At 41.3% G+C, this 227,147-nt stretch overlaps 4 protein-coding genes across 10 annotated transcripts; 2 read left to right on the top strand and 2 right to left on the bottom strand.

Moving 5' to 3' along the window:
* Nucleotides 1-47,483: 47,483 nt before the first annotated feature.
* Nucleotides 47,484-192,294, top strand: LOC106651619 (protein bric-a-brac 1). Of its 2 annotated transcripts, none has more exons than XM_014370212.1 (6): nucleotides 47,484-49,382; nucleotides 180,942-180,999; nucleotides 186,091-186,268; nucleotides 186,477-186,562; nucleotides 187,295-187,540; nucleotides 187,662-192,294. In XM_014370212.1, exons 1-6 carry the CDS (start codon nucleotides 48,210-48,212, stop codon nucleotides 188,372-188,374), a joined length of 2,454 nt encoding a protein of 817 aa, XP_014225698.1. In that variant the 5' UTR covers nucleotides 47,484-48,209; the 3' UTR covers nucleotides 188,375-192,294. The 2 variants fall into 2 exon arrangements, with proteins under 2 accessions (XP_014225698.1, XP_014225697.1); XM_014370211.1 differs by having other exon boundaries at nucleotides 187,280-187,540.
* A 2,807-nt stretch (nucleotides 192,295-195,101) lies between these two features.
* LOC106651383 (nucleobindin-2-like) lies at nucleotides 195,102-199,370 on the bottom strand. 6 transcript variants are annotated; one of them, XM_014369847.2, is made up of 11 exons: nucleotides 199,049-199,370; nucleotides 197,982-198,108; nucleotides 197,794-197,910; nucleotides 197,500-197,721; nucleotides 197,327-197,423; nucleotides 197,192-197,268; nucleotides 197,020-197,122; nucleotides 196,771-196,951; nucleotides 196,544-196,700; nucleotides 196,268-196,312; nucleotides 195,103-196,121 (listed from the first exon to the last, which is right to left on the bottom strand). In XM_014369847.2, the coding sequence occupies exons 2-11, from the start codon at nucleotides 198,102-198,104 to the stop codon at nucleotides 195,348-195,350; spliced, it is 1,896 nt and encodes a 631-aa protein (XP_014225333.1). In that variant the 5' UTR covers nucleotides 198,105-198,108; nucleotides 199,049-199,370; the 3' UTR covers nucleotides 195,103-195,347. The 6 variants fall into 6 exon arrangements, with proteins under 6 accessions (XP_014225337.1, XP_014225333.1, XP_014225332.1 ...); XM_014369846.2 differs by lacking the exon at nucleotides 199,049-199,370 and adding an exon at nucleotides 198,586-198,934; XM_014369848.2 differs by lacking the exon at nucleotides 199,049-199,370 and adding an exon at nucleotides 198,525-198,572.
* Nucleotides 199,371-200,938: 1,568 nt separating this feature from the next.
* Nucleotides 200,939-204,756, top strand: LOC106651472 (protein twisted gastrulation). Its single transcript, XM_014369990.2, has 3 exons — nucleotides 200,939-201,335; nucleotides 203,351-203,816; nucleotides 203,888-204,756. The coding sequence occupies exons 2-3, from the start codon at nucleotides 203,366-203,368 to the stop codon at nucleotides 204,208-204,210; spliced, it is 774 nt and encodes a 257-aa protein (XP_014225476.1). The 5' UTR covers nucleotides 200,939-201,335; nucleotides 203,351-203,365; the 3' UTR covers nucleotides 204,211-204,756.
* A 67-nt stretch (nucleotides 204,757-204,823) lies between these two features.
* LOC106651468 (adenylate cyclase, terminal-differentiation specific) lies at nucleotides 204,824-208,255 on the bottom strand. Its single transcript, XM_014369985.2, has 7 exons — nucleotides 207,945-208,255; nucleotides 207,549-207,855; nucleotides 207,244-207,465; nucleotides 206,924-206,999; nucleotides 205,940-206,833; nucleotides 205,655-205,851; nucleotides 204,824-205,595 (listed from the first exon to the last, which is right to left on the bottom strand). Exons 2-7 carry the CDS (start codon nucleotides 207,660-207,662, stop codon nucleotides 205,494-205,496), a joined length of 1,605 nt encoding a protein of 534 aa, XP_014225471.1. The 5' UTR covers nucleotides 207,663-207,855; nucleotides 207,945-208,255; the 3' UTR covers nucleotides 204,824-205,493.
* Nucleotides 208,256-227,147: the final 18,892 nt, after the last annotated feature.

Below are 227,147 nucleotides of genomic sequence, written 5' to 3'. Positions count from 1 at the left end.
AGTTAATAAAGCTCGTTATCGGCGCGCAAGCTCTGCGACTCGATCGCTCACCGCAGCCGTTTTTTGGCTCGTCGCACAGATGGCAGCACCTACCGGTACTACGGGTGCGAATGTTTATCACTGCGATTCGACACGCCAACGGCCGAAGCAACTAAAACCACGATTCGATTGCAGACGTCGTTCCTCGCCGCGAATCTTTATTATATCCTATACCTTTACGCACACGCATGAATTCGCTTGTATCTGGCAAATAAAAAGGCGCGAAATTAGGCGCCGAGACGGTTGTCGCGATTTGTCGCGTTCGTCAAATGTTTTTGAAAAGCTGATCAGTCAACGAGTGATCGACGTGCCAGCAACAACGGCTTCTAATCTACGTGTAGCACGAGGGAGATCGGAGCAGAGAATGGACGGATGTAAGGATATGAATCGGACAAGAGGTGTGGAGGACAGCGGAAGATTCATCGAGGAGAATCACCAACTCGATCAGGGATCTTCGTTCTCGCTCGTTCACGGCTGGCCTTTCCAAATCTTTTCGAACACTAGGCCTTGCCGGTCATTTGAATTTTCACGCAGTCCAACGGCTGAAGTGGTTTCTACTTCTTTATCAAACAGAGTCGCGGTATGTTTTTGCCTTTTGTTTTTTCATCTTCCAATCGTGCCGCATTTTAACCTAAATATATCGCGCAAGTATACATTTCGACGCAAATCCAAAAAGTGAATATAAAAATCGTTCGTTCTATCGCCTGTTCTTCGTCTCGTGCGTCGCGCCACTCGTTCTTTTCTTTTTGCATCTGCGCCCACCTTGTTTGGCAACAAATGCGTCGGCGTTCAGCTTTCTTTTATTTCTCTCGCTGCTGCTTCTCCTTCTATGCATTAATCGCGCTCGCGTTGCCCTTTTTTGTTTTCAAATGTTTTGGATAAATTTGAGATTGCTTTTTAATCGCCGGTGTCAATGACTTTTCGATTGAAACACCTCATATGATCGAACTTGCCTATCTTCAACCTTGACAGTTACGATTTGAAATTACCACCGTGACTGGAGCGAATCCATAAGTTGCTGCGTACTTCGAAAGACGCAGCCAGAAGTGTCTCGTGTTATATCGGAATACATCATAATATCGCATTGACTCTATAAATTGATTGTTTTTTTTACATAAAAACAAATTGTATATAGAGTCTGAACGATTTAATCCCTATCTCTAATTCTTATGAGAACACATTGAAATTCACATTGTATATTGAAAAGTGAGAAACGCATTATCTATATACTGCCCAATATCGAATTATCTATTTTTGTTAAGTAATTTCTTCGATATTCAAGTTTTTTTATTCGAATCTAATTGCAATGAATTAGTAATGTATCGAATTGACGGAAATTTTCTTCTCTACAGCGTCCGTGTCCCGCTAATCTCTTGAACGAGTCTCGTTACTTTTGAATTCTGGTAAGTTTTTATTAATTTTTCATCGAATAAATCGATATTCTCTATTTTAATCGTAAATACGATTGCCGAATTGAGTGTATTAAATAAAAGAAACCGAAATAATCTAATTCGGCTTATATTGGCGAGTTGCCTGCATGGCCGACAGATGGCGAAGAGCTGCTCGACTGCTGCCCGAGCGCATACTGATTCATGCATCATTTTTCGCCGCGTACACTGAAAAATAAATTTCAAGACCGAGCCTTGGAATAATCGATCGTCTCCAAGTGCATAACCGATAAATAGAACATCGTTTTCCCGAAATTATAATGCAAATTGCGAGAGGAACGAAATAATGCAAAATCGCTTGTTTATTCGAAGATACGATGGCACAAAGAATATAAATAATATGCGATATTTTTGGGTTATGCAAATTGCCTAATGAAATCAATGAATGAAAAAGTCACTGTCCTGGCTCGCAGCGGCGCAGGCAAGGAAACGAGTTTTACCTTGGGAGGAAGAGGCCAGGCTATATACATGTTGTCATTTAAAAATCATGAAAGTTTATTTCGTTTGCGTAAAAATAGATGAGAGTCGCCGGTTTTGTCGCGAAACACAATAGTTTCGTCGCGCTTCTGAAAATGTTTTCTGCAAAATTTTCATATTATCGAATCACGCCGCCGTCCGAAATACACGACTCCGGCTGAATATACATAAATCGAATGATTATCGAATTCTTCGCCACGGACATAAGAGGGGGGCAAAATGAATAGAAAATAAAACGCGCGAAGCAGCTCGACGCTGCACACCGTGCATGTAACGAAAAATCGCTAATGCCTCGGCAGTTTTGTAACTAGCGAGTTTGTAGCTGCACGCCGGGCATATATAATAAAAAAGCTCCGTCCGAGAGAGAGATCGCAGTCGCAAGGAAGGAAAAACAAAATCTCCGTCTCTCAATTACAGTCCGAATTGTTATAATTTACGATACAGCATATAAAATGTATATCTATCTATCCGCGCTAATGCTTATACAGCATAAAATCTCGGCAATTGGATTATCAATTTTCCACTATATGCGCTTCATATATATATGTAAAGGGTACAAAAAAAGGAACGGAGCAAAGCGACGGAAGTTGGATATTATTTGAAAAATGTGTGTATATCCTTTGTTACCGAGGCAATGAGAAAAAAAGGCTATACATAGTACGGAGCGTTTTAACGAGAGTCCTAAATATTCGTTCTCTCTCTCTCTCTCTCTCTCTCTCTCTTGCATCGAATATTTCGTTGTACTGCTGCTGCTACTGCCGGGGGGTGGGAAGGGAGGGCAAGTTGTACGTGTCAGAAGAATGTTTTACTAGCCTTAATTTCGGGTGCTTTCGCAGCCAATATGTCGGGCAGTAAATTCCAAACTTTCGCTTCGCGTAGCTACTAGTACTGCTGCTACTATTATAGTTGTTGCTTATATACAATAAAGAGTAGCAAGTGAAATCCTCTGGATATTAATTTCTCTCTCTTTTTCTTTCTCTCTCTCTCGCTGCTGCCGCTGCCACTGCTGCTATGTGCGCTCGCGAACATGACTTTTTTTTCATTCAATATTTTTCTTTTTTCTTATAACTTTTTATATTTTTCCTGCACCCCGCGCGCGCGCGTTTTGTATTTTTACGACGTTCCCGAGCTTGTTTCGCTCGTAATCCAGTTAGACTCTTCGACCCGCGCTACATATACAGTCTCTCGCTGGCGAGGCAAGTTTTCGCGCTCGCTGAAAGCTCCGTGCGATTATTCTCCTCGCATTAATCCATCGTCGGGAAATTGTCGAAAAAAAAAGTTTCGAAAAACATGCAGGGGGGTTGGGAGAAAAGTCGCGTTTTCGAGACGCCGTGGCCGCGGAAAATGTTAACGGCGCTTACGCACCTTTATTTGCTCAACTGCCGTGATAATGCTGGCGGTCAACGGCTTGTACACCGCAGCCGAGCGAGTGCTATACACCCTTTTTTTCCTTCTTTCCTCTTCCCACGCGCGCGCATACTTTTTATAATAAAACTTGGCAATTTGTTGGTCGCGTAGGCGTGTTGCATTATTAACGGAGCAAAAGAAGCATCGCAAACACTGCGATGACGCGTCTATCTCTCTCTCCTCGCGAGTTATTATGCCTTCTAAATGTTTAATGTGTTTGTCTTCTCCGGCGCGCGGCGGCCGCGTGTTTCGCGCGCTTCCGAGGCTCTCTCTCTCTCTCTTTCTCTCTGGCTCTGACCATAGCGCCGAGTAGCTGGCGCAGTAGCAGTAGCAGAGGCAGCACCGGCAGCACAGGCATGGCTTTATGTTTTACTAAGTAAATTACCGAGAGCGCGCCTGCTCGCAAGTTTTTTTTTATTTTTTCCGTATATATACATATACATATAATAATACCTTCAGTCCGACTACGTCGCTGCTGTCTGCTGTTTATACGCGAGCACGCGCCTATGTGAGTGTGAGCGAGTGTGTGTATGTGTGTTAGCTCAATCGATTCGTGCTTCTGCGAGCTTTCTCTATCTTTTTCGACCCTCGTGCCCTCCTCTTTCTTCTTCGTTTCTCCTTTGCTTCTTCGAATTTTCGTACGCGTGTGTATATGTATGTATACGCATATAGACAGTTCCCTCGTCAAATATTTAACTGCTTCCTGCCTTGCTTCTTGCCTTTTCCCCCTTTCGCCTCTCCCCTCCCCCTCTCTCCTTGTTCTCGACGAGCAAGACGTCTGCTTTAATCTCGTTGCATTTTTCCACATAAAAACTAAACTATGAATGAATCAAATTCCTTGCTTATAAATATTCTACATTTTTAGGAGCTTTCTCGCTCGAGCAGGGAAGAAAGTTTTTACAACTTTTTACTTTGCTTTGCTGCCTCTGCTTGGAGCAAAAGCAACTGCTCAACTGGTCAACTTGCAACGAAACAAACTTATGTTAAAGATTCTCGAAATCCTATCGACCATGTATTTGATTACCCTACTTCGATTGAAGTACATTCACTTTTCTGCAGAAAATTCTTTACTTCGTATCTAATCCACAGAACGGTCGATTGATCGATTTTTTCTAAAAAATTTTGTCACGAAGCTCAACGTTCTTCAGGCACCTAAGATTACCCCGTGCTCGATGAATTTTCCCGCACCCGTCGAGAGTTTTGTGATGCATTTGTATATTTTCGCATCCGAATGCATCATCGTTATCGCACCACGATAAAAAAAAAGGAAACAAATTCCGGAAACTTTTGTAATTCATCGTAAAATGCACATATATTTATATAATCAGAAGCCAGCGTTATGAGTTCGCTCGCGACATGTTCAGTCAAGTAAATGCACGATACGCTTTTCGTATTCTTATTTGTTTTTCCTCCTTTTTTTTTATTTAACTCTCAGCAACAAAGTTTTATTAAAAAAGCACGTATACGCGAGTGTATAATTATAATTTTGGTTTATTCCATAAAAAAAACCAACGATGAACCTCTAAGAAATTTTTATTTTTACCGTTGTTGCTGCACTTGATTAAATAAGAATTATTGTATTTTCATCATAAATCCACGTTTTATTAAATGTCCCTGTTTGCGAAGCAACATCGTCAATTGTGTTCGCGAACATGTATGTATGCGTGAAATATTTATATTGACTGTGCAATTATTTTTTGCGAAAATTTCTTGTGAAATGTGCAAATATTATAACTGTTAATGAACCATTTATTTTTACGATACGTATAATTATTCCCTACACGCGTACTGCATGTTGCAATGTATATAAATAATGTAATGTTTTTTATCATTGCCTCATCGTCGTTAAAAATTTCGTAAAAATTGAAGGAAAAACAACGCTTCAATGTAATATTTACTTTATTGGTGGAGTTTGTTTTGTGTTTTTTTTTATAAATGAGCATATTGTATTCCATGGAAATTCTTGTTTTTTTTTCATCCGGTAATTTATAATGCATTTAACAATCGTTCCCGTAAACCCTTTAAAATTGACTGTTTACCGAAGTCTTGGTAATGTTTTCACGTACCGAATACACAAATGTTCCTAATATTTTTATTGAGGTAAAAAATTCCGTTTAACGTTCAAATAGATCAATGCTCTCGAATCAATTTTTATCTTGCTCGAATGATAAAACTATTGTATAAACTCGGGTTTTTTTTTCTCTAGCTCCTCTTTTTTATGCAACACTTTTATTAGTGTTTTAGCTCAGTCATGCTGATACGATTGATTTAGCTCCGGATTTTTACATAGTTACGAAAATACGGCGATTACGAGCGATAAAAAATTACTCATGCTCACAGAATTTTCAATAAAACTGCGCACTAGTAATATTATCCAGAAGTCAAAGCACACGCGTACATGTACACACACATGTGTTCATGCGCGCACAGCGTCACATTAAAAAATAAAAGCTTTCCGATACACATACTGTTTATACGCTGCTTAACAATGAGCTAAGGAATTCTTCTAGTTTTTCAACAAAAGCATTGCGCGCGATTGTAAAAGCACTTAATGGTAATGAAAAAAGAAAAACACACACATATTGACAAAATAGCCAGTAGAATTCCAATATAAGTATTATAAAACGAATGTGGCATTGGCGAGCTGCAAAACGGACTGCTACTCTCGCATTTCATATGTGAAGGTACTCATTACGTTTTAAGAAAATTGGTTAATTTAGAAGTTTCGAAAACAAAAAAAAATCATTCAGCTCAGAGTAATATGCAAAGAGGCTCGCTCGCTGGAGATCTGCACTGCATATATATACACACAAGGGAAAGCAGCTGTAATACAAGTGCGAAGAATGTAAATAGGCGTGTGTGTGTGTGTGTGTGTATATGTATAAAACTATACACAGAGGTCGGATTAAAATCAGTGGCTGTGGGTGGGCTCTCTGCGCGAGTTTCTTTGCCGCAGTAAACAAAAAAAAATTGTCGTAATTGCAGTATACACGATTTCAGGCGCGCGAGCGAGCGAGCAGCGCAGGGGTAGAGGGACGCGCGCGTATACGAGGATGAGGAGGAGGGGAGGTTTGAGGGGAGGAGGGGGAAGTCAGCTAGAGACGATTACAGCTCCTATACATATATCTATATGCAGAATAATATACCACGGCTGTGCTCGACTCGACTCGGCGGCAGCGGTACACGATCAGAATTTCTGCACGTTTATACGCGTGGCAAGACCAAGAGAGGGACAAACTCGATGACACGACACTGATTTGTCGCTCGGTTGGCCGTTTTATGCGTTCCATATATATGCACATGCTGCGTCTATATAGGCGCGCGCGCGAGAGTATAGTGCGTAGGCACGCGCTCGCCGCGCGCTCGAATTGTCAGCTCTTTGATATGGGCTTTTATTCGACGCGTCGCATCACCCATCCATTGTGCAGGTGCACACGCGTATACGTGTATGTGTGTTGCGCGCGTATATATACCGGAAACTACACGATATGTATGTACGTACGCGCGAGACGCCGATTTTAAACCGCATTTGCCAACGATGACGAGGTGTCGAGACGCGTATACCGTTGCATCGATGCATATAATATAATCAACGGCGAAGATCACTTTTTTCCTTCGATTCGATGCTCGCGCACAACTCGTGGACAAACGTGAGAATTAAATTTATATATACGTATATTTATTATAACGGCGCTCCTGTTTCGTTTTAAAGCTGCTGCTGGCACGATTCCACAAGAGGCGTGTACTCTTGAGGTCGCGATCGGCACTGCGACGCGTCGTCAACACACGCGTCGATATAACACGAGAATCTATACGCATACGCACGGATCGCCGTGCGCGTAAGGGTGCAGACGCGCATTTGTTGAGGGGATGAAAGAGATTAGCCGAGAGCCCGACAGATGCGGTACGTACGCGAGCCCTAGACTTTAAATATGTGAGCCATGGCCCCTCGCCCTCATACATAGCGCACACTCACTTACTCGCCCGTACATCGAGTTTGCACAGTCGATTTTTTTTCCTCGACTTTCTTTCAATTATTGGATGGCGCGAGATAGATATTGTAATCAGACGCTTATAAGCGACTCCGGCAACACGCCCCCTGCTACGTAGAGCTCCAATATTACTTTAACGTCGCAACAGCGACACGCTGAGTTTTTGTCTTTTATTATGTATTAACCAGGCGCGCACGTCCTTAGCCGACTTTTCGTCGATCGACCTATGAAAAATTCATTATCGAAGACACTTAACTCGGCCGACGCGGCAGAAGGCCCCAGCAGTCGCGCGCGCAGATTGCGGACTCGCACACATTTTCTAAGTGTCGCCTAATTACGTTGTCGTACAAATACTAGACGCTGCGCTTCGAGTTTGCCACTTTGTGCCATAGTCACACATACACATACTTACATGTGTGTCGACACGGTACACAACGCGCGCAGGTACATCTGTATGCGGTGTTGGCTTTTCGCGCTCACGAGTCGGGTAAAGCGTGCGTCGCCTCGTGGGGGCCTGGTGAGGAGCTCTCAGCGTGCTGTCAGATTTCGACTGACGATCGTGTGGCGGCTGCATGGGCTGCGGAGCGTGCAACAAGGAAATAGAGGAAAAAAAGACGCGACGAGAGCAACTAGTGGCACCATGTGCTACGATCAACACTTTTTGTCGACTTTTTCGACGTGTATCGTCGCTTACCGCACGATTGACCAATTACTTGCTACAACGTGAAACCATTTTTGTGACTTTATTTTTCCCGACTTATCGATTTTCGCCTTTAAGTAGATGTTTCGTTACGGATAAAGGACGCGTTTAAACAAAACAGCATTGCCAACTTCTATCTGGATAAAGAAATCATCTTTCACGTTACAACTTCATTATGAAAAATTACTACAGCGAAGCTTTTAATATAAACGTCGACTTTTATCTATTTATTTGAAAAAATCATTGCCCGCTCGAGTGCAATGGAAGAATATACGATCATGACTCTCGGATCGTCACATAAACGAGGCTCAAATTTGCATAAGAATAATAAGGATAATATGAAATGACGATGTACACATTCCTTGTCTGACAAAAGTTGGTACAAACGTACACACATGCAGTAGGGAGAGGTGGATTGAACAATTGTCCTGATATTATAAGTAAGACGAGACTCTCCCGAGGCGGATCTCGCAAGAGAGAGAGAGAGAGAGAGAGAGATGCCGAGCTGATTCCTCGGGCTCCCTGGATAAGGATATAAGACATAAAATCGTACACAGTGGCAAAGAATCAACATTATATACAGTAGTGAGCCTCGGGTGCCGGTAGTCACGAATATCAGGGCTCCCGACCATTATTCTTCTTCCTCTTTCTGCAGCTCATTCTTCGTGAGAAGCTGCGCGCGCGGCTTCCATAACGCGAGGCCAATATGTGTGCGGCGCGCTGCACAGGTATATAAGAGGAGCTACCGATATGCTTACAGAAACGAGAATTATGCATTTATATGCGCTATATGTATATATGCTATACATATCTATATAGTATATAAGCTCAACGTAGATATACATATAAGTTGAATACGTCCGTATGCGCTAAGCAGTATGATCGAGGGAATATCGCCGCCCCCGCGGGGGGAATATCATGCCATTTCACGATCCGCGTGATCGCTGAGGCCTGTGTGTATTATAACAAGCCGATCGTGACTGCGCTTCCTTCGGCCAAAGAGCAAGAGAGAGAAATAGAGAGCGAGAGAGAGAGAGAGAGAGAGAGAGCAGAGCTTCGGTAGCTCAAATCTTACGTGTATAATATACAGCTATTTCTCGTATAGGGAAATTATTCTATGCGCTTGGATTTTTTTCGTTGCTCAGCGATCAAGAAAAAAAAAGGCGAAATATATGCTTCACCGTTGCGAGCTCGAAATCGGTGTATGTGCACGCATACACGAGCGCGCGGCAACGTTTTCTCTTGTACATGTATATGCAAGCACACGCACACTCAGGCACACTTACACAACACGGATTCGTTAATTACATATCCATGTCGCCGCTCTGTTGTATTCATGCGAGCGCTAGTATGAATCGCGTGGCTTGATATAGGTTGCGCCTACTTCTCCGTGAAAACGCGTGTGTGGGACGGCTCACGAGTTGCAGCCTCGGCGGCCACGCGTTGCCGAGAAAGAGAGAGAGAGAAAGAATTTTAATATATATACAAGAGTATATACACATTTAAAAGTCTTGGGAAGGAGGGCCTTGAATTCTTTACGCCATCTTGGCGATTTTTAGCAGCGCCTGCGTGTGCTCCTTGGTAAATCAGCCATTACCCCCGCGCGCGCTCGCGTGCAAACACACCGCGTAGCAGACTTGAAAATATCGAGAAGCGCGGAATAAAGTATTTCCACGATTTCTATATGAATATGCTCGGGACTAATTTGAAGTTAAACGCGGAATATAAAATCGCACCGCCGGTGAGAAGAAGCAATACGAATTGCTGTAACGATAATGCCTCGTCGTTCGGATAGCAATTCTGCCCCGTGCGATTGCCTTTAATTCGAGGTTTGCTGTGCGAATATCCAGCTACCAGTCTTGAGCCTGCAACCAGCTCTCGATTCCTTGTCGATATATTCTTGTAAACACACACACACACACACATATCGTCCATTTTATTATTTTTACGCACTTTATATGCTCTCGCATGGAGCCTCGAGGGGCCCTCTCAACAACTTATATACATAGGTGAAGGGCGTAGCTGCAGACAGACGTTATATTACTCTATATTATTCCTTCTTTCGCGGCGACTTATTACATACTCACGAAAAAAATTGCAATCACCGCGTGGCTCTCACTGCTCTCTGCATATAATATAGCGGACGCACACACGGATAATATTATAAATGTATAGACACGCAAGAATCTCGCGGACGTCCCTCGTGCTGCGCTTACATATGCGAGTTCGCTGATCATCGTCATCAGCGATTCGAGCATTATTATACATTCCGAGCGGCGAGCGATCTTAACGATCACGCGCCACGCGATCTTGCTGCGTATATGCGGGCAAAAATGTTCAGATCGTTTCGAAAAACTTACCGAGTTACGCGCGTCGTTACATAGTTAGCTGCTGCCTGACTGACAAATACTTCGGTGCACGTTTTTGGCCAATAATTTGCTGTTGGTATTTATTTTTTTTTTTTTTTTTTTTTTTTTTTTTTTTTTTTTTTTTTTTTTTTTTTTTTTTTTTTTTTTTTTTTTTTTTTTTTTTTTTTTTTTTTTTTTTTTTTTTTTTTTTTTTTTTTTTTTTTTTTTTTTTTTTTTTTTTTTTTTTTTTTTTTTTTTTTTTTTTTTTTTTTTTTTTTTTTTTTTTTTTTTTTTTTTTTTTTTTTTTTTTTTTTTTTTTTTTTTTTTTTTTTTTTTTTTTTTTTTTTTTTTTTTTTTTTTTTTTTTTTTTTTTTTTTTTTTTTTTTTTTTTTTTTTTTTTTTTTTTTTTTTTTTTTTTTTAAAGCTTTATTGAAACCTTTTCAGGTTTATTTAGCTTACAAGTTTAGTGTACATATTTTTACATTGTAATTTTACATTTTAGCATTATTAATTATAACATCGATACTCTTTCCATTTTTACATTATTAATTTTACATCTATTCTATTTTACATCCATTCCATTTGCCTTATATCTATTTCCATTATTACCTTATATTATTTTTACATTTTATTTTTTACTATACAAAGTTGATTTTTTTCTTTTTTTTATTATAGTTATTTGTTTGAACAGTATAAATGATGATTATGTTTTATTGGACATGATTTTTATATACGTAGTGAACAGTCTTTGAAGAATTTCAGTATTGCTTTTAATGCAGGTATGTCGGTACATATGAGTATGCTTTCTATGTTAAGAGGGAGAGTGTATTTTAAGGAGCTAAGTGTTTTCAGGAGGGTTTGTCTTTGGTTATCGTATATCGCGCATTGCCATATAACGTGATTGAGATCTTCTATAGAGTTCTCACATGGACACATGCCATTATCTATCATTCCCAGTCTGGCTAGGGAGTGGGCCAGGTTGTAGTGATTGGCTCTGCTTCTATTAATTGTGACTATAAGTTCTCTGTTTAGATTCATTCCCCAGTACCATGGTTTTTTGTTTTTACAGTAGAAACTTTCGAAATATATGGTTCCTTTGAATAGCCCTTGTTCTATTATTTCTTTTTCATTTTGCTCATATGCATCTTTTTTGAAAGTTTCGAGTAGGTCTGTAAAAGGAATATTGCGAATTAGAGGAAGGTCTGCATTTGCTGCAGCTTTTGCCAGTAGATCTGCTTGCTCGTTCCCTTCTATGCCCATGTGAGAAGGTACCCAGAATAGTTTGATCTCGGTCAGATGGTCGCGTGCTTTTTCGATAAATTTGAAGTATGTTTCTTTTATTTTTAGTACGTAAGAGTTTGTTTTGAGGCTGATTTTGGTGGATGCTAAGGTTTGAAGAGTGCTGAGGCTGTCCGTAAAAATATATATGTTTCGTTCAGGGTAATTTAAGGCTAATTCCATAGTTTTATGTATAGCGATGCATTCGGCTGTGTAGACAGAAGCTTTTTTTTCTATTGATATCTTTTCGTGTATTTCAAGTTCTGGACAATATACTGCGCTTCCTACACAATTTGAGTTCGAGATTTTGCTGCCGTCAGTGTAGAAGGAGAGAGCATTGTTTTTTTTTATTAAGTTGTCTATTTCGCAGCTAGGTTTAGGGGCGTCTTTAAGGGTTTGACCAAGAGAGGAGTCAAAAGGAATGGGGTTCACAATGTGTTCGTGGTTTTTGGCGTACATGTTTTCATTTTTTTGGGATTCAATAATTGGGGAATATTTCATAAAATTGCTCAAGTTTTTGGCAAGATTGTTTTTGGGAGTGGAGTGTTTTTTATTTAATATATTGAAAAATTTATTAACATTTATATGTGTTTGCGAGTTTTGAAGGGATATCGTTTTGGCTAGAAAAGAGTGGCAGAGAAATTTTGCTCGATTCTCCAGGCTGATGAGTTTCGACTCTGCCAGAAGGATATTCAGAGGTGTACTAATTCGGTAACCCAGAGCGGTTCTTATGGCTGAATTTTGGACTCTTTCAAGTTTTTCAATTGCGTGTTTTCGAGAAGGAAAGTAGATAGGTAAACCGTAATCTATGATGGATCTAACGAAACTTTTGTAGAGTATTATAAGAGTTAAAGGGCTGGAGCCCCACCAGGTCCTGCAGAGAAATCGTAGAATGTTCATGGCTCTATAGCATTTTTTTTGAACAAATTTTAGATGTGTGTCAAATGTCATTTTGTAGTCAAAATATAAGCCCAGAAATTTTAGATTCTCACTTGATTTTATGATGCAGTTGTCTATTTTGATTTCGGTAGAACCTGGTAAGATATTTTTTGAATTGAAGTGAACGAAAACAGTTTTAATTTCTGAGAGATCTAATCCAATTTCAAATAATTTATTTTTGAGTTTCCTGATCGCACTCTGTAGTATGCTTCTTCCTCGGGTTGTATTTGAGCATTTGGTGTATACACAAAGATCGTCAGCAAACTGAGAGATTGAGATGCTTTTTTGCAGTCCTTGTGTAATTTCTGATACGTAGATTATGTACAGTAATGGGCTCAAGACGCCGCCCTGTGGGACTCCTTTATAAACCATTCTGTATGAGTTTTCGTCTAGGGAGTTTGTGAAAATCTTTCGTTTATGTGTGAGGAAGTGAATAAATTTAATAGATGCAGTTGAACAACCTATTTCTGCAAGTTTTTGAAGGAGAATATCAATGTTAATGTTATCGAAAGCTCCCATTACATCTAGCGAGGCAGCGAGTACATCTTTGTTTTCTAAAAACGCCTCTTGGATTTTCAGCGCGAGATTTAGCAGGTTGTCGGTGGTGGATTTGCCTTTTCGGAATCCGTATTGGTTATCTGGGAGATAGTTGTGATGCTCTATCCACCATTGTAGCCTGTTTTTTAATAAGGTTTCGAACAGTTTGCACAGACAGGAAGTAAGTGCAATGGGTCTAACATTTTTGCCATCTGGTTTGGGTATAAAGTGTAAAAAGGAGTGATTCCAAGAGTTCGGGAAATCGCTAGTTGCATACATTGAGTTAAAAATGTCTGTACAAATTAGTTTATATTTTGTAGTGAGATGATTCAACAGTACGCTGAATTCGTCGAAATAATCACTCAGACTGTCAAAGAAATTACTCCTAGTTTCAAAAAAAGCAAAAACTATTCAAAAAAAAGCAACCCAGTACCATGGTGGGACTCTGAGTGTTCTAAGCTAAAACGACTTCGTCGAGCCGCATTCAAAAAATGGGAATATACATTAAACCTTGAAGATTTAATAAATTACAAAAAAACCTGTGCTCAAATAAAAAAAACCTTTAAAAAAAAGAAAAAGGAGTGTTTCATCAAGTTTGCGGAAAGCATAAATTTTCAGATAAATTCTAATTACGTTTGGGAAAAATGTAAAATCTTCAAAAATCGCTGGATCAAAACAGCCTCTCCGAAACCAAACAACGACATAGACAAAGCAAAAAATATAGAGATCGCACTGGACAAAATCAGCCCTCCTTCAGCTGAATCAGATCCTTATGCGTTGCCAGACAGCCAACCACAGCAGTTCTTTGATCGGCCCTTCAGTTTTTCCGAATTCATCTTAGCTCTTGATTCTAAAAAAACAACCTCATCCCCAGGAATGGATGGCATAGACTTCGGTATTTATTTTGATTTTATTTTCATAAGTTCTCGAACCTTTAGATGGCGAATATCTTGAACAACAATTGCAATATGTCATTTTAATATTTATCATTTAACTAAAATCTTCGCATATCATAGAATATTAAAAATTTAGAGCACACGAATTTCCCAATCATCTATTCCTGAAAATTGAGAATGATTTTAAATCACCTTTTAAAGATAAATTATTTATATTCGTGTTGTAAATGTAAAAAATAACGTGGCGGTGGAATAGGAAATAAGGCATATGCAAAATTATGATGGAGTTGTTAAAGTGCAAAAATTATGTACTTTCGATAACTATGATACATCTTTATTAGCAGTTAGTTCAAAGTTATCTTCACAATAAACTTAAAAATAGTTGATAATTTAGTTATTTTATTTAAAAATTATCTGATTATTATAAAAGTACACAACGTTTCCTCATTGAATATTTGTCGAATTGAGGACTTGCTATTGATAATAAGCGAACAACTCATTCATCCACTATGTATCTATAAATGAAAGTGAAATATTCAAATTAATCACTCCGATATTAAAGGATAAATTTAGAATATAACTGTAAGTTTGACCTCAGGTATTCAAATAAATTAAATATTCCCCGTAATGCAGCATAGTAATATTATTAATTTTACTATATTTTTTACGGTCTCCAAAATGCTTATTTGTAAGTTCGAAAGATACTTGCCCCGTTAAAAAAGCATCGGAGCCCACTGAGTTCGCTTGACCAACTCTGATGATGTCGAGTTTGCCTGTAAGTCTTTGCAGGGCACGAACCTGCAGGGACGATCTTGTTTCATTACTTTGAGGTCGTCAAGTCGGGAAGAAACTTTTCTGATCTTCTCAATAAAAAAATAAATCGAAATTATCATTATTATTAAATTAGTTCATATCAAACCCGCTACGCGGCAGACTATTGCCTATCGTCATTCGCACTAACAGAAATGTAAACCAGTTTCATTAAAAGCCATGAAGTTTGCATTAGTGTATGGTTAATGAATTTTCTTGTGCTTTAAACATAAACATAATATACTGCATGTACCTTTGGTTATTTAGAATTGCAGAATCTCGCGTTGGTGTATTTTCCGAGTGATGAGTAATTTATTATTGCCATCTCATTTATTTTACGACTTACATAAATAGAACCGACTTGATAGTTGGAAGTTTAGTTGACCAGGTATGTAATTTACAAAAAAATGATTAAGTTTTGCCCAATTAAGTATATAGCATATCACATATATAAATATAATACGAAGCGTGAGGAAGTAAATGTACATATTATGTATCGGTTTCTCGTGTGGTATGAACAAAAACTCGCGGCTCTTTCTGACCGGTAATTCCAAAGATGAAATATTATAAGTAATAGCACATGCATGTTCTGTATATATATTGTATATATGTATGTGAGAAAGAGAGAAAGAGAGAGAGAGATAATAACACATGGCTGTCAAACTCTCGTACTGCGTTACCAACACATACCTATACGTATAAGAAGGTATAGGTATACATATAATTGTATAATTATTATTAATGCGATCGAGTGAGTTCGTAAGCGTCAAGAGCCCAGGCAAGTTCTCGGCTCTCATTATCAGTCAACATGACTGATTATCGCTGCGAATGTGTATGGGGTTTCTCTATAAGCGCACGTACTCGTTCGGGATCTTCTTCTTTGGCTAATTTCAGTTATCTTCTTTCCGGATACATGAATAGGGGATCCTTCGTCTTCTACAGTTTTCCTATAAACAATGCCACATGTAATTCATCGTGATTGCCTTAAAAATATATTTGCCTATTTTATAAGATCATTACTCTGGCGGACTATATTTTGAACATTCGATGCATACTATAGAATCGTTGAAAAAAGACATAAAAATTATTCCCGGTACATAGCGAGCTTTTATGTTCATCTGCACTAACGTCCAGCGAAATCGTGAGATTCTTATCAACGATCGAATTAGTAGCAAATACGCATTTTATAATAACGACACAATAATGCCACTGCAGTAAACTCTTATATACAAAGCTATAAAACGCAACGACTCGCGCGTGGCTAAAGCACAAAAGAAAAAAACGATCTACAATAGCATTGAAAAAGAATGAAAAACTAAGAAACTATAGGTTTAATATTGAGCTCTTGTATGTATGTGTCGTTGACTGCTCTTTGAATTTCAATCTCGTGAATAATCAAGGATCTTTCAAAGTCTACACGCGCAGAGAGCATATAGAATACAAGCGGCGATACCTAAATGTTGATGTTTCACCTCTCTTACTGCTCTCCTTCGCCATTTACGTATACGCAATCCTATTGATAACTCCACTGAACGAGAAATTGCACGTGATTCGGGGACAATGGCTCCTTTCTACATACACATTATGAACACACGATCGTTAGAACTTGACAAGCTTCCGAAAACATTGTAATTAAAAAATGCGAATTTTTCAACACAATCGAATCTTGTCGATGATAAGAATTTGGCGCGTCTATATCGTATATAATAACTCACGATCAAAGCCCTATGCGCGTATCTGGGCTGAAAGAGAGTTAAAAGAGCATAGCGAGTTTCAGTATCACGTAGTGATTTTTCGAAAAAAGTTTCAAGCACATAACTATGATGGATGGTTACGGCCATGTATATATGATACTTGCGCGTATACACATCTCTACACAGACAAGATATTAAACATCTGTACGGAAAAAGGTATACGCGAGAGCTCGACACACGGGAAAAAGCACGCAAAAAAAACCGGCGCGGGTGTCGATCACGTATATAAAAATGCTAAAAGGATACTGCAGGCGCGCTTTGTGTGTATGTGTGTGTATATATATGGATAAGAGAGAGAGTTGCAATTACACGCTGAATCTTTAATGGCAACGTTCTGTAGTCTGAAATTAGTCGAAAATGCTCTCACTACGCCGCGCATATATATGTATATTCCATATAATGTATATACACATAGCTGTGCAATAAACTGTGCAAAACTGCAGTGCTATGCAAGCGAGAGAAGAGGGTGGGAGGTAAAAATCATGAAAGTTGAGATTAACCCTCTCACGTAGATCTGTCTGGGTATGTGTGTGTACGTCTACACACAGAGCGAAAGAGAGAAAGATTCGTCGTTGTTGTAAGTGCTCGCTTGGTGGGAAAGGACATCTCTCTCTGTCTCTCGGACTACTCGCAGGTGGTCCGCTCGATTAGGGCGCACTCGAGAAAGAGAGCGAGCAAAGCTCACGAGCAGCAAGAGTCGGAGATGAGCCGACTACTACGTCTACTATTTGGCTCGGACGCGTCTGCGAGTCGCGAGTCTGCACGTAAATATGCACGTACCTATTCCACTCTCGGCAACAAACTTAATTTTCGTCTATTCTACGAGCTCTACACATTTTATATCTGTGCAACGTCTTTTGCCGCACAGTACGTGCACCCGAGGCAATATTACATATAACTTGACCCTCGAATATTGGCGCAATCTTTGTCCTGCTGACGCTGCTACATACATGTTTCGACGCGAGTTCGCAGCGTGCGCGGCCCTTTGTGCAGCAACATGTCAAAGCAAATTCGATTAATCTATTTCCCTCTCTCTCTTTCTCTCTCTCGCTGGGGAGATCCTTTATATTCAGTTATTTCTAGATTCAATAGTCAATTTACCGATAATCAAACTTGCGGACATGATTTTTTTCCATACATTGCAGTAGTTTTTGCTTTTAATGTACACATTTATCTGTGCGGTTCCAGCATAAACGACACGAGAGCCTAGCCTTGAAACAAGACATGTGTGCACATGTTTGGTAACGTAATTTAGATGCTAGACGCTGTCGATGCGCTGCCCGCAAATACATACACATGTATACTCATCTTTCGGAAGAAGAGAATATGCGAGGCCATGCAAAAGCGGCTATATCCTGGGCACAGCGGCCAAGACCGAGTAGCAAACCTCTTTACGAGAATAGGCCCCCGTGGTAACTCAATAAATAATGCCTCTTGGCCCTTCAACGTCATTTTCTCTGCTTTTTATCTTTTTGCTCTCTTTTAGAATACAACAGATCTATCAGACCTTTTTTTTCTTTTTAACCAATTAAAGGTCACTTTCAAGCAAGGACTTACCGACTAAAAATGTTTTGCTATGCACGAAAATACTTATTCGTAGATAATACATCCTTTGTTGATTTCCAATGAAAACTTTCTGAAAAGCTGTATTGCTTAAGTATACACGGAAAACAATCTTATGAGGTTATTTAAGAAAATCTGACGAGTATGCAAATTTGCGTCGGAAATCATTATAAAATATATTATTATTTATAAGGCAAACATTTCAAGTTTCTCTGATACATCGGTTTCCACAATTTATTTAAAAAACTTCATATTATATTAAATTAGAATCCTCTAGCGCTTTATTATTTGAGTGAATCTCTCGCTTGCGCACTGGGTTTATGTATGCACGATGATACGTCGGTTTACGTCGAACGTCGAAACTATCATTACCCTGGTAGAAATGCTCAACATAAATATTTGTCTTATGATAACAACCGACAACAAAAAATCTTTTAAAATATATTTATGATCATTGGCTTGTTTTTTATGATTTTTCCATTACAATTCTGTTACAAATATTGAACGCATTCAACTATTATAACTTGAAAATGTCAAAATTTAACCGTTTCATTAAGTGTAGACCATATATACGATGATACCACTTGAATTATTCACCGCTAGATGGCTAGTACCTATACACGTGAATCTGCAAGTGGCAAAGTGAAAAGAATTGTATAAATCTAAGACCGGCTTTGCAATTTTAACTAAATTGCAACATTAATTTCTTGCATAAACAAAATGAACAAATAATTGTTATTGCAAAAAAAGTGTTTATTTTGCAAAAAAAAAATATTTTTCTATTCCTACTTCCGGGAAAAAATACGAGGAAAACACTTAAATTCAGCTCTCGGGATTCATTATGAAGCGGGCCCCTGTGTGGCTCCTAGACTACAAGAAAAAATTACGATTGACAGTTGTAAATATATATAGGTAGGTATAGATTGTAAATATGTATCAAGAGATGCGATAGCACCTAGCCGACAAAAAAAAAATAGACTAATACATATGTTTTTCTAAAATTTCAATAAAAATTGTGCCAAAATTATTGTGTATTACCTGAAACTCGGACATTTAAATATCATTATCAACTCCGTGAACTGCAAATTGCGACTGTCCATAATTTTTTGTCTATTTGGTTCCTGCAACTTTTGTAAATTGAATTAGTCGAAAGTTTCTTCCAGGTCTTGTTTGCTCTGAAATGGGTAAATTTTTAGTCGCATACTGGATTTTTGATGAATCTTACGCGATGATATGCTGATTTGATCAAACATGCGCTATTGAAGGATTTCGATAAACTGGCTGATGAACTGATTTTATTTTATTGGGGTCTTTTACTTGAAAAATTTTATTTGCCGAAAGACCAAATAAAAAAATCTCAATTTTTGAACAACTTGCGTTATTTCTCTTTAAAAATATTCATTCATTCCGGTGCAAGTTTCATTTCAACGATATAGCTGCGTGAAAGGATGCTCCTTTCGCACCTTATACACATACACGCATAAAGTAGTGTCCGTGACAACATAATAATACAGAGTTTTCTAGCATTCAAATAATTTTATGTCATAAATCATCGCGCTAAGCAGTTATCTTTGAGTGGGACCGAATTTTTAATATATTGCCAACAACCTTTACTAAACTACACCTTTACACGAATTACATGAGATTAATTTCAATGTATTTTCCCATGAGCGCATCGACACGCGGTATACTTTTCAGCGGCCAGCTCGTCGACCTTTTTCTTGTATTCTTCACTTTGTGCAGCATCAAAATTTCTCGTCCTTTTTTCTTTTCTTATAAAATGTACACATATACAAGTTTTTTATGACGTAGCTCGGAGGTAGGTTAGGGAGAGGGAAATGCCTAAGTATAGTACTCGAGTGCGCTTACAGGTGAGAAACCGATGATTACATCGATTCCGTCTCGCCGATACGGGTAGTCTGTATACATGCAGTAATGGGATTGAAGGCATATACACAAGGGCATCGAGCTCCTCGAGCTTATACTTACATTACCTACTACCGAAAGATTTTTCGACTTAATTTCAGATATTTCGCTGCCTGACTCTCGCTCCCTCTTTTTGTATATATGTAGATGTTCAGGTAGAATCCAGTAGCACTCGACATTCCGCATTATTTTTATACGCGCGTGCGCTTGATTATACGCAAAAAATCAAAAAATCCCCCGACAGATGAAGCATATTGTGAGTCGCTGATTCTGCGATCGAATGAATATATAATATTATATATGAAAAAAGACGGTACTTTGGTGGGGAGGCTTTTGCACTTGCCGTGGCTACCGCAGACGGACGACTCCAGGGCTCTGCTATTACCATCGGCTATAGGATTTTTCTTGATAACTGCAATCATAAAATCTCCAACTGCTGTAATATATTTTTTTATCCGTGGCGTCTAGTCGTCCAGTAGTCGTCGATAAGTGCAAATTGTAGGCCTACACAACAACCAATGCGAAAAAAAAGAGAAAAGGCGAAGAAAACGAAGGGGGAAGGGAGGAGGTTTCAACCGAAAAGAGAGAAAGTGAAAGAGGAGGAAATTGTACGTTGGCCACATGCAAATGCAAAGTTACTCTTTTTTTCCAAAGGGCGTTGGTTTTTAGGCTGTACCGCGAAGAGCGGTTCAGTGGCGTAGCCTCAAATCTCGCTCCTAGGCTAAATATAACGACTGGATTCTGCGCGTCAGACACTACTTTTTAACTCTTTCTATACTGCCACCGCATGCCTCTTTATTACCATTGAGTTCACTTCATTTTTTGTATTCTTTATTTGCACCTGTATTTCAGGACTTACCAAAAAATTTGCACTGTCTATAATTTACCCTGATTTGATTGTCATTGAAGGTTCTAACAGCTACCAGTGTTGAAATTTCCTTGAATTTTTTATTTCGACGAAAAATATAAAAGATAAATTTAAAATAATTTGTAATTTTGGATAGTACTTGATGGATAAATATCAGTAGCAAGAGGGCCAATTTTCGGCTTATAAGATAGATCATAGCTTATGCATGAAGAGCTTGGAGCAGTTGCATTCGCAGCTTCTATAATATTATAACAAGTCTACGGAGGGCCGAATTACCGTATACTTGTGTAAGTAAGTTTGTACTTTCGTCCCTGTAGGAACGTCTTTGAGAAACATTTCGAAACTGAGAATTTCGAGAGATGTTTCTAGGATTGCGCGCGTAAAAACAGTACCAGATTTTTTTTCATCGTACAGCCTACATTTATTATTTTATTTTCTAGCGATTCGTCGCTTTCCCAAATTGCTGCAAAAAATAAAGCAGCAGATAAGCTCGTTTATGACAAAAGCAACAGTCTGTTTTACACGCTTGTATGCGTTGAGAATGATCGAGCTGCATACACGTTTATATACAATACAGCGAGTAAAGCAACAAGTGGTGGTTTTCGCAGGTTTTTCCGGGATGAAAGGTGTATCATGCCGTGGCACTTGCTAAGCCAACTCCTTCGGCTCCCTCGCAAGCTTCTCTCCTCCTTTCGTTTCTTCGCGCGCTGCTTCACGCTCGCGCCAGTGAGAGAAAAAGAGAGTACGTTCCACGCCGGATTTCCTTAAAATTTGATTTTATCGATTTTTCAATCCAATAAAATGAAGAAACGGGAAAAGAATATACGCGAGAGGTCAAAACGTTACTTTATAAGGTAGTACATAGAAATATATCTTCAACATGCTCGTAAGTGGAAAATAAACAGATCCTCCAATTATCTTCTGTAATTACGTCCAGTTCAGTGGCACTTGACTGCACACATTCAACATACATAGTATGTCGTGGTTTCGAAATCTTTTCGAAAGTATATGCAGAGCTAGCGGGAGAGAGAGATAGAATTGGATAGTTCTAGCCAGTAGTTATCAAGAGCAGCGGGCAGAGGAAAAAATGGCAAAAGGCCGAGGACTGTGTAAGAAAGCGTGCGCGCGGTGGTCGTCGATCATTCGTGTGCGTCTGCGAATGTTCAATCAAAGCCCGAGCGAACATAATATACACAGCGACGCACGCACGCACGCACACAAACGTGTAGGTAGCGTATAGAGCGAAAGAAAAAAGAGGAGGATAGCTGCATATGTAATATTTTAGCTGCTCCTGCACCGCTGCTCGCGCGTGCGTTGGAGCGAGCGATGGAAACCATTATTGAAAACGGCCTACGCCATTGGTCAAGCAGCTGGACGAGTAGTTCGCATGATTAAGATCATCCAATGATTTCTTCTCTATAATGATAGGCTCCGCAAGCGCAGCCAAGAGAGAGAGAGAGAGGGCCACTTTGCCTCTATACTCATATTATATATGCACGCGCGCACACACACATATGCAAGTGGGGATCGCTAAAAGAGTTTGGTATATATACGTGCCCCGCGCACGCGAGCTCCTGCGTACACACTCACACACACACACGCATTATAATTCGCGCTCGAAATATTCGTGAAAAAAATATTTTCCATTCGCAATTGGCAATGAAAAAAAAATGAAAAAGCATAAAAAAAGAGGAAGGAATCAGAGGCGGAAATGTTTTTCCTAGCTGTCGCTCTTTCGTGTGTTTATACATGATGTATACGCGCGCACTTGCGCGGGGCGCGCGCATACATACAGGCACACGATCATCAAGCCGTCTCATACATCACATTACAGGCGTGCATGCAAATTTTTAGCTCGCTCTGCCACTGGGGCTAATGTCATACCGAGCGGTGTGGCGACTCTCTGGGCCTGCGTTATCATATATATAAATGAAAATTACTATACGAACAATGTACATATAGGAGAGAGGAGAGAGAGAGAGCAGCGATGTTTGCATTTGCGCGTGGTCGGCGGAGCGCGCGGTGCCTGCATATATGATCAGCGACGTATACTGTATACAGAGATATGCTCGTACGTGTGCACTATGCGACTCTCTGTAGTGTGTGTGTGCATGCGTGCCTCCATATACGCAAGTGTATACGTGTGTATATATTTAAACGGACAAATTCGGTGAAACGGCAAACGGGAGTATAGAAGCGCAAAAAACGTGAGTGAGCGAGTGAGTGAGAGAACGAGAGAGAAGAAGAAGAAGAACGGGAAATTTAAAACGCTTGGCCGAGGCGCAAGAGTCGCAGAAAAAAATGAGAGAAATAAACAACAGTAGTAGTAGATAGAAGGAGGTGCGTCGAGAGAGAGAGAGAGAGAGAGAGAGAGAGAGAAAGAGAGCCAATGTAGCAGCAACGGATTGAAAAAACCATTTAGCAACTGGCCATTATAATAATACGTGATTCGTTTATCTTGGAAGCAGCAGCGTGTATACATATCGTAGCAGTCGAGAGAGCGAGCTTACAATTGTGTATACGATGCACCGCTCAATTTTCTTGCAACTCAATTCTACATCAGCCGATGTCTATACAGCCGCGCACACGTACACATTTATGCACACATATCTTTCCGGCTCTCTCTCTCTCTCTCCCGAGTCCGACTACTCACTGTCCGGAGCCCCATTTATATTATTTCTCGTTGCGCTATATTATATGTATAGAGAGAATCTCGATACGTTCGTATGTACACACTCCCGCGCGTCGCGGCTCGATGGCTCTGCGACATATTACGTAATTATGTAATGCACCGCGCAGTGCGTTCCCATTCAAGCTGCTGCTGCTGTTGTTTTTTTTTTCCTTACGCTCCGTGTGCCTTTTAATGTATAATAATTTTGCTTCGAAAATGACAAACGAGTAGTAAATGCCCGTTTTCTCGAGGCATTGGGAATCAGTGGACTTTGATTGATTTTGCGGTTTTGAAGAAAAAAAATAACAAACGAACTAAAGTCAAATAAATGATTCATGCATAGAAATATTAAATGTTTATACAACATTTTCTGGCCATGGACTACGATGGGCACCAACGTATACCAGCACACGATGTAAAGGAGAGCGAGAAAGAGAAGTGCAGGTCTGCATTACAATACGAACTTATGGGACTGCTGCCTCGGTCACGTTTGCTCGATGTGAGTGAGTGTGTGTGTGGTCCAGTCCGCTTCATTTTTCCTTGCATCTCTTATACCTACCTCTCTATCTGTGCCCCCGATGCTTACGTGATGCGCTTCCTTTTTTTATCCTCTTCACCTTTTTTATTTTCATATTTCAATATACCCTTTGTTTGAGTCTATATTTCCCATTGGCTGGCTTCTGCCCCTCAAAAAGCACAATGAGCTCTGCTTTTTCGTGCGAGCTTAAAATTTTATTTAAAACAAAAGATCCGTCGATTTTTCACGCTCGTATACGCAGCCGGAAACGTACAAAAGAACTAGACCTTGATTGTCGCCGCAGCAGCATATGTTTTTATCCAAGCACTAGCGTATGTAAACTGTGCCTTGGAATTTACATAAGCTTAAGCGAGAAGGAAAGACGACGACGACGACGACATCGTACCGTATTATTGTTGCAGCTCGCAATATACAAATGCATTACTATCACGTTAATAACCCCTCCCTCCGTCCCTCTCCCTCGCAGAGACGTTTCAAGGATACGTGTTTGTCTTAATGTCATACTCACACTTGTCAATGTATTTTGTACATATACGGAGCGTCGCTTTAATAATACGATTGACAATCTCGCATTATTATACGCGATAAATTGACGCGCTCGAGGAAAAAAAAGGATGAGAATTTTTGGCTGCCGATAAAATAAATGTACTCTCGGCGGTGTAAGGCGCAAACTCACTGAACAATTGTATAATAGTCGACAAACAAATTGTCACTTTGCTTCCAAGACGTGATGCTTGCCTTTTTTTTGTAACTCAAGCTTTAATTATAAATCGTATATTTCTTAATTCAGAATCGCGCGAAAAATCAAAATAATAATACGTCTTGAAAGTTCCATTTAAAGTCTTGCACTTCTTTATAAAATGATATTTTACAAAACATCCAAAGCTACGTGAGTAATATGCGATTGTGCAAGGCGAAGCTTTTGCTTACAAAAGCTGCCTTATACATATTCTAGATGAAAAATAAATATTTTATCGTGATAAATTAACATAAGCGAAGTAGTGCGCTAGGTACACGAGCGGTGTAATAAACAGCAGCGGTGCAGCATCTGGACCCAATAAAAGCAGTTAGATTTTGAATATTCATTCGACAGTAGGTCGAGCCACTGCTACGCAGCCAACGCTGGTGGCTCGGTGGAAATCGTGATTGACGTTTGCTATAATAAATTATTAAATGTATCCGATAGTTGCGTTCTGGCATTCGGGAGTTTCAATCGTGAGCCTCGCCTCGTGCATCGTTGTGTGTATGCGTGTATTATAATACGTACACGTGTCCACAGAGAGAAACAAAGAGAGAGAGAGAGAGAGAGAGAGAGAGAGAGAGAGCGAGAGAATATATAGACGAAACAACCCCATGAGAAAGGTCAAGCGAATATTAAGAAAATTCGCTATTCTTTTCTAATGCAGTTTAAAAAATTCCTCGCTCTAGTATAGAATTGATAGTATAATTGTATTTAAATATGCATAGTATAAGTAGGCTATATTGCATTACACTTGCGTAAGTAAAAGCCATGACCTCTTGTCTCTATGCTCTACACGTGAGTCTATGTTTGTATGTATTATAGAAAACCAACAGGTCAATATCGTCAATTTTCGTACTCCCCGCTTTCGCACTCGATACTTCGATATTTTATCGAATTACGTGCCGTGCGGCGCGGCGCAGGAATTTGGTTGTTTTCGGCACAAAAAGTGCAGTCGCAAATTTTTATCAGACACCCCACCCCGCGCCGCCGAAGGTGCACCTTGTGGGTTTTTTTGTTTGTGCGTGTTGTTGTTCTGCCTGCACAAGCTCATCCGGTTTCGTTGTCGCATATCTCATGCAGCGAAATCCCGCGGCCACTTTTGGTCCAAAAAAATAGAGAGAGAGAGAGAAAGAGAGAAAAGGAAAAAGGCCGACGGAAACGGGGGCTGAAATATTCGTCGCAACACAAGGAGGCCTGTGTATGCATGCGGACGCATGTGTACTCGATAGCGCGTACCTATATAACACGCATATAGGCTGTACGGAGCGTGTTAAAACACGCGTCTCTAGCGCGCTGCAGTCTGCCCGCGCGTGCAGTTGCGGCGCCGATTGGATTAAATTTTCAACGCGCATTCATAATCTCTTTCTCTTCCTCCCTCTCTGAATTCTCTCTCTCTCGCTCTGGCTCACTTTATAGCAATGCGCGCCGTAGAGCCGCGAATGGAGATTTCTTACGTGTTTTATTTTTCTATACGAAAAAGCAGAGAAAAAAATATCGCGTATTATTCAAATATATACGCGTGAAAGACGGAAAAGCTCATAACAGAGAACTTTGCATTGTTCTACATAGTTCGATAATACCGCGCGCGCGACATTACATCATCGCGCGGAGTGCAGTTCGCACACGGCTCTAACTGGATTTCTCGGCCTCTCGGATTATGTATAAAATATATATATGCAGGCATTTACTTGAAGCATTGTATAAATAATAGCCAATCAGCGGAGACAAATGCTTCTTTGTTGTATACATGCCACGCGCGTATAATAATATTAATAATAATAACAACAACAGCAACAACTGGGCGAGCAGCTGTCGATATTTATCCATTAATGCCGACAAATATATACGTACATATAGGAGTGCTCTGCATGCATGTGTATGTGTTTTCATTTAAATGCATTTTGGCGCGGTATCGCAGGCATTACTAATCGTCGGCTCCGTGCCTGCGTGACGCGCGCGCCCGCTATGAACAATTATTATAATTATTTGCCTTTCGCGTCGTAATAATTAATATCGATGTATCGAATTCGACACTGCAACACTATTATATTATGCGAGAGTATGTGTGTGTGTGCTGCTGTATGTGAGCGCGAGTGCCCTGCTATATACTCGTATGCATTTATGTATATGCGTTTATTATACGCGCAGCTCGCCAATGCATGCGTTTTATATATATAAACTGCATATACACGTGTACGCTCGTGCGTGTGTATGTGTGCATGTGGAGACGATATCGTATAACTCGCTATCGCAATCGCGCTAATCATTCGTACAAGAGTTACGCGCCTGTATTGCACTGCCCTGATGTTTGTTTAGACGGTATTTTGATATTATAATGTATCCCCGCCGTATATATTCCGCGTCGTCGCGTACACGCATACGTAATTATTTCCGATTTCGCGCGTGACTCCCGCCCGCGAGCGCAGCACGATAAAATAGAATATTTTAGGTGTGCGCGCAAAAATATATGTATGTGTGTATCATCTCTAATGCATATCGCGAGCGCGTCAAATACGTCTATTAGCCGCGTAATTCATCGCGTAAACAGGATGATTTTGCTACATACGATATTTGTATTACCCGGCATCTATTAATGATCCTTTTTTTTTACGCTCTCGTCCTTTTGCTCTTACATTCAATTGCGAAAATCCTAGTCGCGATGTATATACGTAGATATAGTCGTGTGCGATTTACTTGCATTAGACCGATGGAGCCGAGCCGAGCGCAGCTCGTGCATAATATTTGTTTCAATCGATCACGTTATGAAATTAATATCAAAGTTATCAAATATCTATCAATGTCAAAGCCACGCATATTTCCTGTCTATATATAATATCACAAACTATAAAGTAATATATAACGTCACTCCTAGCTCGACTCGCGGTAATGTACGCGCATAGAGAGAGCTTAATTTTCCCATGCAGCCACGCATAATATATAGATGCACGACGCATATATATTTAACGATATAATATTCGAGCAAACGTCAGTTTGCGTTTGCCTGCGCTATTGTGACGCGAACGCAGAGTTATTTCCGATATGCTTACTTATAATATATACACCGTGGAGAGCTGGATAAAGACGATTTTTTGTTCGCTCATATACTTGGCGCCGAAAAGGAATACAAGAGTCTGGGTGAACGTAGCACACGAGCTTAGTTTCTTGGTTGCACAAGTAGAGAGAGAGGGAAGGATGATAAATAATGTCTCGCGCAGCGACCAGCACGGGAAGGGGTTGCTCGAGCCGTTAAAAATTACCAAGTTTAATATTAAATAATTCATTTTAATACTCGACTCGTTGCTGCTTCGAACGAGGGTGTGTGTATATATATCGGCGTGGCGGCAGTGGCTGCTGCTGCTGCTGCTACTGTGCATACACCCACACACACACCCATAGCGGGCGAATAAGCTGAGATGGCGACGAAGAGAGAAAACGACGAACGGCTGGTGTATATGTCTGTGTATGTGTGGGTATGAGTGCGAGTGTGTGTGCGCGCCGCCCATGAGGCATCTATAAATTCGTAAAGTTAATAAATACTTAATAGATGGAGCCGCTTTGTGCGCGCGGCGCTTTACTGCAGTTACTCGCTCTCTCTCTCGTTCTCTCTCTCTCTCTCCTTCTCTTCTTGTAGAAGTGGAGCTCGAGCTAGAGGCTATAACGTATCGATCCCATACATACTTGCCGATTTCCAAGTATATACGTTTCCGTGCCTAGCGCGCACGCATAAACGAGTGGCTGTGCAGCTTATTTGTTGACGCTGCGATTTAATGCGAAGTGCGCGAGCTGTGCGCGCGAGCCAGTACGTATACTTGCTGCTACGACTACGGCTCTATGTGCAGCGGTGGCGGTGGCGGCGACTCTGTTTGCTCAGTACGGCAGAAATACTAGTAGTCGTGTATCGGCAGGGGGTGGCTCGTACGCGCGCCGCCGCCACAGCCTCGGACCACATTAGTAATTCGACACTGCATAATTAATGAGCCGAGCAGTCGAGTATTTTCGCCTTTCGCGCGCATCCAACTATATTCCTCTCTGCCTATACTCACGCATTAGAATAAATATATGCCGTTCCGCGTGTATAAACATGTAGTTGGGCAATAATATTATCGGTTGCATTCGTTTTTCATCGCGTAGCTGCGGCGATCGTTATGTGCTCTCCGACACGAGTACGCGCTTGAGTATATACCTAAAAGTTACACGCTGTACGAAACGTACGAGCGATGTAAACGACGAAAGAATCGGTGAAAGATGCGACACGAGTCGAAATAAGCCGAGGCAGTTTGTCGAGCGAGAGAAGGCAAATAAGCTCGGGCAAGGTGGAATGTCGAGTGCGACAGGCAGGGGGTGTATATCGCTGCAGAGAAGCTGGGTAGTAATAGCGCTGGAAGGGGGGGATAGTGCAGCAGCAAGAGCCGCGATAGGGAAGGGAGTCGTGTCCGAGCATAGCTGGTCGAGTGGCGTCGGACTACGTTAGCTCTCGCATGTGTGCGTGTGTGTGTGTGTGTGCGTGTGTGGAGGGTTCGGGCTGGTTCTACAAGAATAGTAGGAAGAGAGGAGGATAGGAGCGGGCGATCGCTTCGAGAGAGGGTGAGAGAGCTTACTGGCAGGTTCTCTATCCGTGGCTGGCCTCTCTAGCTTCGTCCTATCAATCACGGTATTATTATCGAGTCCGTGATTAGCAAGGCATGCTAACGATATCTCTGGCCGAAGGCTATGGCCTCTCTCTCTCCCACTCGTTCTCTCTATATATCGATGAGCTACCACTGCTCACACACACGTATACACGCTCGCCTCTAGGAAACTCGCGAGCGAGCTTCGTGCGAGTAGGGGGAAAACGCGCCCGGCTGCATGAAATGCCGTCGAGAGTAATCGGCCTCGCACTCGCCCGTACCGTAGTCTCGAGTGGACACACACACACACACATACACTCAGACGCATATACACACTCGTAGACATGCGGTGTACGCAGCCGTGGCTACACAGAGCGAATTATCCCACAGATATCCGCGCAGCTCGCCTATACGACCTAATCGAGCCTAATACCCAGGCGTTCGTATTCCTAAACTCTGCAGCCGCTTTTGCACGACGAGCTTAGCCGATTTCTCACTCTCGCTGCATTGAGCTCCGGCCGTATAACCCCTTACATACGTATCCGCTACGTTAATGCGCCCAGCGGTGCCTCCCCGCATCGATAGTCGCGGCGGTGGCGGTGGCCACGTGTGCAGTCGGCTCGAAAAACTTGACTGCTCCTACTGACCGGAGCCGAGCTCGACTCTCCAGCAGCCCGATATTATATTTACCCAGACTCTCTTAGGTACATGAGCGGTGCATGTAGCTAGCTGCTGCTGCTGCTCCGATTCGCTTGCCTTATCGAGTCTAACGCAATTGCACACGACAGAAAAGACGGATCGATTTCTCGCGCTCGTGATCTTCAACGCGTCAGAATTAATTCGAAGAAAAAAGACGCCCATATAGTCTGCCGATTTATCGCTGCTTGTTACATCCACCGACTTATCTGCCGCCTGTGTATATATTCACGCAGGCATATAATAGATCGTTCTTTTTTTCACTCATGGCGCGTTTTGCGATGCGATGTTCGCGGCTAAACGCATTATGAGAAACGCAATTTAACTGCAGTAACAGCTCGTCGGCTTGCAGTGCAGTGCATCGCACCGGCTTTTCTCTCTCTCTCGCTCCCCTCTTGCTTCTTCGTGCCTGCGTGCCTGCCTGCATGTGCGAAAGTATATACCCTGCAATGCATGCGCGCGTACGTCTCTATGTACGTACATTCGCGAATTCTCCTCTTCGTTACGCGTCCATCTACATTCGCCTATTTTAACCGCTGTGAGCTTATAATTCGATTATCATGTGCCTGATCGCGTGTATTTCAAACTTTTATTGATTGTTTTTCATTTATGAAACTCAAGTTCATATTGTAAGTCAAACGCGACCGATCAAAAGTTCAAATGAATTACAACAATTTTACAGAAAATTGTAAAAAATATTGAATCACTTTTTTATGAAGTATGATTTTTCATTTTTAGCACTAGTAATAAACTAGCTAGTCATTCTTCATTCATAATTACATTTGACCCCAATGTATATGATTTATGGCTTTTATTTTATTTTTTACTTATTTACATTTTTGCATACTTTTTACATATTCTATATTGATTATTAATTAAAATTTGAATGCAAACGTAATTGTGTTCTGTCATTTAAAATTATTTTGATTTTTTCTTCCCATTCATCCGAGATTCATTTAATATTTTGCTATAATGTGCGAAAATTCGAGCATATAGCGACGATTCACGCGTGCGTATGCGCCGGGGCTGATACGTATATGCGGATGCAACGATGTCAACGATGTGCTCGCTCCGCTGTGTACTCGTCGCGCAGTGGCTAATGATATTTCCTAACCATTATGAAATATTCCAAATGATTTGCGCGCGGCCCATTGTAGCATTTTGATTCGCCGGCGCGCATAGCTGCGAAATACCAACAAACCAATTCTCGATGCCTCCCGCGTATCCATACAGGCAATTCTCGTTTCATAAAATAACAGTCAACGCGCATGCAGTACACAAACATATAGATATATGTATTCATGTTTATAAGTATGCGCGCTGGGAAATATTTACATTCGTTCCTTTCTTTTATTTATGCGTATGCCCGTACTCATTTTATGGATGACTGTCCCCTGCAACACGTTCCAGTAGAAATTTTTGCGCGTCGCCTTTTTACTTTACTATAGATTGCAACGAGGCACTGCGTTATTTTCTCTCCAACGTAAACCGAAGTCGGGTGCAGAGATAAATATCGGTTGTTTGAAGAAAAAAATACTCGTGCAATCAATTATTATTGCCCTAGAAATTCAACGAAATTTATACGCCGCTGATTTGATCGTCATGACAGAATAATAACAATGCGTAGAATAATGCTCCATAAAATAATATAAGTAGTGTGGGTACCGATATCGACGCCTAGAATAAATAACGTCACACTTTTTTTCCAAGTACATGAAATCATGCAAGTTTTACATCTGGAACGAATGAAAGAAAAGGCGGTGATTGTAGTATTTTTATATGAACATGAGCATCATGAGTGGCTCTTAGGGGGAGGAGGGGGGANGGGGGGGGGGGGGGGGGGGGGGGGGGGGGGGGTATGGTGCTGATTTATCGATTTTTTTCCTTCTTTTGAAGTATTTTTTGACTAGTAAAAAAAAAAATTATTTCTAAAATATATATGTGAAAGTACATGACTTCGAGAATATTTTTTGAAAATTTCATCAAAAAATTTTCATTTTTAGGCTTGTGTAAGCCAATCTACGGAAAAGTCATGAAAATTCTGGTGAGACCCATAACTTTTCACAGAATCATCTGAATCGAAAAATACAAAATTACCTCATTAGTTTATGAGTTTTATCAGGTACCGACGTAGAGTTTTTTTATTTTTATTGATTTTTCGAATTTTGACGTAATTTTGAAGTTAAAAAAAACGTTAAAATTGCGTCCAGACATGAAAAATCGACCTTTTTTTTCGGAAAATTTGTTATAAACAAAAAATTTTCGGAAAAATCGAAATATCTCGACGTCAGTACCTGCTCAATTAATAAAGAACTGTGCAAAATTCCAAAAGGATCGGTTGGATACTTTTTGAATGACGTTTCTCACCGATTTGAAAAATGTCATTTTGAGAAATCGCAGTTCAAAGATACAACATTATAAATTAGATACATAATAGTCATCGAACTAAAAGTTCGATATTTACATCAATTTTGCTCCGATTGGGCTGAAATTGTAACATAATACTCTTGAAAGTATAAACAATCAATTAAACAATTTAAAAAATTCAAAATTTTTCAAGGCCAGGACCATATCCCCCACCCCCTCTGATAGTAAGGTCATTTAAAATTTGTATACAATCCATTCTAGGATAATAACTTAACTTTAATATTTATTACATAATATAGAATGGAAACATTTATATTTTACAACTACATAAATCTAAAAGTAAAGTTAAATAGCATTAGAATGGGCGTAAAGTAGCATTAGAATATTAGAACTCACCATACGTTTTCTCATTTTCCAAGAGTCTTAGCCACATCCTAAAATTGAAAAACTTTACTTTTATTGGAGAAATCACAGCTCTGCACCAATTTGACAGTCAAACAAACGTTTATTTTTTTTCACTATATTTCTTGTATCTTATAATATTGTGAAAAGAAGAAATGAAATAGACTGCGATAGACCGCAAGGAATTAGCGTGTAACTTCCCGGAATAGCAGCGTCCACGCGTATCGAGTGTACCTCAACACTGACCAACGTGCATCTACCCAATTAAATAATTGGTGCAGTTATGAAATACTTTTTCCATCAAACTTTTGATCCTCTATGACTTGACTGCAAATCCTTGCAAAATTATTTAAATTTTATAAGTTATACTGTTTTTTTTGCGAACTTTTTAGAGAACTGAAAATTCATTTTAGCTGACTTGACGTAAGAGGATGTCAACTAATTATGTGGTAATACATCCTATATTCGGTCTAATACATTTGTTCACAAACGTAACAATCCCACGCACTATGCTGTCTTTTTACATATCCATTCGAAATTCTATCTTTGTAGCACAGTGCGCGTCGCGTACATCCTGCCGACATTTAAATTTTTTCTCCGTGTAATTGTCTTTCAAATTTTCGCAAGTTCGATATATATTATACTTGCATCAAATCTCATAATACGTCCATAAACGTGTTAAAACGAAGTTGAAAAATGGTTTTCTGTTGATCTTGTACATCTAGCAAGTGTGAATCTCACTCGCGCGTCATGTTGAAAATACCGCAGACATACATAATACCGAGAGTGCGCGTGCACGAACGCGTCCGAGAGCTTCGCATGTGCCAAAGGCTAAATACAAAAATGTTCCAACCACCTGTGAACTCGGACTAACCCTCAACGACTCTTTTGCTGGTGGCTATAGTGCTACACGTATGTGCAAACGTGTGTACGGGTTTGTCGCGCTCTGCGCTTGCACACCTGTGCCCCACAACTTAATTGCAGCATAATTGCGGTCTTGCCGCGCCAACATTCCAGTAGCAGAGTCGCTCTTATGCACCCTACTACGCGTCCATATACATACTCGACTTGCCTACTGCTAGATTCCGTTATGTGGCTATACTGTTGTTAATATCGCTCTTAAAAATGAACAACAAAATTTGCTCATTAGTTCATGACAATGCGTTATGTGAAAATATTTTTATGCGTTTAAGAAAAATTTATTTTTATTGAATCTATTATTTTCAAAAGTCGATTTGTAATTTATTGCGATCGAGTGCCTTTTTTCCTTGACAAGTCCTGTTTGATTTCAGTACTCTTATGATATGCAGTTAAACATTTTTCTGATTTTCAAGAAGTTCTGTTGGATGAAGAATACAATTATTTTAATGAGTATAGCTTGTGCCCGCTCTATATATATGCTCTATTAGGCATATTGATCTCTGTAAACTAGCAATAGACGAATGATCGTGTGCCACTGTATAATTTTTACGCATGTTGCATCGAAAAATGTGGTGGAAAGTACAGCAAATAAACTTTGTAGCCCCGTGTAGGCCTGGTACACGGAGTTTCTGTTTTACTTTGAGTAGGGAATATTTCTTTGAATTTTGTTGATTTCGCATATCATTTTGTTCACAGTTGTTAAACTTTCTTTATCTTTAATATGATAAATCTTTTTTGCAATGATTAAACATTAACAGATACATTTTTGGATGTAGTAAAAGCTATTAATCTGTATAAAGAATTAGTTGGTCAATAGTTTGGTACTTATGAATTAAAATTTTATATTTATTATACTTACTGTTCATTGCATTTTGTAAACGTGCTAACGAAGATGATGTTTGACAATGTTCTTGCTTTTCAAGTCAGAAAAAACTTGAATTTTATTAAATTCTTCGAAAAATTGTATACTTTCTAATTGGACTGGTCGTAGAATCTACCCTGTATAATATAATGTGGGAGTAGGCGTTAAATATAAATATGCATGGCAAATTATTTTCAACGAATGTTAATAAGCTCATATATATTCTCGACATGCTTTGTGCAACTAATTATATCGAATCATCGCGCGACAATTGTCAAAACTTGCCGTATGCGCGCTTGCATACAAATTGGTCTCAGTGCATATCGCGCTCGGCATCATCGCTCATCCGCGTCCCCTTGACTGATATTCGTTCATGGGAATGCTTGTCATTGATGATACGTAAAATATTAGCCGTCGAGTTATAATTCACGAGATCGAGTTAGTATTTTGAAATCATTATAAGATTCGTTCTTCGCTTCTTCTGTATATGAAAAATACATGTCATAAACATCATGATTGTTTATTGAATAAAACAATAAAGAAATAGAACTTACGAATAATTATATGTCTACGTCTAAGTTAAAACCCACAGTACAGCAACAAGAATATAGTCAACCAAAAAAGTGCATAACCTATACAAACGTTACGTCTTTATATTTTTATTATTTCTTTTCTTTCGTTACACAAGTGCATACAGTACATAAATAATGTCGAATGTGTAGCGTGCATACGCGATTCTTATGTATATATAATGGCTCGCCAGGCGTCTTATGTCAGTGCGACTGGTATAAATATAAAGTCGTTATCGCGAATAAATATAATGGGTCAAGAGAAAGACTGCAAGTTAAATTTTACTATTCCTTTTGCGTGCATGTTTGAACGAATTTGATATTTATATATTTTATTTAAAGTCCTATTGCGTCTTTTTGTATAAATTTGTCAAATCCACGCCAATACGAATATGCTTTGAATAAAATGAATTGATCAGATCAAGAGGTGCGGTGGCACCTAGACGGTAATATTTAAAAATAAGAAAATCAAGTCCTTCACATTAATCCGGAAATCTAAAAAAACACACTTAATTTGAAATAACAACATTGATGGCAAAATACTTCAGCAAATATACTGATTTATTTTCAGCTTTTTCACGCATTTAGTTTGATTTCAGTTCTTTCATAATTAACTGATGATTATTATTTATCATATACGTGAGTTCATGGCCGACAAGAAAGCTTAACATTTTTCAAAGAACGAGTAAAAAATAAATAAAATCAATTAATTCATATAATAAATGCGTTAGATTTTCCTTCAATTTTACTAAATTTAATTAAAGGTAAATTTTTATAAAAAAAAACTAAATATTTCATCTATTAACCATACATTAAATATCAAAACACTAATAAGACTTTATCCAAAGGATGCAGATGTTGGACGAGCTGTAAGCGAGTGCTGTAATAAGTTTTTTCCCACTCTAACCTAAAATACGCAACTTTGCCGCTAATTTTAGGCTCTCGTAGGAAAAAATAGTATCTCAAACTGGTGCAGATATGGTTTTTTAACAAAACTCGTTACAGCACTCGCCTTCGGCTCGTGCTATAATCCCTCGTTTTGCTAAAAAACCATATGTGCACCCGTTGAGAAATATACTATTATAGCACTGCGTGGCATAAGTTCACATCTATGGCACGCTTTTCGGTGGCATAAGTCGCACATTCTGGCACCGCTGCGTTCGCATCACACTCGCATACGCTCGTGCGCTAACCTCACTTCGCGCTACCAGAAAGTGCGACTTATGCATCGGAAAAGGGGGCATAAATGTGAACTTTGCACAGTACTATAAAACGTTGTTCGATACTCGGGCCATAGGGGACACTTTTCGGCCCAGCTATTAGGACCCTCGCTGCGCTCGGGCCCTAAACTACGCCGTGCCAAAAAGTGTTACTTATGGCACTTGTATCGAAAATTACTATTGTAGAAAAAGCATATCTATACAAGTATGCAACATTTTATAGCACAAGATCTTAAAAATAGCGGAAAAGTTGCGATTTTCAGATTAGAGTGCTGTAAAATATATTTCGTCGAAAGCTTAACTTTTTACTCTGTGACAAATATAACAATAATTTCAGACGATTACATTATGAATAATTTACTTTGTTAAAGTACACGGAAAAATATTTATAGGAAGTTTTAAAATTATGTGTAATGAAAATTACTAGGCTCTGTGGTAATTGATGATCCATCTTTAAATTATTGTACAAAGTTTCATGACATTACTATATGAATACTTAATATTACTATGGTCATTGCAAAGAACTATACTCTTTAAAATACTCTTTAAACAAATCACTGTGTTGGATAGCTTAACTCGTGATATCATTTGAATTTATAAATTTCCAATGGCGAACGAGGATTTTTAGAAAAAATCGCAAGTGCAAACATATTTTTGTCAACATTGAATTTTGATGTCCTGTCCTCTGGTTTCAAGTTTCATACATTACTAATATGTGATAAATACATGGATTTATAGAAGTTCAAAATTGGTTAACTGTATATTTTTATACAAGTACATGTTTTGCACCTATGCTTTTCTGGACATGACTATACCAATTATATATCAAATTTATATAAATTATATAAATTATAAATCAAATATAAATCAAAAATTGTTGAGTGGCAGAGCCCAAAAAATTAGAAAAAAAATTCGTTTGAACGCTAGTACTAGCGAGTGTAAGTTGCTTTTAAGAGTCTCAGGTATTGGTTTTATAAAGATCAAAATCATCACGAAAAATTATGGAAAACATTGAAAATATTCCTTGATCAATGCTAAGACATTTTTGTCTAATTAACTTTTTTTCTAAACTCATTAGTATCCTAGTTAAAAAGTACAATAATTTTTTTCGATGGTTAAAAATAGTATATTTTGTAACAAGTGCGCGAAGCAGTTGACTCATCCAGAAGTTGTTTTCTCCCGAGCGTAGCGAGGGTGCAAAGACTCCTGGATGAGTCAACTTCCTCGCGGACTAGTTGCAAACGATATTTTTTAACTCTGCTTGCGAGAAACTAGGGTTTTCTGACGCTTTAAGGTTAGAAAACCCGTGTTTCGCGCACGCAGTGTTAAAAAATGATTTTTTCTGACTATTCAAACACAACTGTCGACTAGAGTTGAATTTTACTTTTCTGGGCATTTTATTGTATCTTGATTAAGAATTGCAATGTTTCCGTAGCAATGAAAGTATTTATTGTCGAATCTCTCTCTTATACATATTTCTATTATTTAAAGATTTCATGACTTTTATAGAGTTGATTTTTCTACTTTGCTAACATTTGAATGATTTTGATAGGATATGATATTGACTAATTTGAATATAATTTGTTCTTTATAACTTGAATACATTGAACAAGTATAATAAATTATGATATAATTTAAAAAAATATTTTTTACTTGTGTATTAATAAGCACTTTTCATTCAATATAATTTACATGTGCAAAAAAATAGAGAGAGAGAGATGCGCTTCATATACGCAGATGGGAAAAGTATCGATGATTCTTGAGGGGTGGCTGCGAGCGAACTATATGATAATTAAAGCCTCGCTCGGGATTCTTTTTTCCGCGTGTCTAGGAAAAAGGGAGTCAAGCCAGTGAATACCTTCTCGCACTGCCAACAATTCAGCTCACACACGCACGTACGTATGTATATAATGACGCAGAACGGATGAATGAGCGAGCGAGGGAGAAAGAGAGAACCACTGCACAAAGTTTTACACGTTTCTAGTTGAATAGCGCAGTGCGCGAGAAGCTGTTATCGCACATATAGGCGCCGCGTAACCTATGTTTTATACAGTGCTTATATATATACACGCACACGATATATCAGACTCGCGAGAGAACGAAAGATTGAAATGAGAAATACATCGTGTGTAATATGCCGCCCTTTTCGTCTGTATAACTCGTTTTAAAGATAGAATTGGAAAAGTATAGAAAGGCCAATTCCCTGAACGAAGTATATATAAGGAGAGAATAAAAGCAGCGGAAAAGCCAGGGCCTCCACGCGCGCGAGCGAGCGAGGGAGTGAGAGAGAGAGAGAGAGAGAGAACGCGTTGTTATATTACCGCGAGAGTAATAAGTTAGTCATAATATTTTCACAATATCCTTCGCCTTCGCTTTTGGATTGAACAGGTTATTTCATTATATTTTATTGGCTGCTGCAGCAGCAGCAGCAGCTATTACTTTACTGCTACTGCTGCTTCTACTACTGCTACCGGGGCTGTACTTTTCTTTTGTTTCTCTTTTATCATTTCGCACGCCGAGAGAGAAAGAGAGCCAATAGCGCTTTTCCCGACCATCGAGGGATCTACTCATTATTGAGAGGTTTATTCAGTTTGCTACGTTATGTTTCTATGTAGCTGAGCTGCCGCATTCTCATACTCGCTTCTCCTCCTCCTCCCCCCCCCCTCCCTCCTCCTTGTTTCGCTTGTGCTTGTACACGCAGCACAGTGCATACACAACCGACTCATCCCTCATAATTTTTTTACATCTATTTTTCCCTCTCACTCTCGTTATACTTTATTTTTATCATTTCTCCCTGCGCGCCTCATATATGTATTGTCACGCAGATGCTCGCGTCGCTCAGTCAGTTTTTTATTTTTTATTTTTTTTATTTACACGGCTGATTTTCAATATTTCGCTTTCTTCCGTCACGTATTCAACATCGTTCGTATTACGCACACCCCCTGAGCCTCAATGAAAACAAGTTCGAATCGAACTGCGTATGAGCAGTTGGATCAAAAAAATATCCACAAAAAATGGGATAAAAAAAGAGGACCGGCGCAAGCGAGACTCGCGCTTGTTGCCCATGCAAACGTGCGTGCCCACTGCAATGGTGTGACGAATATGTATGCGAGGGTATACAGCCCCGGCAATACCCAACTCTCTACTGTTCTAAATTGGCGTTTCATCTGATATGCTCCCTTATACCTTCGGCTTCCTCTCGCTTTCGCCTGCGTCCGCAGAGTCCACAGAGTCACAAGCACCTATGCACTTTTATATTATTTATCAAAAAGTTTTTCTACGCTATGCGACCTAACTTTGTCTATTAAAAAGTCCGTTAGCAATGAATTTGTATCGAAGGTAGAATACCTGTAAGCTTGGTAAAAACACTGATCATTACTAACATTTCAAGATATATTTTTCATCGAGGATTTCGCAGAGTTTTATGCCTTGGCAATCTTTCGGCATTTCCTAGAACCCACTTGAAACAATACTTACATGGGTACTTATTTTTGGATTAGATTTCACGTTCTTGACTAACTGAATGACTACGTGAAAACATCAAATTATCTGAAAAAATATTTTTGATTAAATGATTCTTAATAGTGACGTTTCCATTACTTAATTTGATCTAGTGTGTCACAAAGGCCATTTCAAACGATTTTCAATAATAATTTTTAATTTCCAAAAAAAAAATTAGACTTCAGAGAAAAATTTTGAAAAAATCTTATTATTCGATAAATTTCAGAGGTCTCTGAAATCTGTAAGAAAAATATAAAATTCATGCCTCTGAAAATAAATGATGGACGGTATTTAAAATTATGGAAAATTCATACGTATTCTTTGACAATTCTTTAAACTACACTAACGAGTCTAAACCGATAAACTATTAAAAACGTATTATGCGCACATAAAAAGAGCTACTATAAGTACACATCTATTATAACTTTTGGCTACTGTAAAATTGATTTTATTCTGTTGAAATAACATTATGTTGCTTATCGTTGCAGACTTCACACAACTTTTATAAGAAGAGGGTAAAAAAAAACTTTCATCGACATTTTTATAAAGCTGGATCAAGTATATTTCCAGGATTCTCGTAAAAAAATTTTCCCCAATACGGGTAAGTTTATATTTAAATTATTCTTAATTTCAATTGCAAAAAAAAAGTACAAATTCACTTTTAATTTCTATTACGTATTATTTTATTACGGCGTTTTTCGTTTTCTGTCGATTTACGATTTTCTAATGTTCTCTTCGAAAAGAAGTTATTTTCTACTAGTTCGAATGAATGAGCAAAGGGAACAAAAACGCTTAACTGCATGTATGCAAGTTATAAAATAGCGAACTTTTGTAACGAATTAGAGAAATCAGTATTTTTGACAAGAGATAAAGGCTTGATCGGATCAGTGAAACGGAAAAGTGGAGATAATTCGAGGGACGCTTAGTACGAGTGAACGAGCATGTTCGAGCCGTCTTTCTTTCTCTCTTTTGGGAAAACCACAAGTGGCACGTATAAATACATTGGCGAGTCCCCTTCTCCGTCGGCAGCATTACAAAACGGAGCTCTTTTGCTCACTGACATATATATAGATCGCGTGAAGCGATGCGCGCTCCGTTAATGGCGGAGAAAAGAAGGAGGTTTTCACGCCGAAGTCCGGGGAAGCAGTGGGACGAGGCAGCGGTAACAGTTACACGGATTTTCGAATCCATATACCCCAGCTATGTAATCGCTGGGCTTGTGTGCATGGCGTATATGTGTCTAGCTCCTGTGTATATGCATATAGCGCACGAGACAAGGGAAAATCGAGTGAGCGAGTATCATCGTACATACCTGGCTGTGTAGCTCCTCTTCAACCCTCACTCGGACTTAATCCTCTTAAGTGGCGAGCGCTGCGAGAGGGAGAGAGAGAGAGAGCCCAATGCGCCTAAATATCAATCACAGTTTATATCGTAAATCTCGCAGCCACGGACACTCACACGTGCTCGTGTGCCTCTCTGGTATATGTATTCATCGCAGCAAATCCTCGCATTATAAAGCCGATCGATGACCCTGGCATCGACTGAAACATTATTACAATTATGTGCGTGATGCGCAGGCGTCAATTTAAAATCATCGCTCTGCTCACGCGTCCTAAAAAGATTTTGGTAATTTTTTAGCGTGCAGATTTACTTTTATGCTAATCGAATGCTGCATCATCCGTACATCCTATAAACTGGTTGAATCCTTAAGGGATGAAAGAGAATGAATTAATGATAGGGCCACCCAAGTGATAGCGTTCTCTAAACTATGTTGCATTGTACCGATTACCACCGGGCCTTGATATCTGTTTGCCGCTACTCTCACTCTTCATGCAGCTTATTCACTTCCTCGTTCGATCCATGACGCGTCATTATCAATAATTCAGACTTCGAGGCTCGAGTTCAGCATTCAACCTCCCCCTTTTACTTTTCAATTGCATCTATTTACATGCTTCAAAATCCAGCTGTGCTCAACTGTACGACTGAATATATAAATTTCTATAATATGCAGAACCTTTTTGGATCCTCGTCTTGCTTTATGTATGTGAAACGCGAGCAAAGCTCGGATATCTTATTTTCACTTTCCTCGTCTTTCTTTTTTCAACAACTAAGACGCCTTTCGCAGGTTATTTTTGACTTGAAATAAAAGCTTGACTTTTGCTTAATTTAACGATAAATTCAAAATCACAGAGAAAGAGAGCATTGAGTGACTTTATTGGAATGTATATACTAAGCACTTTAAAACGGTAGCATTGCTTTAATCATTCAACTTCAATTAACACGTCATTGTGTGCACAAAATGCATCTCTACGCTTTGTCCTTTCCATTTTTCACGTCGGATTAATTCTTGCTGTTGTTTCAAGATTTTTCCCAAACTCTTCTTTCTCGATTAACGTTTCAGAGCCTAGCTCTTCTTTGTCAATATTGCATTCACGAACATCTAAATTTCTTCTTCGCTGCTGTATTCCACTGCCATCTATACATTATCCGTTAATTTATCATTGCGAGCGGCAAATCGAACAAGTCGACGAATTCCAACATGTTAATTCGCATAAATAAAGTTAAATCACTGCTACACGAGATCGTGCTCGGATTTTATACATAATATATTACGAAAATTTAATCTATATCGAATTAATTTTTTTTCCACGGTCTGACGTGCTCACCTCGCGACTTATTCGAGCTTGATTTAATTATTATTCCATCATTCTGCAGAATACGGTAAATTATTTCAATATAAGCGAGGATAGGTCAAATATAATGTATAGAGGTGCGTACGTGAGAGGCGCGAACTCCAACTTAATTCGTTTAATTATATAAAATGGACGCTGCTGGAAGCGAGTGCAAGCGGGTGTCAGATAATTTTAGTAAATTTATATCAATATATGTTGAAATATTAAGGCTTAATGGACCATGACCGTAGTCATCGCAAATACCTATAAATACTAAACTGGCAATAAGGAAATAAAAATTTTTTTCACCCTAGCCCGGACGTAAAAGTGATTGTTAGTAAAAAATGAGCTGTGTCAAATTTTAGCATTATAAAAAATGAATTTTTTCCAAACTTCTATCGTTTAAAGGATTTTTAGATTCAAAATAATTAACTTATTAATAAAACCGATTTGATGAAGAAAAACGCCTTTGAAGCTGAAAAAACTTTTTTATTCTCATTTTTTTATCAAAAGAAACTTAATCTTGAGGCTTAAACCCTGAATGAGATCTAACAATTTTCAAAAAAGTACCCTTTTTCATGAAGCAAAATGTGGAAAATGTTATTTTTTTCTTGTCCAAGTGCTTGAATATGATATTTAGCTTTTAGTTCATATTTTGACGTTGATCGTTTGATAGTTTAGTTTATTGGGTCTCGAGGCAAGCCCCATCTGTCACTCATGAAAATACCATATGTAATTAATCTATTGACCTGTACATCAAATTGTACGATAAGTGTAAGAAAATGAAATAATTAAATGTAAAAATCAAGAATGATGAAAAATAAAAATGAGGTAAATTATTAGATGGCATTGAGCCTTGCTCTTTGATAATATGTAAAAGTAATCGGGTAATGTCTGAAATGTTTGTTCATTGATTAATCATCACTTATTATTAAATGAGACTACTTCTAAGCTTTGAGGATTTCATAAAAGATACTTATTAAATTTGTTTAATAACAGTCTGGGTAATTGATAAAGAGGCTTTTACAAGAAGCAGTGAAGGAGTAAATAATACTCGCACAATACAATATCATGCACGCAGAGAAGTGCATGTAAGGCCAAAGTTGCAGGAGAAGAACATACATTCGAAGCGAGTATTGTCGCGATCGGCAACGGCACTGCTTGCAAATCAAATAGCCGATATCATTGTTCCTCTCTCGCTCTCTCTCTCTCTCTCTGCTGCTAGTGCTGCTATATATCGCTCTACATATCTGCACTTGGACGCGTTTCTAGTTGTTAACCCAGTCGAGCGGACTCACATGCATGCACATACATATACCACTGCACCGAAGGTAGTCAGCAACTACGACTAGCTAATAACTATTGGCCCTAGAGCGATCGCTACAAGGCTACCTACCTGACCCTACCTCTCTCTCTCTCTTTCATCTCTCTCTCACTTCGACATATCCTCTCATTCTCTTATGCGCCTATATATGTGTATTCTATATACTAAAGGACCTGACTACATAGTGCCGCTGCTGCTGACGCTGCTTAGTCAACATTAATCGATGCATGCCCGTTTCATCTTAATTATTCATTTGACAACGTTTACGCACATATGAAGAGTAGAAGAGAGAGAGAGAGAACGCAAGCTAGATGACTACGTAAAGAAACATACACACAGGCAGTGCAGAATCTACACTTGTCGCGTGCATAAATTATCAATCAGCTATTCGGCTAAAGCAAACAGTGCCAAACGTGCGTGAGGAGAGATCGAAAGAGGGCATGCACTGGTCGCTCATTTAGACAAAGCCCGATATGCAACTATAAATTATCCTACACCCTCCCGATATATAACTTTCGAATTTACGATGTCAACATTATATTTATTTTAATGTTCTTAAAGACGTTTTCTTTTCCAAATTTCTCCTTTGAAACTCCATAAATTATTAATTTTTCAAAAAGTTTTTACTTCGCTCACTTTATATACTTGTTGGAGGTTTCAAGTAGATTTTGGTGGGCTAATAAGACAGCTGCCAATTCTTTGACTCATCGACATAACCTGGTTTTATTTATGGTTATAAACATAAAAATTGTCTAAATTATTATTAAAAGTTTGTGTAAAGTATTGCAGTGCAACGAGTATAAAAACTTTGAAATATGGCATTAAGTTTATTACTTCATTAAAACTATAACATTAAAAATGATTTACCAAATAGGAGAAAAAAGAAATTCCAAAATAACATCGCTTAAATAATATCAGAGAAAGTAATGTATCATCTATTTTAGCGCCTTCTCAGCTCAATGTACAAGTATGTGTGAGATAGACATGAGAAATATTGTACTTATAATTGTGCAGAAATAGTGTCTCGTTTGATTAAAAAGCAGTGAGTCGGAATGCGTCTTTGCAGATAAACTGACGTGATTACTTAATATTGTAAGATTCGAGTTTCTAACAATAGACAGTTTTTATCTTTTTTTAGATCAACTTATTCGTTTGAAGTAGTTACAAGAACTTATAATTCCTATCTGAGGTAAATAATAAAATTCTAAAATTACAGGTTCATATTCATAGTGCCATCAAAAATATCCGTTTGAGAAATTATATCATATATCTGTCTAATAAGAAATTACCCGATTCTCATCATAAAACATAACTGCTGTGCATGGCTAGACCAAAAATTTCGATAAATTTTTAACAACTAGTGAATAAGCCCTTAATTCAAGCTACAAGGCAATGGAAATTCAAAAATTCATAACTAAATTTGTATCAGGTGAAAAGTAAAAAATAGCAAAATATTAATGAGTGCAAGACCAAATAACGACCTAAAATGGTTTGCAATAAATTATTATAATTGACTAATAGCCTCGTCAACTATTACGAATTTACAGAAAACGGATATTGCTAATTATTCATTTGGTAATTTCTTGTACAATTGCTCAAACCGAGTCAAATAATTGTCATACTTTGAGCAAGAATAGCTCGCCCTTTTCTGCGACCTATTATTGCATTTTCTTATTAATGCTTCACTTTGTTTACTCATATCTTCAACCTATTCATACTAGTTTGCAAAGTTTCAATAAAAAGCACTCATCTTTGTTAAAAATCGTTCATTATATACTGAATATTTTCGCGCTAATATTTCAATAATATCGTTCCGTAGTTCGATATGATATGTGTTGAAGTAACAATGTTTTTCTTTCTTTATTAATTTGTTGAAATAATTGTCGGTTGAACACTCGCGCGAGTACTCGACGCCACAAAAAGTCAAGAAATAAAAATAGTCAATTTTTGTATTCGAAATAAGTTAACCGAAGGGAAGGCTCCCCTCAAGCCACGTACACGAAAAGATTCGAAAAACGCATCGCCAGACACAATTTTATACGCACACATAGCCGACTGATCTCCGCTGCAAGTCCATAAAAAAGAGCAATATTCTTTCATCAGTACCTCGCGGGCATCGTTACTCAGTACAACACGCGTGTAACAGCTTCCTCGCTCTCGTTCTCTTTCGTTGCTGTCGCGCGAGCGACGCTGTCGTTACATGCTTTTACACGTTTAATATTGTACGCATCTAGCCACCTTTTCTCTCTCCTCACCTTACCCTCTACATTTCCACTGAGTTTTTATACTCGCGGTTCTGTGTATTATATACGCAAAAATCACCTTCGAGTGAGAGGATGAGAAGCAGGGGGAAAAACGTATGTGCTTCTGGATGAAAAAGTCATTTTATTTCTATCACGAAGAGAATTTTTTTCTGACACTGTGATGTTTGTGTTGTTTTTATATTTTCCGCAATCAAACCTGCCGTGGTCTTCCGTTGTTTCCTCCAAACTCGTATTTGCTTCGAATCAGCGCTGTTTTTCCCCAATTTCATTCAATTTTTACCGCTATTTTGATTACTATTACGGTATTATGTCTAATACATTTATATTTTTTGTTTGACAACATTTCGCTTTATTCAATGAGTAGATAACTAAAACTAACTAATTCAGAATTATTGAATGGAAAAATTTAATTATAAAAAAATGAGTTTACTTGTAATCATTCAATTCAAAATTGATGCAAATTTTGCTGTAACGTACTGATTGAAAACTAAAAAGCAAAAGCTTTTTAATTCAACTCTATGATCAATTAAAGAATTCAAATGTATGATGTATTAATAGAATTGAAAAAAATGATAATATTAAAAGAAACGATAACATTTCCGAAGCAAGATCAAATAGCTGCCAAATCGTTTGACGAACGTTGAACAAATTTCCGCGGGAAAAAGTAGATTAGCTGCACATGTTTAGTCTAAGACCATCAAGAGTCTGAATGCAAGTGTGCCGCCGTTGGCGAGCTCGCGGTCGGGCCTTTGAAAATCCAGCAAGAAAACGTATGCAGCAGCCTCATTGCAGCACGATCGGCAAAATCGGTTCGGTGTTGCTCGTCGAGGGGAAGTCGCGAAACTGCGAGCAGTAGGCGGCGCGGACTCGAACGAAGGCGGAGCTCCGATCGTAGATGGGGTGGGGGGGCCTCGCGATCGAGCGCTCGCGAAGGGGGAGCGGGGGAGGCACAAGGGGGTGCACGAAGGAGAACAGCTGGACGCGGGAAGGGGCGCCACCCGCCCGCGCGCGCGAAACTCACAGCGCGAACTCGGGCGCCACTACGCGGTTCGCGAAAGAAAGAGAGGGAGACAACAGCAGCAGCAGCGGCGGCGGCAACCGGCAGTTTCGCACGCGGAGTCCCCCTCAGTCGCGACGCGCTTGGCACGCGGTTAACGTCGTTCGCATCGAATCTGCGCAGTATATATATACGTATATACACACACTACGTCAATATATAGCTTACAATCGACATTGGCGGACGCGAGAGCAGCTGTCACGCGCGCGTCTTCTTGCTTATGTATTATTACGTCTCTCCGACGCTTCTGTACTTTTTCTGACTCTTTTTTTTGCGTTCGTTCCTTGGTGTGCGTGGGTGCTCGAGGCAAATATATATAGATACACTAGTATACGTGGAATGATATAAACTTCGTCATCGTCGACTTCGTCATCTTGTGACTTTGTGTGCTTTTTTGCGAACAGTTCGATTGCTGACTGTGCGAGTGTTGTTTGTGATACGAATAATACATTATAAATCGATGAATGATAATTACATAATAATTAATAATTAAAAAAAAGTGATAAGGACGTTATGCAGCTCGTTAGTGAGCAGTGACTCTGGTTTATCGGATTATAAAAATCGAATCGCTCGGCGACATGCCGATTTCGCAGGCGATCGAGCGGAGCAGCAGCACCGGTAGCAGATAAACGACGCCAGCCTGTGCGTCGAGGATCGAGGAGGAGGAGACGACAGGGAGTCAGGTGGCCCGATCGAGGGCCCGCATTCATCGAGCAAAGGTCGAAAGCTGGCGACAGCTAAAGCCGCAATCACGACGTCGTCACCGACGTCGAGCAACCACCAGGAGAGGCCCGAGGAGGCCGAGGAGGAGAGGATGACGGCGACCGAGCAGCTGAGCGGCGCCGGCTCGCCCCAACAGTTCTGCCTGCGCTGGAACAACTACCAAACGAACCTCACCAACGTGTTCGATCAGCTGCTGCAGTCGGAGAGCTTCGTCGACGTGACGCTCGCCTGCGACGGCAACTCCGTCAAAGCTCACAAGATGGTACTGTCGGCCTGCAGCCCGTACTTCCAGACGCTCTTCTGCGACAACCCGTGCCAGCATCCGATCGTCATCATGAAGGACATCAAGTGGCCAGAGCTCAAGGCCGCGGTCGAGTTCATGTACAAGGGCGAGATCAACGTGTCGCAGGAGCAAATCGGGCCGCTGCTCAAGGTCGCCGAGACCCTGAAGATCCGGGGCTTGGCCGACGTCGGCAGCGAGCACGAGCTCGCCAAATCGGCCGAGGACCAGCTGAGCGTGGCCTCGGTGAGGGCCGCGCGCGAGCAGCAACGCGACCGCAGCAGCAGCGATCAGCAGCAGCGAAAAAAGCGCCGACACATGAACTCGCTGGAGCGATCGCCGAGCAACGGCAGCCCGGAGCTGAGGGCCGCCTCGGAGGAGCGAGACTCGGCCAGCACCGGCGGCCAGGAGAGTCTGCACGGCGGCCTCGGGGGGCCCGGCTCGGCCTCGACGCCTCGCTCCCTCGGTTCGCCCAGCGTGCCCAGCATCTCCGTGACGCCCCAGATCAACCTGCACGAGCTGCCGGGCAGTCTGGCCCTGAGCCTGCAGTCGGGCTCGTCGACGCCCCACGGCATGTCCTCGTCCACCTCGGCGCAGTCGCAGGCGGCGGCCGCCTCGCTGCTCGTCGGTCATCACGTGGCGCCCGGTGTGGCAGCCGCCGCTGCGGCCGCGGCAGCTGCTGCCGCCGCAGCCGGTCACGTGACCCCGGCTAGCACGCCGGTGAACCACCTCAACGCCCACGTGGTGGCCCAGCAACTGTCGGCTGCCCAGCAGCAGCACCGCCAGCAGGAGCAGCAGCAGCAACAGCAGCAGCAGCACCATCGGGGCCAGCAGCAGCAACAGCCGACCTCGCAGGAGCCGCATCATCATCAGTCGTTAGTGCATCATCATCATCATCAGCAGCCGCAGCAGCATCACCCGAGTATCGGTGACGATCTCGAGATCAAGCCTGGCATCGCAGAAATGATACGCGAGGAAGAAAGGGTAAGTGATGCTCGATTTATGCTTCCTCTGTCATTATTAGCCGTGTAAGTTTTTTCGAATTCTTTGAAAATAAAAGACATAAAGAAAAGCAATAACAGTAGCTAGTCGCAATATCCTCTTTGTGGTCTCACTCCTCTCGCGCTTTTGGTAATTGCCAGGGGGGAAAAGTAAAATTGCCGTCAGAAGAGAGGAGAGAGAACGAGAGAGAACGAGAGTGAGAGAGAGAAAGAGAGAAAGAACGAGCAAAGTTGGGGAATTTCGGATACAGTGTCGCAGCCGTAAATCGCCAATTGCACTGTCCATTCATCCCGTAGATATGCACCACAAACAACTTGCCTGCGTTTTTCTTCTCTTCTGCTGGACTCCATTACAATTAGTGTTTTTCGGCCAGCGAAATCCCACCGAGGGGGGTTAGCTAAGCGCGAGCGCGTGATATTCATCAGGAGAATCGCGCGATACGCCCCAAATTGAAAACTTTGATGTATTAAAATGCCTTTTTTTTAGTCTTTTCCCCGCTGAACTGATCAAGCAGCGCGAGCTTGCGTCAGAGAAAAAGAGAACAAGAAGGAGAAGAATGAAAAGTGTTGGCCATTTCGGTCGCACGATAAAAAGAGAGAATGTGGAAATAATTTTTCAAATGCGACGCATCGCTCATATTTCATGCAATCGAGCTTGTCTAATGCGCTGAGCTACACCGAATACAAGGCAAATTACCATGCTCGAGTACAAAAATGTGCGATTAAATTATTAAAATAGTTATATAATTTATTGTCGATCCGTCGATGATGCATACGCAGGAACGGGGATAAATCGATATATAGGCAGATTTTTATGTGAACACGAGGTAAATTGCATTAAAGAAAAAAAACGGCCAAATGACGTCTAGAGAGGCACGGAGAAAACCTCGAGCGCCGAAGAGACGTGTTATTGTTGGATGTTACATTAAATACACGCCTTGCACTTATACACGCGAGCGATAAATCGCATATACATATATTCGAGCGTCGATTGCGCAACCGTCGGCAATGTGGATTATCGCATGAAATTGAAGAATAAATATGACATCTTATTGAAATTATTATTTTACGATGATATGCATGGTAAATTAAACTTATGCAACGACGACGACGAAGACGACGAAGACGACGAGTGCTCGGCGCGATGCGAGCGCACAACACTGCGAGAGCACAGCATAAGATTAATAACGAATAATTTAAATATAGAAGCGGCAGCGGCGGCATTATTTTTCTTCGTTTTTTTTTTATTCTTTTTTGTTATTTTTCATTTGCATGCGATCGTGCGAGTTCTCGTATTAATATATACATATTGCCGTGCGCGCCGCTCGATTGTTCGCAAGTGTACAATGTACATTATAAAGCGCGTCTTGTGCCTCAATGTGTCAAAGTCGATCGGATGGAAATTTACTCGAAAATATACATAATGCTGGCGCGCGCGCACCGCCTCACGCGTGACTTTATTTTCTTTTACTTTTTTTTTATTTTATCGACAACAATATAAACTTTCTCTTCGCGCAGCTGTTTAAAAAAATGCCAATGTGAAAAGTTCGCGGGCCAGATCAATGACCCATGCATTAATGGGGCGCGTAAATATACTCGCGCGCGCGCGCGCGAAAATTTTGGAAAACCCCGCACGGCCCGGCTTATCGACGCGCTTTAATTTTTGAACGAGCCGAGAGCGGCCCCGAAGGCGCACTAATATAATATTATATAGAATCGCGCGCTCCGTTCCGCTCTCGTTCTATTATATCTCGTCTAGCTCTCGGAGTCGGTCTCTCGAGTACGCGTTTACGGGTCGTATATTATTGACCATCTCGTATATTTTAATAAGGGCCAGGCGTATTACGTATAGCGAGCGCAGAAGCGCATCCTCTATATCGGATCGCCGCGCGCTCGGTCCACTCCACGCCTGCCGTGCTGTAATACTATGTGTTTTAAATATTTCACAAATTGCTTTCCTAGGATACGTCGAGCGCAGGTAGCTGCTGCCGTGGCAGGGCACACTCTCACACACAATACCCGGAACGCGCGCTAATCTCGATTCTCCGAGATGCATTTACGGCAGGACACCGAGCGACTGGCGCAGGGGGGCGATACGAGCTAGCTGCCAGGGGCATCTTCTCTTTTTTTTTTGTCGCGCTCGCGCAGCAACGCTTGCACAACGTATCTCATTAGTAATTCCAATTCGGAAAGAAACGTAGCGCGCGGGCAATCCGTCACTGCGACTGCAGGACTGCCTTAGCGGCTGCTAAATTTTCCATTTCCAAAATGTGTATCGACGTACACGCACGCAGCAACGCACCACCGCTATATTATACGTTGCACAGCTATTGTGCTCTTGGCTGTGGGGTGGCTCTCGAGCATATATGCGCGCGTTCGAGCAGAGGGAGAAGCTGCATATGACGAATGCGAGAGAGAGAGAGAGAGAGAGGCAACCTAAGAGAGGAGTGCATCGGCTCGAGCGCGAGTATAGGGCGGTAAATCAGAAATTATCTGGGTGTCTCGTCTGCCTTTTCCCATCTGAACTCGCATAAATATAAGCCTGTAGAACAACAACAACAACGACAGTTTCGTCGACGAGTGTCTCTTACGCTCCGTACCGCGCGCCTACACCTCCATATATACATACAGACAAGTACTCGATATTATTCGAACGGCTCTGATGGACGGATGACCAGACTCTATGCCTGCACTGCATGTGTGTCTGTGTGTGTGTGTGCATATACATGTACGGTGCGGGCCATTCCCCAGATTGCTTCGTCGCTGCTGCTGCAGTCCGCACTGCAAGAAGAGAGACAGAGAAAGATTTATAATACGCGTATATGGACGAGGCGAGTCGCGTGTGTTATCTGACGTGTATACGCTCGAGTGCGGCTATTGCAGCCCCTCCGCCCACGCACCACCACCTTTATACGCGCGCACTGCACAATGAAGTTTCTAATGTCGTCATTGGTGATGCGTTTTTAAGCCTTTTTTCTTCCTATCTCTTTCTTTTTTTTGTTGCTGTATTCATAATTTTTTATTCAACGGGCAAATGGCATTGAGCAATTTTATATTACTCTTGTCTCGCTTTTTTTGTCGTTGTCGTCGTCGTCGTTGTCGTCGTCGTCGTGGAGGGAGAGGAAAAAAAATTGCCTGCACGGCGATATTCTGTGTACAGCAGTGATCGACGCCGCCACCACCGCCGCGCTCTTCTCTTCGGCGGCGCTCCCTTCGTGCAATATACTGGGCACACTAATTAAATTTTAGAATATTCGATTATACTCGCACATTCGTTCATATACATATAATGCTCGGGCAGCAAGCAGCTACATACGCGCCTATACCTATATGTGCCCGTGTACATATAAATATACATCGTTGGTTTGTCTATGTGGTGTGCGCGTCGCGTGTATAATATATATATGTAGGCGCAGTTTTATATGTATCGAAGGGGTATATTTCTCACTCTCACTGACAGCGTGGCAGTTTTTCGTTGCTGGAAATATCTTTTTTACGCGTCCAGCTTGTCTCTCTCTCTCTCTCTCTCCCTCTGCATGTGTACAACGTATATGTATGTATGCGTGTGCGGTCGAGGGCATCGCGTTTCAGACGGGGGTTGTGATCGCCGGTATAACAGCGAACGAAGGTATACGCGCATACCCCCACATATACATAGCAAAACGACTGATCGACACCTTCGCTCATCGTATTTTCCCTCGTCATCCAAGTCACGATGCTTGATCTCCCCCATTTATGTTATTAGCGAGTCGCGCATTCACGAATTATATACTTTCTCCCTCTCTCGGAGTGGTATAAGCGGAAATCTTTACGGGTCATAAGTTGAAAATTCGCGGATTTCATTATTATCTCCAGGCCAAGTCTCGGGACGCAGACGCTCGACCGAAGCTCTCTCCTACGCTCGCGCACACTCCGAGCCAATAAATTTTCTTTTTAAGTATGAAATATATTCCACATTTTCATGTCTTATTCGTATACAGTCGGGGCGCGCATATAGTAAACTTACATAAATATAAATTGGAGCGCGCGCCGAGCGGACGTTCCAGCGCCGCTGCTATATTCTCTCTACCTTCGTATATTATATGTAAAAGTTATAAAGTATGTTATAATAAGTCATTGAAATGTATGCTTCGTTTCGGAGGAGAGATACTATAGGGGGCGGTGGGAGCGAACGAAAAAAAATAAAATAAAAAAAGTCTCGCGTGCGATCGATTCCTCAAGATTCTTTGCAATTTGCGAAAATTACGAATCCCAGCGAGCGATAAATTTTCATCTTCTCCGGCTGCGATTCGTATACACACACACACAAGCTCGCGTAAGGCGCGCATATACGTATACTATAAATTGTGTATTATATTAATATATATCGCTGCTCGGTGCTCGACGTTGGCGGCCCATTGTCTGGACTACAAATTAATCGTTCGACGATCGATGCACTGCGTAGACACCATCTTTCCCAGCTTATGTACGTGTACGTGTCCGAGTTATTACGTGCACGCGTAGCAATGATTAAATACAATATATTGTATTTAGAAAATCGCTATCGATCATCGCAGTCTCTTGCCTCTGCGTGTGCGGCTCGTTCGAGGCGCGTTGAACGTGACGCGAAGTTTCTTCTCGGCTTCTTTTTTGTCGCCGTCGTCGTCGTCGAAGCATCAATGTCGCGCAATAAGCCGACAATTTATACACCCAAAGCGATTTCTGCAATATATATAGATCGGATTATGCGCATCTTGTATGATATAAGCAAACGACAAAACAACCTTTGGACTTTTTGCATAGTCGGAACATGTACTTTAGCTTCCGAAACTTTGACTCGGCGCGCAGTCGAGTAGTGCGAGTAGTCGCTGTGTAAGTGTGTACTTAGAATCCTCCCTCCCGTGCTCTTGCTGCCGCTGCTGTGCTCCGGCGCTTCCTTCTTCGCCGGAATTCCAAGAGAGAGAGAGATGACGGGGATCGAGAACACGTCAGGAGAGCTACTCGTTCATAAAATATTCAGAAAGACGTAGGCGGCAAAAAGGCTTCGATGGGTATAAGCATCTATACGTACGTTCTATAATCTGAAAGATGTATACTTATAATTTTTTGTTGTACACACGCGACCACGCAGAGATATCTATATATTACGACTAAATGTCAAAACTTGGGGCGGCTTCATCCTTTTACACATCGATGGGTGGAGCCGTTTAAGCTATTTTCAATATTTAGATCCGGACGTGTTGCCTACGAAATACAGAGCGAGAGAGAGAGAGAGAGAGAGAGAGAGAGAGAGAGCAGTAGAGAGGAAAGGGAAAGAATCGAAAGAGAAATGAGTAGAGAACAGTAGGAGGAGATAGCGCAAACAAATAGGCCGCGCGCGCAAAAGCGAGATTGGCCAATCGGCGGGATGGTGCAGGAAAAAATGCGCGCCATAGACGCACATCTCCAAAAATATAACGTTTTATAGACATGTAACGGGGCAAAAGTGGGTGGTCCGATGGCAGCAAAAAAATACACTCACTCCGCGTGCTCGCGCATCTCTATATGCATGTGCACGCATGTGTGCGAGCATCGAATAAATACCAACTAAATACGAGCGCGCAATATTTTATTTTTCTGTTTTTTATCTTTTTTTTCTTTTCATTATTCAACTATGTGCAAAAGCACTCCATCCCCACTCGCACACGGCATCGCTACCAGGTTAACGAAGTTTCGTTTCGTTCTCCGCGAGTACACGTATTATCGATTGAGTCTTTTTCGAAAAAAATAAAAACGTCAAATTATCGCCCAAAGATGACGATGTAAAGAGAGCCTGGGACGTCAAAATTCCTCAAGCTCGAGAGTGACTATGAACCGCGGCTCGCTCGCAATCTATATAATACTCCGGGCAGACAAGCGCGAGTGGTAGTAGCGGCGGCGGTGGCAGCAGCAGCGGCAACTCTCGCCGGCATTAAGCTTTCATCGAGCTGTCACGCGGCACTTTCTTCTTCTTCTTCTTCCTCGTCTTCTTCGTCTTCTTTCTGCGGCGTCTATACACGTATACATGCGCAGCACCTCATCGATCGGCAACACTTGTTCACTTGTCCGTGTATATATAACTAGATTGATGTACAGTTTGCTTTTTTTTTTTTTTTTTTTTTTTTTGGAAAAAAGGAGGAAAAAGACAGAAAAAAGTTGTTGCATAGAGTACTGTGACAATTATATAACACGCTACATATATTTTGAACTCGAGCTGCATAGGCCGGAGCAGAAAAAGAAAAGTACACGGAAAGAAAAAGATAAAAGCTCGCGAACGAGCACATGTACAGGAGAGAAGAAGTAGGGGGTTAAGTAAGAAAGGGAGAGAGAAAGAGAGAGAGAGAGAGCGAAGTTGACTTTGCATTATTTAAACGTCGGCTGCAGCAGCAGCGTCCTAGGCAGTAGCACATGTTCTTTTGAAGTTTCCACCCCCTTCAAATATTCAGGTTCGCGCGTCAACCCACCCCGTACGTGTACCATAGCAGCACCGCTGCTCGTGCCTACCTTATATACATGCACGTACGTAGGTATAGGGCCTCCGCTTCGTATACAGCGTGTCCAGGCTTGAAAAGCTCTTTTCGACCATTGCCTCGTGTGCGCCGCGCGAGAGCACAAGCGAGAGTGAAATCATCTTTTCGACGCTTTTTGCCTTCTTTTTTGCGCGCGGCCAACGACGGCCATGTATTTATGTATACACGCGCACACACACACAGACGTTAGACGCGATATATTCCATGTATACCTTAATGCTCGATTTATATGGACGAGTAATGGCTGGGAGTATTTTTATAATGCATGCTGCATCTTATACATGCGTGTCGCCGTTCTAAAACATGAATAAATATTCGTCTCTGTCTATAGATGCACCGCACGATACGTGTGCACACGATAGAACGGAATATTGTGCATGTATACACACGCGTATCTTTATTATTTAACGCTAGTCGCATATAGTGGATCGCGCGCCAGAGACAACTACGCGCGGACCTCTCAATAGACCATTGAGGCTGCAGAGTGTGTGTGTGCCTTCCACAAGGAGTCATTGCGACCGTATATATACATTCGCCGTTGGAGTATAATTGACGTTGAAGCCTCCCGAGACTTTGACGCGCTTAATATACATGAGTTTATATTCGCGCCAGTATAAATATATCCTGAGCGTCTTCCAATATCGTACGGCGCTTAACCTTCGCCTTTGCGCGCGAGCACCAAAGCTCCTCCACTGCTACACTCCACCTGATTATTATGTAAAGTCGATTTTTTTCTCTTCTTTTCGCGTTGACCGCGACGGGTTATTGTATTGTTATAAAATAATATATTGCTGCCCCGCTGCTTCCGTTGCTGCAGTGTACCCACACGTATATACACTCCGCTACTCGAGACTTCCTTGAAATCAATTACAAATTCAAACGATCGTTTTTATGATAAGGCAATAATATAATCCGCTTCTTCATCTGTTTCCCTCGAAATTCTATTGTTCTCGCATATTATAAATAGATATTTTCTTTTTTCTCTATCTCTCTCTCACTCTTTCTGTCTCCCTCTCTCTCTTTCTTGCTTCGTCCGCGTCTTGCGATGCGATTCGCGCAAGGTGTAAATTAAAGTTTTATATCCTTTTGGATAATAAGCGCAGCAACGAAAAAAACGTCTTGTATGATGTGTGTACATCCGATCGCGATCTTAATTGTCCTGCACACATGTACACTCAAAAACACACACACACATACACACACACGAGCACACGCATACACGTTTTCCTAAATGATTTAAATTGTATTGTATGTAAAGCAATTTTCATGTAACTACATTGTATATATCTATACAGCTGTGAGAGGGAGAGAGGAAATAATACTCGGGCAATAAAGACAATCGCGAACGTATATAAGCCGCACCTCGTGTATACGTACGCGTGTATATTTTTAGTCTTGTCCTCGATATGAAATATAACTATAAAATTTCTTTTTTTTTTCAATAATTCATGACGATCGTAATTGTATTTTTAACATGCGTATATACACACGTTATTATCATAAAGAGCTTTGTAACAACTTTGTTAATTTCGCTGTTTATTTTCTAACTGTATATATGTGTGGCAACAAAAAAATGACCACATCTCTTTCTTTCGCTATAAGCTATTAAAAAAAATAAAAAGAAAAAAGGCAACAACAAGAAGCAGTGCCTCGTATACACGCGCATACACAACCAATGCATTTTTTCGCTCGAAATGCAATTTTCGTTCTCGCTGGCGCGTATTATTACTTATAACTTATTATTCGGAAAAGAAGAAAATGGCAATTATGCAGCTCATAATGGAAAATATCGCGGCGCGCTCCGGTGTGCCCAGTTCGCGCGGGAGAAAGAGAGAAAGAAAAAGAGAGAATATTATGTTTTTTTTCCTGCCGCTTGACGACCGCACCCATTATTATTTCGGAATGCAAGTGTGAGCGATGGATAAAAATTTTCGACTCGAGCCATGTGTGTCTGTGTACGTGTTTATTATTGTGTGTATACATATAAACGCATGCCAAAGAAATGATGACTTTGTATATATAATTAAACCGATCGATTGTAAAGTTATATACGCAAACGTGCACAAATTTAGAAGCCACAAAGAGACGCATAAAATGTCTGCGTGTGTATATAAAAACTTGCAACAATTTTTGCTTTAAAATATATGCCTTCAAACGCGCGAATCGGCGCGAGATTGGCACATTTTCTGAAGTTCTCATCTACAACCGCTAACGTATACACAGCCAAAGACTCTGACTTTAAAAAGTATACAAGCTATCCTTTGCTCTTGCTTTACCACTAAAATTGATATTTTCGCGCCCTTAAACTTTGTAGTAGAATCAATCACGAGGAGGAAAAAAAGAAAAGATGAAAGAGAAAAACGAAATCCAGTTCATGTACGCATTCCGGAGTGTCGGTTGTGCGCGTAAACGCCCACTGGCTTACGAAAATCTGACTTTGCTTTTATTATTTGTGCGCGCCTATATAATACAATATTACAATATATAATACATGTACACAAGTAGCTGGGACGGTTTAATGCTGACTTGAGACGACGCATATTTCGTCGTTGCGTACATAATTAAACGTGGTCGCGGCTCTGCACACCGACGCATCAAATGTGATGGCAGAGAAAAAAAAAGAAAGAATAGAGGCTAATAATCGAAAGATTATACGACGGGGCGAGGAGCTCAAATGTACTCGTGTACGAAGGAACCCTCAAAGTAACCATGCGCATAAGCAATAATGTCCATTGACGCCGCAGCTCATTACAGCTTGAGCGCACAGGGCAGGGGTGGTAGTAGCTGAGAGGGTATTTAAAAATTCACGGCATCAGGTATGAAAAAAAGAAAAATATGAGAAATGTCCGCGCGTTGAATTGCGCTAGCGAACAGAAGTAGCAGCAGCAGCAGCGGCGGCAACAACAGCTCGGCAAAAACAAAGCAAAAATAAATAGGAAAAATGAGAGAAATGGCTCCGACGAAAATTACGTTTATTTTTGTTCATTCCTCGAGTGTGTGTATGTATGCGTATGCGTGTGTGTGCGTACTGTGTGTGCAATGTTGCCTGACGATAATATTAAAAATAATGAGAATTAAAGAGAGTACTCTTCCTCCTCTGCAGCAGCAGCAGCTTCTCTCTTATACTATTACCGCCTACTGGCGCTCGCTCGCGCGCGACTATACCATCTGAGCGCGGGTAATTGCGCTCGTTTTGAAAGAGAATACAATTTAATTCTCATAATTTTTTAAGGACGCCCCCGCGCCCGCAGAAGAAAGTAGATGGAAGGAAAAAGAGTATATATGCGCTCGCGCATGGAAATGTCTACTGCTCGCGCGCATGTATATGTGTGTGTGTGTGCGCGCGCGCGCGTTTCTTTTTTTGTGCGTCCGCGCGAGAAGGGATACATGCATATATATTTTATAATACACATATATATGCACGCTGAAAGAAAAGCTCGCACGCGAATCGCGAAAAAAAGGGGAGAAAGAAAAGAACGCATACATACACTAGGCAGCACGGTACAAGTATAAAATAAAAAGAGTAGTCTCGGCAATGGGAAGGAACGGGGGGTGGGTCAACGGCAGTAGCAGCAGCAATTCAAGAGAACGAAAAGCGAGTCTTTGTACGTGAGTGCGTGTGTGTGTATATACCTACCTTTGTACGTGTGTGTATGTGTGTGAAAGCCCATAACGGCACTGGACGTTTAGATCTATATATGCGGAGCGCCGAGTGTGGAGGCGAGGGATTCTTTAAATATTAAAGACTTAATTATCCGGCACTAGTTAATAATCTACCTCTTTCGCGAGGCGAATTCGTGCTTATGGGAATCGCAAGCGCAGCTTATACGCATGCATACATACATACATACATGGTAGGCGCGCTCACCGCTTCATCTGTCTATGTACTACCGGCTAATGTCGTCAATATATATCTGCTCGTGTACTCTTGAACCCGCGCGCGCGCGTCGCGTTGGCTACATACACTCATGCATATAAGCACAGGCAGTCTCGTTGCGATTTTCCAATCTCTGTATTGTCTCGCGCGCACTCTCACACATGCTTACGCTCACCAACACTCGATCGCACCGAGGCCATGAACGCTACGTATACATGCATGCGTATACTCGCGCAGCAGTAATCTCTCGTGCGGTTAGACGGATCATGCCAGACACCTGCCAGACGCGATTATCTGGCGCTTCTACCTCAACTTACTCGCAGGCAGGAGAGCATATTTTACGCACTCTCCAGAACTACGCGTTCGCACACTCACACACACGTAGACGCGCTCATAAACATGTATATATAAATATTTGCAAAGGTGCCAGTGCAATGTCAACGCATCGACCTCGTGTGTACGAGCGAATTCCATCGTTTCATCATTTTCGCTATGTACGTGTGTATCGTGCGCTTGGGCTGTGTGCGCGTGCGAATATATATTTGTGTGCCACAGTACGTCATTATTTATTCAAGTAATAACAATGAACCAACTTGTGAGCGCTGCTGCTGCTCGATATATAGATTTTTTTCAACGCTATATGCATAAAAAACTAGTGCTATCGCCAAATGTATATTTTATACACAGCTCCACGATGCGATGATGGCCGTCATCGCCGTTACCTTTTCCTTTTTTTATTATATATATTATTATACTTATTCATTTAGGCGAGCGAGTGATCGATATCTCTATATAAAGCAGAAACTTTGAATTATGAATTCGTTTATTAAATATAACGCGAGAAACATTTATCAAGTTTGTAACGTTCATCTACTCCCTCTTATAAATATACCCGCGGAGCAATAGTATGCAAATGTTATATAACAAATTGATCGCGCGAATCGTTAAAAAAAATTAATCAATATTTTAACGATTATTAATTATTATTATTGGAGGAATATTTTATGCCGCTGTTCTGCGGAAATTAATGAGTGCGCGACCGATTTTATTTGGTTATTATTATTTTTTCAGCTCGCATTTATATGCTAGCACACTACCTGCGAGTATATTTTATTCATCTACATCGACTAAATAATTACAAAACTCCGAATGCTCGCTTGTGTGTCACTGCGCTCGAAATATATTTATACAAAAACGTTATAATACATTTAAATTATCGACAGAATATAATTCGAGGTGCGCGGGACAACATCGAGGAGTTATGAGCTCGAATGTAATGCGATTCAAGCGCGAGTGCATGCAGTGTGTGCGTACGTACGATACGTGCGCTCGAGGAAAAATGTCAGCTTTTCGAGCGAAGGAAATTTCAATAAAATGATTTAATTCAGATATCGTAATGGCCATGCAATCGAGCGAGAGATAACGTTGCGAGAGATCGAGAAAGAACGATACGCAAAGAAAAATACTTTCATTATTTCATAAGGACTTACCGGTTCTCTAATGCTCGTAGATAAAAAAAAACAGTTGGAAACTTATAAATACAATTCTTACGGGTCACAGTAGCCTGCCTGATATAGGGTATAAACATTGAACTTACTAAGTAAAGAACGTAGGCAATTATACATTAAAAATGCAATTTGATAATTCATCAGCTTGCTCTAAAATTAAATATAAACTATATAATTGTTTTCCGATACTCTCTTCTCGTTCTTTGCACATATGTATAAGCATACAATACCCATTACATTTATTTCATTGAAAATAATTGATATTTTTATCCTGTACTTTGCCTTTAATTTTATTGAATATATTGCTATGAGTCAAAATTTTTTTAATTACATGTTTGTCTTCATGGTAATGAATTGTTAATAAAGCTTCCTGTACCCCTAAAAAATTAATGCCTCTCGATCACGTTATCCTTTCAATGCATTACGTTACGCCGCACAAAAATGTCTGATTTCTGTGCAACATCAAAGTTCTTTTTTGAATTCTTAAAATGATAATAATGAAAGCAGCTAAATCTGACGTTTTATAATCCATGTTTTTTTGTTTACATATCATGTTCTCATATTAATAAGACTGAATTTCATTTCATTAATCTACCTGCCTGAGTACTTCTATTTTAGCTAGCCATCTTCTTTTACCCTAATTAATGTTCGATTGATCTTCTCACAGTCCGCTTTCCCTCTATTCCTTCGTCAATGTAATCTTATCAAAACATGTTCAATGATCACTACATTGCAATAAAAAATGTTCAAAAACTCGGGAAAGCTATTATTGTTTGTTACTTCAAAAGGCCTCAAAATTTTTCTCAATTATCAATTTATTCTCTGTCTCGAAATTTTGTGTTTTATCTCTCTATCGAAGTACCCACCAACATTCTTTGTAATCTTAAAGTATTATTATAAAAAGACGATCATTTTAATAATTTTGAATGATTTATTAAAGTTACATGTACTTTTTTATCTGAATTTTCATAAACTTTAATGCAACCACTGCACTTTCTGTTTGTGAACTCCTTGGAACTGTCTTAGAAAACTCAATAACCTTTAAATTTGTTTGCGAACTATCAAAATTGAAATATAAATTCATTTACTACGCATATAGAAATAAATAAACTGAATTTATTTTTGATTTAATAAAATATCGGGTTTTTCCGTTCGAATAAATTTGATATCATTTTTATGTCCATATACGTTCTTTCGGAATAAATTTTAATCGAAAATACAATAAATTTTTTTTATCTTATTTTTAAATATTTTTTATTGGATTAATTTACAGAAAAAGATAATAAAAGTTTTCCATCGTGTTAGCATTGATTTATTTGTTATGATTTATGATTTTTAAAATAAAGGTATCATAAGTAGTTTTAATTTAATAAACAGTTATTTAGTAATTACTTGAAAACAAAAATAGTGTAAAATAATTTTGACAATTATTCAGTTAAAACATTTACCCGTTGACTTTATTTCATATTATCTGCTGGTTAAAAATACTATTTTAATAATATTTTTTTGATCTCGCATTATTATGAAAATCATTTCATATTAAAATTATGTAGTTTTTCAAATTCAAGTAATGATCCGTCGTTCCTTACTTGTATTCATTTTAGAAATAGGCTCTTTTTTACACTAAGACATTCTTAGCTTTCAATTTTTTAGATTTATAGTGCTTTAGTACTACTCTTTGAACTAAAAAATCTTTCCATAAACTTTCGTTAAGTTTACGTTTTTACTGCTCTATGTAAAAGGATGAAGTTCAAACTTCAGTTATCATTTCAATTTATGACGCTTGCACTGTTTATTACATTTAAACGAGGATTTTTTCCGCTACACGTCTTGGATACATTTTATAGTTTTATCAAATGAATCTAAAGCGTGACTTTTAAAATTTATTTGATCGGGCAATAAGCTGCAATATGGTAATAATTACAAACCGAGGTAATGCGCTCGTTGGCGTTCATTTATTTATCTGACTGCGTTGAATTGCACATACGGCTGTAATGCAAACACAGAAAAGAACATCAGTAGCTCCGCGCTTGCGTCTAATAACGATAGCGACAATAAAAAGTCTAAGAATTAGAGGGAGATGGAGAGAGAGCGCGGCATTGTCGAATAGTGCAGCTGCCGCTTCTGCTACAATTATTATTTTTCTCTCTCTCTCCCTCTTTTACTATTACGAGCGAATACGAATGTAAGACTTTATTAAATAGGTTAAACTTGCAAATGCAATAACAATAATAACTAGAATCAGGCGTGTGTTGTAGTTGTGTATTACATGTATTCGCACGCCGAGCGAAGCATTGTTTTATCAAAGAGACTGTATGAAATAAGCCGAAGATTCTTATGACGAAAATGTAGCAAACTAACTTGTCAAGCTGCTGACAATTTTTGCAAACATCTCCTACCTAAATTGTATATGAGCATATTTTTGGGCGTATAAGCGATAGATACAATTGAAAAATTCGCGGAATAAAATAAAAGAGACCATTCGTTGGATTGTTCAAAAAGTGCTCTCAGGCACCAAATCGATATCGGCTTATATTGTATCCAGGTTGCATATTGTGGATAATCGTTCTGAAGCACGAAGTTATAATTAAAAAATATCATTTGGGCTTTGATTTATCGTTTTAATATATCCAAGGCATGACTCTGTGCCTCGAAAAAAAAACATTAAAATGTGAATGACTTTGCTTCATCAAGCTGGCTTCAATCTCTCATGCGAATTACGGCATTGTAAATAGAAATCCATTCATACCCCCTCAACACGTGCTGCATAGTATCATCGGAAAATCATTCGAGCTCTGTGTAGCCACGTGCTTTTTTAAGGTCACGCGTGCGCGTTCACATAGACAGCGCATATATATACACAGTCACACTGACAGAGGGTGTATACACTACATAGTGGAGCTACCAACCCTCTGCCATGCAGCCGTGCGCATCTCTTTGTAGCCATTCGAAAAGTTCAAGCTTTTTGACAATGTGAAATTTACATTAATCCTCTCTCTCATCCTCTATTCATATATAAATTAAAATGTGCCTTAGATTATTTCATTTATTTTTGCCCTCTAAGCTGTAAAAAGTCCAAATGATTTTAATTTAACGATTTTTAATTCGAAAAGTAAGCACTATAGGTAAAAAAGTCATTCGTGAAAAAGTGTTAAGAATTTGTTAAATGACACGCCTGAATTTTTCCGAATTTTTTGATACGTCTTTGAATTTTTGATAAAAATCAATAGGTCAGAGCATTCAACTAAAATAAAAAATTTTAAATAGTCATCCGGTTGATTTGTATGAGACATTGAGTGGTCTAAAAGAGGAGGAAAGAGAAAAAAAATAAAAATAAATTAAGGGACTCTCCAATATATGTATATATATTAGATATATGTATTTATTAAATTCGTACGACCTTGGATAGAATTGCAGAAGAATAAAAGATTGTCATCGTCGTCGCTTGTAATCTGCACAAACACGTGTTCACATACGTACATGTGTATATAAATATGCTCGAGAGTGTATGTATGTATTTTATAAATATAATGACACGCTTCGTTTGATTCGTAGTAAAACGAAAGACGAAGAAGATAGACGGAGTTAAAAAAAAACTGGCTGGTAATTACAGCAAATAATAGAGTCCAATGCTCAAATGTCAATAAGCTTGTGTACGTGTATGCGCGTGCTATAAAGGCAGGAGAGAAAAAGGAATAAAAAAAAGAAAAGAAATAAATGTGCAGTCGAGCGCGTCACTAATATTATATTCGGTGTTGATTAAAAAAGAAATCGTGTCCGTTCGCCGGCGTAAATCGAATGTACATATTATTGCATTACAATAAGACATATACATGCTATATGGTCACAGTAGATGAAGCAGCAGCAGCAGCAGTGGCGGCGGCGAACACGGCTAGACGAAGCGCACAGTAGCATCATCCAAGGGCGAGTCGAATTATGATTCTCTAATTGAGAGCCCGCAGGCTTATAATATATAGTCGCTCTCTCTATTCAGTACGTTGCTGCTGCTGCTGCCCGCACATGCTAGACTAAGAGAGCGAGCGAGAGCTTATACGCGAATATGCGCACTTGCATGTACTATTCTAATGGCAAATTACATCAATATTATATGCAGATTCGTGCGCACACTCTGCGCCTTATTCTGCTACTGCTACAATATATAATGCCTCCGTTCCTACGTCTATGTGTGCCTCTGTGTGTATGTGTGCGAACTTGCATACATGCTGCCGCATATATGCACATAGGAACACACACACGGGCCAACGCAGCCAATAAGATCGCAACTTACACACTCGAGTTGTATCTATCGGATAGTCGGCGAATGTGCATAGTATATCTATACGCGCCAACTTTTCCATTTACGCCAGTGCTGCACGACTCATGTGTGTCTGTACGTGCGTGTGAGTATGCTAAGTTTATCATCATTAAGTTCATCGTAATCATCGTCGCAGCAGCAGCAACAGCAGCCGCCGCCACAGTCAGTAGCCGTCGTCGGAGTCGTCGACGTCGTCATCGTCATTGAGAGATTCATGAATAGCAAATACAGTACTGATGAGTTTCCGCTTTGATCGCTCTTTATATATATTACACATATATATAGCTTGTACACATATTCGAGTCGCGGCGCGCATACGATACGCATAAAAGACGCTCGAAATGTCGACATTATGTATCGCTTTCAATTGTCCGAGCGAGATACGTGCGAATTTGTATATACATATATTGTACACACACGTATACGCACATGTAAGGCATTATAATAATAGTGCATATATAGCCCCAGAGGCAGAGCGGAGAACTGCGGCCTTGTTGCATAAGCCGTGATATAATGCTTCGCGAAACATAATGTATTCTCTCTCTCTCTCTCTCCTGCTCGCTTTTTCTATCCCTAGTACACTCGCGCGTATATAACAGACTTAGCGTGGCGGTGGCAGCGAGCTCTAAGTAGTGCTAAGTGGGTCGAATTTACTTCACACACACGCGCGCGCTTACCCACAAACGTATACTGTAATTTTGTATATGTACTTTATATTCCTTAAACGCGAGACCCACCGACCGATCTGCCTTTTCTGCCTAAATGTTTTTTCCTTTTCGTGGTAGGGACACTCGAGATTAAATTCATCCCGATTATGGCCAAAGCCTCGATATGGACTATTCGTATACGATAATTAAGGAAAAGGGATCGAACCGATGATCGTCGGTCTTGAGCTGGATTATTCTTGCAGCATGAATTATTTCGATGTACATTAGAAGCTTATTAACGATCTCAACTTTGTGACGTCGGCGTTGCCGCAGCTACTGGGATTTTTCCATCTTTATATATTCAACGATTTTATTACATTATTAACGTCGAGCAAAAAGTATTTTACACCGCCACGAGATCGCGCGAGGTTGTATAAACGTCAATAAAATCAACCAATCAGATTTTACTATTTTCAGGCTCGTTTCAATTCTCATCAACGACACGCGCAAAAAGTGTCCATATATACAAAAGATAAATTGGCACGAGTTGCAAGCGCGAAAAAAATCATTGCTAATGTCTTTCTTTTATTTACATTTTAATCTGGGGGACAGGAAAAAATATCGACTCGTCTCGCGTGTATAATTGTGTAAGACGGCCGAGGACTTTTTTCTCTATTAAAATAACGTCGACAAAAAGTTTGTTATTCATGCGCTTTTTGTATATTTGCCAGGCTTCTTTTTTTCTCTCGACGCCTCGCTCGTGCACACTCATGAATAAGTTTATAAATTGAGTAATATCTCATCATTCGCTCGATGAACGCGCAGCACGCGCCGAGAAGACAAATAGTGAAATTCGACTTTGGGGAAGCGAGCTTTCGCGCGCAAGCTCAGATATAATTAGGGTAAATGAGGCTTCATTCGTAATACATTACAACAATTTTCTTTTTCCATTATTAGAAAAATGAAAAAAAGACGAAGGAAATATTCTTCTTGCACTCGAGCAGTTCTCGACAGAGCAGAGCAAAAAAAAAATATGGACGAGCAAAGTCTTTGGCTGTACGGTGGTTGTAGCAGCTCCCGCGAAGTAATTGAAAATTTCACTAGACGGATGGTGCTTTAATGTCTATTAGATTTTAAGCGATTAGCAGCTGTGCTCTCTTTTTTTCCTCTCTCTCTCTCTCTCTCTCTCTCTTTCCTTCTCTCGACTAGTCAATCAGCCTCGTTCATCAAAAAATTAATCCGCGCGCACTAACTTTTTTTAAGTACGCTCTCATCCTTTTTCTCGTTTCTTTTTCGCGTTCTATACGCGTGCCACTATATTATAATGTTCAATGAAAACTTTTTGACTAAGAAAATTCATTTTTAACGAGTAAGTAGATAAAAGCCAGTGTATTTGAGACGTATAAGTTGAGCTAAATAATTGAGACGAGAGGATGTCAGCTGGAGAAGAGAGAGAAAGAGAAACGAATGTATTACATTATATTCCGCTTAAATTCCTCATTCGTCGCATCTTATGAGCTTGTACGAGTGAGTGGAGTGAAAATTTTTAAAATATACTAATTTTAATTACGTAAAAAGCTCAGCTGTTGAAAAAAATTTCAAGTATAATTATCACGAAACGCAGCGGGCGAGTTTACTCACTTGGTGTGTACATAATAATATATATAGTGGTTAATATATCATATTCAGCAATTGTTCGCTTTTTGCGAGATCGAAGTTTATCGTTATTTAAATAACACAAATAACAAATACTAGATTAAAACATTATAAATTCGAGCGCATTCGTTTGATTCCGGAGGGGGAAGAGAAGGAAGGAGAGGAAAGGGAAAAAAGCGGCATCTCTCTCTGGCTGTGCTTTTTTTTTATTATTTATACGTACTTATTATCGCAAAGCGCGAAACGCGTTTTTGTTTTGCGATAAAAGATATGTTTTGTTCGCGCGCACGCGCGCGCATTGAAAAAGTTATGTAACTTGATTTAAATAGATCGAAAAGTTAGTCGCAGACGCCGCCACCAGTACGCCCCGCTTGTGACGTTGATTCATGTGAGATTCGGTACAAAACAACAACAAAAACAACGGCAACGAAAAAAATACGGATAAGCCGAAAATTGAGTTTTCCCATTTAAAAAATCACGTCGAGAGGCACTGCTGCTGCTGCTGCTGCCTCGATGCGGGGGGTCGAGAATCGAACGCGTACGCGTACAAACGCGAAATATATTAGGCGCGTCCTCCTGCAGCGAGTAATATACTTTGAGCCGTGAGGGCGTATATGTATGTGTGTACTGTGTATGCACATGCGCTTGTAGTTCTTTACACAAACACACGTATGCATATCGGTACGTATGCCTGCGTATGCATAAGGCGCATAGTTGCGTGCGCGCGTATATAAGCACACACACATACACACAGCCACGAACAAAAGCACGAACCGTACGATGTACACACATATATATACGCACACACATTTAATTAATAGTAATTATGCGACTGTAGCTCGGCACAACATACTTTGCATCGTACGTAGTATTAGTCTCGCGCTTGTGTCTCTATAGCTTATACACGCACATACCTTGTAATAACGCATACATATAAATGTAGGCGAGTCACTTGTGCTTCGTCAAATTTCGCGGCATGAATATTTTACAATTTTCGTGCACTGCGAGTGTTCGGAGTCTTGAAAATTGACGCGTTTTGGGAAACGCACTCGTATCGCTTTCTTTTCAATCGTCTTGTCCGAAGATCGCCGATAAAAGCCGAGCTTCTGCGGTTGCATGCATTTACACGCTGCATTAATTATGCAATCCGAATCGGTCTAGCTTTAGCGGTCTCTTTCATATATATGGTCACCTAGTCAGCTTTTTTTTTCTTTTCGTCGCAACTCGAGTACTTGCACTCGGACGCACGTAGGGTAACGTAGCGAAAGGAGCCTCTCGTTGCTAATTCCTCGCTGGTGTATATGCCATATTTGAAATTATAATCGTGCACCGAGTAAATACTTAGTTTTGTATATAAAGTTGCGAAGAGGGCGAGGTCGTCGGTATGTATCACCCGATGATTTTTTAACTAGTTTTTATACATGTATTTACAGGCGAGTAGCAGTAGAATCGTATAAAGTACGTATACACATGCCGCGTATGGATGTGCGAAGGAAAAAAAGGTCGTATACTTGGAGCTTGCGCGTCGATATATACGCTGTATGTAGCTTTACGTCAAATTAACGGCGCGCCGCTACGATCCGCACGAGCTCCTCTACCGCTGCTGCAGTGTACTGCGCTTCTCGGCGTCAACGCACTTTACGGCATTCGACGCTTTATTTCATTGTATTATTCGCGCGCGTATGTATACACACATGTGTGACAGCTGCAAGAATGCAGATTTAGCAGGTATATACAAGTGTGTGTATGTGTGCTCGTGCGCGAGACTGCGTAGGTGGAAGATGTGCTTGGGATATTACGGCAAAGCACATGCACATACACACACATGGAACGGAAAAGTGTAGAGGCTCTTTTACGAGAGAAGAAGAGATAGAGAGAGGAGAGAGAGAAGAAAAAGAGTGAGCGAGAGCTTCATATACACGCTTACGCCAAGTTACACGTGTACATGCATGTGTGCGTATATAATGGCAAGCCGGGTCCGTTCATTATATATGATTCTTCGCTGTATATTTATATAAAGAGTCTAAAAATATGCGCGACGATTCGCGCGAGTGTATATGTCTGCGTGAGTTTGCACTGCACTCGCACGCATGCACACACACACACACACATGCTGCACGAGCTGGTGTACATTATATATTATATATACACGTACCCCACCCAAGCTCGACTTGCGCTATTTCATCTGAGAATAATATTTTAATGCTAGCGCGCGCGGAAGATTTTTTCCTTTCTTCTTGCTTTTCGTCGTTCGCTGCTGCAGTACGCTGTGTGCGTGTCTGTCTACGCTGCACCGTCGAGGAGACGACACGACTGCTATATCAACTTCCCCACGTGTAACGCGCGTCGACCATGATTTTGCTAGTTTTTTTGTATTATTTTTTTTTCGCGTGGACTACGCTGATGTATTTTTGCGAATCGTGCCAAGATTTCCCGTCGCCTATGCAATATATTCAAAAATTGACCGACTTTTTTTCGTTCTTTTTTGTTTTTTGTTTTTTTTTTTTTTGTTTTTTGGTATGCACGCAAATTTAATGCATGCACTGGTGGCGGCACTCTAAATTTTTGTGTATAAGTACACGCGAGACAGCAGTAGCAGCTCGATTTTTCTCTGTTCTCGCGGCTCTCCTCTCTCTTCCTCTCTCTCTCTCTCTATATAAAATGTATATAACATATATATTTAGAGCACTGTAGCCCTCTCAAAGATGAAAAAGAGTATATTATACACGTATACACACGCTAGCGGACTTTGTTGTCGAGTGAGTAAGAGAGCGAAAGGGCGAGAGAGAGAGTCAGAGAAAAAAGAACGATCTGTCCGCCCTTTTACATCAGCTGCGGCACATATACACACGCGTCATCGCCGACTTTTTTCTCGCTCTTTCATCTTTCTTCGACGCTCCGAGCAAGCTGCTGCTGCTGCTGCTGCGTCTGTTGCTGCTACTGCTGATGCAACAAATATATACGTATAAATACAAAAATGTGTGCGATATCTCGAATCTTTAAAAATAATGAGAATGTGTATATGTGTTTTATATATTCTCAACGTGAGTCTCTCTCTTTATACAGACCAGCAGAGGAGCTCTTGTCGTTGTGTGCATCTGTGTGTCTGTGTCTCTGTGTGTATGTATCGCAGATATAGCTTCGGAAATGCGCTCACGTGCTCGCTCCGCGCGCCAATGTACTTATATACTCGTTTCGCTTTGATGGTATTGGTGAGCTCGAGCTCCTATATAATATGTACATTCACGTACTATAATGTACACGCTATGTACCGAATACACACACACATATACACGTGCAAGTGAGCGAGTGCGCGGGACTGCTAATCTATAGGCTTTTAATAAATCTTATTCTTACGCGGGCATAGCACAGCTCACCGCTCGTTTTGATATATGGTAATAATAATTTACTGCATAAACTATAAACTCATATTTATAAAAGGCGACGTGTATGTACAATATATATATGTAAGCATTGCTAAGCGCGTGCGTACGTTTTATATGTATATATCTAATATGTATTATTGTTATGTTTTATCCGGTAGCGCGAGTATGAATGTACACAAACTCTCTTTTATTATAAACTTAATGGCTGATCCCAAAGTTACTTTCCGCTACTGCCGCTGCCATCGCACCGTTGCCACGCTGCAACGAGTTTAAAATCTTATTTATAAATCGAGACTCCCTCTTGCTTTTCGACTTGTAACTATTCATCGTTTTTTTTTTCAGACTGTGTGCGAGCGTGTGTCTGTCTCGAATATAATGCACCTTCCTACGGCATTGCAAAGCCTACAATGTTCATATTAAATTTTCATCCGCTGCAGCTTTGTAATTAATAATTAGATAAATTTAGAATTATCGCGAATGCGTACAGAGCCATGAAACTGTACATACACTATCTCTCTCGAGAGAGGCAGTGCTCGCTGCGATCGGCATGTGTGTCAGGATATCGACCTATCTAATTATTAATCCAACGCATTATACAGTCTCTCTCTTAGCAATGGCCGGATATATATACACATGCGTGTATATGTATGAAGTATTTTCTATGTAAGCTGCAGTAGAGTCGTACATGCGCACGCTTCAAGTATACACACACACACATACAAGATGAAAAAGATAAAAATAAAAAAAGAGCAAAAAAAACGGAGCACACATTTTTTGCGCTCTCGCGAGAGAAATTGGAATCTCGTGGTTCTTATGGTTGCTCCGTGGCTGCTGCAGGAGCAGCGGAGCCGAACGAAAAGTAGTCACTCTCTGTTGGAGCAAATTAATCGCGTTATTATTTATTCGTCCAGGAGCAGCGCACGCGCGCGAGATTTCTGCGCGACAAATGTTAATTCAATATTATGCCATGACGTAAATCATCGTTTCTCCCTGTCTCGGGCAAAAATCGCCGCGGCACACGTATAATGATTTATCGTGTTCGCGCACGCGGTGACATGTTCTCCACTACGACACGTTGCGTGTATATAGATACACTTAAACTTGCACACACACACGAGATGACGACGTATTATATGCACTTTTTGTCGCTTTACATGCCTATATTATAGAGTCGATATACACAAACGCATTGGTTGCTTTTAAAATGCGATTATTAACATAACTTGTAACATATATCCACACGATCGTACATTGGCTTTTTTGTGCAATGCCTATATCTCGACGGAATAGCAGCTCGTAACGATCTTGACGAATAAATCTTGAGCGGATTATTCGAACGCATTGCTCGTGGAAGAAAGTCAAAAATTAGTCCGATCTGAGTCTTTTTCGAAATACATCTTGGCTCGGAATCAAAAGCTAGCCATAAACCAATCAAATTTCGCATCGAATCTTATCTGATACTCATTGTATCAGTTAATTAAAATGTGTCAAGCACCAAATCAATGGACCTGCTCTGTGTATCACAACCGTCTTTTATTTCAGCTCGAGTGCGGCTACTTGTACAGTTAGCGCAGTTTTCAAGTCCAGGTAAAGTTCTTGCCTCCTCCCATAACTCGACACAAACGTTCTTCATTCGATCTATAAAAACATTTGCCTGGTTATCACATGTTTATAAATAATTTTATTATTATTTACGACTCGCAGATATTCGTACGTGCGCCACACACGCGCTCGTGCAGTTCCAAGTTTACGTTTATCAGTAGTAATATAATGAGCATGACTCGTATGCGTATACATGTGTGCGCGCAGATATATACATACGTATAATCGCCTCGTCGTATAAGGGACGTGGCAGCAGCAGCAGCGATGCAGCACTGCAGTTGCACTCGCTCGATTTGCGCGCTCGTCTGAGCAAATATAAGCTCCTCGTCTGTCTTTCTATATGAGCAGAAACAGACGTACTGTGTACATATACGTATACGTTTTACTTGCATGTACACATGTATGAATTTATATGTATATTCGTCCGTACGTGTATATTATGTTTGTTAATATTGGACTGTGTGTCAATGGCCTACCGAGAATACTCGATCTGAGTTGAAAAACGAGCCCGCTAATATTTATGCATAAGGAATAGAAAGTAATTAATTCGATTTGGAATTCAGGAGTAGCGAGCACAACTGAATGCTCAACTTCACGCTGACAAAGTCAACTGACAGCGTTAACAATGCTCTAATCAAAATTTTCGATCTTCTGCAGTATAAAAAAGTAGAAGTAATTAAGAAATTCTCAAGACATCAAAAAACGGGCGTCTACATTGCCCTTCGGAATATGTGAGTAATTGTTCAGTCAATCATTCGACGTGTTAAGTTCATCATCCGTGAATGGTATATGGGGCAATTGTATGCAGTCTTTGAATTGTATATAGGGCGCGAAAAGTCGATTATCTGCACGAAACAAAATCTTTTCGATCTATTCATTTCATTATTAGAGCGAAAAATCTTTTGTCTTGTTTTTGAACCAAAATCTTAGAAGAAATACTACTCGAAAAAAGAAAAGTATAAATATGCACAGTAGCTATGAGAGCATTAAATATTTCTTCGATCGATTCGTTTTAAATCGAAAATGCAACTGTCTCGTTGAAAAGAATGTAGACTACATGCACTCGAGCGTTTTCACGAATTTCTTCGATATTTTCGATTTATATACGTTTCATTCCTTGATGTACGAATGTGCGCTGCATGTATATAGGTGCAACAATTTCTGCCTTCAAATTCGAGGTAAAAAACACGTCAGGGAGCGAGCAAAACTGAAGCCCGTGATTAATAGCCCTTTTTTATATTGCGCGAACGAGAAAGTTCGTTTCTTTTTCTCTCGCTCATTCTCATTCTCAGGGTGATATATTACATTATTATACTCCTTCAGATACAGAAATTAAAATAATCGCTCGAAATATTCATTCATCATCGCCGCCGCTGCTGCTGCTGCTGCTGCCATGAGTGCATTTATATAGTCTTGCAGGCAGTCGGCCCTCCGCGAGGTGCAAAATAAAGCAGTATACACGGATGTACACGTATATATAGGAGCGAGAACGAACAGGGTGTACTATTAAATTCATATATTTACGCGAAAATTCGTGTGCGGCACGACTGGAACAAACGACGCATCGACAATATATATGTAAATGCGGTCGAAATACATATGTCGCGAATATTACAGCTCTGCATCGACAGAAGCGGCCGCGAGATGTTTCAACGCCGAATGACGATGGATCATTGCCTGCATCGTAGTCGGGGCACATGCCAAGCACACAAAAGCAGCGCATCGTCGCGAGGATATAGACGTAGCGTATATGTACGTCGAGTCAAAACGAATAATTTAACCGCGCGTTATATAAGTAATTAATAATGGAGAGAAACAACGAGATATGCTAGTTGGAATTTCTATATTAAACCAAGAGGCTTCTACCTCGCTCGAGTTTCGCTCGTATCTGCGCGTGCATTGATATATCTACACATATAAATTTATAATAAATACATGTCTCTCTCTCTCTCTCTCTCTCGCTCGGTACGCTACTCTCACTCATCGAGATTCCATTGTTACATATATACGTATACAGTCCTCTTGCTGCTGCCGATGCTGGCCCGAGCTCGTGTATCGGCATCGCGCGCGAGCTGACTGAATATACAAGTATTAATAATTGAAATTGGTGGAAATGCTATTCTGCTCCGTCGTTCTGAGTGAAAGGGAGGGCCGCATTAAACATTCATACTTGGTAATGAGTGTAGAAAATCGCCACACGCCAGCAGCGCGTCCGTGGCAGTGGTGGTGGTGGTGGTGGCGATATATACAGAAAATTGATCTCGTTAATGGACTTAAAAATTTATGTTTATATTTCACGTGCTGTGCTCGGTGTGCACACGCACGCCCCGGCTCAACTGCAGATCTGCGGTATATCCTCAGTTATATCTGTGTGTGTATATGTTACGTGCATTTGTCGCGCAGAAATAAATATATTAAGTGTTGTCAGAAAACGCGAGCTCTCTCATACATATATAACGCATACGCGCGTATACGTATATATATATAATAAAACGCGCGCGGACACACGTGCATGTGCAGCCAAAGTCCATCTCATTTAGTATCGCATATACACATATTAATAATGATAAACGCACGTGATATCTCTCCTGCACGCATGTGAGCATGGTAGGCCAGGAATCGAAGCCTGGCTTCGTGAATATTGTAAGCGCATTATTATATATTATTATAAGCGCGCATCGATAGCCAGGCTTCGCAGCGGCCCAGTCGCATACATGCACACGCCATTCGGATTTATATGTATGGCATTTATCAAATTATTCGTCGGGGCTAATTATAATACAAATTAATAAAATTATTTAAGCGATATATAATATAAAATTGCTGTCTTGGTCTTGAATAATTCCGAAACGGCTGCTATAAGCAACAGTCGAACTCTGGGCGAAGAGCGCTCGGAACCAAGTCAAATAAATATTCGTCTAGAGGAGGATTTTTCACGTATTTGGTACGATGAAAAAATTTAAGCTTAGATGAATTTATTGGCCCTAGCAAACTGACTCGTTTTAGTAATTTTCCTATCGTGTACTTGGGGCAATTATATAATATCGTTAATATAAAACATTTGAGGCTCTCCTCTCTCGCGCGTGCGCGTGTACTGCAGTACACGTATGCTAAACGATGATAATGACGATAATAGGCATATTTATAAATATAATATACGCCCGGTACAGAAACTGCTGCTATATATACAAAGTTACAAGCTCTCTCGCTCGACAGAGGAGCTAGGCAGAGAGGCAAAGGCAGAGAGAGGAAGAGAGAGAGAGAGAGAGAAATACAAGAACGGCGCGTTGCATAAGTCTTGTGTAAACAGAGTATAATATAGAAACTCGCGCTACTCGCAAAATGTGCTCGTGTGCCGCGCGCGTACATGTACACGCGTATAATATAAAAGCTGAAGCGCGATTTGTTTTGCAAGCTGCGCGCAAAGAGAATACACGCCACGCATCCAATGCAGTTTCTCTCGCTTCTATCTTCTCTCTTTCCCTTTCTCCCTCTTATTCTCTTATTATCTTACACATTTTTATTTTATTATCGTAACGTATATTATTCTTACATATACATAACATAGCATACAGCCCCACACATGCGCGCGCGCCCGAGCGCGCAGACTCTCGCATATATCTATATACCCGTGTGCACAGACGCCGCGGCCAAAAACTTATTACATTATACGGCTTGGTTATTCTTGTATATCTGCACACAAATACGTCGCGCCCGCCCGGACTCGTGACGCGAATGCAGATTGTATAACAATATTACTCGGACGTATTATGATTTGGAATGTATTTACATCCCTTATATTTTTATTATGCCCGGCTTCTCGATGATGTTTTAGCGCACGCGCGCGCACCCGAGTATAGTCACCCGCTATAGGAAAATTTATTTATATTTTTTTGTGACTCCATTCATCGGAGCTAATGATAATAATGATAAAATAACGTTATCGCGCTAATAAATAATAAATCACGCAGTGCGTGAAGATAAGGTTGGTGATATAGCGACACCTCCATCCTATTATGTGCACCTCCGTGTGTGTGCAGCTGACTTGGGTCGTGGACCACGATTGCGCATGTACATTATTTATGTATACGTGCTCCGACTCAGCGTATACAATATATTCAATTAAATATATCTCCACGAATATTACCGCGAAGCCGTCTGTCCGAAAAAAATATGCGCTTCGACTTTTTCCTCGCGATGCTGCTCGCGCCGATATCTATATTTATATATTTACATATAACTATATATTCACGTGTGTACGGTATAATTTAAAAAAACAGCGTCATACATTTGAAGTGTATAGGTATGCACACGCGCAGTCGCATGCGAGGATTTTTTTACATATTTTATGTGATTTCTTTATTAGCAATGTCAGCGGATTTATAATCGAGGTTCGATTTTTTTTCTGCTAACTTGTGAATATGTTCGCCGACTAAATTTTTTTTTTTGATGCGTGTCATGAATAATTATTTACCTGCCAAGTGTAATTTAAAAATAAACATTTCTTAAAATGCATTATAGTTCTCAAAAAATCTTTAGGGAAGTGACATCTCAAAAAAATTTTCTCATTTTCAGAAATTTATTTTAAATACTTCCCCAAATGGCTCTATGGTAAAACATTTAACCACTATATTTTCTTGTTAATATTTTACTGCTTATGTATATGTAAAGTGTTTGGGTACACAGACGCATATGCATAACCATCAAATGTGTAAAAAAATAATTATTGATTCTCTCACAGTATAGGCGCATAATATATTTAAAATAGGTTTTTACTTGTACGGCATTATTGAGGTAAAAAATTCATTAGTAGTGGCATATACGTTATTTGGTCACTAGACGCGCATATGACCAAATTTTTTAACATTTTTAATTTTCATTGAAAATATATTCTCTTTCTTTTCATTTCATGTGTACACTTTATTTTTTTTTCTTCCGTAGAGAATTTCGTATACTTGGTAAAAACGTATATATTTAAATATGAAAATGAAAGGTTTACATCTTATTTTATGCACATAATAATAAACTTTAATGTACTTTTTTGTTTGTATATAACATGTGTGGGTATGCTGCATTCGAGCGATTAATTCGTTTTTTTACGTATTCTTAGAATTTAAAGGCTCTTTTTTCGCCTAAAGAAAACAGAAGCAGCTCGTTGAACTCGAGCATAAATGAAGCGTAGTCTCAGTTTATTTTGAATTTACCGCTCTGAAACATATATTTTAATACAACTTGTATTCATAGATGCTGCAAGATAGACCTAAAATTTCAGAATCAAAAATTTCATCAGGATTTTAGAGAAACAATGAAAGCATTACAAATTATATTTTGATTTCAAATTTTTGGATATGTCAGTGTTCTTAACAGATTATATTATAACATTAAATTAAAAAAAAAGAAACTGTTATGATGATTTAGGACTTTGTAAGTTTATAACAAGTTTTCCATTCAATTTAAGTCCTAACCTGTGAAATATCTTGGCCTTAAAGAGCATTGACTTGATCATCTCTGTTAACGTTACGTTTGTCAGCTATTCTTTGCATTCCTTGAATCATTACCATACGGTTTTGGATTAGAATGGCGAAATAAACCAATGTTTCGAGTATAAGATGTACACGAGAATATAAACAAGGTCAAAATTGTCATAAAATATGACCAACGCGATATTCTGTACCAATAAAAAGTCTAACTTATTTTTTCTACCCTTCTGGGCCACCCCCCTAATAGAGTTGGAATTATTAACGATAACGTTTGGTTTTTTTAGTCAGGTTGGGTCAGGTCAGGAATCGGAATAGCGCGCATTTTTTTAGACTGTTGCTAGTAGTAGCTCGTGTTTCTATTGACTCGTGCACGTGTTACCCAGCTGACGCCAAAACACCGTACATTCCAAGGCTCTATCTTTATTTTTTTCGCACTTGTACAATTACATAGTGGCACACTGAATCAACATCTACTTTGTACAGTCATTCAAACTTGAAGTTACTTAGATTTATAATACAAAATTAAAAGTAAATAAATGAAAAATAAATTTGTCATCACAAGCCTAATAACGTAAATAAATGTTAATAAATTCGAAATAATTTATTTAAGGATTTGGTAATTTTTAAAAATCTTAGTCAAGTTTGTTTATTTACTTATTATTTGACTTAATTTTTTAATTCTTTAAAATTCTATCGTTTCTGGTGCACGTCCAAAAGCAAATGGAGTTTCATGGATACTTAAATAGTGGAAGACTTCTTTTTCCTCTTCATAAATTATAGGATGTTACTGTGTATACTATTTATAAGTAATATACATATATAAGAGAATAAGTTGAAGTGGGAAGCAAAATGCAGATAAAACATATAATAAACTTTGGAACCAAGTAATGCAGCAGTAAGCTCGCGAAAGACATGAAAATATAATATATAAGAAACTTGAAGTATTATAAAAGAACCACTAGGAAGCAAAAGAGAGAGAAGGCACATTATTAAATGAATAAAGAGAAAGAAAGAAAGAAAGAAAGAAAGAAAGAAAATATTTTCTTTCCCGAGTGAAGGAAGTATGAAACAAGCGAACACGTGAAACGAGCGTGCGTTGAGATAAAAACTCAAAATGAATTAATATAAAATATATTTTAAATGCTTGATGTAACGAAAATTTCAATTAGGCTCCGATACGAGGTAAATAAACAAAAATAACCATTCACAATAAAAATAGAAGAAAAAAATAATGTACGTAAAAGTAACTTGAATTCCAAAAAATAAAAATTACAGAGGGACTAGGATTTCTGCAAAAAGTTATTGAATGGTGCTTAAAAGTATCTCAATAGTTGAATCCATAACAAGAATTATAGTTTGGTAAATTGAAAATACTTGTGCTAGTCTTTTTTTCACGGTATAAATTGAACGATGATTGGAAAAAAACGAAACGGAGCGCTAGGGCTTAATACATTAAAATAATAATCGTAATAATAATATAAAAAGAGTTAAGACATTTCTTGGTACGTTTTATAATTTCTATAATTTAAAGTCCGCGAGGCAGCTGGCGTGGCATGTAATTACTTTAACCAGAGAGTGAGAGAGAGAAAGAAAGACGTCGCTTGCTTTCTCTCTCTTTCTCTCTCTTTCTTAGCTATGTTTACTTTTAATTCCTCTTTCCCCGTTATAGAAATACGCTCGCCGCTGAGCTTCGTTTTCAACCTTCCGATTTGAAGCAAGAAGCAGCAGCCACCCCGTGTAGCAGAGGTTCTTGCCAATTTCGAGAACCCATCCCCGATGAAATTAGCGGATTTACTTAATCTTTTCTCATCATATTTCCTTCCTTTTTCTGTATATTTCATTTATTTATTATCTTATGCTCAGCTTATGAGTATGTGTATGTCTGTACGTGTGTGTGTGTGTGTGTGTGTGTGTGTGTGTGTGTGTGTGTGTGTGTGTGTGTGTGTGTGTGTGTGTGTACGCATACGAGCAGAAGCGTCATTATAATATTATATATTTATTATTATAATACTGAGTCGCAGTCTCGAGTCGGAGTTGGCTCTTTGCCTCGTTTGAGCGACTCGCTGAAAAATCGCCCATCATAAATGGGAACAGTAGGTATAGTGTCGGTTTTATTGTTCCGCGAGCAGACAATGCCTTATACTGCCATTGCCTTCGTAACTGCTGCCGCTGCAACCGAGCTCAAGAATATTATAAAAACTTTCAGACGGAATATATTAATGTTAACTCATCGCTTTACCGTTAGGCAAACTTTTCGTCGCTCTCTCTGTGCTCTTCTTCTTCTTATATACTATATTATCCTTATTTTTGTCTTATTTCCTTGACACTTTTCCACCCTCACTTTTTTCTTTTGCTTTCCCCTTGGACAGGCAACCAATGGTCAATGACCTTCAGAAGTAAAATAATTCATAATCATCGAGTCGATGATTCATTCACAAGTGTCAATTGCTATTCGATCCAGCGTAGTTTTTTCAAAGTTATATATTTTCACTTTTGTTATTGCTGAAATTTTTCATCCCTCAAAATCAACCTGTTTCTAACCGTGAAACATAATGTCGAAGTGTTGATAAATTTACTGGATTCATAGTAAATTTTACTTTACATCATATACATTGCGATGACTGTACTCAGCGCATGTATGCAAGTCGGCTACCGCAGAACAATGTGTATATATATTTTAAGTAGTGACGAACTGCAGTATTGCCGCGGTATGCTACAGTTAAACTTATCGTAAAAAGCATTTCTGCTATATGTATACATGCGCGTCTGTGTATGTGCACCCTCGTTTTTATTACCTTGGGCTTTAAAACTTTCAGTCAAATGCAGCAATTCTCTCTTTCTCTCTCCTTTCTCACTACCATCACCATTGCCACCACCAGCACCACCACTAACAACAACTACACTAGCGAGCTATATTCTGTCGTATTATAAAAAAAGAAATTTTTTATTTTTAGCTACATTATTTGATGTATTTTTCCTCCCCTGCAGTTGCTACGTAAGCTATTGTAAAAAAGGAGCTAATTTAACGCGTCGCTCTGCGCTCGCCTCGTTATATATGTATATTATTGTGTATAAACATGGCGCGATAACGAAAAATTTTAATTACCTCTTCAACTGGGGCTGGACTGTACAACTGCCGCTGTATACGTGTATGTATGCGCGTGGCCAACTGATTTACGAGTCTTCGAATGATTATAGCCAAACACGTGTATGTATGTGTATGCACGGCTACACATTTTTTTTCATCGCGAAAAAATAAAATAAAATAAAAACAAACGAGCGAATCTCGCTTTTGATCACGCGTGATTGCATAGTTATTATGATGATCAGGCTAAGTCAATAAATTCATTCACTCGCGTTTACTGACTGCGAGCGCGAGTGTTTACATAAAAATCCGCACGCACAACATATTCGTAGAAATTGTCAAATATTTTTTAGTCCACCGGAGAAAAATTTTTTCATTTCGTGCGTTCGCAAATGCGCGCATGTAACATTTTATGTTTCGAACACATTATGTACTCGAAAGGTTATCGAACTTTAACTTTCTACGAGTATATATGTATGTATTTACAAAAAAAAAGACTGCAAAAGAAAAGAGAGCTGCAAGTTTCTTCTCTCAGCTGGCCTTTTTTATAAAAAAAAAAACATTCTTATATTATTTGCCGAGAGTTTTAAAAACTGGAATTTACCAAGACGAAAATTTGTTTAGCGCTGCTGCGTCATTTGTACAATATTAATATACAAATAAGACGAGTCGACATGCACAATGCGAATAAAAAAAGCTAATGCGGTAAAACTTCTATATATACGTATTCGTGTCCGAACGTTAAATGCGTCATTATCATAAGTCGATGTGTATAAAACAAAAAAAGACATCCTTTCCTCTCCTTAGCTTGACCAAAAGTCGACTCTCTTTCTCTCGGTATAACAGACTGGAAAAGGCAGCAGATTGCCTCTCTCTCTCTATTTCATATAGGAGCAAAAGTTTTTAGTCGTTTATGTTCTCAGCCGTCGTCCCTGCTTTTTTTCTTTCTCTCTCTCTCTCTTTCTCGATCCTAGAGAATTATACATATAAATATATATAGGCTCCGCCGAAGTATATATATATAGAGCAAGAGAGGGCTCGTTCGGGTATAAAGTGCAAAGTTTGATAAAATATTCGAAGAAGCGCTTCGTTCCGAGGTCATTTGAGAGTCCACGCGAAGGGCGGCAGCAGCAGCAGTAGCGAATGGGAAAAAAATATGTATATATATATTTATAGAGGGTGGCGGTGAAAGGGGTGCTAGGCTACGGGAGCTGCTGCGTTGGAGCGACAGCGATAAAGTTTAATGTATTCCGAAATATTAAAATATATTCGCGGCTATGGCATATACACACACCCACACCCACGCGCGCACACATACACACACAGTGCAGAAGAACGTAGATATTTTAACGAGTTACGTCGCGACGGCAGTACTGCAGCAGTCGAACTGCCTGCCTGACTGCCGCCCCCACCCACCCCTCCGCTGCCGTCGCCTCCGCCGCTCCTCGCCTCAGAGCCAACAAATTATATTTATACGGGCTTATTTAAATATATTTGCTCGCTCGCAGTTCTCTCTCTCTCTCTCTCGCTCAACATATATATATTCTTCTTCTCCGCTCGCTGCTCGGTCGCCCTACCGCTGCCACTGCTGCTGCCGCTTCCACTGTTTTTGCCGAGCGCGCGATTTCTATATATTTCTTAATGCATTTTATCATCGGAGAAAAAAAAGTTTTCATTTCCCTCGCTCATCGTGTATAATTACAAATCTAATATCTTGTAGGACACCGCCCGAGAGATTATATATTAAATCAGCGTTCGAAGTTGGAATGCATTATAAGTAGGAGAACGCCGGCGACGACGACGACGACGACGACAGCAACTTGTACACGTTGTGTCGGACTCGCATACGCATAAAATGTGCGAGTTGTAAAAAGCCTGTGTATACACAGTGCGCGATATAGGCTCGCGTGGAGAGGAGAAGGAAAAGCACACATACATACGAGGCGGCAGCAGCAGCTCGCGAAGCAGGGAAAATAAGAACAATTTTATAATACACACGCATTAGATGCGCGCGCGCGAGTATAAATAATGATACGAAATAAATCTAAGTATATACATGCGTATATGACGTAGGCATGCGCTCGCGTGATAAGATAAGTACTCTTGATTTGAATATAAAAATATATTACATATACACACTCGCATGCACATGCACACATACGCATACGCGTGCAAGCACTCGAGTGAGCGGACTTTGAGAGAGAGAGAGAGGAACACACATACACGTGTACGTACACGGAGGAGGATGTGAAATTTTTTTTCATGTAAATACACGGATGTATTAAGAGGAACGATGATAATTACAACAATAATCCAAAGTTTTCTTCGATTCGCTCGGTTCGCTGCCGCCGCCACCACAGCCGCTATATGCAGTTCTATATAGCGCCGAACGAGAAACTTTTGCTAAAATACACGCGCGCTTGCCGCAGCGCCACGATCTATCATCATCTCGTTTGAAACTCTCCCGCGAGCTCTCGAGGCTCCTCTGCGCGTGCTGCTGCTGCTACATGCTTGCCGTATATATACACAATATTTTATTATCGCGTCCTGTACGCGTGGGGCACGAATATAATTGAAATACATTTAATTTCGCTCCTATACGCACGCTGCGAAATAATAACAATTACTGCGCGCTGTACAGCGCGCGCGCGCGAAGCTGTGCTGCAATCGAGAAGCAAGAAAAGTGCCGAAGCTGCCATGCGGAGGAGGAGTGAGAGAGAGATACGTACGATTAAATAATGGCAAAATGCAAATGAGTCAATTAATTTCTATACGAAATGATAATTCTTAATTAAATGTTATTCAAATGAATTTCGGAACGGCGCCGCCGACGAGGCCACAGCGGTATATAAATTTTGTTTTTCACTCGAGGCTTCGGTTGAGCATTTATAATTGCAGTATATAGAAATCATAATAGGCCGCCGCAACCGAACGAACATATCATAAAATTGTTATAATCACGCTCGTGCCGTATAGCTATTTTCCCTATCGCGAACCCACACACACAGGCACAGGCAAGTGCTGGTGAGCGCATAGAACATACATACATTCATACTATTCCTCGCATAGAAAGAGATATCAATTTATTGTTTATGCCCGAGTGAAAGTAACGCTCTGCGCTCGAGCTTTTCACGCGTGTTTATACTCTCTCGACAATAACGAGAAAAATTGGCAACAGCTGGCCAGCTCGCGTATGCGTATTGTTTCTCGCAAAAATGCATCGGTAAATCTCGCATCTTGAGCCCAGAGCAGCAACAGCAGTAGTAGCAGTAGCAGCAGCGGCAGCAGCAGCAATACGCGGTGCGGTGGCGATAAAACAATAATTCTCTAATTTATTCGAGGCGTATCGCGCGCACAGTTGGCGTTAATATATCATTGGACGCATCTGCCCCCCCAGCCAAGCGTTTCAATATGTTTCTCCTCCACCTCTGCCGCTACTACTCGCAATGTCTGCCCTGCCCCGCGCGTCCCTCTTCCCTCCTCAACCCCGCCGAAATACATGTGCACATTTCTATATAAATATTCAAACGTTGCACCTATATACGCGTGTACGTGCGATTGCGCCGGATACGTGTGCGTATATAATGCTCGCGCACGTACTGCTCGAGTTCTCGCTCGGTGCTCTTTGTTGCCGAGCTTTCGTATCGATTTCGGCGCAAGTGAAGAGACCCTCGCGATTTCATGAGCGAGCTTCGTTTTTCAGCCAACTTCGTGGCCGGGCCCCCGTCTTATTTTCCAGGCATTTGAGCTCGAGAATAATCCCTGACGAGATTTTCCAACCGATGAATTATTTTCGTTCTTCTTATTTGCACGAGGTCAAGTCGCACTGTAGCAAAGCTCGAGAATATCCACACGCACGCTTGCACTTATATATTTATTAATCAAAGAGAGAAGGAGAATCTGACCGATGATGAAATATATATATGTTTAAATGGGGAACATTGAACCCAATCAAGTGGCTGCCATAAATTTTCATCAGTGCCTCGTGATCGTATATGCGGCGCGTGCACATCTACACATGTATACACACTCGCACCGACTTCAAAAACGTGTTAATAGCTTTGCTAATGAAGACTATTATGATGCCTTACTTTTTTCCACTCCTTTTTCTTTCGACTTGAATTATTATTATATAAAAAAAGAACGAAGAAGAAATTCGGTCTGCTGTTCGCGATCGCGTATTGTAATGTAGGCTCGCAACTCGACGCCGCGACTATTATATGTTAATGCGTGTATTCCATTTATATGTATTATTATAGACTAGTGCGCGGTATTTAAATGTAAATGGAAAATTTGAGCCAGCCAATGTTAATTTATAGTTAAAAAAGAAAAAAAGGAGACAGGGAGAGAGAGAAGGAAAAAATTGCGACGATCAAGATAATGTAAATTGAGATAATGTTTTAAATGCAAATGACATTTTTCATCTGCATATAAATGTTTCTCCCCCCTGCTGGCGAAAATTTGCATTAATGCAATATATAAGTATAGCATATATAATACACGACGGCGAAGCGTGGGTGAGATGTTGCGCGCCAGAGGTTAAGGAAGAGTTGAAAGGATACGTTATAACAAAAAAGTTGTCGCAGCGTCGAGAGAGAGAGAGAGAGGGGAGGGGAGAATAAAAAAATGGCCCGTGCAATGTACGTCGAGCTCGGCGTACAAGCGACACGACGTATTTTATAAGTTCTATTATGCATAGAGGGAAAAGCTCCGACACAATAAATGTGATTATATTAAAATATCGTTTGGCCGCGCGCGTGCATAAACGCATGAGAAGCTCCGCGGACGATTAATCAACGCGCGGCTACGCACCTGTGACGCGATTATTCTCTCTCTCTCTCTCTGCGTACGTCTTTGTTGTTTGCATATACGAGGCACTACGGCGCACGCGCTCGCCAGAGACAAGTAAAAGAAAAGCTTATTTCGCCTGTGTGCGTGTGTTTGTACGTGTGCGCTTGTACGCGCCGATCCTCTAGTCGCAGCCATTTTTCTTATCCTCCTATAGTTAAGGAATATTAATATTATAAAATAGCTGCAGCGCGCGTGACAAATTCAGCCCCGAGACAAGAGGACAACACGAGGCACAACGGCGCGATCCGATGTAGCGGAAAAGTGTGTGAGCTCCGCGCGTGAGAAGCGGACGACGCACAAAAGCCCGACAGATAAATCCCAGTGACATCTTGCTGTGTGTTGCTGCGGCTATTATCAAAATTCAATCCCTGTATAACGTGGCTATATAAGCGCTCGATAGAAAGGGCGCGAATGCCGGAAAACGGCATCGAAGGGACTGCTCACTGCCTCGAGGATAATTAATGTCTGAGAGCTTTTCATTTTTTTATGTAGCTCGTGTATTTGCGCGTCCAGCTGGGGGTGCTTTCCAGAGCTGGCAGGAGTAGAGGAACTTTTTTACGCTTATTTTTTCCGGTCGCGAAGGGTTAACTTGTACGCGTGTCGTGTAAATACAACCGAAGAATCAATCAAATTTTGATCAATTTTTCCTCCCGAAAATCATCAGCCTCTCGCGTAAGATGTGTTTAGGAAATTTCGTTACATTACATATAGTTGGTAGAGGAAATGAAGTTGACCGGAAATTCTCATACTCGGCTCGTCTCGCGAATGTATTTCCCATATCCTCGCTCGTATACAATATATAAGCCGCTCGCAACTCTTGGCTCTTGCATTACCGGCATGTTGCATTTAATATCGAAAGCGATAAAAAAAGTGAAAAAAGTTTACAAAGTACATTTGTTGTTGCGCGAGTGCCGCATTATATACGCAGTTAACGGACGTTTATGTATATACGTGTACGTATGGGTCGCTTATTTAGTTGATTCAGAGATATGTTTTGCCGATCGCACCGATCGTCTGGACTTGTTAATACGCTGCCGTCTGCATTTTTCTTTCTCCCTCTCTCTCACTCTTTCTCTCTCGCGTGCATGTGTGTTCCTCCTTCGCATTCATGCAACGATATAATATAAATGCTGCTACGGCATAAATTTGATGTCAAGATATGGCTTATAGAGAGAGAATTGCGTATGAGAGAGAGAGAATATACACATGCACGCATAACATATATATTTAAATATACATACATTTCGCTCGAATCTGTGTGTGTATGCATTATGTGTATGTGCGAGTTGTGTGCGCTGTGCGTCGTGTACACTGCGCAACATTATATCTGTGATAAGACATAAAATTTTGATCCATTATTCAATTCATGCCGTATACGTACAGAGGCGCGCGCGCTTACTCGCATAGACACATTGAAAATTTTCATTCGAATTACATGAATTTATTTTGCTCTCTAATTCATATTGTGTGCCGTATATATATATGTAGGATATATCTTTTCAACTGGCTCGAAAAGTCCAAGATATACGATGATAAATCTCTCTCTCGCTGTAGCCACTGCTACTGCTCTCCCTTTCCATCTCTTCCCCTCTTTCTCCTCCTCCCTCCCTTACTCCCTCTCACTCGTTCTCTCTCTCTCTCGCTCGGGTAATAAATTTGACGTAGTTTTTCGCGAATTATGCTAATGCCTACATGGAGAAAAGTTGGAGCGAAGAGAAAGAGAAAAAAATGATAATAACGTCCTGTACGCGCGGCGCTGCACACTACTACGTATATAGTAGAGTCTACCACGTCCAGTTACTACGCGAAAGCCAATGAGAGACTTTATAATGTATAATAAAGAATATATATATATGTGTGTGTGTGTGTGTGTGCATAATACTTGTGATCGATAATTCATGCAGCTGCGATGCGTACATGTGAATACGTGTGTGTCCTTGACTAGTTATTACTTCTTGCATTATGTAGACCAGTACGTTTTACATTTGCAAACAAGCTCGCGCCGCTGCAGCTATAAGTCTGTGTGTATACGAGTGCGTCTGTGCATATAATATAAATATTCGCCTCTGTGTAAGCGTTTATAAATATACACACACATGGGTACGTACATTATAAGAGCAACCGCTGTAAGAAATGATAACACGCGTATATATGTACGTGCGGCTTGTATATGCACGGACACACTGTTAATGAATAATACCTTGAAAATAGGCAAACACATCGCGCGAGGTGCCGAGCGCTGCTGAAAGTTGAAAATCGCGCTCAACGACAACGACGACGCGAGCTTGTTGCGTCCGATACATTATAATAGACTCCGTGTATAACTATACATACCTGCTCTGGTGGAATATGATAAAATATATCAGCTCTCCCCGAGAAGAGTTGCGCGCCTCTATATTCGTATATACATTGCAGACACACACACCAACACGCATTCCAGTAGTCCGTAATGATCCGTAACGGTATTATTGTATGCATATGCATACATACACATTGCGAGCTGTGCGACTGCACGAGGAGGCGAAATCAGCCTGCGTAATTTTAGCTCTTCTTTGCTCGTCTACTCCTTTCTTTTTACTTTTTGCCGGTTTCTTTTCTTTCTTTTTTGTTGCTTCGTATTATAATATAAACATATGCACGGAGCGTCTCTGACAGGCATTATCCGCGAATGTGTCTGTGCTTGTGCGTGTGTAAATAAGTAATATTCTACTCATATATAATACGACTTCCCGTGTTATGTTTATACACACACACACATGTAGTATATGCTATGCGCCTACCCATCTACAGACAAGTGTGTGTGTCCGTGTGTGTTTGTACATATATAAAAATATATTATAATACGCGAAGCTGTCTGTTGTCGTCGTCGTCGTCGCGTCGTTTCTGCATATTATTGTCAATCTCGGCATCAACGGCTCGACAGGTGTATGTATAAATACATGCTATACTGCTACGCGGGCTTCTCGGACTGTATGCACAGCTGTCTCGCGACGTATTACGATTGTCGCCGTCATCGTCGTCGCCGACGCCGCCGCTCTTACTGCTGCTGCTCCTATATATTTTGAATAGATATATACAACGCACAAAGTTTATCAGAGCGAGGATAGACTCGCGGCACGGAGCACGATGACAACGCCAGCGCCAGTCGAAAGTTTCGAGGCGAATGAGAAAAGACGCTTTACTTCGCTTAATGGCTGTGGAAAACAATTATTGACCTCGCAAATTTCGCGCGACAATGGGGAATTTATTTTATTTTCCGCTGTAATTTATTATAATATAGTCGCGACATATACACACGCGCGCGCGCTAGCGCACATGTATACACACTATGCCGCGATGATTACCCGTTATTACGCTTTAGGAGGTCACATTCTATGCATATAATACATTATGTATGTAAGTATGTGTGTGTGAGAGAGAGTGTGTATTTATATCTGAATAAAATGACTAATAATAAAAATATGTATTATCATAATTTTATTTTCTAACTTACATGACATATTAATTTTTTTTTGTTCTTTCTGTTACAGGTGAGTACACATGTTAAATACAGCCAGGCACGTACCAAAATCGCTCGGCTACGACGCAATTTTTCTCTTTCAACGTAAGTAAATCTCTCCGCGAGTTTCCTCGTATGTCATAATACGTTTGGCTCGATAAGAAGTAAATGTGGCCTCTCGCGTGTAATTGACAACGCGGCGCGTCTGCACTGCATTGACAATCATTAGCATTCGTACATTCGCATGGCGTTTATATTATTTATAATACGTGACCAAGTTCTAATCGGATGACTTTCCAGCTGCACGTGTATGCGTGTATATGTGCGAGTGCCTCGTGTGCGTGTATGCCGAGCCGAGAAGGGGTTGATGAACTTTTGCTCTGTTATAATATAATACTCCTCGAGCGAGTGTGTTAATATACGTATATGGCACTCGTACATACACACACATAAGTAATTTATATTATTTTATTCTCTGTACGGTCATCGTCACGAACAATAATAAGCAGAGCAGCTCGACAGCGCCTACACAAACGTATATGCACGCGTACATATATACGCCTGCTGTATACGTATATGTGTGTGTTTATTCTCGCGTCCATACATTATGTATTAGTTTGATGCGCGAGAGAAGATGACGAGAGAAGAACAAAAGCAGCAGTAGCATTAATAATGACACATTTATGTACGTAGCATGCATGAAATAGACATGGCGAATGACGACTATTAGTAGTATCATTACTTTATATTATGTATATACGAGCGCAGCGCAGCAAGCGGAGACTTCTTCCTTCTTTTTATTTTTTGCACGCCGAAAAGGGTTGAAATGAGCAAAAACAAAGGTGTACTCACGACGCGGTGTAACTCAAACATTACAAAAAAAAAAGGAAAAAGAAAGAAAAAAAAAGAGAGAGAGAGAGGAACAAGGAGGAGCAGAAAACGAGAAAGAAAAAAAAGATTGCGTACATGTTGCGCGTTACAATGCCACGCACAGTAGTTGATAAAAAAGTATATCGGGTAGAAAAAAAACACACACACGTATACGAGAGGAAGATCAGAAGCGCACGAGGGATAAAATCGCGCGCGAATATACGATCAGGCGGGCGTGAATACGTGTTGGGCGCGCGCCTGGCCTAAGGGTAGAGACATTTTACTCTTTCTCCCTCGTTCACTCGCTCTACCCCTCACCCTCACTCTCTCTCTCTCTCTCTCTCTCTCTCTCTCTCTCTCTCTCTAAAGCTACACATCTCGTCGTTGGCTGCAAAAACCGGAAAAATATGTCATCGTTCTTTTTTCTCATCATCGACAGTCATCGTATGTACACGTGTACGCGCCGTATAATATACAATCGTTTCTTTTAGCGAAGTGGAGCAACGTGCGCCGTATATACGTATATAGATGTGCATAAAGGTATACGCTATATAACAGTTATTGTGCGCCTGTGTAGCTTGCGCATTGTCATTCGAAACAATGATTTCATAAAAAAGAGAGAGAGAGAGAGAGAGAAAAAGGCAAAAACAAAAAAACAAACAAATAATCATGATGCCGGATTTGCCAGTATGTATACGCGTATTATAGTCGTTAATTAAAAACTCATTCTCCGCCGTCCGTGACACTGCTGCAGTAGTGGCTCAGCGGAGCTCGTCGGTGACAGAAGAACGCCTAATTGTTGCCACATTGTGCGCGCGCCCCCCGTACTAGCCCCCCCTTGGAGCTGTAACTCGAATTTATCTATTTTCGGATAATATGGCTTATTTTGAAATTCGACGTTATTATATACATCTACTCCTGCAAATCAATCGGGTCGTGATCCGAGAGCCGCTGCGGATCGCATTTTCCGCAAGTTATTTCGAGACAATGGGTGCACGCGCCTCGCGCACGCGAATATTATCATAATTCCGATTCTGAAATTCTCTGAGATTTTAATTCAATAGCCGAATTATAATTTTAGCCTAGAAAATCTACAAAGACTGTTTACGATAAGAAATAAAATATTTGCCGATGCGGTGACGTAATTATTATTTATTCACGTACGCAGAGGAAAAAAAAAGAGTGAGCTCGTTAAGCCCGAACAATTTGTTTTAAACTACACAAACACGTCGTCGTATATTTATGTAGCATTAATAAAAAAGAGAAAAAAAAGCGGCGCAATAATGTATAAATAATATTAAAGGTCGTGGAGTAGTCGTGCACATGTGTCGAAATAAATATTTTTCTTCTACACCATTGCCAACGAAAAAATACCGTACACGAATAAACATTTTTTGCGCTCTCGTTATCACAAAGCAGCGTGCAAATATCGTTCGATTATTATTGTTGCGTTATTTTTTGTTTTTTGTTATATTTTTCACTCTACAAAAAATGCCGTCGCGATCGGCCTGGGCTATAATTAAAAAAATTCTTTATATTTATCAAAACACGCACAGTTCCTAATGAGGAAATTGGCGATATGAAACGCGATGCAGCAGCAGTAGCAGCGGGGCAACGAGCGCGTGAAAGCTCGCATCGATCGTTTGTCTTTTTCAATGAACAGAATATAAGCTTATCAAAATATAGACTCACGCCTGGTAGTCTCCTCGTGTTATATATATTATTATTATTATGTATAGATGTGTATGCATGTGCCTGTAACACACGTATAGTTGTATCGAGTCCGAGCTTCGCGCCTGAATGATAATATTGACGCTGCTCGTATACATGCTGCTTGTGTGTATATGCATGTGTGTGTGTATACAGTTGCTCGATGACGCGAATCGCTCGTCGAATTACGAAACTCTCATCATCAATAATATCTCTTTCACGCCAGGCCGATAAGTCCGCGCGCATATTTTCGGATGAAAATACGACACGACGCGACTGGCCTGCGCCGCTTATATGCACAGTGCATGGCATGGGCCGCGCGAACGACAGGTAATTACGCGTGTAAAGCGCAAAAGAAATATCCTATACGCGTGTCAGATATTTAAATCGGCTCATTGTTGCGAAGTGTGCGAATTGCCGCCGCTTGGCCCGGAAACGTACAGAGCTTAAAAGTGTCTGTGCGCGTATATACGAGAGCTGCCGAGCGCTAAAGCCCATGACGTGCCGGTCTCGTTGGTGCGAGCGAGCGAGGATGAGAGAGCTGGGGGCGTTTTTCGGGCTCGTGCCAGTCGGAGAGAGAGAGTGAGAGAGAAAGAAGCCGCACGAGAGAGCAACAGGTTATAGTTTTTGGCATACACGCGTACTACTAGGTATTCCAACAAAACTGCTCCCGCAGCTCGCTGGATCCGGCTTCGTCTTTTTCCTAGCGACTCGACTCCGGCTTTGTATATATACAGAGGCGATGAAGAGGGAGGGAGCATCGAGCTACCGCCGCTGTCTTCGGCACGTCGTTTCGCTCTTACAGAAGCGCCACCAGCGCGGCTATATACTTTTTTTTCTTTATCTCCGATCGCAGCGGCAGCTACTTCGTGCCCCGCGCGCAGCCACGAGCTGTACTCGAGCTTGCGGCGAAAAGTATAACTTTTACGTAAGCGCCTCGCCACATCGAGGCGCTTGAGCAATCGATTCGACGATACGTGTGCCATCGGCGCTAATTTAGCCGTGGCAAATGTCAAGTTCATCGTCGTTTCTCGCTCTATCTCTCACTGCCGATCGATACGTAAATAGAATCATAATGAGCGCAAAAAAAACACGCGCGTCATTAACGCATAATTGATCGCGTTATAAGACGCGCGAGTGTGCGGCAGATTGTACGGCCCCAATCATCTCACGCGCAGACAGCTCTGATCGTCACGCTGTCAGCTGTTGTATATTATCGAGTCGACACACCCGCGCCAATTACATTACGTTACGTGTTGTAATATTTTTCTTCTTCTTTTTTTTTCAATCGTGGCTAAATTTTTAAGCGATTATCGCCGCGCATAAAAAGCTACACCGGCCGCGTGACAATGCCGCTGTGTCACACGTACACCAACAACGCACCTACATACACACGAAGAAAAAAGGAAAAAAATCGGCGATCCGAAACAAAAGGAAAAAAATGTTTTTCCATGAATGACGAATAAAAATATATTGCCAAGGGTGAGAGGCGAGCTTTTATTTTGCCTCTCGGAAAAAAAATTAACGTCTGGCTTTCAATCGCGTATTGCAGTTGCAGCAGCAGCAGCAGTAGTAGTAGTAGCTGCAGCAGTGGCAGCGGCGGCGGCGTCACTGCTCGCGAGAAAAGGCTAAATTTACGTCGTTCCCTTTTTTTTCATATTCGTTTCACGAAAGTTCCTGTACGTGTACGCTATTTGCTTTGCGAAACGCCTGTTACAGATAAATATAATAGGCATTCATAGCCGTCGTATTGTCCTTTGGTATGTGTACATATTATATGGTATATACATATATAGCCCGGGTGGCTATATAGCATCAAGGGAGTGAGTGAGTGAGTAAGAGAGGAAAGCCAGTAGCAACAGTCACCCTGTGTGTGCCACTCGCGCTCTCTCTCTCTCTCTCTCAGTGCACGCTCCGAGTCATATATGGAGCTTTTACATTTTTTTCCACTCTCTCACTTGGACTCGGAGCTTTTTTTTTGTTTCTCTCTCTCGACGTGTATATGTGCATACGACATCGATGCACACACACTTTAGAGAGTGCAGTAGCAGCAGTAGCAGTGGCAGCGGCGACGAGGGTGGGGTGGGTTGCTGCTAGCCTGCTCTCACTTTTATTATTCGCGTTTTTTGGAATTTTTCCAGTAGAACACTGGTAGTAGAGAGTCGCAGCTACGGGCAGAGAGCATTGTTTCACGGTTTGTCATTGTTGTAGCGAGAGCGAGAGAGAGGAAATATATATGTGTGTATATATAAATATCTGTACGTGTGTGGGTGGCTGCAAGCTAGCACTGCTCTCTATGCACTGCACTGCGCGCGTATCCTGCGAGATAGAGACCTGAGCACTTGCCGTCGACAACAAGCCTACTCGCTCTCTGACTCCCTCCCCCTCTCTCTGCACTTGTGTGTGCCGAGCATGTGTGCTTTTCGACCTCCAAAGGTACGGTACACACAGACAGACGACGTACAAACGAGCGCGCGAGTATACACTCGATGACTATCGAATGACCCGGGGCGTAGTTATCGATTCCCAGTTCCTTTCCTACATGTATAACGTCTGATTCCTCTTCGCTTTTCACACATACGATATATATACCTGCGCAGAGCCTGTGCCTTCTCTATACGTATACACGTGTATATGCTTCCTGTCACCACTCTATGATTTTTTTTTTTTCATTCTTCCATGTCTAGCCGAGAATGAACTAGGCAAACTTACTCTGCTGATGCTGCTGCTGCTGTTGATGCCATAGGCAATTTTTTCAATGAAGGGATGCGGAAAAAGGGTTAAATATGTGCGGGGACGCTCGACATTTTATATTTTGACTTTTGTACACTGCCAAAGCCCCGCTGTACACAGGAGCTCAATGATCGCTTCTTTCATGCTTTTCTGGACGATTGAACATTTTTCATCGGGAGCTCGCGAAGCGAGAAATATAACCGATTCAGAATGATTTTTTTTTTATTCGGCGACTGCCAAAAAAATGAAAGATGCGTGGCGCGTGCAGCATTTAAAATTCTTAGCTTGGGCGGAGATTCAATGGAGCACGTATCAAGGTGCGTCGGTGGTGGCTGACTATTGTAGTGCTTTTCGAATAACATGCAGCATCGAGATAGGCTCACTTTGTAATGAAATTCTCGAATGTTTGAATTAAATGTACGCGTGTATTATAATATAGCCCTGCTTCTTCGCACAGCTGACTACATACAGATGCACACAATACATAAGCTAACTAACAATATGCAGACAAACAATGTGCTAATACAAGTACCGCTGAGTTCTGCGCGTTGCATTGACCGTCCTCCAAACGCTCTATCGACAATTGTCAATAATTTGACTGAAAATTATCAATTTGTAAAATTGAGCTAATCGCATCGGGCGACTTGATACGTGTGTGTGTGCCAAATATAAAAGAGATGGCGAGACGTCCAAGTTTTACTGGTCGCGCACCAGTTTGATTATTTTTCATTGTTAATTCTGAAATCTATCTCCGGGCAATGGCGCACACGCGCATATATAATAATAATACAGATGTTACGCGCAGTATTCAGCGAACGCACACACGCGTACATATATAATATTATTATATTATATAGATGATGGAGAGGAGGATATGGTGCGTGCAATGTGCGACTGATTGGATTCTCCGCCGTTTGAAAAGGGAATACAGAACGTGTATACGTGTGTGCGCCGCTGTGTCTATGTGCGCGCGTATATATAATGCTAATCAGAAATTCTATTCATGCATCAGCCTGATGATTCCATTATCTATTACATATCGCATCAATCATAATGTCACGATGCCGCGGCGGTGGACGCGCCGTCCAGCAGTAGCAGTACGTACGCCTATGAGCACGAGTGTAAAAGTAAATCTGCTCGAACGTGCTTGCGCGAGCTAGCTAGTAGTAGCTCCTCTCGCTCCTCGATTCGACTCCAATACAACTCATTTATTTATTTATTTACATTTGTTTACATTATTATATAGCCTCTCTTACAGACAACTCGAAAACTTTTTTCTCATATCGGCTCTCTGTTTTGCCTATCTCTCTGACTCTCTTGCTCGCGCTTATGCCGTGTGCGTCTATTGGTATATAATGAATTATTGAATCTTACGTATCGAGCTGCTCGCTCGCTCACATATACACACACATAGTATATTACATCGTTGCTGCTGCTGCTGCTGCTGCCTGGCTTGAGTATATAATCCGCGGACACGTCAGCCCGACTATGTATATACGTGTGCATGTGTGCGAGTGCGTCGGGAATATAATGCGAATGAACGACGTCGACGGGGGAAGGCTTTCTTTCTCTCTCTCTCTCTCTCTCTCTCTCTCCACAATTAAATATGAATCATTGATATATACTATATAGTACTCGCGCGCCTGTGTGACTAAAGGGTATGTACGAGTGTGTGTATGTATGAGTGCGAGCCGAGTCGAGTTAGGCTTATATATATATATGTACACTTAAAGCCCACCCAAGCAGCCCTTGAGAATTGTATACACATGCACGTACGGTACGCACACTCTCGCATATACGCGCGAGTACTTTCATATTTTATACGTACCTTTATTCTTTTTGATCATCCAGGGCCTACGCTCGCGCTCATCGCATTCACGTACCCGTTTGTGATTTTTAAATATTTTTCTTCGATTCATCGACGAGCGAAATAATTCAAGCGTATATTATAAGCCACTGTGAACGTCAGTGCTCGGGCGCGCACTTTTCTTCTTTTTTTCTCTCTCTCTCTTTCTCTTACTCATTTTATTTATATCGCAAACTTAGCCATATACGCGTTGGCGGCGGCAGTTACGACTTTACATCGAACGGCGTAAAAATAGGGGAAAAAAAACAAAGTAATAATATAGAATATAAACTTCAATTCCGCATAGAATATATAGACTAAATGAACAAAGTTTTTTAAAATGTTACAAAGTCTATGGCTAGCCTATGCCTTTGCGTCAAACTATACCAACTGTAATTTCTCATGAAAAAAAATTGCACTAGACTTTGGAGTTGAAACTTTGGATCCAGCTAGCTAGGTAGCACAGCAGACCGAGCGAAGCAGCTCGCCAGAGCACTATAGAGCTTTATATACCATAATTATTATTGATACATTCGATGCCTTCTGCATTGTAATGCGTCGGGGGAAAAATTACCTCATTAAGTATTAAAGTACGCGCGCCTACCCGTCTCATGGCGCGGGGTGTTTATCGTAATTCTTGTGAATGCGTGCCACACATAAGCCACATCGCAAATTGATCGAGTTTTGTCACTGCGAATTACCAGTGAGAAAATTTAGCGCAAAGTTTCGTCATTATCGCGTGTATCCTCTCTTTCTTCTCCTACATAACGCGCGTGTATCATCACGTAATATTATTTATTGTATTGTATATAGAAAAAAGCTTCGCGTTCGCCGCGCGTGTAGCAGGAAGTTTCCAACTCGATTCATATAAAGCCGATGAATTATTTATCGACGAGGCATCGCGAAATTTCCCCTCTTTAGCCTAGGACATGTCCTGAGAAATAGCTCGGGACAAATCAATTATACTGCACGTACATACACGCGTTTTAGCTTTGTGACTTTTTTTTGCCTTTAATATGTAACGACGCATCGCGAAAGATCAAAGGCCTATATAGGTATGTAGCACGCGAACACGTAATAATTTGTCAACATCTGCAACTGGCAATTAAAAATCCATCATATTTCGTGTGTGACTGGCCAAAAAAAACGTCGCTCGCGCATATACACCGACGTGTATGTATAATTCGGACCTTTGAATTTTTTGCCAGTCTCGATAAATATAAAGTGCAATTTTTTAAACATCAAAACCTTTGGCTCTTGCACCCGCGCGCATGGACACTTTATTATTGTTTATATTTTCTGCAAATTACAAGGGGCTTTTTCGGTGAAAAATTATACGGCTTGATAAAGTGCACCGGCTCATTAATCCAATGTGTAGTATGATAGTTGATATTATTATTTGATTTCATTCTCTTTCCAACGGACGCGCGAGACGCCAAGCGCGAAAACCCATCGAGCATCGAGAAAGAGAGCAAAAAATAAAAGAGAAAAGAATAAAAAGACGTCTACGAGGCATACAAGGGTTAAAGTGTGGGTGTATGTGTGCGTGTGCGAGTAGATCGGGAATCGAGAGCACGAGGCGGAGATGGGTTGCACAAAACTCGCGCGGCTCGAGCTCTCGCGCGCATTATCGTCTGATATTTGCATTCCACTCGTGCGCCTTGTTACTTTCTCTCTCTCTCTCCCTCTTCATTTATCCCTCTCTTCTTCGACTTGGCTCTCTAAATACTTGTATTTTTCATTCGCTGCATATCCGATATTAATCTTTTTCCTCGCGCACGTGTATACAGCTGCACGCGCTTATAAAGGTTCTGTAAAAATCGAATTGGTCAGGGTAAACAATCCTGCTCGAGACCTGCTGCAGTTGCAGACTCCTCTCCTTCGAATGTTTAATCACAGCGAGTAGCTGCTGTCGGTGGCTATGCGTGGCCGATATGCCGCGCTGCACTGCTCTGCTGCTGCTCCTGCTGTCGAGTGAATGAAGAGGTCGATCTGGTAGGGGGGAAAAAGCTCCATTATATAATACTCTTTCAGCTCGCGTGCACGCGCGAGCTTTCCTTTTTTTTTCTCTCACTCTTCAGCTCGCGAGCTAGCGAGTCCGGCCTTTTTTTTGCATTAATCATTAGGATTAATGCGTAGAGAGTTTAATCGCGAGAGCCTCCGATGCTCAATAGATTTTCCGTTCGGCAATATCTTCAATGGATTGGCGGCGGCATCGGCATCCTGCACATACGTATACCGCACACAGATCGTACGCGTGTGTATATGCCTGGCAGCGCTGCGGCTACCATCCCTCTCGCTCTCCGCGTATATGTATGCAGATGTACACCCGCGCCTATAAATGAATCGAGTGTTGGGCTATGAACGCGTGGCTGTATCTCAATCTCGCATCAACGCGCTTCCCAGCCACGATATGTGCTCTACGCCTATGTGTGTATTGTGCGAAGCCTCGGATATTTGATTATAGCCGCTGCCTCTCGTGGACGAGTATATGTAGATTTCTTGCGAATCATCTGCTCCTTATACGATTAATATAAAAATTTTTCCGAGATTGAGAGTAAAAAACGGGCAAGGAATTAATCGTGTTTACGGGCGCTCGTATAAGATCTCCGAGCCAAATCCGAACTTTTTATCTTGCAGATCCACGCGTGTATGGGGACAAATGCGTTAAATACGAGAACAAATAAATAGGGATGAAAATTGCCGCTGCAGTCCGCACTCGTAAAGTACAGTAGGCTCAGTTGGTGCAGCTACTTCTCTCGGTCTTTTTGCTCCCAGGCGCGTTTATAGTCTGCGATCGAGCTTATAGGGCTATCCGAATGAGCGGTAAAAATCATAAGTAATCCTAAACTGGCCGCGTCCTTCGAAATGCTCCGAGTATCGAGCCGTCTCGTGGGCGCGCGCATCGGGCGATATTTAAATGGTTTTAAGCTTTCCGAAACTGCGCAGCGCGTTCGATGCGAGGGAAATCGAGCAAAGCAAAGAGTAGCGCCGTAGGTGCACAATCGGTACATGAGCCAACGCAGCCAACGCGGTATTTTTCCATCTTTACAGTCGACTAATTGGCCTGTAACGTTTTTTCATTATAAACATCGACGCTCGGTGGCCCCTCCGGTAACGAATCAGCTTTTAATAATTTTGATAAATCTCGAAAAATTGATTCCTTTTTTTTCGGCTTCGCGCAACCGTCGACGCGCGTATATGCATAGTCAATATATTATTTACAAGTGTCGATTCGTCGCGATAGTAGTGCCACTGAGAGGTACGTACGTATACACGCGCATAGAGCTGGTGCAGCTGCAATAATGGATTTCAAGGATTAAAAGAATTTTTCATTTAATTGGAAATAAAAAAATAACGTTGGCTCGCTTTCCGCTGTTGGCCTCTATGCACGTGTGTCTGCGCTGTATATGCTCGCTGCTCTCTCTTTCATGCTGTGAGATTGGAATTATAAAAAAATAAAACTAGCTCGCGCGCGAGAGCAAATCTCGTTTATACAATGATATGGCTATGCTCTCCCTCTCACTCCCTCTCACTCTGTGCACGCAAATCTGTGTATACGCGCGATCTCTGGATGCTGTATATATATTCTTCAAGTGTATATTTTATTTCGGGGGCCGTGAGGGAGTGTGAGTGAAGCTACAAGCGAGCCTGCTGCAACAACCTAAGCGCTGATGGCTCGCGCTATACTCGCACACACACCTACACTGGTATACACGCACTCTCGTACTACGTAGCAGCAGCAGCAGCAGCAGCAGCAGCAGCAGCCCCAGCGTGCTAAAATGATATTGCGTTTTTTGCGATCGACAAATGGAACGAAATGCAAAAAAATAATGGAAAACCTCACGCGGCTCTCGCGCTCTATGGTGGGAAAAAGACAGTCGACGTTTGAAAAAAAAGTGCGTGGAATGGGACAATAATTGAAATGGCACGTAAAACCGCTGGATTCTCAAAACCATTTTATATTTTAATCGCACTTCGATAAGCTCTCTCGTCACTCTGCTCCGTGGGACTGCAGCCCTCTCTCTATGTATGACTGAGCCTCTGTGTATGCGCGTATGCGCGCAAATGTTTTTTTCTATCTCTCGCTCACTCTCTCGTTTTTTTGACAATTTTCCACCACTGGTTTCGCGCCGAAAATCTATCAAAAATACATTTGTTCTCTTTTTTTCCCTTGCCCCCGCTCTTCGTGCTCGCTAGTTATACGACCCTTTGCACGTTTTTCTATAAACATTGCTAGCTAGCTACTACTTGCCGTGCCGAGTGTGTACGCGCGTTATTTTTAATTCACGCCTTGTGTCACAAACACAAAATATTTATCTGTTTGTTCTTCGGTGCACATATACCTCCTCCTTTCTTTCCAACTATACTGTGTACATTTTTCATGACAAATTTGTTTATTTTTCTGTTTTAGGTGAGTACCTATATCTGCTAGTTCATAAGTTGACTGTGCATGCCCGAGGTAAGCCTAAAATGTGTGACTAATGTCTATAATTCGCTAGCGAATAATTTCGACATTTTTATCATATTTTTTACGAGAGCCAGCTGACATGGCAATGTCTTTTTTCGTCGTTGAGTGGTATACTCGCTTCGGTTTAATTCTGCATCAGCTCAAAATGTAAAACCGCTGCCAATGTATTGGCAAGTAGCTTCCTCATACTTTTTTTTTAACTTAAAAATAATTTGAAAATATTAATATCATCTTTCTAATTACGAAAGCGAAACGAAAGCGCCTCTCAGCTTTATCGGGTATCTCAAACAAACAATGCAAAAAAAAAAAATTTTTTTCTTAAATAGAAAAAAAAACGTTACGTTTATCGATAAATGAATTTTTCTGGCTTCGTCCCTATGTCATAACGAAAAAAATAAGCCCTCCCCCGTCACGATACGTGCTACCGTTATCAAGGAATCACTCTACACAGCCATACAGCCGCATACACCCACATACATTCCAAAATGTGTCAAAAATTCGATCTAGTTTATAGAAATATCATTAAATATACCCTACGATTACTCTATAAAAAAGCCGAAATGGAGCCCATCACAAAGCTTCCTCTATGAGGAAGCAATAAAGCGTTGTAAGGGTCGTCCTTGCAGTAAGAGACAACAGCAATGACAGTATACAGGCTAGAAAATGTCTAGAGTCCCTACTTCACTGTAATAATTTTTTTGGTGCTGCACAAGTGTACAACTGAGTAAGAAATTTGCGAGAATTCGAATTGGATTAATAAAAAAAAACTGCTCAAACTCTCGTGATCGCGAATAATATTTGCAATTACACGAGGGAGGCGAACATTTCGGAGCAACTCCGAAAAGCATTTAAATGCTCGGCAATAAACATAGCAAAGAAGAAATGTGTTTGATCGACTGTGAGCCATTTCGATATGCAAAGTTATCCTTAGCACACACTCACACTCGCGCACAGAGTTCCTTCGTAAAAAAGCCTCGGTTTGAAAAAGTTTTTATCTTTTATTGCCAGGCCGCAAGTTCACGGCAGTATAAATTCATCACTATTTTTCAACATTTTCGCAATCGCTGCTATATCAGCTATAATGTATAATATTAAGACTGCTGTGGTGTGGAGGCGACGATCTTTTGTTATTTCCCTTAAGCGCAGTTATAAAACAACATAAAAGTAAAATATATAAAAAGAGAGAGAGACGTAAAGTATTAAAAATATTATATAGAAAGGACGATTAAACGAGTGCTCTTCTAGACTTCGCCTTCTTTTTTTCTGATCCGCACAATGGTCGAGATGGGGCAGGGGGTGAAGCTGGGATCGGGGGAGGGGAAGGCGGCAGCGTGGGGGCGTATGTATCGATTACATTTTATTCGTAGTGGAGCGAGTGCACACCAACTTCTTGAGCTATATAGATGTTTAAAGGCAGAAGAAAGTAGAAGAATTTCCCTCTTGAATAGTTAAAATCTAATTTTTATCAGAAAGAGCGATAGAAGCGGAAGAAGCGTAGGGAGCAGCGCCGAGTGAAAGAGAGAAGGATATTTTATTAATTCTGCTCGAATGAAAATTGGTAGGTCGCGCATAGATGGAGAATTCTTCTATATAATAAATTAAATACATTTATAATTTATATTTTTCTCAAGAAAATGCTCTTCAGGCTTATGTATAATTAAAAATTTTCCGACGCCTACTTTGGTCGTTTGAGTGAGATATTTTTCCATGGAGGCTATATGCATGTTCCTCAAGTTTTGTTTTCTTTTCTCAGAATTCGTGAAGCTTTTCGGATAAATATCCCGTACCAAAAATTACGCTGAGTATTTGGAAATCTTCATTTTAATCGCGCTTTGACATGCCGTTAATGCATCATTTTTGTTTTAATTGCAGAAAAACTTTCATCTCCGAAAGAAAAAAAATACCTATAATTTCACGTAATCCTTGCGTTGGAATCGACAGGCTGTAAATCCGTGCCTATGGGTTGTTATTAAATATATATGTTATCGTACGACAGTGAGAGAGAAAAACTTTTGGCAGAGTCTTTATAGGGAAAGCAATAAAGTATGAAATTTAATATCTCTTATTACTCGCCACGTTGCTCGCACATACACGTACGCATATACACAAGCACACATACACGCACACATGTACGTGGAGCGCGCGAGAGCGAAGAGCGAGAGAAAAATCATAAAAGTTGCAAGTGTATGGGCTGCAAAAAAGCGAGGGTTGAAACTGGTAGAGAAAGAGAGACAGAGAAAAAGAGAGAGAGAGAGAGGATATAAAAATGAGAAAACGAAAAAGTCGAGTCAATTGATTTTTTTGTATACGCTCGTATGCGTGTAACTTTGCATTGGTAAAAAATAATTTGTATTCCCATTAGAGGGGAACAACGTCGCTGTGCAGGCGTGCGTGCATGTATATGAAAAATGAAAAATACAAAAACGACCACGGCCCCGCGTTGTGTGTGTATATATATATGCGTACTAATAATAAATAGAAAATATTCATTGTGAGTGCAGGTGAATGCCTGTGTATGTTGGGCTGTGTAACAAGCGGACGAAAGTGGAGATGAGCAAGCGAGACCGGAGTAACGATATCGGCGTTGCAGCAGCAGCAGCAGCTCACGCTGGGCTGGATTTTAATCGAAGCGCGACGTATAAACTTGCTGACAATCAGATTATTCTCTATTTCATATTCTTCGGCTTTTCGCAGCTTCCCTCTCTCCCTTTCACTCACTCGCTCTCTCTCTCTCTCTCTCTCTCTCTCTCTCTCTCTCTTTCTCTTTTCATCTAATACCGGCAACCTGTGGAAATTCAATCGCTCAAAATGACCGTTGGTGAAAAATAATTTTCATTGGAAATCAGGTGCGTAGCCTGTGGACGATTTTCAAAGTTTCTCTCTTATCAATGATGATGGCAAACTATACACGTAGTCACGCGTGTCTCTGAAATGCTCGATTTAACGAACGATTGTTCACAGCTCGCGCACGCCAATTTCTCTCTATGTATACATTTCAATATGAAAACTACATGCAGATATGTGTGCTGTGCCCCCGCATTTGGATATAGCTATTGCAGTCGTAGTACTTGCTTCATAGGGGAAGGGGGCGTGCATACAACAGGGGAATTCGGAAAGTCGAAGGTGAACGCGCTGCGTGCACTTTTAAGCCGCATACACACGTACGCGTAGACGCAATAATGTCGCCCTCTTGTTTCATATTTCAACGAGGAAGGCATAGTAAGAGAGACAGAGAAAGAGAGAGAGGGGAAAAAGAGAGGAAAAAAGGTCCCCATGTGCTTTTACAGCGCAGCACATGTACGTCAATTGTTAAGTCAAAATTCATCGTAAACACGTACTCACGTACGCGACGTGTGGGCTGCTAAGTAGCAAACATATTTATACTCGTGCAAGTATATGTGACTGACTTTTGACTCTCCGCGTACTCGCGTATAATAATGCCGAGCGAGCGGACGAGGGGCGAAGGGAAGCGACACGAGGATTTGTAAAAAATTATGTATTATATTGTCGAGCCAGCGCGCATCATAAAGACAAGACGTATCCTTTTTCTCTCTGTCTCACTCTCCTCCCCCACACGTAATAATGCCAAGGGATGTTATGCAGCTACTTATAGTTACACGCTCCTACACACACTGCACTGCACGCGCGGCTGCAGCAGCTGCACACGCGAGCTTTTGGATTTGTGCAACCCTTCGCCCTCGCGCCATTCTCTACACGTGATAAAGCCTTTTTTACGCACTTCCGTGCGTGCTGCGCTTTTTCTTCTCTTTTCCTCCCACCCTCTCTTTTTTTTTTCTTTTTCTCCATCTCTTTTTTTTTATTAGTCGCATGCGTGACCTCGAGAAATGCATTTGTTGCAGCTCGTGGATGCACGTGTGTACTCGTTACTCCTGGTTTTATCTTTAGCCCCCGAACCCGCGCTGATTCTTATTATTATTATTATACGAGCTTGGCTTGCAACTTCGCCGAATAGTGGCATCAAATTGGCTTTTCGTGTAATGTTACATTGGGGCGCGCGCACATCGTCAGCCATATTAGCAGTGCAGCAAAAAGTAATGCATTAGTCCAAAATTATCGTGAGGCAAATCGAGTAATAACTCACTTTTCAACGTACATTTATCTATATAGATGTATAATGTTCGACTTTGAAGAGAGGCCAAGAGAGATGGTATTAAAAAAATTATATAAAGAAATATACATTCAACTTCGGCGGCCGTGATCCTTTAAAATAAAAACTTGTGCGCGTGCTCGAGGATGCGCGCAGGGGAAAAGGAGCTCGAGTCAGCAGCTCGAGAGACGGAGAAAACCAAATTCAACGCTTGGCAATTTCGTTCGTTAGACTAAAACCCCAGCGTTATAAAATTATTTTTTAATAATGGCTCGGCTCTCTGCGCGCGCGCTTCAAGACCGAGATAGAATGACTAAGAGAGCCGGCCGAGTGCAGCTACGCGCTATATACCATATAATATATAAATGCGGTAAATAATAAACGTTTATAAAGGCCTTGGGAGTTATTATAAAATTTATATAAGTATTTATATCAATGTGTAGTTGCCGACACTGCAGCTGGAGCTTGCTTCTGCGTACGTTCAAGTGAATATTTGCTATCGTATATTATTATTAAACCAGTGGCTCTCAAAGTCGGAGCAACTGTAACGATTGTTCCTGCACCTCGGATACGGACTCGAGAATTGTTGGTTTTGTTCTTCTTTTTTTGCACCATCTAACGCGAGAAAAATAACAAAGATAACCGTGACTCTGAGTTTTATATGATATATTATAATATGTATGCAGCCGAGAATATAAATTTTGGAGCTCGCGCATAAAATAGCAGTCCAGTAATTGCCCTGTTATTCCGTTAAGATAAACTAAAATTTTGTACTAAAAATAAATGTTTACTGCATAATAGCCATAAGATCTTTTTGTAATTGGTGAAAAAGGACGGCATATAGTTTTAATCGCGTTGTGCGCTTTCAGTTCGGCTAGATATTTTAATATTAAATATAAATTTAAACAAAAAGATCCCGTAGAGATACGGAGGCGCAGCGAAGCCTGGGAAATAGTCGAGACGTTTAGATAAGCGAGTGAATTAACTTTTGTATCAATAATATTTATTACATAGAGCGAGTTGCGCTATAATAATAACGATAAGATTAAAGTGAAAACAGATTTGCCTGCGTGTGTGTGTCCCGGACTGTACACTAACGCCGCGCGTGTATATTTATATTTATAATATATATGTGCGCGCGAGTTATGTTACGTCAGTTTGGAGTCGGCCGCGTGCGGTTAATGTAATTCACGCTTCGCCCATGTGATATTCTCGTTCCGAACATTGTTTGATTGTTTTATTAGGATCCGAGGAAGCGAGAAGAGGAGGAATTTTTTTCTTCGTCTCTTTCTACCACACACGTAATATTTTGATTAGGATCCGAGAATAAAATTGTTATTTAACAATTTGACATTTCTATGTGTGCGTATATAGTATACACCGAAGGCGAAATTCATGTGATTACGCGCGCACTAAATTGGCTTGAAAAATGCAGACGAGAGAAATAATAGCTTTAGTTTTTTAGACTTGTATGCATACAAGAGTATATAGTAGCGGAATGAATGTTAAAAATGGTTAGAGAAAGAAAGGAACATAGAGGAGAGGGACAGAAAAAATATCATCGCGCGCGCGGCTCTTTTCTTACGCCGATAATATCTTTTATTATGTTTTGTGTAATTTTTTTTCATTTATTATACGTGAGGACACCCGGTATAAAAAGTCATGGAAATGATTTACGTTAAAACATATCGTAAGACTACTATGTGTGTGTATATATATTTTCCTTTATGGTAATTGCCATAGCTCTCGGAGTTTTATAATGTAATGTACGCGCAGTAGCCACCGCAGCGCGCAGTGTCGACTTGCCAACTTGTAGCTACATACGTGTATATAATATGCACATTCTTATTTTCTATCGTAATTACGCAAAAAAATAATTCTCTAATGTATAACTGTAATGGCAATAATATTGTTATTGTTATTACTCGCTGATACATTGCTCGAGCCGCGAAAGAGCCCATATAGAAGGAGAGAAAAAGTATCTCGTAATGGTATATCTGCCCGCCGCGGCAGAGACATAATTATGTTAATATTGTTAATAATTATACATGCACACATAGACGCGCGCGCGCACATACATACACACACATACTTGTGCAGGATCAGGATAAGCTGTATACACCTGTAATGCTCGTACAGCAGCGACGAATGGTGATTACGAGAAAATTATAAAAATGTTGTTTGCCGCTACCGATGAGTTAAATTCAAATTATTGGCCTCTATAAACTACCGGTACGCGCTCGCGCGAGTATTATGACGAGCGCTGCATTAAAGAATAAAAGGAATAAAAATACCTACTCGGCAGTGGCATAATACGGCAATGCATCAATATTTGTGCGCGCGCGGGAGCACAGGAGTTTCGTATTTTTCTTTTTTTGTTTTGTTTTATTGCGAGTAGATTAAAAAAAAAGGAAAACGAAAAAAAAACTGTAGCTCGTAAAAGTCGAACTAGTGGTGGTGGTGCTGGTGGTATCGACGCAGGGAGCTTTGGCTGGCTTTATTGCTGCGAAATACATGAATTACAATGGCCAGAGTCGTCGCAGCTTTCAGACCCTCTCCCTGGTAGTCATCTTCGAGGTGTCGAGTCGACTTCCGAGTTCTGCAATTCATTCATTGCGACGACAGTGTCGAATAACTCTTTACCCCGGCGATAATAACCCGATCAATTCCTTCTTTTTTCTTTTTTTTCTTTTATGTTTGCCATTTTATTCGAAGGACAAAAACCTAAAAATGTTTTATACGCTTGAATTATATGTGCAACACGCTCGGCTCAAGGAATGCGAGTTCACTGCTGTGTGTATACACAGGACACTCGGTCGATTAATCTCCGCGCCTGCAGCTCGTGCCCAATTGCTTTTTCTTTTCTTGCGAGCGCCCGCGCGTACGTGTGCATACTTTTTTACTGCTACCGTTGTCAGTTCTAATCAATCACTCGTTGCGTTCGTTTAAATTCTCTCTCTTATCGCGGCACGGTCGAAAATCTCAATTGTAAAATTGTCACGAGATGCTCGATTAACTTTGCTTTTCCATGTAAATTGTCGAATTGTTAAAAAAAAAAGAAGCGAAAATAGACGATATCGTAATGTGTAGGCGGCGAGTTCATGTCGACCTGTGTGGCTGCTGTACGAGTGTATGTGTATACGCGCGTAATGTGATCGCGGTCGTGCATGAATTATGAACAAGGCCGCGTTTGACTATATGTTGCGAGTGTGTATACATCAATGAGACTCAATTAATACCTTACATATGTCGATTTATACATAGAAAGCCGCACGTACACAGAGTATATACTGTGCGCCGAACTACTGACTCGGTTTTGTAATCGTCAAAATTGGCAAAAATCGAGCGAGCTCGAGCCCTGCATTAAGTATAACATCGCATTGATCGATTTCTTGCTTGCTCGTGCCAACAACTAACGGCATAATATACGTATATAGAGGAAAGAGGAAGAGAGAAAGAGAAAAAAGGGAAGGAAGACGACTACGACGACGACGCGAAGGCACGGCTCGCTGGATTCAAAATTACAAATTCGACATAGCGAGAGCCGCGCTCGCGGATAGAAAACACAAGCCGCGAGGTAATTTCCATAAAAAAATATTTTCATTACCCCTTTCTCTCACTCGGCCGCTGCCGCCGCCGCCACCACCACCAGCACCACCACCACCGCCGCCGCGCCTGTTATATGCGAGTGTTCTATAGTATTAAAAGCGTCTCGTGGAAAAAAATCGATATACGTTTTATATACGACCTCCTTGTGTAAAAAATATGCTAGCTCATTCTTGCGCGCATGTGTGTGATAGTAGCACGGGCACACAGGGGTGGGTGCCAGGCTTGAGATACACTCACGTACGCAGACACACACATACCACCAACACACGTAGACACGGACAAAAAGCTTCGCCCCCGCAGTCGCTTTTATAAATGTGTATACATACATATAGAATTAAATATACGTTACATTATTCATTTTAAGTTCTTCGGGGGCTGAGCGAGCTCGAGAGAGAGAGAGAGGAGAAAACGTGCGCGTCCCTGTCCACGTGGTTGCTGCTGCTGTTATATTATATTATATATCCACACACATATACAGTGTATATTATACACAGACTCACATGCACGAAAGCAGAGCCAAGCCCGAGAGAGAGAGAGAAAGAGCGAGATCAAACATGTAGCTCTCTAGTAAAACTTTTTATTTTAAAGATGGCGGGGCGAGCATGGGCTCATTTGCAATTCTATGCCGGACGTCGATATGCTTGATTTATCGTAACTATACTTACCCGTGCAGAGCAACGCATCGCTCCTCTCTCTCTCTCTCTCCTCGTCGATTTCCTCCTCCTCCTCCTCCTTTCCCCTTTACTGCTGCTGCTGCTACTTCTTCTTGTTGTATGTATAACATGTATACCTACCCTGTTAACCGTTTCTACTATAATTCATATTAAACTATACGTATAGTATTCGCCGGAATATAGCCTGCATATAGCATGTATCCATCGTCGAAAAGTCTCGTTTCGAAAGCAAAGCAAAAAAAGAGAAAAAAGCGAGAGGGAAAAAAATCGAGATACACATTGGATTCATCGAGCGTAGTGTACTTATCGTGTAAATCATTTTATTTTTCACACAGGCCAATAATATTCTGTCATCGATACGACATCCAATGCTATTATTACGCCAAGAATGTGTTGCACTTGTGCGCCGATTTTTTTCTTCTCTTCGTTTCGAGAGAGACCGCGAGAGGTAAATTAGAGCCTCGGACAGATGCTTTTCTGTCATTTGATTTCTTTTTTGCGCTCGCGCGCGACTTTATCAATAGCTATGTATGCACACATAATATGCTCTCGTGTGTGTGTGTGTGCACGCTGGCAAAAAACTCGTTGAACAAGACGCGTATACACACATTCATATACCGAAAAAAAAGAAACGAAGAGAGAGAGAGAGGAAGGGAAGAGAGCAGAGCTCACATGTATACTCGCGAGTACAGCGGAAAAGGGGGTCCTATACTTTGTTTTGATTGCAGACTATATTATATACCCATACACATATGGCCTCTCTCTTTCACATTCTATTTCATATATATTATATATTATATATATCGCTAATACATATATGCTGTATGTGTGTACACGTGTATATAATTATTTTGAATTAAGTATAACGTTGTTATATGCCCAACTCTTATCACTATCATTACCAAACAAATAATACTTTATTTATAAATATAAAAAAGAAAAAATAGATACAGCTACATACACGCGCGTATGTTGTACCCCTTTTGCTCTCGCTCTCTCTTTCTCTCTTGTTCTGTAATTGCTGGTATAAAGTCTCTCTCGTTCTCGTGCGCACACACTCACACACACATATGCACACATTTATACATACACAGAGCAGGTTTGGAGTTGCAATTATAATAAAATATAGAATCCTTCATCGTAAAACTTCTCTCGCTCTCTGCGGCTGTTTTAGCAGCGTGCGCAGCAGGGGAAACCATTATTTTGAAGACTATCGTTATTGATGGTGCACGTATATATATTCGCTGCTCTCCTGCTTACTCGCTCGCTCGCTCTCGCTGGCGCGACTGAGAAAGAGAGAGAAAGAAAAAACTTATGAAAGATATTACATCTGCAATCATGGTATCATCAATCCATCGCGATCGTGCGAGCCTCCTCCTGCATGCGAGCGCGTTCTTTTCTATTCTCCGGTCGTATATGCGGCAGCGCTAATTTTTCATAATACTTTTCGCATGCCTTCAAAATGAAACAAAAATCGAGCAAACCCGAGTGTCGCAGATCGCCTGTGACATATTTCGAGCGAGAAAGAATACGACGCGTGAGTTTTCGTGCTGATTCACGTAACAAAACAACTACATAGTGGGATGCCTACACGATAATATATAAAATTAAAATTATATATATTAAAATGTTGCGAGCGATACATCATGGCTACGATTAGTAATTACAATGACTCGTCGATTTTTTTTTCATTTTTTTATGCTTTTCTCGTCGCATCGCGGAAAAATATTTTTATATGGCAAATATACGAGAATCGTTTAGATCTCTGCGTATGCTGCTCGCTGGCGAATCGCAATAATGTATTTGATGTAATTGTTAATGATACTCTGTTATTATGACATGATGAAAAGGTCACGTAATTGAATAATTATATTTTTATTCATGTTTATGAGTGCCTTGAGACAACCAAAAATTGTTATATTAGCTGTTATTGTTGAATTGAATTAGTCAGAGAGTACATATAAATGATGAGTCACTGAAATAAATTTTTATAACGACTTCTGAGAATAAAAAAAAAAACAATAAAATATTATTATTGTTTTTTTTCTACTATGCCAACTTGTAAGGATCCATCTATATAGAAAAAATATATAATATAAAATAATTATAGCGAAATATAATAATATCAGTCATTTTAGCCTGAGTGACGAGGACTGCGACGATGATGCAAGCGTCTCTCCTCTCCAAGCATTTAATTTAAAACAATAAAAAAATCAAATTGAACAAAGCTTGCATAATTTAAACTTATATACAATATGCGCGTGTACATATGTGTATGTATGTGTGCCTACGTACATATGGAATGACTTTAATGAATTTCAATGTCAGCTCGGAGTATACATATAATACGAGTGTATTAGTGTATACGAGCTTATATATTGTATATAATAGTTGATTAGAATTTATATACGTACGCGTTAGCTAAGCTCGCGAGCGAGCGAAGCTATTATATTTGCCAATCTATAAATAATAAACGATTCAAGGTTCGTTTATATCGACGACGAATTAATTTGAGCGTTTCAGCCGCGGTCCGGTAATAATAATTATTGATCGCGTGTCAAAAAAAATAAGATCAATTCGCGAGAGGGAGCGAGCCGACGAAAAGACAATCGAGCGTCGAATAAAATAACTCGCTCGCGGGCGCGCACACACGAGTGTACGGGATGATTGTCGGACTTATCGAGCAGCAACTTCAGCGCAGCACGTGCGTACATACGATATGTGCTATGTAGCTACAGGTATAGGTGTACATATACATACGAGTTAATGAGCATTGTTGAAAATGCGGTTTAACGAGGCTTCGGTATATATATACGAGAGAGTAGCTCTCGCGCGCGACTGACTCCATATATATAGCAGCAAGTCGACATGTGCTCGCGTCCAGTGTCAAACGGATCAGCCGCTACGAGGGGAGGGGGCCCTCGTATCGCTGCTGCTGCTGCTTTTTACCTCTTTCTCGCTCGCGCGCCCGTGTATGCAGTGCCGACTGCCACTGATATGCTCTGGCAACTGCACACGTGTGTTGCTGCTGCTGCTGCTAGCTACTACTACCACTACTATCCGTGCGAGGAGCGCGCGTGGCGCCTGTCTCCGACGCTCGTGAATCGTCGTGTGTATGTGTGCATGCCTATACACGTGTGTGTGTGTATACGGTAGAGTCGGAGCACGGCCTCTGCTAATTATCGCCCGCGCAGCTCTCCCGTACTCTGCCACCCTTACCGCGCGCTCATACACTGCACTTTTTTTTCTCTCCGCAGCCTTATTTTCCCCATGCCTGGCGTATTTTGTCATTTTTCTTACCTTTTGCTCGTGCGTACCTACGTAAATAGCTGCGTAGAGATGTATCGTATCTCTCTGTGCGCGCACACGCACGTACATACGTACATGTATGCAGGCTTAGTGGCGCAGTTTTGCATAAGCCCACCAACGTGTTATTATCTCCCACTCTCGATACATCTATCTAGCAGCTATTGTATTTTAATAAAGTCTGATTATTCATTCTAGATTATCTCTTCAAAAGAATAATTCACGTGCAAGAAGGAAAAATAAAAAAAAATTGACGTCTATACTCGATTCTATACATATTACATACATATATTGCTATTATTATTATATTTTATATATATAAATATGAGCGAGTACGAACATAAAATCTAGTCGTTCGTTTTATATTGTACAAATGACCTTTACGTAATCGTACATTCATAGCACGTGTATTTAAATATATATATACGTACTAACATAAAAATGTATATATAGTTTATAAAACGAATACAAGAGTATATCGTCGAGTCAATCGCATCATATGCGCTCAAAAATTTCAAAGCGACTTGAACATTTTCCAATTATTGCACAGATTTGCGGAGAGATGCGCAGAAAGCTGAAAAGTTATTATTATAAATATTCTTACATTATGTAAATACGTTCGAATGTAAATTTTCCGCTCCCACGTGTGTGCATGTGTGAGCTGAGCGTGCTCGAGTACGCGACAACGACGACGACGATGACGGGAAATGTAATAATAAAATTTTTAATTCATAAACAAACGAGCGCCCGAGATTTAGATACGCAGTTGACGCATATTATTCGATATATATTATTCGTTCAATCTTTACTTCGTCGTTTGAGCATTAGATTTCGCGATATATAATATGTTAAATCACGAATATGTGCGCCACTCGGTGCACTACACGCACGCACACGTGTACGCACACATATAATACGCGCGCGCGAGCATAGCTGCAGAAATAAATGATGATTGCACGCGGTGTGTCGTATGGCCATTCGTATTATTAAACATTCTTGTTTATCATCGTGAGCATCGATAATAATACGTTAATAGGCGTTAATTATTATTATCTTTATTTATATGGAAAATAATGACATCACAAATATTTTCCTATTGCGATCTGCATAAGTTATAAGCGCGCGCATATTGTGCGTTATGTATACGTGTGTGTCTGTGTGTGGAGGCTCGGGCTTTGCGCAATTTATGCAGAGCAAGCTGCGAGCAAGCATTCGGTATCAATTGTAATCTTTTGTTCGGCAAACATCGCATTTATTTAATTATATATATATATAAATGTATGTATACACACAAGTGCGTAGTTCAATGCAAGGAATGCATGTGTGAGTGTTTGTATATGTGCATATGCGCGTTCGTACGCGAGCGCAGAACTAGAATATTATTTGACGCAGCAAATTAAACATTGTAAAGTCGTTGAATTATAAATCGTCGCTGAATATGTGCCGTAGCTCAGCGACGTTGGCGGTTCGTATAGTTGTTGCAAATTATTATTATCTGTCTGTCTCTCGTCTGTGTGTGTCCGTGTGTATCGCATGTACGCGCATTAGGCGACGATGATATGAAAAATTGTGCTTTTTTATACATACTTTTTTCTTTTCATATTTTTTTTTCATCATATATAACTCGAGTGATATATCGGCTGATACACGTCGAGCAATAATCATAATGCACATCACGTTTATATGCCACACAAGGCGTACATATTCGTGCATTTATATAATTTTTTTTTTTTTCATTTATATAAAATAACATTTTTTGTATGCCCAAAAGATTACTCAACAGGATAAAAATTATTTCTTTTTATTTTGATTGTGCATACTCGAATGGCAAATAATATTAAATCGGCGTAGATAGATAATGAAAGAGAGACCTCTATATGTAATGTAATTACAATATTTATGTGCAAGTGCGCTTGTTCTCGTTTCAAAGCCAGATAATAATGACGCACAGGGTTATAATATATATTTATTTTTAGCAAGGTCACTAGATAGCACTTTGATAATTCAAGTATTTACTTTTAGAACCTGCGCGTGGAAGACGAAAATCTTTGACGAGTATCGTCGAAATTTACATTAATTTTCCGAGCCCAAAAAAACTCGAATCGAAATCATCCTGCACGATACACATTTACTTTTTTTTCAATAAAACTTCAAGTTCTGAAATTCATGCATTCGTTTGCATTACAAGTGAATCCAACTGTATAAGCGATTTCTTTGGTTTTTTTTATATTTAGCCGCGTTTTTGCCTTGACCTGCTCCCTAATACAGAGCGAGAGAAATGAAAAAAAATAATTTTAATAAATTAAAAAATGTTTATCTCGATCTTGGTGAGTAGTAATCGTGAATTCAACGAAACCCAAATAATGGACGAAAAGTGCGAGTAGGCGCTCGGGGCTTATTTGTAATAAAAATGTTAAATAGTGTACGCGGAGGCACATTAAAATATAAGCAATTGCCAAGCTAGACTATATGTAACATATATCATATACACGCGAATGGGTAATTATAAACATTAGAATGAAACAGCAATAACAGCAGTGCAGCAACAACAAGTGTGTATATTGCAAAGGGAAATTTAGCAAAATTTAAACCTTATTATATACGTATACGCGGAGAGAGATAGAGAGAGAGGAGGGGGGGCAAATGGAGCTGCGCACGCGAAAGGTAAATCGTAAAATGCGAGCTGGGGTTCGGCCTGAAATAATAGTAATGACGAAAAATGCAAGAGAGCATAGGAGCCAGATAGAAAGTAGCAATGATAATTGTTAGCGGGCAAAGGTAATAGCGATAATAGTAAGCAACTTTCGCTCGGGGTGGGGTGTAGAGGGGAATCGCGAGGCCAGGAAGGGGTAGGAGAAAATAAAAGTAATAATGATAATAATATGAATGATAATAATAATAGATAGCAATGATAACAATAACAATAATAATAATGATAATAATAATAATAAAGCGGCGGGCGCGTGCTCTCTCTCTCTCGGCTCGACTCGGCTCTCGGGCGCACAGAGTCGCGGCGTGGAGGAGCGGCGGGTGCGCTAGGAAACGTTATTACGCATAATAATTCTCAGGGACGTAATCGTTAAGAAAGGACGCCGGGACGGCCAGGGCGCGCGCGGGGGGCGGACTAACTGCATCCCATGATCGTTATCGTTACGCTTTATGTCAGCGACGCCACTGCTTATACGTATATGTATACACACTGCTATACCTATGCGCCGTGCGTATAGAGCATAGTAGAGCTTACACACCAGGCCACCAGCCCATTCTCTTATTCTCGACCTCTCGACGATGCTGGTAGACGGCCGATCCTCAGCTTCTCGCGTCCCTATTACTACCGTAGGTACCTTTTTTCCTGCTGCCACGGATTTTTGAAGGCTATTTAAAATATATTACGCGTAATATAAACTATATGTACTCGTGTGTACAAGTGCGACAATATGAATGCTGCTGCTGCTGCTGGCATGGATGTGTGTATGGGGGGCTCCTTGGGAGAGGCGCATTAGTTTCAACGATTATTGCAGTTGCTTCGAGCCGGCTGACTTTCATAAATGCCTCGGATATAAAAAAAAAAGTCTGCGCGCTCTGTATATCTGCTCTCTAATGTGTGTGCGTTATATTTTCCATGCAAAAAGTCGCTCGCATCGCGCCTATTGTCTTTTTCTACATCCGCGGTATAAAATAGCATGTAACGAAGCCGAAGCACCCCTTCTTTTGCCTCATTATTATGATTATTATTATTATTTGTTATAACAATATTTGCTTTTTGCTTATATACCTTCTGGCTTTATGCTAATGTGCTCCGTGTATACGTAACCATCCTCTTGTATATGCACCTTATACTCCTGTATTGCTGCCACGAGCCAACTTTTAATATTTTGTCTCGAATTTAAAAAGTTTTGCTCTCTGCAGCTTTCCTGTCTTCCTCGTATTTTGGTGTTATTCTTCTCTCCGCATTCGCATTGCCCGCGTGCATATGTTTCTCCTTGATCGAGCGATCGCTGCGAAAACAAATTTCAGCTGCGCTCGCAATTGGCGAAAAAAAATATACCAAATGGGATGTATGCATCATAATTTCGCGATCCTTTTATTTCCCACTGCGGACACGTTGAAGTGGTAAGGGCCCGATGCATCGACATAACAGTGTGTGTATGTGTGTGTGTGTGTGTGCAGCAGTAGTAGTCGAATCGGAAATATCGCCCATAAATATTGCACTCGCGAGGTATGCGTATACGCAGAGAGAGAGAGATATAGCCGCGCGTGCGGCACTTCTCCATATTATATATCCATGTGCAGGGATACATCGAGTCGAAAACAGCCGCCGTGCACAGTGTGTGCGAGAGGGAAAGAGACAGACAGAGATATTACCTGCATGTCAGGGCCAAAGCGTGGAGATTTCTATCGCTGATGTTGCACGAGGCTGACTATATGTGTATACTTTACCTGATACGTCGATATATATTTCTCTTTTCAACGGGTCCATTCTTTCAATATCTCCTGGCGTTTGTGCACGCCTACGCATATATATTATAGACACACGCGCACACATGCACATAACCATGGCGAATAGACGTGTCCTTTTCACCTTTTCTTCCATTCATTCGTACGTATACTTAACCCGCAACTCCTCGTTAATATCAGGAGTACGGGCCAATTTGCTTGTGCACACCAATCATCAATAGACTTACATGTATTTCGAATATGTTTTTATAGCAGTCTGAGTTCGTTAATTTTTAGGATTTCTTTTTACGCTCAGTGCTTAAATGTATATAGGAGCTCCAATCAGAAAATTTCTGACACTCAATCAAAGCAAAAAATTATTCGGGTAGTACATAATTTACAACGTCTCGTGTGACAGCTATCATTGAGTTTTCACGAAAATATTCAATGAATTTGTTTTTCTTTTTTCGTCAAATTTTGTACAGATTGTTTGCTTTTATTTATAACTTCTTGAATTTTTACTCGCATCTGATATCCATGCCATTAAGTACCGAACGACCTCAAAAAACGAGTTGTCCGTTGTGTACAGCCGATATAAAAGCCCGAGAGACCCGCGATGTAATTCTATTATATCGATTTTATGTTTTTTTAAATACCCTCGCCGGGGCTTGTGTAAACGTCGTCGAAGACGCTATTACCATATACCTTGAATCTTAATGTAAAATAATTCATGTATAATAAAATTTAACTATGTCGCAGATATAATGAAGAATTTATTATAATATATTTTCAAAGGAGCGCGATGAAAATTTTCATAAAACTTTCGATAGCTTATATAATTACCTTTGATCGCGGTAACATTATCTTAATAATAAATTCGCGGATGTCACTTTTTTTTTTTACTCAGCTCTTCCAGCCCAACAAGGCGTTGATTTTTTCTCCATATTTATATTCACGCACACACTCGCTCACGCACTTGTAATGTACAACAGAACAAACTGTTGAATAGAAAGAAAAAAAGAAGAAAAAAATCGAGCAGCGAGCGAGCGTACCCCCACAGGGGAAAAGAAGAGCGAGTTTTTCGCGTTCGAGAAAGCGTGAACAACTTGGCACTTGGAGTCAGTGTTGCGAGTGTGCAATGCATACACACACACACACACGCAAGGGCAAAAAAACAACGGAGAGCCAAGAAGGAAATATAAAGGAGCGAAAAAAAATCAGGAGCCGCGCGTGGCAGACACTTTTCAGAGTTTAAGCACAAATCGCCGCCGTATATATACACGCACGCGTGCTGGGAAGAACAAAACGTTCTCTTGGGTTTTGTAAACTGCGCGCGAATTAAGATATGTTGCAGTCGGCATAAATGCGATTATTAAATAAGCTGCTCGAGCTGGATCCGGGCTCGCGTGCACCAATGGCAACACCTTCGGCATCGGCATGCACAGCCAACCCGTAGTACTCGTTTTTACGTTTTTACGACTTGACATCGATGAGCCGTAAAAAAAGCAGCGACGCGCAGTATACAGCGAGGACACGACACATAGTACAGAGCGCCTCCGTCCGCGAGGGGGTGGCTCGGGGTGGGTGGTGATCGCGCGTCGATGCTCGTGGCGCGCGTCCGTCTATTGTATCCTTTGTCATAAGCCATAGAGTAGACCGTAAATCGGCTGGCTGACATCGACTCTCTCTCTCTCTCTCTCTCTCTCTCTCTCTCTCTCTCTCTCTCTCTCTCTCTGCATAGGCGCACGACGCGCAAGAACGCGAAGTGCGATATATCAATCTACGTCCGCTCCTATTTGCTAGTAATTAATCACGCCTTGTGCATATACCTCATCCCCTCCTCCTGTACTTAGCATCCCGATCGTCGTCTACATATTCTCACTGTCGACGAGAGATGACGTCGAAAAAAAAGAAGGAGAGAGAAAAAATTAGTGGTGTTTTTTACCGCGCACGCACCTACACCCCCCGTTCTTTCTGTACCCCCTTCCCCTCGTTTCGAAAAAATGCCTTGACGAAAAAAAAAATGGAAAATAAAAGAGGAGCATCTGAAGTAGGGTCGACCTCGATTGAACAATTAGCGCGCCTAATGGGAAGTAAGAGCGAGAGCTCTGTATATGTGTGCGGCATCGGCATATCGCGGTATTAAAAAACGCGCGCGGCAGCACTCGTTAATGATCGTCCGCTTTTTCTTGAATTCATCTGGAAAATAATGACGCCGCCTCTTTCAGCGAACTTTTCGATGCCTCGGCTGCGGCAGCCACTTGCACTTCTGGAATAACAACGATTATAGTCAATTAATTAACTTCTATGATGTACGTGCATGCATATGTATTTGTGTACGTGTGTGTATTATATGCTCGCATATAGACATAATTATGGAACGAAGGAGGAGACGTCGTAGTCGTCGTCGTCGTCGTCGTCGTCAAAAAGTTTGCCAGAGAAATGGCAATTCAACGACGTATTCGCATATCTATACGTCAATATACGCATATATATGAGCAGCGATTGGAAATGTCAAGCGTGGAGGAAAATTAATTGTGTGTTAAGCCGCCACCGCTGCTACTGCTGCTGAATTTTTTTTTTTTTTTACAATAAAACATCCTATATGATGGGGGGAGAGAGAAGTGAATGAGCATGTCAACGACGAAAAGACTACAGAAAAGAAAAGGCAGCGTGCAGTAGGTGGCTGCAGCAGAGAAAATTAATTGCACGCATTTCTCCGCGACAAATGCCTCAACTTAATGCACTCGTGTATGTATTTTTTTTTCTCTGCTCGTTCAGCCGTTCGCACCTCGATTTTTTGTTAAAAATCAAGTCGAGTCGAATTAATTCGACTCGTGTGGCAGCAGCTCCTGTATTATATGGCATACACTAAAGCAGAGTGAAAAGAAAAGACGCTGCAGCGCGAGTTAAACGGCTAAATATTATTATACACTTACCCTCGTGTGGGCGCTTGTCATTCAGCAGGCAAACCCGTGCGAGTATAACATATAACGAAGTCGTAGTACGCTTATATGCGCCTATATACGGCATATAGGTGCAGAGCATACACACACTGTGTGCACCTCTCGCACACGCGCATTCACAATGTATAGTATTTTACCATTAATTATAATTAACCGCATAAATATGCATTGGAGCGTAGCATAATTTGACCAATAACAGTAAATTACCAGGGATGCTGCTAGTATTATACATGGCTGACGCTGGCGAAACTCGCGCTCGCACTCACACACACATACACACGGACACACACGTGCGATGCAAGGCCCGGCCCCGATATAATGCGATTAATTGCAATTGCTAATCGCCGATAATTAATATAAATAGATGAGCCCGATTAGTCGGTGCTGGGCTACGCGCACTCGTACATGTATTGTCGTCGTTTTGTTATAAACGCACCTACACGACTGTACCAGCAGCAGCATATATCTATTATTATTATACATTATCTAGGCGGAACGATGATACGCCACTGCTGCAGTCGAATCATTTAATCTTGTCGAATATATCAAGTATGCGCGCGTTAGCAGCGAATAAGACAATGAGAGGCAAAAAAATAATGATGATGATGATGATGTGCATCGGTCTGAGAAAGAGGGAGAGAGAGAGAGAGTGAAAAAAAACTTATATAATGGAATCGTTGTTGTTTTTTGTTGTTGTTGTTTGTTTTTTTTTATATAGCACACACGCGTGGCGCGCAACGAGAGTTTGACGGCAAATGAATAGCAGTGAAAGGAGCGCACTATGGCAGAAATGAAAAAGTCAAATCGACGACGACACTTTTGTGACGATTCTCCGGCGCTGCTGCTGCTGCCACTGCCGCCGCCGCTGCTTCGGGGATAATAATAAAGAATACGTGTGCGCGAGTACGATAACGACGCGAGCTCGTTCGTAATTAGCCAGACGAAAGTGTGTGGGCCAATATAAACATAATATGTCGTATATACGCTCGACGCGGCGAAACAAAAAAAATTTATTCAACGGCTTATGCTCCTACTGTAATACTAATTAACTAGCGTATAGGAACAATAACTGCCAACGAGATACACAAGTCCCTGTTTCTATGTAAAAATAAAAGTATAACAGCTACTCTGTGTGTGATGCCTCCGTGTCTGTATGTGTTGCTGTTGCCGTTGCTCTGCACTTGCCACTTGGCGTCCCCTGCCCCCCGACAGCGCCCAACATTTCTTTCGATATAATATAATATTTATTTTTACGACTTTGAGAAAATCCAGCTACTTGGCAAGTGTACAATAGAATTTTTAATGACGCGCTCGAGCCGATATATACGTATATATATTGTTTTATAAAACATTGCATTAAATTGTTACGTAGAAATCGTTTCGTTTTCTAGGTCAGCGATGCAACGCACGGAATCTATTATTAATATTTCACATTTTATAAAATATTATATACATGAGGGCCGTTGTAAAATAGAAGAAACTCAATATTTTTTTTCTTCGCTCGGTGTCACGCCACTGGCACGCTGCGCCGCTGCCACCGCGAGTTCAATTAATGCTAAAAATAATTATGCAAAAAGCAATACATCAATGTCCATTAGAAAATATGTTTTATATGCGCGTTATTTATATATGTATTTGCTCAGTTTTAAAAGCAAAATTGCATCTTCTGCTCCTCCTTCCAGCGCGACGCTTCTTTTTTTAAGCACAAGCTGGTCGTCTTACTTTATACATCAGACAAGAATGTTTAAGCGTGTTAATTTTAGCTCATTTTTACAGTTAATCTAATACTGCATTACGTACTTATGAAAGTGCAACTGCAGTACGGATCTGAGTAAACGACGACGTCTGCGCGCGCGGATATACAACAATGTATATTTACGCTCGAAAATTCAATCTTTCTATTTACATACCACATAATAGCTCACACACATACACACATAATCATACAGACGGATATAATATATATTTACACTCCTTTCTCGCTTTATCTATAATATAGCTCTCGATATACATATACTACTTAGCATTCAACGGTTCTAGCGCTGCTTGTGTGTGTGTAAGTGTGTATGTGTGCGCCTCGAACAATAGATCGGCTCAAAGTAACTGTATGCTAATCAGTCTCTCGCGAACAGGACTATAATAAAATACTGACTAATGTCTGCGACTATCTCCTGGAATATCTGTCTATAATAATAAAACGTTTTACAACTAATACCCTCTCTGTATTTCTCTGTCCTTCTTAATTACATATTATATATCTGCCAGAGTAGAGAGAAAAAGCAAAGGCAGCCGACCGATCGAAGCGACCGAATGGATCAAATATGCTAATAAATAATTTCGTCCTTTTCAAAACTGGACTAGGAGAACAAGTAGTTTAACCGCAAAACCCTTGAAGAAACAATTTTTGTCTCGTGCAGCGCCGTACGGAATTGATTGAAAACCGCATTGCGTGTCGCGCACGAGCTCCGTGCATAATGCTACAAGTGAGAGAAAGAGAGAAGGGGTCTCTCTTTGGACATTAGCGCTCGGTGACAATGTGTGTGTAAGAGCGTGTGAGTGCAGTACATATAGGATATGGATGTACGAGTGCACACGATGGCACGTGACAGCAGTGGCTCGAGATTTTCTTGCATTTTGTTCCTATGCATATTCATTAATAAGAGGAGTCGAGCTAAAAGAGGGGACGAGAAAAAGAAAGAGAGAGAAAGAGCAAGAATGCCCGAGCTACTCGCTATATGGACTTGTGGAATTTTTTATCCATCGACATTTTCGTTCCCTTACAACGAGGTAATTAAGACGTTGTTCTTCTTTGCCTTTAGAATATTTTATAATTTTTATATCGTGTCTGCGATTTTTTTTCTTCTCCTCTGTGCAGCGCTGTTCCTGAGCTAGCGCGTATATACTTATGCCCGCGAACGGGGGTGATAAAAAACATTCAAATGAACGCCGCTGCTGTTGAACTTTGCAGATTTATTTGCTAAACTTTTAGCGTAACGCGTATATTAATCTATTTTCTCGGCCTCGAGCTCGTTCTCTGTATATGTGTATGAGTGTGTCTGCTTTTATATACTATATACTAAACTACTATATTTTACTGTAAAAGTTTGCACATTTTTTTCCCCCCGAAAAAAAACTCTGCACTCAAATATATACGTATAGAAATATAAATGCTATAAATATTTTTTTTATGTCTGGGTGTATGCGTGTGCGTATTATTAACGAGGCTCGCGGCCTCGCCAATTTTACTCTTTTTTACCCATACGTATATTAATATTAATAACGATACTAATAATTATTTTTCATTTTTTTCGTGTGTTTCAGGTGAGTAAGCATCATGTTGGCCGTAATTTGCCGAATAAAAATTAAATTTCGCCGTCCGCGAGGGAGAGCGAGAGTAAGTAGCTGCACGTATACACATGCATAATAAAGCACCGCAGAATGTGTTTACGAAATTGCGCACGTTTTATTAAAATATCATATTTAAAAAGCCACCGAATGTTGGGAGGGCATTATGTGTTGCAAAGTCGTTGGCGTACTTTTTTTTTGCCGATTTACAAGCACAACAATTCGCGTGTAAAAGCTCGGAAGAATAATATTCTCATAAATTCATTAAGGAGCGTGTATTCGATTCGGCATTTTTTCTCTCTCTCTTTCGCTCACTCGCTCTTTCGAACTCTCGCTGTCGAGTCTTGAAAATTGATTTCCGATCGAAGGAAATGAAGTAGAAGAGAGTCTCTCTCGTTGCACCGAAGCGAAGAGCGTACATAGGATTTGTTAAAAGAGAACCGAAAAATACGATGTATATAACCCAAGCGTAGTACAGTAGTAGAGAAAGGGAGAGGAAGGGAGAGAAGAACGTATATAGGTAGGTAGATTCGCTGTTTTCCATCTCGTTATTAAAGACTCGACTTTTATTTCTCGTTTCTTATTAATTGTTTAGCTCGGCGCATGCACGAGCTGCACTTTATATACTATACATATGCAGGCGGGCTGCCACCGCCGCCGCCGCCGCCGCACCACCGCATGCGCTTCTTTTTAGCACGCGTGCATATTCACCTCTCGCATATATTGCGCGCTTTTGTCATGCTAACGATCCGTGTACGTATGCACACGTTGCTAAATATGCATTTTGCGTATTTACGATGTAGAATTGCTGCGGGGGTGTGATAAGTCGCAGCAGCAGCCACACGTGTACATATATCGTGTGCCACGCGCACACGTATTTTCGATTTTTAATTGCTTTCTTCTTTACCGCCGCGTCGAGCACCTACACACACACACATACGCGTTTAGGTTATCGCGCGTGTAGTGTCTTGAGCGTAAACGCGCGCATATATCATAGGAGGATTTAAAAATCTGCCCTCCTTCGCGCCTCGAGCTGCATTTCCCTAATGACGCGAGCGCGCTGATTTGTTATTCTATTCCTCTTGCGCATTAATCGAGATGTATCGTCGCGAGAGCGCGCATATTTTACAAAAAATGCATATTTACGCTGAAAAAATCGGTAGCAGACGAGCAGAGAGCGCCGATCGCCATTGCGATGTTTTTCGTCCGGGGGGAGGCTCCCTCGACAAGACGCGTTGGTACAGCAACAGCAGCTCGAATCTCTCAATGAAATTAGTTTATTCTCTTGAAGATTCAAGATGGCAGGCAGTCGATTACATTTGGTTTTAACCACCACTAGCAGCACCACCTCCGCATCGACACCAGCGTGCCGGCATAAGCTACCACCCACCTCGCGGCTCTTCTCGCCTCCTACGAGATAATTGAGATGACTGCACGGCTTGACGCTATCCCGCGGCTCGAGCCACCCTCGCGCGTTGCACAAAATATCGTCGTCGTCGTCGTCGTGATCGTCTACGAATCCCAAAGCGAGCTCTTGATCGAGTTTGGCCTTTTTTGCCATGGGCGCGACGAGAATCGACCTGGCTGAAATACGTACGCATATACATTTGCACAGATGCACGTATCGGTAAACTCGACTCGCAGAACTTTTCGACAGTTTAAAAACGCGAAGTTTATTACAGAGCTAGAGAAAAGCACGACGATACGCTGGGGGTTCTATATACGTACGTATAGACATATTCAAAAAAGGGAACGATTTTTTTTATTTCTTCCACTGTGTATGTGTGTATGTGTTGAAAACGAAACGTCGCGTTTTACTTCGGGTCTGGCAAATTGCCTGGAATCGTCGAAATAAAAAAAAAAAAAAATACACAGATATATAAAAGTTCGGGCGAGAGCCGCAAGGCATGTATACAGAGTACATACATCGGCGCGCATGAAAATACTAGAGAGTTTGGGTTTAGTATAGGGGGGAAGAGCTTTGCTTGACACCGACTGTAACGATTGCTGCACACCCGCGCCGATTATACGCTCGCAGCAGCTCGTGCCTGCCATTGCCAAGTGCCAAAAGAAATTGGTAGAAAATTCGAACGCGCTCGGCAGGGACCTGTATAGGCCAACGTATATAGCCTCCGGCATTAACTTATTTCCTATTTAAGCCGCCATTGGTTTCTCGCTGCCTGTCGCGCGAGACTCGAGGAGAGTCGATTAATTCACGCCTTCCTGCGTCTTGTAAATTATTTATCTGTCCGTTTGCTCTTTAATATTCACTCACACACACTGAAGAGTCCCACCGACAAAATGGCGCAAGTATTCTTCGGAGCCCTCAAAAATTTCATTATCGAAATAGAGAGAGAGATGTAATTTTCCTCCACCCGCGCGAATGACGATTCCGATAATGTCGCACGCGAGCAAGTAAAAAAATCCCTATCTCTTATTTTGCTCTCTCAGGATCGTTTAAACATTACACGATGCACACTCTCAGCATTTTGTGCGCAGAAAAGGACGCTTAGTTTAAGTAGATTATATTCTTAATGGAATTCAGCCGTTAATGCTTTCCACTCTCTCTCTCTTTCTCTCCCCTCCTCCCCTTACCTCCCCCTCGCAGCGATATAAGTTTAAATTTCGTTATCTTCGTTAACGGTTAAAGTTATTAAATTGCAGCGAAAGTTGCTAAGCTACCAGGCATTAGCAACTACCCGAGCCCTTATTCTCCAGTCGCGGTGGTGTACAAAAATCTCCCATTTATATAAATAAGCGTAAGCGAAAATTATAATATTAATGAAGAAAAAGTCCTCCCTGGCCGTGTGCGCGAAAATTGAGGGTATAGAAAAATGCCAAACGAAGCTCATTGGAAGAGAAAGAAAAGAGAGAGAGAGTGAGAGAGCGCGACGCCGGGGATTTAAAAGAGTCAGCTGCGAGAAAAATAAATGCAAATCAAGTGAGTTTGTGTATGGGTGTGTATAGAAATATCCATCGAGTACTGATTGTAAAAAGCAAGGGGATGACGCGGGAGGACGAGGACGACAATAACAAAATGGAAAAATAAAACGAAGCTGCAAAGGAAAAAATATAAATGAGGAAGAGGCTAAAGTCGCACCTGGCTCTCTCTTTCTGTTTCTCTCATTGTAGCTTTGCGCGACGCGCGAGCGGTCGCATAACCTGTTTAAGACTGAAGCGCGTCGCTTCTTCACGGGCTAATATTATATTATCTCGTTTCTGCGTCTTGCGGTTTTATAATTTTTTATCTCTTGCTACTACTACTACAACTACTACTTCTACTACTCGTTTTCTTTTTTTGCCTAGTGTTTTTTTTCTCTGTCTGTCTCTCTCTCTCTCTTACCTTTTTTATATAAAATCATGGTTACCGCCAGTTTTCTCAATCTCGACTTTCGCCACGCGAACTGCCTCGAGTAATCCACGCTAACCTCGTTAGAAGTATCCTCTCTCTCTTTCGCTCTCTCAGTCGATTCTATTCTTTTTTTTTATTTCAAATCGGCGCTCGCTTCAGACGGATGATAATGACGACGTTGATGTAGGAAAGATTGTCCGGTAGTCGGACGAAAACGAGTTTAAAGTGACCAGATAGCAGGAGTAGCGCAGCACACGCGCAGATCGCGCGCGCGCGAGCAAGCGAGGATCGTTTATTCAACGGAAATAGGAAAAGAACGAAAAGCTAATGAAAATTCAGGCCTCGCGATAAAACCGTTCCGGGGGCAGCGAATAGAGCTTTAAAGGGCGAGAGAGAGAGAGTGTGAACAGTCGAGAGCAGGAGTCGGTAAGAGGAAAAATGGCAAAGTGCGAGTTTCCGGCGGTACTTGCAATATTCTTCTCTCTTTCTCTCTCTCTCGCCGCGTCGACGTTTGCCATGTTCCGATTGAGTTGTCCGTTAATTGAAATGATTAATTGTCTCTCTCTCGCTCGTTTTGCCGCTGCTGCTGCTGTGTCGCATTTATATACATATTGCCGATTGCCGATTGCTTATTTACAAATAGGAAATTTGAAAATGTGCGCCGCGAGTTTAGTCCGCGGTGGTTGGCACAGAAATATAAGCCTGTTTTGCGCGCACCTCACCTTTCGTAGGATATTACGAATTTGCTATTTCTCTCTTTCTATCTCTCTTTCTCTCTCTGCCCCGCTGTTGTACAGAGTTGTATGGTTCGCGCACTTGTAATAATTGTATACAGCGGCAGTGAAGAGGGCTGGTGGTAGGGGGTAGGTAGAGAATCGAAAATGGATTGCTAATTACTGTGTAATTATCGAGCAAGCGGCAAGTTTAGCAAATCGAAATGACTTTCGGTCCAGCTGCTAGCCGTGGCGACGCGCATCTTTGTGTCTCTTTGGCGCGGGGCTTCTTTTGTGCTCTCGCCAGCAGCAGCAGCAGCAGCGGCAGCCTCGTAATGTGTAATATGCGCGCTAATAGCAGTGGCAACGGCAATATAACGCGCTCGGCGCATTTACGACGTTGCAACGCGCAGCACACGCACACACGGTCACGCGTCCAAGAGGGTGAGTGAGAGAGAGCGCTGTGCTACAAAAGCAGCAGCAGCAGCAGAAGCGGCGGAGGTAGAGAGCAGCGAGGGGCCAGCGGGGGAGGTCAGTGAATTCGATTGAAACGAGCTTTCCGTATACACGTATTTGCGTGTGCGAATATGACCGTAGGCCAATTGGAATGTAGAATCATACCGGAAATACCGAGTAATGCACCAATCAGAAACAGCAAGGCAGCGGCAGCGGCAACGGCGGCTGTGAGAGCGAGAGAGCGAGTGAGAGAGAAGCAACAGCAGCAGCAGCAGCGAACGCGGATGATTAGGAATGCACGCAATAACCTCTGATTAATGTGATCGCTGCTGCTGCTGTTGCGACTGTACTGGGAGCTGCCTTCACCTCACCCCCTTCGGAGCCCTTCCTTCCTCTCGGTAGCGCCGAGCAATGTACTCATTTAGTCCTTGGCTGGGGTCTCCCTTCCTATACAGCTACTACCTGCGCGTGTAAGCACACCGCTCGTGCACGAGTGTGACTCTCTCGCATAATAAGCGCGAACGACCACTAGCAGCAGCAGCAGCAGCAGCCAGCCAGCTCTTAATGGCAAAGAATCACGCCTCGTTCGGGAAAAATCAAGAGCTTGCGAGTTCTTTGCAACTGGAGAGCTTTAACGAACAATAACGCGTGCGCGGGAGAGGTGCAATTGTCTTTGGCGAGGATCGCAGTGAGAGCAACAGTTAAACGACTCGAGAGCTTCGAGGGTATCCAGAGCTCTGTACCGCAGCAGCATCACCTACGCGTACGTCTGCGGTTATTAGATACGCTGCTGGCTTGGCTCTATGTGTTGCAGGTCGCTCTCGACTGCACATGTACGCCCGCGCGTGTATCCTCCGTATATGTATGTAGCAAGTGTAACAGTAGCAGCAGAAGCAGCGTCAGAAAGGGAGGTTAAAGTCAGCCTCTGCACTATGCATTTACATAAATACATAATGTTCGCGATGTACAATGTTGACTCGGGCACGCGCGAGCGTCTGCATATATACCTTGTCGATTTCCACCCCCCGCAATTCCCCTAGCCTCCTTTCCTGCTTCACCTCTTCTCCGCCTCCTCCTCCTCCTCCTCCTGCCTCTATACTCGTATGCATTTATGTATATGCGCGCGCGCGTATGTGTATATAGATGCACGAAAGCTCCTTTTGCAATTCTGAGTTATGCCTCGTACGTATATAAGCATAAGCAAACAACGCGCGTACGTGCATGCATGCATACTCTCTCTCTCTCTCTCTCTCTGCTCGTACTCGTAGCTCGCACATACACGTATATGTGCACACACTCCCACACTCGCGCACCTGAATATATCGATGTTTATTGTGTCTAACCATCGTCATAATCATCATTATCATCCGTTGCCAAGCTCTCTTGGATGCATACACACATACGTGGGTGCACTAACGCACGCACGCACGCACACACGTACACTTGTACATTCCGACTACTTCCATCTCTTCCGCAGGCCTCGATCTGAATCTCTATAGGTATATCCGAGCCGAAGCAAGCCTACGTCCTTCGTATGTATATATGCCGCGTGTGCGTCTGCCCGTGGATAGATACGAATAATGACCAAGTAAATGTATAAGAGCTCGGAGCTTGCAATCACCGTCGTCATTGATCTATCGTCCTGGCGCATACATTAGCATCGGGGGGATAATTCGATGGGCACACACGGCTATAAATAACTTTTTTTCCACGAGCGTTTCAATGTTGGATAGGCAATTATTTATAGAATCATCCGGGCCCGTCAATGAAATTATACACTTTTCCCGGGCGCAACGTGCGCGATCGGGCGGCTCGGCTTTTATAATACTGAATCTTTGATTCGCTCGTATCCTTGGCAGACGCAATGTCATTCTTCGTCGTCTCGCTTGGTGGCCAAATTATATTCAATGTGTAAGGTATTAATAAAACCTTCCGGCTATGCCATACATAGCCGCAGTGCAAAGTTACACACGTGAGAATATCGATGCGTTTATTATAATCGACGGTTAAAAGCTCGCATATAATAATGGAGCCCGTGCGTGTGTGTGCATGTGCACTTGCGCGTTTTGGATAAGGAGTGCGCGGCGTGCGAGGGTAACGTTCTCTAGCTTTTATAACGCACTCGCGGAGACAAACTTCCCGAGTGGCAACAAAAGATGCCGCGCCGCCGAAACTCTGAGCTCGCGCGCGGCAGTTACCCAAGACCGCATTAATAGCGAATGAGAGCTAGAAAGTAGCGGTAGAGAGAAAGAGAGAAAGAGAGGCCGAGCGCGACGCCGGGGTAGGGTAGGAATTCTTTGCTACACTCAATATTTCAGTCGTCCAAGCGCGAGCGAGCGCGTGCGGAATGGCTTTAAATTTTTAATATTTCAAGCAGCAGCAGGCTCTATTCTGCTCTCCTGCAATGCCGTGTCTCTTATCAACTATTCATGATGTGTATGTATATAACATGCATACATGTATATAAGCTCCACACATACACGTGCACATGCACACACACACACACGCTCGCGCGGGCCTAGGCGTTCACGAATTCTCCAGGGAAATCTTAAAAATGTTTTATTTGACATTTTACATTGACGATGGTAACGACGTCGGTCAAAGGTCGCACGTATCAAAAGTCCAGCTATATATAATATGAGCCGGGGCGTTAATTTTTAATCGTCAAATATACCGCGACATTTTTCTGATTTCGTACCTTCGATCCGCTCTATTTATAGGGACGAACAAAAGTCCCAAATAAGAAGCGTATACGCTTTTTATTTTGCAAAAAAAACAAAAAGTTGAAAAGATAAACCTATAATCCCCGCAAGAAAAGCTCCGTCGCAGCTGCAGTAGCAGCAGCAACGTCGAATGGTATTATTTAAAAATGTTTTGTGTACCACGCAGCAGCTTCAGCAGTCTCGACTGCGCTTAATAATGCACAAATGGCCCTTTTCATTGATGCAAGGATGAAGATAATATCCAATATAAAATAATAGCATTTTAATTGATGATGATGATTTTTTGTGCGCTCGTGCAGCGCATTGAAACTCGCTGAAGCTTGAGCGTCTCCCGTACGCGAGCTTTAGGTACTTATACACATACACGTGCTCATATAATATATATATACACACACACACAGAAAGTCGAGAAAGGGTGAGTGAGTAAATAAAAAGCCTCTTTTTAAGTATATATATACGCGGAGAGTTTTTAATGTTCGTCAGTTTTCTTTCGCTTTGGCGCGCGCTTGTGTGTGTGGGTGTGTATGCACGTACAGGTCGACTGGAGCGCGGGCGTATGTGTGCGTGAGCTCATACTATACTGCGCTTGGAGAGTCGTATATGAATGATTTATCACTCGGTTGCCTCTCTATACACTCGCGTTCAGAAGAAAAAGTTCGGTAACCCCGTACAAGCTCGCTCGCTCGCCTCGCGTAGCTTCGTCAAGTCAACTTAGAAAAGCTCGCGCAGCGACAAGCTTAAACGTGTATATACACTCGCGATCATAATAAACTTGCATTATGCAAGTGGCCGTGTTTTATTGACGATCGGGACAATTTTCGACAAAAGCGTCTCGTGACAATCGTATCGATCGTCTTCCCCTCCGCATGAGGGAGATAGACGTATTATATATAGCTCGCGCTCGGGCTAATAATTATAATAACAATTACGTCGTTAAAATAGATTATTACGAAAGCGACGTGCACGTATAAGTTCGCACGGTTTTTTAATTCAATTATAAATTGTCATTTTATTCGATGTGAAATTGAATTTTCAGCTATCTGCCAGAAAGCGCGAGAGCGAGAGAGAGAGAGAGAGGGGCAAGAGAGGGAGAGAGAGAGAGAGAGAGAGGATAATATAGAGTGAGAAATTAATTTTGTGACAGTCGCTCCTAATAATAAAGCGATATGCGGAGCCGGTATATATCCGTGCGCGACGTGTGAGTAGGTGCTAATGAAATATTCATCGAATTATATCGCTCGCTAGCTATCACGTCTAAATAATTTTTCAAAATCTTACCATCCCGAATTCTCACAGCTACTTCATAATACGTAGGCGAGCTTGCATACATTTCATATGTGAGCTTAAATATATGCGCGAGCTTGCGCATGTGTGTGTGTGTTTGTGTGTTTGGTACTATAAGTTGATTACACTGTGTGCCGTACACATGCTGCATAGTGAAAATACCTATAAATCCATGAAAATAGAAGCTCTTTTTTCCTCATCGTGCGTCATGCGCGCGTATCCCCCCAGATTTTTTATACATCAAGCGTCTTCGGGCTCGTGCTCACTCACTCTCTCTCTTTCTCTATATATATAAAATACATACTTCAGGCCAATATATCGCGTTACTTGCGCGTGTATAATATGCACTTGCCAGATATGCGCGCATTCGTATTTATAGCTATATTGTTCTTTTCTCTTTCTCTCTCTCTCTCCCTTTCGTTGTGCGGGAGTAAAAAAATTCAATTTACATGGGTTATGATTTTCCCAAGGGGGGTAGATATTTCAGCTTATAGATATGCGCTTTTCTCTCTTTCTCTCCTATACGTATCTATGTATGTGTTTATATACGCTCGCGACTATATGCGCGCGGACGATAGTTAACCATCGTAACTTTTAGTATACGTCGGCCTATGCGCGCCTACATATAATACACGCGCAGCTTTTTATTCTTTTCTTGTTCTCCCTCTCTCTCTTTTTCTCGTGTTTCTCGCTCGCGCATCAAATGGTCGTATGCGCGCGTGCGGAAACCTATGCCAGGGATCAAAGGGATATATAGACTGTACTGGTCGTACATGTAGGTATGTGTGTATAGGCGCGTATGTGCGAGCTGTGCACAGGTGCTTTACACGACTTGGTATATAAAAGAGTCCGAGTTCAGGCGCAAAAAGAGCGAACAAAATTCCAATTTTTCACTTTCGAATGAAATTATTATTGACGAACGAGTAAGTGGGCAAGTCGCGCACTTGAAAGAAGGGGGGGCCATCGTGCAGTGTGCGAATATTCGTACAAAAATATATGTACCGCGTGCGGAGGCTCGTTAGTGCAAGGTAGGCAAATACATATGCACATACACACACACACGGACGGGGGCATACGCACACGCTCGCGGCATATGATATTTATAACGAAAAAAAGTGCAGTGGCAGACCGGGGCTATTTTTAATATTTAAAATTTAATTTACAAAATGCCCTCGTGCATTCGTTTTCTCGCGTTTGAACGTAATATCGCAGGCGTGCCCTTCCCCCGATTTTTATATAAAATTGCACTACTCTTCGTTTTATTTCTTTTTTTTTTTTTTTTTTCATATATTCGGATGTCGATGAATTTTTTTTCCCAACCCTCCTCATCTCTCGACGCGCGGCCTGATACAGCGGCGATCGTGAATAACTCAACGCGCGCATATAATATGTATCTATGCACGCGCAATCGCTTTTTACCTTTCTGCAGTCGCTCGGGTTTTTTTTTTCTTTTTTTTTTTAATTCCAAGAGTAGCTCTTTTTGCGCGCGTAGCCGATCGAGCTTGCTTTGCGTTCGCTGGCTCTGCCTTATGTATTTGTTTTTATACTGAATAGTCGTGCCAAGCTCGCCGCCTAATGTAAACACGCGCGGAGATGATTTCAAAGCTGCAGTTTGTATACAACAAAAAGCCAAAAATGACTATTGCAGCGCCGACTCGAGTCGCGTCGAAAGTAGGACAGGCGCAAAAAGTCTACGATATCGGCAGTGTACGGTACGAGTGGCAGCGGCAGCAGTGGCAGCGGTGCAGCTGATTTGTGTATAATCGACCGGCTTATATAGAGTACACACGTGTGCAGAGGCAGAGGGAGAGAGAGAAAGAGAGAGAGAGAGAGAGACATGGCAGATTGTTTGAATACGAGCAACGCCGGGCGCGACTAAAAGCCCGAGCAGCGAGTCTCTGATGTACTGTTGCTGCTCTGTGGCTAGCCGGCAAAACATCAATGGAGTGTTGGTTCACGCTTACCCACTCCCCCGCCCCGTGGCCCGATATATATATACGCATGTATACGAGTGCTAGTGCATATATACTGCAGCAGTGTCAAAAGAGGATGGAGGGATAAGCGTGCGCGCGCGAGTTGTTGTGACAAACCTGCTTCGGTGTGTGTGCGCGTGTGTGTGCGCTGTGCACCGCTGAGCCTAACGAAACGCACATAAGCTATATATCTACGTGTGCATAGGCGTGCTGCGGGACGGTCTCAAACGAGCCTGAGCTTTCTTGACGCGTTAAGCTGCCACCGCTGGCGCTTGGTGGCGTCGTTTGGCGTTTGAGCATTCAGACATCGAGTGATGCGGCGGCAGCGGCCCCCTCACACCCTCTTTTTTCCTCAGCTAGCCCAGCTCGCAATTTGCCACACTCTAGCCTGTAGTCATTTTCGAGAATCTGACTAATTCTGCTGCTCGCCAGGTCGATCGAGCTTATAACATTTGCGCGCACGCAAAAATTACTCGGATGCAATAAAAACTTTGATAAGCAGGAGCGACGATCGAAGTGTACGAGGCCGCGTGATTATTGCCAAGGAATAATGCATTTTTGTGAGCTATACACTGTATGTGTACAACATGGATGTGGCAGCAGCAGCAGTCCTCCGCTCGCACATTAATTTTCGCGAAATACAAAGTTACGACTGACGTGGCGCGCAGTAATATACACATACTAACAGAGCCCGGCCACACGTATAGGGTGTCTCTCGTTACACATTTCGATTCCCTCCGCCCTTTTAGCCCCTTAAATATCCATACGTGTGTGTGTGTTTGCAAGTGTGCGCGCAGGAACATTTTATAAATGGGCAAAAGGCGAAAGCTCTCTTCGCTGCAAGTTTCGTTGTCTATATTGACAGGCTGCCTTGGCTATCTTTCTCTCTCTTTCTCTCTTTCTATATAGGATATATATGTGCGCGTATAAAACATAAAACGTAAAATGCACATTCTGATTGGTATGCACAGACATAAGAGAGAAAGGGAGATGCACGTGATCACGCGATCGGAACTTTGCCGCTGCTGCAGCAGCGACGAGCGACTCAACCCTTTTCAATATGGAATCAAATTCAAAGTTCAACGCGCGGACGCTCCTATTCCGTATACGTTGTTTCAGTGGCTCTATAAGTGTGTGCGCGCTGCATGTAATATATATAAATATGTGCTATAAACTCTCGCACACATACACAGCTGCACAAGAGGAGTTTGTAGCCGAGCTTCTTTTGCCGCGAGCTTCGAGGCGTAATTACATAATGGTTTTATGCGGGGCTCGCTCGAGCTTACATGTACTCACACACACACATACACATAGAGACTTACATGCAAGCTTTATGCATTTCGTGCAATTCATTCGATTTCTTCCACTTACTTCATCGCTCTTTCTTTCAACCCGTCACATCTAATAATCAACTCATTTTTATACCCGCTACGTGTGCTGTTTAACACAGAGCGAACCTTTTCAAACTTTCTATTATTGACACATTCGAGTTGGCTTCTTTGATATCGAGTCGCGAATAAAAAATGATAACGAGCCGAGTCTCGACGAAAAACAATGGAATAACGCGCTTGCGAATCGAGATGAAGATAAAATGTGCCGCCGCCGCTGCTGCTGCTGCTGCTGCTACAGCTACTGCTACTGCTACTGTTTTGTAAATGTATGTATATATATATAAGAGATGGTAAACACACGTAAGCGAGCGGAGGGCGGCTGGCTGAGCGACCAGAAGCTACACGCTTAAACCTATATAATGCATAATTGAAAATCGCGTGCTGTAGCGGCAGTAGCAGCAGCAGCAGCAGCAGCTCGAGCCAGTATATAGAAGTATATAGCGAACCTATCGTTGAAAGGGTTAAAACACTCGAGGTACTGCAAAATTAAGCTTGCATTTCGCAGAACGCTCAAAAACATTGTTTAGCTTGGCAGTGGAGTAACAGCTTGTGGACTCTCTCTCTCTCTCGCTCTCTCTTTTGTTCATTCATTATTACTCAACGCTATGTAAGAGTGTATGTGAGTGAGAGAGAGAGGAAGGCTTCCTTTCTTCCTTCCGCGCATAAATACGCTATGCCTCATATTTTATTCTCATTCGTGCAATCTTAATGCGACGTAATAAGCATGTATAGAGAGAGAGAGATGGAGAGAGAGAGAGAGACTACGTGCTGTGCTGCGAGCATGGATTGTAAATGCTTAATGTGACCTGCTTGAGAAAAGGGAGAGTTGTTAAAATTTAAATTTCACCCTGAAATAATACATATCGCTATATAGATAGCGCACATAAGCGAGCACCTGCAATGTAAACATTATACAGCCGAGTGTAGCGCGCGAGACAACGCGCTTGTATGTAGACGAGGCAAAGAGGTATAGTAGTAGCGTCCGATCGAATCAATTCCGATAGCTAATCCAACTTTGTACATGTGCTGCTGCTCGCTCCTCGACTCGGAGCTCTTGCTCCAGTGCATTACGCTAATTTCATCGCTGCTTCGTAAGCTTCTACGTGCCGCAGTTCTACAATACTACTTGCCCGCCACGTATAAAAGGGCAAAAATGAAAAATTGACTTTTCAAAAGAGGTCGCGCGAGCACGGAGAGAAAGAAAAAAAAATAGAAAGATATAAGAGGAAGCGACGCGATGACTTTGTACAAATACCTCCGCGGTCTAATAGACGCGGGCTGATACGAGCTGCCGCGCAGACGCTTGGAAAAGCCATTTTTGATTTAACATCGCGTGATTCGAGCAAAGGCTCACCTGCAGCTCCCTTTCTTCTATGTGTACGAGCCGAGTGTGTATATAAATGTACGGCGAGTGTGTACGGCGGACGCGCCCATATATATATAAATGTACACGAGAAAAAGACGATGATGCGCTCGCGCGGGTTATAACACATTGTAACAAGTACAACGAGAGCTGCTATACAGTATATGACGCGACATCGAGGCAGAGAAAGGGACTTTCGCGTGTCGCTCGTATTAATTCGCCACCGTTGCTGTCATCGTCCGCTATAGCCGACGCGCGTCGTAGTATATGTAGCCGCCGCCGTGTGTTAATTATAATCAGGACTATGACTCTGTTTCTCCGCGGCTTACAACGCACATAGACGTAGACGCGATAGCTCGTGTTCTTTGCTTGTTCAGCTGCGCAATATTTTCCTTTTCCTTCTTTCTCTTTTTCTTTTTTATTCTTATATGTATGCTATATGCTTTGCAAACATGCACTCCCTCGTAAGCTCGCTCGCGCGCTAACGATATTTTTTTCTTCCGACTGGCGCGCAGACGACGAGGCCCGACGAGGAAAAGGGGCACACAGACTTTCTAAAAAACATATTCCTTGTTTAGGTTACGCGCCGACGCGACCGATCGCAAAAAATTATTAAAATGTTGATTTATCGCGCAGCGCCGCCCGCCAGCGTCCATCCGAACGGGTTGTCTAATATCGAGAGAGCGCGCCGCACCCTCCCGAGCGTATAACATTTTATGAAAATGAAAAAAAATATACACCGCAGCAGTCAAAAGTGCGCGAATGAAAAAAAACGAGAGACAGAGAAAAAAAGAAACGAGCAGAGGTGTATGTAGATGTAGGCATATTATATATAGGGATCGCCTATATGTTTTCTGAAAAAAACAAACGATGAATATAAATAGAGGAAATAGATATGACCTGCGCGAGCAAGTTAATAAGCTCGAACCCCTCTTTAACGAGGGTGCGGCAGCTATCATCGCTCGGCTCTTATAGCTGCGTATACACAAACCACCCACCCTCGCGCACATACACATATAGATATAGGAGAGAATATAATGCTACGCCGCTCCGACCATCCAACACATGCAGTCATGCTTTCTTCCGTAATTCGTCTATAATATTTATCGCCTTTTGCCGGCTAATTGCTCGAAAATCTTCGGATCGCGTGGCACTACTATCGCCGGCTGTCAGCTCGTGCCGCCACCGCCACCACCACCGCGGCTCTATATACTTGTACGCGTGTATTTCATAATCAGGACGAGTACACGCTCTCGCGAGCACGTACTACATCGTGTGTGTGTGTCTACGTAAGCGTTGCATCGCTCCTGTGGGACGTAGCTCTTATTAAACATCGGAATTTTTTCCTTTCCATTAGACTTTTTTCGTCTCCGCTCCTCCTCTCCTCTCCCCTGAGCCCAGCTGAGCTGCTACAACAACTGCGCGCGCGCGCGCCGAAAAGTAACAAACCCTGTCGAAAGATTAGAACACGCTGGCGGTGGCTGCGCGGCTGACGGCTATTCCTCGAGTAATTCTGCTACGGTAATATCTCACCATTAGGCGTAATCATGGCTCGCACGAGCACACACATACACATACACGCACATACACGTCGCTCTTATACCTACACAACCCCTTCCCGCTGCCCACCCTTTGCTCTCTTAATGCCTTGTAATTTATAACGGCTGCTGCGGCTGCTCCTTTCGCGACGACGGCCTGGCGACTTTTCGCCGCCGCTGCTCGGCTGCTGCCACTGCTACTATACTACTGCTCGATGTATACATGACGCGTATAGTTCAAAATGTAATTCCGCTGTTGTTCGTGTATTAAAAAATGTACGAGCCATCATTTTTCAGATTACGCTTTGAAAACGAGCGCGGTATATGGCAGGGATATATCGGGGCCGGGGCCTCGCCCTTGTCTGCGCGCGCTTAGATTTATAAAAAATGCACGCGCAGCAAGCAGCGGAAGCCACGCATAGTTTCGAATCCAAAACTTCAAATTAATGTATATTGTTGAAAAGCGCACGAAAAAATTCTCTATTATTCAAATAAGCATGAAACTTTTATAAGCTTACTTTTTTAATCAATATTTATATTGCCAACTTTACCAACCTAAACTCGCGCTCTTTTTCCCCGAAACCCCGGCTTCCCCTGCCCGCCCCCGCCCCCCTCTGCTCTCCCTTCCGCGCCCAGTCCGTTCACGGTTATGAGTTTTTTCATTATAAAAGTTTTCATTTAACTAAGTAGGTAAAATAAACGGTTCTCATTTCACCTTGCAATGAACATTTTTCAAGAAGTATATAGAAACCTATATAGTGCGCAACGCAGTTGCTGCTGCTGCTGTTGCAGCAGAAGTAGGAGCAGCAACAACGAACAGAGTATATAAAATTAAAATGTTCTTATTTAATTTTTTTCAACAAAATTAGAAGGATGTAACCTCCACGCTCGCAAGCTCCTTTTCTACTCTCTTCTCGAAACTTTTATCATAACTGTACATAATTGAGTTGGAAAAATTATTCGCGGAAGCTTTGTGTCGGCTGAGTGGAGAGCTCGATATGCCGTTCGCACAGGTACTTACGAAAAATGTCCAAAGTCACGAAATATATCGATGCAGATCACTTCGATATGATCATGTCGCGTGTACCCGAAAGCAATGAGCCAAATAATTGCGGTCTCATATATTGATTCATTCGAAATGAAAAAAAAAATGCTCATTGTTGTGCATAGGCCCTGCGCAGTTAAATAAAAAAAAGAGCAATAAGTAAGCTCTCGTATTTGCAATCGCGAATGCTTATATATAGACAGCCTAGAAGAAATATGCCATTTTAATTGCGCTTAAAAAATACACACACTGCAGCATGCAATAATAGTAGTCGCGCTGGCTTCTGTTTCGCTCTTCTCTCTCTTTCTCTCTCCCACTTCTTCGCTTACTCCTGCTGTTGCTGACGCTAAATATGGGCCGCTTGAAAAAAAAGCGAGTGACCCATCCAGCGAGCAGAGCACATAAGGTAGCTCGCGCTCGCGCGGCTAGAAAAGAGGCTCATCAGCATTTTAAAACGCAGCAATTTTTAATCACGCCACGCGCGCAACTCCCAGTGATACAACCTGACTCGCGCACTACGGCCATGATGAAAGGAAGGAAAGAAGGGGATGGGTACTTGTAGTGCAGCGTGCGCGCGTGTGTGTATGTGCGAGTCTACACACGCAAGCACGAGGGCACACGTATACACGTAAAAAAATATATATGACATATTAAAAATCCGCGCGCCCACTTGCATGTAGCAGCTCGGCTGATGCAGTGCAGCCGAGAGCCTTTCGGCAAACATGGAATTATATGTAAGCTGTATAAGACACAGACAAAGGTAGCGACTCTTTGTGCGATGTACACTTGCACGCACATACACCCACACACACCGTAGACAGAGGAAAAGCCATGTAGTGACTTTTTTAAGCTCCGCGCGCGCAGGAGTCGATCTTACTTTAAGCCAGCAGCCCTTGTGTGATTTTTTTCCCTCCCCTTCTTCTTTTAGGAGCTGCGTCGCCACCGCCGCCGCCAGTTCATCTTTTATGATTATATGCGTCAGCGCCTCGGCGCATGCGTTCGGGCTCGAGCTCGCGCATAATATGATTATATTACATGTACTACGTATGATACTATATGCGCGCGTCATGCAAAAAGAAAAGCGCTTATGCTTTAAACAAAATACATTTGCCTGATTAATGCTACTTGCGTGTTGAGAAATCTTTTATTTTTCCTTGCAAGCTCACCTCGCTAAATGCGCACGATGTGCACGCGATCTCCAGAGATTTTGCTCTCTTTCTCTCTCGTCCTCTCGCTGACGACTAAATTAGCTTTTTTATTAGGACGGGCGCGCGCGCGGAACACGTGTTACGCATACGCTTTTTGTGGCGCTCGCGCCACTGGCACTACTACTGCGTGGCAGCAAAGAAGCTCTCTTTGGCCGCGCCAGCTGCCTTTTTTACTTTTACAATAATACACAAACGCGGCCGAGCTCGCGCATTTCCACGAACTAGAGCCGTGCGCGGGAGCGCTAAATATTCGTAAGAATTAAAAGTTTTTCGCTCTCTTTTTAGCTGACGCTCGCAGCCACTCGGGTGAGCCGCTCGAACTCAGTGGGGTGCAAAGATCAAAAATCGTATAATAAATAATACGCGAGCTACTGCCTCGTGTTTTTACTCGACGCAGCAGCAGCGGCAACAACAGGAAACGTATAGCTAGCTGCATTGCACACAGTCAGATCAATGGATTCTTCTGTACGAGAGCCGATCGTAATTCATCCGTCTCAGCTCGGCTCAAATGCCATACGCAAATATCCTCGCGCGAGCTTACGCGCGCCGCCGCGTCTATATTTAAACAAAAGATATTCCGGCTTCTGTGGCATGCGCACCGTTTATAAGATCGACGCAAAAATCGATCGATATATATAGCGAATGCCGCGTCGTCTTACCGCACGGCGACTCTTACCACTTGTCATTGACCGTGAGAGCTTTGCGATTATAAGCGATCGTGTCACTTGGCTGCACTTCAATCGAGTCGCGGACAATACTCTCGGCGGTTTGACTGTAGTAGTATACGCATGCCATGCAGCAGCAGCACAAGAGAAGAGAAGGAAAGAGAGAGAGAGAGAGAGAGATCGAGAGCAAAGGGGGGAGCTGGAAATGCGGCGCGCGCGAGCTTCGAGCAAACTTTTTTCATTTTTATTTCACCTTTTTAAAGTATTCGCGCTTGGGCGCCGGGCACGCCAAGAAAAACAGCCATTAGCGAGAGTTTTCGCTTTTCGCGCTTGCCGCGGCGAAACTTTTACATGATCCACCGCGCCCTACCTATTGCAGCCGACGCGCCGCTGCCCCTTTGCTCGCTTTACGCTCGACTCGCGGCGAATGCGCCTATAGATATACTTTTGTATACGTAAGCGTAAATTTACGTTATAAGGCGTAGCGTATACCAGCCGATGCTTATGCGATATAGATATATATTTGCGCGTAGGTGAAGCGCGGCAGCGACGAAAGTGAAAAAGTCAGGCATGTATACGAGCGTGTATGCGTGTACGTACGCATTTGTTTGTGTGCGAGCTTGCATGTATATGCTGCAGAGGAAAAGTAGGCGAGCCTAAGTTTTGTAACAACTCTTTTTTTACCCTCATTCTTCTTGCTGCCACTACTGGCGCTTTTTCATCTTGCTCCTTTCCTCCCCCTCCCTCTCACCGGTCTAGAGCTTCTTGCGCATTTTTCATCGTCTATAAATTCTTATTTATATGCGACGCCGTGTTTCTGCGCGATTAAGATGGCAAAAAGCACAGGCTCGTTTCTATGCAACGCCAAAGTATAGCTATATAGCAGAATGACAGCTGCGACTGAGTGAGTATACGCGCGCGCGCGAAAGAAGAAGAGATCGTGTCGCGCAATCGGCAGCGGGGTGAGCCGACTATAACTTGATGCGAGCAAAACAAAACGCCGAAGAATGGATTATCGAGGGAGACACATTCGACACGTATAATAACGACGACTGAGTTTTTGTACGGGCGAGAGTGGGACGGGTACGAATCGCGAGGGCCAAAAATGTGTCCTATGCGCGTGGGAGGGGGAGCTAGAGCCGAGAGCGAGATCCATATAAGCTCGTGTCCAAGCACTGCTCGTAGCAACTTGTTCGTAGCTGCAGTGCAGTGCAGGTCCGACCTATAGCTATACACATTCACGCATACATACACGTATACGTAGCGAGAGAGGGAGAGAGAGGAGCCTTAGTCTGCACGAGGCTAATCCGATTGCTTCGCGGTGAATCGAGCTCCACTTCCGTGTAACTATCCGTTTACCCGCGTGTGCTTCGGACGCGCGCGACGATTGCTTTACGCTCGCAGCGGCAACAGCAGCAGCCGAAAACGGATTAGGCCTTACAAACACACGCAACGCCTATGTATATCTATATCTATATAGCCCTCGGCCTCTGGATGTATGTTTTAGAAGCAGAGAATACGAGGGTTCGAGAAAGCCCTTCGTTCTCTCGCTCATTCTCGCACTTCGCTCGTCCTCCGCACGCTACTACTACTACGCGTTACGCGTAGCATTGGCTTTGACGACTATATACGCACGCACGACGACGATGACGACGAATTATTCGAGCTGCATAATAATACACGCGGCGCATGCAAAAGTATATATCTGTCGTCGGGGGGCGACGAGATTTTTTGTACGAACGACGATGCGAATATATGCAGGCGCGCTTACACGTATCAGCAACGACAAGAAGAGAGAAATCATTGTTGCGCTCTTGCCAGTATTTGCCAGTTCATTCGCGCATTGTTTGACATGACTTTTCGCAGTGCGTATAGCGCAGTTCGTGCGGCAGCTGCACTGCTCGCTCGCGCGGCTTAAATGACTTTCGTGTATCATAAATAAGTATTTAAATGAAAAAATAATTACGAGCGCGACACACGCGCGTACCAGCGCGAGAGCTGCTCGCGAGTCGCCAACTCGTTACGCCGATGATTTATATTTACCAAACGATTTCGCATATCGTTAAATATTACATTTATAAATAAACGCAATTGCGATCTCGTTTCAGCTCTCGCAGTATTCGCGTTGTGTACGTATAAGGTCAGCTCGCAACACGTGTGCTCTGTCTGTGTGTGCGCGCGGCCATGTAGCGATCGAGCTTGCAAGAGTGGCTTATAATAAAAGCTTCGCCGGTGCGCGCATCCCAATATAACGAGTGCAGTAGTATACGCGTTTGCGATATCGCGCGGCAAACAAACGAATAAAACTCGCTCAGAAAAAGCTACTCTCGCCCGCGCAATAAGTTGTAATCCATCAGAGATGGAAAAAAAATGCGCTTGACCGCGAGAGCGTCTGAAGTACTGCTGTACTTCGATACACACACATACACCACTACATAATTTATATATAAAAATACGTGTATACACACATATATTCGTGTATATATCGTGATTATTATTATATATAGTCCGAGGTTTTGTTTTTTTGTTCGTTGTATTTTCCAGCGCTGTATATGCTATTGCTAGTCTGCAGCGTGTTGCAGGGGAGCTGTGCGCAAAGGGAGTAAGACTGAAATAGCGGATATGGAGAGAGAGAGAGAAAGCGAGAGAGTGTGCGAAGTAGGCGATCGAATAGGTCATTAATCAAACCACACCCTTGCCGCCGCCGCCACTAGCTACTGCTGCCGCTGCTGCCTCTGCTACTACTGCCGCGCGTACATATAGTCTCGCTCTGTGTACGTGTGTGCAGCAGACACGTACATATAGAAAATGCCGAACGATCCCTTATTCTTTTCTTTCTTCTTTTTAAAAGCTCCGTCGTAACTTCTTTATGCATTAAACTTGAATTTATATAGCGTAATGCGCCCTGCAAGCCCTGCGAACTTTTTGCGAGCGCCTCGACGCGAGCTTGCGCTTGCTGCAGTGCCACGCGGCGTCCAAGTGTGTATATACACGGAGTATAATCATACGATATGTAATATACATGCGCGCGCGCGTATATATTCGCTGTCTCCTGTGAGTAGAAGAGATAGGCAAGAGGAGAAGAGGGAAGGGCAGAGGACACCGCAGATATAATACATGATACCAAGTGCGATTCGACCTATACGGCATTACACGCACACACGTACATACCGCATGCACAGACGCACAGACACATGCACACACGCGCAGAGAGCGGAGCAATATCGTTAATTTTCGGAGGCTACACGCACACAGGCTCACATGCACACGCGGCAGAGCCCAGACTCGTATAGCAGCTCGTAATACGACGGTCGACGATGCGCTTGCATATTATCTATGTATGTGTAACCCTCGCGGGCGCCTGCAACCCCTTCATCTGGAATATATAATATTGCCTTCACGCGCGCGCACCCCCCGCTCCCAAGCATATATACACACAAACTCGCACGTATTGTATAAATCGAACGGCGCTTGCAACATTTACACGCGTCCTTATATGCATGAACTTTCGACAGTTTGATTATGTGCGCCTCGGCAGCATATTTTCTACCGATATCGAGCTGCAGTCGAGCAAACTTTTTACACGGCAAGAGGCCCCGAACTTTAATAATTATGCACGTGTGCGGCAAAAGATTTGGCGATTCGTGCAGGCATCAGGAGCAGCAACAGCAGCAGTAGAACTGGTCGAGCTCGAGGGAGGAGTGCCGCAAGCATGGNGGGGGAGAAGGAGAGACAATCGGAGTCAAAAGCTCAGGCGGGGCTGCGGCGCGTTGGCATGTGCATTTATTATACAAGTGTATCGGCGGCCACTCGCACTCTCTCTCTCTCTCTCTCTCTCTCTCTCTCTCGCTACTCGCATATCTGTCGGACTGCAGTAGCGGCAGGTCGTCGCGACGTTCGCAGCAACGCGTGTAGTAAGAGGGAGTCCGCACCGCCGCTCGACTCTACTCCACTACTCGCCGAGTGCGTGTGCAGCAGCCAGAGAGAAAGATAGGATAGGGTGCAGGCCAGCCACTGCAGAGATGATATTGCATTTCTACTCTCTCTCTCTCACTCGTACATGCGAATTGGCCACCGCTGCACAAGCCGCGCGCGCGCTCGTATTGTCTAATGTATAGCATTGTTCTGTGCGCCACTGGCCGCTAATATCCAAGATGGCCGAAAATGTATATTCGCGTTTCCCAACTTTATACGTATATATCTCGAGCTCTCTAGTTCTCTCTCTCTCTCTCTCAAACCCATCATCATCGCCGTTCGGACGACACACGCACGGCAGACACGTGATAATAGGCATTGCGCGCGCCCTGCGACTTCCCTTGCTCGACGAGCCCCCTCTGTGCACTTGCGACGGATTTTACTCTCTCTCGCTCTACGTATATACGCGCGCGCCTGCCGCGTGTATCGATCGTCTCTCCTCCGTTTCGACCTTTGCCCTCTCCTCGGGCGACCAATTTCCAAAATATATGCCCACGCCGTATAACCCACCACGATAACTTTGTCAACATTTTTTTAATTTTATTTTTTTCCGCTTTTTTCGCCCCCTTTTTTTTATTCCTCTTTCCTTGCTTACTGCTGCTGCTGCTGCTGCTGCTGCTGCTCGTTGCCGCGTGGAAGAAAAAAATGTGTAAAAAACTTTTGCGGACGCCTGGCTGATTTGTTTCGTGAATTTATTATTGCGTTTTGTTATAATTGCGTTTTTAACGTTATATTATGAAAATTGATAATTTGCCCAGTTACAGTCGCCCTGAAAAAGAGAGCAAGCGAGAAAAAACGAGAAGGGGTGGGAACAAGTTGCACAGGAATTAATAAAAATATATTTATGGGTAGCCGAGTGTATGTGAGTGTGTGTGTGTATGTGCATGTATGCACGAGTACGAATATTTCACGATGAGATTGTTGAAATTATATTAATTAAAACTTCTCCTCTCATCTATTTTATTCATGCATTTTACATCGTGAATTATACAATATTTCAAATTAACGCACGTGGACATTCCATTGGTTCCGACCTTAATATATTTTTTATACTCATCATAATTGTTCGCATGCGAGCAATTTCTCATGTGCGTCTTTTTGAATTATTACAGTGGCAATTTTATTTGCGCGTAAAAATTCATTACACTCGCGCGTTCGTGGAAATTTCGCGCGCGCGCGCGTCATGCAACAACAGTCACTAACCTACGATAGTTTACAAATCGCGTCTGCTGCTAAGAATAATCAAAATAAAAAAAAACAGAAGCGAAAAAGAGAAAAAGGAGAAAAAAATAAATTACAATCATTTTAACGGCGCAAGATGTATACACGTAAATATATACAAAGTAATACTATGAAGGAAGAAGGATGTTGGGCGCCGCTGGCTGGATGTACGGCGATAAAGTTTTATTGAAGCGAGAGTTTGAGCGCGCGGAGACGACATAATATATACTATATATCTGCATATAGATGTGTATACATACAGTAAGCGCATACATACACATACATATAGACAGACATACACACACGCATACATATATAAAGCATAAAATGTAGATTATTATAAATATTCATAAAGAACGTAAAGTTTATGTTGCCATGCTTCACGCGTTAGCTGTCTCCTCGTAAAAAATCTCCGCGTGAAAAGTACTCGCTCGAAAAAGAGTGAGAGAGATGGAGAGGAAGAGCGAGAAAGAGCAAAAGTTTTTTCCGCTCGCGATGTGTAGTTTGTCGTTATTTAATTTTACTTTAAACCCTTAAAATCGATCCACGATGCGCTGTTGTCTCAATCTTGTTTCTTTTTTATGGACAACGAAAAATATCTATTGGTGTAAAACAGATACTTGCAAGCCCTGCAGTTCTCTTTGCACCGATAAAAGACCTCGGGTAATATATTTTAATTACAAAGGAGGCGATCGATAGGCCCAAGCTTTTATGGGGTTGGTCACGCAGTCCGTCATTAGTAGCTGCATATTATTTACTCGACGCACCTGCGGGGGTGGGCAAATAAAAATTATGCGACTAAAAAAAAAAGAAGAAAAGAGAGAAAAGAAAGAAAACGACGTCTGCAGAAAATCCTTAAAGACTGTAGGTAAGCGAGGCTTAAACGAGCATCTATACATGCCAACTTAATTAATTGATCATTAACACCGTCGTCGTCGTACGTGTAGGATCCACGTCGAGCGTAGACGTATACATACTCATATTGCCCCCTTCCGTATCGTGTCCTGCCGCACGGTGTATTTTTCATTTTACGAGCCAGCTCGTGCGTTGTGATTTTTATCGCGCAATTAACGCGACGACCTGCTGCACAGCTGACTGCTCTTGCCGTCATCATCGTGTGAGCTGCTGTACTGTTGTACTGCCGCTGCTGCCACTGCACGCGTTGTTTCGTACATTTACGCTTTGCTTTTGTTATCGAGCCACCGGCGTCAAAGTATGAATGCTTTTATTAATAAAAAATTTGCATTCGCTTCTCGAGCTCTTTCTCTAACTTATTGAAGATATTTTACGATTCGAAAATTCGGGGCGTGCAATAAAATACCTGTTTTTACATTTTCTTCGTGCCAATCGATTTCAAATCTTTCCAACCAAATTATTTCAACATAATTAAATACCGCAATTATTTTCTAATTCAATATAGTAATTGATCGTTTTTCTGTTGCAGGTGAGTTTTTTTACTTATTCAACGGGGAGAGCTTCCAAATGAAAAACTTTTTTTACTTTTTTCTTCTTGTATATCTCTGTGCGCAGACGCCCAAGTAAGATACATAAATATTTAAGTATTATACATATACACATATTCTCATATATATAAGCGTGTAGCCCCGCCGAAATCGATACATCTTGAGTGCATATCTGTACGAAGTAAAAAAATATATATATTTATAGTTTCGGTTCGTACAAAATTCACGAAGCGCCGAAGAAAACTTTCCAATTCCTTGACCCGTCATAAATAGTGAAACGTCGAAAAAATTGCCAACAAAATAGAAGCCGTGCGCTCGCGCACGCGGTGCACAACATGAATAATAACGTCTGAGGGCATTTATTGCTCTTCTCAATCAACTAATTGGCATCCAAGGCTGGCCGATGAAAATTATTCGTCCGTTAGTTGCATACATCACGTAGATCCCGAGACTAGTTATTGACTTATGTGATGTATGTAAATGCATATATACACGTGTGTGTATATATCTTATCCGAATATACCAGGATTATTACTCGGCTCTCGTGTATCCTCGCGCACTGCAAATAGCCACGAAGGAAATTACAATAAAATTCGCGCTGGAAAGAATTGCTTTGTAATCTATCGTATGAAACTGTTCAATTACGGGCAACTGAAAAAAGAATACATAGGATCGAAAACATACAGATTTGTTAAAATCCATTTTGGAAAGACTGTTAAAAACAGTACACTGTTGAAAAATGTAAAAGCCAACATCAAATTTCAAATGACCGATACCGAATTTTATTTAAAGTACATTTATATGAAATCTTACTAAAACATTAATATATAAGTACTGATTTATTTGTTAATATATACTACACGAAAAATGCATGAAAATTCCATATTTTTTTTATTAAAAAAAAATGTATAAAGATTGAATTATAAATAATTTCATCCTTCACCACTAGATGGCGAGTCCCTAAATCTGTAAATCTACTAGTGAAAAAGTGAAAATAATTGTATAAAACATTGGATCATCAGGAAAAAATAATAATAATCGTAATTGTTGTTTTCAAAATGGAAGTTTCATCTCTAATACATATTACAAAGTATGATAACCACAGCGGTCGAGCATCTACAGAGATACATAACGATCAGTTTCGTGCGAAAAAAAGGAAAATTTATATGTTTCACAGGTCGCTCCATGGGTCGTGCGCGGCACCTGTATATCAAAACAACAATAAAAAAAAGTACACGCGTTACGTTGACGGTGGGATGTGGGAAGAGAGGAGCGAGAAACGACAGGCACTTTACGGCGGCATCAAAAAATCAACGAGAGAAACAAAAGCGCGAAAGCAATCATCATGCCAAAAGGTGCTAGGAAGGCCAGAGGGGCTGCCAGGCGGGCAAGCAAATTCACGAAGGCCGGAGAGAGAGAAAGAGAGAGAGAGCAGTATCAAAATTTCGGTATTTATAGGGGGAGAGTATTTCATTTCTGGGCAATCGCCGCGCAATTTCAGCGCGTGCCAGTGAGAGTATACGTGTGCGAGAGAGCTGCGATGCAGTAGCGCTCTTGTATGGGATTCGAGAGCGTCAGTAGCTCGTTCGGACCACCCACATCCCGGCTGCACTCGACTCTGTGCGGATCTATATACACTTGTATGTACATGCATACTCGCACTCGCTCACTCATACAGCCATGCAGGCACGTAGAGCAACGAGCGAGCGAGGGGTAAACCACCAAAAGCCGAGGCTTTCACACGATAGAGCCGAGAGAGAGAGAGAGAGAGAAAACAAACGCGAAAAACCGCGAAAGATGATTGTGGCCGTGTGAAAAACCACCGCTGCTGCCTCGAACCTTTATGTAGCAGCACGGATACGCTCTACGCTGCACTTACGTGTGTACAGCAGCAGCAGCAGCTGCTTGCGAGCTTTTAATGGAAAAAAAGACTCCGAGTTATGTGCATGTTATCGATTAAACTTTCGATGTGACTGCGTTGCACGCATAGAGCATATAGAGGAGAGCTGCGTATATAGCATAGCTGAGCGTGTACGATGACGGCGATGACCCGTAAAATTGGCGCCAAATTGAGCTTTCCTCGCTCGCGCACTTTCTCTCTTTTTGCGCTTTCGCTATCTATGCGGCGGTATATAGCGGCGGCCAGCCGAGGGATTAATCGGCTGGTCTGTGCATGACACCGATGGAAAGAGAGAGAGAGAGAGAGAGAGAGGGGATCGGACGGCAGTGCGGATGCTTTTACTGCACGCTATATAGATGCTTGTGCGTGTAGAAACGGTCAGTCGGTCGGTCGGGATTTATTCGCTGGAAAAGCTACGGGCCCGTGCGTGCATTAAAGCTCGCGCGTCGTCGACGCCCGCTCATGCGCTCGCATTATAAAAGTCGAGAGATGGGTCAATTAGGGGCTTTTTAGGTGCCGTATTATCAGACGCAAAACAATACTTTTACGTACGGGCCGTACACACAGCAACAGCAGCAGCAGCAGCAGCAGATGCTGCAAAGACCAAAATATGTAGAGAGAGAGAAAGAGAGAGAGGAGAAGAACAAGTCGTCTGGTTGCTCGTCGCTATGCACGTACAACAATAAATGGGCAAACGGCTTGGATGTAACAAGGCTCGCTCGTCGTACATACATGTTATACATATAGAGATGTGTATATGTTACGTGCATCGTAGTCGGGACAACAAAACGGGCATACGTGTATATGTGCGCGCTGTACTTGCCCTCAGGCCTCATTGTTCCTCTTCTCTCTTCGCTCAATGGCGCGAACATAATGCACAAGACACTGCAGGAGCTTTCGTGCACACACACACACACACACACACACACACACACACATGTGTAGCATGCATGTATAGGCATAGGCGCACTGCACGACGATATGTGTATACACGTTAAGAGAGCAGTAGCAGCAGCGGTGGTGGCGGCGGCAGGAAGCTTCCTCTCTCTCTATCGTGGAAAGAGCGAGGTGTATCAGTCGATACGTGTATGCGCTCGTATATTTACGCTGTATATCAACCCTCCCTTTTGTACATGGCAACTTCTTAATGAGAGAAACATACGATCTGAGAGAGAGAGCGTGAGCGACTCTCGCTATTGTCGTGGTTCAATCATTGTCTCTCTCGCTCTCCTTTGCTGCATGTATACCTACGACTAATAATAACAACAACAATAACACTGGTATATATCAACAACGAAGTGCATATAATACATGTTCACATGTGTATGTGTGTGTGCGCGCGCGTATATATATTCGGAACAGCAGTAGCTAATAATGTTTCGAGTGAATGACAATACCGTATTACGTTGCTACTTGCGCGCTCGCGATACATAGAGACGCTGAGCCTCCGCTGCGAAACAAAAAAACGATGAGCATTGATAAGAGCTCCGTTGAGCTGCTGCTGCTGCTGCTGTGCTTGCGAGGATTTTTTGTACATAATAATTCCTGAAAAAGATATGTATGTACGCGCTAGCGGAGCTCGAGCGCGCATACATAATGTTTAATGCAGCACCAGAACGCGAGAAATTGCTTTGCATACCGGGCGTTTCACGCAATCGCGCGAGATCTTAATATCGCAGTGTAATTTAGTCGAGTTGAAACTCTGCCATATTGTACATTATATCGTACTGCGTATATGTATGGCTCTGCCTACATGTAATCATTTTATATTCTACAGTTGCCACTGTGCGCGTGTGCGTGTGTGCATATATATATCTGACTGCGTACGTGTGTAAACGAACCCATTTTCTTAAGCAGCCACACGCACATTGAGAGGAAAGATTCCCTTTTTTTCTCCTCAACCTCCGAACGAGCGCATAGCGAAAATATGCGCACGTGCGGGAACACTTATTCCAGCTCAAATCGGCTTATTATTGCTTAATCCTTTATTTGCTCGAGTTCGAAATATAAAAATACCCCGAGCACCGCCTGATTGTATTTATATGCGATGTAAAAAAAAAGAATCAACTCGCGTATGAATGTGTACGCGCATGCGAAGGAATGAAGATGATAATTAGTAACTGCTTGCGCCAAGTCAAAGGGCGCAAAACACTCAATTCACGCTAACTGATTTTTCTAGACCTACTCAAATAAAAGAAGACTTCTCTCTTTCTCTCTCACTTTTTGCACTTACGCTCGTCATCAAATTATAGATATAAAAATGGAGAAAACAAAATAAAAAAACTTCAAATCGCTCTGACGAATGATACTTTATAATTCGCAAGTGCCGCTAACTTATAATGACACGTTGTAATTATAATAGCACTCGGCTACGTAGCGGCATTATCGAAAGCGACAAACAGTGCGCGGGCGGCAGGGATGATTTACGATACGCTGGACAAATATTAATAATAATTGATAAGTGAAAAGGCAAATACACGCGTGGACGCGCGCGGCTGGCCGATGTATCCTGGCGAAAAGAGCTGGAGATTGTATATTATAAACGTATCTATCGATTAGAAATTAATAATCCGGAAATCGGCTTGTTTGCCTCGTGCAGCGCGAGCCTGTATAACTCAAACGCGAGCTCGATTATGTATATAAATAGGAGAGAGAGAGGGTCGGACTCGCTGACGCCGAGGCTGGGCACGCTGCTGTACACACTGGCCGCCGATATAGTTGGACAACAATTTTAATCATTCCACGCGAGGCTGAGAGGCGGTTTTACTACGCGTGTGCGGGGATGTGGCATCGAAATTCCCAGCTAATTCGCGCTTTAATCGTTCACTCATTTGACACGTGCACACGTATACGTACACACGCACGCACGCACGCGTATACGCGCAGCCGCGGGGACACACGAGGGGGAGGAGAGGCAGAGCTTGAAAAACGAGGACCGATAAATTTTGACACTATTCGGCTGCACCCGCTTGTCCATTGCATTGCAATAATACTGGATCATATATTAAGAGCTGCTGCAGTTACACGCGTATTCTTCGGCCATTGCGTTCGTGCGGCTGTGCGAGAGAGTGAGAGAAAAAGAGAGAGAGAGAGGTAACATATTACGTATTAATAACAACTGCCGCTGTAAAATATTGCCGCAAAACATCGCGCGGCCCAAAGAGACAGTATGTGCACGCGCGCGAGCTTTTACAATATAACAGAGAAACAACAATTTGTAAGAGGCAAAATTTTACTTTTTCGACAATTTATCGACTGTGCGGGGGAGCGATAAAAAAAACACACGTCAGTACGAAATTATTAAACAAATCTTCCGATCGATTACATTATACACATCGCGCAGCAGCGGCCGCGGCGTATTATATGTATTGCGAAAGTACGAGTGGTGTAGGGGTGATATTCTTGTAATCCGATATTGAGTACAGCTCCGTGTATGTATTGCATTTCCATTTATAAATGTGTGGGTCAGTAGAACACACACACTCACATACACGCAGAAGGGTGGGAGAGAAAGAGAGAGAGCCGAGCGCTCGAGCGAACACAGCCTTTCAATCGCATAAAACGATTTATAGCATTAAACATTCATTCGGTATAGCTTCTTTTTTCTTCTGTTTTTATAAATATAAACGACTCAAGGAGGTCATCGATGAATGATTGACCACCGGCTTCCTGATAAATATTTCACATACATACGTAGTAGCTGAGAGAAAATAAATTCAATTAAATTTTCAATATCGTGTGCACCTTCCTCGATGCGCCTCCGCGCAGAAGAGAGAGTGGCCTGTAAGAGATTTTCCGAGTCATTGCGACGAGCGTTGCAGGCCTGCACAAATCACCGCGCGCACGCGAGAGCGATATAATCGTGTCATCTGCCAATTAAGTCTGTCGGCCGAGCGCTTCGCGAGTAGCCACGGTGGTTTGTCGCGGAAATGAATGTTTGCGCCTGCTGTATGGCTGCACCATGCAAGTACACCCAAAATTCAACACTTGACGCTCAAACTTGACTTGGCTGCTTGAAGCAGAAAAAAATGTAACAACTGCCTAATCTTTTGTTCCATCTGGCGGTGAATGAGTTATACGCTGATTTATTCAGCAGAAGAAAGCGCGTTTTTTAATTTATATTCTGTGACCGGCTACAGTTGCAAATTTTAATTTTCCAATAATAAATTATTCACGTAGTAATTTTGATCCTAGGAGGGTTTGTGTGTATGCGGGTATATAAGCAACGCGGATAAAGGAGCAAGAGAATGAAAGCCAATAATTATTATTCCAAAAATATGACTCTCCCCACACGTGCAACGGTGGCAGTACTGCAGCAGTCCGAGTCGCACCGTAAAATATAACGAATGAACATAGAAGTAATTGAATTTTTTCTCTCCCACTCTCTCACTTTGTCTCCTGTACGTAGAGTAATACGTACAGTCGTAATGCAGCCGGCGCATATACCTACCAACTGAAAAGACGGTATCCATTGGTGGACAAGCTATAAGCAATTAATTTTCATTTTGTATTTTTATTATATATGAATGCAAGAGAGAGTTTACAAAATTGTGAGAGAGGTTATCGTAATTATCTTTTTTTATGCTTGATATCTTTTGCATGCATGGATCTTTTTTTCATAACTTTTATTATCGTGGATCCTTTGAGCCTTCATAAAAAATTTTGAATTGAAAACAAAATAAGGATTACTATATTTTCAAGTATGTATACATGCATACTATATATTTTCATTACTTTTTTCACATCTTAATATTAAGGTGGCTCATCAGTAAAACGGGTCGACAACAGATGTTTATGAAACTTTGCAGAAATGTCATTTAAAGTGTCCTTGATATGCTGTAGAAATTTCATCATGGGTTACCGTACTAATTTTTTAGAACGAATCCGTTGAAAATAGCAAATTTAACATGGGCTCTTATGGGAGGCCATCATAATTTCATACATTTTACGCCATAACTTTTTTATTAAACAATACATCTTGACCAAAAACGAATATGTTATGCTTCAAGTCACTACCTTTCGATTGATATGTGTTAAAAATTACCCCTAATCGTACTAACTAATGAGTAATTAAACAAAATGTGTGTAAAATCATTGATTTCGAATAGTGCGAGCGGTTATCTGCCTAATGCGAGAAAGAGGCAGACAGATGCCTCGCTGTACTATTGTTATGATTGCTGACGAGCCACCTTAAAGGATGTACTTTGATAGAAATGTTCAATATTAATAATGGCCTAATGAATCAAATATTATCATTTAAAATTTTTTAAAAGCATTACCATTGTTTGGTTGGTTTTTTGCAATTATTCTATTACGCAATTACATTAAAAATATATAAAACGCATTTGAATGATTTGAAAATGACAATTTAACTGTTTCTAGAAATTTAGATCACTTTCAGCCTTCACCACTAGATGGCAAGTATATTTTTATGGGTAAATCTGCAAGTGGTCAAGGAAAAAAATTGTATAAGTCTGTTTAATTCTGTATGTTAAATTGCTTGATTCGTCAATATTTTTTACATAACTGCAATTAGTTCTAAAAAAATTGGACATGTTTAATCGGTCGTATTTATAATAATTAAAGGCAATAGAGAGCTTACGATTCTTATAAAGAAAATTACCAAAATTATTTTTTAAGTTGACAATATGCAAGCGCGAACAATAAAAAAACTGCGAGGCTGCGAGGGGTTAGTCTCCATGAAAAATGACAAGTCCTGGTGAGCCACAATTCTTGCATAAATCCTTAAAAATTCAATTAAAAACCAGCAAAATTTCATTTCTATGCGTTTTATAAATTATCTCAACCTTCCAACTTGCTGTGGACTCGCATGTTCAAATTTTTCATAAGTCATAGCGTATGAAGAATCGTACGCGTGGCACGACTCATAATATCAAGAGCCGAGCAATACCTCTAGAGCTTTTTTGTTCAGTTATTTTTCCCTAACCGCCAGAATACAACGATAATTCGTAAAAAATCATAAATTAATAAATATCTTGTTTGTCATTCAATTATGCAGTTGAGTACTTACATGCATATTCATGCGCGACCGCAGAAGTCAATTTCGTTTCGGAAGCTCCGCGCGTTTTATAATTCGTTAATACGCGTGGCATTAAATACTTGTGGAATGAGAATTTGTAGGATATGTAAGCGGCGCTGAAAAAACAACAAACGCCCGGAAAATGCGAAAATAAATACGAAGAAAAAAAATAAAAACCGTCGATCGATGCGGTTTTTTTCTGCCTCTCTCTCTCGCTCTTCATCTCTGTATTTGCCGATTATTTTTATCGCACACAATACACGCGTGGATATTTCTAATTTGACGAAAGCGAAAAATTCGTGCGCGTAACCGAGCGAGGGATGATTTTTTAATATCGTCATTACCGAGCAGCAAACGCACGTCGTAGTCGCGCGTACGAATTTATATTATTGATTGGGCTTGCGAGAACGGAAACGTTTTTGTTGATATTCGTCATTAATCCTTAATCACATATATGCGCGCGCGCTCGGGCACTCGCGAGCGGATGGAAAAAAAATAAGCCCTTTTTTTTTAAGCGCTGATATTTTTTTTGTATCTCGTTTATCTCGAGAACTCGCGGGCATGATGATGGAAAAAAAGCGGCCCGCTCACTCGGGCACAGCTGATGAGTCAATATTGTTAACGCGCGCGGACGCGGTTATTTTTGCTCATATGCACGACTCGCGCAGAGGCCCGTTAATTTGTCGACAAATCGAAATGAAATCGAAGTGCAAGATAAACGTTTTGCCACGCTGCTCTCTGTTCCCCCGGACTTTGCATATTGATATTTAAGCCCAGCTTTCGGTCCATTGTCCGCGCGCGGGGGAAGAAATATAGGAGACAAATAGATGGGAAATATGCGCTACGATAAACTCGAGCCGCGCTTGAGCAAATATTTTCCGTTTTAGTACTAGTCTAAAGCTCGCGCACTATAAACATGTGTATCAATGGAGAATTTTGAAATAACGAACAACACAGATCTCACAATTGTGTAATGTCGAATCGAAAACCAGTGAGTTTTCTTTCGATTCCCCCATTCTCGCGATCTCGTTGATTTTCGACGATTAACAATCATCGATTTTGTCAATGGCAAATTCCGTTGAAAATAATTGCGACAAAGACGTCTCGTGTGCAAGGGTAGAGAGCGGAGGTACGGAGGGAAAAGCGAGGAGAAACTGAGCAAAAAAAAAGAGAAAGAGGCGAATCGTTAAACATTTCGAGTGGATCGTTGGTCGATCGCTCTCGACGCAGTCGTTAAACGCTGGAGGAGGGAGAATCTGTGGTGCGTCGAGGCGGAAAAACGACGAGCGTGAAGAAAGTGAACCGAATTCCGGGTCGAGAGAGAAAGAGAGAGAGAAGGAACAAAAGCCAGTTCAAAGTATTATACACGCGGTGACGCAGGTCATCGGCGTCGGCGTCGCCTCTCTTGCTCCCCTCCTATGTAGCCATCGACAGTGGCAAACTTTACGCGAGTAAAGAAGAAGAAGAAGAAGCAGAAGACGACGACGAAGAAGAAAAAAATACATATAGAGGGAAGCTTGCTGGAAGAGGTAGAGCAAGAGTACGAGAGAGGGTGAGTGGGCTAGATGACACGTCGGGGGAGTAGGAGCAAGGGAGTCAGATGCTGGCTTGGGGTGGGCTGGGGACCGACGGGTAGAGGGAGGCAAGGCCGACAGTGCGCGAATCTTGGGCTTCAAGTATTTCTCTTATTCGGTCTTTGATGTGCCGTGCGCTGCACACACGTACACCTCCCGAAACTCTACTACCATCTATCCCCCAAGTGGTAACCAAGGCATCAAAGAAAGTACCCAGCTGGGAGTTGTACACGTGTGTGTGTGTCTATGTGAGTGTATGTGTGTATTTAGTACATGTATATCCGTATAGGTATATCGAGCTTGCGCGCCGACTTCTTTCACAATTGCAGTGCACGTGTGCGTGAGCGGATGTGACTTTGCATTGCTGCAACTACTTCCTCGGTGCAGTGTTTACCAGTAGTCGCTTATGTGTGTTTGTGTGTATGCGTGTGCATGTGTGTGCAATAGTCTTTACTTTTGCTGGCTTCTTTTTTCCTAGTCCTCTTGTGTGCGCGACTCGGTGCAGCCTAGAGTCTTAATGCATACAACGTCCTCCTCTCTGTCTCTGCACATGTGCAGTGCAGCGAGTGCCGAAAAGAAAAAAATGTTTAATCGCAGCTAAATAGGCGCGCGCTCCTCCGCCTCCTCATCACGTGCTTCCAATATATTGTATTACATGCTCGCCTTTTTTTGTGTGCAGCTACTATGCTTCACTTTCTTTCATTCCTTTTTTCTCTCTCTCCCGCGCGCGCGCGCCGAGGTTCTCGTTCCCCGTACACCGTTATATGATAAATAATTTCTCGGCGTTATTATTTCTTTATTTCGCGGACTGCGCGCCTCGTACAAGAGCCGACGCGGTTATTTATTCAGTCGCGCATATAACTAATCGAAAACTTGCGTATCATTGTTTAATGCCTGCATTCCCGGAAGTTTGGCTGCGTGCGTACATACATTATATCGAGTACATTACTAGCATAAAAGTACAATACTTGGCAGACACAAAAGTACAATATCGAGGAGTAGCGACAGGGGAGGGGAAGGGCGCCGAGATTGTTCGTCGCAAAGGTGTGCGCGCTCATTTTTTCATCGCTAAAAATGCATACACATACGCACACATCGTATAAGTCTTTGATGTTATGTAGATCGGCGCTCTGGCGTACGGTATATACGTAGCATTGGAAATGGAAGATGTAGCTTGGGCGCGCGCGCGTGAATTTGCCAATAGTTAAAGTCAATTTGGTGCCGGGGCCCGGAGGGTAATAATCGAATAATCGTCGAGGCTCCGGCACGAGGGAGAAAAGTCATATAGCTTGTATTTCGGTCAATACGTAGAGAGGTAACAAACTCTTGTGCTGCGCTTGCACACATCGCGCGCGCAGTGACTTCCACATATACATGTACATATACTATACATTCGCCTCGTAGAGAGAGGAGCTGGCAGTACGTAGGCTAATGCGCCGGAATAGATTAATTCTGACCAATAGGAATCGAACAGGCCCTCTGCAGCGAGCGCGAGAGCTGAGAGAGAGAGAGAGCGGGCGCATTACTCAATTATTTACGCTTCATTAAGTATATATATCCCACGTACACACACACACGCAGGCGCGCGCGCGTACAGATACATGGGCACACGAAAGCACAGGAGCACACACATGTACGCGGACAGACGCACGCATTGCCGCTTTCCTCCCTCAACTATTCGCTATAGTTTCGGCGGGGTTCGAGAAGGCGAGGCGAGGCAAGAGGCGAGAGGCTAGCTGGCAGGTAGTACTAGCTGAGTAGGCGGAGGGGTGGCAGTAGATCGCGTATTACTATGATGTGCTTGAGCTTTCTCTCTCCTCTCTCACTCTGTTCCTCCACGCGCGCACTCACTTTGGCTAACAGCGCGCAAGCACACACATACACGGTACCAACACATATGCACGTACTACGTACATAGTATAGGGCGAACGCCTAGTGTAGCAGCCGGTACATAATGTACGAGGGTGAACAGCGCGTAAGTTCGTAGGTATAACCCAGCGGCGCGCACTGCAGCGACGCCCGAGCTCTAACTTAATTATTCGAGAAATTCACCGATCCATTCCTGCGACTGCCACCGCTGCTGCTGCTACTGCTGCTGCTGCTGTTCTAGCCCTCCGCGCGCGCAAGCTATATACTTTCTGTGCATCCCTTCTCTCTCTCTCTCTCTTCCCTTATACGCAGCGGCCGTATTAGGCTGGACCGCAGAAATCGATCGAAAACCGCACACGTTCTCTCTCTCTCTCTCTCTTTCTCGTTCGTTCGCTCACGCGCATATATATACGTGTAGACTGGTTTTGATGTAAGCCCCCCGAAGGTATAGTGTGTCACGCGCGATATCGTCAACAAAATTTTACACATCTTCTTCGTGTCGCTGTCGCTGCCGCCCACCGTCGTCGTCGTCGTCATCGTCGTCGTCATTTACCGGGATAATTAACGCACCTATTTCATAACTGCTGCACTGCCGCACGCACACACATTTCTGGCCTCTTCGCATACTCGCGTTATAGCTGCAGCTATACGTGCGCGCGCGGGGGCAGTTATTCAATCGAAGCTCGCAATTAATAACCGAGGCAAACGGCCCCCACCCCCCGTTTTGCCTCTCTTTTGCCCCTTTAAACCTCTGCGCTGCATATGAGCTGCTGTGTATATGCGCCAATGTGCATAGTTTTCTTTCAAATTATTATATATGAACTAATAGCATCGATCATACTCGCCTGTGCAGCGCGCGCGTTTGTCTATTATACACGTCGGCCGACGGAATACGTGAAATATCTTGTTAAATACGTTAAATTTCGAGAGAGAGAAAGAGGGACGCGCGCCTACTTCAGGACGTAATCGAATAGATAATAACGTCGAATATGCCAAATTATTGTTGAATATCATGCGTAATTCGGGCGCTCGACTCGATATGCAAATCAGCATTGCACACGCCTATACGCGCAACGTACGAAAAACGAGATAATGAAAAATATCGTGGTCTATCGAACCGAGACCGAGTGAAAGAAGTAAGAACAAAAAGTGCAGAGAAAATCTTGCGTATACCGTACGTTCAAGAGTCGCGTATGTGCATCGCTTTTAAAGATCTTGGCACGCGGATAAATAAGCGCGCAGCGGTGGCGACGACGATTTTCGAGCCTTATAACCGTACACAGCCGCGGCGCTCGGGTGTAGGTGGATGCACCCACCGGCTTACGGAGCGAAGGGAGACACTTTAATTATTATCGCGCGCTGCAGCCTATGTACGCGTGCATACGTGTACCTGGAGAGGAGAGAAAGAGAGTATATTTATAAGGCAGGAAGCACTTAAATAATATTTCTCTCATTTTATAATATATAGTCGAAGCAAACCGAGAGAGAAAGAGCGAGAGAGAGAAAAGTTGGTGGGCCATGCCGTGGCTCTCGCGCATAGATGGGAACTCGAGCTCGGCTCGCGCGTCGAGCTATTATAAAACGCGTTTTACATGCATATAATACCAGAGAGCTCAAGGTGAATATATATCGATCGAGCGATACGATAAAGAGGCCGTACAGACCGACGTCGAGCGCCGCGCCGGAAATCAAAAACAATATATATCCACGCACACGCCGGCACATACGCAGCATGTGTAATACTCACTACATATAGTATAGTATAAGTGTGTATATGCATACACGAGCCAACGAGCCAGCGAGTTAGAGAGAGAGTACGGAACAGAAAAAACGTTCATTTATATTATACGTCTAGATATAGATTGATGCGCCTAAAGGGATGGATCGCCTCGCACACACACACACATTATATACACGTGTTATGCTTTACGGACGACGAGGTGCTAATAGCATATCGGCTATATGGGCAGTGGCAGTGTGTGGCTGCCGATGTCGACGCTGGCCGTGAATTTCAATTTTAATAGGTGTCGTCGTCGTCGTCTGTGTGCGTGTGTGAGCGTGTGTATGCCAGGAAGCCTTGGAGCAATTATTACGCGATGAGAGAGAGAGAGAGCATCGATCGAGCGCCCAAAGGCTCGAAACTCGGCTCCATCGGCTCGCACCTATCAACGCTCGGTCGAACGATTTTTAGCCCAAATCCGACACCTCAAAAAGGCTCTCCTACGTTTGAACGCGTCGTCCGATAGTCAACGGGCAGTGCACCTATATATGTAGACGCGTAGGTGGCCAGGCCAGGAAGCGGCCTATTAGCAGACAATCAAACGTCCAGCAGCAGCAGCGGCGGTGGCGGCGCAACAAGCCAACAATTAATGCTATCTGCTCCGATCGACTTATGCTAATCCCAGAACTTGTAGCGGTTCGGAGCTTCGCCTTCTTTTTTTTTTGTTTTTTCTTATCTTCAACGTTCCAACAAAACGTCACTCGTCACTCGCGCTCTTTCTTGTTTTTTCGCTAATTACGCGCCTGCAGCTGATAAACATATCTCTTCTTCTTCTCCGGCTCCTGATTTCTCCTTACTTCGTCTTCTTCTTACTTCTGCTCGTTCGCTCGTATTATTAGAATCATGGCCTGCTTAATAAGCAATGCACTACCAGCGAGGAAGTCTGGATTCTTTCACTTTTGATTTATTATACAAAAGGCCTAGCTCGGCCGTCTCAAGGCGTCTTTATATGTCCAGCTGGTGGACAACACAATGACAACATAGTGACGTCCGTATGCTCTCTCGCTCATGCATTCGTAATTTTCTCTACATACAGCTCGACTAATTTGTGCAACGGGTATTAAAATTTTAACTCGTCGCATACGCATAGACAGTGGACAAACGGCGGCGCCTCGGCTTATACATCAGCGAGCTCAGCTATACACATTTCATGCGGCTCTAAGTATGTCTTGCAAAATCGACCGATTTCCAGTACATAACAAGTCGAATTATCAAGTGCGAGCCGGTGACTTTTTCGAATGCGATGAGAAAAAAATAACGCCGCAGCATATAGGCTTTTGTTTATTTCGACTTGTCGTGCGCGATGCGTTATATCGTATACAGCGCTCGTTATTTATAACTAATGTATCTGTCTCTGCACGCCTGCTCTTTCGATGAATATATATTGTGTTTTTTTTTGTTTTTTACTTTTTTTTTTGTTGTTGTTTTTTCGTTGGAACCGCTACTGCGCCAGCCTCTCGCGTTGTTTTGTTTCTATCGCGCTTCTTTTTCCATGATTTTTTTGTCGACCGATGCCGCGCGCGCGCGTATATGTATACGTACGCATCAATTGTGCAACGGCAATGTGCAAGTGAGAGAAAGACAATTTGTATTCGAATGAAATCCAATAAAATATAGGAAGCAGAGAGAGAGAGAGAGAGAGGAGCACACGAGAAGGAGGATGAGGTGGTCGAGGGGTGGGTGTATCTCGTTTCATATCACTTGTGTATAACGCGCGCGGCACACACGTGGGCACGAACGACTGCTGGTAACGGCGCCCCGACGTATCGCTCGCACACACAATGAATAGCGCGCAGTGGCCCCGGCGCACTGCACACACAACGTCTGCATCCATCTCGTTTTTTTCTTTATGTAAAAAATATACATATATTTATATAGATATGCGCAGTGTACGCAGTACTGCGCTCGCCAACTGCTGGAAAACTTTTGATTGCACGATTCGTCAAACGAACGAACGAACGAACGTACAAACGCGCGCGCGAGCCAAGCGAGCGAGCATCGCAGGCTACGACCATTTGATCCTTTCTCTGTACGTGTGTGCGTTGTGTACGTGCGTGTGTGCGGCGCGGACCCCTTTTTTTTACTATTTCTTTTTTTTTTTATTTTACTAACCAAAAGGCCGTTTGATTTTTTTATGAGGCTACGAAAACTCTTTGCTTTTCGCGCTGCATATATACGCAGCAGGCGAACGTTTATTAATAATGCATCTGGCAAATACATCGGTTGCATACACACGCGCGCCCCGTCTGTGCTTTCTCTCTATCTAAGGGTCAGCGTCCAATATATATATTTAAAATACTTTGTATATTTTTTTGCTCTCTCTCTCTCTCTCTCCCTTTCCTCTTTCTCCCTCTTTCGACTGTTGCCTGCTATATATCGCGAGCCTCCCCTTTTATATATGATATGTATATTCCCCTCTTCTTGCTATATTTACGCACTTTTTCTCTCTCTCACTTACGGACTGCAGCAGTGCTTTCGCTATCGCTCGCTACTCTGAAATATTAAATAGCCCATCAACATTTTATTTTAAAAGCTTTTTTATTTCTACCTTTCTCGCTGATCTCGTTCTCGCGCTCAGTTCCTCCCTCTCTCCCTCTCTTCCCCCCTCGGCCGCCCCCCATTTTATTTAAATCGTGAATTTCCGTAACATTTTTATTACCTTAATTAAAACGGAAATCCTGTTAAAACACCAGGGCGACACTACGCTTCTGCCCCTTCGCGCCTTTTTACGCCACCCCCGCGCGATCTTCTCTCTCTCTCTCTTTTTTATCGAATTTTCCCAAATTAATTTTTCTCTGGCCCCCGCGCGAGAAAAAGTGATAGAGAGAAATTCAAATACTTCCTCTCCCAAACCTTCCTCCCCCTCAAGTCATTTGATACGGCGGATTAAAATTTTTTCATATTTTCACTCAGCCTCTACTTCTCGGCAGCAGCGGCGCCGGTGTCATAGCCTTTTAGCCAGTACTGCAGAGATGCAATATTTTATAATCACCAGTTAAATGAAAATCCGCAGCTATACCCACGGCGCGGCAAGCACACGTGCAATGTAGCTGCTCATGAATTATGTTCAAAGCTGCGCCAAACATTTAAAGCCGTCGAGTCGTGCGGGCGCGATGCAATTGTTATTTTCGAATTGTTTTGGGCATCTTCGGGCTTGAAACTACTCTTTTTTTGTTTTCCTTTCTAGGTCGCGCGATGAATTATCGATTATTTGAGCTTATATAAAGTTATGTTGCCCTTTCTCTCTTGCGCTCGCGATCGCAACTCTCTGACTTGTAATAAGGTCATGTTTAATACACCTATTGAAAGTCGGTACATATATGCACAAACGAGTGCACACTCACCAACACACACGGAGGCGCGTGTGCGACCAGGCAGCGCGTATGTACCCGTCTTATAATGCCACACAACTGAATTAATTATAGAATTATGAATAATGTAGCTTATATCCGATCGGTGCTTACGTAGCAGCACCGATGAAATAATAAAATAATAAATGCGCTAATTTCTTCCGTAAATTTAATATACAATTGCGAGTTTCACGAGTATAACTACCTCTGTAACGCAATACATATAATAAATGCAATTTTATAATTAGTACATAAATTCAGGGAAGATTTTTGCAGCGCGCGCCCGCTCGTGAGCTCGTTTTTCATATTGAACTAATTTACTTGTGAAAAAGTTTCGGAGCAAAATTCAGCGTAATAACTTAATTATATATATTAACGTTTGACATAAATCTGTAACTTCTCTTGTTTTTAATTAGAAGCAATGATTCTTTATTCGGCTGCTGCGCCTTGTAAAATACACGCACAAAGAGCACGGGAGAGAGGGAGAGAGACGAAAAAACGTTTGTTCGCAGCCCTTGAGAGCCGAGCGTTGGAAATGCTAATATTAAAAGTAATATTTCTCCGGCTGTTCTGCGCGCCGTCAAGAGCTCTGTATGTATGTATGTGTGGGTGCGCGAGCGAGAGAGAGAGCGAACTTTGTAAAAAAGTAGGGAAAAATTCGCGGCTTTTTTCCTTCTCACTCCCTCGCTCTCCTCGCTGCTATTTATTTTTAATATAAATTAAACAATTTATTTCCGGCCGCTCAGCTCGAAGCACCGCACGGCTCAGCTATACCTATAAACGTGCAGCAAGCTCCAGCCCTGTATGCGAAATAGAGAAATAATGCGCGCACGCTGCATGCAATATCGAATGAAATATCGCGCGACCTTCGTGTGCGCTCTCGAGCTTTGGCCGAAATGAAGGAAAAGTCTGCGCTGCTCGTGAATGTGTGCATGTATATATTTTATATATGTATACGTGCTGGCAATTTGCATCCAGCCAAGAATAATATAGCCTTTTTTTGCTGCTGCTGCTGCTGCTGCCGGAGCGCGGGCTGCTGCTCACTAACGCTCGTCGCTGTGAAAAATGTACACGGATAAAAAAGTTTTTCGTTCGCAAAGCCGCGTTAAAACTCTCCTCTCTCGCTCTGCCCGCGGAGGCGCGCGTGAATCGTACATTAGAAAAATTTATTTATTTTCTTGGCGCCTTCTTTTCCTCACCCTCGCGCGAAAATAAACTGGCGCGTGCTTCGATCTACGCGGGCTCTGGGCTGATTAAGATGTTACCAATGCAAGTGTGTGTGCGCACGCACGAGTACACAGTCGACATAAGCATTATGTATCATCGGTACAAGTTCTGAACCTTGCATGCAAAGTCTTTACAAATAATAAAATGAATGAATATTAGACTTTTCCTAAATTGAGAAATCTCTTGCTCGAAACTTGTATATCACTAGTACATAATCTAAAAACAATAACCGAAGAATTTAGAGCCTCGAGGTAGGTGCCTTTTCCTTGACTACATTGACAATGGATTATTTTCGACAGTATGACACTTATTTTAAATTTCCAATAAATTTAAGCCTAGACCATCAAAAACTACAATTAAAATACTTTAACTTCCTTAATTATACTTATTGTATACAAGTATGACCAGATACTTCCCATATGTTGAGTGGATGCAAGTCACTTTTAGTATCAAATGATCCGTCTCAAATTACTCCATTTTTCTAGTTTTCACGCTTGAAGACGCATAATCAATCATAAATGACTCATATTCGTTGAATGAGGCTGTTCTGGATTTGAAAAAATATAATTATCCGGGTTCATAACACGTGCATCAATGCATTAGCCTTTGATTAAAACTTCAAATGTCCCGTAATTCATGCCTGTGTTTTTGAATCATTAACTTTCTCGTAACAGATCCGAACTTCCTGTTAAAGAAGAATTCAATACCTATATCAAAAGCACAAATAAATGCTTCTTATTTAATTTTATAAATAACGCCAAAAACTTTATGGAGAGAGAAGCAACTATTATTCTCGATATAACGGAAAGTCACGAATTTATATCGATCGTCTCGTATTATTAGAATTGAAGAAAAAATTGAAGAAAAAAAAAATTTACGAAGTCACCGTAAAAAATGCTCTCGACCATACGAGCTTTGTGCTAAAAAATGAAGTATATGTTAGATCTCATTGAGTACGTTGGCAAACGTGCGCGAGTGATTCCTATATCATTGTCTATCAGAGCGAGCTAATGAAAAGTTGGTTGCAACTTAGACAAATTAATTTCCCTATCTTGTGGCCCAAAATTAAGGATTTCCAGGGGCGGATTTGGGTATAGGCCGAGTAGGCCACGGCCTAGAGCGGCAAATTTTTGGGGCGGCAAATTTTTAGGGCGGCAAATTTAGAAGCGACTAAAAAGTTTAGATTTATTTAACGAGAAATAATTAATTTATTGTGTTAATTATAATGCAGAAGACACTGTCTTACAGAAAGGTTCACATACATATATATCTATACACATTCAGATTTTCGATACGTATAAATATATATATAACACAACAAAAGTTCCAAAATATGATATGCTTAATGTTTACATTTTGCTCACTCGTTTCGATACAGTGACACGTTTGAACACTAGTCAGTGTGCAGCGACTTTTGAAGCAGCACGGATCTCTAATAAATAAGCTATTCTTGTGCAGAATTGGCGTCAAAATAATTTTTATTATTATAGTGGGATATTACTTATAACATTTATAAAATGAGTATCAGAAAAAAATCGAGTGGATGTGAATATGGAAAAATAGCTGCAAGAAAAGAAGAGAAGTATAAAGAAATAATCGCTAAAACACCGAAAATAGACAAACTGTTTAAAACTAACACTCACAAGAACGATAATAACGAAGATGATTCTAACAATGGTGCCAGCAGTATGTTGCAGTGTAAAAATATTTGTGACGAAGCAATGCAGATAGAAGAAATTCGATCAATTGACGACACAGACAAGGTGCTGCACGATCAGCATATAATTCGTGAACCATGTGATTCAGTCAGTGTAAGTAGTGATCCGGTTCTGTGGGTAATAAATGACGCAACCATAGATCATATCGTGACAAATGGTTTTACTCAAAATATGAATAGTGATTTTAAAAAAAGTAAGCGCGAGTATGCAACAGGGCCACGTTATTTTTCGAAAGCTGATTTCGAAACAACTCTACCCAACGGCGAAAATGTGCATCGTAAGTGGCTAATATACTCAGAAAGTACTGGGAAAGTATTTTGTGGGCCGTGTGTGCTGTTTGATAGAACATCAACTCAATTTGGATCACAGAAACAAGGTTTCGACGACTGGAAAAATAAAGTGAGAATTGGTCAGCACGAAAATAGTCAGTCTCATAAAAATGCCTTAATAGCTATGAAACTACGAGGAAATAAAACGAATCGAGTTGACGCAAAATTATTGGAGAAAATCGAAGACGAAAGAACTTATTGGCGTAGTGTACTTCAGAGAGTCGCGAATGTGATTAAAGCTCTTTCATCTCGAGGCCTATCACTGAGAGGTCATGTAGAGCAATTTGGAAATCCTCACAATGGGAACTACATGATGTCCCTCGAATTAATTGCGATATACGATGATTTTTTAGCTACGCACATTTCTGAATATGGAAATCCGGGTAAAGGAGGTACGAGCTATCTATCTTCGACCATATGTGACGAATTTGTACAAATTATTGCTGATGAAGTTTCAAAAACTATAGTTACAGAAGTTAAGGCTTCAAAATATTATTCGATAATTGTTGATTCTACACCAGATTTGTCACACGTAGATCAACTCACATTTATTTTGCGATATGTGGATTCAAGTGGCTCTCCAGTAGAAAGATTTTTGACATTTTTACCAAATGTTGGTCATAAAGGCATAGATGTAGCAAATGCTATTATGACAACATTAGAGGAACTACAAATTGATATCAAAAATTGTCGTGGTCAATCTTATGATAACGCTGCGAATATGTCTGGGATAAACAAAGGCGTTCAAGCGGAAATAAGAAAAAAGTGTCCTCACGCTGTATATATACCATGTTCAGCGCATTCTTTAAATTTAGTTGGCATTTGTGCGGCAGAAATTTGCGAAGAAAGTTGTCTATTTTTTAATTTATTCCAAGAACTCAACAACATTTTTAATTTATCAACTCACCGATCTGAAATATTAAAAAATGAATGTGATCTATACAAGAAAAATCTAGAAATAAATAATTTGAATACAAGAAGAATTAAAACAATTAAAACATTATCTGGAACAAGATGGTCTGCTCGATATGATTCGTGTGAAAGTTTACTTTTTTTGTGGACGCCAATAAATCAAGCTTTAATCAAAATTTCAAATGATTCTACCCAAAAACCTATTGTGAAATTGCAAGCTGAAGGTATTTTAAAGCAATTACGAACACTTGAAACTGCTTTATTTTTGTGCGTATGGGAATTTTTGTTGCAACGAATTAATGGTGTGAGTAAAAAATTACAAGATCCAAATATAGACATTTCATCTGTAGTCATGTTATACGATGGTTTGATTCAATTGTTAAATGGTATAAGGAGTGAAGAGTCATTTAATAATTTTGAAAATCAAGCTCTATTAATAAGTGAAAACAAAGAATACGATAAAGACTTAAAAAGAATAAAAAAACAAAAAGTTCATTTCGATGATTCAGCTACTAAAGCACATTCGTTTACATCTCGAGATCACTTTAGGATTAACATTTACTATTGCATTTTGGACAGTTTGATTGTCGAATTGACAGGTCGCCGTACGTCATATGCAGAATTTGCCTCAAAATTTGAATTTTTGGTAAAATTACAGCAAATAAACAATGATGAGATTCAAGTAAAAGCTAATCATTTAATAGAAAATTATCCTGACGATTTGGATTTAAATTTTGTGAAGGAATGCATTCATTTCAAAGCACAATGTAGTGCTAATGAAATATCTAAACAAAAATTTACACCGACCGAGCTGTTAAAGTGGATCAAAAATAATAAATTAGATTCAATATATCCCAATGTGGAAATCGCTTTACGTATGTACGTTTGTACGGCGATATCGAATTGCTCAGGAGAAAGATCTTTTTCGACGCTTAAAAGAATAAAAAATTACTTGAGGACAACGATCAGCCAAGAACGATTACATTCTCTGACACTATTGCACATTGAAAATGAATTGTTAAAAAATGTAAATTTCGATGTTTTGATAAATAATTTTGCTTCGTTAAAATGTAGGCGTAAATGTGTGAATTAATAAAATATTTTTAAAACCAACAGTAGTTATAAATAATTATTTATTCTCTTAAAATTATTCTTTTTTCACATTCAAATTCCAAATATATTGGGGCGGCAAATTTTATCCAGCCTAGGGCGCCAAAAAGGTTAATCCGCCTCTGAGGATTTCTGATCGCTACGCTAAAAAGAAAATGCTATTTTTGAACCATGGGATATAAAAATTAAATTTTAGCCTAGGTCATAAAAAAAGAAACTCCCAATGCAGGTTTTTATCGGCCTCGGACACTAATTACACTTGCCGAAAGAGAGAAAGACAAAGCGGGCTTTGTCAGTTAAGAAATTCAAGTGTTATCGCGACAGCATAGCCATATATCTACCCATAGAGAATGAAAATCCAACTTCGAGCCTCTGTAAATTCAGATATAGAAACTCTAAACTTGTTTTGATGTAGCCCACATTATATAGCGTTTTAAAATTAAATTACACAAAGATTGTATTATCTCGCCTACAAAAAAAGCCTATAATGATCTAATAAAAAGTCAAACGTGAGCAGCAATTATTCTTCGTAGCCTAGTCATTTTTGTAAAATTAAAGTTCGTTTGGACTCAAGCAGAAGAATAACTGAACGTGTCAATAACGTGCAAACGGCGGCTCAAGATCGTAATCATGGCTGCAGTGCGAGCGCCAAGCGAAATCCCTTCATGGTTTTATTTATTTATATATTTGCCATGGAGGAAAAGGGCGAACAGCGTTAGTTTAAATATCTTCCGGATGTTTTGGCTTGTATATCACTTCGTAAATTTAAGTTTTACGAGCTTTCTCGCCCTCTCTCTCTCTCTCTCTCTTTCTCTCTCGCTTTATTTTGCTCACTTTTGCACGAAGCAGTCCGGCAGCTGCGCTTTTTCTGCCTTTGACGCAATTTTTCGACTTGTTTTATAATCCATACTATACGTATATAGGCAGCTATACTCGTAATAAATATCCAAACACACCGTAAACATGTAGTATTTGGTTAAATTTTAAACAATTTCTCGATAAAGCAACCGATTATATTTCCTATAATTTAACGGCATCGCCGTGAACGCCCCACGAATACATACATTCAACATGAGATCGTACGCGCACATGGGCTCGAATTAAACATGCAGACTCATGTTCTCTTGGCCAAAACGACGAGACTCCGAGATAGCCTATTGTCATATGCATTAACGTACAGAGATAGTTTTCATAGAGTTTTGGGTCCACACGCTTCTGTATATTCAGACTCAGCATGGACACGTCTCCAATTCCCCTCTAGTTCCCCCTTCCGCTTGTGTACTCTTACACTCATAGGCGTGAATACGCGTCCACAAGCGTAATAAGCTACCACGGCTTTTCTCTAACTTTATTTTCATGATCCAAGTGCTGAAAGATGTTACCTGCTACGTCCGTTATACGAAAAGAATACAAAATGGGGCTTTTTGCGCGACAAATGCACGTAATCGTCGCTCGATCCGATGAAAAATTATATACTATTAATAATAGTGTATCGATATAGCGCATGTGACATCAGATCGCAAGCCACGCCCACGTCCTCGCGCACTCGGACTGTACAGCGACATAATATTACCCTGTGTATGACACATTTAATATGTATAACATTACATCGTATATGAAAGGAGCCAAACGGACAATTTAACGTAATAAATAAAGACTCGAGTTACATATAATAAGTGAGAACAGGTGTGCTTTGTTCTCAACAGCACGTGTGATTATTTGAGAAGCAGCCTAAAGTGCGGCGTCAATTCACAGCTACACGCGGCCGAAAAGAGACAGTTGACTTCGGGTAATTACAAGTCCGAGAATATCTCACATGTTACAATGAACTCGTTCAAACAAGTTGCTGTGACCGAAAATCAAGCGGCTCTTGGTGTCGGGTTTCAGGAATTTATTGGATACTTTTATTTCCAAGTGAGAATTGGAATAGGAGTGTCGGGCCACCCGCGCAACTTATACACGCCTGTACACCAAAGAGCTAAAGCAGCCAGAGAGATAGGAGCTCTCCAAACTCGCGTGCACTCGGCTTTTCACAACTATAGCTTCCACCACCTGTGGATATCACGTGTTTATAAACATGCATGCAGTTAAAGATTTAAAAAAATCGAGCCTGCACTTGAAATTGTATAAATTTTTTTTATTTTAGAAACTGCGCAACGCATCACTCGCAATATATACACGCACGTAACAAATAATCAATTACGAACAACACTTGCGACAGTTATTTGCATTATTGCGCACTTACATTTTCGACTGTATATTGTATAACGATATTGTTTCTCTATTGACTCGTTTGGTGCGCGCTCCATAAATCAGCTTATTGCATATTGTTGATGATATTTAATATAATAAGCCTTGCGAATTTTCCACTAATTTATCGAATATCATTTGATTCTCGTGACGCATATATATTTATATTCGTGTATTGCTGAGAGAAAACAAGGCAATCGTGGCGTCGCACACGAAGCAGTAGATTTTTGTATGTACATGGAGGCTGGATGCTGGAATAATAATGCAACCACTGCAAGCTCAGTTAGTCTCTGTTTTTATTCTCACTCATTCAGTGAATAGAAGCGTATATACGTATATAAATGCAGCACACGCAGATCTCTATATACACGAAGGGGGTAAAATCAGTTTCACCTGGGGATGCCGTTGCACAAGAGAAAATTTAACAACGCACAGCTCGATGCTGCATCCGTCTCGCTTGTATACATATATAATACGTATGAGTGCACGACTCGCTGCTGTGTTTATATGTGGATCATCGGCTTTGTGATACTCTCTTTCTCACTCTTTCTGAACCTGTTACGCAATTGAACACGTGTAAACCACCCGCTTTCGTACACATATTTTCTCTCGCTCTTGACATTTTTTTTTTATTAAAATAAATTTAATGAAACCAGCACAATTGACATACTCCTCTCTCTCTCTCTCTCTCACACACACTTTCTGTCACTCCCTCTCACTGCTGATTAACTTGCTAGCGTGGGCGCGTATTTATATTTATGCACATGTACTTGATACGCACGCGATTATATACGTGTAGGCGCGCGATTCGTTAAGTGATAATGACGAACCGATAACACAAAGCGCAAACATACGAGCGCGTCGCAGTTCGCTGTGTAAACTGAAAATAATTCGATCCTTGTGCTCTCCTGCTCGTTGATCGCCGGCAATGCCCATAAATTTATGTCCATGTATTCGTCTGTTTATGTATTTTAATAATTCAATCTAATCAACATAAATTGAATTCATGAAATGGCAAAAAATTATGACCAAAACTTTTGAAATGATTAACTTTTAAAAGTAGTATTTATTCTTTTACAATACATCAAATCTTACAAAAAATTTAAAAACTTATAAAAGTGCAACTTAAAATTATATCATATTCACAAATATTTATAATATTTACAGTAATATTTACAAAAGTATACAGCACTTCATTAGCTGAGTGTATAATTTTTCTCCAATGTTTCATCGTTGTGGCTATAAGGCAAATTACTTGCAGTACACTGTAAATAAAAGGACAATATTAAAATTAATAACTCTATTGTTATATAAATTAAAAATTTAAAAAGTTTAAAATTTAAATGCTGCAAATACGAAAATCTGCGAATAAATAGGAATGTGTTACATAATACATTTAAACCGTAACTTCTTTTGAGAGCCGCTATTTTTCACATAAAAGGTGTAAAATATCTTCAAAACTTTACTAAAACAATAACTACAACGTGAACATTCTGCAACCCCGCGAATAAAAACACGAATACGGGGGCTCAGAGTACATTTTCACAAGCCACGAATAGTCGAAATCGCGAATACCGAACACGCCCACCCTTGCGAATTCCTGTACCTTTATTTCGATCTCGTGTATTCAAATACAATAAAGTTCCTCTGCGGTACTGCATATGATTTTTATGATCTCCAAAATGCTGCTTTGCAATGACAAAAAAGGATTGCTCCGTCAAAAGAACATCGATTCGTCAGATAGTCTTTTCAAACCACGTGGTTGTACGTAATAATCTTATATATTTGTTCAGTCAACGATTTTTTTACCCAGGAGGTAAATTACGTATAGTACATTGCATCTATGAATAAATATGCAATGTTCACATTAATCAGTGTAATATTACAATGGAAATTAAAAGTTTAAATAATTCAAAAACGTACCATTTGATTAACTTTGATCATGTGTACTCAAGTATAATTAGCCTTTCTTGTATAGGTACTTTAATTGTTCGTAGCCTTCCAAATACTGCTTGGCAATGACAAAAAAGAATTGCTCCGTCAAAAGAACATCAAATTGCGTCAGCTAGTCTTTCCAGGCCACACGCCTTTGCACAGTCGAGGATTTTTAGTATCCAAGACGTAAATTATGAGTTATTGTAGTACACTGTATCTATAAATAAAAGTAAAAAATTCAAATAAATACTGTAATTATTACTCTGATACTTGATAAATTAAAGAATTTAAATGTAGAAAAAAAATTTACCGTCATTTCGATCTTGTGTATTCAAATAGAGTAAGCCTCCCCTGTGGTGCATCATATATTTTTCATGGCATCCAAAATGCTTACATAGAAGGGCAAAAAATACTTGACCCGTCAAAAAAGCATCAGAGCCTGCCGAGTGGGCTTGACCAACTCTGATGATACCGAGTTCGCCTGCTAGTCTTTGCAGGCCCCGAGCCCGTATGGGCCGATCTTGTATCATTACTTTGAGATCGTAAAGCCGTGGAAAAACATGTCCAACCTCCTCAATAAAGCCCCTAGACGAACTTGGCCACCGTCTCGGGTATACCATGCACAAAATATACGCAAGGTCAAAATTTCCGTAAAACAAGACCCACGTGATATCTTGTGCCAAAAGCAAGCCTGACCTAGCCAGCAATTGGGCGAATTTCATATGCTCTATACCCTTATGGGTCAATTGCTTTATATCTAATCCATGTTCTACTAAAAAATTGATTGAATTGGAATCATTGAGATCTTTACTTGGATCAAAAAGGAAGTTGAATTGCCAGGTGTTCACACCTATAGGCCTACTTCCGTCCTCTCGGAAAAACGAAAATGCCAGTTGGATGCATTTTGTTCTCGGCACTGTATTATTCACGTACGACCATTCAGCTTCTGGAGCATTGCCATGCCAAAATGGCTTCTTCTCCAACGCCCCAGGAAACTCGGTATCAATCGCGATCACTTTGTAATGTTTCGCGACTTGCATCATATTGCCGAATTCCACGATGAGGTTATCCGCGAAAACATTACACAAACTTGTTAGATTCATTGTTTTAATTGAAGAGCAATTGCACACACAATATTTCACTTAAAAAACTTCGCTTGCGACTGTAGTCACACGAGGTCGAACACAGAACTGAACAGAAATTTCTAAGTGTCTCAACGAAAACCAAGCTTAGAATACCAAGAGGTGGGAGACGTACTCTATCATGAAAAAAATCTTCTATTCCAAAAAGAGAGAAAGAGATAGAAATAAAAAGAGATATAAAGAGCATATAGAATAGAGTCGTACCTTTCACCAATTTCCTAATTTCAAAAATTCCCCCACTTTAAAGTTTGTGTGTGTGTGTGTGTGTGCGTTGTACTGTGTAGCGAAGCAGAGCACATGTCATAGAAACACGCGGCAGCTTAAATGAAATACATAATCGAATCGTACGAAAATCAGTAGATCAATCAATATGTAAAAGGCTTTACAATGCGAATTCGATAATAGGAAAAATCGGATAATATAAGTATTATTTTCACTGATGCGTACCAATGGCAAATTTGTATATAAGTATTGCATTGCAGGAAGTATTAAACGAATTCAGATCAAAAAATCGATTTTTTATATGACTGGTTATTTTTCTAGAACACGTTAGCACCATTCATTGAGTTTATTGACCTCAAAAAAGATTTTTTAAAATTGTAAAGAATGAAAATGGTTTTTAAATCGTTTCAAATCAATCTTTGTTGAGGACTGAACGATACCGTCACGCCACGTAGTGGCGAAATTCTGTACTAGCGCACTAGGGCAATTTTGACGAAATAACATGGGAAATTCGATAAATGTACAAAATAATAAATGTTGCACAATGAATTTTGTACATTTATCATTTTTAATTGAAAGTACATACCTAAATATGAATTTAGAAATTTTAATCCTATTAAAAAGTTGATAAATAAGTGTTGATAAACAATATTTAATGTCAAATATCCGAGTGCCGCACAGCGCGGCATTATTTAGTCGAATCGTTAAATTTGTAACTCGCTGTAAAAGTATCTCTTTCCGATGATGAGCTCAGATATTCCGAAATTTTCCGCTTTATCCGGGAAAATTGAGTTTAAAGTTTTTCCGTCGATTTTCCCGGATAAAGCGGAAAATTTCGGAATATCTGAGCTCATCATCGGAAAGCTGAGGCAATTTCCCATCGAAATAATGCGTTACATTTTTCTTCTGGGTGCATTTAGATACTTTTACAGCGAGTTACAAATTTAACGATTCGACTAAATAATGCCGCGCTGTGCGGCACTCGGATATTTGACATTAAATATTGTTTATCAACACTTATTTATCAACTTTTTAATAGGATTAAAATTTCTAAATTCATATTTAGGTATGTACTTTCAATTAAAAATGATAAATGTACAAAATTCATTGTGCAACATTTATTATTTTGTACATTTATCGAATTTCCCATGTTATTTCGTCAAAATTGCCCTAGTGCGCTAGTACAGAATTTCGCCACTACGTGGCGTGACGGTATCGTTCAGTCCTCATCACTTTCATTGAGCAGCTGTTTGGTAGTCGCAATAAGCTACTAGTGCTGCCCCTACTTTTCAAAGTCATCAACTAATTTTGTAAACACAAAACATGTAGGCAGAATGCAAGCATCCATGCTGTTAAACCATCAGAAGCAAAAGATATAACCAATATTTTATACATAATATACTGAATTTATGTGATGAAAAATTTCAAAAGTTGTTAATATTGAATTTCAACACAGTGTGAAAGAAATTAAGGGCTTTAGATCTGAGTTATAGCTGTGTTGAGTCCAGTTGTAATGTGATAATATTTTTTTAAGTATTTTATAAAAAGTACATACATCTTCAGTTACAAAGTTTAAAGTTCATTAGTATTCTTTGTTTAGGATATTCATAACAATCAATAAAATATATTGTGAACAATAAAAGTTGTAGGATAAAACATTTTAGTTGGTGATTTTGTCTTACATGTTAGTAGCGGCAGCAACTATAAATACTTTTTGACTGAAATATGCAATTAGAACATTAAAAAAAATGAAAACCTATAGGTTTAATGCAATAAAAATTAAAAACATTACAATATGTATGTATAATAAGTAGTACTAAAATTTATCAAAGTTAAATTGTTATTTGAGCCATATTCAAATCTCTGTCAAAATTTAATATCAAAACTTACCATTATTACTCTCAATGTATCATTTGACATACTTGAAAACATTTAAAAATAAAAATATGTTAGAACATCATTTGTGCACTAATGTGATTGTGTAGTATAAGTATTGGATAAAATATACCTAGTTAAATATCTTAAAAAGTTCAATTTTTCACATTTTCTCTTAGTATACGCATAGGTTCTCAATTAGATACATATTTAACATTGTCTTAGACAAACTGAAATCTTCTTGAAACAAATGGACTGTGTTTTTTAGAATTGAAATTAAACTTGCCATATAAATATTAAGCCAACAGTTGTGAAAAAAGTACAAAATGAGAAAATTAAAATTCATGACTTTAAACGCATATTTTGAAATAAATATGAAGGCCTAAAGTAGTAATATAATCTATGAAGAGAACATTTTTGAAATGATTTTAGATTGTACCAGATCTTAAATGTTGGGAACTTATCTGAAACCCATACATTTACTAAAAAAATAGCTTCATCTTGTACATAAGTTAAAAGGAAAGGTTTTAGACATATGTAGCACTTTTAAAGTGCAATTGGCAACAAAAAGTTTGGTAACAATGATTTTTCAGGACATAGAGAAATTGGTGAAAATAAGTGGGAGTGTACAATTAAAAATATACAAAATATTTTGTATTGTGTATCATCATTGTGATAACTAACTTTTGTACCAATACATTTGCTAGTAATAACTAATCTAAGACTGTGTATATCAGTGTATGAATACTAGAACGAAGGTTGTAATTAATAGAAACATGTTTTACTATTCTTACGTTATGATCGCCTCGATCGCTATGATGAATTGTATTAAATCTAAGAAGCTAATAGGAGAGAAAAAGTGCGCGCATAAGATAATTAAAATTATAAAAGTCATTTTACGTTCGATGCCATTTTTTGTTTCAATGACCGAGCGAAGGTTAGCCGTCGACTTTTTATTTGCGCAAAAAAAGAAGTAAATAACGTTCATATACGCGCGGTGAAAAAGAACTCTCGCAGTCTGCAGAAATATTCCAACGAGCCTAGCTCTCGATATAATAATATAATATCGTACGAATCCCATCTCATCAAGCTAATTCGATTAAACATCTGTATTTCTCTATGGCAGTGGCTGCAGTATCCGAAACGTTTCAGCCTGCTGCACCCTTTTTCTCTTTCTCTCTGTGTTTGTGTCTGTGTGCCTTGCCGCCGCTGCAGCCAGTGCGACGTTAATTTAGACGAATTTCATTAGACAAACGAACTTTGCTAATCCAGAGTAATCTGATTAGAAATTTGCCGGGACTCGCGCGCGCATCTCTCGGTGTAGCTGCACGTATATGTATATATCTGTACACCCCCGCGCTCAACTAAAATCCCGCTATAGTCTGAAGAGGAGCAGAGCTAGACACCTCTTTTACTCTTTGCTACTCTCTATCTCCCTCTCTCTCTCTCTCGAATCTTCTTCGTTGCGATGCAAATATTTGCAGAAATTAGCTTCGTCACGGAAAATTCAAGATCTATATCCCGTGAAATGTACAACGCAAAGCGCGAAATTTGTTTTTCTTCTGTGCGTACATACGCACACACGTACACACTTGCACACGTGCGCGCCAACTACTCGTCTTATAGGTGTGCACTTACATACATGAAAAAAAAACGTATGAAAAGTATACAGGTTACCATTTGTCGCGCGGCAGCTATTTTCCCCATGCCTGAATAAGTAAGTAGCGAGCGACAATGACGCTCGGTGCGATGCATTATTTATCGTATATAAAAATACGTGAAACAAAAAAAGGCGAGCATGTGTCACATAGGCAGCCGAACGAAACAATACGTAATAAGGGCTTGGATATATATAAATGCACACGCGTGAGAGAATGGGAGAGAGAGAGAGAGAGAGAGAGAGAGAGAGAGAGAGAGAGAGAGATATGGCAGAGTGCTTATTTACTGCCCTCGGAGATAAAAGAAGTTCGATTTCTCTTATTACAATGCGATTCGATTCTCCTTCTGCCGATACATTAATATATCATGTACTTGGCACACGACAAAGGCGCATACACCCGGGCATGATTGACACTCACAGCCATGTATTTATATAATAAATTATTTTAAGAAGCCGCGAAGCAAATTTTCTTACCTGACTCGCATGGTTCTTCGCCCGAACGAGAGAGCCATAATTAAGCTCCAGGTATAAATTCGCTGCTTTTCTCGAGCGCTAATTGTAAACCTATTATACATCAAACCTTAAGTTAGTGCAGTATGGCAAGCGTTTAAAGAAACAGCGTGACAGCTAACTGGCGTAATTCACCTGCTAAGCTCTCGATATTCACAGCTCTTTAATCCCGTATGTGCTTGGAAAAATCTACTTATGCATGTATGTGCAAAAGTGATTTAATCAGCGGTAATGTTACACCGCATCTCGAGAGCAGTGATTTTCCCTCAAATCGTCACATTGATTATTCCCACATTGCAGAATTAATGTCGTCGTCGTCGTCGTCGTCGTCGTCGTCGTTAGAGTCGTTGTAGTCAACGAAATTTTTCTATGAATAATATCATGGGCAGTAAGAGGTCAATGCAGGTATGAAGTATATAAGGATTAACGGTATAGTGAACGCGTGCGTATATCTACTCGAAATAGGAGGAAACAATTAGAGGACTGTTGGTGCAAGTGCGATTGTCCGTCTGGTTTGCTCTATAACTGCAACTGCTACGGCTGCTGCTGCTACTGTTTTGTATGATGCATGCGCGACTAATGGATACTACGCAGGAGTTACAGTTCGAGCCGGCCATCTATATTATAAGACTGTGCTTTTGCCGAATCACAAGAGAGTTTTGAATTAAATATAGGCGCGCCTTCAATTTGTCCTGTTCAGTTGTACCCATGTATACTGTATATGCGCACCGCTCCAGCGGCATTAAATCTTTTAAGACTGGCCGTACGTTATTAGTCCCTTTAATTAATCTTTTGACCTCCGTATACGACTACTGCGCTGCTGCAGCAGCAATAGCAGCTCGATATGAAAGAGTAAGGAAGCCACGTGTACGAGCCCTTAAAAATTAATTCTAAAAGTCCGAGAAATTTAGCAAGTTCCGAGATATGGGTGCTAGCGATACGCATTCGTAAACGAAATGAAGCAACTTGCCGTGTGTCTTTCGACTTGTATATACGCAAGCGAGGCGTTTTGCATCATATTAGTAAAGTTACCAGAGGCTTTCAATTCCTTCCGCAGTGATATGCGCCCTGCTCGGCTCATCATCCTTAGATACATAATATCTTACCCTCGTGCTCGTCTCGCCTACTACGTATATACGCGCACTTGCTTCACGTATATAGATATGTAATATATAGTATACTTGTATGCATATACGAGCTCATGTAAGACCGAGAACTGAAATAATAATTGTTTGTTTCTCTTTCTCTATGTGTGTTTCAGGCCAAGTTGCTGGAATCGTCCCACGCCTGGCTCGGAGCATCTACCTCTAGTATAGCAGGTGAGTGTCTTTCCAAAGTTTATTAATTATACTTACTCGTTTTCTATATATATGTACGCGCGTGCTTATACGTCGGTGCACTTGTGCGATAAGCAGCTGTGTTCGAGCCGCTGTGCCCCAAGCCCCGAAGCGGCAACTTTTGCTTTACTTTTATACCGCGCGCACAACAAAAAGAAACATTTAAGGCCGCCATTATTGCCATGGGCAATTATCGGGCTTTTTAGCTGAGAGTGGCGGGTCAGACTTGCAGGACGCGATCGAGGCCGTGATCCAGCAAAAGATGCGATTCACCCGGGTGTCGAGTAAGTACGGCGTACCCAAGGGTACGCTCAGCATCCTCGGCAAGTCGCGACGCATGCTGGTGGTCGAAGAGGCCGGTCTCTAGCCTCTGCTCTAGTTCTGCTGCAACGTCGCGTACAGCGTGTACAATCGGCGCACGAAATGCCCCCTCGAGGCCGTGCTGGACTGCGTGGAAAAGCACCTGGCTCCGAGACGGAAGGTCCCGGGCCCAAGCTCGTTGGTACTCTGCTGTGCTTTCGATGGTGGTGGGCGTTTTGTAAGAAGCACGGCATCGTTTCACTCTATTACAACGGCGATCGGGAGGAGGACGATTGATCGAATAATTGTGCAGCGCGGCCGAATAAACGAGATTACGTTACGCGAGCGCGCACGCATATTTCGAATAATTTTACATCAAACGCTAATATACACTCACGTAACTCGACGCGTGCACATCCTGCCGTCACCGCCGCCGCCACCACCGCTTCGACGCGCGTAAATATGTGCATCTATGTGTGTACGTGCGACACACATATGCGCGAGCTTTAATGACTCGTTAAATATTATACGCGTGCTACGAAATTATACATGGATTTTTTGTGTATGTACGTGTGTATTTACGTGTGCTCGCGAGCGCGAGCCACTGCCTGAGCGAGATCGTAACGCGATGCATAATAATTCTCGAAACAAGTTCAGCTGCAGCGCGAGTATTAATTCTACAATATAATTATAAATTATTCCTAATTGTACATGACGTGCCAATGTTTTACGTAACACGTGCCAATGTTTTATTCTCGACGCGAGTATTAATATAAAGCTTGCAATCGCTCCGCGGATATTTTATTTTTAAGCACTTTAAAATTAATTAATTTTATATTAAATGCAGCCCGTGTAATAATGTAATCGATAATTCGCCAAGGAGCGCATGCCTTTGTATATTAATTGTCTGTATGTGTATGTGTATGTGGCAGCAAACGATCATCACATCGAAAGGTTGAATGTTACTCGCGGTATAAACCGAAGGAACAATCGTCGCGCCCCGCCTGGAACGCTCATTTCCGGCACAGACCTAACGCGTAATCCGAGCAGAATTCGTATGATCGCTCGTTGGCTTTTTTCCTCTCACTCTGTCACTGCTGCTGCTGCTGCTCTCTTCGAGGCGCGAGCAGTGCAATCATCTCTCGCGCACATGTGCTCGTGCTCGAGTTCGTGGCTGCAGCCGCAGCAGCAGCAAAGCTTCCTGCTTCCTCGATCTCGCGAATTTCTATATGTACACGTGAAATAGTGTAGCGCGCAGCGCACACATATAGGAAACTCCGTGTGGCAGCAGCGAGATCTAAGCAGTCAGTCGGCAGACGTCGAGAGAACGTTTAGCTGCTAATTTAAATTAAACTAGAGCAATGCCATTCCACTTGCGGAGCGCGTCTCCGGATGCTAGCAAGTAGCTCTACACACTATTACTCGAGCTCTTTCTCTTATAGCTTTGCCGCCGATAAGCTCGTGCGTATATTTAGGCTATATTTTTATCCTTGCGCGACTGAATTATGCAGATTTCAATTAACTGCGACTCGCGCCCCCATCTCGCGGCTCCACAATACATCTACACTTTTACGTGCAAAAATATTTATGAATTCCCGTGTATATAATGCGCCCGCGTGCAACAATCGATGTGCGAGCTCTCGCGTACGTGCGCATAAGCGGTAGATGGGGCACAACTCGTATTTCGATCAACAAGTTGTTTTCGCGCGTCACGATTGTACGCGGCCACCTCTATGCGTTTACGCGCTTTTATATATATATTATATGCTGCTATGTGCCGATGACGGCGGATTTTCGCTCGTCCACGCTACATCGCGTTGCTCACATGCTCGATCCGCTGCAGCGCCATTAAAATTCTACTTAAAATTATTAGCTCGATTACGTTGCTGCTGCATATATAATAATATGTGCGCGCGTGCCTCGATTAAGCACTTCTATCGATTTCTCGAATCGATGAGAAAAAAAATAACAGAGACAAAAACGATGATGAATTACCCGCGAGTCTGTGCGCTTTGTGTGTGCGCTCGCGAGCCGCACATATATATGCAACATTTTTAAACGCTGTTACGTCGGGGCTTTTGTGCTGTACGTTGACTTGTTCGTGGTTGCAGTCGTCGCTTTAAACGTTGCGGGACGCCTCCACGGGCGCATATTCGTCATTTTTCTGTAACTATTTTTGAATTGTAGCAGCGGATATGGCTCGTTTTGGTAAATGATACATCAACTATACACACATTTGTTGGTACATTATTCGTATATTTGTAAGAGAGATAAGGTCGGAGAGCTATTAATTTACGTCACGCTTGGCTTATATAAATGAATTTTAATACATAATAATAATTAGACGAACAATGGAACGTGTAGCAGCTCGTTTATATACATAAAACAGATGTGAATAGTTTGTAATATCGATGAAAATCTTCCACAGATTACTTCTATGTTATGTAATTATTGAAATAACAATGGAATACTATATTATATATGTATATGCGTGTGTACAGCGCACGAGCGTAATGTAAATTGAAATTTAAATATTTTTACGCGCAATATTATGAATATTATATATTCGCTCTTGTGTGCGTCATTCCAAGAAAACGTCTCGCTCTGTTATATATGCACGCATTATTAAATATTACAGTTGTATTGATATTACATGGTGTATATATATATATCTGCATGCACGCGTCGGTATAAGTATGTGTATGTGTGCAATGAAAAAAAACCTGGCGAGCTGGCTTGCTGACTTGCGCACGGCAAGGTGACTTTTTTTTATTTCTTCAAATAAATCGATGTTGCAGTTTCACTTTACATATTATATATGCACAAAGACCTGCGCGCGCGAGTTAAAGTATTGACTTACCACCTTGTGCGCATGTAAGAGTACGTGTGACGCTTCGACGTTTTTCTTTCATTATTATTATAAAAAAATACGCGATCTGTTTTGCCTGTACTACACATCGATTAAAATATTTCATCCAATTCTACTTTTTTTTATTCTGCCGCAACGATGTAGTCGTTCGCGATGTTAAATGTAGCTTGTACATATAGAGATCGGAGGCTCTCTTGCGCTCGAGTCCGCGAGTATTAATGATAAGTTTCAAAAGCCTAAAACAGTTATTATTTATATACATGCGATCGGCATAGCTACTTTACAATATACATATTATACACGCGCATAAAGTACATGCTCAACTGCAACTACATCTTTACGAGATGATAGTTATTATTATTTTCATTCGCGATAATCAAGAGCGCGTGGATATATGCTACATGTGTGTACGATGTAACATCGACTGCTTGAGTTTCACCGCGAGACTCGCGCGCTGCATCGGTGTTTGTATGTGTGTGTATGTGTCCGAGCGTGCATGTCTGTAGCGTATAGTATGTGTGTATGCGAGCGCACTACGCACGCGTCTTTTCCAATTAATTGTATTAATCATAAAATTGGAGGAGGCCTAATTACACTTAATAACTTAACCGTTAAATAATTGCTGTGTGAATCGAGGCCGTCGATATATAGATATATTTATTTTTCCACAATATAAATATAAATATTACAAGACTAGCTCCAGTGATATCCAATTGATCTACTGATATTCAAAGAGATTTACCTATAAGACTGCGAAAACTTTGGCATTTGTAGTAAATATATTTTAATGATATGTTAAGGTTAGGCTATCGAATTTTTATAAGCTTGCATATCGACAAATGTTCTTATAGACACATGTACCCCATGAGTGAAATGCCGCGAGTTATTTATGTTTTTTCATGTCTTTTATTTTATTTACATGGTAATTTCACCACATTACTTAGTCTTCTTATTTTTTATACACGTGCCTTTATTTTTTACGACTATACATTGAACAAAAAAAACTGACGATACCTTTATTGTCAGAAAAGTATATAAAGTTTTGTTAATTTTTTATTTCCTTTACTCTGAAAAACCCAATGAATGAACAATGGCGTAGGTAGTACAGAATGCCACAGACCATAAGTATATTATGCTTGTATATTTTAATCATTATTTTGAAATTATTTAGCACTTGGACGTAGGTGTTGTTATATATTCGTTTAAAAAATGCATATGCATACGGCTTGTAATAAGTACAAAGAATCATTTAGAGAACGTAGTGTTGCGTATATAGGCGAGTCCAATAGCGACAGTCTCATTGAAATGTTTTTCTGCACATTGAAATAATAAAAAAAAGCGTCTCTTCATTCTATACGGGCCTGCGGTAATTGTTCCAATAATTTTTCATTTTCAAAAAAATTTTGTTTTTTCTTCTTATTTTACAGTGATCCAACCATCCAAAATGTACAACTTGTATAATGAAAAGTAATGTAATTTTAAATATTATTTTTGCATCCAACAGAAGCAATTTATCCGAGAATATAAAGTTATACGATGAATAGTATACATATACAGCCAATGAAATATTAAGAGTCTGCAAAGTAATGAAAGAACGAAATTTCAACGAGAGAAATTGAGATTTTTTTTCATTATTTTGTCGAGTAAAAGCCATTTAATATTTTAAAGCCCGTACGATTTGATTATTATTTAAAGAATTTCAACGGTTCAAGCTGTGAATTTAGTAGAATTCGAAATACTTGCTAGATTCTTACTCGAGCGTACAATTGATAGTCTTAATAATGAAAATTCCCTGACCCGATTATTACGTTTGTTATATACAATAGACATCTCATTAAGATATGGCACCTTTGAGAAAACATGACTAATGGATTTTGCCCGTTTCGGGGGCTCTGTTCCAGCAGACAGTTACCAGTACCAGTTGCAGTCGATGTGGCAAAAGTGCTGGAATACCAATCAAAGTCTCGTGCACAATCTGCGCTTTCGCGAGCGAGGCCCGCTCAAGTCCTGGCGCCCGGAAACGATGGCCGAGGCAATTTTCAGCGTGCTGAAGGAGGGACTCTCGCTCAGCCAGGCGGCCAGGTTAGTAGTGCTCGGGGACTTGAATTTTTTAAACGCTATTTTCGTATGCGCAAAGGCCTCGAAAGCTCGCGAGGTGTTTAATAATAATCACACAAGAGAGTAAGCGGAGAGAGTGAGCGAGAGAGAGAGAGAAAGAGAAAGAGACGTAAAGTAAGAATAAAAAAAGGCCATAATAATGAAGCGAGTATTGTTGTGTTTATGTTTGCAGGAAATACGATATTCCATACCCGACGTTCGTACTTTATGCGAATCGAGTTCACAACATGCTCGGGCCAAGCGCTGATGGTGGAGCGGGTAAGTGTAATTCAAAACCAAAGTATTATACAGTAGTCATTATTATTGAACGCCAGTTTTGCCTCGAAGAAAAATAGAAAAAGGGCGGCTCGCGCGGACGGATTGCGATAAATGAGAAGAAAATTTTAATACTTTTTTATAAATATAGTCGCAGGTTCTTGGACCTTATGCACCGATTCGAGTTTGCTCGTTCTCCTTTTCATTTCTTTCCTTTTTTTTATTTTTATTTTATAAAAAGACTTCTTAAAACTCTTAAAACTCTTCTTAAAACTCTTTTAAATTTTTCTCCGCTATATCGGTGATAAACAAAAAAAAAGGAATATCGTATTCTCATTACGCGTGCGTCGTTAAAAACAATAATAAAATGCGCGTCTTTTTTTACACCTACATTTCGAATATTAAAATATTATAATGCATCGAGTCCAGTATATCGAATACGCATATATAGCTATACGCGCGACTGAATCACGTCGTATAATGCGAGAGCGGAAAGTTGAAACCCGCGTCATTTTTTCCAATAATACGGACGACGTGGCTCGTTACATTTCGCGTTAAAAGTAAGAAAAAGTAACGATAACGAAACAATAGCCCTATGGCGAGCGCGCGTCGATGCGTCGGAGAAGTAGCAATAAATATAGTTTGTACAAAAGTAGCATTAGTTCGCAAAACACAAGTGACACAACTGAGTAGACGAAGACTGATGGAAGCATAATTAAGATTGTATGATTGCAGACCTACGGCCAAAAGGTCGAGGTAGGCCACAGAGGATTTTGCTCGGCATCTGGCCGGACGAGCACATCCGCGGCGTGATTCGCGCGGTGGTCTTCCGCGACGGCCACTCGCCCCATCACATGGTCAAGGAGGAGCAGCAGCCCATGTATCCGGCGGCGCTTGCGAATTACGCCGGCGCCTGCAACGGACCCGAGGGAGCGGTTAGTCCCTCGGCAGCCGCCGCCGCGGTCGCAGCCGTCGCTCAAGGTACGTACCCTGTATAATCCTCCGCTCTTCCCTCCCGCCAAAACCGCAAATATTCGCCATCGAGAATCTTGATTAACGATCGTTCGACGACTCGTGCGTCGTCTCGTGCTCCTTGTTGCAGGTTTGAGACATCAGATGTGCAGTATGGTGGCTGCGGCCCACTCTCAGCACGACATACTCTCGGCGACGAATCTCTCGACGAGTCTGTCGTCGAACCTCCAGGCGGCCATGCAGCAGGCCAGTCAGCAGCAAGCGGCGGTAGCTCAACAGCATCAAGCGGCCCAAGTGGCCCAGCAGCAGGCCGCCCAACAGCACCAGCTTCACCAGCAACTACAGCAGCAGCAGCAACAGCAGCAACAGCAACAACAGCAACAACAGCAACAACAACAGCAGCAACAGTCGCAGTCTCAATCGCACCATCACCTGCATCACAACAACAGCGGCAATTCGGCTTTGGGAAGCGGAAGTATGTTGCCACCGAGTGCGACACCGACCCCCGCGTCTCACGGTAATTCGCCATTGAATCTCGGTCTGGGCAGTCCTGGCTCGGGTGGACCTCCGGAATCGCCACTCGAGTCGCCTCTGGCGTCGCCGCTGGGCGCCCTGATGGAGGGAGCCGCGGCCCACCTGACGTCGAGCGTCGAGGTAGGCATCGGCGTCAGCGGCATGGCAGCCGCATACAAACCGTCGTCGCGCAGCTTCGTCAGTCCGCGACCCGAGCCGCTTTTCCAGGAGGATCTGTCGGAGCTTGTGAAAAGCTCGCACGCGGCCCTCAAGGAGAAGGACAAGATCGCCGTCAAACTCGAGCCCCTGGCCGATTCTCGGTGCGAATAGTAGGCAAGGTACGGTGGAGTTGCAAGTCTGCAACAACAGCAGCAACAGCAAGAGCAGCAACTCCACCAATTGCAGCAGCAGCAGCAGCAGCAGTCGATGCAACAACAACAACAGCAGCAGCAGCAGCAGCAGCTTCTTCCAGGCAATTCAGCACAGATGCCGCACTCTAGCCACGACGGTCTCGACTATCGAAAGCTCACCTTGCCCGAGCGTCTCTTCAACATTTAAGAAAAGTCAGAGTCGTGCAATCCAGAACCTAACGTAAGATGGAACTTCTCGTTTATTTTATGTCGCAAGCCGCTCGAGCGTCTGCGTCTCTGTACATAGTAATAAATATTTAATTACGTGTAGTCGATTTGTATGTGATGTAATAATGAAAATAGCCTGTAAGAGCTATAGTATAGATGTATACATAAACGCGCCTAGGGTACGAAGAAAAGAGAGAAGAGGCTTCAGCAATCAAAAAAACAAGTGACAGAGATGAAACTGATCCACATTTAATTTATATTATATTATTATTATGTGAACAAGGAAATAACGATACTGATGATAAAGTACGTATATACATATGATAATTATAAACGATACTGGATCGCGGCGATGCATGTGTAGCAGTCGAGTGTGCGCGCGGACTCCTTCCTTTTAATCGAAAAAGCGGCCTCGGTGATTCACGCCGGGTCTGCAATGCGATATTAATTATATATTTCCAATTAAATTTATATCATATTTACGATAGGTATCTCGTAGAAAAAATAAATGTAGTGACATACACACCACCCACACTCAAATGAAAAAAAAGTAAAAGTAAGTCCCTTCATTTTCTCGGGTATCAACGTGTATACGTGTCGAGCTACATAGCTACGTTTATTAAATTATACGATTTAAATGCCGCACTATTATCGTATTTATCGTATGTACGCGTGTGCATACTCAAAAAAATCGAATGAGCAGATGAACGATGAATGAGTTGCGTCTCTTCTCATAGTAAAAATATATATATGAAATTAATATTAGTGTGGGGGGATACGTAATTGTACGTGAAACTTTTGATTTTGTAACTGGTAAGAAAAAAATAAAAAAAATAAAACAGTGGCGGGACGTTCAACAAGTGCAAGTACTATATTACAATTATACATATTATAAATAAAACAAAAACATATAAATATTGAAAATATTATATAAATATATTATATACATATTACAAAATATATATATTATTTATACGTAAACGCATAGGCAATTACCATATACGTTATAAAGCCAAATGTATATTAGTCGGTAAGGGGTCGCAAGCATAAAATACGTTCAAACACGTAGAAACGAGTGTGAACGCGCGATCGTTCCGTTAAAGAAAAATAAATCTTATTTCTGTGGACATACGACGGCAACGCACTCGTTAACGATCTAGCAGTCGAATTACACATACTTTGTAGAAATACGTGAAAGACGCGAGCCAACATTTACACATTCATGGATCACACATTCATCATAATAGACCCGAAAATTCAATAAGCCAGATAGAGCAGCGTCATTTTTCCACAGCTTGACGGAACGGTATCTTTATACGATGGTGCAATATAATATAATATTATATAGTAATCTCGGAAATGACACGTATGTTACAGAACTCATCGAGTCGCTCTCTTTTCTTAGCATGAAAAAAACATAATATCGCATGAACAATTTGCAAACGATATCTCAATATACATAAATACATAGTTCTCTCATTTCTCATCAGATCTCAATTAATAAAAAATAAAAATACATGTATACATGCCGGATTCGACAACATTCCTTCTTCGAATAGTCTTTTTCGCTCCCTAAAGTTACTTTTCCGCGATGTAACATAATTTACTTATGCTTGCGAGGGATGGCGAGCAAATATGTATGAAACAATTTCATCTGGCATGATCAACAAGCGAAGTTATTGCTCTTTCATAAACATGAGTATACGGGGTGATTGTGACCAAAAGTAGATTTTAAATAATTATCGTAACTCGATATGCTCCATGAAAGCTTATTTTTGTGAATTTATAAATTAAAAAAAAGATCGAATCATACATAAAAGTGAAAATTACACGAAATTGTTTCTTAAGGGCAAGTCGAAAAAAGATTATCGCGTGTACGAACTTTTTGAAATGATACTGCGAAAAATAAATTTTTCTTGTGCATGTGAGCAGTGATAGGAAGAATATTAAGCAAACACGTTATTAAGTATTGCCTTCCTGCCATATTTGGGGTATGCCAAGTATAAAAATTATAAGGTTTAGGAATAACTAAAAAATATTAAAATTAAAGCCTGTGTGCAAATGAGTTACAGCATGAATGTGATAATCGAGTAGGTAGATTTTTGAGACACAATCCAAGTAGGAATAGGTAAACTTCATGAAAGTTCGAATGTAAAAAAAGACACAAGAGGCGACGAGCATGGAGGTGCTTCTTTTTTGGCAGAGTCAAACTATTTTTCAAAATTTAGTAAATAAAAACCGCGTGGCTTTGAGAAACAAAAAATGCACAGTGATAACAAAATTTTCGGTTTAGAACTTTATGATTAAAAAAACACACGAGGCCTTCGCCAGCTCAGAAAACAAAAAATTAAAAAAATTCAGTAAACAAAACTACTTAAAATCGCATTTACGAGTTTAGATCATTGATAAGCTTTGTAATTGTGAAACGGAGAATCCAAAATGAAAACATTCGAAGTGGCCTTCGTGAGTGTCGCAAAAGCTAAAAGCCCTTAAAAATGTGTATAGTCGTCGCGTTTTACGAGATTTTTTTTCCAAACGATACATGTTCTCCATGTTTTTCGGAACTTTGCAAAATACATGATAATTAGAAAATCGTGATTACATTTTTGAATAACTAATACAAGGCGCTGGCTGAAAAAGGATGCATTTTATGATTCTGAAAAAGTATTACGATTATTAACTTTCTTGAACTATACAAATAATATTCTTGATACAACACATTTTGCACGTCAAAATTTGAACCTTATTACAAGTATTCGCAATTGAGTTATCGACAGAGAAATCAATTCTAGTCAAATCTTTCGTGTTTAGGAGCGAAATTTTTTAATTAAATTGTATTTCATTTGTATACTTATTCTATTATCTTCCGAAAAATTTATAAAAAAATGTCAATGGTCTTGGCTTGAAAAGTATTTAGAATAAAAAGTGAGATTCTGGGACTGTCTTTGGAAATATTTTAAAAATGTACAGCTATACTTGATAAAAAGAAAAACTAGCTATTTTTACTTTTAAAAATATTCGAGTTGCTAAAATGTATCTAATCTCAAAAAAAAAGGATACGATATAAAGTTTAGGCATAATATGTGTTCAAAAACAAAATGTTATAAAAAAACCAAATCTAAAGTGAGTTTAAAATGTTTGTAGCGGTTAGCAAGTCATAGTGTGTATCTAAATTAGAAAAAAATGAACTGTTTCGTCTTAAAGGAAAGCGATGAACTGTATAAAAAAATGACGTGAAAAAGTAGAAAGTGCCTTCCTACCAAAAAAAACTAAGAAAAGAGTCTCGTAGATCGTGACCACTTGTAAAATGATGGAAGTCAAAATTTTTACATTAGTGTGTGCTGTTGTGATCATTTGCAATCGCGTTGGATTTACGCGAATTTTAAAATTTTTCAAATATTCAGTGAATCCGTGAAACGGAAGAATATTAAATGTCATTGCAAAGTATCGATTGAATGAAACGTGTATGAATGCTGTACTGAATAACAATAGTCAAAATGACAAAATTTCATTTTTGGACAAAAACTCACATCGGTACTACCCTAAATGGCATGTCTTTTTTAAACGATTTTCGACTTATTTTCCGTTAACTTCTTGTATAGTAAAAAATATTAAATAAGCGATAAAGAAAAAATGTAGCAGGAAGAACGAGGTAAAAATTTGAAGAAAATAAATTTTACGAAAAAAGGCAAGTGGGCACTTTAAAAAAAGAGCAAATTTCTTATTAGCGTTTTTTATATTAAGATACCTAACTGTGAAAAAAAAAAGAAAAAACACCTTATCTATGTTAAATACTTAAAATGCAAGTGAAAAAATATATAATGCGCTATTATATTGAGGATAGAGAGTAAAAAATTATATAAATAAATATATAGAAGCTATGTATATTATATAGGAACCGATAAATTGAATCTTATATATATTATTATACAAAAAAGAGAAATACTGCTGGGTACGTGTATTTGGAGAAACAAAAAATTAAAAAATATTCGTTCGTCTTAGGAGCTTTATGTACAAAAAACACGAGAAAAGAACTGATTTGGATTTAAGGTTGTCGCTATTTTTCGTGATATAAAATACCAGCAGTGTGAAAAAGAAAATTTAGAAAATTATTCTCGCCTGACACTTGATCATCAAACTTAAATCATTATAATTTTAGTCTTTCATACGTGTGAATCACTAAGTGTACGTAAAGTGGATTTTCTACGTGTGTCATTGTCTCCAATGTACGATTTTTTTTTAATCTATCTGTAAAAGATGCGAGTCCCATTAAAAATAGATGTAATGTTGTGTTAATATTTGTTTAAGCGCCGATTGAATGTTTTTTCACGTCCATCGTGAATAATTTGGTGCATATGAATCAAATATTTTTTTTACGCTACGAAAGAAATGAAAGGATGAAAATAGAAAAAAGTATGATCGAGAAAAAATATAGTAAAATTATTGAATTTAATTTTTGATTTTAGTCCGTTTTCATACATATAATGTATAGGAAACAAAAATGTGTATGTAATTTTTTGTTACTTTATTTCTACCTACGATGTGTGACTTAGCCATCGATATTACATGTATAATATCATTTCTCACGAAGTAATAATTGAATAAAAAGAAAACCTGTAAACGATATCAAAATTTATTGTAATGTTGGTGAAGTCGAAGTACTTCCTTAATCGTTCATAATCGCACACATTCGCACGATTGCGTTCGAGACTATACATTGTATACTATAATATAAATGAATATATATGTACGTATTATTATATTAACAATTATGTCTTGTAAATAGTCGTGTTTAATCAATTTTGTCGATACATATGTTGTTTGTTGAAGGAACAAACAGGATGTTTTATTATTAATTTATTTTAATATGAAATAGAAAATAATCGGCAGTGAGGGTGACGATCGCTGAATTTTGCATACAGAAAAAATGTGGAGGGCCTCATTTATCTCACATTTTTCTAGTATATTACTCCATTGTAATTATTATAAATATACATATATCCCGTAGGCGTATTTAACATTATTTCGACATTGTACAATTTTATCCTCGTGGGCTGTGCTTCTCTTTGCGTTTTTGAGTGAAGGGAAGCGTAGTGCATTTTTTTCACGTCAACTTGGAAAATAAGATTGCGAAAAAAGTTATTCGGCGCTACTTAAAAGACTGTTTTTACGATAAGAATTTTTATTACTATCTGCAGTTACTGCGAACAGTTTTTCTCAAGTATTTTTTAAGCCAAATAATTTTTTTCCTGTATAAAGTTTAAAGATTATTTTTATCGATTCGCATTTGAATCTCAAAACTGGCGTATGAAGTAATAAATTTTAGACAAAGAAAAAACAGGTCTGAGTTTCTGCGTATAAAACTTGAATTTTGAATTGTATACATTATACGTCGTAATTATTTATACATGAATTTCTCTTTTATAATCTGCGAAAATAAAACAATTTTATGTTGTTATATAAATATGGTGGTGTAAAAGTGTCAATTATGAAACTATAAGTCCAAAGACCCACGTTTCTAGAAATATTCTATTTGAAAAACTGTGTTCCTGTTTTTCTGTTGACGATCAAGATTCCTCGATATTATTTTATTTTTGTAGTAATTTTCACAATACCGTAAAAGAGTATGTAAATTCTCTTTTTTTAGATAGACCAATTTGTTATTTATTATTGAACATTATAAGTAAGCATCGTCATCGAGGCTTAGAATAAGGAAACAGTAAAAACAAAAATGTAACTGAAACACATAAACATACACATACATGAAAACGATTTTTTGATTCTGTCGACGATAAAAATCAGAATATGTAGGGTACGGCTGGAATGATACGCGTTACGAAAGATTCAAAATGTATAAAAAAGTAAAAAATAATAGTTACAAACACTATGTAAAGTGGATGTTTTTCATTTTATAAAAAAAAATATTGTTCGTTTGATTTCATTGTACCGGATATAGCTGTTAAGGTGACGTTTATCGAAAAAAATTATGCTATACATAAAAATACACCCTATATATAATATGGAGTAAGCGTTATTTACCCTACCTACCGAGGAACAAACAGAATCACGCAATCATACATTTAAGTTGCTACTTGGCACGTATACCTAAGTAATATACTAATAACGTAAACAATATGCAATAATAATAAATATAAAAAAATAAAAATTACTCTTGTCATTTTTTGAACTCATATGCCCCATTGTCCTTAAAGCTATTTAGGGTATTAACCATGAACATGCCAGTTATCAATTTTTTTTTATTTTGAAAAGAACACTGAAAATTTTACAAGTAAAATAAAATTTGATGAGATAAACAAATAAAAGATCGAATTTCAATTTTGTTTAAAATCTGTTATCTTTTAATTTCAATTCATAAATACATAAAGAAATAAATTTGATGCGATTCATAATTATAATTTTTTTAAATTATTAACAGGATCTGCAACATCAATTTTTAAAACTGAAAATAATTTGAACTGCAGAAATTTAAATTTTAAAATGCTTTTTTTCCTATCAAGTTTGTTTTTGTACATTGACTTTTGAAATGTTTATATTATTTTTGCAGAATATATTAACACAAGTAATAGACATATAACTTCACACAAAATAAATAACAAATAAGAATAATTGAATTATCACTATGTTTCATCACTCATAAATTATTTAACATTGTCTAGATTAATGGGGTCAGTCATTTATTTCACTCAAATTTACACTGAAAATCACTAAGCATGCCCATGAGCTGCATTAATTGAAGCTATTTGTTCTTTATGTTCATGTGGAACTTGATTTTGAGTATTTTGCTGGGGTGTGTTAACTACTGGAATTTGAGCATCTGCCGCTTGTTGACCTTGATTCGTATTACTATTTCCTTGAGCTGGCTGATTAGCTGTTGGAATGTTTTGTTGATGGTTTTGATTCATACTTGGCACATTTTGTTGTTGATGTTGCTGTGGTACTTGTCCAGCAGGTACTTGTTGGTTAGTTGGAGGATAATTTTGATGTTGATTCACATCATTTGAGATGGGAGCTTGATAAACTTGATTTGGATGTAGCTGCTGCTGCTGTTGTTGCTGTGGCGGCATTTGGTTTATATATTGACCTTGCTGAGGTTGGGCTTGTTGATATTGGCCTTGCTGTGGTTGGGCTTGTTGATATTGGCCTTGCTGAGGTTGGGCCTGTTGATATTGAACTTGCTGAGGATGAACTTGTTGATATTGAGCTTGTTGAGGTGGTATTTGCTGGTACTGGCCTTGCTGATATTGCCCTTGTTGTGGCGGTGCTTGTTGATACTGAACGTGTTGTTGTGGTACTTGTTGAAACTGGCCTTGTTGATGTTGATTTGGATCATAATGCATTTGTTGAGGTGGCACTTGGTTTGCATATTGTCCTTGTTGTGGATTGTGTTGTTGTTGCTGTTGAGGAACTTGGTTGTGTTGATACTGAGCTTGCTGTTGAGCATTATTGTGATGTGGTATCTCGTTAGGATGTGTTGGGAACTGAAATCAATAATAAATAATATTACAAACAGGGTTGAAAATTATGGTTCAAATAAAGCTTCAAAGATTCAAACAAGCGGACAAAATAAAAGACTTTAGAATTTTCTAAACAAAAACAAGAAACAAGAAAATCTACATATTTTTACCTGTTCATGTCCATTCTGAGGATGACCTCCAGCATGCTGTTCCGACTAGCAAAAAACAATGTACAAGCAAATCGTTAATTGCTCTAAATACTAACCAATACTTTTCACAAAATTTCTATTAGCATGCAAATGTATACATAAGAACTACTACACATAACTCAAAGTAAAAAAAAAATAAACAGAAATAAAGTACTATCAATTTTGAAATGAAACACAAGAACATTAACATACTACAAAAACAATAATTTTTCAACCAACATTTAAATTCTTTCTTACCATTCCTTTAGCGATAGCACGCTCAATTTCTCTTGCTTTTTGGGTTTTGTATGTTTCATACTCCTGTTCTGAATAAAGTTGTTGCTCATCTAATGTTTCCCAACCTGAATCTTGCTCAAATTCAGCTTTTTTTGATTCATTTATGAACTCATCATAACTGAAAGTATTAAGCCCATGTAAGCCATTAATTAATACAATTATTCAAGTAATTAAATTGATTATGTTACCTGATAAATCCATCTTTATTCAAGTCAGCTTCTTTTATGACATGTTCTCTCATTCTCTCTAATTCTTCTGCCCTTTCAACAAGATCATCTTCAGGGTGACCCTGAGCGTACAATTTATCTAATTCTTTTACAAACAAAGCTTTTAATTCAACCTGGTCCCAAACACCATTTCCATCCAAGTCTGAAAACAATTCGTTTAAATAAAACTGAAAAGCATTATATTACTAAAGAGAATATTTTATAATTTACCATGAAGATAAAAGAATGCTTTTGGATCAAATTCTTGATCTTCCATGTGATCTTGTTTTTCCCAAACTTCTTCATACTGCTTTTTACTGCCAGGATGATGTAACTGAAAATGATTCATAAAGATAACAAAAAGATAGTAAAAATATTTAATATAAAAATTGTCTATGCATACAGGCTCGTGTTCTTTATGTTTTTTCTCTAATTCATGGAGTTCTTGTTCATATTTTTTTTTCTCTTCTTCTTGCATTGCTAAAAAAAAGAATCAATAAAATTTTGAACTTTTAATAACAATAAAACAATTTCTTACTTTTCATTTTCTCCTCTTGTTCATATTTTTTGTTCATTTCATACTCTTTGAATTGCTCTTTACGTTTTTTATCAGCTTCATCCAAATCTTTTGTAGTCTTTTAAAAATAAATTAATAAAACATTACAAGACCAATTATTAAAAATAATACAGTAAATTATGAAATTAATATACCTTAGCAATTAGTTTTTTCAAATCATCAATTTCAAAAGTATGAGGATTTTGATGATCCAAATGTTCAGGAATTTTCAAATGGTCTCTGTTAATTCCATTTTGTAATTCATATTCTTGAGTAGCCAAGTGCCTAAGTCTTTCAAGTTCAGTCCTTTTGAGTTCATCCAATTTGTTTCTGACATGATGATTCACAAATTCAAGCTCATGAGCTATTTTTCCAGTCTGCAATAGGAATGTACTTTAAGCAAATTAAATCAATAGATTACTGATATTGATTTAAAATTGTTAACTTACACGAATATCAGTCTCATTGGCCTTTTCTAGTTTAGACCGGAAATCAGGATCACTTTCAAGAGCTTGTACTACCTCTTGCAGATACCTGTGATATTCCATTATATCACCAATGTCTTGCTGTGTTTGAAAACATTTACTTTATAAACAATTTCAAAAGATTGGGATAAATGCCAGGTAAAAATACTTACAACTTCAGCCTCGTCGACTTCATTTTTATGTTCTTCTTCTTTCTTTTTTTCTGGTTGAACTGGAGGTGCAACCGAATTTTGCACAATTAATATTGATATCAATAATATAAAAAGGCTCTTCATTGTTCTGTAAATTTTTAATTTATGAGTAATTAATAAGGCAAGTTTATAATTTGAAAAATATTTTGAAAGAAAACAAAATACGTGTAAGAATAATGTTAAACTTGAATGAGGTTACAACATCTGTTAGAATGACAGATCTAAATAAGTTGCACTGATAAAAGATCCAGCTATGTACTGTAAACACAAACACAACTATGACAGATGAAAATGATGCCTACCCACTATTTTGATGCTCACTGCAACGAGCGCAGCTCAAAAGAAAGTCAAAATTCACGGAAGAAAGTTGCCGAGCGAACGCGAGCGTTACAATGGGAATCGTGACATATCGTGACACAGATTAAAAAAAAAACAGAAGATAAACCAGCTCACAGGGATTAGGCGTTATCTACGGAAAGAAGTGACTGTTGTTTGGATACCTACACGATTAGCGCTACACACCGTAAGCGTGTAAAAATAATAATTCATGCAAGCGGCTACTTACTACTCGGTGACGCTCGGCAGCGAGTGATATTGCACTGTGATAATATCGGAGTCGGACTGCGCGCAAGGTGCAGCCACGTTTTTAATTGCAGGAAAAACGTTGATCAGCGCATTTGTTTAAAAGAAAAATTTACAAGCGCTTATGTGCACAAGTGCAAACGACACCAAGACGTCGTCGAGCTCACAATTAAATAGCACTGCAAAAACATGTATGTACAAACACACGTATCCCCTACTTCGAGGCTCCGGAGTGGTTACACGGGTCGAGCGCGAGAAAGAGGGAGCGAGAGATTGTCGTAAGAGTGAAGTGAAAGAGAGAGATGGTAGGCGCAGCGAGTGCAAAGATGAATAAAAAAGGTACACGTAAGCTCGGCTCGCTCGCGAACATGTTATTACAACTCGGCAACGCGTCCGCTCGGCAGATAGAGTCGGCTCGCATTGCGAGTTTCATTGTATTTACAAACCTTGTGGTGTTCGCGCTGGCTTGATTATCAGTCGTGCAGGCGCTTATTTAGTCGGTTAAACGAGCGCGTCGTCGTCGGTCTTTAAACATTGCAATTCTCACATGGGGGGCACGACGCAGGTAAATGTGTGTGCGCACGTTAGATATCAGACGTAAGCGACCTTGCGGCGACTCATGACTCTCTCGGACGTATCATGGCTACACAGTAGCTAGCTAACACGTCCTGCTGCACGGCTACTGCTGCTGCTGCAGTCTGCACACGAGATTGTAGCAGCAGTCGCAGTCCAATGCCGCAGTGGTGTGTGCGCGCGTCATAACCTTTCACTCTCGCTGCATATGCGCTTGCACAGTAGTACAGTAGCAGCAGTATAGTCTTAAGGTATTTTTGATTTTTCCATTGCGCGAAGCGTGCCGACAACGCCGTACGTACGTCAGACTCCGCATTGACGCGTTGTTGTGCTACCGACAGCAGCTGCTGGTGACGCGCGTACGGCTTTTGCACCTGCGCTCGTCTGCAATCGTTGTTTCGGCTGTTTACAGAGGGCAGCACTGCTCGCGCTCACACCGTTCGATGCTCCTTATCTCGATACGAGACGGATTAGGCGGCGGCTAAATCACGTATCCTTCGTATTTTAAACTCCTTTTTTTCCGCGAGCTTTCAAGTGGCAAGCTGGTCCACGATTAGCAATAAAATTCACTGAGAGGTGATGAAATGAATAAATTTCAAGTTTTTTGTCAAAGCCAAAACCGGTGGGTTTTATTCGAACGATAATAAGTTGTTGTAAAAAGTCGGAATTATCCGGCTTTGAAAGAAAGCCGCATCCATTTGCCTATATATATGATCCAACTCGAATTTCGAAAATCGATCGTCGACGCTTTTTGTCGATGCGTGTAATTCCGAGAACAGCGCCGAAGCACTCGATCACCAGCTGTCATTGACATGTGCTCGTCCACATAGTATACACGAGAGAGGCGGTGTGCCTAATTAATTCACCCATCCGATTCGTTTCACGAATAGACGCAATAATTGCTCGTGGGCGGCAATGCTCGACTTCCTCGTTTGGAAGACCAGTCAAAAAAGCGCTTATTAAGACGCAGTCAGCGCGAGAGAAAGAGAGTCGCAACGGCAAGAATCGTTTCTCTCTCTTTCTCGGTTAAATGTAGATGTTTGAATGCAGCTCCGCGCTAAGGCGGACGGAAGCAGCTTGCCAACGAAACTCGTTAAGTCGAGAATCGTCGTGTCACCGAGAGCGCGCGTGCGTTCGCCACAAGGCAGAGCCCTTGAGCGCCACGCGGGAGGCGCTAAGCGATCTTTGCAGTCGATTAAAGGAAGAAATATCGAGCCGTATAGCCGATTGCAGCCGCGCGCGGGGCTCTTTGTCTCCGGCCGATCGAGAGTAAGAGTAAGAGAGCACATGATGCAGGTAAAGCCCGGATTGCGCCGAGTACAGCGGAGAGAGAGAAAGAGAGAGAGAGAGAGAGAGAGAGAGAGAGAGATGGTAAGGAGATACACACGCGCGCGCATATTATAGGAGCCGCGAGTCGAGATCGGCCTCTCGCTCCTGCACAGGTAGCAACGAACAAAGACGGAGATACAGAAAGAGAGAGAGAGAGAGAGAGAGAAGGAAAAAATGACTAAAACCAGCTCCGTCTCGCTTCTACCCACGTGGAAATTCGAGTTTCCAGCCGACTCGAGTGGGGACCTTCTCTCTCGCTCGCGATCGAGCAGCAACTCGTAAGGAATCTTGTGTATGTTCTTATATGCTCGTGCGTGTGTATGTGTGGCAGCTATACGCGAGAGTGGCCGAGTGTCCACCTCTCCGCGATCCCTCGCTGCCGCCGCTGCTGCTGTTGCCGCATTACTTGCTACACACACTGAGAGTGGCTCGTTGAGTCGCACGCGCCGCGACACACGGCAGCTTCCCAAGTCAGCGAGTCTTCCTTCGAGACTCAGTCCGCAGGCGACGTTCTCCACTTATCCGTCTGCCTCTATATAAACGCATCGCGTACCATTCACACATTCTCATAGAATTCATTATTTACTCACAACACACATAGTAAGTTATTTAGGGAGAATTTTCTTACCGAATGATAATGTACCAAGTAGTGGAACTCGAGTGAGCTAATTTTCTCGCTCGGCGTTCTCCTCGTCCACGAGCGGAGCCTTTTCTTTTATTCGAGTGTCGAGTCGTGTCCGAGTGTGTCAGTGCATTGATTTGTTTGTTGTTGTGCTAACGACCGGAGAGAAGACCTCGACGACGAATTTTAATCGAACTCGGCGGTGACAGGTGTGTACCCACATAACATCGTAAATATTCCATGCATAATTATCGCAGTGCGTATGAAATAATACTTTGAGATTGAATGCGATATACATATTTCCGTACCGATCGTTGGTAAAATGTCCGAGCCGAGTCTGCGATCCTGCGCCGCTGTGCAGTTATAATTTTTCGGACGTCGAGCCAAAGAAAAGGATGAGGATGATGATGATGATACTGCAGATGATTATGATTATGCGCCGCATCAGGTGGTCCTCGAATGTTTGACCGTTTAGTCAGACGAGACCGAAGGAGCGGAGTATATATATATGCTATATATGTGTAATATACATCTTGGGAGCTCAAAGAGAGAAAGAGAGACGGAGATAGGCGCCTCTATATGTGTGTGTATATTATATACTCGATGGGTGTATGTATATGCCTTGAGAGGGAAGACGGACGAAAATAAAAAAAATAAGTAGCAACAGAGGAGATGAAGATATTTTACCTACCTGCTGGTTCCACGAAACGATGTTGAGAGAGGGAGAGAAACAGAGAGATCTTCTTTTTTTCAATATGTAATTTCCGGACGCTACTCCGAAAGATATTATAGCTTTATTTTCACTTTTTCTTTTCCTTCTTTATTTTATTTTTTTTGGTATTTGTTTTTTTACCGACATATATCGGATAATCCTGCAGTCAAAAAAAATGCCGACGAGATATGCATCTTCAAAATCTTTACTTGAATTGGATTGCTTAGCCTCTCGAAATTTCATTTGCCGCAGCATCGATTACTTACAATAACGCATACACATATTAACAAACTCGGAACGTTGCGTACGCGCCGCGCACACTGCGTTGGTATCAAAATTATTGTATTAATTTTCCTGGGTAGATATAATAACGCATTATAAACGTTTGATCGGCAAACGAACGAACGCATTGTATACATGTAGGAATAGGCAATGAACCGATGCCGCAGACTTTCACACCTTATAAAAGTCCGCTTGCGAATGTATTTATAGTTTTAATCGATGCACGCATTAGCTCAAATCGTTCGAATACTTTACGCTATATAAGCGGACTTTAATAATAATTACATCAATTATTTAGCCGCCGCCGCCGCGCGATAGGTATGTAACGCGTATTATACCGAATGAATTGAAATAATAACGAGAATATTAGGCGGGGCTCGCTATTAACATTTGAGAAATTCACCCCCTGCGCGACTCCGCGCACTGTATATCGGGTATACATTTCGCTTAATTAAACCGTGATTCATTGAGCTACGCGCGCGCGCCTGCTAAATTAATCTTGAGAATGTCAATATTGCAGCGCTCGGGTATAAATTTTAAGAAATTGAAATATACGCTCCGAGCTCGTGCACACACTGAGTATTCTCTCTCTCGGGCTCGAATTTATGCATATGTGGTGCGCGGCTTGCATTAAACACGCGCGCGGCTGCTGCTGGCCCGCACAGCTTGATTGGCGCGTATACAGTTCAGAGCGCGGCGGTGGCAGCGGGAGAGAAACGCAATTAATACAGTAGTAGCCGTAGCACAAACCTCTTTACCTAAAATGTAATTATCATCCAATCGCAGCTCATTATGGGTCCTCTCAATGGATTGCGCGACGTCGCTCCCGCACGATAATCAAGAGGATTTGCCGCAGTAGCTGTGCAGCTGTTGCTCATGCTGCTCTCTCTCTCTCTCTGCTGATCCTCGCGATGTTCAGCTGTTCAGCCGTATCCCTATACTCGTACATAGCGATCGATTTGCATCCATTGCGTACACATATTCGGCTCAGCGACTCTTCTCTCTCGAGTCCGCGTATGAAATTCCAAGCAAACTACTTATAGCATAGTATATGTTTTCCCTTTTGGCCGGTCTATATATGTTCCGCCGACGATTCGAAGAAATCGTAACGCTCCAACGTACTTTGCGTTATTATTATTGGTCTCGGGCTACGAGCGAAACGTGACTAATGGCCAGTAATTATGAATGACAAAATTATATTAAATGCGTCTTTGACGTTTATCGTTGCAGACACTCTCGCGGACGATGTCGGACTCAGGGCGCCGTGGCGGCATGCGGCTTGCCGGCCTCGCGCTCCTAACCCTGCTGATGCTCACGACGAGCGTCGGCTGGATCTACGGCTGCAACGAGGCCATCTGCGCGAGCGTCGTCAGCAAGTGCATGCTGACTCAGAGCTGTAAGTGCGACCTCGTCACCTGCACCTGCTGCAAGGAGTGCTTCTCCTGCCTGTCCTACCTCTACGACGAGTGCTGCTCCTGCGTCGATCTCTGCCCCAAGCCCAACGTCACCGACAATCCACTCAGCAAAAAGTCCCACGTCGAGGACTTCAACGAGCCCGTGCCCGGACTCTTCCAGGCTTTGACGGCCGAGGCCGACCCCCACGATCGTTGGCTCACCTTCACCTATCCCGTGGACTTTGACATCAGTCTCTTCCTGGCCAAGCAGGACAGCAGCAAGGACACCAAGTACCACCTGCGTGAGTAAACCCATAGATGTCGGTCGATCGCTCGAGCCGATCCCTTATTAATCGAAGTATGCAATGGTCAGTTTCAGAAAACCCGGACGCTGAAAAGAATCACTCGCTGAAGCCGAACGTCATGACGGTGAACTGCACCGTGGCCTACATGTCCGAGTGCCAGTCGTGGAACAAGTGCCGCCAGGCCTGCCAGAGCATGGGCTCGTCGAGCTATCGCTGGTTCCACGACGGCTGCTGCGAATGCATCGGCGACACCTGCATCAATTACGGCATCAACGAGTCGCGCTGCAAGCTCTGCCCCCTCGACAAGGACGACGAGGCGCGCGACCCCAGCAAGGACCAGTACGACGATTACGGACAGGATGACGAGCTCGTCGAGGATGAGATCGATTGAGGAAGGATCATCGCAGAGCAAAGTATGATCGTGCGTTGAGCAAGCATGAGAAAAGGGATGATATAATGGGGCGGCAGTTGAGCTCTCCTTACTGCTGCTGCTGCTGCACGGTTGAGCGCGAGAACTGTAGATGAAGTGAGCGACGATTGAAAGAACTCGTAGTCTAGTCACGTTTGTTTGTTTATATACGCTAATTGTTTGTTTTGTTCTGTTCGTTAACGAGAAAAAAAAGAAGGAAGAAGAAAAACGGCCAACGCCAATTTTTACTTTAACACGTCTTTTGTACAGCTGCTGCGCGTGACTCTGTATGCTTAAATAATTTTAGCGAAACCTTGTTTATTTATATAGCAATCGATGGTTTTTTTTTTATTATCGTATAATTTTGATACGCTCATGTAATGAGCCTTTTTTATAATTTCAATACAACTCATATTACGTGACGCGTTTGTATGTGCGAATTCGTACATATTACATATATTTTTCTCTCTATATATATGACTATATAATAATTGTGCCATTCATTTCGGAGATAAAACTGTACATGTATATTTATATATAAACATTATTTTACTGTAACATTGAAATGTTTTTTTGTGTATTTTCACACTTTTTTCTCTTATATCGTGAGTGCGCGTGTTTTTATATTTTTCCATTTAGTATTAAGCATACACGTGCGCGCAAAACACATTTGCTAAATTATATTTATATAATATCATAATCCGAGTATATCTTATTTTATGTTATGTATTTGCTTCTGTGGCACTCGCGCGCATATGTATGCCATAGTTTGGGAACATTTCTTAACGCTAAAATACATCCATGTTTTAGACATAGTCGATTTTTTTTTGTTTTCCTTCGATTGTTCATTTACAATATGCTAAATTGCCTCCTCTCTTGTACATTGTGTGTATAATAACTCGTAACTATACATTCATACGTGTACACGTTATAGAATATTCATTTTTTTGGCAGTTGTCAAGTGTGAAATGTACAGTATATAAGTATTACAATACGATTTAAAAATAGCCTCGTTAATCATTATTGGGAGAACGCGCATATATAATCATATCGTAGTATGTAAGCTGTTTGTAAGTTTTTTTCTTTTTTTCTTCTCTTTTTTCCGTAAAGTAAAATTAAAACTCAAACTTTGCGTATTTATATGTACGTAAAGTGTATAATATATATTGCATCTTTGGTGTTGATTTGGCATGTTTCAGCTATGGCCGTCTGGTCGTTAAGAAATCGATCCGCAAGTCGAAGGGGATCTCTCGTTCGTCTTAGTCTTAGATTATCGAGTCATCCTGAGCCTCGGTGCTCTCGGGTAATTTGATGAAGGGCAGATCGTTGCCACTCCACATCGAGTACAGGTTCGATCGCACCGACTCCTGAAATCGAAAGAAATGAAAGAGACACGTATAAAAAGGTCGAGCGACGATCGGCTTACCCCTGCACCGGCTGCGCTCTCCGAGCCCGAGCGGCTGTGTACCGATATGCACGAGTCCGTGGACGAGCTGTTCTTGCGCGAAGAGAGTAGGTCGACGACGCCAGGATCGGACTCCCGATGGCAGCTGTAATCACTGTGATGCGAGTGGATGCTGTCCTTGCTGTCTCCGTGGGCACTGCCGCTTCCTCCGCTGTGCTCTGCGAAACAAAACGAGTCCCCCGCGTGAATACTTTACCGATCCCTTGGTCAAATATCACAATAAATACCAACGGAGCGAAATCTCACCAGAATCCCGATGACTGTGGTCGCTGTCGCGCGAGTGATCGCTCGAGTGCGAGTGATCGTGATGATGGGTAGGCCAGCAGTTGCGCAGCGACGAGCCGATGGGCCTCGAGTCGGGCCAGCAGGAGCCCCCGCCGGAGGAGACGTCGTAGCCGGCGTCGTAGGTGGTGAGAGTCAGTCCGGGCGCGGCTTGATGCTGAGTCACGAGGATCTGCTGATGATGGCCCGTGGACGACACCCTGATGCCGGGCTTGCACGACAGCAACTGGATGGCCTCCCTCAAGCCATCCTGACTGGCGTTCTGTTGCTGCTGTTGCTGCTGCTCTCGTTGCTGCTGCTGTTGCTGTTGCAGGCTGTAAGGACTCTGTTGCTGCTGCTGGGACTGCGGCTGGTTGTGGAAGTGATGGTGATGGTAGTGATGATGGTGATGCTGCTGCGGCTTCGTCCCAGCACCAGCAACGCCACCGCCGCTGTTCCACAGCGAGTCCGGAGTGGTGGACCTGCTGCTGTTGCTGGCCTGATTCTGATGGGACATCTGCAGGGGCATGGGCACCTTGAGCCTCGTGCGGCCCTCCTGAACCTGACGCGGCCACTCGCTCACGTGGCGACAGTCCCACGGCATGGACCAGCGTCGGAGGGTCTGGTCGCCGGACTCGCTGCCGCTGCAGCCGCTCATCTCGGCCGCTGCGGTCTCCGACCATCTCCGCTGGACCTGCAGTGGAAACAGGGAGTAGGGCAGGGGCGAGCGATGACTGCTCTGCTGCTGTTGTTGCTGTTGCTGCTGCTGCTGTTGAGTCGGTGGCGGTGGCGAGCTGTAGAGACGCTCGAAGCACTGCTGCAAGGCCACGATGTCGCACTCGCTGCCGTCCTGCGAGCACGAGCACTCGGCCATGCTTCCTGCAAATATATTTCGACACGCGTGAAAATCGATCGCCAAAGTAAATTCGCTCGCGGCGAATGCAAAGCGACTGGAAGGGTCGAGCTCACCCAGGCATTTGCAGCACGCGACGCAGAACTGATACTGAAGATTGATGAAGGTCAGCAAATTGTCACGAAGGATGTCCTGCGTAATAAATACATAACAAAGATGGTTGGATTAGCATTTCGTGACTTGGAGGACGCGGCACGAATGACATTATGTACAAATATGCATATCGGTACATGTAATATTTGCGGGAATAATCGATACGTCCACTGATCGCGCGTCGCGCGACGACCTTCGAGTCGATGTACCGCTGGCAATCGATATTCTATAATAAAGTCAGCGGTCGCAGCAGTCCGTGCACGAAGTAGAGGCGCAAACTTACGTGCTTCTCGCCGTCGTTGTCGAGGATCTCGTAGTCCTTCATAGCGGCGTCGACGTGCTTCTTCACGGTGTGGCTGGCGACGTTGGTGGCGCGCGTGAGCTCCTCCCAGCCGGCCAGGCATTGCGTAGTGACTCGGCACTGTGCCATGGTGTCGTGCACCGACACCAGCGTCTGCAGGGACAGCGCTAATCTCGTACCAGCCGAGCACAGTCCGTTCAACATCTGCCCGACAAACAGAGAGAGGCGCCAAAATCTCAAGTTTTATTTTATTTCCGAATGAGTTGCGATGATTGTGAAAAAAGTACCTGCAGATATGTGAGCCAGCTACCGAGGCACTCCTCGACGTCGATTTGATTGTGGGATATTTGATTGTCACTACTGGCCCGGCGATGGCCAGCACCTCCAAGACCTTCTGCCATCCTTTCTATGTATAATGCGTGATATATATCTATAGAAACTCTCTGCCTATTGATACGTATATCTATTTTTGTATGAGTGTACGTTGATATATAGAATAAATTTCGTTATTTGGCCCACTAAAGCTCGACTTGCAACTTGCGACTTGCGACGACTGAACTTTTGCGCTAGCACGAGTTATCTAGCCGAATTGACCTGCAACAATTACAAGGGGGGAGGTGCACCGTGAAATACTGATGGTCGACACAAACAGGTGGAAGTAATAAAAAGCACGAGGTACTGACCTACGGAGGCGTGTAGCGAGACGAGCGCGATGACGACGACGACGACATTCCATTGGCAGGTTGTCAGAAGCGGTCCTGCAGCAGCTCGACGATGTGCCCTCGGTTGCCGTGTCCTGATCCTGGCAACGGCTAATTGGCTGTCGCACTGATTATCGCCCGCGTCCTCCTCCTCATCGTTACCGTTATTGTTGCTCTGCATGGTTTATTCGCGATGATGAATGATCAGGCTGACGATGACGATGGTGCAGTCATGAATGAATCGCGGCGCGCACGTCCTGCACGAGAGGACGGCCAGCGCCTGCGATGATCCTCGACTGCGGTGGCGGCGTCTGCTGCTACAGCTAGTGGCAGCAACCTTTTTAGACTGTGCTTGAACTCTGCGACTGGCTATTCACGAAGCCTATACCTACATGTATATAAGCACTAGGGGGGGCCGAGACTTGTGTCAGTGCACGCAGCCGAGACGATGGGTTCATCGACGCGAGGGTGCGCGCGCTGCACACTGCACCCGCTGCTGTTGCTGCTCATTCCGACTCCCCATCCTTTCGCGCGACTCGCTCCAGCCCTATTGTGTTAGATCGTGCGCCTATGTACCGTGCCTACTCCTGCTGCACTTCATAGACTCGGCCGTGTGTCGTCCTCCGAGTAGGGACTCGTTTTGCGAGGAATCGCTCGTAGCTGAGTACGTTTTTCGACGATGTTTTACCTGATTTTTGAAAAAATAGCGACGTCGCGGAGTAAGCGAGAAATACTCGTTGCGCCGCTTGACAAACCAGCAATCTGAAATAATCCCTGCCTCACCGACGCCGATAGTGGACTTTTCACTTTACCACCGCCAGATATAGTCGATTGCTTCGAGCACAGCTGGACCTCGCTGAGGAAATAGCGCGTGACGCTGACTATAGCGTACTCGATCAGCGAGCTTTCGTCGTTTCGGGGAAATCCACATTTTGTCATATATAATGGCAATATCGATCGATCTATACCGCTCTCGAGCAAAGACCATTTCTCCGCAGCGATGGATAATAAAAACAAAAACCCGTCGGACGACTGCGCGCATTTCTAATGTCGCATCGTTAAAACGTCGAGCCGCCTCGAAAGTGATAAACGATTTTGTTGCCTTTTTTTCGTATATAATTACGCGCGTGCGGCACGACGAGCGGAGAGCTTTCCGATGCATATAATATGTATACGTGCGCACGTATCGTAAAAATAGCTCGGACGCGCGCGCGTGAAAGCTAAAACGAATAGTGTGCGAGGAAAAAGCCGTCGACGACGATTTCACGCGCGTTCGACTCGATCCTGCGCCGATTCCCTCTTGCACCAGGTATATGGATAATTAAAATTCGAATCCCGAAAAGAACGTCTCGTATCAATCATATGCCATTTACGTTCATAATTTGATAAACATCGCGCGTGGAGGCTGCGAGCGTCTCGCGAAAGCTCGAGCGAATCTAGAGCGAATATTGGATGCGAAGCTATTTAGAGGATATGCACGTGTTCCAGGCGTCGACGCGTAATGAGAAAACGAGTTTTAAACTGGCTTCACTCAACGGTGAACAAATAAAGTTAAACTGGTGTACTTGAATACTTTGTTGGTAATTTATCGGCGAGACTGTATTATTTGTCCGTTTAAACTGTCATTGCTGTCGAATATAGTTTCTGCGACTTAAAAAGTACAAGTCGATGATAATTATACCGTACCCAAAAACCAAACGAGATTCTCGCGTTGGTTACCGATGCAGATAAGAAAGTGATTTTCATTGAGAGTTCTGACTTGGAATTAGCCATTTAATCGGTATCGCCAGTAGAGCGATCTTTAATAATTTTTTTTTACAATACACATGTCATTTGAATGGAATCAGAGGATACGAGGATTTGCATATAATTGAACACACCCTGTAGTCGCGTTGCTACCGTTGCCTTTTCTCTCTCTGAACTTTCGCGATATGAAACATAATGCAAACGGTGATCATTGCGCCTTTTTTATTTACTCCAACAAATATGGTTGTCTTTGAGCACGTAAATCAGTCACTTCCTTGCTGTATTATTTGTCGCATGGTTGCTCGCGATGCTCATTCAACGACGGCATTTCGAACAAAAACAAAGTTAATGGATTATTTTGCAGGCTCATTTTGCAATCGGCATAACTCTGGTAAAGTGTGAATTATTCAAAGTGTTTATCGCATGGCGGGCAGAATTTTGCGAAACAATGAGCGACTGTCCAGCTTCACAGTAGAGCTAAAAAGATTAATCGAGCGAGAGTCTAGTCATAGACCCGAGCTACATATCCAAGTTCTATACGAGTGCGAAAAGCACAAAGGAAATGATGGATGTGTAGCAACACACCAGCGTGGCGCGCGCGTACATTGCATATAATTTGAGCGTTCGCATGTATAGTAAAAGCTTATAATATAATGTCTGCGCGGATCGTTCTCGAGCTCGTTCATCAACGGCACTACCGGGAGAGCAGCTCAAAAAAAGCATCAGCAGCAGCCAAGAAGAGGCTGAAAAACGTACAAATAACAATCTTGCGGCGCATTGCGCGATCCGCGCGTTGTAATATGTACCGCAAAGCCCATGATAGAGCCCATTTGTGCAACGGTATTCGTTTCGGAAGAGACTCGGCGCGGCGCGAACTTGTTCGGCAAACAAGGCTAGGGATATATAGGTAGCGCGTGTATAATCGTCGTAAACAGCTGCTGTTTACAAGTCGACTACTGTCTTAAAGCAGTAGCAGGTCTATTATAACGCATCTGCGCGCTTGCGACCATACCGATTGTGCCGATGGGACGCGTCGTTTAACTGCAGCGGCAAGTGCGCAGTTGTAAAAAATCTCGTGGTTGAACTCCGAATAACAGAGATTAGACTAACTCTACTTTTTGCTCGATTCCGCTCACGAAATTCGACCTATATACATTCAAAGAAGCATGCAGCGCCTCGGAGCGATCCTTTTTTTTCTCGCTGCTACCATCGCTGGTTGTTGTTTCGGGCGTAAAATACGTATCGTGTGGGCGCGGGTAATAAAAGCCACCATTTGACACAGTTTCAGCGCGGTTGTTGGGTCAGGCCTGCACGCAGAGTTGAAAAGGGCCGAGCAGCAGCAGCAGAGGCAGCTCCTTTGTGAAATCGGGCCCCCGGAAGAGCCGACAAAAGAGAAAAGAAAAATAAACCCGCGCCGCGAACTGAAATCATCGCGTACATATACTTACTCGCATTTAGTCATAATTAATAGATGTACATATGAGAGCGCTGTATACAACAGCACGGATGAATGAAGTCCTCGAGAGCTGTTGAGCGAGCGAGCGCGAAAAGAAATGAAAAAGATAATATGCGTGCACGCACGTGAATCGCTGAATGAGAAGAATTATACACGGCTCGCGCGAAAGAGTACGTACACACACACATTCGTATACGTATAGAAAAGCGTCGTCGTCGTCGTCGTCGTCGTCGCCGTCGTGCAAAGGAGAAAGAGTGCGAGTGAGCGAGAGAGAGGATCGACCTTAATCGCGCTCGCGCACACATACGTACACGGCAGCCGACTGTGTATGTGTTTGTTGGTATAATATTGTGTGGAGGGACGCCGGTCGAGCCGAGCGAGAGAACGTGATCGTCTACGTACGTACATATACACACACACATATAAGCAGGTAAGCGGAGTGAGCCAGGTATAGCTCGGTGAAGGGAGCACTTTGGCTCTCAGTCTTTCTCTCCTCGAGCGAGCGAGCGAGCGAGGCAACAGCAGCGAGAGGCCCCGTGGCCGCAGCAGTGTGCAGTGAGCTCTCGAGCGCGCGCTATGCCAACGGAAAGCGCGAACAGTCGTGCCACGACGAGACCAAAGACTCCGATATCAACAAGAACTGCTTGACGTATTATTATTTTGACAGGTGCAAGCAACGACTCGTCGTTGTCCTCGTCGTTGTCCTCGTCGCTGTGTGGACTTTCGGAGCGGTATACGAGGCACGAGGTGAAATCGTCCCGTGTGGCAGTCCGCGCCGATCGCGATACATCGCAGTGCTTCGCGAACCTCCGCGTGCCTTCCGCGTGCAAATATTGCCATAGCAGCTGTTGTGTGTGCAGTCTCGACTGGTGAACTCGACCAACGAATGCACGAGTAGCATACGCGTAAGAGTGCGCGATGTGATTGGTGCGCGACGAGCAACGCCGATTATCCGTGTAACAATAATAATACTATACGCACACGTGCAAAATATTTCGTCGAGCTGTGTGACTGCGGCTCGCGTCTGCATAGGACGACTGTGCGCATACATACAGCGAATGAGAAAGAGAGAAGAGGCGTATATATTACGCGCATACTCGACTGCTCTCAACCTCGACTACGGCTGCTGCGGCGAGCTACCTACGCTTTCCGCAAGCTCGACATTGATGTAATATACGCAGGGATATAGGAAAAACGACACGAGGAGCCGAGCTCCAGACACGCAGTGGAGAGATAACGAACCATGAGGACATTACCAACGAATCTGGCCTTAGTCGTTACTCCTCTCGTCTCCTTGTTATTGTTATCAAATGCAGCCTTGGCACAACAAACCGGTACGTACATATCTCTCTCCAGCAGCCCGACGAAACCCACCACGACAAACGCACAACTAGCTGTAAAAGTCCTATTGTTTCGTTAAATTCTCCGAGCTGACGCGCGAGTGAAATTCGCCTAACTAAATGGATATGACCATCTTTCGCACGATTGTATCTTGTGCGCAGGCAGGCACTGCATTTCTCACACCTTTATTGTTAGCTCTTACTGCTACGAACCGTCGTTTCGGCAGGTATATAAGTACGCGCGCGCACGCACGCATGGAAAATTTCATTACAATGCGGTTTTGAACTAACGAAAAAGGACGCGCGGGCGAAAAAAATGCCTCTCTTCCAGTTTCTTCTCGCGCGAAGGAGAAAGAAGTTGTGCATAGTAAAGGTACCACTACAGTAATAGGATCACGCGCGAGCTCGTCGGAGTCGCGTCGACTCTCGAGTTACCTCGATATATCGTGGCCTGAGCCGCGACAAAGTGTGCCTAGCTCGACTGTGTAAGTACGCGCGCGCTCGCGGCTTTTAGGTAAATGTACCGTTTTCTATATATATACACATTCGCCGACATTCGCGCAATGCTATACTACTATTACTATTACTACTACTACTACTACTACTACTACTACTACTACTAAGTACGAGGTGTATGATCCACGGAATGGAGCTCCATGGCAGACCGCGAGCACGCGAGAGTAAAAAAAAGGAAAAAATTACGCACGTACGCGGCAGCTGGCCTATAACGTGCCGTACGCACGTACCAGTAAAAATTGAGCAATTTTTCCGGGCAACGATCCCTCGACTTTCTATACAGCGACTCGGGCTACTAAAATTACGAATCGACCGATGAAAAATCGGCGAAAAATTCGACTCCTCGCGATCGTTTTTGGAGCCGCGCATCGTATTCGTGTCCGATCGATCCGACTCGTTTCACGAATTCTCTACATAATAATGCGATTATCGGACTCGAGCCGGTTTTTCAAACTTGCCATCGGATACACATACACACAAACAGACATACATAGGAAGGCTCGTGCGCGCGTTAACGTATATTCCGCCTACGGTCGGAGTCACGACGCCTGCCTCGAGCTGCTGCTGCTGCTGCTATATTGCCGCGAAAGACTTTTCTACCTCCATTGCTCGAGGTCACGTTCTTGCGCTGCCGCAGAAACGAGCGATTGTTGACGATGATATTTTTTAGGAGTCACATTATTTCTTCTCGTTTTTTTCCCCCGTCGTCGCAGTCATCGCCAGCCTCGATCTTTAGGTATATACCCAACATAGGCCTACTCTACTCTGTCATTTTTCCGCTTCTGCGGTATACTGCTCGCGAGGCCCAATTCGTTCAATGTCGCGTGCAGCGAATTTCGTTGCACAAAGCGCACGACGACGACAGTCGCGGTATACAGCCGGATGCACCGACGAGGGGAAGTACGTTCACCTGACCAGCTGGCGTGGGCCCGAAATTTGCACTCGCGCATACGCTCGCTCCGACCCGAATTTCGAGTAGCGCGCCGTTACATATAAGTATAATGTTGTGTGTACTCGGCTGCTTGATTGTGTCGGCGCTGCGGCTGCAGGGCAGAAAAAACTCGATTTCGATCGATTCTCGCCGAGCGAGCTCGAAAGAAAAAGTCGGTAAATCGGTGAAAGTGAAAATATTTCGTGTCCGTTTTCGTATACATTCTCGATACACGTTGAAAACCGTAAAAGTTCAAAGCCGCTGTACATGGACGCTGTAATAAGTGGAATATTATTGCGCAACGCGGCCCATACCGAGGCTTTTTACACTTATCATATATGATATTTGTTTTTATTCGCTGGCGCAGTAGCGTCTGTCATAATTTATGTTTCTAGTACGGACGTGCGCGCAGCTAGGATACATGCTGCAAGTGCGTTTATGCATGTGTATACAGCTTGTTTGCGCGCATTCAATGACAGTTGCGTTATAAATTCATCTTTTTGTAGTAAAATTTTCATGATTTTTCCAACTAAGAGAAAGTCATAGTCGCGCGACGTGCGTTGTATAGGGTTCGTATATAAATAAATGAAAAGCGACATTTCACCTTACTGCACAGTGTACACATGTGCGATGGCTGTACGTCACGAAATAGCTTTGAGGAAGTATAGTTTTTAACCTCGTAAGTAAACATGCAAAAAATCAATTGTTATCAAGCTGTTAGTTACACAAAAGCACAAACTAGCACTCGTGAATAAATTTATCATACACGAAATTTATATGTGATTTGTTCTTATTATTGTACATTGTTGATCGGAATCGAAAGATAATTGAAAAACAATATTCTATTATTAGATGTACAAAATATACTTTATTTTGGCCGAACTGGATTGTACCTGCTTGAAGAGCTTCTTTATTGACCACTAATTTTTTGAAATTTTTTTCTTGTACGTCCGAAACAAGTTGTTTAGATTGCCGTACGAAGTTAATGAATAAAGTTAATGAATAATAATTGGGTCTACTCTGGTATTCAAATGACTTGTGGCAATCATCAAATTTACAGAGTTTGCTCAAATTAGGTATTGCATTCACAAGATATTGGTGGTCACCTATTTGTTCGAATGATTTATGACAAATGATTTATAAAAAACAGAACATAGTTCAAATCATTTAACTCGCCGATGATTGATTATAAACACAAGTATTTCAAAGTTTTTGGCGAAAATGGAATATTTTTCTGTAAAGTATCGTTTGTGCATCTCCTGCACCTCTCCTCCTTCACCCTACAAAAATTATAAAGTTTGGTGAATTAATCGCTTGAAAAAATATCATGGCATGCACAAAGAATATTTTCGTATCAGAAGATCCTGAAAGTAGCATTTCTCAGCGGTTTTGCTAAACGGAAAATTGCTATTTTCGGGCCTCGGGATATGAAAAAAACCGTTCCAACTTAGACCGGGAAAAGGAAATTCAGGCTTGGCCTCAATTACTTATTATACAAGCCTTTTTCAGTTTTTCCAGGGCAATAGTGTACCGATACATCATGTAATGTATCTAACTGTCTTCTCTCTTCTTTCCGTCACTCGTTTAATTGTAGTAATTACTGTAAATTTTTACAATGCAATACACTGAGAAAATATTAGATGTTTAACGTCTTGAGTAGTTAACACTGTACCGGGCACCGGCTCGAATCAACGAATTTGAAAACACTTGCTTTATCCCAATATTCGTACGTAATCGAGAAACCCCTTCTTGGTGATCTAATTTCCTGCTATACCTTCGACGAATCGTGTGCACTAGAAGAACTCGCGTGGTATTAAAACTATACACTGAAATTGTAAAGAAATCTTCATCCATTCGGGCGTGCAATTAGTTCACACGTTCGACATGCGTATATCAATAGTCAAAAACAAGTCGAATAACGAGCGGACTGAACGCGCGTTCTATCGTACCAGCGCTATTCCAAGAATCACGTGTATCACAACTACAAAGCCATGAGTCTGAACGAGAAAACGGCGGGCTCGCACGCAAGGAGGTTTGCGAATTGAAACGTTCAATAACGTTATGGCCTGCGCGCGCGTCCATACTCGATCTTGGCTCAGTTCGCGCGATCCGCTAACGGACGCACTGCGAAGTGCGAATCATACGTTGTCTTCGCCTAGCTTCGATTCGCCTCGATGTGAGCCCGCGCTCTCTTTCAGTTCAGTACACGATACGACACCGCAAAGTAAACTCAGACGAGAATCGTATCAAATGCAGCAAGTGATTCAATTAGTTAGTGAAAAAAGTGAAAAATATCTTATATTATAAACGAGTGTGTGTTTTGTGCACAGAAAAAAGGACTATTTTGAGAATTGCTATAGTTTTGATTGAAAGTGTGACATCTTGTAAAGTTTAGACTAAAATTTACAAAAAAACAATGGCCAACGACATAACGTGTTTAAGAAAATTGAAAATTATACTAGAAGATGTGGATTGGGATATTATGGAGAAACGACGCAACTTTCTTAGTCAACTTTATCTCTTGATCACAAATTGGAATGGGCAATATCCAGATCTTCGAACACTTTTTCGCCCTCGACAAATCGATTGGCTCATCAAGCAATCTGTAAAGGCCGATGAGTCAGAAACACTCATCGACTTTGTGATCAAGACGGGCTACAAAGATGAACCCGACTTTGATAAAAATGACAAGCCGTCGTTGCATCGTACAACGCCAGTGCATCATGCAGCTAAATTATTTCGTTTTGATATAAAGCATAGAACCGTGATCCGGGATCTTTTTAAAATTTACAACAGATCCGACATGAATTACATCTGTGAGTGGGGTTTTACACATTTTCATGTGGCCTGCGAGTGGGGCTTTGAAGACGTCGTCCAAAAATTCCTCCACTTCGGCCACGATCCCAATCTCATCATGCAAACAACGGGTAATTCGCTGCTGCACTTGGCAGCGGACTGGGGCAGCAAGGATTTGATCGAATTACTCTTGAATCATGGCGCTGATCCGAATCGGGCTAACAAGGCTGGATCGACTCCTCTGCACACCATTTCGACGCCCCTTACGAAAAGTAGGAAGATTCAAATGTCTTACGAAAGGTAGGAAGATATTGATTTTTGACGAAAAGTAGGAAGTTTTGATATTTTTTGTCAAAATCAGGACGTTTCAATTTTTTGACGAAAACTAGGAAGTTTCAGATTTCTGAACGTAAGTTAGGAAGTTTCAAATGTCCGGACGAAAATTAGGATGTTTCAAGATTTTAAAAAAATGCCAAAAATTATGATGTTCGCGAGGAATTAACATTTTCTCACACATTTTATTAAGATCCTCAATTTTTTTATTATTGTGGATATCAATGAAATGTGCTGAAATGTTAATTCTCAATGAACACCATACTTCACAGTGTGCTTGAAGAGCATATAGGTTTGCCAAAAATACCTCTGAATTCTGTTGTAAGTGTTCGAAAGAATGTAAGCCACTGAATATGGAACCGTTTGAACGAAAATCCTAGCTGCTACTATAGTGAAATGCTTTCTTAATCTGCATCAAACCATTATTGCCGTTATTTAATAATGGTGTTTTTTGGGGGGTTTGTTTAGTTGAAACATAGTAAACTCACTTAAATCCTTATTCATAGTTGAACAGCTTTAAAGTGCAGAAAACAACCTTTAATTTGGTTACTTCAAAAACATTCCAAGTTATATAGAACCGGAGACACAGATATATGAAGATTCACGGATAATTTAAGTATTAAATGTTTTAACGCTAAAAAACCTCGAAAAAATATGACAATATTAGATATTTGTCATTTTTTTAACGGTTTGTGTTATTTTACTCGCATTGAAACTGTTGTGCCCCCATAATAAATTTTTTAGCTTTGAAGAACACGAAATAACCTTTGATTTGGTCATGTTAAGAAAATTTTATTACAAACAGAACCGAAGATATAGCAAATGAACGTTTGACAAGAAATCGAGAAAAAAAGGATAAGTTGTTATTTTTAGTTTTGTTCATTTGAAAAATATTAAACACACTTTAATCCATATTTTTAGTTGTACAGTTTTGAAGTGCTGAAAATTACCTTTAATTTGGTCACTTTAAAAATATTATAAGTCACACAGAACCGGAAATACAGCTGTATGAAGTTTCATGAAAAATCCACGTATCAAATCTAGTTCATCAACGGTTCACACATTTAATACTTAAATTATTCGTGAATCTTCATATATCTGTATCTCCGGTTCTATATGACTTGGAATGTTTTTGAAGTAACCAAATTAAAGGTTGTTTTCTGCACTTTAAAGCTGTACAACTATGAATAAGGATTTAAGTGAGTTTACTATGTTTCAACTAAACAAACCCCCCAAAAAACACCATTATTAAATAACGGCAATAATGGTTTGATGCAGATTAAGAAAGCATTTCACTATAGTAGCAGCTAGGATTTTCGTTCAAACGGTTCCATATTCAGTGGCTTACATTCTTTCGAACACTTACAACAGAATTCAGAGGTATTTTTGGCAAACCTATATGCTCTTCAAGCACACTGTGACTTTTTTTATAACATTTATTTCAATAAAAATTTGTTTATCATAAATCATCTTACGTTTATTCGATAAACACCTGAACTATCCTAATTTTTCTAGAGACGATCATAGCGAACCCTTTAAATATAACATTTTATACAAGTCATTTGTATACAAGTTTAGCCTCGAATTTCATAATACATTAACAAATTATTTAATACGTAATAAATGTGAGATTTATCAAAAAACAGTGAGTTGCCAGAGTAATGATACTGTATCATTACAATCAGAGCAAACTCTTCGAATGTAAAATATGTCACAAGGACTTTAACCGATATAGTTATCTCAATACATCCATAATCGAAGTTCATTTTTCGAAAGTATTTGTAGTAAAGAAACATTAGTTTGTACATAAACGTATTTGAATATGAATTAATAACGAGTAATGATAATTTAATAACAAGCAGCGAGCTAATTACTTTTGTGATAAATATTACTTATCTTGTTAAAAAGTAAAGCTTCCTACTTTTCGTCATAAAAAAGTAAGATTCCCTAGTTTTCGTCAAAAATTCTAACGATTTCCTAGTTTACGTCAAAAAAAACTATAACTTCCTACTTTTCTTCAGACATCGCGTGAAATGTCCTAGTTTTCGTCATAAATTTGAAACTTCCTACCTTTCGTAAGACATTTGAATCTTCCTACTTTTCGTAAGGGGCGTCGATTTGCAAGAAAAATTATCAATACGACTTGACGGAGGTATTCTTCAAGGTAAAATACGAGAATTGTCAGCAGGCGCAGGTAGATGTCCAGGATTGGTGGGGTAACACACCGCTACACTATGCCTTGCTCGGCAGCAACAACAAAGTGATCGAATCGCTGCTAAAGAGAAGTGTTAATCCGAATTTAACCAACCAAAGAGGATTGACATATCTGCATATGATTTGCAAGAGACAGATCAATGACGGCTTGGCGGAATTTTTCTTTAAGATCAACGACGATAAACATCAAACGGTACAGATTGATGCTCAGGACCCGTTTGGCAATACACCATTGCACTTGGCATTGCAATCTTGGCCCTACACCATTGGGATTTTCGAACTACTGCTGAGAAGAGGCGCAAACCCGAATTTAACTGCCTTGAGCGGACTAACACCTCTTCACATTATTTGTCAGAGATTCCCTGAAGGCTTGGTGGAGAAATTCTTCAATATTTGTGACGAAAGCCAGCTGACGGTGCAAATCAATGCCCCGGACACGTGGCACGGTTACACACCGCTGCACTACGCTCTAGTTTGGGGCCATAGGCAGGTTGCCGAATTGCTGCTGAGAAGAGGTGCTGATCCGAATATGACTGATAAAGATGGATCGACCCCTCTACACATTAGCTGTATGAGAAATAAGGATTATAATATTGTGGCTGTATTATTCGAGGTCAGCGACGAAAAACATCGACGGGTTCAGGTCAACGCGCAGGACAACTTGGGCCGTACACCGTTACATTTAGCTTTGTACTGGGCTCAAAAGAAAGTGGTAGAATTATTGTTGAAAAATGGCGCTGATCCGAATATGCCTGATGAAGAAGGATTGACTGCTCTACACGTGATTTGCCAAAATTATTTTTATTATAATTATGACTTGGCGAAGCTGTTCTTCAGAGTCAACGACGAGATCCAGCAGACAGTGCAGGTAGACGCTCGGGACTATTTGGGCCGGACACCGCTGCACTTGGCTCTGTCTCGCAACTGCAGAGAATTGTCACGATTGTTGTTAAGTAGAGGCGCCGATCCTAATGCAGTCAATGCCGAGGGATTGACTCCTCTACGCATAGTTTGCAAGAAATTACGCGACAGATCATACGAATGGATGGAGGTATTATTCAACCATGACAATCACCAAAGGGTTCGGATCGACGCTCTGGACGAGTTGGGCCGGACAACGCTGCAATGGGCCGTGGCGAATCTCCGGCCGCACGTGGTCGATGTACTTTTAGATCATGGTGCCGATATATCTAACTTTGTTTTCCCAAATGAGAGTCACTTCAACGAGTGCGTCAAAATGCACAGAGAAATAACAGGTGAATTAAAATTACAATTAACAGCTGGCGCTTTGATGGTCATCGAGCGTCTAGAGGATAGAGGATACAAACTAAACCGAAGCGACGCTCTGACGATCATGAAATTTTTGGCTAAGCACGGAGTGTTCGAGAAATCGATGGATCTTGATAAGTGTTTGTTTAATGACGAACAATTTACTAGCAGAGCGAAAAAGATTAGGATGAATGTGAGTCTGTCACTCTATGGGGTGATGCGTTTACAACCCGAAGAGGTGATGAAAATAGTCACTTACGAAGACTTCTTCAAGTTCGTGCAAACGAAAAAATTGAGTGAACTGCTCAGTAAGCATCATGAGGCTTGTGCTGCGCATTTGTGCGAGAAACTATCGAGGGGATTTTTCCAGCGCTGGGCCTTGGAATTTTTAAATCTGCCGAAGAAAAACGAGGATTTGTTCAGAATGTGCCTGGCTGCAGAAAACGTAGTAAAGTCAGACGCTTGATATCCATGGTCAAGGTATTTTCAACTTTTGTTCAACTCGAATTAATTATGTCTTCGCGTTTTCTAATGAGTTTCTATTATTTTTTACAGGCAACGTTGAGAAATGATAAATTTACTTCTTTGTTAAATAATTATTATTGATCGCGAAACATTTTTGTACGAGTGCACGGCTCTTATTATGTATCAAATTAAAATGTTATTTCATGAAAAAAATTTTAATGAAATAAATTGTAAGCTTAATTACACAGAATTAAAGCAATATTTTAGAATTTGATAATGATTTTTTTAAAATTCGCCCAAGTTATTACATTTGACATAATTCAGACAACATTTTTTTTTCTTCTTTGGACATTATAAATTTCGTCAAAATAATCCAATTACAGATTATTTTATTATTACACAATCGTATCGTACGAATTATGGGATTCTCAACAAAGAGCCAGCTTGAACTTGTACCGAGTATGGCTGCGCGACAAACAAAACTAAACTTTTGTTGTAGAAGCAATGTTATTCATATGCAGCATAAAACCAGGCTTACTTGATACAATATTAATTGAAATAATCAATTGAGAAGATTCGACGCAACATATATTTTTATGCGTTTATAAACTACAAATGCACGTGCTCGACGCCTTCACAGGTACGAGCGAACGAGTAAGTGCCTCGTGTTATACTTGTATGGCATATTGCATATAGCGAGAGAAAGACAGGAAGTCGAGCTGCACAGGCATATATGCGAGGAGAATTTTCACCGCAAGTGTCCGTGAAGCGCTTCACCTTGCAAAAATAATCCATCTCCCGCGCGCACGAAAGCCCGCGAGTCCGCTATATAACATTATGCCTTATCGGCTTACGAAACGGACTTTTTGTTTCTCAAACCGACGCGGCTGCTGCACTCGATTTGCAGCCTGTATATCTGTACACTATACAGGTATGCGCGCGGGCAGCGACATCGATTCGCACTATCAGCCCGAGTGCCTGCGCAGACACAGAGCGATAAATCTTGGATCGTGGAAAAAACGAGCCGGCGAAAGTTCGTCGACTCCCCCAACGGCCAACTTTTGACATTATACCAATGGCGTTGCGTCACGTGTGTTAATTGCGCGATATAGCCATTAGAGACTCGAAGTTACGTCCACACGTAAATCTAATTAAAATGCAGACTCCGAACCGAATTACGTGCTGAGGTGTGCGCGTTGCGTTGCGGTGGCTTGCCGATATTGTGCTGTGCGTGCCTCGGAGAGGCTTACATTATTAGGCTTGGATCGCGCGATCGCCGATTTTCCCTTGGGCCGAGCTATATCTCCGAGTCCTTCGTCGTATGTCTCGTTGTGTATACGCGACGCTGTGTCGTACGTGTGGCACGTTGCACGATCGCGTATTCGTGTATATATATATGGCTGAACTTGTGACCTGGACTCGCCCAGTCCACGCGATTCGCGATCGATCATGCGCTTGTCTAGTAGTAGTGTACGTAAGTACTATGTGCAAGAAATTTTAATCCTTTTTTATACACGCGTGTATAGATAATACGAGTAGGTGCCGTGACGAAACTTTTCGCCACCTGTCGTTGCAGCACGTGCGTACGTGTGTACTCGAGTACATAATATTATACATTTAGCGAATGATTTATAAGTTATTAAAGCGCGTAAACCTGCGCGCGTAAATGCCTAATGTGCGGCCTTGCGCATACACAATACCATACGACGGGGTAAAAGTATAAATCGACGGCGCGCGCGAGTGTGGCATTCACCCTGTCGTCCGGAGTCTAGTCGTCGATTTTGTCAGGCCTCGACTTACAGCCGACATCGGGACATTCTTTCTCACGGCGCCTGGATTAGCCAATTTTCGTCTCTGTATATGTATGCATGCAAAAGTTCGCCATCCGCCGTGCCATATAATGCACGCGCTCCGAAACAATTGCAAAGCGGCGCCGGCGACTGCAGAGGCAGTTTAAGAGACTTTTTAAGTGCAACAACAAAAAATCGCTCCACATTCACGTGGCTATTCAGTAGAATAGCTCGGAGAGCAGTTTATAAAAGCGACAGAAAATGCGCGCGGAAGTTATATTGCGAATTTAGCCAGCTGGTACATGTATATAAACGTACGACAGTGGTATATTATAATCGAGTGTTTCCAAGTTTTGTGCGCGCGAGGAAAAAAAAATCCTGACGTAATTGCAGCACGCGCGTAGCCGATCGCTACTTCAAGCGCGAGAGCCTTTCAAACGGCTCGGCGAGTACAATTACAATAAATAACGATCGCCCGCGAGGGGGGCTAAAACGCCCGCAATTAAGTGCGACTGCGCGCAGAATATCTCGATTATAATAGCCGCAGAGCCGCAAACGATGGATTTTATTTTGTATCTTTTAGTTCTATACCATTGTCGACGGTCTTGTGCTCTCGCGGTGGCCGATAGGGCACAAAGCGCACTACATGCACGCAGTCGTCGTTGTCGTCGTTTTTGCGGTCGCGATTACGATTCATCATCTCGTATAAGCTGTAAAAAAAGTTGTAGCAAAATGAAAATATTTATAAACAATCGGCGTCGACGACGACGACGACGACTGTGCGGGGCACTGCTTTCGTGCAACAAAAAATCCAACGACCAAAAGTAAGTTGTAAAGAAAGTCGCGGCATATCGTGTGCACCGCGCGGCGGGTATAATACAACACGCCGAGTGCACATGTATCTGCGATATATCGTGAGAACGGGAACGGCGTGCGGCGGTGGCGACAGCAGCTTATATATACTTCATACTTGTTCCTTCTCTGTCTCTGCAGTATATATAGTCGAGGCTCTGTGTGTATGACTCGTTGCATGTATACTATTTATCCGCATTATAGCCGGTAAGTGTGAGCGTGTATCCTTTAAGTACGTCTGCAGCGAGTCGCGATCGCGCGCTAATTTTTCCCGCCGATTCCTTTCGCTCCGATGCATTTTTTTTTCTATAAATAAATCTCTCGTTCGTAATCGTATAGGACTCGCGCGTATATAAACGTGAGTTTTTTTCTTCTCTCCGCTCCGGCTTGTAATCTCTGCGCGCTTACTGATAAATCTGTCGATGCTGCTCGCTGCTACTAATCTCGGCTATAATTTTCACCGACGCAACGGCAGCAGCAGCTTATACACTGCCCGTCAATTACTTTTGCCATACCTGGGCGAAAAATGAGTAAACTTCAAAGTTTCGTAGCTCAGTCAAAAAAAGTCGGATTGACATTCTGAACCCGCCATTTGAAAGGTATTTACTAGCACTTTAAGGCTATATAAATTGTTATTAGGTTTTTTTGTTTATTCATCAATTTTTATTAACAATTAACGAATAAAAAATATTGCTTTTTTTTGCCTCCGCTATTTCTCTTGCCATTTTAGTTAGAAGGGTCGTAGAAACATTTTGAACCGATGGATTTGTAGGTTTTAACGAGACCTTTAAATCCTTTTTTTAAAAATTTTCCTACGAGCTTTTTTCACAAATATACAGCCCTTTTAGTGCAAAAACGACCCTTTTTTTCGTTTGCATGTACACCGCGTTCAAGGGGTCGTAGAAAAAAATTTTATATACAAAAAAGGTTGGTTTTTATGTGTACAATAAGAAGCAATAGTTACAATCCGTTTCTGAGAAAATTTTTTTTTTTGATTTTTTTATGCATGTTAACTCACTTATTAACACACACAATCTGGTGAGTTAACATGCATAAAAAAATCGAAAAAAAAAAATTTTCTCAGAAACGGATTGTAACTATTGCTTCTTATTGTACACATAAAAACCAACCTTTTTTGTATATAAAATTTTTTTCTACGACCCCTTGAACGCGGTGTACATGCAAACGAAAAAAAGGGTCGTTTTTGCACTAAAAGGGCTGTATATTTGTGAAAAAAGCTCGTAGGAAAATTTTTAAAAAAAGGATTTAAAGGTCTCGTTAAAACCTACAAATCCATCGGTTCAAAATGTTTCTACGACCCTTCTAACTAAAATGGCAAGAGAAATAGCAGAGGCAAAAAAAAGCAATATTTTTTATTCGTTAATTGTTAATAAAAATTGATGAATAAACAAAAAAACCTAATAACAATTTATATAGCCTTAAAGTGCTAGTAAATACCTTTCGAATGGCGGGGTCAGAATGTCAATCCGACTTTTTTTGACTGAGCTACGAAACTTTGAAGTTTACTCATTTTTCGCCCAGGTATGGCAAAAGTAATTGACGGGCAGTGTATATCGGCATTTTGCATTGGGAATCGTGAGGCAATTTCTCATCCGCGGCGTAGAGCATAGATGATGATTGTTTCGAGGAAAAGGTTCGATCGCCGCTCTCGACTCGCGATCGGTCCGCGGAGCGGTGGTACAGGGTGCAGCATCAGCGGCAGCAGCAGCTCACGAGAGAATTATCGACGATTTTTAATTCGCTGGGAAAATGTAGGATCTCGTAATTCGAGTACGCGCTGCTCCTACATAAATTTGCGATCCTCGACCGAAACGTATTTACCGGAGCTAATCGGCCGCATGGCACTTGGACCATAGCTCATGGTATGTGATACGCGATCGCGATCGCTAATCGCGGGTCAGTGACTCGCGCGGCTGCGGAGCACACGTATATATCGGTATTGCACACAATGCAGAACCGCAATTCCGATGATCCATCACTCGGAGCTGCAGCTGCGGAGTCGTAAGCGAGAAAATATGTTAACTTCGCAGGCAGCATCTCTGCTCCTCTGCTGATCGCGGCTCGTACAGGCATATTGTATGTATGCAAAAGAAGTAAACCGTGTCAGGTGTACGTGCACCAGCTCCTATACACGTATACAGGCATTTATATATACAATTGCAACAGGTGGCGAGTGCAGTACGTAAATACTGTACATATAGCTAACTGCTATAGGTATATATTGTATACATATAGGTACACGTGCTGCGATATGCGGAATCGTTTCGCAAGTTCGAGCTTCCAGCGAGACGAGTCGTGCCTTCATATATCATGCATCGCATATTGCAGCTTACATTATGTATGCGTGCGCCGCAGCTACGCGTGTTTGCGTATACGCATGTATATGGTCTCTCGTAGCTCGAGTCGAGTGTATAGCGCAGTGTTTGCGCAAGTCGCTGCTCTCTCGCGCGCGCACGGGACAAGTGTGCGTACGACACGGCCGTATTCGCGGCAGTTGCAGCTGTATCCTAAGTAGTGCGCGCGTCTCGTCGAGAGGTAAACGTTCGATGGAGGCTGACGCGTACTCGCTGCATCTTTACATGTGCTCCCGACTACTCACGCAATGCATATTCTCATCCGCGACGGAATTTCGACAAAAGTACTCCTCTACTTATGCAGTCGCGATCGGATCTATCCTCGAGCTCACATTATGCACGCGCGGGCTTACTCGGCCTCTTTGTTTGGTCGCGCGAGACCATCATCGTCTGCAACAGTCGCGCGGACGGCTCGCAGCAGCAGCAGCTTTGGTTTGTTTCGCACGCACTCGACTTATAATAGCGGCCTGCGCGTGTGTATCGGCGACTCGACCTTCTGCGCGACTCATTATGAAACAGCTCTCGCGAGCTCCCGTTTAATATAATACTGTTGCAGAGCGTCAAGGTGCACATGCGGCTAAATACCTCCTATAGTATTATATTTATTACACGTATAGCGTTGACGACTCTACGCTACGTGTGAAAAAATACTCACGCGGTCAGCCGCGACTCGATCGAGGACTCGATTCCTAGACGCATGGCACATACGCACACACACACACACACGCACACGCATACGCGGAGAAAACAGTTGTAAAACTCGAAGTACGCGTTATATCTCGCTCGGTGCCCGAGAGCCAAAGAGCCGTTACGATTCGCGTTACATATATTGGCTCGGCGCGCGCCAGCGAGAGCTCGGAGATCGGTACCATTATGTACACCTCCTATAGGCCGCGACCGCACCCATATAGACTCCGCGCGCTAAGCTGCTTTCCTGCCCGCCTGCCACAAACGGACAAAACGAATATCGATATCGTGTATGTAGGCTCGACTCGCGCCCTCGTCGATCCGCTGCAGTTGGGTACACTGTAAAAAATTTTCTGATTTTTTAATTACATTTAATGTACGTTTGTTCATGAAATTTAAGAACAATACAATTAAT

Source organism: Trichogramma pretiosum, unplaced genomic scaffold (genome assembly GCF_000599845.2).
Source record: "Trichogramma pretiosum strain Unisexual culture from Peru unplaced genomic scaffold, Tpre_2.0 scaffold76, whole genome shotgun sequence".
Taxonomy (NCBI): Eukaryota; Metazoa; Arthropoda; class Insecta; order Hymenoptera; family Trichogrammatidae; genus Trichogramma; species Trichogramma pretiosum.
The sequence above is the reverse complement of the archived record's forward strand: the minus strand, read 5'-3'. Positions and strand labels throughout refer to the sequence as shown.

Excerpts from the sequence above, each read along its gene's own strand:
- LOC106651472 (XM_014369990.2), top strand. The coding sequence starts at position 203,366 with ATGTCGGACTCAGGGCGCCGTGGCGGCATGCGGCTTGCCGGCCTCGCG. Across the intron at positions 203,817-203,887 it reads GGACACCAAGTACCACCTGC|TTTCAGAAAACCCGGACGCT; the intron begins GTGAGTAAACCC and ends TGCAATGGTCAG.
- LOC106651468 (XM_014369985.2), bottom strand. The coding sequence starts at position 207,662 with ATGGCAGAAGGTCTTGGAGGTGCTGGCCATCGCCGGGCCAGTAGTGAC. Across the intron at positions 207,466-207,548 it reads GCTGGCTCACATATCTGCAG|ATGTTGAACGGACTGTGCTC; the intron begins GTACTTTTTTCA and ends TTTGTCGGGCAG. Across the intron at positions 206,834-206,923 it reads CGCGTGCTGCAAATGCCTGG|GAAGCATGGCCGAGTGCTCG; the intron begins GTGAGCTCGACC and ends ATATATTTGCAG.
- LOC106651619 (XM_014370211.1), top strand. The coding sequence starts at position 48,210 with ATGACGGCGACCGAGCAGCTGAGCGGCGCCGGCTCGCCCCAACAGTTC. Across the intron at positions 181,000-186,090 it reads ATCTACCTCTAGTATAGCAG|ACAGTTACCAGTACCAGTTG; the intron begins GTGAGTGTCTTT and ends CTGTTCCAGCAG. Across the intron at positions 187,541-187,661 it reads GGTCGCAGCCGTCGCTCAAG|GTTTGAGACATCAGATGTGC; the intron begins GTACGTACCCTG and ends TCCTTGTTGCAG.
- LOC106651383 (XM_014369847.2), bottom strand. The coding sequence starts at position 198,104 with ATGAAGAGCCTTTTTATATTATTGATATCAATATTAATTGTGCAAAAT. Across the intron at positions 197,424-197,499 it reads TGAAAAAACTAATTGCTAAG|ACTACAAAAGATTTGGATGA; the intron begins GTATATTAATTT and ends TATTTTTAAAAG. Across the intron at positions 196,122-196,267 it reads CTCAGAATGGACATGAACAG|TTCCCAACACATCCTAACGA; the intron begins GTAAAAATATGT and ends TATTGATTTCAG.